The 288,358-nt window shown below is 37.1% G+C and overlaps 1 protein-coding gene, 1 long non-coding RNA gene and 1 other non-coding gene across 4 annotated transcripts; 2 read left to right on the top strand and 1 right to left on the bottom strand.

Moving 5' to 3' along the window:
* Positions 1-51,750: 51,750 nt before the first annotated feature.
* SPRED1 (sprouty related EVH1 domain containing 1) lies at positions 51,751-190,011 on the bottom strand. 2 transcript variants are annotated; one of them, XM_017660204.3, is made up of 7 exons: positions 188,947-190,005; positions 118,167-118,341; positions 96,693-96,861; positions 94,709-94,758; positions 79,495-79,647; positions 59,443-59,544; positions 51,751-56,757 (listed from the first exon to the last, which is right to left on the bottom strand). In XM_017660204.3, exons 1-7 carry the CDS (start codon positions 188,976-188,978, stop codon positions 56,107-56,109), a joined length of 1,332 nt encoding a protein of 443 aa, XP_017515693.2. In that variant the 5' UTR covers positions 188,979-190,005; the 3' UTR covers positions 51,751-56,106. The 2 variants fall into 2 exon arrangements, with proteins under 2 accessions (XP_017515693.2, XP_073067700.1); XM_073211599.1 differs by lacking the exon at positions 118,167-118,341 and having other exon boundaries at positions 188,947-190,011.
* On the top strand, positions 81,442-81,546 carry LOC118972487 (U6 spliceosomal RNA). Its single transcript, XR_005061505.1, has one exon. It is a non-coding gene; the product is annotated as a U6 spliceosomal RNA (small nuclear RNA).
* Positions 190,012-190,288: 277 nt separating the features above from the next.
* On the top strand, positions 190,289-201,489 carry LOC140843124 (uncharacterized). The gene is made up of 3 exons (XR_012120643.1): positions 190,289-194,363; positions 194,494-194,522; positions 199,774-201,489. It is a non-coding gene; the product is annotated as an uncharacterized lncRNA (long non-coding RNA).
* The last annotated feature ends 86,869 nt before the right edge of the window (positions 201,490-288,358 follow it).

Here is a 288,358-nt window from a genome sequence, read left to right as displayed (position 1 = left end):
TAATATCGTTTGAAATCAGGAAGTGTGATGTCTACACCTTTGTTTTTAAGACTGCTGTTGGAATTTGGGATCTTTGTGGTTTCATACACATTTATGATTGTTCTACTTCTATGAAAGATATCATAGATATTGTGATAGTGTTGGGAGCCGGTCAACCACCAGCCTGATGACACAGTCCTGGCAGTCGGATGGCAGGGACTGCACAGCGGCCTTCCCAGAGGAGCAGCCCCGATATCCCTCCTGCTCCAAATGTCCCTCCTAATAAATTTGCTTATTTTGGTTTCAAGTCAAACTGCCCCTTCAGGGAAGAGGCCATATCTAATTCTCCCTGAAAATTTTAGGTACTGGCCCTAAAGGAAATTGGAAAAAACTACTACTGCCCTTGTGACTATCCCCCATGATGGAAAAGTGAGACCCCATGAGAACTGAACCCAAGTTTATTGGAAAAAGATATGAGAAATTTACCTGGGTTGAGGTTCCTTCCCCTGCCCCTATGTGGCCTCCAAATAACATATCCAATGATTAATGGCAACAGGTGGGTACAGAGAACAAATGATATTCTGTGGCTAGCCAGCCAGAGAACAGCCTGGCAAACTATAAAACGAATGAGAATGGGGCATTACTTAACTCCAGATCAGAAAAATCTCCATTGTAAGTCTTACTAAAAATGGGTCCGAGGCACAGTCCATAAAATTTGTCCCTGCCTGCCAAAAAATCATCGTGTTCTTTTAGAGAAAGCCCCCTTCTTTCCTACCGGAGATGAAGAATGGGAGTATAACTATGAAAGAATGAGGGCCTTACATAAAAACAATATATCAGTGAACTTTAGATAGTCATCTGTAAAAAAACAAAGAGTCTGGCACCTACTTAACCTTTGTGAAATTTTCTGGCAGCAGTAACTAAAAACCAGGCTTACTTAGAAACAAGTTAACTGCTAAGACCTGCCAAATGATGTAAACTCATTCTCCAAACTCATGTAACCGTGCTATGTGTCAATTATATGATTAATATCTGTACTTTATGTAATCAAAGAGTATATAATCAAACTGCTACTTTTCATTAAAGGCCAGGCTCAGCTTTTGCTAGTGTCTGTGTCCTCATTCATTCCGTCAGTTGCCGACGCCATCCATCCTTCAGGGACTCCTGGACTCGCTGGAGCTGGACTCTGGCATGATAGGGATTACTTTGAATCTTTAGATCTCTTTGGGTAATATGGACATTTAAACACTATTAATTCTTCCAAGCCATAAGGACAGAATATCTTTCCATTTATATGTGTATTCTTCAATTTCTTTCATCAGGGTCTTACAGTTTCCAGTGTACAGGTAGACAATTGTTGATGACATCTTGTAGTTCTTTGAAGTATAAAAAAAGGTATTAAAAGAAAGGGATCATAAAGTTAGGAGTAGACTACCTACTCCTTATTTCCCACAGTAATAATTTATTAACTGGTTCATTTCTATCCAGTTCAAACTACAAATACTCCCTTTTCTTGGCCCATAAATAATGTTAGGAGGACAAACATTTTAAATGGTAGGCATGGTATTCCACAGCTACAAAATGCTAAGTCAGATACTCATTAATATTGGCTTCATATTTGGTTTAGTTTCAAGCATTTATCATGATGAGGAAGATGATCATAACCATGATTGTGAAATATATAATGTATTTGCTGGAGACTTTGTATCCTACTGCATGTAAATTGTTCAGGTTCCAAATCTCAATGCTGCCTTTTATAAAGGATAATATCCTCCCCAGTATTGGTTCAACTGTAGGAAATCTTTGCAGACAATGTTTTGTACTGCCATCCACTAAGGACTTTGGTGAACTGTGATGTCTATATTATGAGCAATGCTATAGGCCATTAAAAAGGAAAACAGGTTCAGAAATACATAGCTGATAAAGTCTGATTCCCAGAAGGAAATGATTTGGCTACCTTTATGAAAACAAAATTCTGTCATTTTTTTTCCCTCCACCAAGCTGCTTTATGCTTACAACTCAAAAGCCTTGCTTACTTTCAAAAGTTTTGGATGAAGACCAATAAAAATTCCTGACACTAAAGTGGATTCTCCCAGTAAAATACTCTACTTTTAAGCCCACTGAATATTCCTTTTAAAAATATATATTGACATTATAAATAGACTACTAGAATCAATTCATCTGATTTGTCATCCCTGGACTCTAGTTACTCTCCTTTTGTTTCTTGTGTGATCAGAACCTGAAACCACCCATAAACTGTCTCTGTCTTTGAATGATCTTCTCCCATTGTCCAGAGATTCATATTGTCAGAATTACTGATAGGTAAGTGCTTTTCTCTTTAATGAATGCTTTTCTAATAGCAAACTAGACTTTCCTTTTCCTTATCTCTATCCTAATGCTCAATTTAAAAGGCATTACAGCAGATCACTATGGAAACCAACGTCATTAACTCAAATTGCTGTATAGGACACCACTTTCTGTTTTACAATAGCCAGTTAAAGTTAGTAAGAATTAAACCCAACTCTTTGACAGAATATTTTTCTCAGTGAATTCAATTTTAGTTGTATCCAAATGTAAAATATCCAAAATATGATCATGTCCCAAGAGAGAAGTGGGTTCCAGAAAGAATCCCTGGATTGATACCGCTATACCATTATAATTTACATATTGTATTTGACATAGTAGATATCACTAAAATATACATAAAGATGGAGGAGGGCAGGATTCAGGGATGGGAGAGAGTTATGTTAGTCATGAATTACGGCAATTTAAAAATATGTCCACAAATTCTTTGATGCCTATTCCATAAAGAGGTGGATTCTATACCTTCCCCTCGAATGTGGGAGGGTTTGTGACTGATAGAACAATAGAGTACAGTGCAAGTGACACTATACTCTAGGCTAGACCATCAAAGGCAACACAATTCATGACTGGTCCTCTTGAGATTTTGGTGCTGTGATTTGCCATGTAAAAAGTCTGAGGCCACCATGCTCTGAGGAAGCACAGCCTACCTGGAAAACCCTGTGTAGGTATATTGGCCTAAAGTGTCAGCAGATGTCCCAGCAAACAGCTAACACTGACTTTCAGACCTGTGAATGCCTGCAATACAAAGACTCCAGCTGGTATTTGCTCCCTGGCATCATTAACACCTGCTTTTGAGTCATCTCAGCTAAGGCCCTAAATTCTGAGAACAGAGATAGGCCATCCCCACAGTATTCTTTCTGAATTCTTAATCCATAGAATCCATAGGGATTTATGAAATGGTTATTTTTAAGCAGCTAAGTTGGTTTGACAAGCAGGATAGATAACTTGAACTGAATGGTAAAGGAATAAGCTTCTAAAGAGAAGAAAATTAAATGGATGAAATCCATATTGGGCCACCGGCAGTCACTCTGTCTTGATCTGCCATATTCACTTTTCATTTTTACCTTCAATACCTTCATTTCCACATTCCTATTTACATCAGGTGTTTGTCTTGAAAATTAATTATATGGAATTGGAATTCCTTGGACTGATGTGTTCTTGTGTGATGAGCACACTAATGTGCTTCAGTGTGATGTGAGATATAAAGGGGATGACCTTGGTGATACAATATCAGAGGTATTCAGATCCACGTGGAGAGTTTCCACTGAGAATGGGTAGGTACTGCTTACACGAGAAGTTGAAATCCCACAAGAAAATACAATAAGAAAACATCTTCTAAGGACTAATTTAGGCTAAAGGTCATACATACAGGCTCACTCCTCCTATGTCTCTGTTAAAATTTAATTAGCCAGAGACCAATAAGCACAAATTTATAGTCTGACAAAATCAGAAGTATTGATTTGCAGTAAGAGAGCAGACTGCAGAGTTACTGCATTAGTCATGGTTTTCCAGAGGAACTGAACCAATAGGATTTATATAGACAGATGTATATAACAGGAAATTTGTTACAGGAAGTGGCTCACACAGTCATGGAGGCTGAGAAGTTCCACAGTCGGCCATCCACAAGCTGGAGAACCAGGAAACCCAGAGGCATAATTCAGTCTGAGTCTGAAGGTCTGAGAACCAGGAGCTCCACTGTCCAAGGGCAGGAGCGGATGGATGTCCTAGCTCAAAAGAAGAGAATTTGACTTTTTGTCCTGGCTTTTTGTTCTATTTGGGCCCCAAATGACTTGGATGATACCTGTCCACATAGATGAAGATAAATCTTTACTTAGTTTACTGAGTCAAACAGTAATCTCTTCTGGAAATATCTACACAAACACACCCAGAGATCATGTTTTTGCCAGCTATCTGGGTATCCCTTAGCTCAAACTGAAATGTGACATGCCACTCAAGAAGAAAGAGTTGTGTCATAAGGTGTGGGTTCCACTGAAGGACACTGAGCCTGGCCTAGGAAGTGGTCATCTGTTCTGGATTCTGTTTCTGAGGTGGGATACGAGAAGGGGGTGATTAACTAGGGTTTGGTTGCTATCATAAAGTATCTCCTGCAAAACATGAATATAGTAAAGTGGGTCTAGGGACATCTTACAAAGCAGAGGTGACTCAAAGAGCAGGTCACTGTGCTATTGGAGAGAGAAGCTGTTCTATGGATTGCTCATTGTAAGGACTTCAGGCTGGAGTTACCAAAGGGCTATCTTACTCTGTAGAGAGAACTTGCTTGAAGATGAAACCAACATGGACTAAATCAGAGCTGGGACACCCTGAAACTCTTAAATCCAGCTCTGCTGAAAAATCTAGCTCCTTAGTTCCCCACCACAGAGTCCAATACATTCTTGGTTTTGTTTAAGCTGTTCCTTAAGAGTTATTCCTGACTAATGCAAGCCTGGTAACATTTCCTAAGGTTCTGCAAGCCAGAGTGATTTTTAGACTTTCTTTCACCTGACCCCCAAAGAGAAGCTTGCAGTCTACGTGTGTGTGTGTGTGTGCATATGTACATGGGTGGGTGGGGGGCAGAGGTGCATTTCATAGAGCTACATTGCTTTGCTTTGCTTGTAGGAGAATTATCATTCACACCCAAATACTCTTGACACTTATATGAGGTTATATTTCTAAGTAACTAATAAAGAAGCATCTGATGCTCAACAGATTCTGTTTATTGACTACACATTTTGTACAAAATACTGAACTATATATCCTGAGGATAAAATAACAATCAAAATCATCTCTGTCTTCAAAAATAAAATTATCTAGTAAGGCTTCATGAAGGTCAGAAATAATGTGGCAGTGAACCTTAATAGTGCCTCGGTAGGAGAGACCATTCCAGGCTAGCAGAGGTGGAGGGAACTCCCCACCAAGCACAGGATGGGTGCTGGACTTCACTGAAGGTAAGATTTTAAACATGGATGGGAAAGAAGACATTTTGGAAGGGATTCAGGTAAGGAGGTGGAAAAGAATTATGGAAAGAGTGACTGCAACAGTTTTAACTGGGAGAGGAGTTTCTAAAGGGAGAGGAATGGAACCTCAGTTTGGAAATGTGGGTTCAGACCAGCCTGCCAAGACTCTGAAGTACCAGACAAAGGATAAAGTCTTATTTGGTAGGAACTGGAAAGCCATTGTAGATTCCTGATCAGAGTAATATAAATACATAAAAAGGTTATTAGAAAAAGGTATTTGGCAATTTGATGCTTTTGACTGGGGAAGAGAATGAAGAATGCTGGCTCTTATTGTTTAGGTGTGAGGTGATAAAGCTGTGAATGGACCTTGGAGCAGAGCAATGAAAGGGCAGGGGCAACTCCTATATTTCCTGAAAAGGGGAAAGAGATGATCTTACCACTGATAAAGTAGGAAGGAAAGGAAGAAGGGAGAACCAAAGAGGAAATCATAACATTTTTTAAAAATTAAAGATCTCCTGGGGATTCCCTAACCTGACCCATTTTACAGGTGAGCTGTCAGTTCCAGAGTGGCTGAGGGACTTGTCCAAAGTTGCCCATGTGACGCCAGTCACTCCCAGAGCTGAGGAGCGGTCATAAGATCCAAGCCTACCCTCCTCACTCCATCCTCCTCTGGGTGAGTATGTGGTGGCAGTAAGGGCTGTCATAGGTGGGGTGATGAGGCTGCAAAGACCCCAGAGCAGAGAAATGTGCATAAAAATCACTGATAAACTTAAAGTAGATGAGATAATAGCCGGGAGAGGAGAGGAGGATACAGAAGGGCATATCTATCTAGGCATTCCACCCCCAGCTCTAAGATAAAACCAGCAAGATATTAGGAAGTGGAATCTCCAACAGGAGTGAAGGGATTAGAAATATCCAAGAGCTGCTAGGATTGGGCCTTCTGGGAGACTTGCTTGAAAAGAAGTCATTCAGTTTATCTGGGGAGGGTGAGCCTCGGGAGAGGGGCCTTGGGGCTACTGCTTAATTTGAACCATCAGTTTTCCTTCCAGCTTGTCCAGCTCCATATACCAGGTAGGGTCAGGGGTTAGAAATCCAAGGCAGGGCCTGCTTACTGTAGAATAATCACAGGCTTTCTGTCCCAAGAAAAACAATGAAGGAGAAAAGGTGGGGACAGTAGGGGTCCCCTCACAGGCAGCCCCCTGATTCCTGGGCTTCTGATTCCTGTGAGCAAGAAAGATGGTAATGTCAACAGGAACTGGGAAATCTCTACGGAGCAAAGGAAGAAGGAGGGGGTAAAATAAAACAGCTGTCAACATGCCTCCCTCAGAGCCTCGCTGTTCTTTCTGGTCCCCATTTAGCCGAGGGGAGGATGAAGCTCATCTCGAGAACCTATGCCTCTCACACCACTGCCAAACGGAGTAACTCCAGTTTATCTTCTCACAGTGTACAGATCAAGCTAACATGTCTTTGAACAGCGACTTGTACCGTAAACACCATTTGAGAACTACTACTGCAAGGCGTCAGCCCAACTACATTTTGGTTCCTCGCTTTTTGGTGTTATTCGATTAAAAATGCAAAACTACAGGGATTTGACTCACTTCGCCAGTGCTGGCCGGCCCAGAAGAGTAAACGGCTGCCGCTCAGAACCACCTGGAGAGCTTTCTACACAAAGTCACACCCAGGCTCCATCTTCCAAGACTCTGATCTCGTGAGAGAGGTGGAGCCTAGGAATCTGTGCATTGTAAAGCGCTCCAGATGGCTCTAATGGAGATCAAGTTTGGGAAACCACTCTTAAATATTTACACATATTTTGAATTTAAACAATAGCATAAGTCAGCTAACTTCCCCCTAGTTGTACATTTAAAAATATTAATAGATAAAAACATTAAAATATATTTCCAAATGTGGGGAGAAAGGGAAGGTGAGGAGACTCAATGAAGTACCTTACTTTATGATCCAGTCTTTCCAGTTCTCCGTGAAATGCATGTGTGTATATCCTCTCACCAACTGGTCATCACATGTGTCTTGCCAATGGATTTCTACCCTGGGCAAGTTCACTATGGATTCAGTGTGATCAAAGAAATGACAGTAGAACATTCTTGGGATGAAAGGGTTATACCAAACTTTATTTCCACAGTGGCAGGTCAATTGCTAAAATCCTGTTCACTCAGAGAGAGTCTGCATGCAGCAAGCCAGTCTCTGCCTCTGGGCCTCTCTCCCCGCACAGCCGTCCTCCGGGCCTCTGTCCTTGGCACTACCACCACTCCAGCCTCTGCTCTGCTCTCCTGCAGCCTTGTAGCCATGCCACCGTGTTGCCCAGACCACTCAGCAGGGCTCTTTATATAGAGTCACTAGCAATGTATTGCCCACACACATGTAGTGAGTTAGCCAACCAGGGCCAGGTGAGAATCCTGGCCACAGGAACCTTCATTTTATTCACAACATGAAACTTACAGCTTCTAACATCCATGGCTCCAGTAAGCCACCATTTAAAGTACGGGTGTTCATTACGGCTTTAATACTTCTCTTCCTTTTTTCTTTTTTTCCAGTCTGAGCCACCGCTCCAGCAGGCAAGCCACTGTGAAGCCTCATCTCTGTTTCCTAAGCCAGTGACTCACCTGCCAGAGCCTGGATTTTATAGGCTACCCAGGTGATTCAGATGACCAGTCAAATTTGGGGACTGCAGACTAAGTGCTATTTTCATTAGCTCTTCTGAACAGTGTTGTGTCCCTTCCAGGTGAACACTACGAAAGGAGATGAACCTTATTCCTTTGGAGGACTTTGAAACAAATCAACAAAACAAAACTTCAGTTGCAGTCTGAAACATACTTCTTTACACAGATATCAGCAAAGCTGTGCAAACATTTAAGCCTTGAGTAAGTGCATCAGTTAAAATCTATTTCCCCATGAAGGAATAAGACCTTCTTATGAGTGGGTTGGTGAAGAAAGAGGGAATTGAGGTTTCCTACACTGAGTTAGAAATGATGTGAACTTAATTCAGATTGATTAAAAGTACTTGGTTTAAATTTCACTGGATAATTCTAATGTGACTGGATTTGTCTCTGGAAATTTTGTAGAGCAGCAGTTTCTGAGTTCAAAGTACTGCTGAAAAACAAAACAAGCAAATGCTGTCATACAGTGACTTCAGTTCTGCCCAGCCAGTAATGACCTCTGAAAACACCTTTTGAAAAGAGGAATATTTCATATTTTTTAGAGCAAAGTGCAACCTCTGATGGGAAAACCTCATTAAGGGGATTTTTATGTTTTTGGATGCTAAACATGTCTAAATAAATATTTCTCTTTGTTTTTAGGATGTGAAAATTGACTTTAACAACAATTACACATTTGATTCCCTCAATTCAAATAGCCTTCGAATTCAGGAATAGAAGAAAAAGTGCAAGGATTTTTTTTTTAAATTTCAGGCTAGATAAAAAATATTTTGAGCCTATGTTGGTGATAGGAAAGGTCTGATAGAATTTAGTGCATATCATAAAGATACACACTCATCAAACTCTAAAACCAAGACATTGGTTAGACTAAAGTATAATTTACAAAGGTTGTGATTATTAAAAAAAATACATTACTATATTTCCTTAATTATACTGTGATGCTGGTTGGAAGATGCACTATAGCTCCAACAACAGTTTTTACCAAGGTGTGGGAATGTACATAGAAGATCATAAGATTTTCAGTAGTGCAAAATGTCAAAAAAAGTACACATAACAGAAATAGAAAAAAATAAGATAATTTTTTCATAAATGACTAATCCTTAAAAATAGACATGTTAACAAAAAAAGAAGATGAATTGGACTTTAATAAATTAAAAACTTTTGCTTCAAAGGACACTCAAAAAAGTGAAAAGTCAACCAACATACTGGGTGAAAATATTTACATATTATATGTCTTATATGGGACTTGTATCTAGAATATATAAAAATCTCTGATAAATCAACAATAAAAAGACAAATACCCCAATTAAAAATGAGCAAAGTTTTTGAATAGATATTTCTCCAAAGAAGATGTGCAAGTGGCCAGTAAGCACATAAAAAGATGCTGGACATCATTAGTCATCAAGGAAATGCAAATCAAAACTACACCCACTAAGATGGTTATAGAAAAAATCAAATAATAACAAGTGATGTTGAAGATGCAGAGAAATTGGAACCCTTACAACTTGCTGGTTGAATGTAAAATAGTGCAGTCACTGTGAAAAGCAGTCAAGCGGCTCCTCAAAAATTAAACATACACCCAGCAATTGTATTGTTATGTATATACACAGGATAAATGAAAACATATGTCCACACAAACACATGTGAATGTTTATAGTGGAATTGTTCATCATGGCCAAAAAGTGGAAGCAACTCAAATATCCATCAACTGATGAATGGATAAATAAATGTGGTATATCCATACAGTGGAATATTATTTGATCATAAAGATGAATGAAATAGTGACCCATGCAACATGGATGAACCTTGAAAATACGCTAAGTGAAAATACTCAGTGGTGAAAGATCATATATTACATGATTCTATGTATATGAAATATCCAAACAGGTATGACTATAAAGACAAAATAGGTATTAGTGGTTGTTCAAAGCTCAGGGGTGGGGATTTGGGAAGTTACAGCTAAAGGATACAGGGTTTCTGAGGTGATGAAAATAATCTTAAATTAAATTTTGGTGATGCTTGCACAACTCTGTGAATATACTAAAATATACTGAATTTGTACACTTAAGTTGATGAATTGTATGGTATGTGTTATATATTTCAATATAGCTGTTAACACCCCTACAAATAATAATAAGACATGTTGAATCTGAATTTCCAAAGCAAAACAGCTGAAAAAGCAGTGCCTTCTGTTTCCTAGGCACTTCTTGTCCTGATATTTAGATCCTAATCAAAGACAACACAATTCATTTAGTAGTCCATGTTGGAAACCTTGTATCTCTTCCCTTAGCTCACTTTTCATATCCAACCAAATGCAACACAGTTTTCTGGGTGAAATCTAGTCAAAGGAGCCCAGTTCAGCAACCAAAGCACAACTTCAAAGTAACTGAAGTTCTTTACTGAATTTTTCAAACACTGTGGAGAGGATACATAATTCTCAGCAGCACTGTCAGAAATCCCCCCATTCTTCTTCCATCTGCTTCTTTTTGTGCCTCACAGCTTCTCCAGCATCCACTTCCCCAAATTCCCCCCAGATTTCTCTTCATGCTCTTGGCTTTGTAGAACCCATCTGACGATGACAGAGGACCCTTTCCAAGGGCTGGTACGGGGGAGCGACTGAGTGTTCACAACCAGCACTTTCTTGAAAAGGTGAAGGTGAAGAAAGTCTGCTCAAGACAAGGATCTTATGTTAGCTTGGTTTATTAGGGGAAACTCACATGGATGCACCTTACAGCTGTCCAGGGTGTGAACTGCACAATCCACATGACTCAGTTGACAGTGCTCTGATTCCCTAGACTCATACTTCCACATGGAGGAACTTTCATTAGTTTCTGGGCTCTCTCTACTCCTTGCCTTACTTCTCTGCAAGAACGTGATTTGACTGATGAGATTGTAGAAGAGGCCTGAGGTACCAAGTCAGTCACTTCCTCTCTGTCTTTTCAGCTTAGCTCACCTATAGGGAGAGTCCATTCTGTCTGCTCTTGGCCACATGGTAGGGAGCCTGACTTCGCGAGGGAGGCCTGTGGTTGTCCAGCTCTGTCTGGGTCTGCACATGCCAGTCTGACTCACAAATGATGTATTCATAAGCTCACTGGGCCACAGTTTAAAGCCACATTGTCCAGTCAGCTTTATTAGGTAATAAAGGTGATTTTTTAATCATCATTTTTATAATCTTATATATATCTATCTAACTCACCTTCTCCCAAACTCTGGGAAGGAAGAAAAGGGTGTTATAAATCGGCCCTTAAAACTCCAACACAGTATTTCAGATTTTGCTTCAATTTCATGAAGCTACCCCAATATTCAAATAATTTAGTTTTAGCTTAAATTAGTTGCTGTTGCTTGCAACCAGCCAAAGCAAGTGTAAACATCACTCAATAAATATGTAACTGAAAATAAAACTTATAATAAAATCAATACTAACTTAGAAGCATATGTTATAGAATAATATTTAGATACATTTAAAAGGAAAGAAAGCGTTTCTCAAGAGTCCTTTAGCTGCTACTTAGAACTTCACAATGTCCTGAAGGTCAGGCCCTGTGCAAATCATGCTGTGGACAACAGGACTCATTTTTCATCCCATTTTCATAAATCCCATTATATTTATTAACTTGGGATACCAGGTTTTTCCTAAATTACAGTTCGTTCTATTCATTATTGTTTTGTGGTTTAAAATTGATTGCAAGACAAATTTAATGATCATTAAACTAGAAGGGAGCATGATGAAGATTTCTGGAAGTTGGTTAATTTTACGTGGAGTTTGAATGTGTTGTCTTTAAAATACACTTTTTTATTCCCAAAAAGAAATACTATCAAATTATTCTTTGCTCTAATAAATCATTATGGAAAGTTATTTTTTGAAGAACCAAGTAATTTTCATGTCATTATTAAGTTAATGCTAAAATATGGGCATTGGGTGAGATTAGCACTGTTGGAAATGAAGTAATCTCTAAAACAGAATTCATTTCTTTATAACTGATATGAGCAAAAGCATAAGTGTGTCACAGGTCCATTTTTTTTGCACAATTTGTGACAAATTTTCTGTGTCTATGTTTTTTTCAAAATGCTGAGATAGATGTTGGCCCATTACTTAGAGTGATGAGGTTATGTGGTGATGTTTGCTGCAAACCAGGAATCTGAAATTAAATGAAGCATTGAAATATGCTAGATATGAGATCACAGAAAAACTTTGGAGAAATTCTTGAGTCTTGTCACATACAGACCCTCTTGAGCTCAATTCTTGACATGCAGAGAATGCTAAATTGCTGATTAATCGTGCCAGTGTTAGCAGCAGACCCTACTATTCCAGCACCCCAAGTCATCTTTACCTACTTGCTGGTTTACGGAATTCCCCCAGACACCCAGTGCCAGCTCTTTGGCTTGACATCACATCAGTTATTAAAACACAAATGATGTCAAGATATAGAGTCAATCCCAGACTTGCCCACTAATCCAATCCCTGCTGCTTTAGGGCAATTTTATCCCAAAGAACCCTTAGCCAGTGTCTGTCTCAGTGGTCCATCTCAAGACTCCCCAGCTGGGACTCTTCAAGGGCACAGAGTTTGGGATATCAGTTCTTTCTACCCCAGCAGACCTGCTCTCCTCACACCAATTGTTCCATTTTGTCCCCGGGGGCATTGCTCTCTAGTTCGTATATTGCTTTCCAGTTTTCGAGAGCAACAATGAATTGTGACATCTGGCCAAATGAAAGGACTGTAGCAGAGGATACAGGGAGTGCTGTGTTGTGACCTGGTGATGAGTTTGCTAGAGAGAAGGGGTATTCTTTCTTTCTTGCCACCCTTACCCCCCTTTGGCAAGGCAGCAGTCAGAGCAGGGTCGAAGACCAAGACACTGCCAGGGCAATGGGCACAGGGACAGGAGGGGGTCTTGGGAAAGTGGTGCCAGCCCTGGGGTGGGGCATCTGGTCTAGGAAAAGCGAGGCCTGGCAATGACCTGAGATCTCTCTGATGGGTCAGAAGAGGAAAGGGGTTTTAAGGAGGAAGCAGGAGGGTGCTGGAGTCAGAGGAGCATGCAAGACGTATTTCAGCAGAAGGGAAGGGCTTCCTGGTTGGAGATGAGGCCAGAGCTGCTTTGTACTCACAGTGATTCATAGTCCTCCCTTTAAATTTTTTCTTTTTCTTTTTAAAACAGAATCTAAGATAATTGGCTCCTAAGACCAGAATATTTCTAAATTTAGAGTAAAAATCACAGTCTCCTAAACAGAGTTTGCAGGGACCCCAGAGCTTATCTAGTTCTCCATTAACTTCCCCGTGTTGACATTTCCCTTACCCTCTCCCTGACAGAGGCTCCCACAACCACACCCGGGACGTCACTCCTTCAAATGGCAGCACATTCTGATTGTTAGACCGAATTGTCAGATTGCTAGGCTTGCTATAAGAACACTCCAAAATGCATGGACTTGATGTTCCACAGCACTACTATTCACAGGTGTGCATCCTAGATTAAAACAACATCTCATTCTATGAATGGGCATGATCGATAAAGACTTTCAGTTTGTCGCACAAGGAGTGAAAAGCAGGAACACTTTGCTATTAAACAGTGTTTATCTCTCCAGGGATTATTTTCAAGTGTTCAGTGATTCTTTGTGGAGAGTAAACCAAAGGAAATAATGCATTTTCCCCTCTGGAACCAGAGTTGAGATGGGTGTCATGCATCTCAGGTACCTTAGCTTATTTAATCAACACATATTAAGCACATACTATGTACAAGACTATGTACAAAGGGGCCCATGGGCTAGTCTACAGTTCAACAGAAGATATTTATAGAGCCCAGGGCCTCTAGATATGCACACGTGACTTAAAGAGATGAGAAGAACTGCTTAGTCCCCGTAGTTCCCAGCAGAAGTGCTTTGGAGCACAGGTGAAGAGAGGTGTGCTCAGAGAGCTGGGTTGCCCAGGAGCAGACCAACAGAAGTATTGTGTCCTGAACCCGCATCTTCAGTGTCTCTGTATCTGTATACCTGACCTCACTTTTGGGAAGAAAAAGGGAAGGATTTATCTGAAGAAAGCAAGCAACTAACAAGAGGAAATGAAGAATTTCAATTATGTACAGTTTCCGTGCTGCAGGGTCTTTTCATTTAAACCCATTCATTTAAACCCATGCAAGCTGGAACAAAACACCCTGAATACAATTGATTTCAGAGAGTTGCAGAATTTGCTATGATTCTCTAATTCAAACACACTGGAGCCACCAGCTGGTGGACCGGTGCAACCCAACTGGATAAGGCAAAAGGCTCTAGAATAAATCACTATGGAGCCACTAGGAGGGACAGCAGCTGCCGGCAGCAGAGGGGGACTCTCAGCACACTTGAAGAGGTCACACGGACGCCATCTGTTGCATTGATTTTGTTCCTTACAATTCTTAACCACGGATTTCTGCCTCTTTTCTCCAACATACACTAACAGGAGGACACCCAGTGTTGCATTTGTACATTAAGAACAATCATTAAAAATGAAGGGATATTAAATGAAATTAATTAACTGAGACCTCATGAAGGAGCAGGAAGTATAGGATCTCATCTCAATCTGCCCTTTTAATTCTGTAATAATTTTACCATGAACACAAAATAAGAGATAAATGGAGCATAAACGATTCTGTACTTCCTTAGGGCACAAAGCTGCTCAGACGGGGCAGTGGGACCACCATGGTGGGTAGTCACCTTCCAGCCCTGCTTTACACATCAAAAGCCTTAAATGCAGCAAACTTTGTACAAACTGGTGGAGAGAATATTTCAGAGGTGAAAGGCATTTCAATTTGTTGCGTCTCTTATCAGTCCAAGAATGAGACCTGCCTTTCCCTGGGAAGGATAAATAATGCCTAGCAGAAACGCCCAGTACAAGATGAGACCCATTTTCAGAAAATACAAAATAAATGCCAGATCAAACAGAATATATAAAACAACAAAATACAGACCTCTATTCACACTATGATCATTAACATAACAAAAGCACTATCACTTTTTAAAAGGATGTGCTAATGGTCCAATCACCTTGTTGTACACCTGAAGTGAATGTAACATTGTATGTCAACTATACTTCAATAAAAAAAAGGGGACACACTTGTTGAGGGATTTCACTTGAGAGGAATCTTCCTACTGCATTAGAATAGGTGAAATTACCAAAATTTAAATTATGTGAAATTACCAAAATTTTAGAAACATACCCTTTCAGCAGTGTATTTATATCATACTGAATTACACTAATAACATGGGGGAGAGAAGGGAAGCATAATCTTTATAAGAAATCAGTGCCATTACCATTACTTCTTATCTTAAGATTAGTTTTATGTACTACGTAATTGTCTCATACTGCTGGTGTTTAAATATTAGATGTGAGACAACATTAACATTTAAATTTGGGGAAGAAAATAATCAGTTGTTTAAAAAATATGACGGACATGTTAAGGTCAAGCTTAAAAGCAATGGGAACAAAATTTCTACTCAAATTGTTTTCTTTGTTATTATATATTTACCACTTCAACCATTTAGCCACATAAATGTAAAGATTTCCACTGTATTGCTGAACTAGAAGTTGATATCTTCAAAAATATCATTTATGAAGGAAAAAAAGAATTTGCATGAACCCTACACTAATTAAAGTCATGTCATGGATGCATATTTTTCAGGGAAGGTTTGATGCCCAGGTTAATAATCTCTGCTTTAGAGTGGGGATAACATGGACTTTAAGAAAAGATGGACTGTGTGGAAGCCCAAAGGACCATCAACCCCAAAAGAGCATCTGTTACTCCCGCCCCCTAGACAACCAGAGCGCCACCCTGAGCCCGCCTTTGGCAGTGAATCTGGAGGCTGCCAGCTTTGCACAGGAACAACCTTGAGCCACGGTCTTCACACAGGTTGGTGGGAAGCTAAGCGTCGGCAGATGGGCCTGTGGGTCTGCTGTGGGCAGCAAGGGTGAAGTTGAGCAGCTGGGCCCCGAATCTCCTGCCTCCAACCCAACCCAAGTAGCTTTATCTGTTTATATACTGGGCTTCCAAGTATGATTTTATTTGAAGGAAAGTTTTTGCTGCTATAATACACAAATGAGAGGATTTGAAAGTACTGAAAAAGTTATCTCTGGTGGTTTTTATTTTCTGCACCATCAGTGGTAATTTTCCTATTTTTGCTTTCTGCATCTTACGAATTTTCAACAATGAAAAAGTAGTACTTTTGTAATTAAAACACACACAAAGTTATATTAAAATAAAAGAATAAGCTTTGCCTACTTCTCCAAAAAAAGTGCTGAAAACAGGCTTTTTGCTGGGATTGTAGCATTTTGAATGTGAGTTGCAGTTTTCAAACATAAAGCACAGCTGTTTTGTCTGTTACCCTGAAGCTGTGAAAAAGGGGAAAGATTTTGAAAGTGGGAACAGGAAAAGACTATTGAGAAAAGCGGCTGCTATTTCTAGGGTAAAGTCTCCCTGGCAACACTGTTCTCAGCAGCTATGGCTTCCTCCATGGACTTTTTGGGATACACGAGCGATGAATCCAGAGGTTTAAAGGGCCCAAAGTCAGCAGAAACTGAAGAGATTTGAGACAAAGCAGAGTCCAAGCAGACCAGAGAGATGTGACAGGCAGGCGGCTTATAGTAGTCAGTGCTGTGTGGTGGTCAGTGCAGACACATGGTCCACAGAGATCTGCAAGAAGACAGGAACAGAGAGGCTGCTGAGTCTGCAGCCATGCAGGGAAGGATGAAGTCCTGGAGATGCAAGGGGGCCAGTCGCTTCAGGGTCTGTGGATGAAGAAAAAGTGCAGCTTCAAGGCACAGTTACAAAGAGCAGAAGGTGAGCTTAGTCATCAACTGGCCAATATTGAAAAACTGCATTATAAAAAATTGGATACAGAAATTGGGGGTAAGGAATGCTTTAGAGGTGAGAAACTTTGAAGTCACTACTGTCAAAAATCAAACAACAACAAAACTAAGCTCAGTAGAATTTTAGAATGAAATGCAACAGAAAAGAATAGTCACAGTTTTTCTGACTAGATCACAGAGATTCCCCATTCAACCTGGCAAAGCATTTCATGAATGCAATGAAGCAGAGATATGCAAGTGATTTTAAAAGCAATAAATAGAAACCTGTGTCAGAAAAGGCATATGTGGGTAAAATTGCTATATTTCCAGAATCTCTCTCCTGGCCTACTGCATCTCCTTATCAATAGGTGATTGCAAAGTGGATGGAGAGCAAGTGGGCACCTGGATGGGTGAGGTATTTTGGGGGTCCTTTTGCAGCTGGGTCACAAGAGACATGAGTGAGCAGAAGTAGATGACTGCTTGTAAGCAATACACAGGTTTCTCTCATTTTATTTCTCCCTTTGACTTATTTCAGCTTCAAAGGTTATTTGCCCCAGGTAGGAACATATTCCCCTCCCCCTCCCATGCCACAGAGTTACAGCCTAAAAACATGCATGAAGGAAACTGGACTGAAGGTGGTATACCACTGACTACACTCCACAAAGTGGCATACATCTACAGCACTGGTTCTCAAAGTATGGTCGCCAGCCCAGCAGCAGCACCTGGGAGCTGCTCAGTAGCCTCGGACCTACTGAGTCACAAACTCTAAAAGTGAAGGCTAGGAATCTGTGCTTTAATAATAAGCCCACCAGGTGATCCTGATGCACACTGAATTCTGAGAACCGTTGATCCAGAGGTATTAAAATCACCAGGAAAGCTTCCTATTAAACACAGGAAGTCAAAGCAAGGAATATGACATGAGGATAGTGCCAAAGGCAGTCAATCAAGGGCTGAGAGTCAGCCTTAAGCCACCCATGACTGGAATGCTTACCAGTCCTCCCAGCCTAGTTCAGTTGCCCTTGGTCTTTGTCAGACTACTACAACAGCTCAGTGGCCACCTTTCCTGGTTTGGCCAGGGAAGTCCTGGCTTGAACCTGTGGTCCTGATCATGATAGGTCTCTCTTTCACTCTCCAAATTGTCCAGATTTTAAATATAATTATATGGCTCCCCTAGTAAAAGCCTCCTGACCATTTCTCCTGCTTCCACTTCTGCCCATCTCCAATATGCTCTCTTTCCAGAAGCTAAAAATGTACATTGTTAATGGTACTCCTTTTCTACAAAACTCTTCAATGACTTTTTCATTTCTCTGAGATAAAATGCAAATGCCCCCACAGTGGCTCACATTGCCTCTCCTTCCATCTTCACCTCACTCCATATTCCTACTTGCTTTCTCTGTTCCAAGTACATTGGCATCCTCTCAGTTTCTTCACAAGCCAAGTTCACCAGACCTCAAGGCCTCTGCACATGCTGGTCCTCCTTCCTAGATTGCACCCCATCTCCATCCCTCTTTCAATATCAGGTAGTTCTCTGTTTTCATCTAATAATATTCCAAATGATTTCTCAAGTATTATTTGAAGGTATTATTCAATGACTGCATAACTTCCCATTATATGAATGTGACATTTATTTAACCATTCCCTAATATTTTAAGATTGTTTCCTGTTTTTTTGCTGTTATATGGTCCTTGCAAATCCTGGTTCTTGGTTGCATGCAACTCAAACTACTTCAGGCAGAAAAAGAAACTTACTGGAGTGACACTGGGGTTTCCCCATAAATGGAATAAGGGTTAAACAATTAAATTGGAGAAAAGGCAGGATTAGAGGAATAACTGGGGTCAGGGACTTAAATGTTACTAGGACATATTCAGATAGACAGTGTACATGTGTATTTATATATACACATATACATGTGCATGTACATACATACACAGACGTATATATATATATATATACACACACATTTTTAAAACTCTCATTCACCTCTTCTTCCCTGTGTGTGCAGTATTACCCTTTCTCACTAGAAAAGACTCACTCCCTTGGGTGGGTAATAGGGCTGCCAATGCTCTCAAACCATCCTGCCTCCAGAGAGAGATACTAATTAGAGGTTCATAATCTCTAGTCCCAAATTCAAAATTCCCCAAGGAAGGTTCCTAATTAGCTCAGCCTGGGTCAAGTGCCCTCCCTTCAATCAACCCCAACAGCGTTTGTACAAACCCCATGGGTACCGAGGAGGATGAAGCCCAGCAAAATGGGGCTGTTCTTCCCAGAACAAGAGCAGAGAAATGCTAAGCAAACACCATTATAGACATCTACTACAGATGAAGATACCTGCTTATAAGGACATGGGGGAGAGGGTTTTTTTTTTAATCACATGCATATTTTAAATAACAAAGACATAAAAGGAAATGGTTTTTAAAGCCCACAATCTCTTAAATCTTTCATTTTTTGATACTCTTTTCAAACATTTTTCCACATGTATAGTTTTATATAACTGCATTCAAATTAAACATAAAATCATATATTAAAGCTTTAGCCACTTAATGTTTTATCAAACATTTTTCATATGCCTACATTGTCATTCTGTTTTTTCCTATCTCATAAATATTTGCTTACTGCATTACTACAACTAATGGCTAACGCCTTCTTGGGACTTTCTGTGTGCTGGACATTGTCTTACACACACTGTGTATATTAATGCATTTAATTTGGTCCATCTGCCTGAGTCCTGCTCTTATGAGGTAGGTGCAATTATTATCACCATTTCTTTGGAAGAGGAAACTGAGGCACAGAGAGGGGATGTGACATGTGCTAGCAGGTGACAAAGTCAGGATTCTGTCCAAGGGAAGCCAGGTCTAGGTCTGTGGTAACAACACTCAGAGGAAGCAGGACAAACACCATCCATGGTCCTGACACCCTGAGGCCACATCTACTTACATTTCAATATTTCTTCCTCTTACCATTTTTTTTTGCATTCTTCTCTTTACACAGTTAAAATTATACCACAAGCTGATATCACACCATATACCCCCATCCCACCCCAAACAATGACATCCCATGTTCCCTTTTGTTCACACCATTTTTTCCCACTTAACCCAGATGTAGCCCCAAAAATCTATCTGGAAAAAAAAAAAAGAAAGCAGTCACTCACAATGTAATCGACATACAAGGTAAAACTGTGTACAATTTCTGTATGTATGTATATATCAGTATGATCCCTACATTTCCCCATGTTGCTAAAAACCTTATAAAAACATCACTTTTACGGCAGAATAACTTTTCCATTTCCTAAAAAATAATCATTTATATAGAATATTTATTATCATAAATAGTACACAGCTAATTTAAAAGAATACATGATGCTGTAATGAATAACATACATTTTGTCTTTATTTCTATTTGTTTTTCCTTAGTATTGATCCAGCAGGGAGCGTAAGCTCAGAAAGACCTTTGTCCTCCACGGGCAAAAACTTGCTTTATCTTGATTTTCAATATGTATATAGACCATGAAAGCAGAGCCTCATGAAAATAAGTAAGTATCAGATCTTTTATATCACAACTTCCCCAGTATTCAGATTTTCCCTTATCTCTCAGGCAGCCCACATTGTGGGGGCAAGAGCAGGAAGGGGAGGGGCGGACTGATGCAATCGGGAGAAGAGCACGCTTCTTCGGGAACACTGCCGGCCCCTTCCCCATCCCTCAACCACTTTTCCATGGATGGGAGTGGGAGGGGAGAGGTGACTTACCTGAGCAGCAAATTAGGGCTGCAAACCAGACAGCTTAGGAATGTCACCATCCTCTCTGGGCCAAGCCTGCCTTCAGGAATCATCTGCTCTGCCCGGCCGCTCCATGCTGAATGCTACCAGCACAGACACCCACGGGTGGGAGACATTTGTGGGTACCATTGTCTAGAGCTAGGGTTCAGTTAGAAAATCCAGTAATCCATAGATATAAGGCACGTTCTCTAATATGAGCTTTATCAGCAACAAAAGGGGAATATTTTGGCTCCTCTGCCCAACTTCTGATGGTTTCTAAATCAGTTCAGGACTTGGGTGCTATTTACTGTACCCCAAGCCTCCCATAAGTTGGAATAGTTGTAATAAGCTTTATGACATTTTCCAAATTCTAACATGCTTTAAACTATCTTTGCATTTTTATACACAGTTGTGCTTTGTATAAACTTACTCGTTTACAATCATTTAGTCTCAAAACATTGGCTATTTTGCTCCATTTTCATTTGGCATTTTGTTTTACAAGTGAAAGGTCTGGGGCCAGCTGGTGTGCTTTTTCTTTGTAGGCAATTTTTCCCCTTCAAGAATGTTTTTAAAACCACTTAAAAATAATTTTTAATTTTTTTTTTTTTTTACATTTCAGGTTATGCCTGAAGTTGATTCTCTTTTCATTGATTTTGCCTGGAATCCAGTCGTGATTCCATCTATGTATCATATTTATTTGTTTTTACATTTTAAACTTGGGAAAATACCTCTGACTATGGTTTGTACTCCATTGTCCATTGATTATTATGGGACTTTGAGTTTTCCTGTTTATTTTCTTTTCTCCTCTCAGGTGCATCTTTTCATTTAATGGCATTGTTTTTTCATGCCAGCTATACTCCTTCTAGTTTTTTGTACCCATTCCATAGAGTCAGATCTTCCTGCATCTAGAGGCACACCAAACAACTTTCTTTCTTGGTTCTTCTGATAAACCATTTTTCAGATGTCTCACTTTTCTCGGAGTCTTGAGAATGATTTCTCCCTTTCACTTGGCAATACTTCTCTCCATGAGACCCACATTTCACTCTATCCTCTCATCCTAGGAGGAGGTGAGCTCTATTCAAGGTCTTCTGTTGGCTAATACCTACTTAGAAGGTGTGCTCTTCACTCGGCCCAACTCAAGTGGGGTGGATTGAGTCCCCTTCCCAGAACTGTCTCATGTCAGTGTATGTTGAGCTGATACACTATTTTTAGCTAGTTCCTAATTACTAGCAGGATCTCATCTAACAGGGAGATGCTGGAATGAAACAGAATCTTGCCCTGCTGCAGTGTACGATTCCCAGATGCTCTGAACAGATGGAGTTCATAAAGCACGACAGTCCCCATGTGTGCCAACGCTTCCCGACTGCTCCCACCGCAGTGCTTTCCTTGTGGGAATCAAACCTCCCAGGACGAAACTCACTTTGCCTTTACTTCCTGCCCAGTTGTTTCCTGAAAGGGTTTTATTCTGCTGAATACAGAGAAAAGACGGACAGATGGGAAACAGGGACAACACTGGCTGCTTCCCGAGAAAGTGTCAACAAGGAGAGAGAAGCCTGCCCACTCTTGAAGGTCCACTGCTTTCAAGAATTATTTCAAAGTCCTGGAGGAAAGCCCCCCATTCAAGTATATTGAATGCAGAAGAGGGACACCTGAGATGAGAGCTGTCACTGACAGGGTGTGGCTCTCTACTCGGGGGTTTCCTGTCCTAAGACAGCCAGCCAACCCCCTTTCCACACAGACACCACTTTTCAAATGAACACCCTAGCAGAGAGTGTCTTTCATTTATTTCCTCGTATTACAACCCGGTTGTATAATCAAATGCTAGTAGGTTACTGGAGAGACTTGAGTTCAAGCCATCGTTATACGTGACCACGTGTGCAGGGCTCGCAGGCCGCACCATCCCTGAGGGCTGCAGAGGGGGCAGCCCAGGGGATGGCTGTGCGGCAAGAGCAGCTCTCAGATCTGCATCAGCATCGCCAAGGGCACTCGTTTGAAGTACAGATTCCCACTCCAGCCTTAAGAACCTGGAGCTCAGCACATGGGGCCCAGGGATCTGCATAGTTAAAGCACCCAGGGCGATTTTTATAACTGGTGTGAGGAACAGAGCAGGCGGGAAGACCTGTAGGTCTTGTTAAGGGAGTCTGCTGAAGCAGGGGGCGGCACAATGAAAAGGAAAGAAGAAACAGAAACAATGGGGCTTCCTACCCCCACCAACTGCCATTTGTGAGTTGCATCCTATGTACCCAGCACTCTTTTAGGCCCTTCATGGTGGCAGAGTTGTTGTTTCTCATTATGTGTCTGTGCCAAGTGATCAGGAGGAGAAGGCTGGCTGAGTCACCGGCACACCTGGTGATAGGGAGCCACCAGCATGGCTGATTAGAGCTCAACTAGGGTTTTCAGTCTGAATTGCTCAATTTGGCTATGGGCAATGCCTTGTTTCTCAGACAAATATTCGGTCAACCATCCTGTGAGTCACCATCACCAGAAGCCCGAGTGCAACTCTGGAAACCCACCAGGCACCAGGAACAGCAGAGCATTTGGAGCCTGGGAAGGCCTGAGAAGGCCCGAACTGACACTGCCACTTCCTTCTGATTTTTAGATTCATGTGGGCTTTCTGGAAAATTTAATCCACATGTTTTGGGATCATTTATACTTAACCCATCAAAACTCAGTTTTATAAGAGCCATTTGATGTTGAAGAAGCCTGATACACTTTCTCTTTCTTTCTTTTTTAAACATAAGCTCTAAAAGCACATACCTTCCCATCCCTAGCCCCAGTTTCTGAAGCTGGAAGTTATATTTTGTCAATAAAAACTAAGCCTAGAATGTGAAAACAGGCAACCTCAGGCCTAACCTAGCCTATGAGAAGTGACAGGTTTGAAGTCTGGACAAACATGTTCTCTCATTTCCCAGAAAAGTCCCCTGGCAGCTGTGGGAAGAAAGCCCACCACGCAGCAGATGCAGCCTTCCCCACCGACAGCCTTCCGCCTGGCAGGGGAACACAAGATGTATTCCAGACCCTTGCTTTTAATTCAGAGAGCTCTGCCCACTTTTCTCAGGGTAGCATTCTAGAAGCCCAAGTTAGTGATTCATTCCAGTGAAATCCGCAGGGTACCAAGCCATGGTGAACAGACTCCAGACTGTCTCCGTCCCACACCCGTGGAAGTGTTTCTCCGAGAAGAGCACTCCAGCCTCTGCCAAGTGCCGATCACCCAGAACCTCTTCAGGGACACCTGAAGTAGAAGGGAAACAGTGAGCGGTATCCACAGCACAGTTCCAAGTAAGGATAGAGTAATTATATCCAAATCCATCATTTGTGATTTATTTCTGTTCTCTCTTCCCCTTTTGCTTTTCTAAGTTCATTGTCATTGCCACACAGTTTTTACGACTTGGGGCTACCATTAAATTACTCACACACCTAGACTCCGTTTCCAGCAGTCCTTTACAAGTAAACCCAAATCCAGGGTTATCTGTTCCCTAACATGAGATCCCATTTTAAAATAAAAGGAATAAGTTGACAGAAAACAGTATGGGGATTCCTCAGGAAATTGAAAATAGATTTACCATATGATCCAGAAATTCCATTCTGGGTATATATCCAAAAGAATTGAAAATGGTTTCAAAGAGATATTTGCACCCCAATGTTCACTGCAGCATTATTATTCACAAAAGCCAAATGGTGGGAGCAACCCCAAATGTCCATTGACAGGTAAATGGGTAAACAAAAAGTGGTGTGTGTGCAATGGAATATTATTTAGCCTTAAAAGGAAGGACATTTTGACACATGCTACAATATAGATGAACCTTGAGGACATGATGCTAAGTGAAATACAACAGCCACAAAAAGGGCAAATACTCTCTGATTTCCTTATATGAGGTTCCCAGAGTAGACAAATACATAGAGAAAGAAAGTAGAATGGTGGTTCCCAAGAGCTGGGCGGGACTTAGGGAGTTACTATTTAATGGGAGTTATTATTTAATGGGCACAGGGTTTCACTTTTGCAAGATGAAAGAGTTCTGGAGATGGATGGTGGGGATGGTTGCTCAACAATACAAATGGACTTAAAGGTCACTGAACTGTACACTTTAAAACCGTTAGGATAGTAAATTTTATGTTATATCTATCAAAACATATTTTTTTTAAAAAAATGAATAGGTTGAGCCTGAGTAGAGGAAGAGCAGAGAGATTTGATGTTATTTTGTAATTCATCAGCATCTACCTTGGGGAGTTTAATCTCTTTTTGTTCTTGACCTTGGAAATTATTTTTGATTGGATAAAAACACCAGTGTGTTCCATGGTCCTTTATTGCATCTTCATCACTATTTTTTTTAGCCTTAATATTAATAGAGAAACTGACTTTGAGAAGTAATCAGTTGAAAGTACATTTAATGACTGAGTTCTGGAACGTAAGAGGAATACTGTTATCTGAGGGATAACAAAGCTTTCCAGAAGAGGGTAAAAGAACCAAGTCAGACACTGAATTTCATCCCTCAAAATCCAAGAAAATGACCCCATGCATAAAATCAAGAGTATAGACTCATGCTATAATCTTTAAAATGTGGTGACCAGAAAAAAAAACAGATAAATTCAGAACCTGATTGAATACTTCCACCTTGCCTCTCCAATACAACCCTCTAAAATGTAGAGAATAAAGGGGTGGAAAAATTCCCTTGGATCGTCAATTTAGGGGTGGGTGGTTTTTTATTTTATGTGTGTTATTCTTTAAAATATGGTTATACTCTAGGATTATGGCAAAGAAAATCAGAATCAGAAATGGGGTGGGGGGTCCAAACTTAACAATGATTTAAAAAAGAAAAGATAGAGGTAGAAGGCTGAGAGAAACTAGAAAAAAAATGTGTGAGAAGATATGAGGGACTCTAGAGACTGACCTCTGGGAGAGGAAGGTAGCAGCTCAAAGAAAATGTGAGACAAAGTTTCTGATCACAGATTAAATCCTGGGGGGCGAGCATGCAGATTGTTACACTCACCTTGTGATTACATGTCTAGAAGGAATTGAAAGTTGATCAGCAAAAAGCTTTTAGTGGAAATACCAGAATTTGGATCTTTGCCATGGGAGAGGTTCACAGGATGAGAGGATCCCTGAGCCATTCTTCGTCACACAGCCAGAATAGCACCTAAGTTCTCCCGCAGTGAGTTCCATCTTGAATACCATACCCAGAGAGACAAACCACAACCTCCATTTGACTCCTAGCCACTGCCTGACCAAACAGGAAGTTTGTCCTAATGTCCATAGAATTCAAACTGAGGAAGGTGGAAGTCTTGCCAGCACACAGTGAGTCAGCCGCCATTAACCAGAGGAGGTGAGTTTAGGGCAACCACTTTGGACATTGTTATTTTGGAAGTGGGGATTTCTTTTACAACATTCAAGCCTGGGAACATGGTGTGCTTTATATAAAGCAGAAACTAAATAAAAGATTTCAAGGAATTCCTCACCCACATGACCAATTCAAAAACCCAAGCTGATGAATCCAAGTACTAAATAGATTCAATGAGCAGGACTTTATTCCAACTTTAAAAATACAATGCACATGAAACTATTTTAGAAGTTGTTTCTCCTAAAAAGGGAAGTCACTGAAATAGAGACAACTGACTACAATAATTTGGTTTTTATCAAGTGTGGGCTTTCAAATGACATCAAAAAGGCACTGGAAAGAATTGGTCTTTTTTTGTAGGAGGACTAGGGATCATTGGTTTGGTGTGATGTTAGAAGGCAAAATAAGTCCTATCCAAAATAATTGATAATAGTTCAGAATTAGTGAGTAAAGTTTTAAGAGTACTTTGTTTTTAATTTGTTGAGGAGGTACTGAATATCACATTGCTTCTCGTTTGCTATCATAATGTTTATTTGTGGCTGATACTACTTTTTCCCTATACATTTTCTTCCCCTTCCATAATAAAATCCATGATTTTTAACTGAGTCCATGGCTGCTTAGAATATAGATATTTCCCATCATCCCATGCAGCTAGATGTGGTCATGTGGCTAATTCTGGCTAATGCAAAAAGGGAAGTGGTGTGTGCAATTTATGAGCACACCCTTAAAGAGAGGGGGCACGCTCTTCTTTGCCCTCCTCCTTTCTGTTGGTCAGAATTCAGATTTAATGACTGAAGTGCTAGTAATCAGTTAGGGCCATGGGATCCTCGAGAATGGAAGCCAGGCACAGTGGAACAACAACGTGGAGCCTAGGTCTGTGCAGTGACCGAATGGTTCTAACCTGACAACCTTCAGAGTTCTGGAACATAAGAGGAATACTTGTCCATATTTGACCATTATTATTTTAAGTTTCCTAGTATTTTTAAAGTGTTTTGTTTTTTGGGGGGCAGTGGCCAATAAGTCTGAAAGTTCTCTAATACATATAACTTAAACCTGGATATTAAGATGACATGGTCATGATCAATCACCTTCTTCCCGTCTATGCTTTAGTCATATCACTCTGCAGCTCCCAACACCTGCAGGAGACCTGGGAGGACTTTGAAAAGGAACAGCTGAGAGCAGTGCGGTTCCCAACAAAGAACAGACACAAGTGCAGGCCAGATTCTGTGTTTTCAAGGTAAAAAGGATCTGTGGTTAGTGAACTTTGTTAGGGAAAACTCTGGCTTAAAGAAAATTCCAGCATTTGAGCTTGACTTCCTATCACTAGGGATTATTTCTTTAGGTTAAATCAATGCTACAGTTTTCCCCTTAAATGCAAACTTGCCAAGAGGCAAAAAAGTTAAGTCCCTTACATTTTAGTGTAAAGTTTATCCTGTTTTGTTCCAGACTCTAGAAAAGTCTCTGAAAGATAAAAGATATGTGTGTTTGGGGGGGAGACAAGGAGAAAGTATGAAAATTGAAAAATTGGAAGGAAGAGAAAAAAGAGAGATTTAAAAGACCATCTTCAGAGATTTCATAATTATGCCAAGGACTCTCTATGTAAATAATGTCAAGGACATTCATCCCCTGATGGGCGATGTATAATGGGTGGTCAAGCTGACAGCATCTGAATTCACTGGGCACTCCTAATATCACAAAGAAGACACAGCCAGACAGCATGTGCCTCCCCAGGTGACGCAGTGGCAGTTACACGGCACCACCTGTGAAGTCTTCTCACTCAATGTGGAACCTGAATCTGGTCAAGCTTCTAACTCTTTTCATCTCCTGAGAAATTCAGGAAGTAGGAAAACATGGTGAAGCTATCTTGGGGATGCAATCAGCAAAATTCAGGATGTGGAAAATTCCACAGATAAGTAAGTGAATGGCAAGGAAAAAAGATAGCAAGAGGAAGAACTATTTGTTTTAAAGAGACTTAATAGACATATCACCCAGACGCAATTTATGATTGTTTGGGTTTTTAGTTTAAACAAACAAACACCAGTTGTAAAAAGACATTTATGACAGTATCAGGAAAATGTGAACACTGACTACAAATTTTATGATTTTTAGGAAATCGTTTTAAATTGTTTAGTTATAATAATAGTATTGTGACCTTGGATCAGGGAACAGTGTCTTAAAAAGACACAAAAAAACACAAGCAACAAAAGGAAAAACAAATTAAACTTTATTAACATTTAAAATTTTTGTGCATGAAAGACCAGCACAATGAAAGTGAAATGAAAAGTCCATAGAATGGGAGAAAACATTTTCAAATCATATTCTGGCAAGCATCTAGTATACAGAATATATAAACATTGACAGTATATATAAATGTTGACAATGCAACATAAAAAGACAAATACCCCAACTAAAAATGGGCAAAGGATCGGAGTAGCTATTTCTCCAAAGAAGATATACAAATGGCCAATAAGCACATGAAAAGATGGTGAATATTATTAACCATCAGAGAAATGCAAATCAAAACTACACCCGTGAGGATGGCAACAATCAAAAAGTCCAATAATGACAAGTGGTGTTGAGGATGTGGAGAAATTTCAACCCTCACACCTTGATGGTGGGGGTGCAACCACTTTGGAAAAACAGTTCAGCAGTTCCTCAAAAAGTTAAAAATGTAGACTTACTGTACAATCCAGTAATTCCACTCCTTGGTATATACACAAAGGAAATGAAAACATGCTCTTAAAAGTAGTTACATATGAATCTTTATATGAGCATTTTCACAATAGCCTAAAAATGAAGGAAAAAACAACACAAATGTCCATCACCTGATGATGGAATAAACATACTATAGAATATTATTCAGCCAGAAGAAAGAATGAATACTGATACACACTAGAAGATCAGTGTACCTTGAAAACATGCTAAGTGAAAAAGGCCAGACATAAAGTCCACATATTGTATGATTCTAATCAAGCCTCTAACTCTAACTGTTCATTTCTATTGGCAAATCTATGGAAATAGAAAGTAAACTAATGGTCGTGAGGATGTGGGGAGATGGGAATTGGAAGTGACCACTAATAGGTAAGGGATTTCATTTTGGGATGGTGGAAATGTACTGGAATTTCCTGTTTTCCATCCTCATTAGTGGTGAAGGACAACATTGTGAATAATACTAAAAACTATTAAATTGCATACTTTAAAATAGCCAAAATGGGGAATTTTGTTATGTGACATTTATCTCAATAAAACAACTTGTTAAATAATCTTGTGATGTTTTAAAAAAAGAGTCCTTTCTCTTAAAGCTGCATACTATATTTTTGAATGACATGATGATACCTGGGGTTTTCTTTTTAAAAATCTAGTGGGGTGGAGAGTGGGGGTGGGTGCTTAGGGACTGGGAGGGTATGGATGAAACAAGATTGGCCGTGAGTTCATATTTATTGAAGTTGGGTAATAAGTACTTGAGAATCTGTTATATTATTCTCTCTACCTTTGTATGTGTTTGAAATTTTTCACAAGTAAAAGTTTAAGATCACCCAGTTGTTTGCTTTTGGGTCATAGAAGAACTGGCCTTTATTAATAGTGGCATGAGAGGCATAGATGGTGGCTTACAGATCATCTAATGCAGCTTTTTCTTTTTATTTAAATGTAGAAATTGGTTCCCAGGGAGGAAAGGTATTTGCCCAGATGATTAGAGTCGGGTTTAGAATAGGAGTCTACAGACTATAAGGAGCCACATGGTAAATATTTTAGGTTTTGCAGGCCAGTTACTGTTGCAGCTAATAAACTCTATAGCATGAAAGTAGCTTAGAAAAGGGACCTGAATACACATTTTCCAAAGAAAATATATGATTGGCCAACAAGTATATGAAAACACGCTTAACATCACCAGTCACTAGGGAGATGCTAATTAAAACCACAATGAAATGACTTCACACCTGTTAGAATGGTTATCGTAAAAAAAAAAGACAAACCCAAGAGATAAATGCTGGCATAAATGTGGAAAAAGGGGAACTCTTGTGCATTGTTGGTGGGACTGTATGTAAACTGGTACAGCCACTATGGGAAACAGAATGGATGTTCCTTTAAAAAAATAAAAAATAAAACTACCATATGATCCAGCAATTCCAATTCTTGGAATATATCCAAAGGAAATAAAAATAGTGACTTGAAAAGATATCTGCACCTCCAGGTTCACAGTTGTATTATTTACAACAGCCAAGACATGGAAACAATCTAAGGGTCCATCATTGGAGAATGGATAAGGAAGCTGTGCGGTTTACACACACACACACACACACACACACACACACACACACACACACACACACACACACAAATGGAATATTATTCAGCCATACAAAATGAGGAAATGAAGAAATCCTACCATTTGCAACAATATGGATGGAATTTGAAGGCAGTAGGCTAAGTGAAATAAGTCAAATAGAGACAAATACTGTATGATCTCACTTATATGTGGAATCCAATTTTTTAAAAAACACCAAACTTATAGAAAAAGAGATCAAACCTGTGGTTACCAGAGGTGGGAGAATTGGATGAAGGTGGTCAAAAGGTACAAACTTCCAGGTATAAGATAACTAAGTACTTGGGATCTGTTGAACAGCATGATGACTATAGCTAACACATAATATATAGGAAATAATATATTTCCTATATGTGTATAATATATAGGAAAGTCATTGAGAGTCAATCCTAAGAGTTCTCATCACAAGGAGAATTTTTTCTTTTCTTTTTATTGTATGTCCACGAGATGATTGATAGATGTTAACTAAACCTGCTGTGATAATCATTTCACAATATATGTAAAACTGTCATGCTGTACACCTTAAACTTACAGTGATGTCAGTTATTTCTCAATAAAACTAGGAAAAAAGAAAGTAGTCACAGACAATATGTAAGCATGTGTGTGTTCCAATAGAACTACATTTATATTTATTACTTTATGTATTTATGTATGTATTTATGGGTGGTGGGGCACCAGATTTGTTTGGCTCACCAGCTATAGTTTACCAACATCTGGTCTTGAAGCACTGAATTCTCCAGACTCTAAATCCTGTTCTCTTTTCTCTGGGCTAAGTTACAAATAAATAAATAAAACATAAACTCTGGAAATCTCCACAATAATTCACTTGTGCTCATTAATTAGGACTCAGAAGGAAGGAAAACATCCTCCTGAACCAGAACCTCCCTGCCTCACCCATTCCTCACATCTCTGTTTGGATCTACAAATGATAAGGGGTATGGCATCCTCACATCACTCTGCTCTGTGACATAAATACAAAAGAAATAGCACATCACCTGTAAATCAACACACGACCTCTAAATTGAGCTAAAAAGCAGATGGACAAAAGGAATTTCTTGGAAATTCTTTTCAAAAGAATACATTACCACACATGGTCTGGGCATAACTATTTTTATGTTGGTCTTTGGTTTTAAAATACTTCTGAAGAAATTTGATGTTTCTAATTAATCTTGATTAATAGATCAATTAACCAAAGTAAATAGAAGTTAGTAAAGATAATAATATCTAATATTTAATCAGTCTTTAGTTCATGTCAGGTATTCTGATACAACCTGCAATATCGCATTGAATCCTTGCAAAAACCCAGTCCCCCAGAAAACACCCATATAAATCCTGGACAGAATGTGTGGAGCAGCTGTCTGAGGACTCAGGAAAGTAAATGGCAGCAGGTAGATTGAAGAAGAAGACCAGAACTCAAAGGACAATGAAACTGGTCGTGTTTACCATTTTTCCTTCTCTGGTATCCCCAGGCCTGAGCTCAACACAGCCTGGGATCCAGACATGGGCACTGGTGTGAACCCACAGTTCCAGGAGACTCCCTCTAGATTTAGCTCCGGAGCAGAAAAGGGAACTCCTAAAGCTCAGAGAGGATGCAGAGGTCTCCCTTCCTCTATTTCTCTTCTCTCCATTTCCTTGCACTGCAATCTCATGGCAGCTGCAATTCAACAAAAGCCAGAACGTGAGAGACAGGAGCCTTCCTCTCCAGGTGGCGGAGCTGCAATCCCCAGAGAGTGGGGGGAACCCGGTTGCCTGCCTTTTTCCTTTCTCCAACCCTCCACTATTTGACCCGCCATGTGGTCCGCAGAGTGGGACAATTAAAGCTACAGAACTCTGGTCAGAGGACCAAAGAGGGGATCCCTGGGGACCAGAAATTATAGGAAAATTGCAGAGAGGAACAAGCTCAGAAAAGTGAACCTATAAGGTTATTTGTGAACTACTGGGCTCACCCCTTAGCTGTGCTTGCTGGGTCTGATCCTAACGGGCATACCAAAATCTTTGAGGACTGAATTACTGACAGACCACTACCCACGGTACAGACCAACACTAGGTGATGCACATGTGGGGGAGTGAGCAGGAGGGAGTTTTTGTGGTGTGGAAGTGTAACTATATCCTGATTGTGATGGTGGGAATAGGATTCTATGCAGGTATTAAAATTCATAACAATGTACACACAAAAAAATAAAAAACAAAAGTATATTGTATGATAATTTAAAAAACAGATTAATAACAAAATCACAGTAAGATAGTGTGTCTCTCACACATCTTGGGTACGAGCATCAGAAGTGTCGGCTACATTAGGCAGAACAGTTTTATTTGAGGACTACTGATTGGCTCACAGAATTGACAAGAAGAGCAAAGAACTAGGACTGGGAAGGTCCTACTATAGAAACTCCAGTGAACACCAAGTGCTCAGTTCCACTGCAGCAACTCACGTTTAGCTACCCCTCTGGCTGCCATAGAGGTTCCCAGAATGGATGGGGTGGATAACTATAAACAGGAAGGGTGCTCAGATGCTCCGTGGCAAAAATAAATAAATGAAGTTATTATTAGCCCTTCACACAATTTCACCAGGACTCAAAATTTGTGCTCCTGACCACCATATAGTGGGGGCAGAGAAAGTCTCCAGCCTCAGGAGAGTTTTGTGGAAATCATGTTGCCTGTTTAAAATAAAGAAGAGAAGTAATTTGAAGCAGACACTCCGACTTCCTTCTGGCTCTACAATTCAAGGGAATGCTAACCCAGCTGTTTGTTTTTCTTTTTAAGAGCTTGTTTTGTCTCTGAAATATAAACACTGAATTTTTTAAATATATGCACTGCCTTTGTTACATTCCCTAGAACAGGAGGATCCCAACTTTTTTTGATCACATGCCCATCAGCAAATATTTCTGAGCATTATCCCTGATACATATATATATATAACTTTAAGTTTTATATATATATATACACACATATACATATACATATATATGGTACAATAATTTATTTATTGTGTGCATCCTAAATAACATCTGAAAAAAAGGAAAAAGGATGAAATAACAATTTTTAAAATAACATTTACTAAAACACTACAAATCCATTTACTTCATTAGGAAATTATTAATGTAAGCAATATTACTCTATATACTTAAATATCTCATCCTAAATTCAGCTTTTATATTTGATTTTAATGGAAGTTATGACTAGCAAAAGAATCACAAAATATGTAAATCCAAATGAAAGAAGTGTATCATTGGCTATGTTTATCAAATTATGGTTGTTATTATTTAAACCTTATCTACCAATTAATTACACAAACGGGTTTTTGTGGGAGTAGGGGAAAGAATCTGGTTAGTAAATTTCCATTTCTACTGTTGTTGGGCATATAATTGGAAGATGTTGCACTTTAGCATTTTTAACAAATGGCTTCAAGACTCACTGAAACTTTTAGTAGAAAATTTAAATAGGTTAGAAAGGCATAATTCCTACTTTTTAACTGCTGTGCAGATGAGAAATTTTATAAATGCCAATCTGATGTCATTGGCAACAACAAAATTTTGAGACAAATGAATTGTTTTTCAAACATTCCTTCTTAAATTCTCCATAGCACAAATTTCTTTTGAAAAGTGGTCCCTTGCTTAATGTTAAACATCACTTTACCTTTGAAGAAATAGACCAAGAATGTTAATTGTTTTTTAAAAAATCTACTAGGGAGCATACTAGCAATAACTATATGGCATCAAAGAAAACATCAGCAAATTTGCAACACTTCATTTTTCATAAAATCTTTCCCTTTCATGGAATTCTGCTTCCAGCTTTGGTGAACTAGGTTGTTTCAGATCTACTTTTCCATTTAAAACAACTAAAAAAATTAAACAAAAAGTCTCTTTGAAGGTATCAGAGAGCTACTAAGGTGTTGAGGAATTATGGGGCAAGACCCAAGAAAGAGGTGAGCCCAACATTTAGAGTTATTTTTCCCCTCTAGGCAACTGCCAATATAAAAAGTAATGGCTGAAAGGCTAACCAAGCTTCCAACCGGTTCACAGGGATAGGAGAACAAAAATCAGAGGAGGAGTCCTGGCAAATATTTTAAGGACTAAACCCAGAAGTAAGGTGAACTAGAAATAAATCATCCCTCTCAAGGACTCAAAACCAGCTTAAAGAATGTCAATCCCTGGTTTAACTAAGGTGATCTACAATTGCTAGCATCCCTAGCCTGGATACCGGCCTACAGAAAAGTAAACCTTGGAAGATGATAATCTAATCAGAGCCTTAGAATATTTCCTCAATGTCAAAATCTCAACAAAAAATAACCAGGCATAAAAGAAGATGAGAAAAAACACATGATAGATACACATACACAAGGGATCCAAATAGTGAGGTTTTCAGACATAACCTTAAAATATACAGGATTAATATGCTTAAGTAATTAGAAGACAAGTCTGAGAATGTTAGCAAGGAACTGCAAAGCATAAAACAATCAACTAATCACAACATATGGACCTTACTTGGGTCCTGATTCAAACAAACAAACTGGTAAAAAAAAGTAATGACACCAACAAGGTGATATAAACATCAATTTGAATATTTGATATTAAGGAATTACTATGAACTGTTTTTAACTATTTTTATGGTAATGGTATTCCTTATATTTTATAGACATCATTATCTTTTAGGAATACATACTGTAATATTTACAAGTGAGATGATACAAATTCAACATGGTCTTCTAGAATTTTCTTTTGAATATTTGAGGCAGGGGGGAAAGTTAAGGTGTATATAAATAAGATTAGCCATGAGCTGATAATTGTTGAAAATGGGCGATTTGCAAAGTGAGTATTTTATTTTGTTCTTCTTATTCTATCTTCTCTGTACAGGTTTGAAATTTTTCATATTAAAATATTTTTTTCAAAACTAGTATGTTGTCTCAAACACAAGGCTTCCACATATGGTATTCACAGGGCACCAGCCAGGCTAAGAGGACGAGTGGGGACAGAAGTTCGGCACTGGCCTCTCAGGCCAAGCCATTTGCCTTGAAGGACAGTGGTTCAGCAGGAAGAAGGAACATGTTTTTTTTAATGAAGTTTGCTTAGATTTTCACTTAGAGGTGTCATCTTTTGGCTATTCATAGCGGGAAATCATCCTTTACCAATGTGCATGAAGGTTACTATCAGTGGGCTCCAGACAGGGGTGGCATTCAAGAGCTAGTGTCACTGAGGACAGCCTCTTCTCTAACTGGGAGAACTGCGATGGAGCTGTAAGAGCAGTGCGGGTATCAGCAGCAAGAAGCCAGGTCAGACACGACAGAGAACAGCACCAGCAGCATTGTTCCGAGGAGAAGCTGATGAAGGGGACCTGCTCCCACAGCTCATGGCCACTAGGGGGTGCATGAGACTCATTGCAGCCTCAGAGAGGCGGGGATGCAAGGCGACCCTCAGTTTCAGTGCGTGCTTTGGATGAGGCTCAAAGCATCCACCTTGCAATTATATTCAAGCCTGTGTCCCTAAAGTGGGCCAGCCTCAAAAACACAGGCCTATATAACACAGACACCCCACCCTGCCTTAATGCATTCATAAATTCTTGATAACCCCAGGGTGCTAGCTAATATCTCACAGGTGGCCAGTCATTGATTCCAGCCAATACACGGGTGTGAACCTGTATATTCCCAACCTGAATTCGTGTTTATTGTGTAACTAAACATTAGGAGTCTAGTTTTCAATAGGCAGTTTTCAAAATGGTGGCTGACTTTGCTTCAGGTTCAGAATGGCTAAAAATATATTTAAACTGCAGGCAGTCAGGTAACTGGAAGCCAGCTTCATCACAGGCAGCATCATATGGACACCCTGACTTACATTTAGCATAGACACACAGCCTCGCACACATTCCCACGCCGTGTGTGTGCAGACAGAAGGAAAGGCCCGTTCTCAGACTTGCTGCACGGGGCGTCTGACTCCTCGGTTTCCTCCCTGGTGATTTCCTGACTTGGCTTCTGCAGGAAGCAGATCTACGCTTCTCCCAGGGGAGGCCAAATGTCATAATAGAGGAAAAGGCTGCTAGCAACAAGGGGGCCCCAAATGAGAGAGCAGGAGAAAGGACTGAACCTAAGATTTTGAACAGATCATTTTATTGGAATGGAGAGAGAAAAATGAAGGTTTTTCTAAAGCTGATCTATTTACTCTAGACACTTCTTCTCCCAGTGCCTCTGCATTCCTTCCTGGCTTCTGTTCTCCACCCTCATATAACCCTAGTGTTGGAAATCAGTGGCTGGTAAGTCAGCGTGGTGATCATCCCATGGTGTCACCTAGCAACCTGATGTTCATAAACAGCCACATGATCTCTTCTCTGAAAATGGCTACAACTTTTAAAGACATCAGGGAAAATGCTTGGCTGTGTCAAAGCTAGTGTGAAATGGCCCCTTGTCTTAGCCCTCCTATTCCCAGCCTTCCTTTTCCCCTTCTCAGTTTGACCTCCCAGCATATTTATTGTTTATACTCTGACTTTTTTAAATGCACATTTCCTTCTACAGAGTCACATTAACAGCTGTTCATGTAAAAGTCTCCCAGTAGTTTTGTGAACTTCACTGAGCTTAAAAACAACTCAAAAGCCAAAAACATTCCTACTTAATCCTCATCCCTTGCACTTTAGAAGAATTAAAACTAAAAGTTGTGGAATACTAAGGCTAAGAAGGAATTACTTGTAGGCAAGTTAAGACAAAACCAATCAGATAAGGTTTGCACACTTTTATTAAAAGTTTAAGTATACTAGAACAAAAAGGGTACCTTTAACTAGGACAATATCTAACAAGCCTTAATTAACTCATAAATCCAGCATACATATCTTGGGTACCAACTATGTTTCAAATACCATGCTAGGTAATGATTCAAAGATGAATGAAGCAGTGCTATTGAAGGGTTCACAGTTTAGTGAGAAATGATGGGATATTCTCCCTTCAGATGGAATAAACAGCATTCACAACAAGCCCCCATCTTCTAACTCTGTAATTGTTAAAATGGAGAGTCATAGATGAGCAATCTTCTTATAAAAACCATGAGGACTCAGCAATGTGCTGACATTTTATAACAGAATTGAGTCTTGGGTTCTTGACTTAAGCAAGGGGATGCATGCTGGTGCCATGTACTGTGATGTGAGGGCTGGCAGGTATAGGAGGAATAGGAATCCTATTTGGCAATGTTAAGTTTGAGATGTCTAGTCGATGTCCTTATCATAGGATCATGCGGGAAGCAGATGCCACTCAAACTGGAGCACTGAAGACCGGTGAATGCAGGCACTGTTCTAAGAGCATGGGCAGGGAGGCGACTCCAACAAGCGCTGAGCAAGTGCCTTGGGCCAAGCCATGGCACCAAACGGTGACCAGCTCTAGGCCTGAGCGGACAAGGCAAGGAAGGCTGGGCTCCCCAGAAGCCAGAGAGAATAGCTGTAGCCCCTGGGGAGGACAAACCCCAACAGAAGGAAACATCTAACCCACAGCGAGCAGGCAAAGAGGACAAGGGAACGTGTATTCAACTCACTGTCCTCCTGCCTCCCCATCTATTTTTAGCAGTGCCTCCCACTGGGAAAACCCAACTGGAGGCTGAAAGACCGCATGGCCATGCTGCACACAGTGGTCATTCTCATGGGCACAGGACAGTGATGGGAGGAATGCAGGTCCGGAGGGCAAAATGGGAAATATCCAGCACCACATGCAAAAGGAGTTAAAAAGTGTTTGTTTGGTTTGGTTCGGCTTGGCTTGGTTATATAAGTCTGGGAGTCCGGGGAGAAGTCAAAGTCAGAGATATAAATTTGGGAGACTTCAGTTAAGAGATGGTAATTAAAGCCATGTTTCTGAATGAGATCACACAGAGAAGGAAAAAGGGCCGAGGCCTGAGCCCTGGGGCACAACTGAGCAGCGTAACAGGGGAGGAGGAGCTAGCAAAGGGGCTTGAAAAGGAGCTGTCCAAGAGAGTTTGAGGAAAACCAGAAAGTGGTATCCTTAGAGCTAAAAGACGAACACTTCAAGAAAGGAGGAGGGTTTGGCCCATTGTCTGGAATGAAGCTAAAGGGTTGAGTGGGAATGTCTTTCACACAGAGATAAAAGGATAAGAAATCCCATGCATAAATGTAATCATGCCATTGAATAAACAGGACTCTGAGGTACAACAAAATACAATTTTAAGCCCTTTCTTACAATGGCCTTAGTAATTCCTTTGGGTAGGCTAATTTTGCCTCACCCACATGGATAAAATTTAGATCAGGCCCACGATTTTTCTGGTCATTCTCAGATATAATTATTTAATTATTCATGGTTTCCTGATTTTTTTTTTTTTTTTGTTGGTTTTCAGAACCAGACGAGCTCTTAGGGCTCAGGGACCAGTGGGCAGATGCTGGCTGTCCATGCAGGAGTTCCAGGTAGACAAACCAACATGCAGAAATAATCCTTAGTGCGGGGGGGGGGGGGATTTCCTCTTCCGGTGTCGACTCTGCACATGGAGTTACCTGCAGCACCAAGTATAAAATGATCCCAGTGCCCCTCTAGATGGTAGCTGTCACCGAGGAAACAGATCCAAACAGAACACTCAGGAGTGTTCTGGTCTTGAGTTACCAAGGGAAAGAAGGTAAAGCTTAACAGTATTCATTTATTCTAAAAATATTTATTGAGCTCCTACTCTGCTAGGTGCTGGGGATTCAAATGATGAACAAAAATAAACATAGTCCCTGGTCTGATGGGAATTAGTTCATGATTTATCAAACACTCACACAAATAAATGTCATGCATGTGCATGAATCCATGAGACAGCGTAACGAAGGGAAGGTTTCCTGAGGAAATAGTGCTCAGGGCTTCCTGAAAGGTAAGAGCTGTCAGGAGAGGAGATACGGTGAGAACCGTCAGGTTGGGGAGCATGCAAGTGAAAGTCTCCTGGAGGAAGCAGCCTTAGACAGAAGGACCACGGGAAAGCCAGCACAGCTGGAGCTCTAGAGGCTGAGGGGGCTGGAGAGGGCGTGAGGCAGCATTAAGGGGCTATATTTTTGTCCTGAGGTCAATGGGGAGCCACAGAAGGGCTCTGAACAGGGGCAGCACTTCTTTCAATTTGAAGTGTAGGGCAAGATTGAGGGAAATGAGCTGGTTGGTACACAGATGGATGTGGGTGGAACAGAATAATATTGAAGTCCAGGCAAGAGGAGATGGCAGCTTGGACCAAGAAGGTGGTGCTGAGCAGTGGCCCCTAAATGGAAATGCAGGAGAGAGTGGGTCCAGAAAGGTGCTGTGTTTCTAGTTTGCAGACTTGTCAGGTGATGACGACAGTCACTGATTCATGAAGCGAAGAAAGGGCAGAAGACTGAGTTATGTGAGGATGTTCTATTCTTTACACCACCTCTCAACAGGATCTGTTCTCAGCCATTTCTCTCTTTTGTGAGCTATCACAAAATAATCATCAGTTTTGTTAAGGGGATAGCAAGCTACTGAATGTAGTATTTCACTCTTCAATACGGGCAGGACTCTGCATAAAATGCACAAACATTTTCAAAGCATGATCACATCCAGCATTTTATTTTTTCCTCCCCATAATATCATCAGTTCCCCTACGCTAAAAAGATCAGCACGTTCACAATCTTGATCCAATTGTGGTGTGTATTTTTGGGCACATCATCAAAAACCTGCAGCTGCTAAATCCATTATGAAATCTTAGAATCTCAGAGGTTTAAGGGAACATTAGCTCCCAGTTACTTGCCAGCCACTCATTTTGCTGAGGCCCAAACAGCTAGCCAGAGGCCGAGACAGGATTATAGTCAAATAAAACAAGGATATATCCAACCAGTACTCACAGTCTGAGAGTTACTACATGAAGTTCATATAGGGTTTTTAAAGAAATATACAGAAAATTTAAGACATACCTAAGCGTGGTCCCATCATGCTAACATGACAATGCTGCTCTGTTGACAAGCAGTCCTCATCCATCAGCAAGTGTGGTTCCATGAAATATGCTTCAGGCACTGAAGAAGAGAAGGCTCAGCCTCCTCATCTCTGCCTCTTCTGGGTGGGGACTGATCCACATTAGGCACTCTCAATGATCCTCTATCAAAAAGCTGCCCCTAGAACTCTGACAGAGACCTTCAGTGAGAAATGTCTGCTCTATCAGGGACCTGGGGTGGTCCTTTGAAGGTGTGCTAGGGTGCTGTGAATTGGGTGGTGGCCTGGAACTTACTGGTTGGAGCACTTGAGGATAAGATGACTGCTAAGGGGAGAGGAGGAGATGATGGGTGGTACGGTGGTACCAACACAAACAAGGTGAGATTCACACATATAAAATCAACAGCAAACTCCTCTAAGACCACAGCAGTCTTCAAGATGAACCTTGTGACTCCTTCACCCTTCAAGCTTGCCCTTGATATTGAATCTGACTGGTTCTGCAGGAAAATGCTGGAGGCAAGAAATGAGTTCCAGACAGAGGATTTGCCCCAAACTTAAATCCTATCCCTCACCCTCAGGATTCCCTCTTTCTTGGTCACTTATTCTATGTTACTTGGGTCCTCTTCAATGCTAGGCTATGTGCTGGGGTCTGGGGACTTGATACAAATGTGGAAAAGACACTCTTCCTGTCCTCAAGGAGATGACAGTCCAGCAGGGGACCCAGACTGGTCAACAAGTGTCACCATACAAAGATACCTGTGGACTGACATTTGAACAAGTGCTGGAGAAGGTACCAGGAGAGACTGTTGGGGGACACTGGGGGAGGCTTCACAAAGGAGATGGAATTTCAGGAAAGTTTCAGAGTACATACAGTTTGATAATCAGCTAAAGGCATTCCTAGCAGAGGGAATAGAATAGCATGCGCAAAGGGTACAGAAACATGGAATCACTGGGAAGAGACTGTCAGGTGATGATGGCAAGAGATGAGGGACCAGAAGCAATCCACTGCAGTGTATTCTGTATATTCTCAGTGTCCTGACACACAGAAGAGACTCGTTTTGCTAGTCATGCTGGGCAACAGGTAACTTCAAAATCTCAGTGGTTTTTTGCAACAACAAAGGTTGTCGTTCATGTTCCATATCAACAACGGGCCAGCTGAGGTTCCCCAGCTCTTGTGATGCTGAGGATCTGCTCTAGTTTGCAGGTGAACTGTGGGCCGACTCCACGTCTTCACATTCTAGGTCTTGGGCTGATGAAGCAACCCCTCTGGGAGACACACTGTTATCATCTGACAGGGTATGGAGGAAACTTCGCATATCCCTAAAAGCTTCTACTTAGAAGTAACATCCACTGCACTTCCATTGGTCCAAGCAAGCCATGCAGTCAAGCTGAACAAAGGAATGAAGATGTACACTCAGCCTACAGGAAGGCAGAACAAGGATGCTGATGAAAAGTACTCTCCCAAGGAAGGAACAGACTATGGGAAGTGATAACATACATGCTACAAAAATGGGTTGAAAGGGAGCAAGGAAGAGGTTATTGTAGGGAAAAGAAATGTCCACGTTCCAGTTACCTATTGCTGCATAAAAATCATTTCAAAATGTTGTGGCTTAAATCAACAACCATTTTATTATTGCTCATGGCTTCTGTGGGTCTAGAATTCAGGAAGGACTCAGCTGGGCAGTTCTGGCTTGGGAGTTTCTGATGCACTTGCATGAGTCTGTGGGGGCTGGGACGGGAGACTGGAGCCGCTCCCTCGGGAACTCATGTCAGCCGGTTTGCACATTACAACACTGACTTCAGGGCAGTCAGACTGCTGATGTGGTGGCTGAAGCCTTTGGAGTTGAATATTTCAGGCTACAGGGCAGATGCTGCACCACCTTTTGTGATAGCCTGGGGAATTCCATAGCATTGCTTCAGCTGTAGTCTAGATCAGGGATTGGCAAACTTTTTCTATGAAGTCCCCAATAGCAAATGTTTTAGGCTTTGTGGAACATACAGTCTCTGTCACAACTACTTATAACTGTTCAACTTGGTCACTGTAGCATGAAAGCAGCCAGTCAATTTAAATAAGTGTTCCAAGAACACTTAATTTATGGGCAATGAAATTTGAATTTCACATGAATTATTCTTTTGATATTTTTCAACTACAAAAATGTAAAACCATTCTTAGCTTGCATGCTGTGAAACAGGCATCAGGCAGACAGCCCACAGGCTGTAGTTTGCCAACCTCTGCTCTACTGGAGAAATATTCAACTGAGTGTCCACTGGCCATCAGAAACACAGGTTTTACACTCACAGGAAATATCTGGGTTAGAATTAGAGTTGGCTTTCATCTGCATATGGGTGGCAGCTGAAGCCCCCAAACCAATGAGATTTCCCTAGAAATGTGCACGGAGTGGGGAGCCAGGGTAACTTGGGATGGCGTCTTTGAGTCTCAGTATTCAACAGGTAATTTGAGGAGCCAATGAAGGCCAAGAGCCCCTTTCATCCTTTCTTCTCCACTCTTAATTTCAATCTCCTTGTCCCCACCTTCCTTCCCTGTCCCTCACCCTAACTTCCCACCCCAAGGTACTACTTTCAAAGTTAGAGGTAGAGAGCAAGGCAGAAGGCAGAGAACACTTGAAATTTGGAAAGATGTTCTTCACACTCCTTTCTGTCTCATTCATTCATGCAAAAAATGTTTGTGTATTCTTACACTATTTAAATACTAGGTGGCACTATTGCATGTTCATTTTCTTAAGAAAGCTGGCATAATAGGTATTTGTAAACCATAATGATTTACCAAATACAGAAACAGACCAATAAGTTTAACCATGTGAATTAGCATTTGAAAGCATTATTATTTGCATCTTATTGACAGAGAAGGAAAATAAGTATCTCTAGGTGAGGCACTAAATTGAAGCCTTTTGCAGAGACTGAAGGTTGCTTAACTTTATTTTCTCCACTTTAAAAATCTGTTCAGAATGTCTTCAGAGAAGGGTACCTAACACTATGTAATTAACTGCAGTAATGAATGTACTTTTTATTCAGTGTTAGGGGATGTCAGCAGATATCATTCAGTAGATATTATGGCACATAAAAAGTTTCTTGGGACATGAAAGGTCTGTGATATATTCAGTAGGTATCATGGCATATAAAAAGTTTCTTGGGACATGAAAGGTCTGTGCAGAATAGGCAGTAATATTTGATGAGCAAAGTATTAGAAATGAGCACAGATAATTTTTAGAGTTGAGGTCAAGATAAAGATGAGAGAAGAGCCTAAGTAGCAGAGTGTCATGATGCAGCTCCAAAGAACCTAGGCAAAGGCAGCCTGATCATGGGACTAGTTCTAGAAGGCAGGTTTCTAGCTGTGGTGAGGTAGGAACCCTTCCCTTTCTCTAATTCATTTATACTGTTTCCACCTGGCTTTCCAATAACATGAACTCAGTTACTCACTTATTCAGCAAACAGTCTTTCTGTTACTCACTTATTCAGCAAACAGAACTTCTAAGCAGATTACAAATCAAAACGAAGAGCACTGTGTGAGGCTAAAGTATAAATAACATGTAAATAACAGTATCTACCCAAGGGAATTATACTGGTAGGTAGGATTCCATATGTACATGAAGATTCCTGTGGATTAGAAACGTAACATTTTCTATTGACCTTCCTTTGACTGAGATTAGTGGAGGTAGAAGCCCTACCTCAAGGTCTGCATTAGACGGATAGAATGGGTTGTGCTACTGTAATATACAATCCCCAAATCACACAAAGTGTCCAGTGAAGCTAGGTGATTCTCTAGAACAACTTTTGTCCATGAAGGAATTCCAATTCAGGCAACCTCAGTCTTGAGATTCTACCATGTCAGTATGCAGCCTCATCCATGATTGTTGTGGTAGAATTTCTAACACTTCCTCTCACAGCCCATTTTCCAGAACTTGTCCATAACCCCACTTACCTGCAAGATAATGGGAAGTGTTATTGTCCTACATGCCGAGAAAGTAGAAGCAAGTATGAGTAATAAAAATCTCTGCCCTAGTACTGTTCCCTGTATTTGCAAGGTACTTCTTCTAATTTTCACATGGCTGGTTCCGTATTGATATTTGGGTCTCATCTTAAAAGCTTTCTTATGCTGTCATTAGCCACCCAGGTAATCTGTATTCCAAATAAATATTAATTTTCTGTATGTAACTTTCCACTCTCTGATTTGTTACTGAACACTCTCTTCCCTCCCTAGAATATAAGCCCTGTGAAAGTTGGTAACATGCTTGTCTAGCTCATCTTAACATTCCCTTAATAGATATTTGTTGAATAATTCAATGATCATCACAGAAAAATGCAAATCTGATCATGGAATCCTCCCATTAGTGGATTTTTATAATCTTCAAGATTAAGTTTAAACCTCCTGCATGACCTATGAGTCTTTACGAAATGTCTGATGAACTTTCATTCATTTCCAGGGGCTGCCACTGGGGATATGTTAGTAAACTTAGAATCTTCAGCTTCATACCTTGCCTCTTCCCTGTACTCAGTCTCATAAACAACCAAAGACAGCCAACAAATTCTTGCTTCTTCACACAGATTCTCTTAAATTAAAAGTTTTAGAATTTATTTAGTGAGGATGGGGACACATTAATGGTCTCCTAATACAAATTGTACAAAGAATGAGATTCACTTTCAAATTTGCTTTAACTAGCTAAAGCTGAATTCAACCAACCTGAGTCAATCTAAAATAATGTAGGAAAATGCTTATCACTTAGTCAGGATAGTGCTAGATTATATTGCTGAAACAAAATAAAAAACTCAAACTACCATGGGCTTAACACAGGGTCTATTTCTTATTCAGACAAAGTCCAGTGAAGTTTGGGTGTTTCTCCTCCATCTTGTAACTACACCTGATATGCATGATTTCTGAGAGCTTGCCTTGCCCCAACATAACACATGTCACTACCCCCAAATTACACTGGCTGAAACTAGTCATGTGGCCTCAACCTATCCCCAGAGAAAGCTTGGAGATAGAGAGAAGCATATGGATACTGGGTAAACATTAACAATCCTTGCCTTTTAGTCAGATCATTCCTTTTATCCTTTCTATCAAAGAACACAATCAATCCATTCCCAAATGAGACAACCTACAGATCTTCCTTAAGATAGGGTTATGTCCCATCTTAAGTTGCAAATATCACAAGCTAAAAGTGCATTTAATACACATAACCTACCAAACATCACAGCCTTAGCCTAGCCTACCTCAAATGGGCTCAGAAGGCTTAGTCTACAGTTGAGCAAAACCATCTAACACGAAGCTCATTTATAAAAGCATTTAATTATCACATGTAATTTACTCAAAACCACACTCAAAGTGAAAAACAGAATGGTTGTGTTTGTACATAATGCTTATAAGAGTACTGGTTGTTTATTCTCAGGATTGCATGACTGACTGGAAGCTGTGGCTTGATGCTCCTGCCCAGCACCACAACAGTATTAAGCTGCATATTAGTAGTCTGGGAAAAGATCAAAATTTGAAGTACACTTCAATTCAAAATTCAGAAGTTGAAGTACAGAATGCATATTTCATTCTGACCATCATAAAGTTGAAAAATTGCAAGTCTAACCATTATTAGGTTGGGCACCGTCTGTATCATCCTATTGTTACATCTAGCTTAATATCCTGGATCTCTAAGTGATCTACATATTTCTCTTCTTTGGGACGTTTCTTGTCCATAGACCTATGGGCCAACAGTCAACTTACCTTTTCTCCCTCCAACACATCCAATATATAATGCTGGAGCAAGAACAGGATAACTACAATAAAAACTCTCATTTGAAAGGAGGAGGGCTAGTAGATATAAAGCTATCTATAGTCATAGCAAATCTCTCACTTGGCAGATATTAAGAAGTTCTCTTACCCTAGAAGCGGGAAAGAATTATTCTGATTCAGTCCCCGATTCTGCAGAGAAAAATTCCCTTGTCTATTGCTATGGCCCAGTGCTCTTTTTATAGAAGTGTATTAATTTTCTGTGGCAATTGCACAAATTACCACAAACTTGGTGGCTTAAAACAATAGAAACTTATTCCCACAGTGCTAGAGGCTAAAGGTTTGAAATTAGAATCACTGGGCTGAAAATCAAGGTGTCAGCAGGGCTGTGCTCCCTCTGGAGGCTTTAGAAAGGGGAGAGTCCTTTTTTTCCTCTTCTAGCTTCTAGTGGCTACTGGCGTTTCTCAGCTTGTGGCTATATTCCTCCAATCTTTATGGCCAGCATCTTCAAATCTCTCTCTGCTTGTCTTTACATTGTCTTTTCCTGTGTGTCAGCTTTCTTCCTTACAAGAACATTTGTGATTGTATTTAAGGTCCACTTGGATAATCGAGGACCATCTATGTCAAGACCCTTAGTTACATCTGCAGAGACCATTTTTTGATAGAAGGTAACAGTTTGCAGGAATTAGGACCTGTTATCTGTGTGGGCCATTATTCAGCCTATTACAGCAGGTTATTCCTTTTGCTATTCTCAGTACCTTCATTTGAAGTGGAACTTTTGAGGCTGTACAGTTTTCTCATAAATAACAAATAATAATTTATTCCTGGTTAAAAATATTATCATGCATTAGGTTTCTTTGTATTAAAAATTAAGTAGGGAAAATTAAAAGCCTAACAAAAATATAATTCTGTATGAAGTGATCTTTAAATGCTGAAAAGAAGAAATTAAGATACAAACAGAAAATGACCACCACAATTTTGTTAAGAGCACTACATAGATTAAATCTCCATTAATCTCATAAGAAGTAGAGATCGAACTACAGGAGGTAATAAATGGGTGCCAACATTTACTAAGCACAGTAGCCTTATGATGCCCAATTAGGAAGCAAAAAATGGCCTCACTGTCAGAATATAAGGCACTACAGAAACATGCTACAGTGGCTCAGCCTGACTTTCCAGATACTCATCTTCTGAGTGTTCAAAACAGACAACATCTTTATGTTACTTTGATATGGATGGCAGTCATGAAGTTAATCCTACAGATTCTCTTTGGAAAATCTGGTATTACTTGAGTGTCATTTATGGCAAGAATAGGTCAGTGAGTATAAGAGAAAATGCAGAATAATGAGAGAAAATACCAAGGGAGGAATCTGAAGGGAAAAAAGGAGATTGAGCAAAAGCTATATGGGAGTAGAAATCAAAGCAAAGGACAGACCAAGGACTTCAGGACATGAAGGAAAAACTGACAGGAGAACTGTAGCTTGGAGAGTGGGAGTCAAAAAGACCAGAGCTTGAATTTCAGCTCACATACTTAATTAAGAGGGCAAGTTTTTTAATTTCTATATGCCCTGAGTATCCTTATGTGTGAAATGGAAGTAATCACACCTACAGCCCAAAGTTACTGAAGGATTAAATAATACACGTGAAGTTCTCTTTACATATTACTGGCTCACTACCTGCTGTCAAATTAAGAAAGACAATGTAATAACAATTCTGAAACTATAGTTGAAGAGACAAATATTCAATGAACAGAAGGTAATAAATCAATTCTAAAAATAAAAGACCTAGGAGTGAGAGTGGAAGTGGAAGCTATTACAGAAATGTAGGCAGGAGATAACTGAAGCTTAGACTAAGATGGTAGTGGTGCACATGGTGAGAACTGTTCAGGTTCACAATCTGTTTCTGGGTTCTTAAGGAAAAAAGGCTGTAATTCTTTGAACGTGTGGGTAAATTGTGATCATTTTTAAAATGAGGCACACGAGTTGAAAGAGGTTTAGAGGGGGGAATCAGGAGTTCTCCTTTTGGCCTTATTGAAATTGAAATGCCTGACACATCCGAGTGGAGATGTCAAGTAGAATGTGGATACCATCAGCACATGTGCAGTGGGAAACTGTAAGAGTAGAGGAGATCCTTAACTGGTGGAGAGAGCACTTACGGCTGTACTGAGGGGCTCCAATTTGCGAAGACTAGAAAGAGAAGAATCTAGCAAAGAGAGGAGGGACCAGTGAAATGGGAGGAAACCAGGATAGCGTAATGCCAAAAAAGTTTAAAAAGTGTTAAAATCTGCTCAATGACGTGAGTTCTAAGAAACATCCACCAGATTTAGAAACATGGTCAATGGAGAACTTTGTCAAGAGCACCTCAGCTTCAGGGTAAAGCTTGGGGTAATACAATTCCAGCCCAACATCTCAAACCAGTATTGTTTAAAAAAAAAAAAAAATCAATAAAGGCCACAGAGCAGCCGGGTCACAAATGTCCCTCTTCAATGGATTTCTATCACCTTCAGAATAAAATCTGAACTCCTTTCTATGACCTACAAGTCCCCACAAGATCTGGCACCTGCCATCTCTGTGACTTCATCTCCTCTCTTGAGCTCCTGAACTCTGCCTGCTCGCATAACACTATCCTTCTTGCCATTCTTACCATGAGCCGAGTTTCTTTCTGTTCAGAGCCTTTGCATTTCTTTCCCTTTTAACCTGAATGGTTCTTTTCCCACTTGTCCTGTAATTAGTTGGCCTTGCCTGGAGATGTGACCCTCAAAAGGGAAAGAAATCTGTACCTACTAGGCTATTCTTGATGCTGCTTTAGGGAAAAATGAGTTGTAAAATGAGAAGAAAACCTTTTGAACATGGGCTCATCTGATTATGGTGCTACTGATTTGCTTATAATGCTATCAGCAATAAGATCTCAAAGGTTTCCAGTAATGGACTTTTCTCTCTCACCCATGTTCTCAGGAAATGACCACCACAACAAACAACACACAATAAGCTTATATTACAGAAAAAAGGGGATGGGCTTAAGGAAAGGTGAACATACAGTTTAAAGTTTAATTTCTGTTAAGTTTGTATTTTATAGTTCAACTTGCTCCTAATTCCCTAGTTGGTCACAGGTACTGAACGATTTTCTCAAGTCACCATCATTCGATTCCTCAATCCCAACATACACTGTTTCTATTTCCATTTCTGTCCTCTGACTCTGGGGATACTTACATCTGAGTATCTTTCTATCGCCATCTGGTTGCAGGCAAACATTTTGCTGTTGTTGGAAGCACTTTCACCTTCCAGTCATATTTGAAATACAGACCATCTTTTGTTAAAAATAAAGATGTGCAAGTGATTCAATGCCTAATCCCCATAGTATGGGATCACTTCCAAACATCAGTAGTGGAAGATACTTCCACCATGGTAGGACTCAGGATAGACAAACATGGACAGATTTGAGGGACATTTAGGAAATAGAACACTATACAAAATTCAGAATTGATGGTAAAAAAAAATAAGGGAAAATGAGAAATATATGATATAACCAGGTTTCTGGCTTACATTACTGGATGCACAGTGGTGTTACCATCTGACAAGATAGAGAAGAGAAAAAAAGGTTTGAGGAATAGGGAAAATCAGTTTTGGGCTAATTGAATTTGAGGTTCCTGTAAGAGATGCATTTTAGGCGGTTGGATGTGTAGGTTTGAACTACAGGCTGTGCTACTATATAAGTGAATGACCTTGCACTAATATCTTAACCTTCTTGGGTCTGTTTCTACATTTGTAAAATAAGGGTGCTGTACTAATCACTAAAGTGCCTCCCAGTCCTAAAATGTTAGAGAACTCAACTTTATCAGTAATTTGGATTGGATCCTTATTTCCTTTCTAGAACTTTTAGAATATCATGTGATTGGTGTGTTTTGCTTTTAGAATCTAACAAGAACTACTAACCAGCTGGGAGCTCAGGAATTCATACAACTTTGTTTTCTCTTAAATTTTAAGAGACAGTGAAACACTGGCTACTCCTGATGAAAGACACACATTTAAGTTTGTTGACCATTCTTGGGAAAAGTAACAACTTAAGAAAGAATTATACTGTTGAAATTTCTTCTTTAGGAATTCTTCCCCTCACAGGTTAGAAGTTGTAGACATTATTCCTGTAACAGGGAAAAGCAGGGAGGGAAGTATGGAGGGCACAAAAGGGGTTTATGTTTGACAAGTAATATACATAAGATTCATATCACAATTAAAAAAACATTTAAAGTAGTATCTAAAAAGTTGGCACTGCAAAACTAAGTAAAGGAAATGAAAAACTGGTCTTCTTAAATTTTATTGTCCAGAATGATCTTACTTCAATATTAGAGATTGTGGAACTGTTCCTGTCCTTCTTTCAAAACTGCACACAGTCTCTTGCTTAGGTTTGAAGGAAAAGGGTCCACTAACTTCATCACTGTGACAAATGTGTAAGCAGCAGCCCTTATACTAAATGCAGGTCTGGTTCAAAGACAGGATCTGTGGAATAACTGACATATGAATGGCTCACCATTTTAAAAGAGTGCAGAATATCTGTGAACACTATTATCTATTGCTTCAAGTGATGGTATCACTGCTTTGGTGTAAAAGAATCCATCAGATTCAGAATACTAGGGAAATGTCATCAATTAAGCAAAATGAACCCACTCATTGAACTGTATGTTGTCCTTGAGACTTCCTATTGGATCAGCACATGCCTGATAAGTGTTGATGACATCCTGGAGCATTATCAGTTTTCTTCTATTTTAAAGATTCCCACTGCCATACTTGGACAGTACACCACAGACTAGTGAAGGAGATGAATAGGGGCCCAGAAATAAAACGAAAGGGAGAGGAAATTAAGAAATTTTTTCTGCCTAAAATTTCATCTCAATACAACAAGATTATTCTATGAAGTATACCTATAACCCTTGTAACAAAACACAAAACTGCTATTGTGACTAAAAGCACGGTCTTTGGCCTAAGACAATTTGGTTCAAACCCTGGTGCCTCTAATGTAGTCATGCAAATATTTTTTAACCTCTCAAAGCTGAAATCTAGTAAACTGAGAAGGGTAACACTTTCATTACAAAGTTATTTGAGAGCTAAAAACTATAGGGTCATTTATAATATTAAGACTGCTAGACAAAAGAAAACACCATTTCAACTATGATTTTGTTAGACTTTTATTATGAATATATTTTAAGCCATTCTTTCAAGAATCTAAAACTGAAAATCTTAGAGCAGTTAATTTAAGAGTAGTCAACTCAGCTCCAGCTTTCATAATACTGATTTTGTTTTCTTTAAGGACAATTGTGTGCATGACATTATACCAAAAGTCAAGCATAAACCCTAGTTTCAATTTCTCTGATGTAAAAACTATTCTACTTACTTGTGGGGTTTAACTTGATGTGAAGAATATAAAGGAAATTTCTGAAAACCTGTAAATAAGCACATGAGACTATATTTTACAATTTATGGTAAAGGTATAAATAGTTAATTCTTGATTTTTCAAATGCAATTATAATACAGTAATCCAAAAGTTATTCCAGGTATTGAAATAAATAGTTTTTTGAGTACTATCCTAATAATTTTTTATTTAGATTATTAGTTATTTTTGTTTAGTAAGTTAGGTAAAACTGAAAATGACTAGGACACAAAAAATTCAGTAGTAGCCTTGGGTTAAAAATTTCCCATATATCCATTAAGGTGGTAAATCCACACTTAACTGTAACATGTTCCCAAACCAATAAATATAATGTATTAACAGACTATTAAAAAATCTGGATATAATCAAGGATAAATAAGTCATTATAATGAACTATGCATGAACTTTCAGTTAAAAATATGTCTTAAAAAATTATGATCCAAAGCTTCTATTTCTACCACTGTTTTCTCCTTTAGTAATTATTCTCGTGTGAGTTTGTTTTCCTCTAGAAGAGTAACAAAAAGTCCTTTTGTATTTCATGATAGGTTTAATTAGGTATTAAAACAAATCCTTATGATATCATCTGATATGTCCAATTACATGGGTATGATGTAACAAAAACAGTTACAAACTTATATATGCATATTTACATTATATATCCAAAACTATCAAGCTAGTTAACTATCTAAGGAGATACATTATGACATGAGCTAAACAATTTTTCACTGCTTATTAGAAAGAATGCAGTCAAGCTTTTAATGGAAGTAATATACAAGTGAGGCACTTTTGAGGTCAAGAATAGAAAGCAAATGACACTACATACTGGCAACGTTCACAAAAATCTATGTATCTTTAATACAAAGGCTTTTCAACTAGATTTTTGAAAAAGTTCAAAATTAGCAACTTATGCAATTCAAGGAGCCTTCAGGAACAATGGCTAACATCAGTTTATCAAAGCTTATGAAAATTTTATAACCACCTGGCTGCTAGGCAAACAGTACCTTAATACCTTAAAGCCCTTTTTTTGGTTTATATAAATCACCTCAGGTTGTGATTTCTTTTCTTACATTTTGACTCACTGCAAAACATCTTATGGTGCTATTATTAACTTACAGACAAGTTTTTTTAAGTGCAACAATGCAAGTTTCTAGTGCTTTCCCTTATACTTAGAAATGTGATTGTGGAGGCCAAATGAAGAATGACAATATTTAGGTAAAAAGCTATCTTCTAGATAAGTAAAGTTTTCAACGTTTTATGTAGAAAAATGTTACTTAATATATTTTGGGCAAAAGTTAAACACTTATTCCAAGGTGTAACCACAAAACCTAAAGAAAACTTTAACAGAAGAAACATGCTCAAGACTCTTTAAATTGCCCATTTGGAGGAAAGCACATGCTTCCTGTCCTTTGGAGACTATATTAAAAAACATCTCTGTGACATTAATTGGGGGAGGAGGGAAGAAAAAAGAAAAGACTTACCCAAGATACCAGATGGCACTAAACACATGAGTTGAAAGTGCATTTGTATTACTTCAAAAGTTCATTTTAGGCACTGTTGAATAACCAATGAAAATAGGTAGTTTCAAGTCTTCCCCTTTAAATTTTAACCCCTGCCCCAACATTATCCCAGAGACATACACACACTCTCTGAAGTTGTCATGATGAAATACAGGTGATGTTTATTTTCTTAAAAATTCTCCCTGACTGGTGATGGGAGGAAAAATGAGAATACCATTTTGGTAATGGCTTTTGTGAGTGAAAAATAATTGGTTCTATAAATGCTTCAGCACATCTGTTAAGTTTGATTGCCAGTTCTAAATATCAATAAATATTTTAAAACAGGATATGTAAGAAAAAGTGCTTAAAATCTTTCAGTGACCAGTAAGACACATTAGGAAAAAGATTCATTTTACAGTTCCTTTGAGACATTTCTTACTCCTGGTTTTCCCTACTTGGAGGTGGCTACCATTTAAATAGCCCTTTACTGGTAGTAGTGATGAACCCTGTTAGATCCCTATTACCACCTCATGTCTCTGGTCTATAAATAATCCAGTAGGTGGTGCTGAAGTTCCACACGTCATATTCAGTAATCAAATGATTCCCGTTAAGGCAGGAGAAAAATCACTTAGGAAATACCAATTCTGAGCACAAGCCATCAGACCAAAGTCTTTCTTGTCATGCCATCTAGGTGATTTCATTTACAATATTTACTATTATGTAAGCAGTTCAATTACCCATTTGCTTATACTACCAGATTAAAAACAAAGATTTTAGAGGAAAAGTAAATGCCACATCTCTGTGCAGAAAGAGAAAATGTTCATGATTATACCTCTATGCATATTTAAGAATGAAAAATTTAAACTATCCGTTTTTACATAAGAATTCTAATTTACTCAAGAGAAAAATTTCACACAGGGATTTAGATGACATTATATTACCAGTTAGTCCTCTAGACTGAGTTCTAGACTGATTTGGAAACTGGGTGTTATCAACTATGAAGATCCGGGGTGAAATAAAAACCATTTCATTACCAGTTTTTAATGAAGAAACTTATTTAAAATTGTAAAGGAAAAAAATGGGGATGGCAAAATCTTAGCAGCAAAGTGGTTAAACAAATTGAAAATATTAATGCACAAACATTAAAATATTAAAGCATATATATTGCATATAAAATACAGTACAGAACCAGGAGTTGCACTATACTGATTAGTGCTTAACAGAAGAAATGATTAAATTTGTTCCTCCCAGAATATATACACAGTTCCACAGCATTTTCCTATATAGCCAGCAAGTTATTTTCTTCAGTTATTCACCCCTTGCTCAAACCTGAATTATAAACTCAGCACTTACAAATACGAAAATCCATTCATCACAAGGAAAACCAGTATTTCTATCTCACTAATAAAAAGTAATTTTGAAAGTTAACAGTCTATCCTAGGAAACCAAGTTTAGCTGAAAACTTCAGGGATGAAGATCATCTGGTGCAGCAGTGTTCAAATATATAAACAGTAAAAAGAAGACTTAAAACTTCTGCTACAGTCATGTTTTGGATTTAGTTCATCCAATTGATTTTTTAGTACAAAACTAGAAATAACCTCTTCTTCATAACATCTATAGTTATCAATATATTTTTCTTCTTTTCAATGTGAAATAATACTTCAAGATGACCTATATACACAATGTTGTCAGTTCAAGCTGTCATATAAATATAAATGCTTTCTTAAAAAAAAGTATTTTACAGACAGGTAGTGTTATATACACTGTTCAGTTTGATCTAGGGCAGAAGAAGAAAAGTTAACACAACCTTATGTGGGATACATAAAAAGAATGATACATAAATGACATTTTAAAACCTGCATAGAAAATGAGCTTCAAATGGTAGTGTGAATTTTAATTATCATCATTTCTGAATGTACAAGCCATTAAAAAAAGGCACACTTTTCAACTTAATCCCTCTAAGGGAATGTTCTTAAAGAACCCCCATTTTGTTAGAGTTTTAATATAACACTTAAAAAAAACATCCCACAGTACTTTAAACAATTTGTTGGAATATTTATTTATCCAACTACTTTGTAAATAAAACACCTAGTAATATGATGCTCAGCGAACGAAATAAATTTATATGTACAAGATATTTCATTCACAATGTTGGATTAAATACCTTCCTGGGATCATTTACCACACACTTTAACAAAATAATTTGCTCTTGGCCCATTTGGATAAAATGCAACTGAGAAAAATTATCATTGGTTTGTGTGATAAGAACTGAGAATTAAGCTAAAAAGTTAGTAACACGGCTGAACATATTCTGGTTTAGCAGAAAGGTAAATGGGAGATTTAAGAAAAAAAACTTTTACACCAACTATCCAGTTAGACTTTTTGCCTTGTAAAACATTTGTAAATGCAATATGATTTTTTGAAGGAGGAAACTCTGAAAGAAAACAACTTGCTGGTTGAATACCACACACACACACACAAAAAAACCAAACCCAACAACCCAAAAAACTCACTTTTTTCTATGTTTACCCAGTCTTTTTATATAAAAATAAGTGTTACATTCCCATCAAATATTAGACAATTACATCTGTGCTTTAAAAAAAAGTTGGTCACTCAAGGCTATTAAGATATTTTTAAGGATTTTCGATTACCAGAATGTACAGATACAATTCAATGTAAATTGTAGCCAAAGGCAAATGAGGATGAAAATATCAAATCATTCACATGGAATAAAAAACATTGTTAACTAGATGAGTAAAATATTCAAAATATAATGGAATGTGACAGTAGATAACATGTACATCTACTTCAGAACTAGGAAAGGGAAGAAAAAGTTTAATATGTAATAATTCGTACCTTATATTTAGTTAAATATAAACGTTTGTTATTTATACATAAAACTGCTTTCAGAAAACAACTAATAAAGGATTTAGTTGTATTTCTTTTACTTCTTAAAATTCCCAAGTGTTAACTTTTCTTAGATTGAAATAAAATGTCCCTTAGTGCACTTTTAGTTCACGTCTTTATGAATTCAAACCTTTAAAAATCCCATCACCTAAGCATAAGTATAAAAAAATGCCAAAAATTAATCCCTTTTAGTTGGATCATATTTTATGCTCACTTTTTATAGCCAATAACCAGAAGTGGTTTCCTTTTGCGAACACTCTTTAAAACCTGTAACAAAACATGCCATGCACTCAAGGGAAAAAGTCAGGCATGGTTATTAGCATCTTGAAATGCCTAAGAACTGCTGAGTTCTGCTTCCTCCACGTGTGGCCCCAATGACACCAGGCAAGATTTCATATTGCTTGCCAAAAGCCTCCATAAATTCAAGTTAGCTAATTCCTGGAAACAAAGAGTTTAAGCTCATTCTGGCACTGGATTCTTTCACCCAGCAGCTTTATGTTTCCCACCACAGCACCCACATGCCTCACCACAACGATGGCACATTCTCAAAGGGACATAGCAGCACATACATGGCACAATGAAAGACAAAGCTACCAGGGCTAACCATCGTAAGCAGAACTTGTCATCGCTAGTGTCACATGAACAGGGATCGGAAAAATCTCCCTCTGAGTCTGACATACAATGATACAACATGCTCTCTGCACAGAGCATGCAACTAACTTGATATATGCATCTTTTAATAGGGTCTGGAGCATCCTGACATTTTCCCCTGCCATTTTCTTCATGATTAAACCTTTCTTGGCAGTATATGCAGCGAGAACGTTCACCATCTTCTTTTCTTCGTTTTGACTTCTTAAATTTTAATGAGGAAGGCTGTGTTTTAAATACCACAGAGTCTTTGAGTGAACTTAACTTAGTCTCATCCCCACAAGAGTACAGATAGTCTGATTTTTTACTGTCTGGTTTAGAAAACTGAATACTGGAGTCACCATCGTCTCTCTCCAAGTCATTTTTCCACATGTCAGGATGTCTGTAGTCTGCATAGCGACGTATTAAGATATCTCTAGGGTTTATTCTAACAATCTCATCCTCATCTTGAAAGCTGACATGTCTGATTGTTTTCGAAGGAACCTAAAAAAGGAAAAGAGAAGAAAACTGCAGTAAGGACTGTGAAGGTTAATTTTATGTGTCACCTTGGCTGGCCACAGTGTCCAGTATTTGGTTCTATATTTCTCTGTATGTTTAAGTAAATATGTTTTTTGGATGAGGTTAACATTTAAACTGGTGGACTATGAGTGAAGCAGATTACCCCCCATGATGTAGGTGGACCTCATCTACTAAGCTGAAGGTCTTAACAGTACTGACTGACCATGCTTGAGCAAGAAGGAGTTCTGAGAGCAGACTGCCTTTGGATATAGACTGAAACTCTTCCTTGGGCCTCCAATCTGACAGCCTAACCTGAAGATTTTGGATATGTGCCTACATTATCATGTGGGCCAATTCCTCATATCTCTCTAGCAGTATAAATACACATCTTCTTGGTTCTGTTTCTTTGGAGAACCCCAACTCATGCAGATTTTAGTACCAAAAGGTGGGGTTTTGCTATAACAAATACCTAAAAATGTGGAAATGCCTTTGGAACTTGATAATGGGTAGGTGCTAAAAGAGTTTTGAGGTGACTGTTAAAAAAAGCCTAGGTAGCCTTTTAGAGACTATTGGTACAAATATGGACATTAAAGGTCCTTGTGTTAAGGGATCAGATGGAAATGAGGAACTTATTATCAGACACTGGAGGTAAGGAGGTCCTTGTTATAAAGTGGCCAAGAATGTGGATGAATTGTATTCTAGTGTTTTGTAGAAAGGAAATCTTGTGAGTGATGGATTTGGATACTTAGTAGAGATTTCTAAGCTAAGTGTTGAAGGTGTCAGTTGGTTTCTCCTGATGCTTTAGTAAAATGTGAAAGGAAGGAGATAAATTGAAGTACTAATTTTTTGGCAAAAAGGAACCAAAACCTGAAGAGTTGGAAAAATCTTGACCAATGTGTTTTTACAAAAATTGAGAAAGCATGTTCTGGAGAGAATACCAAAGGTTTGCTTGGACAACATATGGTAGAAGATGGGCGTGACTCATGGATCCAATCAACCATCCCAGCTGAAAGGACTACCATGCTGGACTGAAAGACATAGCTGGGGATGAAGAGGAAGGCCACTGGACTTCTAGGATTTACAGGATTTTACATGTACTATTCTTTAAGAAAAGGGGAGAAAGACCCGAAAGGTGGGGCTCTCTTCTCCTCAGTTCCACAGAGCAGGACTGCTTCCTTATTTTCAGTGGACCAGGAAACCTAGGGTCTCAAGAATGAGTTTACCACCCATGGCTCCTAAGGGGGCAGGGACTACCAATCTGAACCCAGAGGACAGGAACATTTAGCCAAAGAGAAGGATTACTCTCAAGCCTTAAAATCTAATGGAATTTGCTATGCTAGTTTTTGGACTTGCTTGGGACCCATGACTGCCTTCTCCTTCTGACTTCTCCTTTTTTGGAATGGGAATATCTACTCTATGCCTTTCCCACCACTGTATTTTGGAAGCTGGTAATTTGTCTTGTTTCACAAGTTCCCAGGTGGAGAGGAATTTTACCTCAGGATGAGTATTACTTTGAATTTTACCCACACTTGACTTAGATACTATTTACATCTGGGACTTAGAACTGATGCTAGAATGGGTCAAGACTTTGGGCCTGTTGTGATAGGGTTAATATATCTTGCATGTCAGAAGGGCATGAATTTGGGGACCCGAGGGTAAAATAGTAAGGGCTGAACTGTGTGTCCCCTCAAAATTTACATGTTGAGGCCCCAATCCCCAGTACCTCAGAATGTGACTACATTTAGAGATGGTGCCTTTAAAAAGGTGATTAAATTAAAACAAGGTCCTTAGGATAGGGCTTAATTCAAGTTGACTGGTGTCCTCATAATAAGAGGAAATTTGAACATACACAGACAGACACCAGAGAGGTGGGTACACAAAGGAAAAGCCATGTGAGAACACAGCCAAAAGGTGGCCATTTGCAACCCAAGCTGAGGAGCCTCAGAAAAAACCAAGTGTGCCAATACTTTGATCTTGGACTTGCAGTTTCTAGAACTGTGAGAAAATAAATTTTTGTTCAAGCCATAGCCTGTGGCATTTAGTATGACAGCCCTAGCAAATGAGTACAAAGACAATCATGTTTATAGCTTGGCTACATGAAAGTCTCTGAAACTTACTTAAAACAACCCGCTATTCTCAGCATATAAATACTCTCTCTAACCCTTCTGGGTATATTGTCAACTTGAGGCCAGGGAGCAAAGTAAACATCTGGGATAAATCAAATGGGCTATAAATAAAAGTGACCCTTTTCTTCACCCATACAAACGGGCTCCTAGTAGTCACATTTCTATCCTGGACACAGTGACTAGTCTACAAGTCTATCAGTCTACAACCTAGATATACATGGCCCAGGTTGAAACAAACTTCTATTCCCCATATATTTGGAATTGGGGTAAACAAATTTCAAATCTGGGCTAAAGGTAGAGTGATGGATGTAGCCCATTAAATTAACAATATATAATTTCTGTTGGTTCTAATCTGGTGATAAATGCACTCCCCCCAGACTCAAACCAGAAATATGTATGGAATTTAACAGTGTTTATAAAGCAAATTTACACAATAAAAATTCTCTGGTATAATGCAACTATATGCAGTATTAGAGGGACCGGAAAATTTCACACATGTTAATTAGTTATGTTTCATATAAGAAGATAAACTAAGCTTACTTACCCTATTTTGGGACTTCAGGCTTCCACATTCCTTGGATATTTGCCGCTGTACATATTCTATAGTTCTGTCCTGGATGTCTAGGCTTGGATGACTGAATGTTACCTAAAATATAAAAATTTCTACTTAAGTGACAGAAGAATGCATATCTTATTTTTAATAAAACTATATACAGTGTATATTCTAAAACTTCATAACCTATTAATAGTGAAGTTTTTCAAAATGGTTTCAATAAAAAGCATTATTTGGGTCATCTTATTTATTATTTAAACTCAGGTCTTTCCCTATACATTTAAAACTTAAAAAGTAATAGGGACTTCTGGTTTCTGGTTTTGCCTGTAAGGAGCTTAGAAGTTGTCACTTTGTCCTAACAAGTAAAAGGCTGAATAGAGGGGGAAAAAATCAACAACTCTCTTATCTGTAAGAGTGAGAAGAACACAGAGTCAACTACTGTCTCCAAGATTACAGAGGCAGACAGGAAAGAAAGGGAGTCACACAGCTTACCAGAGCAGAGATTTAGGAGAAGTCACCGTGGAAACCAGTGCTGGGGTAGGAAAACCTGAACTGTAATTGACAAATTGCTGGGGGCTCAGTGTGAACAACTCTGAGAGAGAAGAACACCAGGGGGACCCCATCATAGAGAAGCTCCCAAACTTTTATGAGTTCATCTCTAGGAGTTCAACCAGATTCCCACAGTAAATGGAAAACCCCTATATATATATATCCAACAGGGGGAAAGGATAAGGAATTCTTTGAAATATGCCAGAACATTCTGTTCTTAACAAGGCTTGCCCTCAGGAGAAGCTAGTTAACCAGAGCATAATCTGTTGCAGGGTATTTAACAGAGCCTATTTGACCCGGTGGGAGGGAAGTACCCAAGTCTGGTCATCTCTAACTGTCTGACAAGCCTAAGAGGGGAGAAGAAACTGAGAAATACTTGTTCAAGTTCACAGTCCAGAAGCAGAGGCTCCAATTGAAACTCTGATACCTAGTCAAAAGACTATAGAATACTTCCTTTCCCCACACACCTTACCACTGCATTACTACAAACCTACAGTTCTTTTTTACCTAGTACATCATTTTACCTAGTATCAAGAAAGTAATTACAAAACATACCAAAAAGCAAAAACACAATTTGAAGAGACAGAACAAGCATCAGAACCAGACATGGTAACAATATTGGAATTAGCAGATTGTGAATTTGAGACAGCTATGATTAATATGCTAAGAGCTGTAATGGACAAAACAGACAGCATACAAGTACAAGCAATGCAAATGACAGAAATCCTAACAAACAAACACATGCTATAGCTCAAAAACACTAAGAGAAATGAAGAATGTGTTTGATGAGCTAGTTAGCAGGCTGGACACAGGCAGAGGAAAGAATCCCTGAGCTTGAGGACATTGCAACAGAAACCTCCAAAACTGAAAGCAAAGGGAATGAAGACTGAAAGAACACAGAACAGAATACTCAAGAACTGTGGGCCAACTATGAAAGGCATAACATACATAAAACAGGAATACCAGAAGAAAAAAAGAGTGAAAGGGTCAGAAGAAATACGTGAAATAATAATGACTAAGAGTTAACCCAAATTTATGTCAGACACCAAACCTCAGATCCAGGAAGCTCTGAGAACACCAATCAGAATAAATGCTAAAAAAAAATCCTACATTTAGCACAGCATTTTCAAATTACAAAAAGTCAAATATAAAGAAAAATCCTGAATGACACCAGAAAAAAAAATTCTTTACTTATAGAGGAGCCAAGATGAAAATTACATTTTATTTTCCCCTCAGAAATCATGGAAGCAGAAGAGAGTACAATGAAATATTTAAATGCAGTGAGAGAAAGAGCCCACCAACCTAGAATCTGGTACCCTTTGAAATTATCCTTCAAAAGTGAAGGAGAAATGAAAACATTCTTGAGCAAGTAAAAAGAGAAGTATAACTGATATGCTAAAAAGGAGAGAAAATGGAATCACATTAAATGATCAATTAGAACTGTGAAAGACAGTACAAGAGAGGAAGACAAAAACATAAACAAAGAACAAGAGCAACAGATAGAAAACTGTGTAACATATATGGTAGGTATTAATCCACCTATATCAGGAATCACCTTGAACATTAATGGCCTAAATGCACCAATTAAAAGACAAGAAATTGTCAGACTGAATAAAAAAAAAAAGACCAATTTTATGTGTTGTCTACAAGAAACATACTGTTAACTATAAAGACACATACAGAATAGGAGTAAATGGATGGAGCATACTATATACCATGCTAATACTAATCAAAAGAAAGCAGGAGTAGCTATTATTGATTTCAGACAGAGAAGACTTCAAAGCAAGAAGTTATCAGTGATAAAGAAGGGCGTTACATAAAATGGAGGGCTTAATTCTTTAAGACATAAAGCCCCGTAATGCATTTGTGCTTGACAACAGACCATCAAATTCCATGAGACAAAAACTGATAGAACTGCAAGGAGAAATAGATGTACCCACTGTCATAGCTGGGGATGTCAACATCCCTCTATCAGAAATGGAAAGATCCACCAGGGAGAAAAATCAGTAATGACAGAGTTGAATTCAACAACATCATCAATCAAGTGCATGGACATAATTAATATCTATAGACTATTTCATCCCACAATTACAGAATACACATTTTTTCAAGCTCATATGGAACATTTACCAAGACATATCACATTTCTGAGGCATAGAACAGACTTCAACAAATTTAATAGAATAGAAATAATACAATGTTTGCTCTCAGACTACAAAATCAGTAATAGAAGAATAACTGGAAAATCCTCAAATATCTGGAGATTAAGCAACACATTTCTTTGCAATATTCTCAATAAAAATTAAAAGTATTTTGAACTAAATGGAAATTAAAATGCAACTTGTCAATATCTGTGGGATATGGTGAAAGTAGTGAACAGAAAGAAATTTATAGTCCTGAATACATGTATTAGAAAAGAGAGATCTAAAATCAATAAAGTTTCCACCTCAGGAAACTAGAAAGAGATTAAATCCAGAGCAAGGAGAAGAAGAGAAATAATAGAAGAATTAGAGTAGAAATCAATGAAATTGAACACTGGAAGTCAATAGAGAATATTAATGAAACCAAAAGCTGGTTCACTGAAAAAAACTGGTTCATCAGCAAAACTGGCAAGTCAAGGTAAGAAAAAAAGAGAGGACACAAATTACTAATATCAGAAATGAAAGAGGGGACCATCAGTATAGATTCTTTGGATATTAAAAGGATAACAAAAATATTATCAACAACTGTATACCAACAAATTTGCTAAACTAGATGGAATGGATCAATTCCTTTAATGGTACATATTTTATGATTCCAACTATATGACATTCTGTAAAGGCAAAACTAGGGAGACAGTAAGATCAGTGGTTGCTAAAGGTTTGTGTTTTGGGGGTGGGAGGTGGTGAGGATAAATAGGCAGAGCACAGAGTTTTTAGGGCAGTGAAAAAACTATGACACTATAATGATGGATACATGTCATTATATATTTGTCCAAATCCACAGAATGCACAATACCAAAAGTGAACAATAATGTAAACTATGGACTTTGGGTGATTATGATGTGCCAATGTAGGTTCACCATCTGCAACAGATGTACCAACCTGGTGGTATTTTTCCACTTTTTGTCCATGTATTAATTTATAAACACACATACAAGTGTGTTTATATGCAAAACTTTAAAAAATGTAGTGCATTCTTATACTTGATACATTTTGGACACCTTTTTTATGTTTATACATACAGCTTTATCTTATTCTTTTAACAGAAGCTTTACACTGAAGGATGAATTTTAACTACTCTGATTGATGTATGCATAAGCTTTTCTCTGCCTTTTGCTGTTATAAACAATACTGCAACAAATTTCAATACACATATTGAACTATATTTGTAACACAAATTCCTAAAAGTAGAATCATTAGATTAAAAAGTTTGTATACTTCAATTCAAAAAGGAATTTAAATGGTTATGTCTAACTTGAAACAGCTACTTAGTATCTTAAACAGAGAAGGAAGTTCAATAAAAGTAGTTAAGAGCTGAAGAGGCTATTGCATTCCTGGTCTGTTTCCTAGAGTTTTGAAATTTTACTTCCATTAGCACATTAATCATGTAATAGAAACATGAAGAGAAACAGAAGCACTCCAATTTTAGTTGTACTACAGGACTGAAATATTGATGTGGGATGAAAAGACTGCTGGATTATGGAGTTTATTTTTGCTAACCTGTATCTATTATCCATTCTATGTCCATCTACTTATACCTAGTGTGGAAAATTATGACCTAATACTTGCCACTCAGTTTTCCTTTCAGTTTCAATAGTCAACTGTATTTGATTTCCTAATATATACATAGTATCAGACACTATAAAAAGCACAATTAAGTAGAAAAATGGTTCTTATCCTGAGGAAGGATGATAAAGCATAAACTAGCAAGGTTATGTTAACTATAACTTAAGGTGGAATATTTAACAATTTAGGAATTAATAGAGAAAGAAATCACTATGGTTGAAATGGTCTGGAAGGCATCATGAAGGAAATGGGACTTGCAGTAAACACAGAATCAAGGAATTTAGATGATTATGGACAAGCACTCAGTCCTATTTTTAAAAAAAAACAGATGGAAGAGAATTATAGAAAAAGTAGAGGAAAATTTTCCTTTATTTCCAAATTCCTCAATAAATGTATTTCTTATAATAAATACAATGACTGCAAGTTTTACATTAAATATACATTCCTGAGATTTATTTTAAAAAGTAAAAATGTCCACTTTTTTCACTCATTACTCTAATTTCACTCTCAGAAAAAAAGTCAAAACAACCACCAAAATAATACATACTTTAAAACTGAGTTAAAGTGACCACCAACCTGCTCAAAGCAATTAAAAGATTCAATGCAGTCCCTATCAAAATACCAAAAGTATTAATTCTTCAAAATTCATATGGAACCCAAAACACTCTGAATGTCCAAAGCAATCCCGAGAAAGAACAAAGCTGGGGGGATTACACTCCCTGACTTCAAGCTCTACTACAAAGCCACAGTAATCAAAGCAATTTGTTACTGGCACAAGAACAGACCCATAGATCAATTGAACAGAATAGAGAACCCAGATCTAAACCCACACATATATGGCCAATTAATATATGATAAAGGAGCCATGAATATACAATGGGGAAAAGACAGCTTCTTCAACAGCTGATGTTGGGACAACTGAACAGCTACATGTAAGAGAATGAAACTGGATCACTGTCTAACTCCATACACAAAAGTAAACTCGAAATGGATCAAAGTCCTGAATATAAGTCATGAAACCATAAAAATCTTAGGAGAAAACATAGGCAAAAATCTCTTGAATGTAAACACGAGCAACTTTTTCCTAAACACATCTCCTCGGGCAAGGGAAACAAAATCAAAAGTGAACAAGTGGGACTACATCAAACTAAAAAGCATCTATACAGCAAAGGACACCATTAGCAGAACAAAAGGGCAGTATGGGAGAATATATTTGTAAACAACTCATCTGATAAGGGTTAACACCCAAAAATATAAAGAATCCACATGTCTCAACACCCAAAAAGCAAATAACCCGATCCAAAAATGGGCAAAGGACCTTAACAGACACTTCTCCAAAGAAATTCAGATGACCAACAGGCACATAAGAAGATTCTCAGCATTGCTAATCATCAGGAAAATGCAAATTAAAAGCACAATGAGATATCACCTCATACCAGTTAGAATGATCACTATCCAAAAGACAAGAAATAAAGAATGCTGGCAAGGGTGCAGAGAAACAGGAACTCTTCTACACTGGTGGTGGGAGTGCACATTGTGGAAAGCAGTATGGAGGTTCCTCAAAAAACTAAAAATAGAAATACCATTTGGCCCAGTAATTTCACTCCTAGGAATTTACCTGAAAAAAATGAAATCCCTGATTCAAAAAGATATATGCACCCCTATGTTTATCACTGTACTGTTTGCAATAGCCAAGATATGGAAGCAACTTAAGTGTCTATAGATAGATGAATAGATAAAAGAAGATGTGGTATGTATACACAATGTTATATTAACCATAAAAAGAAATGAAATCCTGCCATTTGCAACAACATGGATGGATCTAGAGTGTATTATGTTCAGTGAAATAAGCCAGTGGAGAAATACAAATACCACATAATCTCACTTATTTGTGGAATATAAAAACGAAGCAAAACAGAACTAAACAGCATTAGACTCGTAGACACTGAAAAGAGACTAGTGGTTACCAAGGGGGAGGGAGATGAGTGGGGCAGGGAGGAGAGGGAAGGGGACTGCTGAACCACTGTGGTGTACATTTGATATAAAAAAAAGTTATGCTAGCTTCATAAAGTAAAAAAAAAAAAACTGAGTTAATAGAGCTTGAAATATTTATCCTCTCACACAATCTCCATGTGAAAAGGCAAATGGATAATGCTGACCTTTAACACTTAATAAACATAGATGTTACAAGACAGAGGAGTTCCATTAATTATTGTTCTTTAATAGCTTGAGAATGTGATGCTATCACTATAGATTTTTATAAGAATTTATTAGAGGAAAAAGCTATGGGAAATGATTCTTTGAAGTTGGTCACAAATGAAATCTTAAAAGGATTCCGTCTATAATGGCAACAAAACCTGAATGGCAGAAAGAAGTCTTACACAAGACATATATGACAACTTTTCATGAAGAAAATGCAAAGCTTTATTGAGATATGGAAGAGCTAAATAGAAGAGTATATCACATTCAAGGATAAGGCTAAATTCTCCCCCAAACTAATATAAATCACTGACAATGTCAAATTTAAGCATGGCTGGAAGAAACAAGTTCATTTTAGATGACAGTTCTCCATGGGTCTCATTTCTACAGATGCAGGGAGCAAAGGCACTGTCTCCCTTTGTTTCAGACTATCTTTTCAAAGATGTGTGTATAGTGAAACCCATGCAAGATAAAGTGTCTTCCCTTTGAAGTTAGGTTTGTTTAGTATCCAGTGTAACAAAGAAACTTTCCCCCTCATTGATAAAAGTCAAGCAGTCTTATTGATTATTATGAAAGACTGAGTTCCCTAAACTCAGGGCTCTAATTCAGTGATGCAAACCCAGGGGGTGCAATATTCACCTGAGCAGCTCAGCTTTGCTCCCATGGGATTTGGGAAGTAAAGGGAGCCAGCATGAATATGGAGCTCATGCTACTTTATTGTGCTGTAACAAAGTCCTTTGTCTCTGACCCAGCAGTCTCATGTTTTCTGACGATATCCATAAACTAGTAGAGTCTTCATATTTCTTGACATCAAGGAAGGAGTCTGGTTCTTTTGGTAAAGCTGTTCCTCTGTAGAGAAGGGTCCATCAAGCTATTTCCATTGAATGCAATTAAACATTCAAAGCATGTAAGTACTTTGTTGAGCATATACTCACAAAGCTAACTTTTGGCAATGACCTACTATCTCATGAAGATCTATTTTAGGTAGACAATGTACTAAACAAGCTACTACTAGCAATACAGTCCACATGATGGCTTAAGTAAATTTTACATTCTGATTTTTACACATCATTTTCATAAACTTGATTATTTTAGTGTATGAATGATGATGCCCATATTAATATTCTGACAAATTAAGTTTTCTTATCTGCAGGTGAGGTCTAAATTCTGTACTATGGAGATTCACTCTGGGGAGGCCTTTTGAGTGACATTCAAATGAACAACTTATACACAATGTTAATGGTACTGTGCTAAATGCAAGTGTATATTATTCCTTTTAAGAAACTTCTGTAGTATTTAGTAAATGTATAGCTAATGTCTATTGCAGTTTTAAAAGGGAAAATCTATTCTTTTCCTATTTCTAACAAACTGAGAAGTTCACTTATTTTAACATCAGCAGATGCGTGATTAAGCATCTGATCTTATATCATAACCCTTGTTTCTCTGTCACATCAATCTTGGAGTTCAGGAAGTCAATTATAAAGAAGCTGAAATTCAGACTGAAAAAGTCTGGCTCTAGAAGCCATGTTCAAAGTCCCCATGTTAAGCTGCCTTCCAAATGTTCACTTCCCTCTGTGTAGTTACCTAGCGCTACTTTGTGCTTTTCTACGTGGTGTCTATGTTCTTCAACCGTCCCACCACTACTATCATTGCCATTTTGGGAGAAGAGTTCAGTTATTTTCCTTCCCATCACTAGATTTAAGTTTATAGTTCCCTCATCCAAAGAAGTTAGGCCCAATAAATTCCAAGGGTCTGGGATGATGAATATTAGTCTATTATAACTTTGCGTTACATTCACCAGGTTTTTTTCTCCCTGCTCAACTGTATGAATCAGTGACCTAGTTCACAATGTGTGTACCTCAGCACTCAAGATGTTGGAACATATTTTGTATTTAAAAGCACTAAACTGGGTATATATGGACTTAACTGTCTTGTTTCCTAGGATGCCTAGATGGTTATAAGCAAATAAGACTCCAGGTGGATTGTTCTGATAGCCCAAATCTCTGGAGAAGGTCTGCAGATTATTTCCAGCCTCTATTTTTGCTATTATTTTGCTCAAAATAAAACTGGCTTACGATTACTTTTTTACTTCTTGTACCAATATTTTAATATGATTTTTCTTACACTTCTTATAAAATTTCATAAGCCTAGACAAAAAACATGTATAAACTATAGGTAATTTTTATTGTAAATACGAAGCACTGTGTCAGAGTGGTTGTTGTGAGGATTAAAATGAGTTACAGAAGTGCTTTAAATAGTACCCAGCACACAGTAGGCACCAGCTATTATAAAGATTAACAAGTCATAATGATCAGATTGAATGAAAATAAAGCTGCCTATTTACTATAAAGGGATATATTTTAATCTGATCTAGAATAACAAGGAAGAGGAGGAGGAGGAAGGCAAGAGGAAGAAGGAAAAAATGTATTTACTATTTCTAAAAACATTAGAATTCTAATAATTCAACAATGACTAACCTAGGACTCTGTTCAGGTACCTAATGATACTATACATGAATTTCTTTGCTGATTAAAAACCAAAGATATTGTCTGTGCTTAAATGAAATACTGGAGTTAGAAGCACTTAGCAAAGCACCAAAGGACTACAAAATCTCATTCAAATTTTAACATTCTTGATTTCCTAATAAGACAACTACAGAGGTGGAATAACACTTTAACAACTGAAAGTAACTAAGTATTACAATGAGAGTCGTCTCCCTAAGTAAAAGCAAAATGATTCTCAGACATTTGAGTGTTGCTTTCTGTAGCTTTTGGTAATGTTTTTATTTTCTGTAGAAATTAATGAAAAACACTAGGCAGGAATACTAACAGGTTTCATTATGCCACTTCACATACTATTTTCTTCTATAACATGACATTAGAGGGGGAAAAAATGTCAATAATAGCAGTATAAATTATAGCTCTAATGTACCAGGCAAACAGAGACACTCAATGTGTTTGACAGAATAACAAATTAAGACAATCAAACACTATTGAAGAAAGAAGAGTTTATCTTTTGAGAAGAGAAAAAAAAAAGAAAACCTAAGTATTTGCAAAATGGCCAACATGAAAAGAAAGTAGGGGCTATAAAATCTGCTGTAAGTAAGAAAAGCAGAACTTCAGATAAGTAAATAATTAAAAACTACATGATCACAAGCAACACGTAGCATAATCATCCAAAAAGATTTAAATAATAGGATCCATGCTGTTATGACTTGCTCAGAACAATTTTGCTTGAGTGACCCACATTTCTGACAGGATTAAGAAATTATCATTCTTTAATTACTCTGGCTATGGAACTTCCCCTTTCTTTCGAACTGGGATAATAAGCCTTTAAGTCATTAAAACTTACTAGTATTTTACCTATATTTTAATGAGTCCATAAATCACTAAGATCATAAATAAGGTAAAAGGTTATGATCGCTTAATTTACTCAGAAGAAAATAGCTTACAGTGCTATCTCTGGAATTAAAGTTTGTTCTTCAACCAGTTCAACACAACAAACCACCAGTCAGACAAATTACCAATTAGCATGTCCCTTCTCCCGACAAAATGGTACATGTGTTCATGTGTATACTGTGTGCATCCACGTGGGTGCACACACACCTTCTGAGAGTTGGCCAACTACTGGTCCTAATCTGAGGGAAGGGATGAAATATCAAATATTCTGATCTGATCTGCTGTTGGTTTTCTTCAGCTCTCCACTTGAGGAAAACTCAGAATTGTCATTCTTTTCAAGGAACTCTATGAAGAAGTAAGAGGTCAAATTCAATGTTAGTTTGATTTTATGGCTTGTTTTACATGAACAAACAACAGCAACAAAAACAAAAGGTAGTTAAGTATTTGCCCAGGCCCACCTTGGGATGCATTTATTCCTTTGTTTTTCAGACTACTTCAAATCATTGTAATGTTTAGAAAAGTTCCTTTTTTTCATTTCATTGTTCTTTGCTTTATCATTTATCCCTCTCATCTCTCCGCTTTTTAAGATTTTTGTTCTTTCAAAGGATTGTTTTGCTGTTCTCCTTTATGCAGCCTTTCCTTTAATTTTCCTGGTTTTAATTTCCTAACCCAAACAAGTTTGGGACTTTTGTCTTTATTCTTCACTGCTTAAGAAGTATTTACCATAATTTCATCCCCAATTTGATTTCTGGTTCAAATTTTGTTTTAAAACTTTCATTTTAATTACTTTTTAATTAAAGTATGCTCTGCTTTACTTTTTACTGACGTTACTATCTGATTTATACTAGCTATAAGGACAAGTTATATCTTTTAGGGCCACTAAATAATCATGACAGCTTATTTAACCATAGCACACATTATTCAGAATATACGAGGCTACATGTACTAAAATTAAAACGACACCAACACAGTCTTTGGATATTAGGCAAGGCTTCCTCTATGCTCTCTAACAGGACCAGGAAGTGGAAGTGTTGTACTGGTGGTGACAAAGGTCACCAGTCTTCCCCAGTCTTGTCCATCTCAGACAATGGCAATATGAGCCCCCGACTGCGTGGACCTCAAACTCAGAAGGCATCACAGACTCCTCCCTTCCCTTATATTCTGTATCTTACCTATTATCTAGTCACTGGCTTTTCCTCCAGAATTTATCCCATATCCAGCTATTTCTTATCATTTCTGTCTAGTCCAAATCACCAGTACCTTTCACCTAGCTGAAAACAATAGCCTTCTAAATTGGTTTAATTCCACTCTCAACCATACTCTTCTCCATGTAGCAGCCATAATAATGTATTAAAAAGGAAACTGAGACCTTCAGTGAAGATTAAAAGCTTCCCAACTCTTTTCCTTTGAAATCAGAATAAAATTCCAACTCCTCCCAATAGTCTACCCTATTCAAGCTCTAGCAAGTTCCCTGTAATTTGTAGTACTATCACCTTCACTCACTAAATTGCAGCTACACTGGCCTTCCTGTTTCTCTAAAATACCAAGCTGCTCCTTGCAGTATTTCCCCTGCCAGATTTCCATAGGGCTGTTCTGTTTTGAAACATCATTAATTTCTCCTTATAAATACCTCCTCAGAAGCTTTTCCCAATAATCTTACATATTTGCGTAAGTCCCCTCTGTAAGCCTACTACTTTATTTCCCATTACTTTGTTTCAAAGCCTTATTACTATCTGAAATCTTATTGGTTTAACTCATTTATTATCTACCCACCTCAAGAGCATTTATGTCCTTCATGAGGTTAGGGCGCACATACTTCTTATTCACAGCTCTTCTCAGGGCTTAGAAAAGGGCCATACATACAGTAGGTGCTCTAATCACATGCCTGTATATCACATACATATCAATGTATGTATGAATTAATGATCTTCCTGAACCCCTAAAAAACACTGTAAGAGTAAGTTTTGTTATTACTGCCATTGATATGAGGGAACAGGAAGACAGAGAGCATTAACAGTTTTGTAATTGTAAGTTAAAAAGCTAGGATCTAAAACTAGATCTGCCTGTGCCTAAAAATTCCAAGATCTTACCCATGTACTCAAGCAGGTATTTCAATCCAGGGAATAATATTTTCCAAATACCTAATTTGGTTTTATTAAGCAAGCAGACTTTAAAGAAAAATGACAGAATTACAAGTTTATACAGGAATGTAAAACTGACAGCTCCAATTCATACAAAGCAGAAACATCTCCTTACTCAAAGGTTGTCATTATTAGCCATGCAACTCTCCTTCCAACCCACCATAAATACAATTAAACCAGGATGTGGCACCTGACACAAGGGCAAGCCATATAAGTTGTTAACATAGCCTAGAACAAGAGCTCTGTGCAAAACTGGCAATGCTGGCTGGACTGTGCATCACTGTATCTCCTCTATGTCTAATCTGCGCATCCTATAATCTTGGAATGGAGAGCTATATGTACTAAATAAACCTTCCCTAAGCTGAGACAATTGACTTCCTTCCTTTAAGAAGATGGTTTAGAGACTATAGGGATCTAGGCTGGAATGTCACGTAGACTAAAGGGCTGAGCCTGATATTCTGATAGTCACAGTAGAGTACAAACCAATGAGGCAACCAAGAACCTAGACAACAGAGAAAAAGAATGAAGCAGGTACATAAAGAAAAACAGATAAAATAATCATGTGGGATATGAGTGAGTAGAGCAGGAGGGAGGAGAGAAAGTGGAGAAAGAAAGAAGCTACCTAGTGCCTTCCCAGGTCTCAAAAGTCCTAGCCATTTTTATTCTTAAAATGAATTCTGAGGAAGGCCTCTGAGTGATTAAAATAAAGTTCCGTAGTCAAACTCGTTTGAATTGATTTTTTAACTGCAGCCAAATGACCCTAAATGAATCAAGTTCCCAATATTGGATGATAACAAGACTAGGAATAAACTGAAATACCCTTTGCTTCCAAGGAGACAGTATTAGCATTTATTCATTTATTCTTTCATTCAAAAAATGTTTACTGGGTGCTCACTGTATTTCAGGAACTTCTAGGTTCCTGAACATATCAATAAACAAAGTACAAGTAGGAGACAAATGAAATATATGGTCAGGAAGTGATGTGTGATGAAAAAAATAAAACAGAGTAAGTATAAAATTTTGGAGGGGATGCTATTTTATTTAGTGCTCAGGGAAGGTGTCACAAAAGAGTGAGAAGCAAGCTCTCTGAAGATCTATTTGGGTGAAGAGTGTTCCAGATAAGAGTGAAGAGCAAATGCAAAGCCTCTGAAGCACAGATACCCTTAATATTATTTAAAACATAAAAAGTCAAGGTGTTGAGGATACTATGAGTGAGAAAGAATAATAGTAAATAAAATGGAGAAGATAGGAATAAAATCACATACAGCTTTGTAAAAACTCTGAATAATTGTTATTCTAAATGAGATGATTAATTCTGGGAAGGTTTGAGCAAGCTTAATTTGTATCTTTAAAGGATCTCTTTGCCTACTGTGTCAACAGAATGTTGGGTTGGGTGAGGAAGGGTAAGAGTGGAAGTAGGGAAATCAGAAGACTATAAGGAAATGATGGAAGTCTGAACAAGAAATACAGTTTATAGAGTTTAAAGGTTTGCTGACTGATTAGATACATAGGGTGCAAGATTAAGGAAGGAATAAGTCAGGATGGCTTCAAGTTTCTGCACTGAGCAAATGTATAAATGATGTAACATTTACTGAGATGGAAAATACTGGCATTATAATTAGTTAGGTTGGAAGGAAACCAAGAGATATCCTAACTGAAGTTCCAATTTTGGGGGCACCTGGGAGGTTATATGACTATTTGCTGCTAGCCTGGTCCTTGCAGTAAGCCCCAACCAACTGACATACCCTGATAATATCTTGCAGTCTTAATTAATCAGATCCAATAGCAGGGAATCCTTCACAATCTGTGTCTAACTTGAGTATTTCAAACAATATTTATTTGCTATGGTATGGCTGTATTAAGAGTTGCTGGAAGAAAATTTCCAGATGATTTAGAAGGTTTTTTACTTTCCCTATTTACGTGCCATCCCATTCAAATCTTTATGATAAAAATAGCAGTTAAATTTTAGGCTCACCTAAGAATGTTGGGGGCCATACTGCTAAACTAATCAAGCTTGAATTCATTAATGTTCTGTTTCCATAGTAAACCTCTAGTTCTACCTGAACTTCACCTCAGCCTGGAAGGATAAAGTAGTTATACCTTTTATCCTCTTGATAAGTCTCCTCTGTGTCTGATCAATTATTATTTTTGTCCTGAGTCCTTAATTCCTTTTTTTAATCCCTTCAAATTATAAACACATTCATTCCTTGGCCCTGCACCCCTTTAGCTTTATTTACTTTCTAAAGGAAGGCCTTTGTAGTCAAACTTTCTGAAAGGAGCCCACAGCAAAATATACTGTCATTGTTTCCTCTCCTGTCACAAACACCTCTTAATCCCACTAAAACTGAACTAAGGTTACCAATTATCTTTATAGAGATGAACTCAAATTTTATTGGATCATTTAAGTGCAAGAAATTAATTAACTACTCCATCACTTCTTTCAACTCTTCTTCCTAAGCTTTTGAGATATTACTACCTTCTCTTAGTTCTCCTATGTATGTGACCACTCTTCTTTAACTCACTGTCCCTTAATATTTAGTGATCCCTAGTGTCCTAGTTTTGAAGACCATTTCTTCTTACAAAGTAATTCTAACTACTTTCAGTTTTAATTTCCATAGTTAGATAATGATTTCCAAATTTCATCTCCAGTCCCTGAGCCTCAGATCCAAAAACAGTATTTGAAGAGACCCTGGTGGAGAAATGTCTAAATTTGTTCAAAGACATAAGCCACAGATTCAAGCAGCTCTATAAACTCACACAAGATAAATGACTAAATACCCAGGCATAGCATAATGGAACAGCTGGAAGCCAAAGGTAAAGATAGTATTTCTTAATAGCAATGACAGAAAACTGCAAGACAGTGGCATGGCATCTTTTAAACTGCTGAAAGAAAAAAAGGATAATTTAGAATGTGATAGTAAAACATCCTTCAAAAATGGAAGAAAATAAAAGATGTTTCAGAAAAACAAGAACTGTGATTCATTAACAGCAGTAAATAGCAAATGACCCTAGATGGAAGTATGGTGATAAACAAGAAACTGAAGAACATCCAACATCATAAAAATCCAATTTTAAACTAAATATTGATTGTTTAAAATATTATTTGGGGATATACATATATATGGAGAGAGAGAGAATGCAAATGAATTGAAATTCATAACAACACAAAGGGTAAATGAGAAATAAAGGGCATTAAGGTATTACAGGGTCCATGCACTGTCCAAGAAGTGGTAAAAAAAAAAAATCAGTTTAAGTTAGATTCTAAGTACTTGATGATACATATTATAATCTCTAGAATAACTACTAAAAATATCTAACAATTATATTACTAATTAACTAATTATGAGGAAAATTAAATAAATGTACTTGAATATGCAAAGTGAAAGAAAAAGGGAGGAAAAAATGAAGAGAGATAACTGGGAAAAAGAAAACAAACAAAATAGTAGATTTATACTTAAATGTATTAGTAATTGCAGTTAAAGTACATGGACAAAATTCTCTAAAAGACAGAGACCCTGAGAGAAAAAAAAAACTCAGTAATATATATGGCTTAAAAGGGACATCATACATATATGACACAGAAATGTTAAAAGAGTAAAAGGACAGAAAAAACACATACTGTGCAAATGCTAACCAAAATAAAATGATCTAGTCATACTAATACTTCTATTCAAATGCACATGGTACACTGATCATATGTTGAGTCATTTAACTAAAGGCTCAACAAATGTTAAGAAAGAAATCATTTACAGTATATTCTCTGGATGGATATTTTTAATAATAAAAAGAGAACCAAAAAATCCCAGATATTTAAAAATCAAACAATCCCACTTCTGAATTACAATGAAAATATGGCATATCATCATTTTGCCAACCATTAATGTTAGAAGCAGGGTAGTACATGGTAGTTCACTCTCCACTATTCATTCTAGTTCTGTTATGTTTGAAATTTTCCATAAAAAAGGAGTAAAAAACACAAGGTCGTATAAAATGTGGATAGCTCTAAAAACATACTAGAAAAGGGTTAAAAAAAATCAAGGAACTAGTAAGCTTTCACAAGAAGCTAAAATGGAATAGTAAAACTAAATCCTAAGAAAGCAGGAAAACAGAAGTTTGGAGCAAAAATCAATGAAACAGAAAACAAATGTAAAAAAATAATTTAAGAAATCTAAAAGTTAAATTGTTGAACAGGTTAGTAAAATTAGTAAGCCCCTAAGGAAAAATAATCAAAATGAAGGGAAAGAAGGCACTCTATTTCCAGTATCAGCAATTAAAAATATGACACATTTATGCCAGTAAACTTGAAAATTTAGATGAAATGGGCAAAACCCTTGCAAGACACAACTTGTCATAGCTGACACAAAAAGAATAAGAAAATCTGGATGGTACTGTACCCATTAATGAAACTGACTCTGTAGTTCAAAACTATCTGACAAAGAAAACTCTAGGCCCAAATGGCTCCACCAGGGAAATCAACCAAACATTTAAGAAAAACAACCAACCTTAAACTCCACAAGCCACAAAGAAGAAATATTGGTCAATTTATTTTATGAAGCTAGCATACCTTCTTCATAACACCTTATCAGGACATTACAAGAAAGGCAACTATATGCCAATCTTTCATGATCACAGACATAAGAATCCTAGATAAAATAATAATAAATCCCATTTTATGGGTGCAAGCATCTATGTGTATAAATTTGTATATATAATGCGTATTACATGGCAACCAAAATGAGTTTATTCTAATACTGCAAGGTTGCAAACCAATTACTACAATTTACCAATCAACAGAATAAAGGATGTAAAAAATAGGATTATCTCAATTATTGTAGGAAAAAAATGAGATTAAAAATTTAGTTATGTGAGAATAGAAAGATAACCCTAATCTGTTAAAGAGATCTATGAAAACTTATGATAAATACAGAAAGCTTTCCCTGGAGATAAGAAACAAAGTAAGATGTCTATGATTCTCCCTTGTGCTTGAAGTCCTAGCCAGTGCAATGAGATGATAAATTGCCATGTAAAATTTCTACAGATTGAAATAGTTAATAAGTTATTTTAACAATGTCTCCAGATACAAGATCAATATACAAAATATACTTACAATAACAGAAAATCATACATGTAAGAATCAACCTAACAAAAGGTAAATAAATAGGCCATTTTGTGGTTTAGAAGATCCAATAGTGTTAGATCTCAATTCAGCCAAATTAATTCATGAATGCAATAGGTTGAAATCAAATTTCTGGGAGTTTTGTGGAAATTGATAAGCAGACTCTAAAATTTATACAGGTCAAGAAAAACAAAGGAAATCTTGAAAGACAGATTTGGAGGTAACTCCCAGATCCCAGAATTAAAAAGCTATAGCAATTTAAAAAGTGTGGTATTGGTGTAAAAAAAAGACAAATAGGCTAAAGGAAGAACAGAGATTAGAAACAGATCCACACATACAGTCACATGATAAAGCTAACAATGTAATACCATAGACTTTTGGAAAAGCATGGACTTTTCATTAGATAGTGTTGATAAACTGGCTATCCAGATAGATAAAAATAACCATGACCTCCTAATCTCACATCATTTATAAAATCAAATGTGAAAGTAAAAACAAAGTTTCTGAAAGATAACATAAAGTATCTTTATGATTTGGAGTACTCAAAGATTTCTTAAACAGGACATAAAGAGTATTAATCATAGAGGAAAAGATTGCTAAATTGCTCTTTTATTGATATTAAGAACTCTTATTCAGTAAAAACATTATTTAGAGAAAGGCAAACTAGATATAGGCAAGCTATCTGTAATACATATACCCAACAAAGAACAGAGAACTCAATAAAAGATGTGCAAAAACGTTGATTAGGTACTTCACAAAAAAGAATTTCTAAATGATCAAAAGCATATAAAGAAAGTTCAACATCAGTAGTAACTATAGTAATTACAAAAGTAAATTAAAATCACAAAAAAATTTACTTCACTTCTACCAGGTGACTAAACTGTAAAAAATAAAAGGGCAATAATAAGTGTTCAGGAAAATCCCACCACTGGTAGGAATGTAAACTGGTACACCACTTTGGAGTCTTTTTTTTTTTTTGAGAAAAATGACTGTTTAAAATAAAAATAAAGACATACTGTTTAACCTGTAGTTTCTTGTATCTTCAGCTACACAACTATGTACCCAGGTTTGTGAAGTAACAAACCAAATGAAGTCCAACATGTGTGCAGAATGTAAAAACCCAACCATCTGGCCCTTTTCCTGTCTCTCTTTACCCTCCATGTTGCTTTTTCTCCCAGAACATACATGCTTTTGATCATGTTACTCACTGTTATGGACAAAATGTTTGTATCTCCCTAAAATTCATATGAAACCCTAGCCCCCCAATGTAATGGTATTTAGAGATGGAGCCTTTGGGAGGTAGTTTGGTCATGAAGGGTATGGTCCAGGTCATGGGTTAGTGTCCTTAAAGAAGAGACACCAGACAACTTGTTCCCTCTCTGCCGCATGAGTGTACCACAGGAAGGCAGCTGTCGGCAATCCAGGAAGATAGCCCTCACTAGGGATCAACCAGGCTGGCACTCTAGTCTTGGACTTCCAGACTTCAGAACCAGGAAAAAACATTTCTGTTGTTTAAGTCGCCCAGTTCACAGTATTTTTTTATGGCAGACCAAGCTGACTATAACACTCCCTCTGTCTAAAATATTTGTCCTCATGCTCTTCCTGTACCCTACACTCCCAATTCTCATCACCAGTCCCATCTTCTTCAATTGGTTAATAATCATTAACCCTTGATTCTCAACCTTGAAAAGTTTAGGCATACCTAGAAAAAAAATCTCACCCTCCACAATGAGTTCAATAACCCTATCTTGTACTCCCATAGCACCATGAGCATGTACCTGTTACTTCACTAGAAACTCTTTCGGAACAGAAACCATAGTTTATTTTCCTTTGTACCCCTCAACTGTAAGAATGGGATCTGACATGTGGTATAAACATATGGTATAATGTAATTAATAATACAGCTTGTTGAACTGAACTTTATCATGTTGTTCATTTATCTCACCATCTACAATGTATGCAAGTTTCTTCCCTAACAACTTACATGTTTGAGTTCCTCAGATCAAAATGAGAATTATTAAATGAGAATCAGATAGATTTACGCATAGCCACTATGCCACTGGATGCGGATACATCTTACAGATACCATCTATCAAAAAGGATAAATATTTTAAAACATTTTTTTAAAACTACTTTTATTGGCCTTTTATTCTGTAGATATATACTGAATAAGGTTAAACTATAAACTACATGAGTCAACATAGAGTAACAGTTACAAATGCTTATTTAACAACAGGAATTTATATCTTTGTATCACTAAGAGAATTAGGGTCAAGAATAGTTTTCTGACAGATTTGATAATCTTGTGAGTAGCCCCAAAACAGGGTTATATATCCTATTACCAAGCTTTCAATTTTAGATCAAGCTGGAGCCTTTAGAAGATTGCATACATAGTGTCCAATGGAAACACTGTCACTGAATTGATTTAGGAGGACACTATTGATTTCTGAGGTAAGCTACACGAAACAACTTTATGAAATTTGTCAGTATATTATCACAGATACGTTTGCTGATGATATTTTTTTATTTCTCATCTGAGAAGTTTTTTGTAAAACTAGGGAAACTTCTGCTTCTAAGAGGCTGAAATGCTTTTTCCTCCAGGATAATGAAAATGTAATATATTTCCCCTTTTTACCTTAGTCATGAAAAAATTCAAAGTCAAATTTATGACTCAGTTATTACATCATATAGAACTTTATGGACTATTAATTTATTGTTTCTTTCTGGATTTGATTTATAAATCACATTCTCCTGGGTTTGTTTTGTATCTTTATTTTGTCTGATAGTGAGCAGATGGTTTTAATGTCCTTCACTAACACATCTTCTTTCTATAGAAATGAATAACACACTAAAAAGTATGAGAATCTTCTTACCTGACTGGCTTGGCTTTGCAAGTAGACTCTTCTGGCATTCAGATCTTCAAAGGGAGAAGGTCTTGGGCTTCTGTAAGGCTCACTAGTAACAACTGTCTCTTGCCTGAAACGATGATCTTTCACTAGAGAACTGGAAGTATCCTCTTCAGTTGCCTAAAGGGAACAATCCCCAACTCATTAGTTGCCTAAAATATAAAAAGCAATCAAGTAAGATACCTCCACTCTAACAAGTATTTAGCAAATCAGTACATATGTGCAATACAACCACCATCACTATGAACAGCAATTCCTCAAACTCAAACATACATGATCAGGAAGCCATATCAAAATAAAATAGTATTAGATTTTTTAAAAAAGCAAGTTTATAAGCAAAGTGGGTTTCCTTAAAGAAAACAACTTAGGAATAGTTAGAAGGTTAGCTATGCCACATATGAGAGACATCTAACTGTAACAAAGCTTTTAATTATTACTAAAAGTGACATACATATATAGAAAGTGAAGAAATTATTAGGAAGAAAATACAAATCAACAGAAGTGTTATTTCACCAAGAACTGTGCTCTGATGTGTGATACAGAGAATCGAAAGAAGGAAAACAATAGTCCATGACCTTGTTGAATGAGTGAATAAATTAATTAGCCTGAACTTGCTGATTATTTACAAGGATTCAAATCATGTACATGAGATGTAGGTAGGGAGACAATTAATGACAGTCACTAATGACATGCTTTTAAAATTTCATAAGTAGTTTCTGTGAAATAAAGGTCCAATAAGTATACAGTACATAAAGTCCTGAAAGGATTGTTTGTTTTTAAAAAATAACTATTTACTATTACTTTCCTGTTACTATACAGTCATTTTGGAAATAGTGACAGCTAAGTAAAAACGACAGAAACACTTTTATTGGCTCATTCTAAAATAATTTGGAGCATCAATATAGGGCTAATAATTCTAAAGTTACAAACTTATATGAGCATTTTAAAAAAATAAAAGCACATTTAAAAATTTGGTGTTATTTCTAAAATTAAGCAATAAAATTAATAAAATAGCCAAGATTTTACTCTGGGGAAGGGTTTCAAAATCAACTTTTTAATGTAGAGAAAATTATTAATAAACTTTTTATCAATTGCAGTCTTTTCAAGCATTGTTCAAAATCACAGTCTGGACTATTGTCTTTTATGCAATATGTTTATTTGTATGCTATGTTATAAAGTAATGTGTATTTTATAGACCATTCAATCCACATAGGCCAACTGTCTGTAAACAGGGAGAGTAAGATATTTCACATCTAGCCCTTGCTCTGCAACAAGGCAGCCTGATGACATTTAATTTCTTTAAACTCAGTTTTCTCAATTACCAAATAATTATAATACCTATACTGTTTTATTACATTATCATAAATATATGTGAAAATGCTATGAAAACTAAAAGCTGTTTTTTCAACAGGAGTAAGCAATTAAACTTTTAAATATATGTCTGAGAATAAACTGTCACTTAAAACTATATCAAACCCAGTTAACTGCTATTCTTAACAATTTTCATCATAGTTGTTCCAACATATTATGAAAGTTGATGCTAAATTAGTGAGTTGCTGAATACTAGTAAACAAATGTTCTTTGAAAATGCATGATCAAAACTGATAATAGTAAGAATATTCAAGATTTATTTGTTCCACAGAGTTTTCAAAATAAATGATTCAAGTGATTGCCAAAACTTATAAGCAAACTGAATAGAAGTAAACAAAGGGGAAAAATAATAAAAGGTTTAGAAAAAGGGACTAGTTTGGAACTTGTCTCATCCACTAGGGTATAAAATTTAAACAACTACCTTCTCTGCATCTCAGTTTTACAATATTATAAATTGGGTATATCTGTACTAATAATCTTGGGGTTAGATGAGATACTGAATAGTAAAAACTATAAATAAGCATAAATTACAATGGTGGTTGTGCTTGCTTCGGCAGAACATATACTAAAATTGGAACGATACAGAGAAGATTAATATGGCCCCTGCACAAGGATGACACAGAAATTCATGAAGCATACCATATTTTTAGGAGAATGAAACTGGATTATTGTCTATCCCCATAAACAAAAGTAAACTCGAAATGGATCAAAGACCTGAATGTAAGTCATGAAACCATAAAACTCTTAGAAGACAACATAGGCAAAAATCTCTTGAATATAAACATGAGCAACTTTTTCCTGAACGCATCTCCTCAGGTAAGGGAAACAAAATAAAAGTTGAACAGGTGGGACTACATCATGCTAAAAAGCTTCTGTACAGCAAACCATCAGTAGACCAAAAAGGCATCCTACAGAATGGGTGAATATATTTGTAAATGACATATCTGACAAGGGGTTAACATCCAAAATATATAAAGAACTCACAAGCCTCAACACCCAAAAGGCAAATAACCCTATTAAAAAATGGGTGGAGGATATGAACAGACACTTCTCCAAAGAAGAAATTCAGATGGTCAACAGGCACATGAAAAGATGCTCCACATAGCTAATCATCAGGGAAATGCAAATTAAAACCACAAGAAGATATCACCTCACACCAGTTAGGACAGCCAGCATCGAAAAGACTAAAAACAACAAATGCTGGTGTGGATGCAGAGAAAGGGGAACCCTCCTACACTGCTGGTGCGACTGTAAGCTAGTTCAACCATCGTGGAAAGCAATATGGAGGCTCCTCAAAAAACTAAAAATAGAAATACCATTTGACCCAGGAATTCCACTCTTGGGAATTTACCCGAAGAATATAATTTCTCAGATTCAAAAAGACATATGTACCTCTATGTTTATTGCAGCACTATTTACAACAACCAAGATATGGAAGCAACATAAGTGTCCATCAGTAGATAAATGGATAAAGAAGATGTATATTCCATATACACAATGGAATGTTACTCAGCCATAAAAAAGAAACAAATCCTCTACCATTCACAACAACATGGATGGAGCTAGAGGATATTATGCTCAGTGAAATAAGCCAGGCAGAGAAAGACAAGTACCAAATGATTTCCCTCATCTGTGGAGTATAAAAATGAAGCAAAACTGAAGGAACAAAACAGCAACAGACTCACAGACTCCAAAAAGGAACTAGCGGTTGCCAAGGGTGAGGGTGAAGGGAGGGCATGTGGGGAGGGAGGGAGAAGGGGATTGAGCAGTATTATGATTGGCACACATGGTGTGGGGGAGATCATGGGAAAGACAGTGTAGCAGAGAAGGCAAATGGTGACTCTGTAGCATCTTACTATGCTGATGGACAGTGACTACAATGGGGCATGGGGGGGGGCACGATTATATGGGTGAATGTAGTAACCACATTGTTTTTTTTCATGTGAATCCTTCATAAGAGTGTATATCAATAATACCTTAATAAAAAAAAGCAATGAAAAAAATTATAGTAGTAGTAGTTATCCATAGTAATTATGCTTTTAATGGTGACAACTTTTTGGATTAGGTTGTCTTTATGGAATTCTAATATAATTGAAGAGTCAGTTAAGAATTGTAAAATAAAATAGAGCTTACTTAAAAATCTGTATCTGAACAAACACAAAATGTTTACATAACTCGGTGTTTTACTGTATTGACTTGGGTTAATTCTACTTATATTCTGTATACAGAACAATAATACTTCATTTCAATTAGGAATAATACCTTTATTCTTAGGTATTTAAGATTATGAAATATCCAGTGTTTATTGTTTCATTCTTAAACAAATAAAAATACACACAATTTAGTTCTACTTTAAAAATGTTAACCATAATAGCTAGAACTAGCCTATTAACTAGAAATACTTGTATCACACAGTGAATTTACAAGGATGTAACTAAATGGGTCTGAGCTAATAACTGAAACATCTTTCAGGTGTCTGATATGGTAAAAAAAAAAACCTAAAAACCTAAAAACCAAAACCCTCACTATTTGAACACAGAATCTACAGTCTACAAAAAGGCGTATATTATCTATGAACTGTAAGAAACAAACTAACATTTTTGGAGAATCCTAAACTAGAAAAGACTGTTTTCTTATGGATTATATCTCTTTCCACAAGTCATAAATTTAGAAGTATATTAAACTGACAAGGTTAAACAAAAAGTGGTGGTAAGGAAAATGATCATTCCCCTTCATTGCTAATTTCCATACACAGGAGTAAAATCTGAACAACCATTTCTAAAAAGCAAGTTTAGTAAAATGTTATCAAAAGCTTTTAAAACACTCCCACAATTTCAATCTAGTAAAGGAAAAAAGTACTGGATGGAAGAAGCTTTAGGCATAAAGAATTTTTCTCAGAATTATTTTTAATAGTAAAGGTGAAGAAACAACCTTAATAAGGTACCAAGATAGGGAATGATTACATAAACTATAGTATGCCCACTTAATGCTATGTGAGGAAACATTTAGCATTAAAAAGTCAGTGCATATTTACAATATTATCATGACCATAAAAAAAATCAAAGATTAAAAGCATGTAAGTGTTAACACTTATCCTTGATTGTCAGTAATTTTCCAATTTTCCTAGGACTTATTTTCTTATGTATAGTTAATTTCTTTTAAAATATAGGGATATACTTTCCTCCTTTCTTTTGACACAGAACTTAAAAATATATTTAATGTGATATATTCTATCAAAATGGTCAAGTAATTCAACTAACTAATGGACCAGTCAATTGCTTTTTGGTATAAATCCTTTTTTCCCCCCATTTTACATCTGAAATAATGAACTGAAGACATTCTTCAACCATTACCCCAAACCCTTCTGGATTCATGCAGAATCCCTCATTTTGTCAATAAATTAAGTTAGTTTCTAAACAAACTAATCTTCTGAATATCTTTCATATTTATCTTCTCTTCTCCATACATACTATCTACTGACTGAGAACCTCATTATCTTTTTTGCTAGTCATTTCAGTAGGATTCTAACTGTTGCCTTGTTTATAGCCTTGCAAAAGGCTATTCATGCAAATCTGTTGCTTATCCTGCTCAGAACCCCTCTAAAGTTTCCAAAATATCAAAGCTCTCCTGGAGGATCTTGCACATATTAGAGAGGAGAGGGAAAAGAATTAGTATTATCTGAGCAACACTTTCATAAAATACATAATTTACACAATCTATAGAAATGGGCCTTTTTTCCCTGGAAAACACTGATGCACAAAATAAAGTCCAATTTTATTTCATAGGAAAAGGAAATGGAGAATAGATATATGAAAAGATGCTGGACTTCAACTAAAGCCAAAAATATAATGCCCATTTTTTATACAGACTGAAAGAGACATGAAAAATAGATAAAAATACTCAATGTTGACAGGATGAAGAAAGAGGAATACTTTTGGACTGTGGGTGGGAGTGAAAGTCTTCTTTGAGAAAGTGATTATATATATATATATATATATATACACACACACACACACAAAAAAAAAAAAAAAAATCATGATAGCACTATTTTTAACCACAGAAGAAGAAGAAAGAAAACATCCTCTGGCTGTATCAGCAGAGGACTAGTTTAAAAATAATGCTATAATATATAGCTGAATACTAATGCAGCCATTAAGAAGATCTGTACATAGCACTCACAAGATATTGCTAAGTGAAAAAAAGCTAGGTATAGAACTGACAGTATGACATAATCCCATCTGTCTGACAGGAGGGTGAATGGTTATTTTTAAATTTTATCAATACCAAGAAGGACATACACCAAATCACTGATGTTTCTCTAAGGAAGTATTTTACATAAAGGACTAGATATATAAAGGATAATAAAGTGAGTATGTGTAACAAGTAACTCCTGTGTTTCTCCACGTTAGCATTCCCTATCTCTACCACTTGGATTTGCCAGCGAGTAAACACTATCTTTAAATTGTTTTTAAAATTTTCTTACTTTTTACAGTGTTACCACACCAGTGTTATCCCTAAACAATATTATAGATGCTTTTGAATTTTATTTGACTGAAATCACACTACTTGCAATATTATGGACTTCCTTTTTTTTTTTTTTGCTCCCAAGTACTTTACATGTGTTTACTCATTTAAATCCCCACAACCATTCAAAGTAGTTAGTATTATTTATTATCTCTCTACTCAATATGAAGAAAGTAAAGCTCTAATAGATTAAGTAACCTGCCTAAAAGTTAATTTTTTGTTTTTTAAATAATGTTGATAAGAACATTCTTGTTCAGGCCCTCATGGTACATACATGTACAAGAGTTTTTCTGGTAAAAATCCAGGAGTGGAAATTCTGGATTACAGGATATGCGTACGTTGCAGTTTACATAATAAAAATTGTTTTCCAAAATGGTTTTAACAATTCACATACCCACAGTCAATGTTCCATATACTCACCAAGATGAGGCATTATCAGAACTTTTACTTATATATGTATCTATATGCTATTTAATTTCTTATGATAATGGATCAGTCTTAGAGCAAATCACATGTTTTCTTTACACAGACAAGAAATTTGGGAATGAACAAAATGAATCCATAGGTTCCTTTACCATAGCTACTGTTTCATTCTCATCTCTTTTTATTTCAGAGCTATTGATGTAGTTGTTTTTCTCCAGTTACCATCTGACCTCCATTTCTGATTCTTTGTACTTGTTATTTCCTTTGCCCACAAAAAGTATCTTCAGTTTTCCACTGCAAAAACTCCTTTACAATGTCAGGTATAACCTACTCAAAAAGTATTTGTTGATCCACTTTCCAAGTTAATCACTCCCTCCTCTGAATTTCTCAAAAATGCTTGTTATTATCAGCCTATATTCTAGGTGTTCTTTTATTTATATTTCTCCCATGAGCCAGTAGTGAGACCCTGCCTATGTTTTATCTTTAGAGCTTAAAACTATGCCTGACACAACATAGTGAGTACCCTACACATAATCTGTGACATACAAATATACACAAATCAGATCACAATCCATTAATATAGACCCTTCAGAGGAAATCTGGTGTAACAGAAAAAAATGTAGAAAAATATTCACCCATAAAATAATTTTAATAACTATTAAGAGTTTGAATTATTCAAAAACTAATTCTTCCCAGAATCCCACCTCATGGGATAGCATTTATTATTTGATATGCATCTTTCCAGACTCCTTAATACTCTAATTACAGACATTAAGATTGTTTCCAATTTTTTGTTAGATACACTGTCATGTACCTCCTTATAAATACATCCTGGTCCACTGGTAATATTATTTCCTTGGGATTAATTCCCATAAATAGAATTATTGGGTAAGGAATATACATATATTCCAATTACATTACCAAGGTACCTTCTAGCAAGCTTATGTATAACTTGAAAACCCCTCAATAATACAGGACAGAGGTACCATTTCCTCACACCTATGCCCATACAGGGTTTTATCACTTAACAATATTTGCCAATCTAATAGGAAAAATATTTTGTTAGTTTCCAGAAGATTGAGTATCATTTTCATAACTAAAACTAAAAATTACCAAGTTGGATACAACTTAGTAACAAGTGTCCAGGCTTACTCGAATTTGAATGTTTTTTAGTGGATTATGGGCTCTTAAAAGTAACAATTACCATGGGAACACAGACATGATCTAAAGTTAGGTGATGGGAAATGCCAAAAATCTTTCACAAGAGCAGAAAATTTTATATATAATATGCATACATTTGCATGATCTCCAGTTTTGAAAGTTTTTCTGTAGCAGTTATATACACCCATGTTCAATGCTTTTAATATTGTGCTGGCATAGGCTCATCTGTATTATCTATAGAGTAACCCATGCCAATATTTAATGCATAATGAAAATCTGTTTCACTCTCAGAGGATGGTATAATATTCTCTTATGGTTGCTAAGAAACTGTTTATTAGCTTTTTCTAAGACTACTATAGCAATTTTGTGTGTAGAATCAAAAGAATGTGGGGCAAAACAAAATAATTTCAGCTGTAACTTTCTATCAGAACATAAGGCTAAATGACAGTGGTAGAGAAAATAAAAACAGACTTTGCTTCTTTCTGTCCTTTGTCCCTTCTTCTTGTATTAATTCTGAAGAAAATTTATTGCTTTGCAAACCTTTTAAAATATATGATTCTCAATAAAAAATCAAATGTGAAAAAATGCAATGTAAAAATGTGAAAAATCACAATTTCAAAATGTGTGGTTGGGTCAAATCCAACAGAAAATATTTTCAACAATTATTATTAATTTCCTTTAGCATAATGGAGGAATTTTAAAATGTTTTTTGCCAAAGAAAACTCGTATTTTGGTATTGCACTTGTTAAAACTCTACCAAAGCTAGTCTTCTGGTATTTCAAATAAAAGTATGTACTCAAATTGTGCAAACTTAGAAAGCACAGTGAATAAGAAAAAATTACTAACAATTCTACAAGTCAGCAAAATCACTATTGACATTTTGGTGTAGCAACCAGTGGCAATTCATTTTACATTTGTCCACAGTTGCCTCCTACTCTGCTCCTAAGATTTTCTTAGTTACTTTTGATTAGTTTAAGGATAAGAATAAAGTAACCCTTGAGTTTTTCATTTTGCATTTATCTATAAGCATAGTCAAAAACATTAATAACGTGTATAGTATTTTGTTTAAGCAACCTGAACACAGTAATCAGTGATAAAATACAGAAAAATTATGAGAAATGTACCAGATATGAAGTCTGGGAAAAACAGAAAAAAACAAAAAACCAAACCCAATTCCTCCACCTAGATTAACTGACACAGACACAGAACTACTTTTCCAATGAAAAGTTAGTTTGGCTTAAATGTGATATTAGATGTTCAGGGATTGCTTATTATCTATAAATCTGTTTTTGAGTTAATAGGCAGTAGTTACTGCTGCCTGCTAACTATATAAAACTTTACACAGATCCTTTAGCCAATGAACTTATAGATTTTATCCTAAGGTCACTCAGAAATACCGACACAAATTAATGTAAGAAACTGTGGAAAATACAGTAAATGCTCAACAAAATATTGTTATAATCAAAGACTCTGAAGTCAGACTGTGTGGGTTCAAATGACTTATACTACTTAAACTCTGATCACTGCCATCACCAATACAAAGATCCTATCAAAAATACAATCACAATGAACAGAGACTGAGGATCCCAACTGTGCTTTTAAGAGGTAACACATATATGAATATATAACATGAAGGACCTAAAGAAAAACATAGACAAAACTATGCAAAATGCTAATAGCAGTTATCTTTGAATAGGGAAAAATGATTCCTGATTTTTTCTTTATAATTTTCTACCTACCTGACTATTCTACAGGAAGATGTATAACTTTAGTATCAAGAGAACATTTAAATGATAAAACATTGCACAAAAAGGTTATACAGAGGGTTTTTTTTTGCTCCCTTATCAAACAGTAAATAAAACAATCTAAAATATACCAATGTTTTGGGACTTAACTATCGGATAGTACTTAGTATGTGGAATGGTGAAATGTCACAGAAATACAAAATCTATTTTGCTAGCTAAATAAAGCCTATCAACTCAGCTTCCAGATATGATATTTTAAATCCAGATGATATGTTATAAAACCCTTCAAAAACAGATATGAAATACAAAGGTAAACATCTTTCTGTTGAGTTATGATAACTGAAGATACCAAACTGTTAAAAGCATAAAGTTGTCTACCAGCAAATAACCAAATGTCTAGCATAGTTGGAACAGAATAGGTGCTTAAATATTCACTGAATGAATGCTTAAAATGGAGAAGACTTCCACTCTGATATTTAGTGCTTTTGAGACATTTATGAACTAAATATAACATAACCATTACTTCCCCTGTGTTAAAAAAATTAGATAATGATTACTTTTTAAAACCTGTTAGTTGTCTTTGCAATCTCAAATTAACTAAACCTGTCCTGATTATTAGCATAAATTATTCAAGTTGTATTCAAGAGTAATCACAAAATGTTTATTTATGCCAAGCCCGTAGGTGAATTATGAACTAATGATGTACTTTATTCCTAACAAAGTGGTTTATATAAATTAAGATATTTACAACCTGCAATATATTCCCAAATAAGAATGATACACAAATACTTAGGCATATCATGAAATAAATGGTACTAAGGCAAATTTAAGAGTTTTCTTTGGCATCTGGATGTTCTTTTAAAAATTTTTCAAATAGGATGTTCAGAAAAAGTTCTCCCACATATGTAGTAGCATCTCAGTATTCCCTTCCCTTTTCTGAAAGACTAATGTTAATATATGATATAATCAGGCTCAGAATTTCTTAAAATTTGTAAGGTTCATCACTTTTTCCTACCTGAACATAGTTTTAGTTTTAAAGGGGCTAAAAAAACAAGATATAATATAGTCTTTTACTGAAGGATACAATTTAGCTTAAGCTAGGTGTCATCTTAAAAAGTTGAGAATGGGATAGAGAGCTGGATTAAACAAACATGGCTATAGATGTTAGCTTCTGTTCTAATCATCTTTTTTCTGCTCATGTATTGGTTAGCTACTGCTCCCCAGTACATTACCAGGAAACAGAAGCTTCAAACAACAAACATTTATTAACTGTTTCTGTGGATAAGAAATTTGAGAGGAACTCAGCTGCATGGTTCTAGCTCATAGTCCTTCATGAAGCTGTAGTAAAGTATTAGCCATGGCTGCAATTATCTGAATGCTTGTTTGGGGCCGGAAGACCCGCTTCCAAGATGGCTTGCTCACAAGTCATTAGTAGGCCCCAGTTCCTTGCTAGCTGTTGAAAGAAGGCCTGTTTTTTACCACATAGATCTCTTCATAGAACTGCTTGAGCACCCTCTTACATAGTGGCAGGCTTCTCCCAGAGTGAGTGATCCAAGAGAGAGAACAAGATGGGGAAACCACAAGTTTTCTTTTGACCTACCCTCATTTCTGATATATTCTACTTCTGTGTCACTAAATACAGCCCACACTCAAGGAAAGGGGAATTACTCCGAGTTTGAACAAGTTATGTCAATGTATTTTTAAACTATTGTCCACCACTCAGACAAATCATTTATTTTTCTCAAATGCAAAATACACTCATTCCCTCCCAAGATTCCCCAAAAGCCTTATCCCTTTAGAGCAACAACTTCAAATCCAGGATGCTGTCATCTAAGTAAGTCCATGTACAGATGAAACTTTAGGGTATAGTTTCTTAAGTATGGTTCCTTAAACAAAGTTCCTCTCAATGTGAAGACCTGTGAATTAGAGACCAATTATCTGCCCCCATACACCCAAAAATACAGTGGTAGGATAGACAGAGAATAACCACTATAAAACCCTGTTCAAAATAGAAGAAAATGGGAGGAACAATGAGGTCATTTATCCAAAGTAATTCTAAATCAAGGTGGGAACATGTTAGAAGTTTCCTGAATAGAATTTAAGACCTAGGAGTAATTCTCCATAGCTCTTGGGTCTGCCTTTTGATAATGTGCATTCTGATTTTTGAGTTATCCTTCCATTTTAATTAAAGACAGCCCATGTTTACATCTACATGGTGTTTTCCAATCTGCTTCCTCAAAGGCAGAATTTGGGGGATCCAAAGGACTACTCTTCAGTCCAAGCTGGTGATATTTCTGCCAATATAACTCTTCTGAAAACTCTGTGGGTCTCTTATGAATCTTATTGGAGTTTACTCCATGAGGCAAAAGAGCACAAATCAGATTAATTTAATTTTTTACTTTAAATTTCTGCTAATAGACCACCTTAATCTGTTTAGAGTGCCTATTACTTAGATTGACAAGATCTCTGAGGCACAACTTAGATCTTTCTTAGGTCTTAACAAAGGATTTTAGAGTCACACAGTTGGCTTCATCTTTAAACAAAGATATTCTGATAGTGCCCTAGATTTGATGTTTGCCTGGATGCTATTTCCTAATGTTAGCATAGTTTGATATATTAAGGATGAGGTTTTAAAAAGCAAGTCCTGACTCCTTTTTGTTTAGGAACCCTTCCTTAGCCTATTTCTCTCCTTTCCTGCTTTAAGCAGAAAGAAATCAAGCAAGAGTTTTAACATTTTGCTTGAAAATTTCTTTTTCTACTTCTCACATTATTGCAGGTGACAGTGTTGCTAAACTTTCTACCACTATACAATGATTCCCTTTTTTCCATTTTCCAATGTGGTTTTCTTCATTTTCATTTATGCCCTCACCAGCAGTCTCCTCAACAGCTTAACATTAAATTTCCACCTACTGTCCACATTCAAAGGCTATCTCACATTTTAAAGTATTTGTTATGGCAGCACTCCATTTATGGGAACAAAATCTGTATAGGTAACAAACTGCCTCCAAACTTAAGACTTAAAATAATACTTATTCTTTTACAGTTTCTGTAGGTCGGGAACTCAGAAACAGTTGAACTAGGTGGTTCTGGCTCATAATCAAGACATCAGCCATGGCTGTAGTCCTCTGATATCTCGTTTGGGGGGTAAAGAACCTGCTCCCTGGATGAATCAGTAACAGCAATGTTATTTTCACAGTGGTTCAATTCCTCACCACATGGGTGTCTGCACAGGATTGCTTAAGTGTCATGACATGGCAGTTGGCATCCTCCAGTACAGGTGATCCAAGAAAGCCAGAAAGAAGCTGCAATGTCTTTTATGATCTACCCTTGGAAGTCTCACGCTGTCATTTCCACAATATTCTCATTGTTAATAAACAACTAAGTATAGCGCACACTCAAGGGGAAAAGAACTAGATTCTACCGAAAGGAATATAATTTAAGAATCTATTTTTAAAACACCACAGTATGTAAAAACCAAGAATTAAAACTTGATGTAAAAATTGCTCTTAGTCAAATTACACTTAAACGGAAGCCTATCTCTAGTGACACTGCCTATTTTCTACTTTATTATGAAAATAAAAATTAAGCAAGTACTTTAAGTTTCTAATCAAGCTAAAATATAAATAACTCTTTAGGGGTGTGTGTATGTGAGAAACCTGCTGGATAGAGGACACTAGAGTTCCTTACTAGGAAGTAGATTCCCAAGGAGCTAACAACAGAATAACTACACTTGCTGTTTTTGTTATGCAGAAATCCTCTTTACTACCTTTTTACTATTTTGTCTGTCTCTCTGATAAATTATTTCTCATATTTCCCCATTTTTTTTACTCAATACTAAAGTCCTGACTTTTTACAGTACCAGTAGTAATACAATAATGAAAACAGAGAACAGTTTTTACAAAATCTATTCATTGCTACAGGCAGTCTTACAATTACAACCTGCAGCAGTTTTTCTTTTACGTAAGATTATATACAGAAATGAAATAAAACTGAATCAGAAGAATATTAAAATGAACAGCCATGATGTAGGAGATGATGTAGGTATGTGAAAAGTCTTTTTAAGTTGAATTTTAACCAAATTTTCTTTATTTAATCATAACAAGCAATTCAGAAAATGTTTCCCTACTTCGAGTCCCATATTTTGATTGACACCAGAACAAAACGGAAAAGACTTAACTAAAAAATATATTTATTTTATTACTTTTTTCTTATACCTAAATAATTACAACTCACTGCATTTTTTGAGAAATAATTAACCATCAATAAAATAAACAGATTCATATATTTAAACACAAATAGGAACACTTTAATGCACAATAGAGGAATTGGTAATGAGAATACATCTACTGAAAACAATTGTGTAAAACAACATCATTAAAAATTACAAACTTGAAAAAATACTAAAAGGCACAAGAAATATAATGATACGTTATAATAGTATGTGTGAATGCATTTATGTGTACAGAAAAAAACTCAAAGGCTCTTTTTAATGTATAGTGGTTATCATGGGTGGCAGCATTATTTATGATTTTTTCTTTAGACTTTGTTACATCCTTCAAATTTTTCTAAAGTAAAATTTCTACTTTCTGGTAATAAATGTACATAAAATTCTTGCCATATCTTTAGGTCACAACTATTTTTAAAATAATATGAATAATTAATTTAAGGTCTATATACAAATATGGGTTCTTTTACTGTTGTCTATATTTTTCAAGTTTGCTGCTTTAGAATTAATATTTTTAGGGTAACAGTACTAAAAAGTACTACAAAGAAAGCCAGAGAGCTCAGAATCCCACAATCCAAAAGTAACCAACAAAAATATTTAACATTTTAACTGAGTAATGCTGCTAACACTGTATGATTTTGTCTGTTTTCATTACTCAATGTTACAAGTAAACTAATAAAAATTTTAATGGTTACATGACAATATCAAATGATAGACGTATCTTAATTCAACCACTCTTATTCTTTTTAGATAGCTTATTTTTTATTGTTCATTTTATACGAACACATCTCAAAATCTCTGTTTAAAAAATATTTGTGCATCTCTATTCCCTTACTATGGATTACTGGAACTTGATTCACTGAATCAACAGGCATGAATATTTCTTCTTTTTAGGACTTTCAATATATATCATCGAACTACTTTCTAGAAATAACCTATCAATCTACAGTTTCTTCAGCAGGATATCAACCTGTCAATCTAACAGACAGACACAATATGGGGAAGTAACAATTTTTAAATCTTTGGTCATTTGGTAATGAAAAAAATTTTAATTTACACTACCAGTAAGGGAGAAAGATGCTTTTATTTTCTATTTTCAATTCCTTTCCTGTGAATTTTTTATACAAGTACCCTCCCTGTGAGATGGGGTATCTGTGATGGTTTACTGTATCTGTCAACTTGGCAAGGCTAGATGATGAGCTGTTTGGTCAAACAGCAGTCTAAATGTTGTTGTGAAGGTAACTTTCAGATGTGACTAACATTTAAATCAGTAGATTCTGCATAAAGGAGATGACCCTCACAAAGTGGTAGGCCTCATTATGAAAAGACTTCAAGAGAAGACCCACCCTCACAAAGTGGTAGGCCTCATTATGAAAAGACTTCAAGAGAAGACTGAGATCTTCCAAAGAGGAAGAAAGTCTGCCCTGAGAGTGTCTTCTAACTCAAGACTAAAACATCAGCTTCTGCCAGAATGTCCAGCATGCCTGCCTACTTGAGGATTTTTGGATTTGCCAGCCCCCACAATCACATGAGCCAATTTCTTAAACAAAAAATAAAAAAAGAGAAACTCAAACCAAACCAAACCATCTCCCTACACGTTGTTTCTCTGTATGACCTGACAAATACGGTGCCTCAGAAATTTCTTAAAAATGTGTATGAGTTGTTTATGAAAGCTAGTGACTTCCACCACATTCTTTATGTTTAGAAATTCCTTTTAAGCTAAGATACTTACTTGTAAGTCATCTTCTGCTCCTTCAGCTTCATTTTTAAATGTTGGGCATCCTAAGAAAACAGGTAAAAGTCAAATAACCATATGATTTTTTATATTATTTTAGTATTATTGATATTAAATAGCAATAAGTTGATAGTTCATTATATTTTATAATACTGTAGAAGACTGATCAGAGATTATTCTGGGCTTCCTGGCAACGAGTCAGATATTGGCCTCCCCCACTTGCCCCTTTGTTAGAACAGAGAATAAAGTGATTGTTTTCCTCTTCTACAGGTAAATTCCCAGTTACTTACTGAAGAGATGTTTTCTGTGAAAAGTGTTATTATGTGTAATACAGACCCTGCCCTGGATTTTTCCAAAATACACTGCTGTGCCAAGTATGTGCACCACATTCTTCTGGTGTTTAGGTGATGCCCACATATGGCTTATATAATTTTCTAAATATTTTGACCCATGAAACTATATCTATACCCAAAACTAGGATTATAGTTGCTTTAGTTAAGAAATAAAACAAATAGCCTAATCCACTATTGACAGCCAATGGCCAATTGTTGCTACTCACTTTGTGAATCAATGTCTCTGTGTAAGTTTTCATGGTATCTGAGAGTGCCTTTAGTTCCAAAAAATTAAAAGGAGGGTTTTTTCCCTAGCAAAGTATTGTGAGTTTATTCTATCCTTGAGAGACATAGCTAACATGTAGAAGAGGAGAAATTTGCCTTTTGGAAAGAGCTGAATAGTTTGTTCTAATTGTCATAGAAGGCTGTAAGATAAATTAAATGGGATTTTTGAAAGTCTATATAAGTGGCTGATAATAATGCTAACAAGTATGTTTTAAAAAATGTTAAAAAATAACAAGATAGGCTGAGCACTATAGTGTATTCTACCACCTAGTACTCTGTAAGCTCCTCCTTCTATATTGTCTTTTAAAACAATAAACATAACCAATTTGATCATAGTGAAATAAGTATGCTCTTATGGGGATGTAAGTGTGCACTTAAAAGTAATTCACAACTTTAAATAATCATTAAATTTCCAGGAGCCATGAATAATGATTTTCTTTTCAAAGCACTGGTTCTTCAACATTAGCTAAATATAAGAATCAAGTGGGGAATTTTTAAAAATATACTGGTGCTAGAGTATACTCCTAAACCAGTATCTAAATCTTTTTCTGTGGGGTGGGGCATAGGGCATCATTTTTAAAATTCTAGGTTTCTCATTATCACTGCATTTCTTCTAATTTTCCTATTAAAATGCTACCTTCAAAATATACAAATCCCAATGCCAATACGTTTTTGATTCACTTGATTTACACAGAATGTTATTTTTATTGATAGAGATAATCTTTCCTCTTAATTAGAAAAACAAATCGAGTTTTAGTTACGGCTTCTTTTATGGGGAAGAAACAGGTTTTAATGTAATTTTTTTGTTTAATTAAGCAGGGCCAGTCTTACATGTAAATATATTCTTTCTCCCTTTAATACCTGCAAGCTTTAGAGTTATTCATCCTAACAGGTTGACAAGCTAATACAAAGGGACAGATGGGGTTGTAGTCTCTGCCAATCCTCCATAATGAAATGAGGTAAAGAGTTAAGGAGTTTGTCTTGGAATAACTGGAGTCTGCATATACTTAATGATTAGAAATTTTCTTTGTCATTAGCAAAATAAGGATATGACTGATATAACATAACATACCCACAAGGATTCTTAAAGCTCTACTTGACTGCTCCCCTCCTCTTTAAGTTCTTATTTTAAAACAATGGAATTATCTGAAGGCTGATGTTGATGGGCTCTTCATAGTATACGTAATTGGTATTATTGTGATGCAACAAATATGAGAGACTAAGTAACTGCTCATATAGTATTTTCACCTACAGTAAGCTTTCAAAACCTGATTAAACATCACAAAAGCTGGCTTACTTAAAGTTCCTCTACTCTATTGTGTATAACTGATAAACAAATTTAGAAAATAATCAAGAAAACCTACCTTGAGAAATATCCTCTATTGCTCTTCGAATACCCCTGTCAAAGGCCCTAGCATCAGCAGGACTTTGAAAGGTAAGGCCAAATTTCTTGTCATCAATCTTCCAGTGGTGAAATGTTGGAGTGACCTTATTATAAATAAGGTCTTTTTTAAGCATACATTCCAAAACCACCTGCCAAAAGTTAAATGCAAAAAATTACTATACACATATCAAATGCACCTAATGTAGCTCTTAAATACAAACTGAGGTGAGAAAAGAACTATTATATTTTAGTAAGTACATTTTCCCCCTATTAATATGGAGGTCTTGCTACTTAATCTACTTTCACAAAGTCACTCAAATACAGAAATTAGATGGGACTAAAGAGGATTCTGGGGAGAAATAAGAAATAAGCACCAGGAATCTTTTTCTCTACCTAGACAACAACTGCACACAGAATTTGTCTGATGTAACTATGCTAGAACTCTGGACTCTGCAGAAGGCTTGTAACTTCTAGGGGATGACATGGACAGTAAAATGCAATTAATTTTGGTCAATTTCAGCTATTCACACACTAGCAGCTACCCAAATCCCACTCCTAGCTACATTACAGGGAATTGTGTACATGTTTCAGGAGCGGCTTGTCAGCAAATTATGGAAGCCAGGGTGGGTAAAAAGGACCCTATCCTCGAAATGTCAGAGATCTGTGTTCAGATTATTGATTGCTGCTTCTGATAAGAAAGGTGCAGACAAAGAGGAGGGTAGCGATTGTTCTTGTACCTTCCCTAATTGTTTCAAGTCCCTTCCATCAGAATAAAATGACTTACAAAATATTTATCCAGCCACCCTTTTAATCTGTAACTTCTCACTTTTTCCCATTTTAGGACCCATACTAAAGACTACAGCATTAAAAAACAACCACATAAATGATGAAAATCAGAAAATGATTATGCATACACAGGCAAAGTTTCAAAATAGACATTAGAAGACTTTAAGTTTACACCTCAGGCTATCCTCAGCACAGACAACCTACAGCAATCAAAACAAAAACAAAAATAATGACAAAACCCAGCAAACCGTGGTGAAGGGGGATGATCTGATTTCCAAAGTTGCCAAATAATTAGATTCAAATGTCCAATGTTCAAAAAAAAAAATTCCAAGGTATACAAAGGAACAGTAAAGTATGCTCAGTGAAATAAATCAACACAGACTCCCTGAAAAAGACCTGATGGCAGATCTTTTAGACAAAGGCTTCAAAAAAACTGTCTTAAAAATGATCAGAGAACTACTGAAGATATGGAGAAAGTAAAAAAGATGATACATGAACAAAATGGAAATATCAATAAGGAGACAGAAAACCTAAAAAGAAGCTAAAAAGGCATCTAGGGTTGCAAAGTACATAACTTATATGGAAAGCTCACTAGTGGGATTCAAAAGCAAATTTGAGCAAGCCAAAGAAAGAATCAGTAAACTTGAAGATAGGAAAATAGAAATTACTAAGTCTGAAGAACAGAAAGAAACAGCCAAAGAAAAGCAAAAACAGTCCAAGGGATCTATGGGACATCATCCAGATGACCAACATACACATTGTGGAGCTGCAGACGGAAGAGAGAGAGAGAAGGGGGCAGAATAGATATTTGAAAAAGCAATGGTTGAAAAATTCTCTAAATTTGATGAAGGACCTGAATATAAACCTGAATATAAAAATACAAGCTGAAGCTCAACAAACTCCCAGTAAGATGAACTCAAAGAAAGCCACACACACACACACAGAATCTTGAAAGCTGCATGAGATAAGTGAATCATCACAATTCAAGGGATCCTAAATAAGAATTATACGCAGATTTCTAGTCAGAAACCTTGGCAGCCAGAAGATAGCAAGGAAAATACATTCAAAGTTCTAAAAGAAAAATCAACCAAGAATCCTAAGCCTGGCAAAACTGTCCTTCAAAAGTGAGGAAGCTATCAGGACATTCCCAGGCAAAAATGCTGAGGAATTCTGTTACCTTTAGATAGGCCCTGCAAAATATGCTCAAAGGAGTCCTAACAAGGTGAAATGAATGACACTAGACAGTAACTTGGAGTTTATGGGAAAAAAAAGATCTCAGTGAGGAAAAAGAAGACCTCAGTAAAAGTATACAAATGGGCAGTTATAAAAGCAGTGTAACAATGTAACATCAGTTTGTAAGTACATTTTTTGTTTCCTATAAGATTTAGACTAACAAATTTAAAGATTTTAAAACACCAATTATTGGCATAAAGCTAGTTATTGTAACTTTAGTTTGTAACCCCCAATATTGTTTCCTACAAAATTCAGGATACTAACCCATGTAAAGGAAGTATTAGTTTATGTTTCTGGGCATACAATATATAAAGTAATTTTGTGACATCAACAACCCAAAGAGGCGAAGATGGAACTGTAAAGGAGCAGAATTTTTGTATGTTACTGAAGTTAAGCTGGTATAAATTCAAACCTGAGTGCAGTGACTGTACGGTGTTAAATGTAATTTCCATGGTAACCACAAAGAAAATAGCTCTGAAATAGACACAAAAGGAAATGAGAAAGGAATTAAAACATTTCAGTACAATCAACTAAACATAAAAGAATAATTCAGGAAATGAGGGATAAAAAACCAATAAGGCATATATAGAAAACAGAACAATGACAGAAGTAAGTTGTTCCTTATCAGTAATTACTTTAAATGTAGATGGTTAGATTATCTAATCAAATGACAGAGACTGGCAGAATGGGATACAAGTATATATATGATCTGATATGCTCCCTACAAGGGAGTCATCTTTGATTCAAAGACACAAACAGGTTGAAAGTCAAAAGATGGAAAAAGACATTTCAATGTAAACAGAAACCAAAAGAGAGCAGGGGTGGCTTCAGTGATATCCATAATAGACTTTAAATCAAAAAGGTTGTAAGAAACAAAGGAGGACATTATGTATTAAAAGGTTCAACCGAACAGAAAGATATAACAATAAACATTTATGCTCTGAATGACAAACCATCAAAATACATGAAGCAAAAATTGACAATCAAGGGAAAAACAGACAGTTCTACAACAGTTGGGGACTTCAATATTCCACTCATGATAATTAACAGAACAAGTAGAAGTAAACAGAGGACCGAACACAATAATTAACACTCACAATAAGTAACAGAAAATAAGGAAATAGGGGACTTAACACAATAAACCAGCAATACCTATTAGACAAATACAAAACACTCTACCCAGGTGCACATGGGACATTTTTTAGAACAGACCATATGTTGGGACACAAATTAAATCTCAATATATTTTAAAATACAACATCATACAAAGTATCTTCTCTGACCACAATGGATGGAATTAGAAATCAGTAACAAAAGGGAAAATGGAAAATTAACAAAATCTTGGAAATTAAAAACATGCTTTTAAACAACCAATTGATCAAAGAAGAAATCACAAGAGATTACAAAATACTTAAGAGAATAAACAACAACAAAAAAATACCTAAACTTATGGATACAGTGAAAGCAGTGCTAATGGGAAAATGTACTATTATAAACATCTATATTAAAAAAGAGAAATCTCAAATCAGCTATGTAAATTAACAACTTAAGGAACTAGAGAAGATCAAACCAAACCCAAACATAGCAATAGGAAGGAAATAGTAAAGGTGAGAGCAGTGAAAAACGAAATACAGAATAGAAAAATAGAGAAAAATCAATGAAAGAAAAAATTGGTTCTTCCAAGAGATCAGATAAAGTTGACAATCCTTTAGCAAGATGGACTATGAAAAAAAGAGAGAAGACACAAATTACAAAAATCAGAAAGGGAAGTTGAGATATCACTACCGAGTCTACAGAAATTAAGAGGATGATAGAGTATTATGACTAATTGTACACTAACAAACTGGATAACCTAGATTAAATGGACAAATTACTAGAAATGTAAGACAGACCAAAACTAATAAATAGAAATAAATAGAAAATCGGAAGTCCTACAACTAGCAAAGAGAATAAGTAATTAAAAATCCCTCAAAAAAGAAAAATTCTGGATATGTAGTTTCACTGGTGAATTATATCAAACATTTAAAGAATACCACTTCTCAAACTTTTCTGAAAAACTGAAGGAACACTTCCAACTCATTCTATCAGATCAACAGTACCCAGATACCAAAGCCAGACAAAGACACTACAAAAATACTACAGACCAATATCCCTTAAGAAACTGATTCAAAAACCCTCAACAAATACTAGCACAACAAATTTAGTAGCACATTAAAAGGATTATATACACTGACTAAATAGGATTTATTCCTGGAATGCAATGATGCTTCAACATAGGAGAAAACTGATCAATGTAATATGCCACATGATCAGAATGAAGGAAAAAAACCCACATGATCATTTGAGGCATAAAAAGCATCTGACAGAATTTAACATGTTTTCATGATAAAAACACTCAATAAACACGGAGTAAAAGGAATCTATCCCAACATATTTGACAACAGTGCCAAGAGCATTCAGTGGGGAAAAAGGGCAGTCTTTTCAACAAATGGTATTGGGAAAAACAGATTATCTGCATGCTAAGAATGAAGTTGGACCTTTACCTAATACCATATAGAAAAATTAACTAAAAATGGATCAAGCACCTGAAGAAAATTTAAAACAAAACTCTTAGAAGAATACAGGACAAAAGCTTCATGAGATTGGATTTGGCAATGATTTCTTGAATATGACACCAAAGGCACAGGTAACAAAAGAAAGTTTATGTTCACTTCTTCCTAACTGCATATGCAATGATGTCATACTGATTGAAATCAGCCACAGAGGGGGGGTGTGAAAATGCTATAAATCATTGCCTTTTTCCCTCCCAAGAGAGTTGATTGTTAAACCTTTGCCAGCATATCGCTGAATATGATTTCTGATGGTAAGTCTCGCTAATTCTTTCACCTGCTTAGAGGCAAAGTAATGAAACTATCTCAAGAGTATTATTTCCTATACTTTAATAATTCCACAAGTATTAGAAAAGAATTAACATGTATCTAGGGCTTTTATATTAGCACTGAGCTGTGGCATTTTACAGATATTTACTATTTGTTACAACAATCATTTTGCAATAACCATAATAAAATTCATGATTAAACTAAGTTCTAGAATTAAAGAAGTTAAAACTGGTGTTATGAATTACTGTAGTTTTTTTACTGTATTCATAAACAGCAGGAAAATAGTATGTATTTTAGAGAACAATGCTACATTGCAATTTGTTTAAAAAGGCAATGTAAAAAACTGAATTTGGTTCTAGTTATTACTATATGAAAACATGAAATTAATTTCTAATACATGAAAATATTGCTGAGTTAACCCCATCTTAAATTTTCCGAAGTTGTTTTCCAACTATTTTCTCTAAGATAAATAAAATTTCACCATGATCTACACTCATCTCTACCATGTTTCCAAATGTTACCTATTTTTTAGAGGCTCCTAAAGCACACAGAAAAATGAGTTTTTTAAAATAAGCTCCTAATTATGGGAAGGATAACTGATGAATCTGTTCTTTGGCACCCAGAAATACCTCTGCAAGAATGTGTTCCACCTAAAATTTATGTAAATATTGATGCTACACATGCCAATTAATTATGAACTAGATGTCAATTTGTTATTTTTTATCTATAAAATATTAGGAAAATAACAATTTACAGTTCATATTATATATTTAATATAGCATAAAAATAACTAACCTTTAGGAAAAGGCTGCTATGGTAGTAGTTATTCTGAATTTAGTAATAGGTAATGAGGTAGAAAAAAAGCAGATAATGTAATGGCACAACCATCTAACATCTTTGTATGTAATTTAAAAAAAATTGCTTCTTAGAACATTTTACATCACTCAGCATTTATGTAATTCTTAAAGCCTCCACATCCAAAGCATAACAATTTTTCATGTAAGTCACACAATTAGAAAGCTGTTTTGCTTCTGACTTTCAATAGCATTAAAAAAATAAATACACTCATCACATTAAGAACAATGTATGGCACATTTTAAGTTAATGGGGATTTAAAAAATCAATGGGATTAAAAATTTGTTTTAAAAAAGTAGGCTGAAGAATGCCTCAAAAGAGTTTTACCAACCATGTGATCAATACTAAACCTGCATTCCAGAGAAACAAAAATAATTTTTAATGGCTGGAAGTATACTTCAAAATTGGTGAATTCTGCGGTCTTTCCCTTTCATTGCCCCTCATCTACATCAGAACAATGTGATCTGACTTTAGTTAACTGCAGTTTTCAGTGTATTAATTCTGTATCTTAAAAAAAAAACAGCAAAATTAATAGTAATAGGCATACAGAGAGCAAAATTCTATGTTTACCATATTCATGACTGGTAATTAGCAAAGAAACTGTAGAAAATATTTGCCAACTAATTACAGCCAACCAATTCAACATTATGGGGTGAATTATTTATTCTGTAGGAAAAATAAGATAACAAAATAAATTATTTCTGGCCAAAAGAGAGTTACATCTATTAATTACAAATAAACTAAAAGTTACTCTATAAGCCTAAAATGTTTACAACTCTCCCAAAATACATGACCTACACTCATTCTTGGAGCTTCTTTATAAAGAGAAGATCTAGTACAAAATGAAATGAATAATTCTAAATTCTGCTAATATTATCCTAAAAGCATTGTCACAAGTCACTGAAAATATAATCTTAAAAATATTCTGTATACACTTGCTAAACTTGAAACATACCTCTAATTAATCCTACTTGACAGTTGGATATAATTCTTTCTGGGGTTAAGGAGTTCTGCAAATATGTAACATTCATCAGATATCCATGGTAACCATGAAGGACATTAATGAATTAGAGTAAAGATAAATCTAAAAGTAGATCAGTAGCCATGTCCTCATTTCTACACAAAAGAAGATTGATTATATAAAATTAATAAACAGAAAAGACATCAAGAGTGTAAACAGCAATTGTAAAGCAAATATTAAATGTAAGCTGAATAAACAATAACTACAAAAGAATATGCTGCCAAAGTAATTTGAAAAAAATTATCCTTAATTTCTCCATTAAGAATGTGGCTCATTAACAAAGAACAAATTAAGGAGCCATGTTTTAGAATTAGAACTAGAACTTTTTGAAATTAGAACTTTTTGAACTTTTGATCATCTGTAAGTGTACTGGGATTAGAAATGAATAATTATCATAAACAAAAATAAATGTATAATGAAGAAATTTTAAACTAGGAAAAGCATCAGAGTCAAAAACACTTAAATATTTATACTGGCTACATTAAAAATAAATTCAGACTTTTATATACCAATAGACTTGACCATGTTTGAGTAAAATAGAACTGCTGCAAACAGACTGGCTGGAGCCAGCTTCAGAAGATGACTATAATTATGGAGGAGGAAAAATACAACAATGAGGTATTCGGTAGAATGGCTTTGAAATGCAATACATATCTAAACAGATCTAAGTTGGTTAAGATGTACATGTCTAAATTCTTTTTTACTAGATAAATACTTTGGAACCATGAATATTTTGATCAGGTATTAAAGTCTTTTATCTACTGGTAACAGCAAGAACAAACATTCTTTCTCAACTCCGTTAAGGCTAAATAGATGCTAATTATGAAAATGTTAACAGATGAACAGGTGAATTTAAGAGAAGTGAAACTACAGTTAGCATAAATATATCAAAATCTGATGTAGATGAAGGGAGAAAGGATGGTTTCCTCTAGTAACAGGCTAAGAGTTAAAAGAGGGGAAGAATGGTGGTTAATGAGAATCGAAACTTACATGAGTGAAAAATGTCCAAAATAAAATGATTAAGGTATGAATAATAGAAGGAGTAAGAACAGGATACATATACTTACCAAGAAGAAAAATGTCAGTACTGTGTAAGAGGAATTTGGTGTAGTAACTAATTAAGCTTGTGTGCTTTGCAGCTAAGCCAAGTGGGCCCATCCAGTCTCCATCACTCATTATCCATCTGACTTTTGAGAATTAAATGAAATAATACAGAGTATTCAAATAGTGCCTGGCATGAGTTAACCTTCAATAAATGGTGATGATGTTGGTAACTAGGTAATGCCATTAGTCCATAACACAATAGTTGCAAAAAGAGGCTGCGAGGTCATTTATGAGGAGACCTTTTTTTGAGTATGGGAGAGAGAGGAGTTTAAATGATACATAAATGTGTTCAGGACCTCAAAGAGCTTGTGAGTAGATTCTGAGGAAATTAATGGATTTTAAAAACAATGAAAACATCTGTCTCCAATGTTCTTCCTTCTTCTGAAAGAAATTCTAGGGTATTTTACAGAGGGAACAATAAAGGGACACACCACAGTTACTAAATAACTAAAACTTCTGAAGATGTATTCCAAGTTATTTTGGGAAATACGGAGCAAAACTCCATCATAAAATTACCAGACTGTTTGCCAGAAGCATTTAAAATAGACTAAGCCAAAAGAGGATACAAGTGCACTTTTGTTTCACTAATAACAACTAATAGTTTGGGAGAGCAGAGTTAAAATTTAATATGTATTTTCAAGCTACTATGTACTTTTATTATAGTTGCTACCTTATAAGTAGATAATTACATGTTTATAATTAGTAGTATCTATTAAGTAGTATGGTTGGTAACATGATATAAAAATTTTACCAGTAACTTTCTGAAATACCTTTGATTCCAAGGAAAAATCATTTCGAAATAAAAATTCCAAATTTAAGTTAAATTACTCGATAACCAAAATCAGTAACTGTTAAATAGTTGCCTCATGTTATGAACTTCAGTTTTCTGAACAATAGAAAAACTACTGTCCTTTATGAAGGACACAGGCATTCTAAGAAATATGAGATTATTGTTCTCAAATCCATTTTTTTACTAATCGTGTATTAATAAAAATACATTAATGATATGCTCTGAAATGACTAGGATTTTAGACATTTTTTTTTAAGGAACAGAAGAACAATGGCACTGTTTCTTGCATAAAATCATTTCAGCTACCACAAGAAGGAGGGAAGGAGACAATATTCTTTAAAAATATCTGTCATGAAAGAAAGACCAAGGGACTGCTTCAGATTAAAGAAGAATAAAGACACGTGGCAGCTAAATGTTGCATTAGCTTGTACTGAGGGAACAAAAATGTTACATTAGAACAGTTGACAAAACTAGAATATGAACTCCAAATTGCTTTAGTATTTTAATATGAACTGTAGATTAAAGTACTTTGTTGGATTTCCTAAATAGGATAATTATACTGCGATTATGTAAGAAAATATCCTTGTTCTTACGAAAAATACACTGAAATATCAAGAGATAAAACGTGGGATTATGCAATTTACTTTAAATAGTTCAAAAACAAGAGAGAGAGAGAGAGAGAGAGAGAGAGAGAGAGAGAGAGAGAGTTTGTGTGTATGTGTGTGTCTACGCAGGGGTAGGGAAAGAATGATAAAACCAATGCAGCAAAATGTTAAAACTGGTAAATTTGGTGGCCAGGAATTCTTACACTATTCTTGCTAATGAATTTGTCCATGAAATGGACAAACAACAAAGGCACAAAAGTACAAATAAACAATACTAGGAATGTAAAGGGGAACAAAACTTACAGCACAGCAAAGATTTAGAAAGTCATAAAGAATATAAGGTTTCATGATCCTAAATTTGAAACCTAAGAGAAATAGACAATTTCCTAGAAAAACTATAACAGCAAAATTGACTGGAAAGAAAATAGAAAACCATTAGAGACTTGTAACCATTAAGGAGATTGAATCAGTAGAAAGTGAAAAAAGATGAGGTAATACTCCCTGGGATTCCATCAGCACCTCTGGGAAATAGGTCAAACACTAAGGGTCACAAGCAAAAAGGCCACCTACTGTAGAGAACTTAGAGGGGACTACTACCACAGAAAAATAGGAGGGAACTGTCACTTACTTCTAATTTGGACACTGCTCTAATGCCTGGTGGCCACACTAAAGAACATAGAATTTGGGGGGAACAGGCAATATTCCCAGGTTTTTTACTTGGCTTTTTTCCAAATCCCCCTAGACTGTTAGCTCTCTGAATTGCCACAATAAACCTAAGTAAGTTTAAACAATTCTCTTCTCTCTCAACCTGGTCTTCATAATTTGAAGACGGACCCATACAATTCTAATGGAACCAATTTCAATGATCTCAAGAATTTAACAGTCATGACCTTAATTAACTGACTAATACAGCACTACCTACATAGCACAAAAACCATTTAGAAACACGACCGTCCAAAAACATGACAGTTGGAGATCTTCTGCCTTGAGTTAAAACAGACAAAACAACATATGTTAAGATTTGAATAATTTAATAAGTACGGTTAAATTTTGTAAATTCAAACTTTTGTATTAAACAGTGAATTAGATGAAGAGAAGTCTCAAGTCAGTAACTGAAGTTACTACCTTAAGAAAAAGAAAAAGGAGAGCAAAATAAACCACAAGCAAGCAGAAGGAAGCAAACAACAAAAAACAGAAATAAAAGAAATTTGAAATGGGGGCTGGTGGGGGGAATCAATGACATAAAAAGCAGGTTTAAAAACAGCAATAAAATCGATAAATCTCTAGCAAGACTCACACATTAAAAATGAAAAACACAAATCACCAGCTTCAAGAATGAATAGGGCATTCATTGCTAAAGAGACAGCAGCCTTTAAAAGCATAACTGCAATATTAAGAACAACTTTACACTCATAAATTGGACAATTTAGAAGGGACCGATTCTTTAAAAAATTACACATTATCAAAACTCAACCAAGATAAAATAGATAACATGAATAGTCCTATAACATTACAGAAACTGAATTTGTACTTTAAAGGATCTCAAAAAGAGATCTCTCTAAACTGATGGTTTCACTGAGAATTCTACCAAATACTTAAAAAAGAGGAATTAACACCAATTTTACACAATCCCTTCCAGAAAGCAGAAGAGGAGGGAACACTTCTCAATTCATGTTATGAGGTATTATACTGATACACTAACACCAGACAAAAACAGTACCAAAAAAGAAAACTGCAGATCATTATCTTTCATGAAATGACCTTAGACATCAAATTTCTCAACCAAAGAGTGTTAAGTCAAATCCAACAATATATAAAAAGATCATATACACCATGCTAGGTGGCATTTATTTTATAGGACAGGTACATGAGGCTGTGTCAACTTTTTCAAAAATCAGTCAATGTAATCTATCATAAAAAGCTAAGATATGCTTTTGACCATATCAAAAGCAAAATTTGACAAATTTCAATACCCATTCACAATAAAACTATCAGCAAGTGAGGAATACAGTGGAATCACCTTACTCAATACATATTTATTATTTATAACAAACCCTAAAATTAACACTACAATCTGGGGTTAAAGACTGAATGTGTTTCCACTAAGATCTGAACAAAGCAAGCATGTTTCACTATTACCATTCTTACCCAACATAGAACTGGAAGTTCCAGCCACTGAAATAAGGGAAGAAAAAGAAATGAAACACATACAGATTGAAAAGGAAGAACTAAAATTGTATTTGTAGATGACATGACTGTCTGTATTAAAAAATCCCAGGGAATCTACCAAAAAATCTCGTAATTCAGCAAGGTAACAGGATGCAGGAAAAATTAATCACATACACATACAACGAGCATGCACTAACCAAAATTATAAACACGATACCATTTACAATTGCTCCAAGAAAAATTACACACGCTTAATAAAACATATATACTATCTATATACTAAAAAATCACAAAATGCTAATGAAAGAATTCAAAGAAGACCTTAGAGACATACCATGTGCAGAGGTTAGAAGATTCAACATAGAAAAGATATCAATTTTTCCCAAACTGATTCACAGGTTTAATACAATTCCTATCAAAATACCAGTGAAGGATTTCTGTAGACATAAGATAGGATTATTCTAAAATTTATATGGAAGGGCACAGACCCTAGAATAGCTAAAATAATCAGAGAAATAAGAATAAAATGGGAGAAATCATCCTAGCCAATATTAGGGCTTACAACATGGATACCATAGTAATATAGTGTATGATACTTGTGGAGAAATAAACCAATAGAGCAATAGAACAAAATGGAGAAGCTACACAAAAGCACTCAACCGATTTTTAACAAGAGTACAAAAGTATTCAAATGCAGGAAGGACAACCTTTTCAACAAATGGTGTTGGAAAAACTGGACAACCTTTCAAACAAATGGTGTTGGAAAAACTGGACATAGGCAAAAGAAATAAACCTTGATCTAAGTATCATATCCTATATAAAAAGTTAAATGAAACTTCTGTGGGCTTAAATAAAAAATGTAAAGCTATAAAACTTTCAGAAAAAAAAAAAAAACTAGGATAAATCTTCAGCACAAGAGTTCTTACACTTGACAAAAAGAAAAAAAAATCATGACCCATGAAAGGAAACAGTGATAAACTGGACTTCATCAAAATTTAAATCTTTGCTCTACAAAACACCCTGTGAAGAGGATATTATGATGAGTTACAGATTAGGAAAAAATATTTGTAAACCACATATCCCAACAAAGGACTAGAATACAGAATATATAAAGAACTCTCAAAATTCAACAGCAAAAAACCCCAAACAATCTAATAAGAAAATAGACAAAGATATGAACAGACTTTTCACTAAAGAAGGTACAAATAAGCACATGAAAAGATATTCAACATCATTAGCCATTAGGGCTATGTAAATTAAAACCACAATGAGGTATCATTATACACCAATCACAATGACTAAAATAAAAAAATGACTATATAAAAATGCTGTTCAAAGTAACTATAAACTGGATCATTCACAGCATGCTAGCTGAAGTTTAACATGGTACTCTGGGGAAATGTTTGGCAGTTTCTCAAAAAACTAACCGTGAAACTACCATACAATCCAGCAATTCCACTCTTGGTCATTTATCCCAGAGAAACAAAAATTCACAGAAAAACTTGCACATGAATGTCCACAGTAGCTTTATTTGCAATAAGCCAAAGCTGCAAACAGCTGACATGTCCTTCAATGAGTCAATGGTTAAACCAACTTTGGTACAAAGACATCACTGAATACCAGGTAAACAATAAAAAGGAACAAACTATTGCCATACTCAACAATCTGATTAACCCTCAGGGAACTGTACTGAATGAAAAAAGCCAATCCTGAAAGGTTATAGACTTATGATTCCAATTATATAACATTTTTTGAAATGACAAAATTATAGAAATGGAGAACATATGAGTGGTTGCCAGGCCAACAAGTAGGTGGATGTGGTCATAAAACAGTAATAGGAGGAAGAATTCTTGTGGTTACTGAATTGTTTTTATCTTTTTTGTGGTAGTGGAAAACTCTACAGGTCTAAATACCCACCCAAACAAGTACAAGAAAACTGGGAAAAACCTGAATATGATGGATTATATCAATGTGAATATATATTTTGGTTGTGATATACTATAGCTTTGAAAAATGTTATCACTGGGAACACAGGTAAAAGATAACAGGATCTCTTTGTATTATTCCTTACAATAGTAACTAGTAATCTACAAGTATCTCAATAAAAATATCAATATAAAGAGTCTATGAAACATCTGCAGAACTGATTTGAAAAAAATCAGTATCAAATTCTAGTGGTTGGGGGGAAATAAAAGGCATTAAGGATACTTCCTTATCATGATGAATAACATCTTAAAATAACAGCTAACATCAGACCTACCTGTGTGACATAAGAAACTTACAAAGAAGCCAACATTATTACCAACATTACCTAACATCATTTTGGATGTTCTGGAGAGTGCTATACAAAAAAAGATAAGTCACACAAATGACCTTTAAAAGATACTAGCAATGACAAAAAAAAATTAACAGCCACAAAAAAACTTGGTGTACCTAGGAAAAAACTTAAATGAATATACCTATATGTGTGTGTGTGTGTATATATATTAATAAAAGATAAATTGTTTAGGGTTATGAAAAAAAAAGAGCAAAAGAGTAATGAAGACATTGCTGATTTTTATATGAATATTACACTTTTAAAATTATTTTTATTTTATATAGAGCTTAGTATCTGCTAATTGACAAACCAGTGGAACTGGATAGGAAGTAGTATGGACTTAACTGCATCCTTTTGAAATGTAGCAAGAGAGCTCTCACAGGAAACCAAATCAGTTGGGACTTGGATCTTAGACTTCCCAGTCCCTAGAACTATGGGATAATAAATCTCCACTTTTTAAGCCAGCCAGTCTATGACATTTTGTATTGCAGCCTGAGCAGACTTATGCAAAGAAGTCTAAATCAAACTATACTGAACATCTTAAACTTAAAAAAAAAAAAAATCTAGCACAAAGAAGGTATTTAAACAGCTGTTGATTTAAAATAATACCAATCCAGCAGTCAATTAAAAGCAAGCTACATTCAGATTATAACTTAGATTCTAATAAAGCAAAAGTAGTGAGAAAATATTTAGAAAGCTAATAAGTAAGGGCAGTAATTTAAGTGTGGACTTTAGCTATTTGGGAGGCTATCCTAGCTATTATAACAGTTTAATAGGAGTTGGAATGTAATGGAAAGGATGCAAATGTATCACAATCAGGTATAAAAGAGAAAGATGAAGCCAAAACAATTCTGAGATATCAGATCAACCTGTATAAATCAGTAACTAAAGAATGGAGGGATATTAGTTTCAAACAGTTGACAAAAAAGAAGAGGAAGTATTGTATAGTCAGCAAACAGTGCTGAAAAGTGTTAAGCTTAAGTTAATGAAAAGAGAAAATAAAAGCAACAAAGGAAATACAAGACATATCCTAAACATTAATCTTCAGAAAACAGCTATTGCATGGCTCCAAAAGAAAGAGAACAGAAATGGTAACAGGCAGTTTTCTTTCTCTTTGAGGAATATTGTAAATATTAAGGAATAACTGCTGTAAATAAAGCAATAGCTGGGAGAAAGTCACAAAATTCATGGTTGCACAGAAGTCACTAATAGTACAATTTGTTAATCTTTTCAATGGACCGACACTTAAAATGAACAGGTTAATTTTGGACTACATGAATGTTGTTATTATTAGCATTTCTTCCAACTCTAATCCTTCACGGCAAAACTGGTTTGCCCAAGGTGTTTCCTCTAACTCAATTTTCCTATTTTCCATCTGTGACCTACATGTGACAATAAAAAGGAAATTGTTCCTACCATTATTGTTTCCTCCAGATTAACAATCTATTTGTCTACATTCTTTACTCCATATAAACTCTTAATATGCTATCTTTATAATTAATTAGTTAATGTAAAAGAAAGAAGGGCATTTCCATAAATTCAATGCCTGCTTTTGGTGAACTGTAAGTAACCTGGTAAGACCATATCATGGAAGTAACTGCCTAAAAGCAAGAAAAAGGGACAGGCAGACAGATTCAAGATAAAGGAAGTAAGGTTCAAATTATGAAAGTTTTTTGTGTTGAGATAAGGAGATGGAATTGTCTCAAAACTAGAAACTTTCAGAAATTACTAAATGAATATTAGACCCAAGTTTTAGAAAGTTCACTAGGTAAGCAATATAGGAGTGACGGAGAGTTAAAACTGGGCTGTGAAAAAATACTAGGAGCCTTATCTGAAGTAATACACGCTAGGTAGGAGATGGGTAGGATCAAGAATAAAAAAGACTTGTTTGAATATGTGGAGGAATCACTAATACTTAGGTTTATAACTCTTATTAATGCACTTTATACCATTCACCTAAACCCACAAAAAGTCCAAGGTCTTACATAGTGTAGTGTAAGAATTTAATTAAGAATATAAATTCATTTTACTTTAACAATACTCAAGATTTAAAAATCTGAACATATAAACTAAAATATAAGGCCTTATTTATAATAGAAATTTTTACTTGAATATTACCCACTTTCTCAGTAAGGATTCCTTCATTATTCTATCTAAAATTTTAACCAGTCTCCCCACAAAATATTCCCTATCTCTTTTTCCCTGATTTGTTTTTGCCCCCAGCATTTAAAACTATCTAGTGCAAATTAATCATTTTACTTATTTATTGTAATATTTCTTTCTCCCTCACCAGAATACGTATTACCTTAGGAGCTGGGATTTCTGTCTTTTTTCATTTACATATCCCCCTAACCTAGAACAGTGCTTGGCACACAGTAGTTGGTCAATATTTTTGCATTAAAGATTCACCTTTAAAAAGAGATTATTCTCTTTTAATAATGTAAGACTCAGTGAAGTTCCTTTAGTGTAAGGTAAGGTAAAAACTCAACAACATACAGTCTAATGAAATATGAACGACAGAGAGGTTCAAATGACTGATGAGGAAAACTTAAGATTGGATTTAAAAAGAAAATAAGAAACTGAAACGAAGGAATGTAGTAAAATTTTGAGAAAATTGAATAGAGTAAGCATAAAACTATGGAGAGACAAAAGGGAAATAAATTAGAATTGACATGAAGTGTAAAATTCCTCAAATGGAACAGTTCTAGGTAATAACCAGATTCAGGAAAGCAGCCTGCTGAAGTGAAGACGAGAATGTCAAGACTGTAAAGAAAAGTAGCCAAGAATGATGACGAGACTTACATGTGAAAAAGTTGGCTATGGGAAGGAACGGGTAAAGTCAGTAGGTGAAAATGAAAGCAAGAGAATGCTGATCTGAATGGTACACAGTGTCAATAAAAGGATTTATATAGGTGGGTGGTAGAGTAACACTATGTAAAGGGAATAAGGAAAAATAAAAATGCTGACACCACCTCTACTGCCATTACTTTGTTCCCTGTGATATTACAGTAAATAAGAGAATCATTATCTTTCCAAAGAGAGCACTGCTGAATCCTAAGAAGAAAGCCAGTTAAGGCAATTGGGTTTTAGTGGAGGACGGTGTCTATAGGATTGATGTTTCACGATGGAATAATTCACAGAGGCACAGTGGGAAGAGCTAAGCAGGAAATTACTGCTCTGTATGTTTATGAAGTTCAAGGCAAGGCAGAAAAATGTTTCCCTGGTCTTTTAAGGTTTCCCATAGTTGGAAAGGAGACAAGTCTCATTTTTAGCAAAGCTACTGTTATATTTTAACTACTTAATTTTCTTCCTAGAAAACAAATACTCTAATTTTATTTTAGGCTCCAATAACTGAAAGGAAACCCCATTGTTAAAACATGTCTTTTTAAATGAGTATACCAGTATTCTGACTATTATCTTACAGGCATTTTAATTTTAAAGCACTTGTTCTCCACAACCTATTCATTATTCTGAAAAACAATTACTTAAATCTTTGGCAGGTTTCTAAACTTGAAATATTTCTTGTTTTTCCTTGCTTTATTTTAATATTAACTTTTTCACTCTGTAAGTTTATAATGATAGCTATCCTATAACTTTGACATAGCACAGTGCCTTTTTCTTGTTTCCACAGAGCATCTTAAGAAATCCAGATGTTTTCGAAGTCCTACTGTATCTTTCTATGCAGATGGATCCATTTTTCTGTTATCTCTTAGCACCCAATATGCTTAGAAAGAATAATACCTTAAATTAGTAAATTTATAGTATTTTATTGTCTACCATATAAACTTAATAGTAAATTTAGATCTCCAGGGTAATTAAAAACTGTGTTTAGTAGTCAGTATCTTGGTAGAATTTTAGTATTTTTATTGACAGTTTATTCAGGTACTTTCAATGACTCTAAAAGTATACTACAATTGTATTTTAAATTTGCACATTATGTAAAATTCAGCTAAAATTGGTCAGTGTAACTTATACACATGGTAACACTTGGACAAAATCTTTGCCTATAAAATAGAAGTGTCATACTAACAGAGAAGAAACGCTAAGTCTAAGGACAACTGAATGCAAAAGAGGAAGTTCTTATGAGGAATGTGGAGCTCTACAGTAAAGATCATGTATACAAATTAAGTTAAATTTTAGTTAACATTAAAAAAATATGTAATCAAAGATAACACTAACTTGTACTAAAGAATTAAAGGAAGAAATCAAGGCTGTAAAGATTTAAGAAATGGAGGACACAATTCATACAGATCAGAAAAAGCAGTTTTGAGAATCTGTCCTTTTCAAAGACCATTCCACCCATCCCAAATGTCAGAGGGAAGGTAGTATTTTCATTATCTTAGGCTACAACATCAAAGCCTGGTTTCTTTTGAATTGATTCTCAATCAACAACAAAGCATGAAAACCAATTACGCAAAGCAGTACCTTCCAACTTTTTCCTCAGGAATACTTAGGAAAATAACATTTATAAGGCAATCAGGAAAGAGAAGGAACTCCAGGCAACCAGCCTGGAGATTCTAGCCGCTTTTAACCTATCCATGGCACACAGCTTGGGAAAAATCTGCAGTATCAAAAGGGTAACCTGGGAAATAAACTCTACCTTTGTAAGCACCATGTAACAAGGAAGTTATTGGTAAGCACTATAGGAAATAATTTCTGATCCTTATGAATGAACAAACCAATGAATGAGCACTGACCCAATTACACAAAATGCTGCCTTCCTAAAAAAAATCCTGGTCAGCCTGCTCTGTATTCGTGCTCCCTTTATTACAAAAAGTACTGAAATACAACCCTTTCAGAACTGTAAGTTAAGAACATTTTTAAAAGAAGTAAATTAAATCAAAGGCTGGAAAGTCTTCCACCCAAGTGCTTTCTTCCTTCTTGAGAAAAGGCATCTTTCTTCTTCATTATTGTTACCAGTATTCTGACTTATAAATACTCTAAAATATTATCTACTATTATTTTATTAGCTGCACAAATAGTTGGCCATAGTACCTTATTACTAATTACCTATCCTTTCTTAAAGGGTACAAAAGGGATATGAGGGGCAGGTATTTCACTTCCCTTCTAGAATTCATCTAAGTTAGAGAATTCTAAGATGTGAAAAATGGACAGAACAGTTTTTAGCAAATCTTTTATATGATTAACTATTACACAGGAACAAGGTTAAAATGCAGTTTACTACCAAGAACGATTTTAAGGAAAACTATTATCAACTTGGGAAGAACTCTGTAAACTTAAGAGACTCAATAGTCACAGAGTACTTTCTTTTTTAGATCAAGAAAACGGATTCAAATAAAAACAATAAATAAAAATATCTATAGAAATGAACATTAATGATCCCAAGATGCAGTGATAATGAAAAAGAATACATACTTCAATTCTGTTATTGCTTCAGAAGTAGCTTGGTCAGAAATGTTATGACCCAGCTGAGACAGCCAATTAATATGCTTATTTCAAGGTCACTGTCCTACTTGTCTTGAAACTCTTTAAGACTTGGCTATTTTCAATTTATAGCCATGTATTATTGCCTCTGCCTTTGATCATAAAAGCCTATATAACCTTAAATGCTTTAACTAATAGCTAATCCCTTTAAGAAAAAAGGCACCTCCAACTGAAAGTGTTTTCCTTTATGTCTACACTGAGATTTATCTATCATCCCTGTTTCATAACTAACAAGCTTCCTCAAGGAGAAATGGTTAGGTGAAACAACAGGTGTTCTGATTCCTAGGTCAGTGCTCCTATCAGAAAATGCTATTTTCTTGATAGTTTATTATCATTTTACACCTTAGGATTAGGGTAAGGGCTCTTTTTTAAATCCTGACATAAGGAGTAAGTTTATGTTCTTTCTGGATCCAGGTTTATTCTCACTAACTTTATGTCAAAGCCTGAGCAACCTCCCAATCCATCAATCAGAGGTATCTCTGACCAGCCTCATTCCTAGTTACACAGATCTAATAATCCCTTATTTAATTATCTTAAAGCAAACCATCCATCTTCTTCATTAATATAGCCACTAGTCTGTTTCACTTCTTTTTCTATTTCACATCTAGGTTATCTCTTCCTTATTGTTATGTCTTGCCTAGCAAGCTTTTTTCTTCAATTATTGCTCCACCTTTGACTTCTTCTCTTTTTCTATCTTTACTATCAAAAAATGCCTTAGATCTCCACTATTTTACTTACTTTCTAAAATCTACAACTTCTCCTCCAGCAACATTCCCCAGTTATCATTAGCTCAGACAAGAACCATTATACTCTAGGACAGGTCACTGCAGACCGGCTCTCAAGAGTCTACAAGCCTTATTCTAGATAAGCCCTAGTATATCCAGCCACTCTTATCCACAGCTGGAACCACCTTCAAATATTTAAACTGTTAGAGATGACAGGTTAAGTTTATTATATATACTTTTGACTTCAACTGGGGTTTCTTACAATTCTAAAACCACATTCTGATTAATTCAGATCCATTATCAGGAGTGAATCATAAAATCACAAAAAAACTAAAGTTGGAATGATTTCAAGAGATTTAGGATAACTCTTCACTTAACTGAGGCAGAAACTAGGGCACAGACAAATTAGGCAACTACTTAATTTACTAAAATAATTCAGTAGTAAAAAATATACAGAAACCAAGAACCAAAATTAAAAGTAGGTTTATTCAAAATGTTCATGTATAAAATAATGATTTAGAACTTAAAACACATTTTCAATAGGAATAACATGGATGCTAAATGGGCTTACAGACCAATCTACAAATAAATATTTAGAAGGAGTTCTAGAAGTTTTTGGCACTTTATTTTCATTTGCTTCTACGTATGCTCTCCTTTTGTTTGATGCAGTAGGTCACTAATATTACTCAGCTTTTCAGATATGGTTAGCATTCTTTCTTGGCTCATAAATGAAATAAAGGAGAAAGAGCTTTCCATACTAATTAAGAGAGAATAAATAATTAATATTATCAAAAGTTAGATTCAAATTTTAAAATATTTAGATCTAAGAAAATAACTTAAGTGGAAGATAATAGTGTTAAATACAAGGTTGACCAGCAAGATTAATTAGGAAATGAAGAGAAAAACCTGAGAACACAAGAATATAGGGAAGAGGCCAGAGAACATTTTCTGTTGGGGGACAGTTATTTATGGTCTCTCTTGCAATTACTCAACTCCATCATTGTACTGTGAGAGCAGCCACAGACAAAATGTAAATGAGCTTAGCTATGTTCCAATAAAACTTTATTTATGGACACTGAAATCTGAATTTCACATAATTTCCATGTGTTACAAAATTATTACTCTTCTTTTGATTTTTTTTTTTTTAAACATGAAACCCATTCTTAACTCATGGGCCACAGAAAAACACATGGCAGGCCCTGTGGACTATAGCTTACCAACCTCTAGTCTAGGGGGTAGTGGGGAAAAAGGAAGGCAGGGTATACCTGATTTAATAAACAGGGGGATATTCACGAATGTCCTTGTGTTAAGCCTAACAGTAAAGCAGCTCCCCTCTAGCATGTGTACATTAATGTCAGCCCTAATTGTAAAGATACAGATATATTTCACTGTCCTTTAACATGAAAAGAGCTACAGAAACAGAATCATTGATTCCAGGCAAAAGAAATTCTCATCAATAATGGTATGCTACTCATAATTTAAAATAATTCTACAGAATCATAACAAAAGACGCATTTTTCATTACCATTTTGTCCCTGAGTCGCTCTCCACGGATAAAAAAGTCAGCACAGCCATTCTCTTCCTGGTGAGGGACTTTGAAGACAGTGACGCAGCTTAGTCCACTCCCACCAAGAGGTAACCATCCACCACTTGAGTCATCCCGGGTCATCACCACAGCTCGTACTTGTGCATAACTATTACTAAAATAGATGCAAAGATAAGAAATTAGCTTTCCATAAATATAAACCAACCAAGCTGTCAGTCTTCTTGGAGAAACCAAGGACTAGTTAATGTGTGGTAACTAAAACTTGAGTGTTTATTACTTCCATGACAGTCCACAGAAAGTAACCTACTTACAAGATATCAAACATCACAAACTAACTTAAAAGATTAACTTTTATTTTGAAGACTAAAATCACAATAAAAGACTACAGACACCTTACTTCAATTCATCATTTGAGTAGTTCAAGCACATTTGATTGCCATGGAACAAGTTATAGAGGACCCTGTAGACAAACACACTATATGGATCTCCATCAAACTTGCCATGTATGTCCACCTGTTACAATACAATCAGGACATATTACTGCAGTATTTTAGCACATTTAATTATGACATCTCCTAAGTTTCTAACATTTCTGGATTACAAATAAAATGCTAAAACAAACATGCTTAGCTCAGATGCCACATTTTTTATTTCTTCTAACTGGGAATCTAAATCACGTATCATATAAAGACAAATGTCTATTTCAGTAACTTATCAAGCAAACTGATCTATAGAAACCTTTCATGCTCTCTTCTTTGCAGTCTCTATTCTTAAGACTAAGTTTTAGTTCCATTCAGAATCATTTCCCACTGTTAACCATAACTATTCTTTATGCAAAACCTAAGAAATGTGTTTCACATACTACTGCTCTAGATCACTGACATCTAAGCACTTTAGTTCTAAAAATTTCGAAAAGTAGTACACCTTGATGACTTCCTAGGAAATTATACTGAATGTAACTTAAACTTGTCTTGGTTATTATGAATATTAACCGAAGTTCTACACAAGTCCTGTGCTTAGTGTCTCTGCATATTCTAACTGTTAGATTGCCAGCTGTCATTCCTGTTGATATTAGTGCTTGTCCAAAAATCTCACCAGTGTTTTTTTACTTTAAATATTTATTGTATTGAGGTATACTTAACAGACAATAACATATACTGACCTTAAATATAAAGTTCAACTTCTAACATACATACATATCAGTGTAACCAATATAAGAATCAAGATATAGAAAACTTCTGACTCCAGAAAATTCTTCCACCCTCCCATCAAAAAGGTAATCACTATTCTGATTTCTAACATATTTAGTTTGTTTATTATGGACCTTCATATAAATGGAGTCAAACAGAATCACTATTTGTACCTTTTTTGTCTGACTTCTCTCACTTATTACATTGTTTTATTAGTTTATTCTTCTCTACTGCTAAACTGTCCTTGTTACTGAATGTCATAATTCATTTATTCTTTCTTATGTTAATATCCATTAACATTTGGATTGTTTCTAGTTATTGCTACTGTTTATAAAAATTCTTATATAAATCTTTAGGTTGATGTTTTCATTTCTCTTAGATAATTTGCATACAAATGAAATTGATGGGTCATAGGGCAGTATATTTAACTATATAAGGAACTAACAAGTTGTATTTCAAAGTGGTTGTACCATTCATTATACAATCCCATCAATAATGTATGATAGTGTAAGTTGCTCCACATCCTTGCCAACATTTGGTGTTTTCAGTTTTTTAGATTTTACTCATTTTAGTGACTATATATTGTTAACCCACTGTGGTTTTAAAATCCATTTCCCTGATGACTCATGATGTTGAGCATCTTTTCATTTTTATGCCTTTTTTAAGTCTTCTTATCAGTTTATATTATGTTTTTATTATTGACTTTTAAAAGTTCTTTATTTATTCATCACAAGTCTTTTGTCAGAGAGCTGTATTGTATACTTTAAAGCTGCACTGTGTTGTGGTTGAATGAGGAGTCTGAAGCCAAACTTTCTTAAGTTTGATCCTGGCTCAGCAACTTACTAGCTGTGTGTCCTTGATAAAGTTACAGTACCCAACTTCATAAAATGTAAACAAGGCCAAACACATAATAAACAACATATAAGTGTTAGTTGTTATAACTACAACAAAGAATTTAAAATTGAAGTAGTTGTCATCCTGGTAATTCAGAGCCAGTTAGGAAGGAGGAAAAAATTAAATTTATATGGCCAACCATAAATCTCTATAACTGAGATCAAAATAATTCTTTATATAGAAGTTCTGAAAGTCTTTAGCTTTATAGGTGACCATTCTGTCCAAGCTTTTTATTAATCAGTTATTCAGAGGCTCTTATTCTTGTCTGGGCCCAATTCTCACCAACATTCAACTCAGAGAAATGGTCAGAGGAGGTGTGGCTTCATAAAGGTTATATTGACATAAATATCAAGTTGGATCCTCCCCTTGGGATGGACTAGAACAAATACTTCTACTATAAATAAATAGGACATGCATCTATCCCAAGAAGCCAGGGAAATTTATTACAGTGGGAACCAGCTCAGAGGGATACAATCTGTACTAGACAAAGGACATTTGATCAAGAATTTAAGTCTAAGGATATCCCAGAAGCATAGCACATAAATTAAGACATATTAAGTTCAGATTAAATGTTTCTGAACTGAGCACATGCATTTAAAGTTCAACACATTTGAAGTTACAGTCAAAGGTAGGGAACATGGATCAAAACCAAAATTCAAGTTCCCAATGATCATTTTTTATTTTACTATAGGCTCCTGACTCTTTATTCTTATCTAATTAAGTAAACTAGGAAATTTAAGAATTTTACCCTAGATTCCACAAGACTAAGTAGGTGTAAAATAACCCAATTCAGAAGCTCAGGTTTCAAAGTGTAGGAGTAGTTATTCTCTTTGGGGCACAGATTTTTCTTTTACCATCTTTGAATCTTACTGATTCTCATTTACAGTTTGTATAATGCTTCTCAGGCATATTTTATATGTTAAAAATAAAAGTGTGTAAGTAATATTATTAGGAAATATATTAGAAATCCTAGTTCTTTTTTTAGGATGGTGAAATTAGGTATTTTCCCCTCATTTTTGTTTCTTCTAAAGTTACTTTATAATTAACACTTGAAAATTAAAAGTAATATAAACCAATAACTCATATTTTAACTGTATCTTAGCTATACTAAAGATAAAAATAAAACTAAAATTTTTGCAGTAACAGTGTATATGTTTTAAACAAAAATATTACTGACTACCCCAGTTTCTTTTTTTTCTACTTTAGGCAAATCAGTTAAAACAAAGATTTCTTTAATGGCAGAGTAAGGTTGCCTGATTCATTGTTTACAACAAAAGAGGTTTTAAAACTGGCCAGTAATTTATATAAACTTGTTTTTGAATTTCATGTTTTGAACCATACAAAATATATTACAACTTCAAGTTGATCCCTCAAGCTTTAAAGTATTCCAGAAGTTATGTAAGTAAACTAACCATAGCCTTCATTAGTTTACAACTTAAAATGTTAGCCTAGGGGGGAGCCTCAAGATGGCAGAGTAGGAAGACAATACAGAAACCTCCTCCCACACATATACATAAGGAAGCAACTAGAGCAAATACAACTAAACCTAAAAACGAACTGAAGACTGCAGAACAGAGAACCTACACCTGGGTAAGAAGAGAAGACCACACAGAAAAGGGTAAAGTGGCAGAGACACAACGAAGTGGGACCTCAGACTTTCCCCCATCCCAGTTCCAAAGGTGGAAGAAAAGGAAAGGAGAGGGGATGGCATGGGTGCCCAGGTACTCTGCACATCTGGCCCTGGATACCTACTCAGGGAACAGGAATTCACACTGCACTGGGTTTTGGTGATCAGCAGGATTCGACACCAGGGACAGGTGGAACACTCTGCTGAGACACCACCCACCTGTAGAGGACAGGCACTCTGCTGGTCCCACTGAGACTAAACACAGAGGCAGCAATAAAGATTTGCTACAGTGCAAGGCAAGCCAGAGGGTAGAGGGTTGGACAGAGCTGTCTCTGCAGGAGAAATGGCAGGTGGATGATACCTCCCCAGCCCTCCCTCGGCCCAGTGGGTGGAGCACTCTCAAGAGCCCCAGGTGCTCCATGCCCCTTGCTGGTGGCTCAGCTCCAAGGCAACTCCTTGCATGCCACCAACAAACCAGCACACTTGGCCCAGCAGCATAGAACTTTGCTTCTTGGCAGGCATGGAGAGACTCTCCCACGCTTTCACAAGAGAGTTTCAGCCCAACTGGGGAGGTGACATCAGAAGTCAGCTCCAAAAGCTCCTTCCTCACCACAGATGGCCAGGCAGAATGCTGTGCAACTCGCTGCAACCGCTGGGGAGCACTAGCTGCCTATGCTGCAAGCAGAGTCTCCCACCACCCAACTCACTATCTCTGCTTGCCCCACCCCAACCCACCAGGCACTTTTGCTACCATCACAAGTCTATGGGGCCTTCCACGACAACTTGCTGCCTAAGCACAAATGCCAGCCACACCACCACACCACTCGCCACCACTGTCAAGCATCTGAGGGCTCTACAACCAGGTGACTTGCCACTGCCAGGAGTACATACACCCTGCCATTGTGCAACTCAACCTGTAACTGCCCAGCCCACCCCAATAACCCAGCAGCCTGGCCATCACTGCAGGGCAGGCAGAGGGTGGACCCACCCACAACTGCCCAAGCAGAAGCCACTGCTCTGATCACATACGGCCGTCACATACGGCCGGCTGAGGCAAACCACCGGCCAAGATAAACCACTGCCCGCAGACAGAAAGGTGACCCTGCACATTGCCCACCAACAGCAACTGGGGCTACACAGCAAAGGAGAAGCAGGCACTGGAAAGAAAAGAGTACTGAGCTTCTGGGCACCATGGGATGCCTTCTTCATAAATCCATTATTCTCTAAATCAAGAAGCACACCAGAACCATCTAATACAAAGGAAGAAACACAGAAACCCTGACAAAATGAGAATGCAGAGGAGTATGTTCCAAACAAAACTGCAGGATAAGACACCAGAAAGAAGGCTAAATGAAAAGGACATCACCAAAGATCACTAAAGATTTCAAAGTAAAAGTCATAAATATGCTCACTGATCTGCTAAAATGTATTAAAGATCTCAGGGAGGACTTCAATAAAGATATACAAGAGCTGAAGAATACAGTAGCTGAAATGAAACACAAAATGGAAAGAATGAATAATACATTGCTACAAGTAAAGGAGACAATCAATGAGATGGAAATCAAGAGAACAGAAACACAACAAAGCTGAGGAGCAGAGAGAAAAAAAGATCCCTAGGAATGAAAGAATGACAAGAGAGCTGTGTGACCAATCCAAACAAAACAATATTCTCATAATAAGAGTACCACAAAAAGAAGACAGACAAAGGAACAGAAAGTCTCTTTCAGGAAATATTTGTTGAAAATGTCCCCAATCTGGGGAAGGAATAGCTACTCAGATCATGAAAGCTCAAAAGCCCCTAACAAAAGGAACCCCAGGAAGATAACACCAAGACATATAATAATTAAAATGGCAGAGATTATCTCTGCCAGAGAGAGAAGAAATATTATTTATAAGGGAAATCCCATCAGGTTATCAGCAGACTTCTCAACAGAAACTTTATAGGCCAGAAGGGAGTAGCATGAAATATTTAATGTACTGAAACAGAAGGATCTTCAACCACGAATCCTCTACCCAGCAAGATTATCATTAAATTTAAAGCAGATAAACAAAGGCTCAAAGAACTTATAACAACAAAACCAGCATTACAGGATATGCTAAAGGGACTGCTGTAGATGGAAAAAGTCCTAAGGCTAAATAGTTTTGATTATGAACTAATATATAAAATTTGGAAGAGAAAGAAGAAGAAAAAAAGAACTTTCAGATTGTGTTTGAAACAGAGCAAACAGCAACTTAACACAGACTGTTTTACAGTCAGAAAGTTATCCTTAAACCTTTGGTTACCAAAAACAAAGCCTATAATAGATACACAAAAAATTAAAAAAGAGAAATTCAATTACAACACTAATGAAAACCATCAAATGACAAGAGAAGGGTATAAGAAAGGCAGAAAGGAACCAAAAGGAGCTATAAAAACAAACAGAAAATAATAAAATGGCAATGAGTACATACCTATCAGAAACTACAATAAATGTAAATGGACTGAATACACCAATCAAAAGACAAAGAGTGGCAGAATGGATAAAGAAACAAGATCCATCTATATACTGCCCACAGGAGACTCATTTCAAACCCAAAGACATACACAGACTGAAAGTGAAGGGACGGAAAAAGGTATTTCATGAAAACAACAGGGAGAAAAAAGCAGGAGTAGCTGTACTTACACCAGACAAAATAGATTTCAAAACAAAGTAACTAATAAGAGACAAAAGAGGGAAGGACATTACATAATGATAAAGGGGTCAGGCCAACAAGAGGATATAAACATTATAAATATCCACAAATCCAGCATAGGTGCACTTAAGTATTTAAAACAAATACTAACAGAATTAAAGAGGGAAACAGATTATAACACATTCACTGTAGGTGACTTTCACACACCACACACATCAATCAGCAGATCAATCAGACATAAAATAAATTAGGCAACAGAGGCACCGAACAATACATTAGATGAGATGGACTTAATAGACATATACACAAGACTTCACCCAAAAGCAGCAGGGCACACATATTTCTCAAGTGTACACAGAACACTCTCCAGAACAGATCACAAACTAGGCCACAAAAAGAGTCTCAGTAAATTAAAAAAGATTAAAATCGTATCAAGCAACTTCTCAGAAACAGTGGTATGAAATTAGAAATAAATTACACAAAAATACATCAGAGGCAGAGCCAAGATGGCGGTGTGAGTAGGACAGTGGGAATCTCCTCCCAAAAACATATATATTTTTGAAAATACAAATACAACTAATCCTAAAAGAGAGACTAGACGACACAGGATAACAGCCAGACTACATCCACACCTGCGAGAAACCAGCGCCTGGTGAAAGGGGTAAGACACAAGCCCCGGCCCAGCAGGACCCAAGCGCCCCGCACCCCAGCTCCCAGCGGGAGGAGAGGAGTCGGAGCAGGGAGGGAGAGGGAGCCCAGGACTGCTAATCACCCAGCCCTAGCCATTCGCACCAGAGCACAGACACAGTGCATGCGTGGGGTGCTGGAAACTAGGGAAACAGGGCAGCAAGATCTTTGAGCGGGTCCCGAAGCTGGCGCCCCATGACAAAGAAAAGCGAGTGCTTTTTGAAAGTCTTAAAGGGACAGGGACGCCACAGCTGGACGGAAGCATTCTGGGTCACAGTCCAGCAGCTGGAAATTCCAGGGAACTCCAGGTGCACTAACCCCCTGGGAAAAAGCTCTGAGACCCCTCACGGAGGTAAACAGCCAAACAGCCCCCCGTCCATTACCCCTCCGGGGCCCCGCCATAGCAGAGCAGAGGCCTGAGGCTGGCCACGCCCACAGCAAGGGAGCCTCCTCCATACCAGCCAGGTAAGATCCTGAGACCCAGTCTACACGCAATTGCCCAACACAAGCCACTAGGGGTCGCAGTTGTCCCAGTAAAGAGGCTAGGAGAGAGTGGAAAGCCTTAGCTCTCCCAGCTGACAGAAAGCCAATAGCTCACCACTGTACCTATCAACATGAAAAGGCAAAAAAATTTGATCCAGACAAGACTAACCCAGATAGCTTCAACATCTGCTACATCTTCCCCTGAAAAGGAACCCGGGGAGATAGATTTACCCAGTCTTCCTGAAAAAGAATTCTAAACAAAAGTCATAACCATACTGATGGACTTGCAGAGAAATATGCAAGAACTAAGGAGGGAGAATACAGAAATAAAACAAGCTCTGGAAGGACTTTAAAACAGAATGGACGAGATGCAAGAGACCATTAATGGTCTAGAAAACAGAGAACAGGAATGCAGAGAAGCTGATGCAGAGAGAGATAAAAGGATCTCCAGGAATGAAAGAATTTTAAGAGAACTGAGTGACCAACCAAAACGGAACAATATCCGCATTATAGGGGTAACAGAAGAAGAAGAGAGAGAAAAAGGGATAGAAAGTGTCTTTGAAGAAATAATTGCTGAAAACTTCCCCAAACTAGAGGAGGAAATGGCTTCCCAGACCACAGAAGTACACAGAACTCCCATGACAAGGGATCCAAGGAGGGCAACACCAAGACACATAATCAATAAATTGGCAAAGATCAAAGACAAGGACAAAGTATTAAAGACAGCCAGAGAGAAAAAAAAGGTCACCTACAAAGGAAAACCATCAGACTATCATCAGACTTCTCAACAGAAACCCAACAGGTCAGAAGAGAATGGCATGATATACTTAATGCAATGAAACAGAAGGGCCTCGAACCAAGATTACTGTATGCAGCACGATTATCATTTAACCATGAAGGAGGGATTAAACAATTCCCAGATGAGCAAAAGTTGAGGGAATTTGCCTCCCACAAACTACTTCTACAGGGCATCTTACAGGGACTGCTCTAGATGGGAGCACCCCTAAAAAGAGCACAGAACAAAACACCCAACATATGAAGAAGGGAGGAGGAGGAATAAGAAGGGAGAGAAATAAAGAATCATCAGACTGTGTTCATAATAGCTCGATAAGCGAGTTAAGTTAGACAGTAAGATAATAAAGAAACTAACCTTGATCGTTTGGTAACCACAAACTTAAAGCCTGCAATGGGAATAAGTACATACCTTTCAATAATCACCCTAAATGTAAATGGACTGAACGCACCAATCAAAAGACACAGAGTAATAGAATGGATAAAAAAGCAAGACCCATCCATATGCTACCTACAAGAGACTCACCTCAAACCCAAAGACATGCACAGACTAAAAGTCAAGGGATGGAAAAAGATATTTCATGCAAACAACAGAGAGAAAAAAGCAGGTGTTGCAATACTAGTATCAGACAAAATAGACTTCAAAATAAAGAAAGTAACAAAAGATAAAGAAGGACATTACATAATGATAAAGGGCTCAGTCCAACAAGAGGATATAACCATTATAAATATATATGCACCCAATACAGGAGCACCAACATATGTGAAACAAATAGTAACAGAATTAAAGGAGGAAATGGAATGCAATACATTCATTCTGGGAGACTTCAACACACCACTCACTTCAAAGGACAGATCCACCAGACAGAAAACAAGTAAGGACACAGAGGCACTGAACAACACACTAGAACAGATGGACCTAATAGACACCTGCAGAACTCTACATCCAAAAGCAACAGGATACACATTCTTCTCAAGTGCACATGGAACATTCTTCAGAATAGATCACATACTAGGCCACAACAAGAGCCTCAGTAAATTCCAAAAGACTGAAATCCTACCAACCAACTTTTTAAACCACAAAGGCATAAAAGTAGAAATAAACTGTACACAGAAAGCAGAAAGGCTCACAAACACATGGAGGCTTACCAACACACTCCTAAATAATCAATGGATCAATGAACAAATCAAAATGGAGATCCCGCAATATATGGAAACAAACGACAACAACACAAAGCCCCAACTTCTGTGGGATGCAGCGAAAGCAGTCTTAAGAGGAAAGTAAACAGCAATCCAGGCATATTTAAAGAAGGAAGAACAATCCCAAATGAATGGTCTAATGTCACAATTATCGAAATTGGAAAAAAGAAGAACAAAAGAGGCCTAAGGTCAGCAGAAGGAGGGACGTAATAAAGATCAGAGAAGAAATAAAATTGAGAAGAATAAAACAATAGCAAAAATCAATGAAACCAAGAGCTGGTTCTTCGAGAAAATAAACAAAATAGATAAGCCTCTAGCCAGACTTATTAAGAGGAAAAGAGAGTCAACACAAATCAACAGAATCAGAAACGAGAAAGGAAAAATCACAACAGACCCCACAGAAATACAAAGAAATTATTAGAGAATACTATGAAAACCTATATGCTAACAAGCTGGGAAACCTAGGAGAAATGGACAACTTCCTAGAAAAATACACAACCTTCCAAGACTGACCCAGAAAGAAACAGAAAATCTAAACAGACCAATTACCAGCAACGAAATTGAAGCGGTAATCAAAAAACTACCAAAGAACAAAACCCCTGGGCCAGATGGATTTACCTTGGAATTTTATCAGACATACAGAGAAGAAATAATACCCATTCTCCTTAAAGTTTTCCAAAAAATAGAAGAGGAAGGAATACTTCCAAACTCATTCTATGAAGCCAACATCACCCTAATACCAAAAATAGGCAAAGACCCCACCAAAGAAGAAAACTACAGACCAATATCCCTGATGAATGTAGATGCAAAAATACTCAACAAAATATTAGCAAACCGATTTCAAAAATACATCAAAAGGATCGTACACCATGACCAAGTGGGATTCATCCGAGGGATGCAAGGATGGTACAACATTCAAAAATCCATCAACATCATCCACCACATCAACAAAAAGAAAGACAAAAACCACATGATCATCTCCATAGATGCTGAAAAAGCATTTGACAAAATTCAACATCCATTCATGATAAAAACTCTCAGCAAAATGGGTATAGAGGGTAAGTACCTCAACATAATAAAGGCCATATATGATCAACCCACAGCCAACATCATACTGAACAGCGAGAAGCTGAAAGCATTTCCTCTGCAATCGGGAATAAGACAGGGATGCCCTCTCTCCCCACTGTTATTCAACATAGTACTGGAGGTCCTAGCCACAGCAATCAGACAAAACAAAAAAATACAAGGAATCCAGATTGGTAAAGAAGAAGTTAAACTGTCACTATTTGCAGATGACATGATATTGTAGATAAAAAACCCTAAAGACTCCACTCCGAAACTACTAGAGCTAATATCGGAATTCAGCAAAGTTCCAGGATACAAAATTAACACACAGAAATCTGTGGCTTTCCTATACACTAACATTAAACTAATAGAAAGAGAAATCAGGAAGACAATTCCATTCACAATAGCATCAAAAAGAGTAAAATACCTAGGAATAAACCTAACCAAGGAAGTTAAACCTATACCCTGAAAACTATAAGACACTCTTAAGAGAAATTAAAGAGGTCACTAACAAATGGAAACTCATCCCATGCTCTTGACTAGGAAGAATTAATATCATCAAAATGGCCATCCTGCCCAAAGCAATATACAGATTTGATGTAATCCTTATCAAATTACCAACAACTTTCTTCAATGAACTGGAACAAATAGTTCAAAAATTCATATGGAAACACCAAAGACCCTGAATAGCTAAAGCAATCCTGAGAAGGAAGAATAAAGTGGGGGGGATCTCACTCCCCAACTTCAAGCTCTACTACAAAGCCAAAGTAATCAAGACAATTTGGTACTGGCACAAGAACAGAGCCACAGACCAGTGGAACAGATTAGACTCCAGACATTAACCCAAACATATATGGTCAACTAATATTTGTAAAGGGGCCATGGACATACAATGGGGAAATGACAGTCTCTTCAAAAGATGGTGCTGGCAAAACTGGACAGCTACATGTAAGAGAATGAAACTGGATCACTGTCTAACCCCATACACAAAAGTAAACTTCACATGGATCAAAGACTTGAATGTAAGTCATGAAACCATAAAACTCTTAGAAAAAAACATAGGCAAAAATCTCTTGGACATAAACATGAGTGACCTCTTCTTGAACATATCTCCCTGGGCAAAGGAAACAAACATTAAAAATGAACAAATGGGACTATATCAAGCTGAAAGGCTTCTGTACAGCAAAGGACACCATCAATAGAACAAAAAGGTACCCTACAGTATGGGAGAATATATTCGAAAATGACAGATCTGATAAAGGGTTGACATCCAAAATATATAAAGAGCTCACACACCTCAACAAACAAAAAGCAAATAATCCAATTAAAAAATGGGCAAAGGAGCTGAATAGACAGTTCTCTAAAGAAGAAATTCAGATGGCCAACAGACACATGAAAAGATGCTCCACATCGCTTGTCATCAGAGAAATGCAAATTAAAACCACAATGAGATATCATCTCACACCAGTAAGGATGGCTACCATCCAAAAGACAAACAACAACAAATGTTCATGAGGTTGTGGAGAAAGGGGAACCCTCCTACACCGCTGGTGGGAATGTAAATTAGTTCAACCATTATGGAAAGCAGTATGGAGGTTCCTCAAAATGCTCAAAATAGAAATACCATTTGACCCAGGAATTCCACTTCAAGGAATTAACCCTAAGAATGCAGCACTCCAGTTTGAAAAAGACAGATGCACCCCTATGTTTTTCGCAGCACTATTTACAATAGCCAAGATATGGAAGCAACCTAAATGTCCATCAGTAGATGAATGGATAAAGAAGATGTGGTACATATACACAGTGGAATATTACTCAGCCATAAGAGAAAAACAAATCCTACCATTAGCAACAACATGGATGGAGCTAGAGGGTATTATGCTCAGTGAAATAAGCCAGGCGGAGAAAGACAAGTACCAAATGATTTCACTCATATGTGGAGTATAAGAACAAAACAAAACTGAAGGAACAAAACAGCAGCAGAAGCACAGAACCCAAGAATGGACTAATAGTTACCAAAGGGAAAGGGACTGGGAAGGATGGGTGGGAAGGGAGAGACAAGGGTGGGAAGAAAGGGGGCATTACGATTAGCATGTATAGTGTTGGGGGGGCACGGGGAGGGCTGTGCAACACAGAGAAGACAAGTAGTGATTTTACAGCATCTTACTATGTTGATGGACAGTGACTGTGAATGGGGATGTGGGGGGACTTGGTGAAGGGGAGAGCCTAGTAAACATAATGTCCTTCATGTAACTGTAGATTAATGATAGCAAAATAAAAAAACTTACACAAAATAAAAAAGCCTACAAACATGTGGAGGCTAAACAACATGCTTTTAAACAGTCAATGGATGGAAAACAAATATAGCAATACATGGAGACAAATTAAAATAAAAATACAACAATCTGATATTTGTAGGACACCTCAAAGGCCATTCTAAGAGGGATGTATGTAGCAATAAAAGCCTACCTCAAGAAACAAGAAAAATACAAAATATACAGTCTAAACTCACAATTAAAGAAACTAGAAAAAGAACAAATGGAAACAGGAAAAAAAATAGTAAAAATTAATGAAACTAAAGTTCTTTGAGAAATAGAGTATACAAATATATAAAATCAGAAACAAAGAAGTAATAGTCATTATAGATACCACAGAAATACAAGGAATTATTAGTGAATACTATGAAAAATTATGTCAATAAACTGGACAAACTGAAAGAAATGGACAACTTCCTAGAAAAATACAATCTTCCAAGACTAACCCAGGAAGAAACAGGAAATCTGAACAGACCAATTACCATCAATGAAATTGAATTGGTAATCAAAAACCTCCAAAAATCAAAAGTCTAGGACTTCATGGCTGCAAAGCTGAATTCTACTGAACATTTCAAAAATACCCATCTTTCTTGAGGCATTCCAAAAACTAGGAAAAGGAGGAAATACTTCCAACTCATTCTATGAGGCCAACATAACTCTAATACCAAAAACCAGGCAAAGACACTACAAAAAAAGAAAATTATAGACCAATATCCTTGAGAAACATAGATGCAAAAATCCTCAACAAAATATTACCAAACCGAATTCAAAAATACATGAAAAGGATTATTCATCATGACCAAGTGGGGTTTATTCCAGGGATGCAAGGATGGTATAATATTCATAAATCAATCAATATCATACACCAAATTAACAAAAAGGACAAAAACCACACAATCATCTCAATAGTTGCTGAAAAAGCATGTGACAAAACTCAACATATATTCATGATTAAAAACTCTAAACAGAATGGGCAAGGAGGGTATGTACCACAACATAGTAAAGGTCATATATGACAAGCCCACAGCTAACATCATACTTAATGGTGGAAAGCTAAAAGCTTTTCTTCTATGATCAGGAACAAGACAAGGATGCCTAATCTCACCACTTTTATTCAACATAGTACTGGAGGTCCTGGCCATAGCAATCAGACAACACAGAGGGATAAAAGGCATCCAGATTGGTAAGGAGGTAGTTAAATTGTCACTATCTGCAGATGACATATTACACATAGAAAACCCTAAAAACTCCACCAAAAAAACTATTAAAACTAATAGAAGTTGCAGGATACAAAATAAATACGCAGAAATCTGCTGCATTCCTGTATATTAACAATGAACTAGCAAAAAGAAAGACCAGGAAAATAATTCCATTTACAATTGCATCAAAAAATATAAAATACCTAGGAATAAGCCTTGTCAAGGAGGTCAAAGACCTGTACTCTGAAAACTATAATACACTCATGAAAGAAATCAAAGAAGACACAAATAAGTGGAACTCTATCCCATGCTCACAGATAGGAAGAATTAATATTGTCAAAATGGCCATCTTGCATAAAGCAGTTTACCAATGCAATGCAATCCCTATCAAAATACCAACATCATTCTTCAATGAACTGAAACAAATTATTTTAAAATTCATATGGAACCACAAAAGACCCCGAATAGCCAAAGCAATCCTGAGAAGGAAGAATAAAACAGGAGGATCTCGCTTCCCAACTTCAAGCTCTACTACAAAGCTGCAGTAATCAAGACAATTTGGTACTGGCACAAGAACAGACCCATAGATCAATGGAACAGAATAGAGAGCCCAGATATAAACTCACACATATATGGTCAATTAATATACAATAAAGGAACCATGAATATACAGTGGGGAAAAGAGCCACTTCAATAACTGGTGATGTGGAAGTTGGACAGCTACATGCAAGAGAATGAAACGGGATTACTGCCTAAGTCCATACACAAAAGTAAATGTGAAATGGATCAAAGACCTGAATGTAAGACATGAAACCATAAAACTCTTAGAAGAAAACATAGGTAAAAACCTCTTGAACATTAAGTATTAATAATTTTTTCCTGGACACATCTCCTTGGATGAAGGAAACAAAAAATGAACAAGTGGGACTACATAAAACTAAAAAGTTTCTTCTGTACAGCAAAGGACATTATCAGCAGAACAAAAAGGCAACCCACAGCATGGGAAAATATATTCATAAATGATCTTTCTAATAAGAGGTTAATATCCAAAATATATAAAGAGCTCATATACCTCAACACACACACACAAAAAAAATAACCCGATTAAAAAATAGGTGGAGGATCTGAACAGACATTTCTCCAAAGAAGAAATACAGATAGCCAACAGGCACATGAAAAGATGTCCCACATTGCTAATCATCAAGGAAATTCAAATCAAAGCCACAAGGAGATATCACCTCACACAAGGCCATTCTCATGGCAACTATCCAAAAGCCAAGAAACAACAGTGTTGACAAGGATGTAGGGAAAAGGGAACCTTCCTACACTATCGGTGGGAGTGTCAATTTGTGCAACTGCTGTGGAAAGCAGTATGGAGGTTCCTCAAAAACTAAAAATAGAAATACCATTCGACCCAGCAATTCCACTTCTAAGAATTTATCTGAAGAAAACAAAATCCCTGATCGGAAAAGACATATACACCCCTATGTTTATTGCTGCATTATTTACAATATCCAAGATACGGAAGCAACCTAAGTGTCCATCAGTAGATGAATGGATAAATAAGATGTGGTACATATATACAATGGAGTATTTATTCAGTCATAAAAAAAGAAAGAAATCCTTCCATTTGCAACATGGATGGATCTAGAGGGCATTATGTCAGGTGGAGAAAGAGAAATACCTAATGATTTCACTTATTTGTCGAGTACAAAAACAAAGCAAAACAGAAATAACAAAACAGCAGTAGACTCATAGACACTGAGAAGGGACTGGTGGTTACCATGGGGAAGGGGTTAAGGTAGATGGAGGATAGGATAGGGGATAAATGGGCACAAAAATTCTCAATTATAATGTAGGTTGGTCATGGGGATAGTAGTACAAGCATGAAGAATACAGTTAATGATTCTGTAACATCTTTGTTGACAGACAGTAGCTGTACTAGTGGGGGTGAGGATTTAATAATATGGGTAATTTTTGAACCATTGTGCTGTATACTTAAAACTAAAATGATTGTGTATCAAAAAAAAGCCTCAACTCAAAGAACTAAGATTAGAATACTTAAGATAAAATTTTCAAATTTTTCAATAAATATGTGGGGCTTTTCATTTTCTTTTTAACAGATCTTCTTTCTTTTTACCTGGGCTTTTTAATCACCTAATGTGCTTGCCTTCAAATGTCATCTTCTTTTCCCAAATAAAAGCAGTAACTTTTTTGTTTAAAACATGCAACTACTCTCAGCTTACTGGCAGTTCTTAAGAACTTTGTCATACTCTGCCTTGTAGCATAATAAAATTTGTATTTGTGATTCCCTCCTTAGATCAAAGTGACTTAAGAGCAATGAACCAAGTCATATTCTTCTATTTAAAATAATAATTAGCTTCCTTTCTGATCATACAAATAGGTCATTCTAGTAAATGTGAAAAAAAAAGAAAAAAATATTTGTCATCATGGAATTAAAATTTAAGAATCTGTTGGATTTTTACTGTCTCTGGGCATCATTATCTGCAATCTGTTAAGTCTCTGAGACAACAGCCATTTATATTAACAACTTACTCTTAACTGACAAACACTTAGCAATTTCACTCTTCAATGTCTTAACACTTAGTTGAAAGGCACGTGTTCCCAGTCATTTATCCAAAAAGTCAAATCTGACAATAATTGGTTCTGTAATATAATTTTCTAAAATAATTCAAACTAATGCTCTATTCTTCCCTTTGGCAGTGGACTACATAATAACCACTTTTTCTACCTTTCATTCTAATGAAATAAAGAGTCTCTTGTTGTAAAATGTAGCTTGATTTTATTCAAAATCTAAATTATATCCCAACTGTGAATCACTTATCTGAACAATTATATCAAACATATCCTTTCCCCCAGAGTAGGGAAATTAGACAACTAATCTATTAGTGCAGGTGAGACACAATGTTGGATGGGACTAGGGTGTTCATAATGGACTGAAGCTGAATGGCCTGATTTGGGCCTATTTTGGAGGAAGAACTAAGAGCACTTGATGGGGTTCTAAATACAAAGGAATTGTTCTAAATTACCTAAAATTCTTAATAGTCACCACGAACTTTATTTCCTAGAATTTTCAACTGGTATATTAATAAAGTTAAGGGCAAAAGATGATGACCAAATACGTACATAAATTTTGCCTCAGTTGGACTGAGCCATGTAGTTTCTCTTGAAATAGCAGTAACTATACTGAATATGATCCAGAATAACTCTGAAGTTAAACTTCATTGAATTTTGAGGAAAAATGTACACTACAGTTTTATTTTCAATTTTGCTTACTGGCAAAAATATTTCTTATCAAATTAAGGGTATCATTTATAAAAAATTTTACAAGCCCTAATAGTTTCAACTATCTAATATGTAAAGCGTCCTTGGCCTAATAATGGCCTTCTTTTTCAGTTTCTTTTCTCCCTTGTAAGATTCTCTTGCTCTGTTATGAATAAGTCTACATATACCCACCCAATGGCCTTCTTACTCTCTTCTTTCTATACTATCCGTAATTTTCAACTGGGTGGTTTGTCTTTCTTCTTCTATGATTTGCATAACTTCTTTATATTATATATACTAATCCTCTGCCAGTTTTGTGAATTATAAATATCTTCTTCTAATCTGTAGCTTTTTTTACTTTTTAATGTGTTAAGGAGAAAAACCTTTATTTCACTATAGTTGAGTGCATTTACTTTCCTTTATAATCTGTGCCAGTGGCTTTCTGTAAGACCTCATACATACTAATTTTAGATGTTTTACATCTTATTAAAATATAAAATCTGGGGTTTTTTTGCCTTTTTTTAAAAAGCCATTTCAGCAACGAGAATGCTCTATTTTCTGTAAAAGTATGTAAGTTCCTAAATCACTCATGTCTAGAAGAGCAAGCATTCATGTATTTACTGAAAGAGCACACATTACTACTTTTCTGTTGCCCAGAAATTAAATCCAATTTGGTCTTTGTTTCTCCGCTATCTATGATTCTGTTTCCCCTGGGCATGGCAACCTAGTCTTCATAGTTACTGCACAATGTTTGTTAATTGAGACCCTTCATTAATTTTTCTAGTATCCACTCTGGTCTAGCATAGATTTGTACCAGAAAACTTCCTCTTCCCATTCCTAAGCTAAACCCAACTTCTAAACTTTTCTATCATTCCATACTTTAAAACATAGATATTTTTTTTAACTTCATTGACATATTTAACACTACTTCAAACAGTATTCAATTATATCTTCACTGAAAAAAATGCCAAATAACTACAATGATGTTGCAAATATACATCCTTTATGCTCTCACCTACAAAGTTTCCCGCTAAAAGAGGGTGTTTAACAAAGATTTGCACAGCCTCAAAATACAGGAGAATTTGTAGAGACTGTGGGCAGAAAGGTTACTTAGGAAGTTACAACAAATTTTACATAATAAAATGCTTTAAATGTAGATATTTATATAAACACTTCTGTTTCTATCACATGGTCACAATGCCACACCTATCTATAAGGGAAGCTAGGAAGTGATGTCTATTTCCAGGCAACCACATGCCCATCTAAAAGTTGGAGACACTAACACTAAAAAAAAAAGAAAAAACATGAGAACATAATTAGTAGTCTCTGGCAGAAAAGTAAAAGAAAAAAAAATCACAAATAAATACTTAAGACCTTGGAACCAAACTGCTCTCAGCATGAAGTCCAGAGGCAGGGTGGGATGGGACAGTAGAGAAGAGAAAAGGAGAAACAGAGAGAAGAAAGACAAAGGAAAGGAAAGGATTTTAGAAATGTTAAGTTTAAGGACAGCTGGCTATAATTATTCTAAATGACCAAAGGCAAATCAGAAATGTATATAAATTTAGGAAATAGATCTGAGAAAAAGTAAGAGCTCCGCAAGTCATTTTATTTGCTTTGCATAGTAATGGTTCTTAAATTGGGGGCCCATGGTAATCACTGATGCTACTAAAATTGTGATTAAAGCTATAGACTATCTCCCCTTAAGAACATACATATATGGCTAAAAACTTACACTTTAATAGTTCTTAGAATTCACTGTCCCTCCTAAGTATTTCACGAAAACTGAGATTAAGAAAATTTGACTTAAAGGGCAAAACTGCTCTGCAATAGATTTTTAGGTCTTATAATTTACAGATTTATCAAAATATTTCCTTGCAAATGAGATATTTGAATGCTTGTTAAGTGGGGTTACATCATCCTCTCTTAAGTAAACCTTAAAATTATTACAATTCCAAGGGAATGAAATATATTAAGTAACATTCAGAAAATAAAAACAAAACCAAAATAACACAAACTAAAGTGGAAAAGGAAGATAGAAGAGGTTGGAATCAGAGAGATTTGAAGATGCTACACTGCTTGGCTTAGAAGATTTGGAAGAAGGGGTCATTAAACAAGGAATGCAGGCCTGTAGAAAACGGAAAAGGCAAGGAAACAGATTCTTCCCTAGTTCTTCCAGGAGAGCAGCCCAGCCCCATACCTTGACTTCAGCCCAGTGAAATCTACTTGGATTTCTGACCTTCAGATATAATATGATAAATCTGTGTCACTTTAAGCCATTACAGTAGCAACAGAAAACTAATACAAAAGATGAGGGAAAGCTTCATGAGGATATGAAAGCAATCCAGGAGTCACAGGTAACTATTCTCCTTTCCTAACTACAATAGTACCAAAACAAAAGGGCCAAAAAAACTGGATGGGAAAAGAAAAAAAAAGATATTTAATCCCTTAAAATTTATTCAGTACACTAAGAATTTATGATGTTTTTCCATAGAGGGATATTCAGAGTGACAAAACATCCTATGTTCTCCACGGTATATTTTAAGTAAACATTACCATCCAAATATTAAACATTATTATAGAGACTGGGTACATGAGAAAAAGGAAACATTCAATCAAAGTAGTTTAGAATAATATAGGACTTCACAGTATAAACAATGATATAGCACTTCTCAAATATAAGGAATGAAGATGACATTCAGAAGACAACCATATTACTATTCACTTATCTATTCATTTACACAGTAAGCTTCTATTTGTGTGCTTCATACATAAATAAAATTTAAGTTATGTTCTTCTCCCTATAGAAGCTCATGATTTAGTGAGCAAAGACGTATTAGGAGTACAGGATAGGAGATGACTAATCACATTTTCTGTGAGTTTTGAATAGCAGTGTATTAGGTGGAAAAAAAGACTAAGGACACTCTATGAAAGGAGCATGATGCAAATATGTCATGTTTAATTATCAATATTAAGTTCAAAAGGGGATGGTAGGAGTAAGCAGAAGGAGGGTAAGAAATAAAGTAATAGTTAATTACTGGACTTAGTGTATCCAGTCATTGGAATGCTTCTGTCTGACCCTTCTTCTGTAGTCACCTCTCTTTGACTGAAGACCCACAGTCAGGAGAGGTTCTCCACTATCAGCTCACTTGACAATATCAAGAACTTCCTCATTTTTGTCATGCAAACGAAATTACATTGCGATTGCAAAACTGAGGAAGCTCCTTATGTTAAGTGAGCTGCTCTCTATGTTCTATTAAGTTTTTTTTTTTATGCTACCATTTGGGGATAAAACACATAACACACATATGTAGTATATGAATAGAATTTTACAAAATAAATGTTTAACTGTTTCTCTAGCAAGGGGAAATGAAACAGAGGTACAAGGGTAGTTTTCCTTTCATTAAATGCCCTTTTACATTTTATAAATTTGTACTATATGCATATATTACCCGTTCAAAAATCTATTTACCAAACTTTTAATTAAACACACATACACACTCCCTGAAGGGCTATGATCTCAAAATGGTACTTGTCTCTGCAACGAGAGTTAGCAGTTTTTTGTACACTTGCCAATTCATAGCACAATGGCAAATTTTTAGTGGAATGAAGATTGATTTATCAGCTTTGTTCACCTCCCTGATGTCAAAACCTATTGCAGCTTGCATAGAACCATCAACCTGAAAGAACCAATACCTCTGTTCACAACTATTTTCAATTCATAGTTCTCCCCAGTCACTAAGACTTGTTCGAATATAGCCTCATACCTCAGCCCTCTCCACACACTTCCATAGAACATTCCATAAATCATATCATATACAGGTGTCTCCTTTAAAAATGCTGGGCTCATTTTACCAAACTTAGAGTGGTTGCTCTGTGGAAGGGTAGATAGCAAATAAAAGTTTTGCCTGAAGAAGCTGGATATCACTGGGTTGTAGGAGGAAAATGATTTCCACCCTTTGAAAGCAGGCATAGATTTAGCAGAGATATTCCTATAGAATCCAAGGTCAACATGGACAATCTCTAAATTATAACACATTATCTAGTTATATTTCTTACTCTCCAAAAGTCCTCCCTGATGCCTATTGTTGAATTAGGTATCTTTTGTAAATGGTTTGAGTTAGTCTCAAATAATTGATACTTGATGGTTAGCTGTAATAGTTAATAATTGTTATTTAAAGCAAAAAAGTGACACTTGTATTTTTCTGATTTAGGTTATATGAGAAGTTCCTTTTTACCCAATAGAAGGAAAGCATAGTAGTCTATTACTCTGGTCTCTCAGTTTTTTTAGTAAAATTATACTGCTTGGTCCTTTCTGTGGTACCAGATATTAATGAAAAAACTGTGGGCTTGACTGAAATGAAATAATGCCTTTCTGACTGCCATCAGGGCAGTGGCAAGAGCATTTAGTGAGACATCACCACTCTTGCTGGTCAGGGAACAGACTCAGGGAGATTCAGTTGACATTCCTACAAGGAAGTTCACTCTAACATAAAGAAGATGGCTTTTGCTAAGGAAGCTAGCAGAATCCCTTATATTCAGTATCCACAACTTTTGAACATGTTGCCAACCCCTTCTATATGTTTCTGTACATGTAACCTTATTTTTAGTTGAAGTGAAAAGCACTCACTTTTTCAAATGCACCTGGAGCCAGCATTTAGAGTACGGCTTCACCCATGCTGCAAATGCATGTAACATGTTGGCATTTAATGGCACACAGAGGAGCAGCAAAGGTACACTGATAACCCTGCATATCCATCATGCTAATTCTTCAGCGATCAGGCAAACAAGCAGAAAATGCTTAAAAAGATAGTCAGTGATAGGGACTCATATTAGTAGCAGAATAATACCCTGAGAAAAAGGAAGCATCTCCACATTTGCTATATCAGATCACCCACATCTGAGAATCCTGGGTATGGCCAACAGTTGAAAGCAAGTCCTACAAGTACCTCCATAAAATAGACATTAAATAAATACTTGTATAATTGAATCCACAAATAAAAAGGAAAATCAGATGAAGAAGTATGAAGAATGCTCAGCTCTTCTTACAAATATCAAGAATGCTTTGAGAGAGAAGTATTTAAACCACAGCACAAGGTGGTTTAAACACTTAATCAAATGAGAATCTTGTCAAAATTTAGGAACCTTCAGTGATGTCTGTACATAATTATACAATGTTGGTAACACTTCATCCTACAGAATGAAGTTCAGAGAGATCCCTCTGAAAATATCACACTAGTCTGGGAATAAAAAGTTTAATGGCACCTAGCTAAACCATATTGCGCTATTGTGGGACCTTTGAAAATTTAATACATTTCTCCTTCCAATTGCAACATAAATGGATTCAATTTTCACTTCAAATGTAATATTCAACAGAGTGCCATCTAATGGAAATACGATGCAAGCCGCATAATCTTCAATTTTCTAGCAATTACATTAAAAAACTAAAAAGAGGGTGGCAGTGAAAATGATATTTTACGTATTTTCTTACTAAGTCTTTGAAAATGGTGCACATTTTTACGCATATGGCACATGTCAATTCTGACTAAAATTTGACAATCACATAGCTACCAGTGAATAGTGAATAGCTACCAGACTGGAGAGGGAATCTTACTTAAAGATTACAAAAATAAGTTGTCAGATGAGCATATATTGAAAGAAGACATTCTTAAAATCTGGAATGCTCACTTTTTATAATACACATTTGTAACTAATCCCCAGTGTGTTATCTTTCTTATAAACTGGAGGAGCCACCAAAGAAATAAATGTATGCATATTCCTACCTATAACTGTATTTTTTCTTCTGGAATGCTCTTTTACATGAGGTAAAAGACCTGCACTTACCTCTCATTGTGACTTCTAGAGGCTATAAAAGCTTCTCCTGGTGAATTCTATATATTTATCATCTATATCCTTCATTAGGCAATTATGATTCCTCTAATGTTATCTCCTATTAATTTCAAACTTTTCCCTTTTACCACATCTTAAACTTTTCTAAACCATCATAATGCCTCATAAACAGCAAGAATTTAATTTGATACTCAACATCCTCTTGTTCCATCAGGAACTCTCCCTACTACAACTAATGAACAATATTTTATATGCAGGTAATAGTAATACCAAAAGGACATCTGCAACATCCACTCTAAGCAGGTTGTTTTCAGTTAACCTAAATAATCCAAGTCCACACAACCTCAATAGGTACTACTTAGGATCCTTAACTCAAAAAAGCACAGGATAGGAAACACAACAGGGCAACTACAAGACTTCTCTTCAGCAGGAGTCTGCACAGCAATCCAGAGACTACTGTTTAACTCTTTGATAGCTCCGTAATGAGGGAATGAAACCCCATGGGTTTGAAATCATTAGTGTATGAAATCACTCTTGGCCTGAAAGTCCCATATCCATACAGGAACCAAAATATCTCATAGAACAGTGTGTGGACATAGCTTCTTGAAGTCTTGGCAAGGGATATATATATATTCCTAGATAAAAGGATACACAAAGGATAAAAGGGCAGACAAAAGCTCTGGCTTTTTACCAGGTATATATTTCATTCATAATCCTCCCAGTCCAGGTGCTGTTCACCAACCGCAATGTTGCCTAGTAACACAACTGACATTCCATCTTCATCAGGATTCCAAAGAACCAGAATTTAAAATATCAAACTAAAATTATTTCCATAAAAAAGGAGAATGGTTAAGTTTGACTAAGTTTTGATTATTATCTAAAGGAGAGTAACTGCTAAGTTGATGGAGAAATATTTACACACATGCCTTATTTAAAAAGGTGCTTGTTCATTGTAATTCACTTTGTGAACATCAGCTATCAAAATAGGTATTTCCTGATTATTGTTTAACTATATAATAAAAATCAGTAAAAAATAACTATAGTCATGTGTTACACATATATTTTTTATAATCAGAGTTATAAATCTGAAAAGCATTGTTGCTTTTAACAAGCAAGATATTCTCCAACAACATATGATCTAAAATATCACTGACAAACACAGGAAAATATTTTAGTAGCATCTTATTAAGAAGTGGACTGTAATAGAACTTTTTGAAATACCATCCACTATGTATCTGGAATTGTGGGGACAGAGAGCAGATGAGAGAGTTAACAAGATCTGTCAGCCAATTTGTGATGGCAAAGAGATTTTAAAAGTGGAAAGACAGGATATGTCCTTCTCTGAATCAAGCCTTCACAGGAGAAAGACTGGCAGCTGCCAATTAACCAAAAGAATAGGAATCCCTTTGTGGACCAAAACAAAGGCACTCTCTAAATAACATCTCTCCAGTTAGACTAAAATAACTGAGATTCAATTTCAGAGCTAGTTTTTCTTATAGCGAGATTTCTTTAACCCCTCAATTCTTTCATACCCAATTACATAGAAAGTGATTGAAACAAAGATCTAAATAAAGAGCCTATGCTTTTTATCACTGTTACAACCAAGCAAATGCATGGTTGATATTAAGTCACTGATAAGAAATAGTATTCACATGTATATATACTCATCTACTAAAAAATAAATTCCATTATCTCATTCTTCAGCATTCCAAAAAACGACTGGATTCCTATAGAGTAAGGTCAAAAGCTATCATCTCTCCTGCACATGTCCATCAACACAAATACACACCATTTCCTGATGCGAACACAATATACAATTGTCAAATTGGGACATTTAGAGGGACCACTGCTACTGAGTTGCTTGAAGTATACTGACAATGCTTCAAAATAAAAGTGTTTTAATTTTAAATAAAACTGACTTTATTTTTAAGTTGTTCTGGTTAAGGTTCCTGACTGATCTCCTCTACCCCACTACTTATTTTCCCTACCTCATTAGCTCCAGGTACACAAAACTCTTATAGCCATAGAAAATGCCTCTTCTCAGAGTGCAAAAATCCTGGAATTGAGTCTCACTGTCTCTGATTTGTCTGATTTGGGTTACAAGGTAATCCCCAAACCAATCAGAACCATGGAAGTTAAACCAACTCAAACCAAAAAGGCTGAAAATGAAGAAGGGATGATTCAAAGAAAAGTAGGGAGCTTCTTAACAGAAGATGAATCAAAGAATGCTTGGCATACTAAAACAATAAATGGCCATCATAATACTGAAGGACGGAACATGGGTGTGGATTTAGGTTAAAAAATAATTTACAGTGGGTGACAACATCATGAAAGAATATATATGACAGTGTTCCTTGAATTGGAAGATTACTGAAAACAACAAAAATGAGACTAAATAGGAATCCTAATGAAGGTCTTGCACATCCAAAAGGAACTATTCTAGATTTCCGTGAAGGAAGTATACCATTAAATTGTTATATAATTATACTGAAAAATGAATCAAGAAAGCTTGGAATAGTCAGGAGGCTGAGGCAGAAAGGCAGCTAGGAAGATGCTCTTTGAATCCAAATGCTATTTTAGTAATGAAGCCTGGGATTATAGCAGTATCTTTAAAGATGAAAGCAGAAGGCAGAATACTACATCTGTTCTTTTAAACAACACTCACAGATCTGATCGTATGAAAGAAAAAGGGGGTACAAAAAAATACAGGAGTCAAAGGTAACCTCCAAGACTGTAAGTTTCTAAAGATTGTAGTCCAGCAGTGCTGCATACACTGTAAAGGATATAGAAAAGAAGTTGTAGTCAGTCTAGAATAAGAGTTCAGCTGTCAAGTGTGGTAGAACACTCGAAGGAAGTAACTAAAAAGCGAGGGGGAACGTAAGTAATTCAACAGTCCTTAGCATATTAATAGATGTTTGGTAAAAAGTCAGATGTATGGATGGATGGTCTGGATGTCTTTTACAAGCCAAATAATATATTGGAACAGAAAGTATCCAAAGATGAACAAGACACAATCCTTGTTCTCAAAGATTTCACAATAAAACTACCTTGAATAACTAATAAGAGTGAATTTTTTTTTTAATTGCCCATCAGAGTTCAGAGGAACAAGTGATTAATTCTGGTAATGGAAGCTTCAAAAGTAAATCAAAAGCCCGTGTATAAGAACAGTAGAATATGTTACTGAGACTGACCTTTGGAAGAAATACTCCTTTTAAGGAGGAAGACAGGAGTCAGGAATGAGGGTCAGAATACTTAACATAGGCAGGAAAACTTGAGGAATAAAGTGTAATGAAATCCAAGACAATGGATCTCTTAAAATGAAAAAGAGAACCTTAGTTTATTGAAAGTATGAGTTGAATGAAAAAGTACTAATGGATTCATACAATAAATGTGGAACACTCATTTCTTCAGTAGTAGAGAGTAATTAAAGCAATAATTCATGTTCTGTTAATATTTTTGTTAAGCCAAATCATTTCGAGCAAGACAGTCTGCCTTTTAGAAAGAAATTAATAGCTACAAATAAATGTTTGCATTTCCTATCTCTTCTCATTTCACAGAAGACTCAGATTTAGCCTATACTGACACCTGTAATAGTACCTTAGGTCTTAAAGCAGAGGTCAAAAAAACAAATGAGGAAAGATTACTGCTTTAAGTGCTTATAATACTTGCAGTGGTGGGGAATGTAGCCATCTAAAGAGGACACTTAACAGTCCACTCCAGCAGATGACTGGTAGGAATGCAAGCTCAGTATTCTCAAAATATTTCAGTCTTTTTAGAGAAGCTAGAAATCCTGCCTATATGAAATCTGATTGCTTAAATATTGGCTCATTTATATGTGGACTGGTTTCACCTGCTGTTTTCATCTTATGCCTTAAATAATGATTAGTTGAACAGAAATACAAATTATTTTTATCCATTTCTGCTACTGTGTATTTTTTCTAACTAGAAAACTACACAAATAAACATATATTGTGGGATCTCCCAAACAATGGAAGCAACAAAAGCAATTAGCCAGTTAGCACTTTATCCTTATTCCTAGAAATGTCACTTTAATACATTTTTTGTTTGTTTCAGAGTGCTGAAGAAATACGCATTGCTCTTAACATGAAATAAAAAACCTGTAAAATCCCAATAAATTAATTTAATATAGACCACACAAGTTACCAGAAATCATGGCCAAACTTGTTCTAGATAAAAATTCCACTGCTTTAGAGGTTCCTAAACTCAACTCTGAGGATTGGCTCTATGAGTATTATCTAGATAACTTTCTTAAAACACAGATTCCCATGGTTCACTTTCTGATTCTTAAGGGATGAGGATTAGGAAACCTGTATTTTATATTTCTGAAGTAGTTCTGATGGTAGCTGTATTTGGGAAAAACTACTTATTCAGAGTCTTAGTAAACTATAAAACTAATCTTAATTTTGAATAAATTAACTGAAAATTTGGGAAAAACTACTTATTCAGAGTCTTAGTAAACTATAAAACTAATCTTAATTTTGAATAAATTAACTGAAAATCTACCACTATAAAATTCCATTCAGAATTTTTTCCTTCCTATCACTTCAGGAAATAGATGGCTACTCTAATCTTAGGTTTGGATAATCTTAAAATTGAGTTCCAAAGGAAAGCACTAACACGAACTCAACAGTTAAAGCAAAAATACTGATTTAAGACAGCTTGGCAATGAAAAAAAAAAAAAAGATAGTTTGGCAGTGTGAAATCCTTTAGTAACTCCTTATTATAAATTGTAAGACTATACCTCTCTTCCTGTCCTAGCTCACGTAAGAGTTTTCCTACTCCTTCCATTCCTTCAAGTTTCCTTCTACCCTAGGAATACTTTTTACTCCAGAAATATCAGATTGGCTGCCTCTTTAAGTGTCAACTAACATGAATCCCCCTTACAGTGGGTTCACCCAATCTAAATTAGCCCCAATATCCACCTTACCTCAACCCTGTTCTATTACAATTTATTCCTTTTCCTGGTTTTATTTTCCATAATGTTTGTGACTATCTGAAAATATTTTATTAACTGATTTCTTAAGGTATTTACTGTCTTTCTCCTATTAACAGGATTTACTTTACATGTGAACAGGGACCTTTTTAACTGTTGCTCACTATTGTAACAGGTGGAATATTATGAGCTTTGAAGTGCTCAATATACATGCAATTGTTGAGTAAATGAACTGAAATGCGTATCAACTCCCAATCTTACTTTTGACTTATTAATATGCCATATCAGTGAGCTTCTATGAAGACAATAAAATGTTTTATAGAATTTTAGTCCCAAGCAGGATTAGAATAGGAGATTTTCAGTTCCGCAGCTTCTTCTACCTTCCTCTACTGAGTTCCCTTCCCCCAGAAATAGTCATTCCCTTGTATCCTCGTGGTCAAGTAATTTTAAGTTGGGGTGGGTGAACATAAAAGACTCCAGAAGCAACTCTAATGGCAGAGGGGTATAAGCAAGTACATTCTTACAATCCAAGAAAAAACCAGACAGAACTTTTCTCAGTTACGTCCCATTCAGAAAAAAATTACATTGGACCTCAGAGTGATTTGTCTTTTCAGGAAGTAGGTACACTCTGGATCCTAAGAACACTGAAGAAGGAGTAGAGGTACATTAGAGAGAAGGGGAAACGTAAAGAAAGGGGAAGAATGGTTTTCCTGATAGAAGACTACCTTATTCAAAAGCTATCTCTTTCCTCAAGGAGTTCACCATCGAAACAGTGTTATTAGATTGCATTATAAACAATACAAGTAGCAACACAGTAATGTGCAGTACGAATAAAAATATATACAAACAGAGAGGAAAAGCAAGATCTTAAATATAAGTAAGATAAATTTAATGAAGTAGGACAATATTACTTTTATATAGTTTGTATCCCAAGATGCAAATGCTGAAAAGGGAACTAACCTAGGAATCAAGACACTGAATCAAAAGAAATATACTACCTTAAAAGATGCTAAGAAAGTTTGAAAAATTCAACATTAATTCTTGAAAATATCTTTGGTAAAGAAATATTAGAAAGATACTTCCTAAACATGGTAAAGGCTATTTAAAACTCAATAATTTATTACCATACCTCAAAGTGAAACACCAGAGGCATTTCTACAATAGCCAGATAAAGGACAACATTAATGGGAAGGTTAAAAACATTTAAACTATATAGTAAAATGATTAGAAAGGAGGAACAGTAATGAAATATTAAGTGTTGATTTTAAAATTATCCTTTTTTGCAGATTATATAATTGCTTACCTAAAAACACAAGCATCTTTTATTAGAATAAAAAGGGCTTTTGGTTTTCAAATCAGTCTTGTAAGTAGCTTAGAAGTTGACAATATGTGTAACCAACAAGTAAAAAGCTGAATGAACTTAATCAATCAATCATTCTGTGACATGTGAAACATCTATAGAAATCAATTAATCTTTCTATAAAGATAGATCCATAGAAGTGAAGTCATAGGGAAAACTATGAAAAAATTGAAGAGACTGGCAGATGAATACAGAGAATCACAACTTATTGGAGCAGGAACCCAACAGTGGAGAGCAGAGACCTCTGTAGGAAACAATACCAGGATAGGGAAACTTGAGGTATAATAGACAAAACTGCAGGATGCTCAATGTGGACAACTCTGAGATTAAAAACTCCAAGGGGACCCAACCATCAAAGTGCCCATACTTTTGTGAGTTTTACCTCTTGGCACTCTAATAGTCCTTCCAGTGAATATCAGAGAAAAATTTCCTCATGCTTCCAGAAGGTAAGGGTAAAAGAAAGCATTCTGAAATACCCAAGAGCACTCTGTTCTTAACAAAGTCTGTCCTTGGAAGAAAGTATTTAACCAGAGTCTAATCTCTTAAATTTTATCAAAACCTAATATCCAACTAACCCCCTCCAACCATCCTGTCCCACCTAAGAGGAGGTGGAAACTGAGAAGTACCTGACAAGTTCACAGTCAGAGACACAGTATCACAAATAAACTAAGACCTAAATAAGTTCTGGAGATCAAATGTACAGCAACATGACCATAGTTAACAATACTGTATTATATACTTGAATTTGCTAATGGTACAACCTAAGTGTTCTTACCACAGACCAAAAAAAACCCAAAATGGTAATTAAATGCTGCATCAATGTTAATAAGATTGTGATGATTATTCACAATGTATATTAAAACATCAAACTGTGCACCTCAAGTATAAACAATTTTTATTTGCCAAATATACCTCAATAAAACTGGAGGGAAAAAAGACTGAGACCTAGTAGTAGGACCATAAAACACTTCCTTTACCTCCATACCACCACCACATTACTCCTGACCTATTTACAACAGTTCCTTTTAGCTGGTATATCATATCTCGCTATCAAGAGAAAATTACAAGGCATACTAAAATGCAAAAAACACAATTTAAAGAGCCAGAGCATCAGAACCAGACTCAGATATGACAGATGTTGGGATTATCTAATTAAGAATTTACAACAACTACAATTAATATGCTAAGGGCTCTAGAGAGGATAAATAGTATGCAAAAACATAGGAGCAATGAAAAAGAGAGAAATCCTAAGAAAGAATCTTGAAGAAATGCTAGAGATAAAAAAAAAAAAAAATGAAACAGTAATGAAGAGTGTCTTTGATGGGCTGGCTCATCAACACAGCTAAGAATCTCTGAACTGGAGAATATATCAATAGAAACCTCCAAAACTAATAAACAGAATCAGAAGAAATATACTACCTTAAAGATGCTAAGAAAGTTTGATCCTAAGAGAACTGACTCAGAATTCTGTACCCTTCAAAACACAACAGAATAGTTAAGTGTGAGGCAATGGAAAAACATATAGCATATGTGTAATGGGAATAACAGAGGAGGAAAAAAAAGGAAGAGAAGAAATATTTGAAAGACTAATGACTAAGAATTTACCCAAATTGAAGTTCAACACCAAGCCACAGGTCCAGGAACCTCAGAGAACACCAAGCAGGATAAACGTCCAAACATCTACACCCTGGCCCATCATTTTCAAACAAGAAAACCAAAGATAAAGAAAAAATTCTGGAAGAAGTCAGAGAAAATGAACACCTTACCTATAAAGAAGTAAAGACAGCAATTACATTTGACTTCTCAGAAACCATGCAAGCAAGAAGACATTGGAGTGAAATACTTAGTTTGAAAGAAAAGAAAAAATATAAAAATTCTGACTCAGAATTCTGTACCCTTCAAAATTATCTTTCCAAAGTGAAGGAGACATAAAATTTTCTTAGGCAAACAAAAACTGAGAGAATTTGTTGTTAGTAGATATGTCTCACAAGAAATATTAAAAGTTGTTCTTTAGAGAGTAGAAAAATAACAGACCAGAAACTTGGATCTACATAAAGAAAGAGAATGAAGATGAAGTGAGTGATAATAAAATAAAAACTTTCATTTTTCTTATTCTTAGCTGATCTCACAGATAATTGTTCAAAATAGTAACAATAATGTATCCAAGTATATATGTTTATTGTATGTAAACATGAGTATGTATGTGTGAAACATAAAACATGGTCAGAGGAATCTCAAAACATTTAAAAATATTTTGAATTAAATGCAAATGAAAACGTAATTTGTGGAAATATGTGGAGTGCAGTAAAAGCAGTGCTTCAAGGAAAATTTACAGCACTGAATGTGCATATCAGAAAAGAAGAAACACCTGAAATCAATTATGCTAACACCTTAGCAGTGTAAAAAAAAGAGCAAATGAAATCTAAAGAAAGCAGAATAAATATTAAAAATTAGATCTGGAATCAATGAAACTGAATACAGAAAATTAACAGAGAAACACCGCCAAAAGCTAGTCTTTGAAAAGTTCAATATAATTGATAAGTCTCTGACCAGGATAAGTAGAAAAAAAGAGAGAAGACACAAATTCTGATTATCAGAAATTAAAGAGGAGACATTACTACAGATCTCATGGACATTTCAAATATAACAAAGGAATACTATGAACAACTCTATGATCCCTAATTTGATAACCTACTGAAATGGATCAATCCTTTGATAACAACCTGCCAAAACTGACACAAGAAATAGACAACCTTAAAAGGTCTACATCTATTTTTAAAACTATTTTTAAAAGGTCTATTAATCATAATTAATAACCTTCCAAAACAGAAAACACCAGGCATACTTAGGTCCACTGATGTATTCTCCCAAACATTTAAGGGAAGAAATTATACCAATTTTCTACAGTCTTTTTCAGAAAATAGAGAATATTTACTAACTCACTCTATTATTAGGCCACTGTTATGCTAATTTCAAAACTAGACAAAAACATTGTAAAAAAGCTACAGGTCAATATCTCTCATGAATATGGACACAAAACTGTTCAACAAAATATTAACAAACTGAATCCAACAATGTGTAAAGAAAAAAATATATATACCACAACCACATGTCATTTATCCCAGTTATGTAAAGCTGGTTACCTTAGAAAACATAAACTCAATTAATATAATCCATCACATCATCAGGCCAAAGAGAAATCACATGATTTTATCAATAGATGAAGATAGAACATCTGTCAAAATCCAATATCCATTCATAATAAAAAGTCCCAATAAACTAGGGATAAGGATTATTAATTAAAAATATCTACAAAACACATACAGCTAGTATCAGTCATAACATAATGATGAGAAACTAGCTTTCCCACTAATATCAGGAACAAGGGAAGAAGTCCCCTCTTACCACTCTTTTCAACATATTGAATGTCCTAGATAAGGCAGCAAGACAAAACAAGGAAATAAAGTATATACAGATTTCCCAATACTGTAGTGGAAGTTCAAGTTAATGCAGTAAGACAGTAAAAGGAAATAAAAGGCATACAGATTGAGAAGGAAGAAATAAAACTGCCCCTATTTACAGATGACATGATCACCTACGTAAAAAAAAATCTGAAAAAAATCAACATTAAAAACCCCTAAAATGAGAAATTATAGCACATTTGCAGGACACAGGGCTAATATACAAAAGCCAATCACTTTTCTACATACTAATAATTAACAAGTGGAATATGAAATTAAAACCACAATACTATTTACATTAGTATCCAGAAAAACCAAAACACTTAGGTACAAATCTAACAAAATATGTGCAAGATCTTTGTGAGGAAAAGTGTACATCTCTAAAGAAAGGAATCAAAATAGAAGTAAATTAATGTAGAGATATTCCATGTTCATGGATAGGGAGACTCAATTTTGTAAAGATGTCAGCTCTTCCTAACTTGATCTATAAATTCAATGCAATCTTAATCAAAATCCAGCAATTTATTTTGTGGATTTCTGAAAAATGATTCTAAAGTTTATATAGAGAGGTAAAAGACCCCAATGCCTGACACAATGTTGAAGGAGAAAAAAGCTGGGACTCGACTTCAAGATTTAAAGTCACAGTCAAGACAGAATGGTATTGGGGAAAAAACAGACAAACAGATAAATGGAACAGAACAGAGAACCCAGAAATAGACTGATAAAATACAGTCAACTGGTCCATCCTTCAACAAAGGCACAAAGGCAATACAATGGAGTAAAGATAGTCTTTTCAACAAATGGTGTTGGGACAACTGAACATCTATATGCCAAAAAAAATTAGTCTAGATACAGACCTTACATACTTCACAAAATTAATTCAAAATAGAGCACAGAATCAAATGTAAAACACAGAACTCTAAAAACTTATAGTAACAGAGGAGAAAAATCTACTGACCTTGGATTTGGTGATGAGTCTTTAGATACCAAAGGCATGATCCATGAAAGAAAGAGTTACTAACATGAATTTTATTAAAACTAAAATTTTTTGCTCTGCAAAAGACAATGTCAAGAGAATGAGGAGACAGGTCACAGTCTGGCAAAAAATATTTGTAAAAGATATATCTGACAAAGAACTCTTAACCAAAATGTACACAGAATTCTTAAAATTCAACAATAAGGAAACAAACAACATGATTAAAAATTGGACCAAAGACCTTGACACTAACCAAAGAAGGTAAGAGGTAGCAAATACATATGACAAGATTCCCATCATGTCATAAAAACAATGAGATTCCACTACACACCTATTAGAATGGCAAAAATAAAGAACACTGGCAACACCAAATGCTAGTGAGGATATGGAGGAACAGGAACTCTCTTTCATTGTGTGTGGGAATGCAAAATGGTACAGTCACTTTGGAAGACAGTTTGGTGGCTTCTTACAAAACTAAACATACTCTTACCATACAATCCAGCAATAGCATCCCTTGGCATTTACTCAAAGTAGCTGAAAACTTATGTCCACATAAAAACCTGCACATGGATGTGAACAGCAGCTTTATCTATAATTGCAAAACTTGGAAGCAACCAAGAAGTCCTTCAGGAAATGAATGGATAAACTGTCGTACAGGCATATCTCAGAGATACTGTGGGTTCGGTTCCAAACCATGACAATAAAGCAGGTCACATTAATTTTTTTGTTTCAGTGCATATAAAAGTCATGTTTACACTATACTGTAGTCTATTAAGTGAACAATTGTACCACATCTAAAAAAACATACATACATACATAAACTAAAAAACTTTTATGCTAAAAAAACTAACCATCATCTGGGCTTTCACCCAGTCATAATCACCTGATCACAGATCACCATAACAAATACAATAATGGAAGAATTTGAAATCTTGCCAGAATTTCCAAAATGTGACACAGAGACACAGAGTGGGCAAATGCTGTTGGAAAATGGCACTGGCAGACTTTGTTCAATACAAGGTTGCCACAAACCTTCATTCTGCGAGATGGCAATATCTACAAAGCTCAGCAAGACAAGATATACCTATACATTCAGATAATGAAATAGTATTCACTGCTAAAAAGAAATGAGTCATCAATCCACAAAAAGACATGGAGGAACCTTAAATGCCTATTGCTAAGTGAAAGAAGCCAGTCCAAAAGACTATATACTGTATAATTCCAACTATACAACATTCTGGAAAAGATAAAACTAGGGAGACAGCAAAAAGGTCAGTAGTTGCCAGGGGTTAGAGGATGGGAGGTAAGAGTAGGCAGAGTACAGAAGATTCTTAGGGCAGTAAAACTACTCTATTTGATGTGATAATGATGAATACATATCACTATACATTTGTCCATACCCAAAGAATGTACAACACCTAGAGTAAACCCTAATGTAAACTCTGAGTGATAATGACGTATCAATGCAGGTTCATCAACTTTATCAAATGTACCGCTCTGGCGAGAAGGAATGTTGAAAATAGTAGAGGCTGGGGGGCAGGGAATATACAGAAAATCCTTACCTTGTGTTCAATTTTGCTAGGAACTTAAAACTGTTTTAAAATAGAAAGTCTATTATAAATAAGAGAGCAAAGTGGAGTAGTTGGATATAAAAAATAATGTAAAAACTAACTTGTTTTCCTAATCACCAATGACTTAAGAAATTATAAAAAGAGCTAACTCATAATAAAAGAAACATAAAATTACTGGAATAAAATGGGCAGGATCAATATGAATCTACAAAACTTTAATGAAGGGTATAAAAGACCTGAATGAATAAGAAGACACTTTGTTTTCTAAAAGTAAAACTCAGTATTATAAAGAATGACAATTCTAAATTCTGTTTATTTGCTAGAAATTTAGTTTTTTTTCTTTTTTAAGAAGGTAACCTAACAAAAAAGTGTCTTACATATACTTAGAAGCTGAGAACATTCAAGTGATCTTTTTAAAACCTAAGTCAGGTCATATGACTCTTGCTCAAATCCCTGCAAGAGCTACACATTTCAGTCATGGTAAAAAGCCAAACCCTAAAGACCCAGTTTTAGAAAAACAAAAAAATAAAATGTATATAATATGCCCTAAAAAAAAAGAAAAAGAATGTGGAAAAATTCACATGATGTCATCAGTTATCCCCCTTAGTAGCAGTTAGAGGTTACCTTTATTTTCTTCTTTTATAATCACAAAAAACAGTAAAACTACCTAAAACAAAGTAATCCAAGCTCTAATAATAAACATTTAATAGTAAACATTTGTCTAGCTTTTACTATCTGCCTAGTCTACTTCAGTTAAAGATACTATATTCAATTCTGATATAACTCGGCAAAATGGTGTTATTCCATATTATAAAGAAACCAGTATCACTTGTAATTGACTGATCAAAGATTTAAAATTCATGCTACTCTGTTTCTGCTCTGAAAATTAAATAGCTGTGACTAAAAAGGAAAAAACACTTGCTCTTTACCCCCAAATTCATTTATGTAAAAGAAAATTTGGAATAAATATTAGCAATTATATGTTTCACTTTCTTGCACTTAAATCTAAATGTAAGCTCACAGCATCTATTTAAAAAATAGGATTCCACAATCATTACTCCGTCTCCTGCAAAGAAGCACATCTCAAAATCTATAACCCTATTTCACAAAGTAACCATGTCCATCATGACAACATTCCTTTTACATAATGCCCAAACTGCTTATCTCCCCATCAAAACATTCAGCAACACAGCACACCTCATGGAAACAAACTAAAACTTAGGAGATGCTTTTTAACTACTGGCAATACTGGATTAAATCAGCATCATGGTCCTCATATATGGTATGAAAAATGAAGAACAAAAACAGCAAGCCAGTAAGGCCCTTACAAACCACAAACCATGTTCCTCACTTGGAAGAAAAAAACAAGCGCTGATGAAATGAAAACAATCATCACCAGACTAAATTTAATCATCATCAAGACAAGTTGTACTCTATAAACTTCCATACTGAAAGTTGTAATGAGTAAAAGATTACAGTAAAGACATACAGAATAATTTCCTGTTGATATTAGCAAATAGGCATAGATAAGAATTCTCAAGAGTTCATTAGGTCAAAATATTCTTAACACCACTTATTCATCTACATCAGACACAGGTGGAATGAATCAAAGATACTATACATGGCTTCTTGAACAGAATAATGAATGCTTAATGCATATACAGTAAACCCACATTTGTTACCAAAAGATGTATTTATGGAACATGCATGGAATATTATGAATCATGTATGATCTCAGTAATACTGGTGTTCACCAGATTATGATAATTCAGAAACCATGAAGGGTCAATCTCTTAAACAGGAAGTGTAAGCTTTTTAATTCTACAGATAATATTCATATAAATATTCCACAGATAAACTTAAAACAGCCACAAAAACATACTTTCTCTGTCTTATAAGGGCTCATAGTATCTACTAAAGAGGAAGGTATGCTGAACTGGGTATCAATTTTTTTGTTGTTGCTATCATTAAGGTACAATTACATGAACATTACGATTACTAGACTCCCCCTATTATCAAGTCCCTACCACATACCCCATTACATCAGTGTCTATCAGTGTAGTAAGATGCTATAGAATCACTACTTGTCTTCTCTGTGCTATACTGCCTTCCCCATCCCCCCCCATTATACATGCTAATCCTGATGCCTTTTTTTCCCTTATCCCTCCCTTCCCGCCCATCCTCCCCAATCCCTTTCCCTTTGGCAACTGTTAGTCCATTCTTGGGTTCTGTGAGTCTGCTACTGCTTTGTTCCTTCAGTTTTACTTTGTTCCTTCAGTTTTGCTTTGTTCTTATACTCCACAGATGAGTGAAATCATTTGATACTTGCCTTTCTCCACCTGGCATATTTCACTGAGCATAATACCCTTCAACTCCATCCATGTTGTTGCCAATGATAGGATTTGTTTTCTTCTTACAGCTGAATAGTATTCCATTGTGTATGTGCATATGTACACATTTTCTTTATTCATTCATCTACTGATGGACTCTTAGGTTGTTTCCATTTCTTGGCTATTGTAAATAGTGCTGCAATAAACATAGGGGTGCATCTGTCTTTTTCAAACTGGGCTGCTGCATTCTTAGGGTAAATTCCTAGGAGTGGAATTCCTGGGTCAAATGGTATTTCTATTTTTAGATTTTTGAGGAACCCCCATACTGCTTTCCACCATGGTTGAACTAGTTTACATTCCCACCAGCAGTGTAGGAGGGTTCCCCTTTCTCCACATCCTTGCAATATTTGTTGTCTTTTGGATGTTGGCCATCCTAACTGGTGTGAGGTGGTATATCCTTGTGGTTTTAATTTGCATTTCTCTGATGATTAGGGATGTGGAACATCTTTTCATGTGTCTGTTGGCCATCTGAATTTCTTCTTTGGAGAAGTGTCTGTTCAGCTCCCCTGCCTATTTTTTACTTGACTTATTTGCTTTTTGTTTGTTGAGATGTGTGAGTTCCTTATATAATTTGGATATGAAACCCTTAAAGGATATGTTATTTATGAATATATTCTCCCATACTTGGGTATCAATTTTACATATAATATTTTCAGGAACTTCTTGTAAGCAAATATAAACTGAGTATGTGTGTTTTCCTTTAGACCATAAGACTGACGGGGATCAACATTTTTTTCCTCATTCATAAATCTTAAACTATAAAGTGTTTCTCTGAAGTTATGTATTTCATTTTATTTTATTTTTTTGAGAGGGCATCTCTCATATTTATTGATCAAATGGTTGTTAACAACAATAAAATTCTGTATAGGAGACTCAATGCTCAATGTACAATCATTAATCCACCCCAAGCCTAATTCTCGTCAGTCTCCAATCTTCTGAAGCATAACAAACAAGTTCTTACATGGTGAACGAGTTCTTACATAATGAGTAAGTTCTTAGATGGTGAACAGTACAAGGGCAGTTATCACAGAAACTTTAGATTTTGATCACGAATTATGAACTATAAACAATCAGGTCAAATAGGAATATTCATTTGATTTTTATACTTGATTTATATGTGAATCCCACATTTGTCCCTTTATTATTATTATTTTTAATAACATGCTGAAGTGGTAGGTAGATGCAAGATAAAGGTAGAAAACATAGTTTAGTGCTGTAAGAGAGCAAATTTTGATGATCAGGTGTGTGCCTGAAGACTAAGTGTTAATCCGAGCTAGAGAAGGGCAATAAAACATCCACGGATGCAGAAGATTTCTCTCAAAACAGGGGGGGGTGTGAGGTTCTAAGCCTCACCTCTGTTGATCCCCAATTTCTCACCTGATGGCCCACCTGCGACTGTGCCTGTCTTAGGTTGTTCCTCCCTTGAGGAATCTTACCCGTCTCTGGCTAACCAGTCATCTTCCGGGGCCATACAGGGAAATGTAAAGTTGGTAAGAGAGAGAGAGGCCATATTGTTTGAAAAGGTTAGCTTTTTACTTCTTTGAAGATTTATGCCCTGTGGCTTTTATGCCCAGTATTTGTCTTGAGGTATCTTTACCACTTGGAAGAATTATGATACTCAGTAAATTCGATATGAGGCACGAATTCTATTTAAGGGTTGTAATTAGGAAGGAAGAAGAAAGGCTATAGGAGCAGCAAGCGGAAGATAACATGGGAAGATTGATTATTTCTTTGACATATCTTCTTGTAGAGTAAATTAAGCATATATAGGTTCTAAACTACTAATTGAATTGCGTACACACATTAACATAATAGGAATACAGTTACATAACCAAAGCAGACCTATAAATTACCAGCCATCTCCAGTGAAACCAAGAAAACCAGTTAGGCACCCTACGCATTTGTGAAAACTTATCTATGATATGGTGGATATTGTCCAACTGAACTTGAACAGTCTGAGAAAAATCAGACAAATTAAAACAACCCATTCCTGGGGACTGTTCACATCCCGTATGTTCTTTTAACAGTAGATAGTCTGTAGTCATAAGATTTTGAGTGCTACAACTTGCACTTCTCCTAATTCTTGGTTGAGTTCCAACAGTATAGATCCAGTCGAATTTCTTTTACTGTATGCACAGGCCAGCTTAAATATCTCCTCTTCATTCCAATGGCAAGCCAAGGAACCAGTGGGATGAATGCAGCTACAACTGCAGCATCGCCTGGATCTTTGTTGAGGTTTTTTGATGATTATCTTCTGGTATGACTCTTCCAGAGAGTGCTGATGTTGGAAGTTCTTCTTCATATCGTATCTTAGTTCATTTTCTGGGTAGCCGAATTAGGCTTTGATCCTGTTAGTCCATTCTTGGGTTCTGTGATTCCGCTGCTGTTTTGTTTCTTCAGTTTTTCCTTTGTTCTTATACTCCACAAATGAGTGAAATCATTAGGTATTTCTCTTTCTCCGCTTGGCTTATTTCACTGAGCATAATACCCTCCAGCTCCATCCATGTTGCTGCAAATGGTAGGATCTGCCCTCTTCTTATGGCTGAGTAGTATTCCATTGTGTATATGTACCACATCTGCTTTATCCATTCATCTACCGATGGACATTTAGGTTGCTTCCAACTCTTGGTGTTGTAAATAGTGCTGCGATAAACATGGGGGCGCATCTGTCTTTCTCAAACTTGATTGCTGCGCTCTTAGGGTAAATTCCTAGGAGTGGAATTCCTGGGTCAAATGCTAAGTCTGTTTTGAGCATTTTGATGAACCTCCATACTGCTTTCCACAATGGTTGAACTAATTTACATTCCCACCAGCAGTGTAGGAGGGTTCCCCTTTCTCCACAGCCTCGCCAACATTTGCTGTTGTTTGTATTTTGGATGGCAGCCATCCATCCTTACTGGTGTGAGGTGATACCTCACTGTAGTTTTAATTTGCATTTCTCTGATAATTAGCGATGTGGAGCATCTTTTCATGTGTCTCTTGGCCATCTGTATTTCTTTTTTGGAGAACTGTCTGTTCAGTTCCTCTGCCCATTTTTTAAGTGGATTATTTGTTTTTTGTTTGTTGAGGCGTGTGAGCTCTTTATAGATTTTGGACGTCAAGCCTTTATCGGATCTGTCATTTACAAATATATTCTCCCATACTGTAGGGTTCCTTTTTGTTCTATTGATGGTGTCTTTTGCTGTACAGAAGCATTTCAGCTTAATATAGTCCCACTTGTTCATTTCTCCTGTTGTTTTCCTTGCCCGCGGAGATATGTTCAAGAAGTGGTCACTCATGTTTATGTCTAAGAGGTTTTTGCCTATGTTTTTTCCCACAAGTTAAATGGTTTCATGACTTACATTCAGGTCTTTGATCCATTTTGAATTTACTTTTGTGTATGGGGTTAGACAATGGTCCAGTTTCATTCTCCTACATGTAGCTGTCCAGTTTTGCCAGCACCATCTGTTGAAGAGACTGTCATTTCGCCATTGTATGTCCATGGCTCCTTTATCAAATATTAATTGACCATATATGTTTGGGTTACTGTCTGGAGTCTCTGATCTGTTCCACTGGTCTGTGGCTCTGTTCTTGTGCCAGTACCAAATTGTCCTGATTACGATGGCTTTGTAGTAAAGTTTGAAGTTGGGGAGTGAGATCCCCCCTTCTTTATTCTTCTTTCTCAGGATTGCTATGGCTATTCAGGGTCTTTGGTGTTTCCATATGAATTTTTGAATTATTTGTTCCAGTTCATTGAAGAATGTTGCTGGTAATTTGATAGGGATTGCATCAAATCTGTATATTGCTTTGGGCAGGATGGCCATTTTGACGATATTAATTCTTCCTAGCCATGAGCATGGGACGAGTTTCCATTTGTTAGTGTCCCCTTTAATTTCTCTTAAGAGTGACTTGTAGTTTTCAGGGTGTAGGTCTTTCACTTCTTTGGTTAGATTTATTCCTAGGTATTTTATTCTTTTTGATGCAATTGTGAATGGAATTGTTTTCCTGATTTCTCTTTCTATTGGTTCATTGTTAGTGTATAGGAAAGCTACAGATTTCTGTGTGTTAATTTTGTATCCTGCAACTTTGTGGTATTCTGCTATCAGCTCTAGTAGTTTTGGAGTGGAGTCTTTAGGGTTGTTTATGTACAATATCATATCATCTGCAAATAGTGACAGTTTGACTTCTTCTTTACCAATCTGGATTTCTTGTATTTCTTTGTTTTGTCTGATTGCCGTGGCTAGGACCTCCAGTACTATGTTAAATAACAGTGGGGAAGGTGGGCATCTCTGTCTAGTTCGCGATCTCAGAGGAAAAGCTTTCATCTTCTCACTGTTCAGTATAATGTTGGCTGTGGGTTTATTATATATGGCCCTTATTATGTTGAGGTACTTGCCCTCTATTTCCATTTTGCTGAGAGTTTTTATCATGAATGGATGTTGAATTTTGTCAAATGCTTTTTCAGCATCTATGGAGATGATCATGTGGTTTTTGTCTTTCTTTTTGTTGATGTGATGGATGATGTTGATGGATTTTCAAATGTTGTACCATCCTTGCATCCCTCGGATGAATCCCACTTGGTCATGGTGTATGATCCTTTTGATATACTGTTGAATTCTGTTTGCCAATATTTTATTGAGTATTTTTGCATCTACATTCATCAGGCATATTGGTCTGTAGTTTTCTTTTTTGGTGGGGTCTTTGCCTATTTTTGGTATTAGGGTTATGTTGGCTTCATAGAATGAGTTTGGGAGTATTCCCTCCTCTTCTATTTTTTGGAACACTTTAAGGAGAATGGGTTCTCTGTATGTCTGATAAAATTCCGAGGTAAATCCATCTGGCCCTGGGGTTTTGTTCTTGGGTAGTTTTTTGATTACCGTTTCAATTTCTTTGATCGTAATTGGTTTGTTTAACTTCTGTGTTTCTTCCATGGTCAGTCTTGGGAGGTTGTATTTTTCTAGGAAGTTGTCCATTTCTTCTAGGTTTTCCAGCTTGTTGGAATATAGGTTTTCATAGTAGTCTTTAATAATTCTTTGTATTTCTGTGGAGTCTGTTGTGATTTTTCCATTTTCATTTCTGATTTTGTTGATGTGTGTTGATTCTCTTTTCCTCTTAATAAGTTTGGCTAGAGGCTTATCTATTTTGTTTATTTTCTCAAAGAACCAGCTCTTGGTTTCATTGATTTTTGCTATTATTTTATTCTTCTCAATTTTGTTTATTTCTTCTCTGATCTTTATTATGTCCCTCCTTCTGCTGACCTTAGGCCTCATTTATTCTTCTTTTCCCAGTTTCGATAATTGTGATGTTAGACTATTCATTTGGGATTGTTCTTCCTTCTTCAAGTGTGCCTGGATCACTATGTACTTTCCTCTTAAGACTGCTTTCGCTGCATCCCACAGAAGTTGGGGCTTTGTGTTGTTGTCGTCATTTGTTTCCATATATTCCTTGATCTCTATTTTAATTTGTTCATTGATCCACTGATTATTTAGGAGCATGTTGTTAAGCCTCCATGTGTTTGTGAGCCTTTTTGCTTTCTTTGTACAATTTATTTCTAGTTTTATACCTTCGTGGTCTGCAAAATTCGTTGGTAGAATTTCAATCTTTTGGAATTTACTAAGGCTCTTTTTGTGACCTAGTATGTGGTCTATTCTGGAGAATGTTCCATGTGCACTTGAGAAGAATGTATATCCTGTTGCTTTTGGATGTAGAGTTCTATAGATGTCTGTTAGGTCCATCTGTTCTAGTGTGTTGTTCAGTGCCTCCGTGTCCTTACTTATTTTCTGTCCAGTGGATGTATCCTTTGGGGTGAGTGGCATGTTGATGTCTCCTAAAATGAATGCATTGCAATCTATTTCCCTCTTTAGTTCTGTTAGTATTTGTTTCACATATGCTGGTGCTCCTGTGTTGGGTGCATATATATTTTGAATGGTTATATCTTCTTGTTGGACTGAGCCCTTTATCATTATGTAATGTCGTTCTTTATCTCTTGTTACTTTCTTTGTTTTGAAGTCTATTTTGTCTGATACTAGTATTGCAACACCTGCTTTTTTCTCTCTGTTGTTTGCCTGAAATATCTTTTTCCATCCCTTGACTTTTAGTCTGTGCATGTCTTTGGGTTTGAGGTGAGTTTCTTGTAAGTAGCATATGGATGGGTCTTGCTTTTTTATCCATTCTATTACTCTGTGTCTTTTGATTGGTGCATTAAGTCCATTTACATTTAGGGTGACTATTGAGAGATATGTACTTATTGCCATTGCAGGCTTTAGATTCGTGGTTACCAAAGGTTCACGGTTAGCCTCTTTAGTATCTTACCGCCTAACTTAGCTCCCTTATTGAACTGTTATATACACTGTCTGGAGATTCTTTTCTTCTCTCCCTTCTTATTCCTCCTCCTCCTTTCTTCATATGTTGGGTGTTTTGTACTCTTTTTAGGAGTGCTCCCATCTAGAGCAGTCCCTGTAAGATGCCCTGTAGAGGTGGTTTGTGGGTAGCAAATTCCCTCAGCTTTTGCTTGTCTGGGAATTGTTTAATCCCGCCATCATATTTAAATGATAGTCGTGCTGGATACAGTATCCTTGGTTCAAGGCCCTTCTGTTTCATTGTTTTCAATATATCATGCCATCTCTTCTGGCCTGTAGGGTTTCTGTCGAGAAGTCTAATGATGGCCTGATGGGTTTTCCTTTATAGGTGACCTTTTTCTCTCTAGCTGCCTTTAAAACTCTTTCCTTGTCCTTGATCCTTGCCATTTTAATTATTATGTGTCTTGGCGTTGTCCTCCTTGGATCCTTTCTATTGGGGGTTCTGTGAATTTCTGTGGTCTGTTCGATTATTTCCTCCCCCAGTTTGGGGAAGTTTTCAGCAATTATTTCTTCAAAGACACTTTCTATCCCTTTTCCTCTCTCTTCTTCTTCTGGTACCCCTATAATACGGATATCGTTCCTTTTGGATTGGTCACATAGTTCTCTTAATATTGTTTCGTTCCTGGAGATCCTTTTATCTCTCTCTATGTCAGCTTCTATACGTTCCTGTTCTCTGGTTTCTATTCCTTCAATGGCCTCTTGCATCTTATCCATTCTGCTTATAAATCCTTCCAGGGTTTGTTTCACTTCTGTAATCTCCTTCCTGGCATCTGTGATCTCCCTCCGGACTTCATCCCATTACTCTTGCATTTTTCTCTGCATGTCCGTCAGTATGTTCATGATTTTTATTTTGAATTCTTTTTCAGGAAGACTGGTTAGGTCTGTCTCCTTCTCAGGTGTTGTCTCTGTGATCTGTCTGCCTGTAGTTTTGCCTTTTCATGGTGATAGAGATAGTTTGCAGAGCTGGTACGAGTGACAGCTGGAAGAGCTTTCCTTCTTGTTGGTTTGTGGCCTTCCTCTCCCCCTTCGTGAGGCGCTGGGTTCTTGCAGGTGTGGATGTGGTCTGGATGTTGTCCTGTGTCCTCTGGTCTCTATTTTAGGAAGAGTTGTCTTTGTTATATTTTCATAGATATATGTGGTTTTTTGGAGGAGATTTCCGCTGCTCTACTCATGCCGCCATCTTGGCTCCGCCTCTGTATTTTATTTTTATACAAAAAAAGTGCATTTCTCAGATGTGGCAAACTACAAACAGTAGTGTATTAAGGTATATAAAAGTTAAAAGCATGGAACTTAAGTAGTTAGGAATCTGAAAGATGTAGACTAACCTGACACACAACAGAGCACTCCTTGTGATGAAAACGTCACATGGATCATCAATCATTTCTTTCTCAGTTTGAAAAAAACAAACTGGGAATCTCTCAACTTCACAAGACAGTCCATTTCGTTATTACTCAAATCACATCATGAAGAAGCTGTCTTTTGTATAAAACAAAAATTTACACTACCAAACTTTAACCGTCATCCACTGATCTAGTTTTATTCTCAGGGACAAGACAGTATGTTACTCCTAATATTTTCTGAGGTTTTCAGTTATTTGGAAACAGCTAGTAGTTTTGGTTGGATCAACTCTTCTCTAAACTCACCCTGACAATTTCCTACATTTCCTCATCTACCCTAGTTTCTAAGTATCTCATCATACTGGTAGATTATGAATTTTTCACAAAACGTGTGTATGGGTAAAGAATAAAATATAACCTCTTAGATATGGATATTACGTGATGCCTAAGCTCACTCATTAGCAAAGCACTTCACTGCTTTCCCTTTAATATGATACCCACTCTACATTATATTCCTGAATGATGGCCTGGAGTTCACAATCTAAGTAGTTCTTTTAATTTAAGAGATGGTAAGTAATCTGTACTCATTGTTCTAACTCATTTGGTTTTACAAACAACTGTTTTTGCTTAAGCAAGAAAATTCAGTTCACTGGTATACATACAGACTCATTAACTTCATGAATACAGTGCCAAACCAAATGTCCTAAATAACCACGGCCAAAAATAGCACATTTTTAAACTCTTATCTATGTTTAGATAAAATACATTGACTAGCCTAACTCAATTATAATTACCAGCAAATAATAATAATAATGGGTTAAAAAAAAACCTGGGACAAAGGTAAGTGATTTATTTTGAGTGATAATGATACAGATCACTAGCAATCATCTTTGCATTTTTCTCTTTTAAATTTCCAAAAAATAAACAAACAAGCAACTCACATAAAAACTAAATAAACTATTTTTTGCCAAGACCCTGTTGGCTAGCATGAGAATCTGAATGGTGCTTTTAGAGAAGCTTTTTCACTGACCTGCTGCTCATATTAATGAAGGGATTCTGATTAAAGACATTATTATGCTCTCATGCTCCCTTAAATTAAAGAAGCAACTAGATACTTCTCTTCCAATTTACATTGGTTATATTTAGAACTCAGTGGCGATTATTAGTGTCAACGATTACTAAAAGGAAAGAAAGAATGATGATGTACCCAAATAAATTATTTCCCTTTATAGAAATTGGGTTCCGAAGGACATAGAAAAAATCCACAATGCAAAGAATACTTGAATTACCATACCAGTCATGAAGCCAAAGGTTCCACTAAGACTGACACAATGCAACTATAATATTTTGGGCAAGTTATTGATAAAATTTCAGACCTTTACACCTTCATCCAAAAGAATTAGAGACAAAATGCAATTTAATCAAAATTCTTTCTCATTCTGAATTTTCCATGAAATATCCAAGACTTGTAATGTTATCCCATGTAGTTCACTATAAATGTTTGTCATGTATTAGTGTTTATTCTGTAGTATAAACTTTTAATGTTTCTTTGCAATGAATTAATTAGTATTTCTAATACTACTACTAAGAATATTAATAGGCAGCTAACATTCCAGTATCTGCTACATACACAGTTCAATGCTTTACATGGATTACATTTATCCTCACTATAACCTCCCAAACAAGTATAATTATTATCCTCATTTTACAGGTATTGTTAATAAAAGTCCAAGTTCACAAAACCAGTGACAAAGCTGGGCCTTCATCCTTGGCAGAATGAATTCAAAAGCCCACCACAGAGGTGTACAGAATAGACTTATTCACCAAATCCTCAACATCAGAACTAAGGGACACTCTCAAAGACTGAACAAAATATATATATAACGGAAAAAAGTATTTTGCATAGGAGACAGTGTAAAAATTGAATTTAAGTCTACCATATGAAATATAAGCTTTATGATCTCTGACAAGTCATTTAATTTATCTCTCTTTGATCATCTGGAATATGGGAAAAGTAGTATCAACAAAGCAACAACGTAAAGTACATAATGTGTTTTAGCAAACATCATTTAATGGTTGTATAATATTACTAAAATTATAAAATGACAGTGAACTAAAAGGAAGCACATATATATAAATCTAAATACTATATGCATTTATGTAGAACATACTAAATGCAACATATAAATCTCTAAGCCATTTATATTTGTATTCATGGATGATGAATCAATTTACAATAGCCATACCACCTACCTCTACCCCTTAACTGTATATTGAGGGGAAGAGAGCTATATAAACAAAAATAAAACACTCTCAGCAAGATGTTGTCCCAAAACGTATATGTTCACACTTAAATACTACCGATGTCCAGCATATTGCCTTACCCATAGCAAGCATATAATAAATGTTTTGGAGTTACAATGGCTATTTTGTGTTTTGAAATAGCTATACCTATTATTGGCAAATAATTTTCTTGATATTAGATTGTCCCTGTTCTTGACAGGTATGGGTAAAATTGCAATATTTTCAGAATCTCTCACCTGGCCTTTAGTGCATCTCCTGATCAATAAGTGTTTCCAAGGAGTGGAGAGAAGGTAGTCCATTCTCCACATCAACTGGTAATTACATGGGCAAGGAGGGCATATCTGGACAAGAGAGGTTGGGTGGGGTCTCTTCTTCTGCAGCTGGGTCAAGAGAGATGTGGAATGACTGCTTGTAAGAAATAAACGGGTTTCTCCCACTTTATTTACTTTGGTTTCAAAGGTATTTTGCCCCAAGATTCCCCCCACCCCCCAGAGTTACATCTGGCAGTAGTCGGCAGGACCTCTGAATCTGAAATCTGTCCACATTTATATTTATATTCATGGATGATCAATCAATTTACAATAGCGACTCCTGGGCAGACTGCTTCTAGAGATGGTGGGGAGATGCCCAGAACCCCACCCGCGGATGGTGGGGAGGCCCCAGAGGCTGCAGCGGTAGAGGGTGCAGCTTCACTCGGGAGCCACCTATCTGTGGGGCTTCTAATTGGGAAGCCCCTAGTGGGAAATCGGTCTACGGTAAAGCACCTCCTCAAGGGGTGGGGACTTCCCCCGAATTGGGGAAGGGTGCAGACACTAGAAGCTGCAGAATTACCACCAAGACTGCTTAGAGGCCCTGAGAGGCTGTGCAGCAGCTGGGATTGTAGGATCTCTTTTCCTCGAGACAGTGAAAGTGTTATCGAGCAGAGAGAGAGGGTTATTGAGGAGAGAAAGAGGGTTATCAAGGAGAGATAGAGACTTCAGCAGGAGACACACACACTTCAGCATAGCTTGGAGGAGCTGGGTGATGACCTACAGGATGCCCTTAAGAAAGAAAGACAGTTATTAAGATGGGTCACACTCCTGGAAGATACATTAGCAGAGAGGCAAGAGGCAAGAGGCAGCCGGAGAATCTGTATTACAGCAGGTCGTTGGGGAGGGGGAGGAAAGAGCGGTGCCCTTCAGCCCCAGGGATGGTAGAGATGTTGGGAGAGGTGATGGGGTGTGGCTGAGAGCTGATCTGTTGTTGAGGCCACTGCCCGAGGCACCACCCTCTCCTGTATTAAAGGCCCACTTGGTTGTAATTAAGAAAGTAAAAACGCAACAACTGTGGGCTCCTCAGGGGGAGGAGCCGCCCCTTCCCCAGGTTGTGGAGCACTCAATGCTCTGCCCCTATACCCAGGTTGAGCTGGTGGACATGAGTGTCCAGTATCAGCAGAAGCCACTGGAACCTCTGCCTACATGGCTTCTGTGTCTCTGGGATACAGGGGTGGAAAACATCGTTACGTCGGGTTCTGAATTGGGTAGACTGGTTTCCCTGACAACTCACCCCTCCCTCCAGCTGTGGATGCGAAGTGCACGTCACACCTCAGGGAATCAGGCACTTCTGGATTGGCTGACAGCAGCCATCAGGGCAATTTGGACTAATCAGGGTGATTTACCAAGTCTTATCCACTAGCTGGAAAATGTATGCAGCACTCCAGCAGGTGTTAACAGGAGCTTAACATGAAAAATATCATCTATAATATGGACCCCCAAAGCCCTGATGAGGAGTTGTTCACCACAGCAATAAGAAATCTGGTGCGGCATACAGCTCCCCCATCTCTCTTTGGATCCCTAGGGACTATTCTTGCCCCCAACATGTAAGTGAGGCTACTCGTACTTTAGCAGATCTAGGGGAAGTTGAAACAATAATAAGAGCACGGAAGAAGTACACACTTCAACTGAAAGGAGAGGTGCAAAGTGCCCTGTGAAGGTCTCAAGGACCCAGATATGGTTTAATTTGATAAAGGCTGGGGTAGTTCAAGAAAAACTTGATGGGCAACCCAATAGGATCTTGTTAGAAATAGGGCACCAATTAAACCTAGAGCAGCAATTCCAGCCACTGAGGTCCAGAACACAGAAGCCAGAGCCAAGGCCCCATGTCCCTGCAAGACTTCCTGAGTGACAGTACTCAGGCTCTGCCTGGGCCCTGCCCACCACAGGACGACGATTGGGCATTGGGTTAGACAGAGGGGAGAGTCAAGGTCCCCACCTTGGGGGACATGGTGGGAACCAGAGGCCACATGTAGAATTAGCAACTCATTGGTCCCCTGTAAATGTACAACATGCCCTGGCACTGGTGGACACAAGAGCTGAATGTTCTCTGATTTATGGCAACCCTGAGTGATTTCCCAGGACCCCTGCTGTGATAGGGGTAAGGCAGTTGGAGAAGGTGGGCATCATAAAGCCCACTCACAGTCCTTTTAATTCCCAAGTGTGGCCAGTGAAAAAGCCAGACAGCTCCTGGCATATGACCATGAATTACAGGGAATTGAATTAAGTCACACCCCCTCTGAAAGCTGCTGTCCCTTCTATAGCAGCCTTTATGGACACACTCAGTTATGAACTAGGGACAGTATCATTACATTGTGGACCTTGCTCATGCTTTCTTCTCTCTTGATATAGCACAGGAAAGTCAGAACAGTTTGCCTTCACGTGGGAAGGCTGGCAGTGGACATTCACTGTCCTTCCACAGGGATACCTCCAGTCCCACGGTTTGTCATGGACTTGCAGTCCAGGACTTGGTTACATGAAAGAAACCACAAACGGAATGGCTGTATCACTACATTGACGATTTCACGCTCACGTCTGACTCTTGCAGATTTAGAAGGGGCAGTTCCTAGAGTGCTGCAACATCTATAGGAGAAAGGATGGGCTGTGAATAGCACCAAGGTTCAGGGACCTGGTTTGTCAGTAAAGTTCTTGGGGGTTGTCTCGTCGGGTAAAACTAAAGTTATTCCGGAAGCAGTCATAGACAAGGTCCAGGCTTTCCCTACCCCTACCACTGTGGCAGTCTTACAAGAATATTGGGTCTTTTGGGCTAATGGAGAGTGTTTATACCACATTTTGTACAAATTGGGAAGCCCTTATACCAGTTGGTATGAAAGGGGCATCAGGTGGGACTGGGATGAGACATGTGCAGCTGCTTTTACTGCTGCTAAGCGAGCAGTCAAGGCTGTGCAGGCCTTGAGTGTAATGGACTCATCAAGGTCCTGTGAGCTAGATGTTCATGCAACCAAAGATGGTTATAGCTGGGATCTTTGGCAGTGGCTTGAATGAACATGCTGACCTACTGGATTCTGGTCACAACTATGGAAAGGAGCAGAGGTCCAGTACACCTTCATTGAGAAGGAACTGGCTGCTGTGTACCACACATTGTTGGCTAAGGAGCCCATCCCCCGGAACAGCTCTGACCAAGGTAATAACTACCTATCCCATCATGGGGAGGGTGCAAGACTGGACCCAAAAGCCACAGAGTGGCGAGGCACAGACATCTACACCGGCCAAATGGAGTGCACATTTACAGCAGTGTAGCACCCTCTTTAACAACCCTTAAGTGGAGAACTCCAGTGCTTTATTGGGGCCAGTGACATATACCAGTGGAAAGCAGGAAGAATGTGCTTTTGAGCCATTGGTAGCTGAGAGTCCTTATCAGGAGGGAAAAGCCCCTATACCTGAAGATGCTTGGTACACAGGCGACTCCATCATGGGCAGACCCCACAGTGGAGGGCTGTGGCTTTCCATCCTAAGACTGAGACAATATGGATGGAGGATGGAGAGGGGAAGAGCAGCCAATGGGCTGAGATGCAGGCAGTATGACTCATGATTACCCAGGAGCCCTCTCCTATAGTTGTCTGCACTGATAGCTGGGCTATCTATCAGGGCTTGATCCTGTGGTTACTGACATGGTACCAATGCCAACTGGATAGTTAGTCACCTTTGGGGACAAGAGTTGTGGCAAGACCTATGGACCTCTGATCAGACAGTTACCGTATATCATGTGACTGGCTATTTGCCTTTAGTATCCCCAGGGAATGATGAAGCAGACATACTGGCCCAGGTGCATTGGCTAGAAGGAAAGCCTACCTCTGATGTAGCCCAATGGTTACATCAGTGTTTGCTGCACATGGGGCAAACGACAATGTGGGCTGTAGCCCGTAGGTGGGGCTTGCTGTTGACCTTTGAAAAAGTCAACAGAGCCCAGAAGGAGTGCCTTGTGTGCTCTAAGAGGGACTTATACTGGGTCCCACAGCAACATGGGACAATAGTATGGGGGCCGATATCCCTTGACAGGTGGCAAATAGGCTATATTGGGCCTCTGCCCATATCAAAAGGATATTGGTACGCCATGACTTGTTTGGACACAGCTACTGGACTGTTGGTTGCTTTACCTGCACATCATGCAGATCAGCAAACCACTAAAAGGAGCCTAGAGCATCTCTTTGCAGCCTATGGCTGCCCACAGGTGACTGAAAGCAACCAAAGCACCCACTTTACTGGACATGGGTTACAAAAATGAGTGCAGCAATTAGGAATAAAGTGGAAGTTTCATGTACCAGAGCAGGCATGATAAGAGAGGTACAATGGTTTGTTGAAATCTGACTTGAAGTCGGACACCAATAGTCTATGGGGCTGGTCAGTTCACTCACAGACAGTGCTACGGCATTTGAATGAGAAACCCCAAAAAGGAACCTTGAGCCCTATGGATATGCTAACACACATTGCTGCCTGCCCTATACAACTGCATGTACAAACCAAAGAGGAGTTATTGAAGCCAGGATATGGCCAGCAGAGCAACATCCTGCTGCCAGCCCCAAATGAATTAAACCCTGGAAACTCTGTTGAGTGGACGTGGCCATGGACATTTCGACACATGGACCAGCAATGACTGGCCCTTTCAGCACCTTGGGGAAAAATATATAATAAAAAGGCCTGGAAGCTGGCCTCATGTGCATTCCTGGAGTAACAGCAGAGTGGTCCCCAAAGATCATGGTAGAGTACCCAAAATGTCCAGGAGGTAAGAGCATCTTACAGGGAAGTTTTATTTTATCTTTATGGCCAGTGCATGTACCTCCCATAGCCCTATATATTGACCGACCTGTAACTCCCAAAGGGAGGGTGGTGAAAGTCTAGTATACTAGACGCGGATGAGATCCCATTCCTGCCACTGTCCTATCACAGGACCACTCTCTTGCATGCATCTTACCTGATGGACAAGATTTATCTATGCTGGTGTCATTAAAACGTTTACCTTATCATCCTTAAGGTTATTTTCTTCTATAGTCCCTATGGCCTGGACCCGCCCTCTAGCTGCAACTGCTGCATGATGATTGCTCTGAACTTCCTACCTGTTCAGCTACTGACCGCCTGTAGAATGGGTGAGCTATGGACTAAATTGGCATAGGACTTTGAACTTAGCTGAATCCTCCAGCCTGAGGATTATCATGATTTTATTGCTGTTGCTATTGTATGTCATTAGTCTGATTATAATAATGCTCCAGTTTTCTCACAAAGGGACCACTGCAGAAGATGGCGAATAAGTAGATTGTAAGGTGAGATTTCTGGAGCAGTGGGCTATGGGTAAAATTACAATATTTCCAGACTCTCTCACCTGGACTTAGTGCCTCTCCATATCAATAGGTGTTTCTAAAGGGTGAAGAGAAGTAGCCCATCCCCATATCGATAGGTAATTACAAGGGAGGTTGGGTGGAGCCTCTTCTTCCGCAGCTGGGTCACAAAGGACGCAGCACAACTGCTTGTAAGAAATAAACATACTGCACAGCTGCAGAAGGGCGGCCCTGGCAGCAGAGGTCGGCCATGTGACGTGATGAGCACGGTAGGCTCTGGCCTTCCTGCAGGATGCGGGTAACCCGCCTCATCTCCTTCAGCACATGCACCAGTTGCACAGCAAATCTCTGAGTAATTAAGAAAACTTTACATTGTTTGGGAAATGCAACAATCCAAATGGCCATGGCCACAATTATAAAGTTGAGGTGACAGTACATGGAGAGATTAATCCTGTCACAGGGATGCTTGAATCTGACTGACCTCAAAGAGCATATGGAGGAGGCAATTATGAAGCCTCTTGATCATAAGAATGTGGATCTCGATGTGCTGTACTTTACAGACACCGTAAGCACGACCGAAAATGTAGCTGTATATATTTGGGAAAGCCTCCAGAAATTATTTCCTGTGGGAGTTCTTTATAAAGTAAAAGTCTATGAAACTGACAATAATAGTGTAGCTATAAGGGACAGTAGCTCTTAGGGCTTAATACTGTGGAGAGATTTAATTTCTTCCCATATTTGAAAAGGCTTTTATCCCCTTGGACAATTCAGAAGCTATCATGTAATGGTTGCACCGCCACAATGTGTTGTGGAACACCTGAGCTACTGAAATGATTTTGAATAAAATCTGTTTTAAATTCAAATCTATTCCAAAATCAAATTTTGTAATGTATCCAGTGTACCATTTAGTCTTTAAACTGTAGATTAAATATCACCTCATTTTCAATTAAAAAAAAGAAAGAAATGGGATTCTCCCACTTTATTTCTCCCTTTGACTGATTTTGAATTCAAAGGTATTTTGCCCCAGGATTTTCCCCCCATAATTATACTAGGTAAGACAAATAAAATTAATTAATGGTAAAGACAAATGTAAGGAAGGACTACTATGTTAATAATATAGGAGAGAAAGGAGAAAGAATCTGTACACTGGACTGAGAAGGCCTGAGTTTATGTCTCAACTCTATCACTTTTATCTGAGTGTTATGAACAAGACTTTTAACCTTCAGCTAGTTTTCTTCACCTGTAAAATGGGATTAGTACCACTAACCTCACCCTAATGCCAGTGAGCACATCTAGTACTCAAATAACAGTTTCTAAATTTATTTCTCCAAAAAAGGAACCAGACTTCCTTAATGGAATGACGATAAAGCTGGGGCAGGGAAAATATGAGATGAGCCTGGAATACCTTGTGAAGCCAAAAAGGCTCAAAAAACGGAACATGTCAAAAAAGCACAGAATCCAAATTGATGGGGCTACAAATGACCAAATCTGGGACAGTAAAGCATCAAAATAATGACAATAATGGATTATAATCCATAATGATAGAAATAGTTAATAAGTGTAGGAAGAAAAGAAAGCTTGTCTACAGAATTCCAATTAATAAAAGTGGAAGGAATGATGGAAATAGAAAATCACCACTTGGCAAACACCACAATAATTCTTGCAGGCAGGAATCATCAACAGATGTAAAAAGTAGTGGACAGGTTTATGTTAGGAATCAGTTTCAAAAAATCTCTCCCCAAAAGATGCTTATTACAAAGAGAATTTACCATCTGAGAAACCTGGCAGATACCATCTTCACCAACTAATTAAAGCTCATTATCATCACTATGGGGTATACCAACATTATGGACCTCCTGACTCAAAGCATGAGGACACTATCACTTAACAATATTATTGCCAAAACTGCTTAACTTGAATTTAATTAAGAGCATCAGACAAACCTAAACTGAGGACAGGCTACAAAATACGTAGCCAGTACATTTCAAAAATTTCAAAATTTTACAAGAAAGATTGTAGAGCTGTTTCACATTAAAGGACACTAAGGAAACATAAAAACTTGGTATGTGAGGATGGATCGCATCCTGAACAGGGAAAAATAAATTACTGGAACAACTGATGAAACTTGAATTAAGTCAGTAGGTAATATGTCAATGCTAATATCCTGATCTGGCTATGTAAGATGTTAACATTTTGGGAAGCTGGCTGAAAAATACAGTGGATATTCTTTGTATATTTTTTCCTATTTTTGTAGGCCTAAAATCATTTCAAAATTAGAATGAATACATACACACACATTAAAATTTTCTGAAGGAACACAGGAATATGAGGACGACTAGTTTATACTAATTTTACCAATAACTGCCACATATCTTTGAATGGCAGCGTAGTATGTAACACTGAAAAATTTGTCAAGATTGTGCAGGCTGGGAAGAGACAATGACAGACCAGCATGTTTATATAATCCCTTCATTGCTTCTACCTTGTCCTCTCACCCATAAAATCTACAATTTTTAGTACAAATAACTGAGAGGAAAGGGAGAAACCCTACAGTTTAGTAGTTTCATGACAAGTTATCGGGAGGAATTTCTAACCACAAGGATGTACCTCATCTAAAAGACCCCTTAGTCTTCCAATCAGAAATCTAGGCTTGTTTATCTGACTTATAATGACATATGTAATGCTTACAGTCTGACACAAATGGGCTTAACAGTTACAAGTTAAAGTTCTTGCTAATGAAAGAAATGATTTTTTTAAGATTAAAGTCATGTACATCCTATAAAGAATAAAGTGAGATTCATATATAAAATTTATTTGCATACATAAAGGCTAAGGTTATAAAACATCTAAGTTCACAATATTCATCTGATCCTTAACTCTAAATTAAGACACTAAATCTTTTACCTTCTTTACACTATCCTCACAAACTTCAAAGTGAATCAAAGACATTTAAATTTACTTTGTCAGATTTTAAGACTAGACAACTACATATCAAGTTACACATAAAGATGCCTCTTCAAAATGAAATGATTTTTACATTCAACAGTTTTTCTCACTCTTCTGGGAAAACTGTATTTTCCCCTAGCAGACAATCAGTATTTCCAAGTATGGCCTTCATTACCAAAGAATCAATAATTTATTTCTAGTATCAGATTGATAACTCCTTGAGGTTAAAAATCCACATTTTATTCATCTACTTCCCCAAAGCCTATCTTCTTAACTAATAAAAACAGCAGTTCCAGTTCTTTCTCTGGCATATAATAAATGCTCAATAAATGTTTATTGTAGCTACTTCATTATCAACATTAATCAATATGCCAAGTCTAAGAGCAATGTAAAATCCAAGAAACAAACTAAATTTGACTCATAAGAAATGCTGTGACATCCTGCTCTCCATCTGTTTGGCTGCTTTCATCAGCCTACCCTTTGAACACATGTGTGATCAATCCTTTTGGGTTCACCACACTTTAACAGTTAACTACCACTAAAACATGACGTATACACAAATGGATTTGAATTAAAACACTTTTCCTTACTGCAACAGGCAACAAAAAATTTTTATATTACTTAATACATTAAAAATACTGTATTAAAAATAAATAACTCACTTCTAATATAATTACACAATGAAATAAAAGGTACTGAATTGTTTCACATTTTAATACTAAAATAAAATAAAAAATGCAAATAACAGATTATTCTGAAATAAACTGCACAGGGAATAAATCACATGAAAAGTATTAGACCCAAAGGTACTGGAAATCATCTGAGCCATCTTACTTATTCCAGCAATAAAGAAACTTACGTTTTGTAAGAAATTGCTTTTTAAAGGAAGACTACACAACGGACACTGCTAACACACAATGATGTAAGGACAGAATAACCAATGCTCACCATCACAAGTACATTTGGCCCAGACATTTACAGGGGTGGGAGGAAAGGAAAAAAGAGTGTGAATGCATAAACATGAGTATTTGGAGAGGTAAAATATCACACCAGTTAAGAAGTTGGATGCAGCAGCCTGACCTGACCAAGTCTGAATCTGAACTCTATCATTTATTAGCTTAACCTCATCATGCCTCAATTTCCTCATCTATAAAATATATGTAACAGTACCTACTACTCAAAAGGGTTGTTGTAGCATTAAAAGAATTTATTGATTCATGTAAAGTAGAACAGAGGCATATAGCAGGCACTCAAAAAAAACCCAGCAAAAATCATTATCTATTAAAGAAAATACAAAACAAAACCACAATAAAATATGATTTTATACCCATTCTCTTACATTGTTAGTAGGAGTGCACACTGGAACTACTATGGGACACACTTTGGCATTACTGTGTAAACCTGAAAATTCACAATGTACTTTATAATCCAACTATTTCATATTTTACTTCTAAATATACACCCAGGAGAATCTTTAGCACATGTGTATCAGAAGCATATTACAAAAATGTTCACGTCATGTCCATGCCAGCAAATACCTGGAGATAACTTATATAACTTTAAACAAAAGTGTCTAAACTGAGATAACCTCACATGATGGAATATTATATGGCAGTGCAAAATGAATTTTAAAACTATGCCCAAAAGCATAGATACATCTTTGCAATGCATTGTTGAGTGTGTGTGTGGTGTGTGTGTGTCTGTGTGTGTGTATAAAACCAAGTTATAGAAATTAACATATAAGTAAATATATTCCTTTTACATAGGTCAAAAACAATGAGACACTATTTAGGCATACATATATGAGATAAAACTTTTTAAATAGGAAAAGAATTTTAAGCACACAACTCATGATAGAGTAAACTCTGAGAAAAAGTCAATAGAATATGATAGAAGCACATTATGTATTATATTTTCATTACTGTCCTGATTCTTTGTACTGTGAGTATATGTCAAATAAAAAATTAAAATAATAGGCTACCAAGATCCATACACATACCATTAATGATAGCATGAATAAAGATAATGATTGGTCCAATTCTGGGCACCAAAGGTTTTTTTAAAAAAGGACTGAAGCTTAAATGTAATCTGTTTTGGAGTGAAGGATAAAATGAGATAATCATGTTTGACATACAACAAGATGCTTAATATATGTTAGTTACTATCCAACATGGTATGATCTTTCAGAAGTTATTAAATAAAACATTTTATAATTTAACATCTCTCTTCAAGCTCTACTACAAAGCTGCAGTAATCAAGACAATTTGGTACTGGCACAAGAACAGACCCATAGACCAATGGAACAGACTAGAGAGCCCAGATATAAACCCAAGCATATATGGTCAATTAATATATGATAAAGGAGCCATGGATACACAATGGGGAAAGACAGCCTCTTCAACAGCTAGTGTTGGCATAACTGGACAGCTACATGCAAGAGAATGAAACTGGATTATTGTCTAAACCCATACACAAAAGTAAACTCGAAATGGATCAAAGACCTGAATCTAAGTCATGAAACCATAAACTCTTAGAAGAAAACATAGGCAAAAATCTCTTGAATATAAACATTAGCAACTTTTCCCTGAACGCATCTTCTTGGGCAAGGGAAACAAAACCAGAAATGAACAAATGGGACTGCATCATGCTAAAAAGCTTCTATACAGCAAAGGACACCATTAGCATAACAAAAAAGCATCCTACAGTATGGGAGAATATATTTGTAAACAACATACCCAACAAGGGGTTAACATCCAAAATACATAAAGAACTCACATGCCTCAGCAACCAAAAAGCAAATAACCCTATCAAAAAGTGGGCAGAAGATATGAACAGACACTTCTCTCCAAAGAAGAAATTCAGATGACCAACAGGCACAGGAAAAGATGCTCCACATTGCTAATTATCAGGGAAATGCAAATTAAAACCACAAGGAGATATCTCGTCACACCAGTTAGGATGGCCAACATAGAAAAGAATAGGAACAACAAATGCTGGCGAGAATGTGGAGAAAGGGGAACCCTCCTACACTGCTGGTGGGAATGTAAATAATTCAACCATTGTGAAAAGCAGTATGGAGGTTCCTCAAAAAGCTCAAAATAGAAATACCATTTGACCCAGGAATTCCACTCCTAGGAATTTACCCTAAGAATGCAGCAGCCCAGTTTGAAAAAGACATATGCACCCCTATGTTTATCGCAGCACAATTTACACAATAGCCAAGAAATGGAAACAACCTAAGAGTCCATCAGTAGATGAATGGATAAAGAAAATGTGGTACATATACACAATGGAATTTTATTCAGCCGTAAGAAGAAAACAAATCCTACCATTTGCAACAACATGGATGGAGCTACAGGGTGTTATGCTCAGTGAAATAAGCCAGGTGGAGAAAGGCAAGTATCAAATGATTTCACTCACCTGTAGAGCATAAGAACAAAGCAAAAACTGAAGCAACAAAACAGCAGCAGACTCACAGAACCCAAGAATGAACTAACCGTTGCCAAAGGAAAAGGGACTGGGGGTGGTGGGTGGGAAGGTAGGGATAAGGGGGAAAAAGGGGGCATTACGATTAGCACACATAATGTAGGGGAAGGCGTACAGCACAGAGAAGACAAGTAGTGACTCTATAACATCTTACTACACTGATGGACAGTGACTGTAATGGGGTGTATGGTGGGGACTTGATAATGGGGTGAATCTAGTAACCACATTGTTGCTCATGTAATTATATATTAATGATAGCAAAAGAAAAAAGAAAAAAAAAGTCATGTGTTTATAATACATTGGTCATCCCAGACTCTGCTGCTAAAAATGCTTTATCTTATAGCCACACACTTTCTGATTTGATATTAAAAAGTGGGAAAAAAAATAATTTACCATCTCTTCTCCAAGTCAGCCTTTCTCCCATTTTGCCAAAGTAGAAACATACCTATAAAAAAGTTTGCCTCAGCAAACTAATGGCATAGCAGGGCTTATGACTCCCACCAATCCAATTCTCCTTCGACTAGCTCAGAATGTTAATAAACTTGTTTTTGGACTAAAATGAACATAAGCTTACAGGCCTTTAAGCTGCACAAATGAAACATTAAATCAAGAGTAATGAGTTTCTAGGCTAGCAGATCTAGCCTATCTCACCTATTCAAAGGGATCCTAGATTGATTGCAGGTACAAAAAATAAAACGTCTAAATCTTTAATAAGATGAAAAATTCTCTCCCCTCCTCTTCCATGAAAGCAGATTTCTCCCTCCTTACAGTGAAAACTACTGCATTCAACCCAAAGATAGCTTTTTCCACTGAAAATAATGGAGAGATGTCTAATCTTACACTTCCAAAATGTGCTCAGGTATTGAAATTGCTTTAATTAACAAGCTCTAGAAACATACTCCTTTGATTACTAAATAGTTGTATTAAATATCAAACAAACAACTGGCTAGGGCCAAGTCTTTGCCTTAGTGTCTTTCCCAACACTAAGTGTATCTACTACCTCTTCACTCAGTCTGCTCAGAACATGGAAGAAAATGTTTACAACACAGATATATATTATTTTCTGCTATTGGAATTTTTAGATTTAAATTTTCCTGAAAAGCTGTTTTTTAACATTTAAGCTGAAATACAATTTTTCTAGCAGGTCAATAATCCTTTTAAAAAAAAATCCTACCTCCAGACTAAATGAAAAAGAGCACTGATTATTTCATGAATACAGACCTTTCTTCTCAAGAATTAAAAGTTATTTTTAATATTCTCTTATCTCTAATCAAAAAATGTTATTGGGGGTAGAGAAGTTTACATTTATCTTAACATCCCTCTGAAGTAGGGACATACTATCCTGGTTTTACAGATGGAGAGTCGAGCTGAAAGACAGGTATGTGGTTTGCCAAAGTCTTAATGCAACAACCAGCAGTAACTACAGGATCATGTTAATTGTGAACACAAAGTTAATTATGTATTTTGTTGTGAAAAGGCCTTTCTAAGCACATTAAGATTGGAGTACCCAAAGAATACAAGACCTTCTGTCAGAGACAATTTAACTTAAGTGGATAAAACTGCAACATCAGTCAAGATGCTAGCCTCTCAGAAAACCGTGAAGTTCTTAATAATCCAAATCTGGATAAAAAGGGAAGTCTATCTTCCCTTCTGCTTCCTAATTCTCTACATCCCTCAATCCTGATAGGACCATTATTACATGAGATTTTGTCATTTCCAATTCTCTCAAACTCCTCTCAGCTAAGCACTTCTCTTTTCTTATCTTTCTCTCCAGAACCCTCCTCTTCAAACACCAATTCCAAAATCCTTACTCCTGTCTCTTTAAATTGTAGAGGCCATTATCAACATTCATACTCTTACTCTAAGTAACTCATTCCCCACACATCAAATACATGGGCACTGGTTCAGGATTCCTCTCCGCAGCAACCCCTTCTACCAACCAACTTGAACAGCCATATTGTTGATCCTTTTTAATATCCTAGCAGATCATGGTTCCTGTACTCCAACAGCCTGTTTCTACTTTAATCTTCCCTCATCTGTCATCACTCTTGAGTTTGTGTTTTCTGGTTAAAATCTATCTTCCGATTTTCCCCCCTTCCACTCTACATGACCTTTACTTTCACCAAAATCCAGTTCCTCAAAACAGTTGTCAATTCTACATGTCTACCTATAACTTCAAGCTAGTTCTTTTCATTAAAATCTAGTCTAGACATTAAATGTACGAGGTATAGTGTGGCATAAGCACAGCACAATTTGAGTCTTAGTTCTACCACTTACTCCCTTTTGTGGCTGTGGGCAAGTTACTAAACCTCTCTAAAGTCTCAGCTACCTCCTCTGTAAACTATGGACAATATCTGGCTCACATGGTCATTAGGAGGATTAAACCTAGCAGAGCCTGAAAAGCAGTAAAACAGTTTGAGAGACTTGTCTTTCCTGCACCTTCCTCTACCAATTACTCACCTTTTCTTAAATCTTTTTTCTCTTCCTCTCCACTACTGACACAACCTCATCCAACAAATAATTAATCTCAATTCCTAACTTCCCCCTGGATGTGTATAATCTTACTCATTGCTGTCTCCACTTCATTTCCCATTTTGCCTTTATTACTTTCTCTAAACTCTCCTACCTCTCAAGACTTTTCCGTCTTGGTGTCTTTTCTTGGTCTCCCTTAAAAACACTGTTGTTTCTTACTCATCTTTCCATTACAACTTAATATTCTCTTCGGGCAATTTTCCCCAGCTTCAATTGTTACATATGCTGAAGGCATCACCTCTAATTTACCTTCTCAATCTTCTTTGGGTGCCAAACCTATACTTAAAACACCTTATAAGACATTTTCTACCTTGATACCTAGGAAGGTATCCACAAACTTTGAAACATCAAAATTGCATTATTTTCCCATTAAAAACTTTCTCTGCCTCTTTTCCTCTTTTCCACTTGGTTTAAAAGCACCACAGCAGCACAAATATAAAACGTTCAAGTCATCCCACACTCTTCCTACTCCTTCCTTCCTATCCAATCAAGTAATCACACTGGACATCTGGACTGCCTTGGTTTCACCCCAACAGTTCCAAATGTACTACTTCCAGCTCTTGTTTTGCCTTGAATATTATATCTTCTCCATCAACTGTAGTTCATTTTTCTCCTTTCAATCAACTGTCCAAACAAGTCCCAGTATCCACATACAAATCTGATTATCACTCCCTCACTTAAAATAATGGTTCCCCGCTGTCTATATGTAAAGACTTTAGTTGGTACTTTACAGTGAACATCCTTACTAGCCTGAGTGGTGCCGTGAGGAGTGAGGGAGAGTAGTTGAAGAACAAAATTTCTTTGAGCTCTTAGTGCTTTATCTGAAAAATCAGTGGGAACTGTTTAAAATTAATATTACTATTACTAACCAGCTGAATAAATTTTCCTCAACTTTTCATGAAAATCTAATTTCCAGGAGCTCCTGTCATATTTATTTTGGGGCTACATGCTCCAGGCTAACATTGCTAATACAATATTGCTAATACAAACTTAAGCACAAACCTAAAAACAATCACAATCTAGCCCTCAACACTTTTCTTATATCCTCACCTTTCCTTCAAAAAGTGTATCTAAAACGTTATTGCTTTTCTAAAATCAAACAAATGTTTCTTTAATGCCTCTACGCTTGTTTTTTGGGGGTTTCTTTTTGTCCCCTGCTGCAACCCTACTCTTCCTGGAATACTCTTCCCCTTTCCAAAGCTCTCTTTTCTGAAACTTTTTCACACACAGCTCCCTCCCTGCCATCCACCCCCAGGCAGAATCACTTTCTCCTTGAGCCTTGAAGAACTCAGGAAGCAGAGCACTCATCACATTTCTGAGGGATCTAGTTCCCTTGTTGGATCCTGAACACAGTTATCAGGTTTTACTTATCTTTATATCTCCAGGGCTAAGGAAAAATCAAGTGTCTAGCAGATACTCAAATGTCACTGAACTGAAATTCTTAAAGAAAAAGTTACTAATGGGACTGTACTGAAAAACTAAGAAATCTACATGTTCAATTCAGCAACTAAAATTCTGAAATACTTTTATATATTACTAAGGGACAAACCCAGAATTAATCTCTAATTCCAATCTCAAAAGTATCAGTGTAATTTTACTTGTAAACAGTAAAAAAAAAAAAAAGTTTGTTAACTTTATGTCAAAGTTAATAAAACATTCCAATGTGGTCAAAGTTTCAATGACTTTGAAAAAATGGCATTAGAAAAGTCACAATTCACCAAATTCCATCTAAATTTTTTCTGATCCCACCACAGGATACTAACAGAGAGACACCATTAACAAATACTATGTATTTGTAAAAGTAATCTGTAACCAGGTGAACAATGAACGTTTAATCACATGCAATAGTATCATTAAATACTTCCAGGAGAATAATAACATTTTACATTACAAGTCATAACGGCCTTTATCTAAACTATAATCCCTGTTATATAAGTTTAGAAATAAAACTATGAAACTGGCAATAGATCAAAATTAATTTCCAATTATTCTTGAATTACTAAAGTTTTTGTTTTGTACTCTAAACATAGAAAATGCCTTCCAAGACAATTCAAAAATTTCAGATACAAGGTTAATTTCCACCAGTCAAATCCAAAATTAATTTTAAATAAAAAAAATTAGAAGTAAAATTCTAGGGAGAAAAATAAATCTGTATTTGTGAACATTTGTATTATAAATCTATAAATTATGAACATTTACTTTCATAGTATGGCAGAGAATGAACAACAGTATTACATTTCTGGCATTTAAGACTATACCATTTCTTTTCCTTAATCTTCACATGTAATAGACTACATTGATTTTCTCATGTTGATCCAGCCTTGCAATCTCAAGATAAACCCAGTTGGACTGTGAGGCTTTGTTTTTAGTTCACTGCGTTGGGTTTGACTTGCTACATCTTGAAAATTCTCAGCGATTATCTCTGAATATTTCCTCTCTTCCATTATCTCTTCATTTGGAACTGTCTGCTGTATGTTGGACCTGTTTATCTTACCCTCCATGTTTCTTCATTTTCCTATTTTATAATCTCTATCTTTGGGCTCAGCCTTTTAGGCCTCAGTCCATAGCAGGAGATTTTAAACTTTTGTGCCACAGACCTCTTTCACAGTCTAGTGAAGCCTATGGCCCTCTTCTCAGAAAAATATTAAAGGCCTTAAAAATACATAAGATTACAAAAAAAGTCAATTACATAGAATTATCAAAATACTTTTAATTATATAGTATATATGTGCTGCTTTTTTAACATTAAAATATAAGCTCTAGCAATGGCTTAAGAACTATATTTTCAACTAGTGATGGCTATAGGAGCTATTTCAAGGTCCGTGTAACAATTGAACAGCAATTATAAGGGAAAAAAACTGATTTCTATTGGTGTAATGGATTGAATTGCTACCCTCCAAAAAAATATGTGGGTTCTAACCCCCAGTTCTCAGAACATGACATTTGAAAATAGTGTCACTGCAGGTGGAATTAGTCAAGAAGAGGCCATCTTGGAGCTGAGTGAACTCCTAATCCAGTATGACTGGTGTCCTTTTAAGAGGATGGCCACATGAAGACACAGACACACAGAAGACACCATGTGATAATGAAGCCAGAGAATAGAACTGAGCAGCTACAAGCCAAGAAATGCCAAAGACTGCCATCAACCACCAGAAGCTAGGAAAAGGAAAAGAAGGATTCCCCTACTGGTTTCAGAAGAACATGGTCCTACCAACACCTTGATCACTGCATTTCAACCTCCAGAACTGTGAGACAATAAATGTCCGTTGTTTTACGCCATCCAGCTTGCCATACTTTGTTAGGGAAACACTAGGAAACTAATTGTCACAAATACCTCTAATACTGCTTTGGTTTGTTGGAATTTTCAATCAATGTAAACAAGTTTCAGTTAGAGATTATTAAAAACATTCTCAATTCTAAGAACCCTATGTCTAAAGCAATTTAACACTTCAGTCAAAGATCCATTACTAATAAACTATGTTTTATCAAAAATAGTGTACTAATTTTAAACAAAAAGCTATCAGTAGTTTTTTTATTTTTGTTTTTTTCATTTCAAACCATTCTGAGTGCCACAAAAACACCACTTTGGGGATCTGTAATGACTTTGGTTTTGGACTCTAAAATGAGATGTAGCTATGACACAAAACATTTCAAATTTTATCTAAATTTGAAAATTAAATCTAAATAAGAAAGAAAAAATTTCACTATCTGCATTAACTTCTTAAACTAATTAAAGTAAAATTTACCCCTTGGTGCTAGATTACTATGACTTGCATGAACAACAACAAAAAGACTTACTTTTGACACTTCTTAGCCAGTAAGTTAAGAATGAGGGCTGCTATCTTGTAAGTATATTCCTCTTAGAAGGACTCAAGTTGGTATTTAAACCCAATATACTTTTGCTCACTTACTCATCCAGAGGCCATATTAAAAAAAAAAAGCACTATGAAGTTCTCCATCTGTGAAGTATATATATTATCAAAGACACATGGCATTAGGCCCAAGATAAGAAAAATCTTAAAAGATTATAAATATACCAATTGTTTCCAAATGTTTTATCTTCATTCTTCAAATTCATGCTTTTACTTCATCATACAACCAGATCTCTACTGGAAGCCTTTCATTTGCTTAAATATGTCAAAACAACAAAATAATAAAATTAACAAGTATGTATGTTACAAGTCCAGTGACTTGCAATTTGTCTATTACTGTATTACTTTAAGGTAATTTGGCACAGGAAAGGCACATAATGATGTTTAGTTCAAACTGCTTCATTTACGACTGAGCAGACTTGAGGCCCACAGAGGCTAACATTTGCCCAGAATCACAGAATATATTAGTGAAAGCTAGGACAGAAATGTATCTCCCAATTCCAAGCCCAACATTCTTTACATATTATCCCATACTGCATAAAAGTTGGTAAGAGTTATATCATCTGCAAACGTCTTCTATATGATCACTTTAATTCTATTTAAAACACAGTATTTAAGAACAGTCCTGTTGCCCCAAAACAACCTACCAAGTTGTTTCTTTAACAATTTTATTTTACTACCCAGCACATTTTAAAAATAGGAATACGATTTCATCTCTACCTTCAAAACTGGCAATTAATGTTTAAAAGAGAATTGGACAGACATTTCAAGGTATTAGCACTCTCACATACTGAGTTTTTCTTTTCTAAATAGCAATTTAGCAGAAAGAATAAAACAATTAAAAAATTGCACCTCTTTTAATTCTATTCCTAGACTATCTCTAGGAAAAAATAATAGGTTTGGATGAAGACAGAACTCAGGATCAAATGCAGCATTGTTTAGAAATAACAAAAATATCTAACAACAATAGACTGATTAAAACTAATGTGTGTTACACACTGACTATAATGGAACCATTAAAAATTATGTTCTAGGAAATATTTAATGACATAGGAAAGCAGTCACAATATATTGAGTTATGGTAATATCTACTATGCAATTCCATTCTGTTGAGAATATATGTGTATACATATATATAAAAACTATATAAAAATGTGCTTATCACATGTGCTAGGCACACAGCAAATATCCGATAAAAGGATTTGATTCATCATCCACATCATAGGAAAGGAAAGGTTCGATTACATATAAAATGTTAAGAGTTGTTATCTGAGTGGCAGAAGAGCAAATTAATTATTATTACTTATTCACTTTAAAGATCATTTTATACATTATCTGAAATAAACTATTCCTCTTGCATGGAAGGAATTTTTTTTAATGGCACTTTTAAGGTAGTTCCAGGTCTTACTGATGGCTGGAAAAGAAAAGCTAACTTTCACCAATCCTTCCCCATATTTGGCATCACATAAAACAAAGTCATACACATAATAGCTCCTTCACATATTCTTGATTAAACATGTACTCCTCAATCTCTGAGAGCTATGTATCCTTCCACAGAGAACGTTATTTTCAAATAACAGAGCATTTAGCTAGAGGATTTCAAAATGAGGCCTCTAAAGGCCTTACTGGATTTTACATCTATCTAGAAAAGGATACAGTTTCCCAAGGTACTGGTAATGTGCACTTCTTTAAAAGATTGAAATCAAGTGAGGAAACAGTCTTGAGTGTTAAGAACAGTTTCCACTGTAATTAAATTCCTAATGATTGTGGCATTAAAAAAGTAGAAGAGAAAAAGGTAAAAATATATGTAAGGCCCAAATAGAATCCCTATTACAGGACAGTTTTTTAAACTATGCTAAGGCTTTAAAGGATGTCTTCTATATTTTATCTCTTTTGTTTCTTCATAATATATGATTATAAGTAATAAACTACGACTTTGAAACATTATATATTAAAAATGATGTGTTTTCAGAATAAAAGCTACAGTCAAGTAAGTTCATTCTTTGTAAACTTCGTCATTTGGCTAACACACCAACAATTGTGGCTCTAATAAAAATGATTACTAAAGATACAACTTTCTAGAATAAAAAAATTTTAATTAAAACCTCAAGAGTTTGCACCATTTAGAGTTAATATCTCATCAAAATATTACATATGCAAAACATATTATTCTTGTCCTACCAAAACAAAACCCCTAAAGAATAACTTATTAATAAAGCAGGATACATTTATGAAAACAATTCTAAGAGTCTGCAGTGAGGTAATTTTCAAGTTGTTCCATATAAGCACATTTCAAATGGGGTGGGGGAGCAATCCTCCCACTAATAACTGTCATTTGGTGGTTCAGGTATCACATTTGGGATTAAACCACTGGGAATATTTACTCATTTTTCGTGTAACACCGGTATTATCCACTGATACCACTACAACAAAAACCAGAATTTTCAATTTGTCCATGGCAAGTAGTACAAAAAGATCCCATTTGTAAACATATTTTATTGTGTCAATTCATATTCCTTCATTTGTTTTTGTTAGCTGCACCCAAAAATAAGGTATTCAGTATTTTACTTTAAATACTGTAATCGGTCTTTTCCCATAGCTAAAATGGAACTTGACTTTTTGATTTAGGCTATTTTCTTAAAAGATAACCAGAAAAAACTATCATCATCTCGTTCAGAATTTTTAGCAATTTTCCTCCTAACTAAGCGTTATCTGAAATACTTCTTGATCTCTCAAAGTAGGTCTAATCTGAGGAAGGCAGCGAGACAGTGTACAGCACTGTGAATGGACAGCCAGGTATTTTATGAATGGAGGCGATCACGTGATCCCAGCACCTCCCCGAACTGATATTTCCCACATAACTGTGTCAACATTCTGAGAATAGGGGTAGTTGTTTGTGTGTGCTTTATGTTTTTGAATTTTGCCCATAACTTAGAATTCTCCTTACTTTCTTAACTCAAAGTCTACACGACAACAGACAGTCAAGCTTCGAATTTTTTTCTTGGGAAATCCTTTCAACATGTCCAAGGTGATGGATGTTTAATTATTTTTTATGAATGAAGAGTGTGCTATGCAAATGAGGGCGATTCACAAAAAGAGAGAGAACATGGCGGCCACTTCTGCTTCCACACTGCACTGACACTGCAGCAATCTACCTTCTCCCACACCCGCTCTTAGGAAGAGTGTGTTGTGGAGAGGTGAGAGGAGTGAGGAGAAATGCTGCTTGGCATTTCTCAAGCTATTTCATATTAAACAGGCCTAGGCTTAGGACTTAAAGTTCTCTCAAAAAGGTCTGACTCGAGCAATGCACTTTATTTAAAGGAATGCATCCTAGGACGAGTCTTAACTCACTTAACTCTTTCCAGTCCTCCAAAGATAAAACTTGAAATTAACTCTGAGAAAACGGATGCCAATATTCCGCGTGGAATTAAATCCCTTCGCAAAAGAGAACTGTTGCCGCACCATTATTCCTCCAGGCAGCTGTTACGTTAAAGCAAAATATTTTAAAGGCAAAGTAACTCGTTTAGCAAACATAAGGACAGCCCAAATACACACTTAAACTGAGATGCTCTAACAAGTTAATGAATGAAGTCCTCAACATGTTCAGCAATTGTAAATACTGTTAAATCAACCTAAGACGTGTATTGCGATTTGGCTGAAGAAGAAAAATTAGCATTCAGTATCCTATGCTCCTGATAAAGACATGACCAGTATTCGAGAGGTAAAATGTAACAGTTCAACAATTCCCACATTCCAGGTGCCCCCAATACTATTAAATTCTAGAAATGTTCCCTAGCCCAATATTTTACAAGAATCCTACAGGTCATAAGTTTAAGGGGGGAGGGGAAGAGGGCGGAGGCTTAATCGGTATTTAAGAGTCACTGACTCATCGAATTAAGATTCGAGAGCAGTTTGCTGCAGGAGGTGCTCCCACACACCAATTTCCCAGGGAAATAGCTCTAAAAGCAGCAGAATGGATATTCAGGGTATGTTGATTGGTATGCTAAAATGTAAATGAACGGGCCAGGGGGGGTCTTCCAGGCAACAGGGTGATTTCTATCCCGCCCCCATCCGTCAACACTGGGGGGATACAACAACCTCAGGGAGATACAGTTGCCATCCCACCCCAACACTCTAAACCTCCCCCAGAAGGAAACGAATGGATGCCGGGGGGAGGGGCGGAGAGGTTGCTGCCAAGAAATAAAATGGCTAAAATAATCTAGTGTTATCTCCAGAACAAGATGCACGGAACTCTGCAGGGCTGCGAGCTTTCAGGCACCTAAGTCCCCAGGGGTCTTGGCAAGCGCCAAGGAAATACTGGTGTTGGTGGCAGGTGGGAGGGGGCTAATAATAAAGACCCAGGCACTTACTCGTTGTCAGAAGTCGCCGTCTCCTCGCTCATCTTTCCCTCACCGTGATCCGATCGGGCGGCGGAGCAACAGCAGTCGGAGGAGCAGCACCGAGGGGCAGGCGGCGGCCGGGGGGGCGCGGGGGCAGTGGCTCAGGGGCCTCACCATGGTGGACGCCTCAGCCGGAACGGTGCCCCCCCCACCGGGAACCCCGGCCACCCCCGCAGGGGGGCGGCAGCAACCTCGGCCTTGGCGACCCCAGCCTCTCCCCCGCCTCACGCCCGACCGAGGGAACCGTGGGGCCGGGACGGTGGATGAGGAGGTAGAGGGGCACGGGCTGCGCTGGCTGAGCGGAGAGCTGCCGCTCCAAGCACTGGGGCGGAGCGCGGCGGGCGGCTAGAGCCCGGGAGCAGAGGCGGCGCTTCCCTCAGGGATGCGGCGACGAGGAAGGCGAGCTCCGTTCGGTGGGGGCCGGCGGCAGGGGGCCGAACCCAGGCTCCGGACGGCGGCGGCGCGGTCCTGCCGGAGCCCAGCCCACCATCTCCCGCCTCGCCGCCGGCTGCCCGCTGTCCCCGGCGGCGACCGGGGCGCTTCTCAGGAGCACGCAAAGTCGGGCGAGGGGCCTCACGGTGGCGGATTCCTCTAGACACGCTCCAGCCGGGACGTCTCCGGGAGGAGGGGGCGGTGGGGAGCGAGTGGGCCGGGACCGGCGAGCCACCGCCCCCACCCGGGTCGGAGAAGGGCAGGCGAGCCCGAGGGCAGGGTCCCGAGAAGCGGCGGAGCGTAAGGAGAACGGCCGCAACTCCCCTACCAGCCGCTGCCCACCAGTAGCTCAGCGGGCCAGCTCCTCACGCCCGCCAGAGGGGAACCGCGAGGGGGGCGGCGGAAGCGCTCACGCCGCGCGCTCCTTCCGCCGCCGTCGCTGCCCGAACCGGGGGCGCCCACGGGAGAAAGAGACGAAGTAGTCCCTGGCGACTTCTCCGGGCGGCCGGCTTCCCCCGGGGGCCTAGGCAGGCATAGAGTGGGGCTGCCGAGCGTGGTGCCCAGGCTGTGAGAGCGTGTGGTAGGAGAACTAAAAGCTGCGGCCTCCGGACGAATCACTGCAACTCGAAGTCGTCTGCAGCATAGCAAGTTTCAGGAAAGTAGTTCCCTCCTCCCTTCATTTCCCAAATCGTTGCCGAGCTCTGAGCGGGGAAAGGAGGAGGGAGGCGGAGGGATACTCTAGAACACGGTGCTCAATATGCGTGCGCGCGCTCCAAACTCTTGGCACGCTGCGATAGGGGGCGGGGGTGTGAGCTGCACGGGGAGCTGCTCGGGAGGTTGCATTGTTGCGGCGTGGTGCTCCCCGTTGTTCGCCGTGGAATTCCGGGTTGTTTGAGCAAAGAGGCTAGACTGACAGTGTGCTGAAAGAGGAAACTGCAGTCTACTCTGTTCTGCCGTGTATGTGTGTGTGTTTTCCTTGCAGAGCAAAGAATGGAACTGGCATGAGTTCATCTTTAGTTGGTGGGGGTTAGAGGGAGGGACTGTACAAAGAGAGCTCCGCCTGCTGTCCCTCTGATTGCACTGCTGCAGCCCCCTAGCTACATGGACAGTGGGAGTGTGTGTGTGTGTGTGCATGTACGTGTTAGAGACAGATAGAATTAGTTTTAGTACCTTGGATTCTTACCGCACAAGGAGCATGTTGTGCAGGGCATTCATCCCCGCAAGCTACAGTGGTTGTTAATGGAGAACGACTTCCATTGAAGCCCAGGGTAGGCGTGTTAGTGAATCTGGCGCAGCCTGAAGCACAGGAAATAACTCCTGCTGCGAGTGAGGTTGCATAACTATAGCGCAGAAGATGCCTCTGTAGCACGAACTGCTCTAAACGGAGGCGGAACGATTAGTGAATAGGCAGCTGTCACGTTTGCATTGTTAGAGGACAATATATGTATTCATCTCAAGCGGTTTTTACATAGAAACCTGCTGGGGTTTCGGGCAGGAGTGTAGGGTCCGCCGGACCGGAGGACTCAGAGCTACTGGCTCTGCAAATTCTATTATCTCTTCTCTGCCTAGAAAGCCAGCCTGTCCAGGATGTGGCCTGCGGGACTGAGTCCCAGGTTTCTGACGCACCTCCCTAGGTATCAATCTAGCTCTGTGCGCAGTGCTTTCATCTGCATTCCCAGACGTGTGCGACTAAGAATAAAGGTTGATGCTCCTGCCACCTTAAGGGGTAGATTCCTGAGCAAGAACAGTCAGAGAACCTCCGAAGCCAGCACTCGGCCACCCGTTTCCAGGAAGTTTAAGAATTGCTGTTCTCAGGAGTGCGTCCCCGTGCTTGTTAACTGTTTTTGTTTGTTGCACGTACTAGGTAATTAATAAATGTTTGAATAATAAGTAAAGGAGCGAAACCAGTCTGCCAAAAAATTTTAAAAACTCATCCCGTTGATTTCTGAAGAGTTTGTTTTGTTTTTTATGTAACTCTTGCTTCCTTCCTCCGCAGTAGCATTGCCCTTAGAGCGAGGAAGGGGCAATGTTGGTGACTGGAAGAGAGCAGGGGATCCAAGATAGTCAGGGGTTACCTTTGTGAACTCTTGACACTGCACTTTTTATCTTGTTCCTGGGAAGAACCTGTAACTGGGAGTAGTAGTGCCATCTGCCTCCCTTTCCAGTACTCCTGCTACTACTTTGGCTGTTCAGATATGAATCAAGTCCTATCAGTTACGTGTTCTAGACAAGTTACTTTAACTCTGTGCCTGTGTAGAATAGGAATAATGGTACCTAACTCCAAGAGCTTCTGTACTGATGAATGAGGTAATAATATACATACAGCCCTGAGAACAGTTGAAGAGCTCAGTAAGTCCTAGCTCTTAACAGACATAATAAACTCCATGACAAGGTGGTGGCAGTTGCTTGGAAGGTTAAATGTAAAGCATTTAGTAGCCTTGTTCATTCATTCAACAAATAACTACCAGTTTTCTTCTGTGTACCCCTACCAGTCTTGCTTAGACCCATGGCCTACCCCTGAGTGAGCCATCAAAAAATGATAGCTTTCAGAGTTATTATGATTAAGTAAGTGCAAGGAAAGCTGGGTCACTGGCAAAGACCTTTTCTTTTGAAGATTTACATCCATTTGAGGTTCAAGGGCATCAGGGAAATTATCAGTTACAGGCTTTGGGAGAAGATATGAAAACCATCTTGGCTATCACATGCAAGGCACTGTGCTGACCACTTTCACATACATTGCATACCCGAAGGGGCAAGATATGATCAACAGCCCAAATTAATGCTTTTTAGATTATTCCCAATCCCATGACCAAGACACAAACCATTCATTTTCTATGGTGTTCCCCCATATAATTCTCAGGACTTCTGTGCCTTTCTTTTTAAGGATGCATTTGTAGCTCTCTCCTCTCACCCAGTTGTTAAAGATCTTACCAACATTTTAGAAAATTGTCTTGGGCTGGCCAGAGCCCAGAGTCTTCTATTCCGAGACTATCAGAAATGGCTGTTCATTGAGGTTCAGAGGGCTTCTAGTCTTCTAGTCTGACTTTATCAGTAGCTGCCCTAAATTTGAGAGGCCTTACCTAGTCTATCCTCATGTCTGGACCTCAAGAGGTCTAAGAGATATAGCAACCAAATGGAATGTGTGAGACTTTATTTGGATCCTGATTTGAACAAATATTTCAAAATTTGAGATAATTGGGGAGTACTGGTGTGTGGTTGTGTTTTTTAAAGTCATCTTTCAGAATTATATAGTGAAATATTAACAGATAAAATGATATTGTATCTGAGATCTGCTTCAAAATAATCCACTGGGGTGAAGAGTGGGGTGAAGTGGGTAGGGATATACATGAAACAGGTTTGGTTATGGATTGATGATGAGCACATTTAACTATTTTATATATATTTGGAATTTTCCATAACAAAAAGATTTTTTTGTCTTTGTAAGTACCCTGCAAATACTGCTTTAAATGCAGATTCCTTGCCCCATTGCAGACATTGTGATCAGCAGATCTATAATTGGGCTGACAAATCTGCTTTTTCACAAGTACACTAGTACTTGGTCCTTCTTAGCCCTTCATGGTCTTCTCCTTTCTGTGGTTATATCAACTACTTGTGTCATCCCATCTCTGCACACATCCTGCACATTGAAACCTCTATCCCAGCAGAAGACAAAAAAAAAGGGTGGCCAAAGGTATATCATAAGCTAAGGTAGATACTAGTCAAGGCCAAGAAAAAGTGGATCCAATAAAGACTTGAAAAGCAGTCTGAAAAGATGACTATAGATTACAGTTTCAACAGAAGTTGCAAGTCCATTCAGCTGGTCATGAGGCAGCAGGGCAAGGGGTACTTGTATTTGCTTGGCTGTGCTTTTTCAGGTAGGTCTGTTGAAGGAAGCTGGGCACAACAGCTGGTGTTCACAGGTGCTCTCCGTACCATTTTCCAGAGTTAAGAATTCACCACAGCCACTTAATAAGCCTGTTCCATATGATGAATTATTCAAAGCATTCATGGCACAATTGCCAAGTAATTGCCAGTACAAGACATCATCAAAGCTAAGAAGATACAAGTGGGTTCTGGATTTCCATGTAGGTCACAAGGACAGAAAAGGTGGCTTGTCCTTATGGAGGCACTGGCAGGTGGCATGTACGGCTCCAATTCAAGGCTTTCAACCTCTTCACAGACCATTTGGCCCATAGTGACTGTATTTCCTAACTCAATTTGTCTTCTCGAATTATTTTATTTTTGTCAGTACTGTTTTACACTTGTACTGATAATTCTATCACCCTCTCTCCTTTTTTTTTTTGGCTTGTCAACCTTTTTATGAGTTTGTTTTCCCAGTTACATTTTAAATGGCTTGAAGACAGAGGCTGCATTTCATTTTTTTTTTATTAAGGTATGATTGATACACACTCTTATGAAGGTTTCACATGAAAATGCATTTCATATTTTTTCGGTGTTTTTTTTCTACAGTGGTTTGAAGTAATGGAGGCTTTTCAAGTGAAATATTATTCCAAAGCTTTATGCATGTATAAAAATGAAACTGTACTGACTGACACAGTGATGGGAGTCAGGAGTCTCCTCTGGCTTCCTATCGTGACTTGACCCCTCTACAGTTCAGCATTTCACATACAATGTCCCTTGCGCTAAATATCCGCTGTCAGCGGATATTTGTGAACTTGAAAAGCCAAGAGAGGAGACAGCTATGCCAACATTCAGGTTTTGACAGTATATAAAACACATGTACACATTTCCATTTCTAAAATTACTCTTAATATTACCCTTTAGCAGATGTTATTAAAATTCTGTATTTTAAAATTGTAGTTAATGTGTGCCCAGATCAAAGGAGATTCTATTTTCATGCTGTATTTTGTTTAATGAATGATCTTTTCTTTTTTTTTTTAGTGTAACCAGTCTCTTGGCTAATGAGATCTGCCTCTCAGAGGAATTACTAAATGGTAACCATGTTTCTAAATAGTTTCCTTGCCTCTGGCATGAGTCTGTTTCTCTATCACTAGGGTTTCCATGTTCTTCCAAACTAATACAAAGTATAAAGGATAAGTATGCTATTTTATTTTTCTCCCATAGGACTGCAATTGCTGGTCCGGTAGTATCCGGTGAGTGTGAAATCAGTTTACGTTTAATGCTATAACTGCCTTTTACAGGAAGTTTCCAGGAGATTACAACCAGTACAAGGGAAATGAGCAGTCTGCGATTTCCTTTATTTCCAGTATAATCTTAGCAGGGAGAATTCTTACCAGGCCCCACAGTACTAAATAAGGCAATCCTCCCTTACCAGCATTCTCCCCAATGGCTTTGGCATGCTCCTTTCTTGAAGGTTGTATCCCACTACAATAAATATAAAGGATTGAAATATCCATTACCTAAGATTTCCAAGGCCATGTGTATGCAGCAGAAACTCAGTACAAAAGAGTCTAAGCATTTCCTTGGATTTTAAATATGGGATTTGACTTCCATTTTTAGTGAGTAATAATTAGCCATTGTCCAGGACTATAAAATTTATGATGCCCTTCAGGAACTTAACCTTCCTAACAACCTTGCCCACTAGGTATTATTATCAACTCCAATTTACAGAGAGAATTAGGAACCGAAGATCAGAGAGGTTAAGTGACTTGCCAGAGGTCACATGTTAGTGAATATGTGGCTAGAGCTCAAACTCACATTTCCTCCCTCAACAGCCATGTGTGTGGAATGTGAGTGTGTGTGAGAAAGAGAGAGAGTTAATATTACATATAACTTCTCAAAGACGGGATCTTTGGTGGGATATTATCTCTCTTTTAAGTCATTTTTACTGCAGATGATGACTTGCAGGAGAATGGTACTTTAGAAAAAGGAAGGATTGAATTCCTTGGCTGTTAACAGCAGCCTTCTGTGGGCCTCAGGTACATAAATTCTCTTTTACTGTCTGTTCTCAGAGTGTGGTCTTGACGCCTTTGGGGTCCCTTTTGTAAACTGATAGCTAACTTTGAGCCTTGATAGGAAGAATATTTCCTTCCATCAGGAGGCAAAAACATCTGGTTGTGTTTTGGTAATGCTCACAGCTTTGATGAGCTTGGTAGCCACTAGGCATACATGGCTATTTAAATTTAAATTAATTAAATTCAAACATTTAAAACACTCCTCAGTTGTACTAGCTACATTTCAAGCGCCCAATAGCCACAGATGGTTAGCAGCTACCGTATTGGACAGTTCAGATATAGAACATTTCTGTCATCACAGAAAGTTCTCTTGGGCATGTAATGTGCAGGTGTGTTGCTGTAAAAAACACAAGTAGTTATGTTGTTATTAATATAGATATCTAACAATGATTAAGCTTTCAAAAATATTGGTTTGTACTGGGGTATTGTATTCCCTCTTTTGATGTTACCTATGTCTTCATTGCATCAACTAAAAGTATAAGTGAGGATGACTTCATAATTAAAGTCTTTGATAAACCCACCAAAAATATCTATAGTGGGAAGCACTGATTTATTTATTTAATAAAAATGCTTTAAATGCTCATATTTAATACTGCAAATCCTTGCTACTCAAAGCAGCAGAGCTTCACCTGGGGGCTTGTTAGAAATGCAGACTCTTGGGTTCTACCCAGCCCTACTGAATTATAATCTGCATTTTAACAAGATCCCCAGGTGATTCATCTGCACATTCAAGTTCAAGAAGCCCTGTTGTAAATAATCTCTTTCTCTCTAATTTAAGTGGCCCTTCGTAAGCATGACTAAATATACTGTTCTTCAAGCCTGTCTAGCCTCCAAGAATACAAAAGTAAAATATTCCCACCATTACTTCCAGCCCTTTTCCTGTCCCTGCCAAGAGAGAATTTTTATTCCTGTTTTTAGTCTCTTCTTTTTGGTCTAGGCTTTAGACCACTCAGCACCTAGACTCAGTTCCTCTCTAAATTGTCTACTATGCACTCTTAGCTCCTTGAAGTCCTGGGACTTTGCCAGGGGACTCTGCCCTTGAACACTGCGCCTTTCCCCTTCCTTCCCCATTTCCTTCTTTTCTCTCAAATTTCTCTACTTCTTAAAAAAAAATCCTGCTTCTTTCCAACTCTTTTTCTGACTCATCTGAAGGTCCCCTCCTCTTCTCACTCTGCAATATCACACTCTAGTTGGACTTTATCACACCTTATTAAGCATGTATAAAGCCTGGTAGTTCTACACAAGTCACTCAAGGAGCCTTAAAACATTTTTTTGTAACTTCTATTTGCTCTGTAATTTAAAAACAGAACAGAACTCTGAATCCTGCATTTACATACAACATTGGCCCTTCAAGACCTGTACTTATGATGGCAGTGTGTGTGTGTGTGTGTGTGTGTGTGTGTGTGTGTGTGTGTGTGTGTGTGTGTGTGTGTGTGTAGTATCCTATATTCTGTAATTCAAAGAATATAGAAATTTAGTGATGGAGGTAGGAGAGTTATAAAGGAAAAGACAGTATCAGTGAGGAAGGATAGCAGTGTTTTGTATTATCTGCTTTGTATAATGTCTCATGTCATTGAAATGTTTCCTTTTGGTTTTCCATGTCTTCCTAGATACATTGTAAGATTTTTGGAGACCACTAAAAAGGCCATTGCAATGGTCTACATAAGAGAAAAATTAGGCACTGGTCAGGGGCTAAAGAGAAGAGGATGGATACAAATCCATGTAGGTGACAGAATATTCACGACTACTTTAGCTGCCAGGAGGAGGCCTGCTTTCCAGAAATTTGGGAGACATGGAAAACTAAAAGGAAACACTGAGAAAATACAAGATGTTATATGCATAAATGCCATAACAAGTAATAAAAATAACTGCTGTTGTTTTCCTCTAATGGCATTAGTCTTATTAGCATCCCCAAATATGTCCATTTTGGAATCCTATGATAATATCTTTAATATCTTTGTTTAATAAATTCTAAAATGTACACCCTATTGGAAAATACTATGTTTAAAAATTATTAGATGCTGAAAACTTCAGTTCCAGTGACATCTGACCAGTCCTTACCTCACCAGAAAGAGATGTTTTCATTCTCTGTAAGATTTAAAATCCTAAGACACTGCTTTCTTTCATACTAGAGAATGCCGCCTCAGCTCTAAAGCTCTTTATCAAGAAGCCCTAAAACACTTCACACTCTGATCCTCTTCTGGTTCTTAGCCCATCTTTGTTTATTTCCAGTTTCCTTCCTTTGTTGGCTCATCCCAGCCTCCCCTCCTGCGTTACTTGCCAAGCTGTGCCAAGTTATTTGAATGGTCTCTTTTTACCTTCCTTTTTTGTCCTTGCTTATTTTAAGAACATCTCCTGCTATTTTTCCATACAGCTTTTTAGAATTGATTTGGGAAAATGAAATTGTTTTCTACCATCCTACACTATTTGGTCCAGTCTACATCTTATAAATGTTGTTATTCTTCCTATGTCCCAGGATTCCTAACTATGTATTTGCTTAATGTCTATATTTACTCTCCTCATATCCAATATTCATGTTTCAAATTGTTTTTGTATAATAAAAGGAGATGTCTCGTAAAGTGAGATGTCTGATAGGTGCTTATCAAATGTTATTTTATATAGTACTAGTAATTTATTACTGCAAAAGGACAACTTTTAATTTATATTTTGAATTTATATCTCTGGAGCTCCTATCCATTCAAATGTATAAATGACACTAGATATTTTGCCAGGTTTTCACTGAGATGCACAAATTCTCTTTAGGTATGATTCCAGTTTATTTTTCACTTTTTATATATCTATAATGTCAAATTTCTTTGGAAAGCACTGGAAGTGCAACTCATTTAATTCTAATAGTAATCATTTCTTGCTTTTTTATTCTTTTTCATCACCATCACTTCTGAAATGTTGATCTTTCATAAAACCAAAAGTACTCAGTATAGAAACTTCAGAAATTTGTCATTAGAACTCATTAGAGAGTGGTGCTTATGTCTAGCTCTGAAAGGATCCATCTTTGATAAGCTCACAGAAGATATCAACATCAGGAGTATTAATTAATTAATTAATTAATTGTATATGCCATGCTTAGTACTAGGGATGAAATTAAAGCAGGCCTTGACTTCAAGAAACCGATGTCTAGGGAAGGTGTAAATCGGTAAATTACTATTACCATGGAAGTACTATAAGAGTTAGGAATAAAATGCTAAAGTAGCAACTGATTTTGCCTCACATAAAATAGAGAATTAACAGTAGGTGAGTATTTAGTAAAAAACTCAATTTTCCTCCTTTGCATGGGGAAAAACCCAGTTCTTGCTTCCTATGCTTCTCTCCTGTGTGTCTCTTTTGCTTTTACACAGAACACTTCACTTCTGGTCACCAAGTGTGTGGAGGCTTTCCCCACACCAAGCAATTCTCTATGGCAGCAGCTAGTTTTCCTGCAATTTTAACTCAGCTCTGACACCATCCACCTGGAGATAGCATCAGATTCTCCAGGTTAAGGCCTCAGTCTCATAAGACTGTCCTTAGCCCCTCAGAAGCCAGTCACAAGCTTAGGTTGTTACCCAGACTTCTGCCCAACATGTTGTAGATTGGCGGTTACAATAGCTACCTCCTCAGGTTCAATTAATTTGCTAGAGTAGCTCACAGAACTCAGGAAAACACTGACTTACATTTACTAGTTTATTGTAAAAGGATACTGATGGAAAAGATGCACGGGGCAGGGTTTTGGGAAGGGGCACAGAGCTTCCATGCACTCTCTGGCACACTACTCTCCCAGCACCTCCACATGTTCGCCATCCCAGAAGTTCTCTGACTCCCTGCTTTTGGGATTTTATGGAAGCTTCCTCATGTAGATATAATCAGTTATTAACTTGCTAGCCCCTCTTCCGTCGCTGGAGAAAAGGGGTGGGGCTGAAGATTCTAAGCTTCTAATCCATGGCTTGGTCTTTCTGGTGAGCAGCCGCCATCCAGGAGCCACCCAGGAGCCCACCCAGAACTGCTTCATTAGAACAAGAGATACTCCAGTGCTCCTATCACTTAGGAATTTACAAGGGTTTCAGGAGCTCTGTGTCAGGGACAGGGTTAAAAACAAATATCAGAATAAGAGATGCTCCTGGTGTTCTTATCACTTAGGAAATTACAAGGGTTTTAGAAGCTTTGTGCCAGGATCCCGGGGCAGAAGCCAATATATATTTTTTCTGTTATTTCACAGTGAGTAACCATAAAACATTATTGTGAAACAAACAAGAACAATTAAATGAAAAACCATCCTTGAAAATGACTTCACCCATGTATTCAAGGAGAGTGTTAATAGGAAAAAAAAATGCTGGCGATTGTTTGCTTGTATAACTTTAACCTCCAAAGGGACAATTGGAGCTCAGAGAGATCTGATGAATGTTTACTTCTTTTTTGTACACTTACATGTAACAAGGTCAGTCGCTGAAGATGCATCTCCATGAGGATGAAGCTCTTACAGCCACTCCCAAGTCATCAGCATATTTAAATATGTTACCCCTTTCACCAGTACATATCTTCATTTCCCCTGGGAGAATGTCTGTTTGATACTGCACAGTGACCCAATGGTTGTTTATATAGCAGGCTTGTTTGTTTTCAGTTGTTTTCTTGCAGTTATTTATTGTATGGGCCATCTTGGTTTATTTCAACAATCTACTAATTTGTACCTAAATACTCTGACAAAATAATCTTTAACATAATACACTTTGTTTTGATTCCCAACTGAAGAACTGTCTAGGGTTGTTTTGTGTACGAAATGTGCAAGGCCACCTGTCTGGCTTCTCATCCCATCCATCCCAAGGTAGTTTTCACCAGGCCTTTCATTTTCTCCTGTCTATTCTGAATGCATGTAAAAATGCTATCCTGGACATATTTTTTTGTTGTGTTTATTTTTTTCCTAAAAGTGTTCTTAGGTTCCTAGTGTATGTTCTGAATATCAGATTAAGAAAACAGATGACTTTCTTACTAAGATTTCTTTTATCTTTCCAAAATGTTTAATATTGTACCCTCAACAGTGTTGACAGAAGTTGCCTGGTGCCTCCTCAAAATTTGAAGGAAGCTCATGTGAAACTGGGTCATCATGTGCAATTCAAAACTGTAATTTTAAAAGGCACAAAATAATTAATATCAAGAGAAAGAAATCCCAAAACTTAATCAGTTACCTCAAGCCAGGTATATTGGAGTTGAAAGTTTACATGGACTTGCCATGTATCATCACTGTAATCCCCCAGCACAAAGACAAAAATACAAAATTGCCCATTGTGTTCATTTTTAAATTAAAACAAGTGCTCCTTGTAAAAACTTAGGACTCTATTAGAAAGTAGTGCAGAGTAAATGCAAGGACTCTAGTCTCATTTACTTCAAAGGAGACCACTATTAAACAGTTTAGAATATGTAATTTCAGGTCATTTTCTATGTATTTCCACACACACACACACCTATGATAAACATGTTTTACATATTATCCTACTTCCTCTTCAACCTGCCATGTACATTTTTCCATACTAGCATTCATTCTTTTACACAGTTGTGTACTATTTTATAATGTAGGTATACTGTAATTTATGTTTCTATCTATAAATGAACATCAATCATTGATTGTTTCCAGATTTTGTTTTTTTCTAATAGAAACAATGGTTCAGTGAACATCCTGTACACTTATCTTTGAGCATAAGGGTAACAACTTCTGTCAGATTTATATAAATGAAATAACAAGGTCAAATAAAGAGAATGAACATTTTCAACCAAGAAAGATCATGCCAAATTGTCTTCCAAAAACGCTGTTCCATTTTTTTAATCAATTATTTTCTCACCAGTAGTATATGAGAGTATCCTTTGCTCTGTACCCTCACTCAAAGTGGATATTAACAGTCTTTTAATTTTTGCCAGTATAATGCCAACCAGTATGGTATCTTGTTTTATTCTGATTTCCCTAAGCACTATGTTTAATTTCATTCATGTTTCTTCTTCAGTAATTCAGTGATTCTTCTTCTTCTCCCCCAATTCATTAGTTTCTCATTAATTTCTCTTTGCCTCAATTTCCTTAACTGTACTTTTAGCTGAATATTGTATTGAAGTAACTATTATGAAAATATTCATTTTTGTATACTTGAAACCAGTAATAAGATTGTATATCAACTATATGTCAATAAAAAAAAGAAAATACTAATTTATTATCAGTGGGTCACTGTCTTTTCTAAGAAAAATAATAGGTAAAAAAGCACTATTTAGAACAGCTTTTCAAAATTTTCTCTCCTGTAGTTGGTAACTTTTTTATGTAATTTTAAAATTTACTTTTTCTCCAGTCACACAGAAACTCTGTATACATTGTATTCAGACTAACATTAACAATACATATACTTTGGGGAGAAATTCAGTGGAACTACATATGCTGTACTTCTATAAAATATACATTTGTCCATAATGTTCCCCCAGCACAACTTGCCTGGTACAGAGGTGTTAAATAAAACCAGCACTATTCCTAAAAGTGTTATGAGATAGATAACCTCTTTCTCTTGTCTCAGACCAGCACAGTAGACTTACCCTCTTGATAAATACAAATGAGCAAATGTTGCTAGACTCTTTTATGTAAAAGTGTGGTACATTTTCTTCCCTGAGGGAGGACATGAAGGTAATCCTAACAGCTAACATGTATTGGGTGCTTACTGCATGCCAGATTCTGGTCAGTCTGTTTTATATATGTTAATGCTCATCTCATCATGAGAAGGTATTAGTGGTATTATCTCCATTTTAGTGATGAGAAAATGAAAACACATAAGGTAAAATAACTTGCTTGAGTAAGCCTCACAGCAGGAAAGTGGCAGGACCCTGATCCATACTCAGGCCATCTGGTTCCAGAGCCGCCTCCCAGCCATGATGCTCGGCTTCCGGCACCAGGGTATGACTAAACTAGTAAGGGCACCAGAACCATGAGAGGGACATAGAAAAGGGGAGAAAAGAAAGAACCCCCTAGAAATGTGATCAATATTAGATACCAATAGTTCAGACCCATACTTAAAACCAAAGGATACAACAGTAACAAGAAAATGTGACTCTTATCCAGGAGAAAGGTGTATGAAGAATATGGCAGGAAGAGGACTTCTGCTTCTTTATCATCATCAAGATGAAAGTATTGTTTGACAAGGCAGATCCATAGTGCAAGATCAAAAGCCTCCAGCATTTCATTACAAAGGCCTTCATCTCTGAGTCCCAAGGAAAATTGCTTATAATTCTTTGCCAGTACTTCTTCCATAGTAATCACTCAATGAAACATTTATTGCGGTCACTCACTGAAAAGGTAAAACTATTCTACCACACAGTAAGGAAATCTTGGAGGCATGAATTATATGCCCAAAGACAAACTCTTCCCTCCTTAGCTACTTTATTTAATTTGACTTAAGATATTACTAAAGCTTCCTTAATTTTCTCTTGTCCCACTTCCTACCAATACCCTTGCTTCTACCCTTTGTGCATATGGAACTCTTCTCTCTAAGGCCTTGGACTAAGGTGAGGTGAACAAAATATCAGAATTTTAAATAATGACAGAGGAGTTTGTCTTTCAGCTTTCTGGGGATTGTGGAAATAATATCTGTTCTGTCTTGTTTCTCCATGACTTACCTTCACATCCAGGTACAATGATACTTCATTTACTCCCTGATAGCCCAAGTGAACTGTTCCTTTGATCCCCACTCAATGAAACTTCCTAACAGCAGATCATTTTCTATTTTTAAGTCTGCTCCAGTCAAATTTCTTCCTATCAAAATATAGCATTCCTGTCTGAACACTACACAGCTTTCATAAGCCTTAAAATCTTCAATTTTTAGAAATGAAAGAGATGGTAGATATAATAATCTTCATCTCAATTAGTAAATAATGGTTAAACAGCTAATTTAATTTTTTAATGGTAAATTTAATGTGAGGATTCTAAGGCATCTAATGCCATAAAGGACAGGAACACACTGGGCCTCAGGCCTATGGATTTAAAAGTTGTTTCTGTCTTTCTTCTCTGCATTGGATAGAGTCTGCTCTCTTCTGTCTATCTATTGGCTATTTCTACCACTCAGATCAAATTAGCTTTTCTAAAATCCACAGAGAGTGATTGCTCTGATAGCCACCAGTCATGATACACATTAACACACACATAGGTTTTGAACAGATAAGGCATGTTTTCACCACATGCGAGGCACATTGTGAGTAGAGAGGAAAAAGTAACGACCTTTATTTAGTAGTTAGGATGCCCCACTTAGTACTTTGTCTCCAGAGAGGAACATTTATACATAACAATTGCAAATTCTTTGGGAACGCCAAGAGGGAAAGAAAATAAAGGAATGGACATTAAATTGAATCTTGGTTTTTAGTCAGACATCATGCTTTCCATTTGCTAACTATGTAACCTTCAGAAGTTCACTTAACTTCTCTGTGCCTTAGTTTCCTAAATTATAAAATAAGAATGGGGAATATATAGTCTCTATTGAAATTATTTATAATTCTACTTTCGCTATATTCTTAAAAGGATTGGAGAAGCCAAAGAAATATAAAATCCATCCCAGTTTAAAGTTCCACATTTTTTGTGATAGCTAGTGGCTTCACTCTACTTTGCAAAGTGAATAGCCCTTGCATTTTACTATTTGTGCACAGATTCTAAGTGATCTAATTATGATCATCAAATCAACCAGATTTCTTTGAAAACCAAATGGCTTTGTCTCCCAGTGCTAACATTATAATGGGTTGTTGCTGTGATTTTTAAAATAATCAATTTAGGCAGCCAAAATGTCTCACACTGGTCTTACATAGAAAAATGCCACCCTTCCAAATGATTTCTTCTGTCCCTCTCCATGATAGACAGCTAAAAAGTGTTATAAGCATGTAATTCATATTATTCAGAGTTCTCTATACATTTCATTCACAAAAATTCAAGAAAAGTGCAATGGGGACAAAAGGTACTTCACTTTTCCTCACTGGATGATTTCACTATGCCTACCTGATCAACTTTTTTAGGCTTGCTTTAATTTCTTTAATGTGGCCTAGACACATAGGCCAATGCATACTTTTTGTGTCTGATATCAGAACATTTTCAAATTGAATTCTATAAAAAGTGATCTAGGATCCAGCATTTCCACTCTACCCTGTGTTCCCTTGACTACCAGAGACAGCTATGCCTTGATGGGTCCTAGAAGGGACAGCATGTGAAATGTACCAGTTCCCAGAAACAGCATACAGTCCCTGTGGCTGGATTCTGGATAGGCATTCCTGGAAGCGACCACTCAGGAGTACTACTTTTAGCAACAATAGCAGCTAAGATATGATGTACCAGTCAGGACATTGAGCTATATCTTTCCTAGGTCTCTTGAATGACCACTGTTTATGGGTGCTTACTGAGCTGACAGCTGAATGCTAGTCTTCATATAACATAGCCATCAGTGTTCTCCCACTCCAAAGGGCCACAGAGCAAACTTCTGGAGTGGCATCTTGGCGATGAGCATCTGAAACCTTAAAAATACACAAAATTTCCCTCAGTAATTCTACTCTTTAAATTTGTCCTAAGGAAATAAACATGTAGTATAAGGGCTGGGACACAGGAAACATCCAATAAATATTAGCTGTTACTACAAAGATAATCATAATGCATGATTAACAATGATGAAAATTTAGATAAATCTAAGTGCCCAAGAAAAGGAGACTGATTAAATAAATGGTATCATGTCTGTATAATATACTACTAGGCAGCCATTAAAAAGTATGTCAGTGGTTTCCAAATTTTGGAGTGCATCAGGGTTGCCCAAGAAACTTGTTAAAAATGAAATTTCCAAGGTCCTATCAAAATATTCTAAGAATAATTGGCAAGTTCTATCAGTAAGAGAGAAGTTAGGCTTCTATAAAATCAATATATATAATAGCAGAAATTAATTTTACTTATAGGATTATTATTTATGTCAAAGACCTGGTGACTTTTCTTAATCTGTCTTACAAACCATCCATTTACTTTGAAAGGACCCATTTAAATCCTTCGGGTCATTGAAAACAACCTTGACTTATACAACCCATTCAATTAAGTTTTTTTTAAAATGGGTATCACTATAAAATGTCTTTTCCCCAATCCTCCAAATAATGTAGTCATCTCTCTCTTTAAATAGATAGGTAGATAGATGATAGTTAGACAGACATCTCTTTAATAGAAGAATAACGTTTTCCTTCAAGGGGAAGAGTCCATTTGTGGTAACATTTCACATTTGGGGCATCTTTCAATCTCCCCTCCCTGTATGAATGTTTATAACATCTGTATTGGAATGAAAGGTAGTTGGAAGACTGTGGTTGAGTACAGTGAAAGCACTTAACTCTCAGCTCTGAAGGTTGTTTTAGCCCCCAAATGAATATTTGTTTTTCTGTAGTCCCTATTTTGCTCAAAGAAATATACACACTAAGAAAATGGCCAACACAATGTTAAATTAATTAAACAGGGAGGCCTTTAGACTGACATGGCTTTAATGCCTTAGTAGCCTGCTTTAAGCAAACCACAGCCTAAGCCTGAAATGTCTCCAGGTTAAAAAATCGAAACCTACAGATAACAAATTACAAACAGCTAACTCAGCTTTTCCAAATGGGGCTGCCACTTAAGCTCTAGTGAGTCAATAATTTTCTCGCTTTTCTTCTACCTCCTCTCTGTGAACAACTCCCCATCCAGCTCCTATTGGATAAGCACTCCTACCCACTTCTGGTTTGTCTCTACCGATTTGAATAGATTTTTTATTCAAATAAATTCTTAAAAAGTTGATATGCCTCAGTTTAATCTTTCAACAACATTATTGTCTTCTTCCAGATGAACCATTACTTCAAAGTCAATATAACAGATTGTGTTGGCATAGGGCATTCCAAAGTCTTCCTTATTTCCTGGGTATTCCTTGCTGCTTCTCCCTACCATCCCAAACCATGGGCTGCCCCATCAGCTGCAGAGCAACTCAGTAAGTACCGATGTGTCACATTTTAGGAAGCATGTTGAAGTCCTAATTTCTTCTTCTTTCCTACACATCAACTTCCACAATGACAGCAGCTTACAATTATGTCACGCTTATCTGTGTCAGGCACCTCTCTAGCCAATTCACCTAGGTATTTACACATTTTGTTTCACCCTCCAAGGCAGTAGCACCATTAGTCACATTAGTCACCCCATTTCACAGATGAGGAAATCTCACCCCAGGAAGGCTAAGGCATTTGCCTAAGGTAACATAGTGACACACGCACAATCCAGAAGCATTTGAGCGCAAGCATCCTGAGAGTCTGAATGGGTGACTTCTAAGCCTCCATCTTTAGGAAGCTCCTTGGGGCTGACTTATGCTTCAACTACTGGAGAAGTTTTAGGTGAGGGAGACAATGCAAAGTACTGAGTGATAGAAGGAAGGGCCTCAGGACAAAGAAGGGCAGAGTTCTGCAGGCTGCAAAGTGGAACTCTGAGAGAAGGAGCCAGGTCAGAAATCCTGCTCATCTCTGCCTCAGACAGGCTAAGGGCCCCTGGAAAAGGTATTTCATTTTTCTGAACCTCTGTTTCCTACTCTGTAAAAAGTTGATAGTAATACCACTTTCATCAGGTCCTCATAATGAACTAAGGTAATACATGCACAGTGGGCTCAGAGAAACCGTAGCTGTCATCTACCCCAACCTGCTATCAAAAGCAAAGAAAGAAACAAGATCTTTGAGTTAATCAAATTGAAAAGGCACCCCTCTGAGTGGACTTCCCTTAGGACTGGAAAACAAAACAAAACAAAGCAACAAAGAAGAACCAAAAGCCTACAAGCAGCTGCCATTTTTAAACACCAGTTTCCATATGTTCAATGTTCTTTTACCGATCTTTATTTTCTTATTTTCTCCCCTCCTCCTCCTCCTCTCCCACCATCTTCTTGTTCATTTTTCCCTTCATTTCTTAGTAAATACTTTTTGAAGATCTTCAGCTTTGACTCCACTAGCTAAGAAGGAAGAAGGACACGTTTTTAGGGAGGCTAGGAATCTATGGGAAGCACAGTGCCCTGGGGACACCCCAGCTGCAAAACAAAAACACAAAAGCTGGCTGAGCTGGGAGAGAATATTCCAGAGGGAGGAAGTGTTGGAAAGTGTCCAGAAGTTGCAGATTCTTTCTGGCCTGGGTTTGACTTTCTCAAGTTCTCCTTGCTTATATTATTGGTTTACTTTACTGGAAAGTGGTTCTTTGCCTAGAGCCTCTTATATTTCCTTCTGTATTCCCTGAGAAACATTTAAGTTGTTTCAGGCATATTTGTCTTATTTGCCACCCAAATTGTTGTTTGGAACAAGAAAATATATCTTCTCCTTTAGTTCTATGTATGTGTGTGTGAATAGCAAAGAACTGGGCTTTGGGGTCAAAGACCTCTGGGTTGAACTTTGACTTACCACTCATTTGGCAGGTGATCTTGGGCAAATTCCCTAATCTCTCTTTCTTCATTTGTAAAGTGGGCATAAGAATTGTAACATCCACGTAGATTTATTTGACTGAGATAATACATGTAAAGCTCTAGCATATGAAGAGTGGAGCCTAAGAAATATTCACTATATATGGTAGCTACAATTATCTTAGTCTAGTTTTCTCTCTCCCACAAGTGTCTAACTATATACTCAGTTTTATAAGGTTTTGTCAGGTGACTCTATGAAAGAAACAAAGATACACTATGAAAGGACAAAAGATATATTACAGTAAAAAAAAAGCTTACTTTTCCCCAGGGATTTGAGGAATTTTAATGTTCTAGGTTATGTTTTAGGTGAAAACCAGAGGGAAACATAAAAATATGAAAATAAATAGAGGGATGTCCCATGCAGTTGTCCAAGTAGTTAGAACTTCTTGTTTAAATAAATAATTTTTGACGGTATTAACTATGTTAGTAGAATGCCGTGTTTTTGACAAGATTAAAAAAACAATAAACAACAGAAAAAAAGCAAGGCATGGTTTTCATGACACTAAAACAACTATTGAAAGCAGAACAACTAAGTTCAGTTTTAGAGATCAAAAACTTAAATTCCTTCTCCTGAACAACCAGCTTTTTGGGTGGATAAGCCTACCTAACAGGTACCTTTGTGCCTCTGAGTAACTTGTTATTTTCATTCCAAGTGACATGTTATTTCATAATATTTAAAATATTAAATACGTTAATGCATATACCATGCACCAGGCTCCTGGGATTAACAAATGAGCAGGGCACAGTTTTAACCTTTAAAAACAAAGGTAAGTTTGCAAATGTATTGAGTCCATGGACATTGTGCTTTGAAAAGGAATGTAAATGTGCACATTATAAGGCTAGAGTATGATCAGTCTGATCACTCCTACTGTGTCCTGGTTATAGATTTCTGTGTCCATATGTATTTTCTGGGTTGTTGGTTTACTAGGTTAGGTGGATATTTATTTTCCATCTTGTGAATGACAGTCCAAATTTATGCCCCAGAGTTAGAAGCTTGGGTGAGCCATGTGCTGGGGCCCTGAAACCACCTTTCTCTGTCGCACAAGCAGTTGTTGTAATCAAATTGGCTCCATGCCTAGAGCAGGCTGTGTGACTCAGTGACAGTTGCACTCAGAGCACGGAGTTGGAGACAAAGAAGTCATAGATCAGGAAATCACAGTGACGATGGCCAATGGGGATGTATGGCTTTATATGAGTGAAGTGTTTTTTTTAGAATTTTTTTTCTTTAAATGTCATTCATCAAAGACACATTTAATCCTGTCACTTTTGCATGAGATTTAAACAAATTTTGGTTCTAGTAATACTCTGTTCAACACTACAAATGATTCTGTGCTAAGGGAAGGCTCTAAATATCATAACAACCACTCAGCATTTCCAGTGATTTTAGATCCATGCTTGGTAAGGGAATATATGCCTATTTTCACTTGAATTAGATTCACTTTTTGAAGTCACTTGGTTTTAACCTCCACCCCAGGCTTAATCTAATTCATTCTAGTGAAGATAACAGATAATTTCCAAAAAAATACTAAATCAGAAGTTCTCAAAGGTTTAGAAATCCACAGCATATATATTTTGTTAAAAACTATACAAACACAGAACTTTCTTATCTTTCAGTCTAGTTATTGATAGTTAAAAATGTCGATGACAAGTGATTAAATAAAGACGTAGATTTGTAACTATTGGTAAACTTCAAGAGGAAGGTATAAAAAATTAGGGAAGAACAAATAAGGGATGGGAAGCTGTGGTGGTTATAATACTATTTATTTCTTCCCTTTTTATGGCATCAGTGATAGGGTCAAACAAGGTGGAAATACTCTAGTAACACCGGAGGCATTGTCTTTAATTGTGGCAGGGTAGAACTGGTATGCTACATGGTAAGAATGAGTGTAACCTGAGACAGTTAAAAGAGAAAGACACTAGACTCTGAAATAATATCTTCACATAAACTTAAAATATTGGGGATAGGGGAGCAATGATTTCATACTGTACTTGTATGCTTTTGGTGTGGAATGCCAGGGTTCTGTATAAGGCATATTGAAAAAGCCACTGACAAAGGCCTGGAGAATTGTGATGCAATTTGAGATAGATGAAATTGTGTGAAGATTAGATTGCATCACCCTAAAGTGAAGAGATATGTCCTGGGGGAAAGAATTGGGTACACATTGTATGTGACTTAGTTGATCATGTACTTAAACTGAACAGACTTGCATGACTAGACCCCCTATGTCAGGATCCCGCACCCCAAGAAATGTATATACAATGATAGGTTTTACTTTTCATTCTTTTTCCTTGGCAAAAGCATTTGGTTTTTGTAATGGTTCATTGTTTGAATAAGGGAATATTGTATTTTGTTAGGAATTTACTTATCTGTAGTGAGCAATATCTCATCTTTGCAGAAAAAAATGTCATTAATAGCATCTGCAGAAGCACCATTCAACAAATATTTACTAAGCACCTATTATGTTCTAGGTACTTCTCTTGGAATATAGTGATGAGTAAAATGGACAAATGTGCCTGCCCTCATGGAATTTACATTTTAGTGTGGTTGATTGACAATAAATACTAAACCTAGTAAATAAGTAAATTAGACAGTATGGAAAAATAAAGATGTCTCAGGATAAAGGGAATCAGAAGTATTAAAGGGAGAGTATGCAATTTAAAACAGAATAATAAGGGTAGGCTTCATTGAGAAGCTCAGAGATGAGCAAAGACTTAAAGGAAGTGAGAGTTAGACATGTGGCTATCTATAGGAAGAGCATTTTTAGGAAGAAGGAATTGTCAGTGCAAAGGTCGTAAGGTCATTATTTTAACATATTTCACTTCTTTACCCAGACAGCATGGCATGCTTCTCATAGGGAGGCTATTATATTCCACTTTATGGGAATGGGAGAGAGACACCCACCTTTTCCCAGCTTTCTATCCAGGAGATGTAACTCCTAATGACTCAAACATTGTGATTTTGGGCTCAGAAAATGACTGACCAGTTTTGGCCATATTCAATGGCTCTTACCCTGAACATGTTATAGAATAGGAAACTAACTTAATTATGGGGTGTTAATTTTTTGTGTGCGTTAGACTGAACAGTTTGAAGAGGAACAGTTGTTATTGACCATCTATCTATATTTGTTAACTATAAGATGGATATACTGTAAGGATAACTGTTGTCTCCCAGAAATTTAACTGATGAACTTGGCAGCATCAGACTATAGAGTAAATTAATGATATGGGACACACACAAACGCATGTGCACACATTTTCTTTCTGTGACATTTTATTCTACAACCTTTTCTTTAGTAATCTTCAAAGTACATGTGTTTTATCAAAGCTAAGTATTTACTAAGAAATTTCAGATGCAGAAATGCTATTTCATACCATAAAATATATTCTGGAAAAAAACATTTCTGTGGCATTGTGACATCACTGATATAAATGAATGATGATAAACTGTAACCCTATATACATATGTGTTATTGAATATACATGCATATGCATGCAGGCAGGCATGCTCACCACATGTATAAGGGAAAAAAAAGACTTATTGTAATCTAATAAATGTAAATCAAAATCAAAATAAAAGCACACATACCCCTTGCCCAGACAGAAAATGTTTTATTGGGCAAACCATAGAGATCATTAACAAATATCTATTGGGCATCTACTGTTGGTGGGTCCTGTAGCAAGAGCCCTTGTTCCAGTGTAGAAGTTGAATTAATTCTGATTCTAGATGGAACATAATATAATAAGAACAACAATAACCACTATCATGAACTGACTCCTTATTACTTGCCAAGAAGGTGCTAAGTGCATGTACTTGCCTTATTGTATTATTGTAATATTATATCATTTGTCCTTGCATTATTGTATCATTGTAATACTGTATCATTTAACCCCATGCAATAAGTACTACTACTACCGACAGATGAGGAAACAAAGGCTCACAGAAGTTAAGAAACTTTTGCAAGACCTCAGAGCTAGCAAATTATAGATGACGGATTTAAAATCAAGTATTCTGTCTGTAGGGCCTGTAGGCCTAACCACTGCGGTGTGTTGCATGAGAGGGAGCTCAGAAGTAGTGTGAGAATATTGGAGCCAGATGAAACCCAAGTTTAAATCTTATTTCTGTCCCATATGCAGCCTTAGGAAAGTTACTTAACTTTGAGAATCAAAGGTTAATAGTCTAAAATATAGACAATAATATTGTAACAATTATAATAATATTTAATTATATTATAATATAGTATAAATATAATTATAGTATAATTATATTATAATATTATCTATAATATTCAGATTAATGTTTGAAATATAGTATCTATAGTACTATTGTATCTAATAGTACTAAAGTATACTAATATCTATAGTACTAGTATCTAATGGTATAGATAATATTTACTTCACCAAATTGTCAGATTAGAAATAATATATGTGCATGCCACATGGTTGCTTTTCAATAAATGATAGTTGTGATTTAACCGTTATCTCTGAGTCTAAACAGAGTCATAGAGGAAGAAAGCCAAGCCAAACTTGGAATGCACCTAACTTTTCTTTTTTTCATTAATCAGGGCTACGGGCGACTACTTGATAACTTGTCCCTAGAATCAAGTGGAACCATTGCTACAGGAAAGAATACCAGAGAGAACATGTTCCTTGTGCAATTTTGCACAACTTAGAAAATGGAGCCCATTTATTTAATTTACACCAGAGCTTTTGGCACTGTGTAATGTCTTCCTCTGGAGGAAACAGACAACAAGCTAATGTCCCAAGGAGGGAGAAACAATTAGCTAATTCATGAACTAAGGTTGTAGTTACAGTATGCTCTTTTAGCCAAAGATAGTAATTTGTTAGCTTAAATAACATCAAACCAAGACCACCAGTGTTACTAGAGAAAATGCTGCTTAAGGATGGGTCAAGCCATAAATTATAAAATTAAAATTCAGAGATGCTTGAGATGTTCAGAGATGTTAGGACTTACATAGGGGATTTTGCAATGAAGATAGAAAATCAAGCCTTAAACAAATTATTATCCTGAACAATGGAAGTATAAGCAGGATCCTAATTAAAGAGTATTCTAGTAATTTTTAAGGAGATAGTATGATGTCAGAGCTGGAAGGGATTTTAGAGCTCATTTATACAGACTTTTATTGTTTTTGGTGTTAAAACTGAAAACCAGAGAAAGGAAACACTGTGGCCAGTTCCATATGGTGCAGTAAAATGTTCTTCATCTTGATTGTTTTTTCCCGGGTGAGGTGATAGGGCTCTGTAAGAAGCATAGTTTATAGGGGTTCTTCAAGCCAGAGGCCCTGCTAAATTTAGATTTGGTTCCTGCTTATGTAATTTTCCTTGTGTTTTCAATTATTTATACAAATATATTATTCATATACGTCTGGAACTTGTGCATTTAGTACTCAATAAACAGGAATAATTTATAGGATTATGGAGTGCTTCCTGTCCTTACCTTTCAGACTATGTTCTTTTGCATTGTTAATTAATTATTATATTTCAGCCTTGTGCAACTTCCTTTCCCAGCAGTCTTGTGGTGATACTTAACTAGCCAGAGAGAGCAATGTTAGGATCTACCTTCATCTTCATACTCAGATTCCCAAACCCAGGTTAACTCTCCCATCAGCCATTTCCAGAGCACAGCTACCTTTGGGCTCAGTGACATGCCCCAGCAGATCATGTTCCTTAAGTAGAATGAGACCATCCTGAAAGAGGAAGCAGGCTTCCAGTCCTAAATAGAAGTCACCTCTGTTTCAAGTTTCTTCATTGCCTTGGCCTTTTTTTGTTTTAAATTGAGTTCTTGACTGTTCTTTCCATTATCCTCCCACATTACCTTTTTCCTCCTGCTGCCTTGCGTTGACCTCAGGTACCTATGCCATCCTGGCTCTTGGTCATGGGTCTGGATTCTCCACCAGAAATGATTTTGCCTCTATCCCTACACTGCTCACTTCTAGGTGTTTCCATGTCTGACCCTCCTCGTCCCTGGTATTCACTCTATCTTGGATTTCGGAGGTTCTTGCTCTGTAACCCACAGGACTGGAGGATCGTTGCTGGGAAGAGCCAACACAGCAGGTGCCCTAGGGTAGTGCTGGTAGGTAAGGAGCCCTGGCAGGGCTGGGGATGTCAAAGTGGCAGTGCCACCTCTGCTTCTCCCTGTTCCTTCACTGCCTCCTGAGTATTCCCCAGAGCAAATGTGAAAAGACCCTTCATTATTTCTCCCTGAGCCTGGAGGATATAGCTCTGTAATCAGTTTTTAGAAGAGTAAATAGAGTGAGATACATCAACTTTCCCTCTGTGGAAAGAGAAGACAAAGATTTGCAAACTGAGAGGGGATGTCTTTTTTGCTACTGTCCCTCAAATGCATGAGGCCCAGTGGCTTGGGTCTTGGAGCCTGGTCTTTCCTGGGTTCCTTCTTTCTCTTTGATGGAATCACTAGGTGAGCAGCCCCCTTTCAGACCATTTAATCTGAAGGCAAGAAGCTACCTTACCACAATTGTGAGTGTTTATGAGAATACAAACCAAATATACCATTGACTTGACATGAAAGATTACTGTGATATAAACAAAATAATTCTGAGGAATAGGACCATTGAGGGAAATTTCTCTTTCCTTTTGTCAGCATTATCAGTGGTTTGTTTCCCACCCTGTGCATGGTACACAGTAGCCAATCATGATACTAAGGGTCAGAATGCATTAAATGAAGTATTGATGGGCAGATGAATGAACATCTCAGTGGAAGATGTGGAACTCTCTAGCCATGAGCTTGTTCATACTGGGACCTCCTTGTGAAACTTCATATGTGTGGTAGGAGCTCTGAGAGTAACTTTAAAGTCTTAAGGGTTGCACTGGGATGCACTTAGTTCATGAGACTGAAGCCACAGCACCAACTGTTTGAAGTCTCCCTCTTGGGGTTATTTGTTCTCTGGCATACTTCAATGGATAGATGCCAGAAGATGCTGGTGGCCTATGGAGCCAACCAGGTGACCAGGGAACTCCACCAAGTCCTAGCTGATTAAGTCGAGTAGGTGGTAGTTAACTGTCTTAAAGGTGAAGGAGAGAATTTGGAGAGAGATACTATAAATGCTCTGGGCAAAGGGTTTTCACAAATTAATCTGCCTACAAAATGTGTATTAGCTCCCTACTTAGAACATCTTAAATTTTAAGAGTGATTTATGTTTATTGTAAAAGATGCAAAAAGTATGGATGAATAAACTGAAGTCCCCAACCTGTGTGCTTCCCTATTCCCACACCTTGAGTAAGCCCAGCTAAGAGCTACTTGTTTATTTTTTCAGGAATGTTTAATGCATGTAGAACTGGTATATCAAACAGACCCATATGTTCTGACAGTACAAGCTGTCTAAGATATGTTCTTAAGAAAACAAGTTCTAACAGAAAACATAGTAAACTGCCATTTGAGGTTAAGAAAGGATATATAATATTTAGAAATGTGTGCATGCATGCATGTGCACATGACATGTATGTCACTTAAATGGACTTCCTGTTTATTGCTCCCCCTATCTCTGCAGCCCAGTCCTGGAGGAGGCAGTGGCATTGGGGTTCAGTGTGGGGCCCAGAGGAGTAGACTGAAGAGAGAAGCTATTTTTTTTATTTCATCCCCATTTAGAGGGGGATGTTTACAGAGCACTCCGTGATTGTCATTGCATAGGGACCCACTAAGATACTGCTTTCTAAGGCTTTTCCCAGATTTCTGTTATGACAGCTAACAATGAAGAGTCTTTGCATACTTTTGGGAGCATATCTGCAGAATAAAATCCTAGAAGGAGAATTACTGAATTCACAAAATGTGGAGTGCTCAGTTCTCCATACCACCACTCATCAGGTTTTAAGTAGAATTTGATAGTTGTCAATCAGATAGGTAACAAATTGGTGTATCTATTTTAGTTGATATTTATTCAATTGCAAGTACAGCATAACATCTTCCCAGACATTTATTTGTCTTCTGACACTTTTTTCCCCAGATTGCCTGTTCATTTCCTTTGCTCATTTTTATATTCATGGTTTTCACATTGGTATTTAAAGAGCACTTCATATGTTAAGGACTTTTGTCTTTTTCTTATGGTGTGAAATAAAACATTGCCTCGAGTTCTTCTTTGATACATTGGCTTTCTGTGTATCCTTATTTTATTATAAAGAAGTTTTAGAATTTTATGTAGTTTGTCCACCAGCTTTTCCTTTGTGGCATCTGGGTTTTTATGATACCCTTGGAAAGGCTCCAACATTCTTAAAATATTCACCCATTCTCTTGTAGTGTTTACATGGCATCATTTTTTTTTAACATTTAAAGTATTGATCCTTGTAGGATATATTTTAGGATAAATATAAGCTTTTTTTGTATATAACAGAGGCTTTTTACCTCCTAAACTTCTCTAAGTCTTCTTTCTCTTCTTTATATCACTGAATGAAAATCTAAATTTTCCCCAGATTGCCTGTTCATTTCCTTTGCTCATTTTTATATTCATGGTTTATATTCATAAACTGACTCCCTCTTTAAACACATAGCTTCTCACAGAGTTAAATGTAAAGACAAATAAAAACAACAATAAAAGTTTTGTTTTGCCCACTGTTCACTTTCCGGGATTCTCAGCATAACTTTATGGGCATTGGCCTCTTGGACCAGTGCTTATTTTCATGGCTGTTACATGTTTTCAGATCCAGTGGTGAAAGAGGCAAGAATATTTGCTCCTCCCCATTTTTATAGCAGATGCCAGGAGAGGGAAGTCATAGAGGTCACAGAGCAGTTCAGGGTGTTGAAATTCAAGGTCTGAGCCATCTAGCCTGTTGCACTCATCATCAGCCAATATTGTGTATGAAGCACAGGTAGAAAGCATTCTTCTATTGCATCACTCACTGAATTGCATAATCCACAACAAAAACAGCTAGAGGGCAGTAGACAGGGTAAAGCTTAGTCTATTGAAACATGCAGATGTTTCAGTGAATTGGGAAAATGGCCTGCTTGTAGGGATCATATACAATATTTGACAATGTGAATCAGACTTGGGCATCATTCAAGATTAATCTTATCCCCTTAATGAAATAGCTGATTGTTCCTCTCTGCCTGTTCCAAGTTGCCTGAGAGCGTCTTACAGAGACAGTCTTGCTGGTCTGAAGCTCTATTCTCAAATGCTGAATTACAGAGTCCATTAAGAAGTTCAGAAGATCTGTTTGGGGAGGCAGGAATCCAGTAAAGCTTCTAATTTTTCCATGATGATTGATGGATTTGGAGCACTCTTAAGGGGAAGCTGTATAATGCTAAGTGTTTGGCGTGTGCCAGCTTTGTCACCTTACATGAACCCTGTAACTGCCTTTTATTCCAACCTCATCTACACAGACTGCCTCTGAGGGAAAGAGAACAATCTCTGATGTTAAAAGTTGGGAGAGACTGAGAAAGGGTGGGCAAGGGACGGGGGAGGCACCAAAGAAAACCTACCTATGTCTTAATTACCTGGCAGATTCCCAGCTTTAGTTTCATAGGCCATTGGATTTCTCCCAGAAATGTTGTTTTGCAAGGGGCACATGGAGTAGTGCAGGCCCTCTGGTGACTAGGACACTTCTTCCCAGTAACAGGATATGGGAGAGCTCAGCACCAGGAACATCCTTGTGTCCAAAACAGTGGGAAGAAGTCGGAAGTGGTCTCTGTCTGACCAGCTGCTATTTTCTCTAAACTCAAGTGGCTCTGGGGATTGGTCCCAGCACCTCATAATACTAGGAGACTTGTGTTTAATCCTAGGTGCCTGAAGTTCTTCAGTTAGTCTGTGGTTTATGTGGTCAGCGCTGACAGCACCAGCTAAGTTGGAGTTACAGGCAGTGATTGTGCTTGTCACAGAAATGGCTCATTCCTTGATGTGCTTTCAAGGGCTGTGTCCTCTGAATCCTGTTGGCAAGAAAACCGTCCTCCGCCCTAGCACTTAGTTAATAAATATGGCTTGAAAGGCAGCCAAAAATGCATATGTTTGCTGTGCTGTTAGATTCCTTCTTGAAAGGGAAAAGCTCTTCTCAGTGTGATACACAAAAGATTCTATTAATTAGGAGAACTTATAATGTCTCCCTATAGAATAAAGAAAAAAATAACAGCCTGCATTGCTACTCCACTGGTTCCTTTGTTGGACAAAGTTTATTGCTCCTGCTTTTAGCAAAGAATGGCCACTCTGACCCCTCAGTTGTCTCTCTTATCCTTGTACTGTGCACACACAACTATTCATTAATGTCAACAAGACTTATGAGTGCATATCCGGTGGGGTGGAGGCAAGGGGACTAAATCCCAAAGTCAACATCTCCGCAATACATTCCAAGATGAAAATGATCAAAGTCTCATTACTCTTCAATGACTAACAGAAAACAAAGTAGAGCATTTAGGACACAGGCTAAAGATGAAGTAGAAGATTTAAAATTGTTCTCCTGAATTATTCATGTTTACACCAGACTATTTCAAGTCAAACTTGTCCCTAGGTATAGTAGGATAAGGTCATCGGAGCTCACTTTGAAATAGAATTTCTAGAAAGAAATTTAAGATTTCAGGAAGCTGAAGGAGAAGAAAGCATCCACCCAGGCAGAAGCCAGGTGCTAAAGATTCTGAAACACACATGAGGGAATATAATCCGAGGAGGAGAGGTGTGCTGGATGAAGGAGGGAGGAAGGGGCCTTCATGCTCCTGAGGAATCTGAGAGATTTCTTAGCTCCTTTCTGCCTTGGTGAGTCTGTAGCTAGACTGAGGAGGGGTCCCAAGAAGATCTTGTCTCAACTCTTAATGAACAATGCCTTCAGACCCCCATCTTCTTCAGAAAGAGAATACACTCCTTTTATCCTTTGTTCATTGCCCTGTATATTCGGAGTTCCCCTACAGATTTATACCCCACACCTCACTATGATCACTGATGCCTAGGGACTAAATCACTTACTCCCCTACCTCTGGCTTCTGTTTGCTTTGGCTGATGGGAAGAACTTACAAGAAAGACAGAAGGCAGCAGGAAAGCAAGGTGGATCTATTTCTTCTCCACTGCCCTTCCTACCAGGCCTCAAGTTATTAGTGGCTGTGTTTTTCTGGAAAAAGACCACAGCTCCTGTTGGGACTCTTTCATACAATGCAGGTCCCACGGGGACCCAGCAACCACTCCTTCCCCTTGCCATTCAGACTTGGCATTGCTGGTGGTGTCCCTCTTGTTAGCCCAGGGTTGCTTCACCATCTTTCACTGACTTTCCTTAAACCGTAATTGCTCTGTCTTTCACACCCTTGAGTGGGCCCTTTGTTTTCTGCTGGAATGTCACATACATCTATGCACAGCAGCCAGGCTGCTGAGAACAGATCGCCAGCAGCCAGCCCCTGACGTGGGTGCCCCAGTCATACTTTATAGGGCTCTGAGTTCCTGGTAGTTGTCCTACATTTGGAGAGGTTCCTAGGCCCCTACTTGAGTTGTCACTCGTGCTGTGCTCTGCCTCTATCATCTGGCCATGTTAGCTATTGAGTGTCAACTTTGGTCTGTCTACTCTGACTCTTTCTTACTTTAAATAATTTAAGTTAGGGCTTCCTGTGAAGTAGGTACTGTGCTGAGCTCTTTACCTATATATTTTATTTACTCTTCACATTAAATATTTACTATCTTTATTCTCATGTCACAAATGTGAAAACTGAAGCTCAGGAGAAGTTGTTGAAAGTCACATAGCTGGGAAGAGCAGGGATTCAAATTCTGGTCTGCTCTAAAGCATTAAGCTGTGTAGTAGGTGATCCAGAACGCACTGTAATTGCAGGCCATGTTTCCATGCACAGGTGGGATGTTTTCTAGACCATGGGGGAAATTCTGGCTGTAAAATTGCTCACTGGGTTTCTAGTCCTGGCTCATCTCCTGCTCCTTCCAACCTGGAACTTGATCTGTGTCCCTTCCCTTATTGTTAAATACTTTTATTTATATTAAGTTGGCCTGCTTGGGCTCCTGTTAAAAAATACAACAGACTGGGGGACTTAAACAACAGAAATTCATTTCTGACAATTCTGGAGGGTGGGAAGGCCAACATCAAGGTACCAGCATGAAAGGTTTCATTCTGAGCTCTCTTCTCTCAGTGTGTAGGTGGTCACCATCATGCTGTGTGCACACATGACCTCTTTTCTGTGTACACAGAGTGGGAGAGGGACAGATTTTTGTTCTCCTTCTTACAGAGACACCAATTCTATAGGATTAGGACCTCCCTTTATAAACTCACTTAACCTTTATTATCTCCCCAAAGGCCATATCTACAATATTTGTCACCTTGTAGGTTAGAGCTTTAATATACAAATTTTGGGGTGGGTGGGGGGCACAATTCAGACCATAACAATCTCTCTCCCTAGGAACCTGGACTTAGTATTGATTCCTGATCCACCATGTCAAAAACAAAAATCAGACCCTCTATGGTAGCAAAAAAAATCCCTTTCCCTCATACCAACAAGGTAATAAATCTGTCCAAATTATTACAAATAAGTGTGACATTTAAAAAAATGCTAGGATTTAGAAATATCACTTAAACCAAGCTCAGTTTAAACCATACACATGTGAGGACCTTGGCAGAATATGTATAGTTAAAGCGTCCTATCCTAACTTCTGACAGAATCTTACATCATCCTAGTAAAATGTGGTCTATATCATACTTCATCATTCTACAATGTGAGAAGAGTGTGGAGATGAGAGCTGACAGTCATGGATAAAAATTGATTGGAGATGCTTCATTAAGGAAAGGAAAGCTGTGGTGATGGAGAGACAGGGTGAGTGAAGTGTTTTGGTCTTTGAAAAATATTTTTTGTGATAAAATATAGGATGTAAAATGGGGTCATATAAGTAGTTTACCTTCCTTTTCCCGCCTCTACTACCTTTATATTCTCTTAAGTCTGATCAGCTGTTTTGTTTCTGCTCAATTCTTCCCCTATAGAAGAAGGTGGATTTGCTGTCTACAGTGGGCTAAACTGGAGTTAGCCAGTTCCTAAACTGAAGTTGGCACTTGAAGAATCTTCAAACTTCAGGTTGCCTCAACTTCTAAATAAATGGCTAAACTGGTAGAAATACCATAGCTCTCCAGAAGAGCAATGTATCACTTTGTTTGGAAAAAGAAAATCAGTTTTTATACACAGAGAAAGAAGATACAGAACATTATTTAGAATGATTTGCCATTTTTATATATTTTTAAGTTTATGTGTACAGTTACATGGTGTGTGTTAACACAGATGAATTGCTGTGTTTTGTTATGGTATAGAGTACACTAAAAACTAGTTAACACTAGTGGTGCTGTCTATTAGGATGTGGGCACACCTCAGAGCAGGCAAACCAAACCATTTCTGGTTCCCCAAAGTCCTGGGTATGTTTTGAACATATATATATAGACAGAAGGAAAGAGTTTGGAGGCTCTGGACAGTTACAGGTCTGGGGTAACTAGCTCCTGGGATATGTGAGGCAAAAATCCTTGCTAAGACTTACTGTTAAGACATTTAAAACACTGGTGTGTCCTAATATTGCCAGTGTGGAAAATCCTTGTCTGTTACTACTTTGCTCATTTCAGGAAACAGAGTCCACAGTTTCTCTCTGACACCCCTTATAGTTAGCACTTCTGTCTGTATTACATAGATCTCTGTAACTTTGATCTTGTTTGCTAAGTCTAAGCCCAATGTCTCTTGTTCTATCTGCTGTGAAGCTAAAAACCAGCTAGTCTGCATAATGATTTTCATTACTGAAAACTTTCTCTTCCTTTTATTAAATGCACTGCGCCTCTTTGAATTATAAAAAGACAAAGAAAAAAGAAAACAAAAAAAATCAGTGTAGTATTAGATTGAATGTCTTCAGGAAGTCCCTTATACCCTCTTGAATTCTCTGACTTGTACCTTTCTTACCTTCTTGAACAAGGGGTTATATGGACACAAAACCAAAGCATGTCATTTCTTAGTGCATGAGCAAAAGGAAGGGATTTTATGAATTAAAAAGTCAAATGCTAATGCCACGGGGAAATTATGACTTGGTATCATAAACACAGTGTAGTTAAACGGTGAGACGTAACTCCTATTTCTTCACACAAGCACAGAAGTATCACAGGGAAGCCACTTTTATAAGAAGTCTTTTTTCCTTTTCTTTTCTTTTTTAATGAGAGTGTGGGGGAAGAGTTTCAGCTTTAGATGTCAGCCTTTATAACTTCCTTGTTGAAATTGTGAAGTTTCAAAGTAATGTTTCCCTCAGGGAATTTCCTTGACAAATAAACTGTTCTTGCCTTATTCTTCTAAGGTGAGAAACTCTCAAGAGGGGAGTCTCTCAGCTGCACATCTTCCAGCAACATCTGACCACTCCACTCTGGAATGTGGGACCTCTGGGGCCTGGGGCAGGTGGGAATCCTTGGGAACATAAAGCCCATTGTGACTCCTCTAAACCTTTGCTTCGTCTGTTGTCTGCTGAGGAACTGTCTTGATTGAGCTCCTGCCCCAGCACAGAGATGCAGTGAGAATCTCTGGGAGTGAGCACACCTGGGAATAGGATATTGGGATTAGGCAATTTGCTGTTCCAAAACCAAAAGGGTCAAGATGTCATTCATTCCCTTGTACCAATAGGCACTTGTAATGGTTAATTTTATGTGTCAAGTTGGCTAGGCTGTGGCACTCATACATTATTCTAGATGTTTCTGTGAAGATGTATTTTAGCTAAGATCAACATTTAAGTCTGTAGATGTTGAGTAAAGAAGATGGGCCTCACCTAATCAATTGAAGGCCTTAATAGATAAGACTGACCACCCCAAAGAAGAAGTTCTTCCAGGAGACCGCTTTGGACTTAAACAGCAATGCTTCCCTGGGTCTCCAGTCTGTCAGCCTTCCCTGAAGATTTTGGAGTTGACAAGCTTCTCTCTATATATATATGTGTGTGTGTGTGTGTGTGTGTGTGTATGTACATATATATATGTTTGTACATATATATATATATATATATATATATATATATATATATATATATATATATATGTTTCTCCCATGTATGTATACACACACACAGACATCCTATTGGTTCTTTTTGGAGAATGCTAATACAGCACTCAACATACCTTATAACTGGTTCTGAAAACTTGATTAGATGCCTATTTGTGGACAATAGGTGCTTGCATTATACCTTGATAAATTGGCAATACCGCTCTTTCCAGGCTATGGTTCCACAGGAAGCTGATATGCAATATGCAGCCATAGGAGAGACTTCAGGTATAGTAATTTATTCTCTGCCTTGGCTTTCTAAAACTGTTATGTTATTTCCATGTCTAAAATTCTTTACTGCTTTCAAGAAAAAGGTCAAAATGATTAACAGTGTCTATGAATAGTAGTATCATATAATTATCCAAATGGGAACACTTTTGAGAGTTAGAGGGAATGCTATTACAGGATCATTGTATCTATATGACCTTGTTCTGGCCCCTACCTCATCTCCTCTAGCTCCACATTCCCCTCCACTCACCTCACTTGGGGGCCATGGTTCTTCCTGCTGCTGGCAAGGCCTTTGCACATGCTGACCTCTCTGCCTGGATTACCCCCTCCCAAGTACACCCAAGCCTGCCTAGCTAATGCTTCCTCATCCTTTGACTCAGCATCACTCACTGCAGGAAGCCTCTTTGTTGCTCTGGGTGAGGCTGTTATGCTCTCAGACAGCATGTACCTTTCTTTTGGTACAAACCACTTACTGGTTTGTAACTCTACCTTTTCACTTTTACTTCGGTTATTATCAAATTCAAGTTTGTCCACCCGACCAACTGTAGACTTTACCAGGGCAGGGATTGTATCTGTAGTTCCAGTGCTTATGTGCTTGGCACAGTAAATACCCCTGAAATATTTATTGAATAAATAAATGAGTGAACTCCAACCACTTGAACTCCTTATAAATGAAGTGTTATTGTCATAGGTTAGTAGTGGAGGAGACCAAGGTTCATCAACTTGCCCTTGGTCACACAGTGGTAACACTGATGCTCAGCCGTGGGGCAGCTGACTCAGAGCTCACACGCTTCCCACTATCCCAGTCTGCCTTTCTCTGCAGCCTGCAGACACCAAAGGCGAAATGATATAAAGAAAACACTCTGATCTGTGGACTTCCTTTATTGTTTCATCTTGCACATCCCAAATCTTGACACTACTAAGAGAAAGGAGAATCTGTGTTTCAGATTAGAAGCAAACTTAGAGTAATTGTCTGTAAATCATGGTATCTATTGCTCGGAATAATCAAGCATCAGGGTGAAGCATATCACTTATAGGTGAAAATAAGCATATGAGGAATTTTCTTTAGTCCCAGATTTTAGAGGGTGAAAAAAAATCACCTCAAGGAAAGAATCAGACAGAATATGGAGCACCTTCATATTTCATAAAAATGGAGATTAGATCATATATCTAAAATCTTTCTACCATTCAAAGATGTTTTAGAAATAATTCTAAAGGATCCAAGCAATTGATTTTGATTCCTAAAAAGCAAGATTAACCCTGTCCTGGTTGTCAGGTAGATAATCCCATTTTGTTTTAGAAACAGAACAGTTTAAGAATTGTGCAATCTTCCGGGGTATCCTGTAATGAGCAGACAGCTCAGACAGGGAAACTTGCAGAAATCTAATGAAAATGGCCTTACAATACTGCCTCCTGAAATTCAGACCCACAGGGTAGTTTCACAGCCAAGTCTGAAAGACTTGAAAAGACAGGGTTAAATTGGAAGTGCTGACATGAGCCCAGTAGAGAGAATGGCCTCACTATATTGCTGCAACAATCTAAGGAAAAGAAATGAATTATTTTTTTGGTGCGCATTAATCTTCAAGCTGCTTCTCTGTGACTTGAGAATATGCTACCAAAACCAATGTCTACCACCAACATTAAGTTGGCCATGTAAATCGTGTGTACATTCCCAGTGAATAGGGCCCTTGATCACATTCCTAACAATTATGCCGTTCTCAAAAAGATCTGAACTAAGTCCTAACATGCTAAGAATACTCAGGGAAGAAAACAGCAACAGTGGAGAATTTTGCTTCTCTGTTACAAAAATAGAAGGAGGAGAGGCTTATAGCAAAAGCAAGTCAAGACTTTTTCAAGTAACTTCTACTGCAGTGAAGTACACTGATGGACAGTTATTATTACGTGAGCTTTGGGTTAACCTGATGGCAAAGAACTTCAGGTACTTTAGGAAAAATCATTTCGGTAATACCTCTGCTTCCACAGGACATGACATTTCTCTCTCACGGCATTGACCTTACCCTGGGCTGAACAACAAACATTTGTGTTTTTGCTTTACTTTGCATATCTGCATTCCCACTCCTGGCCCCTTAGACTTGATTTGATAGAAGACAGGGAATATGTTTTATTACTCTTTTAATCCCATACAGCACTCAGTAAAATGCTAAATACTCACTAACTGACTTCAATACTATTTAGTAACTGGAGACCTGTACACTCTGGGCAGATTAGATATATTCTGGCAGGTAAAATAATGATACAACTTTTGGAATTTATAGGGCCACCTGGGCCTGAGATTCTTTGTGGGTTTTATTATCAGCCTTCTAACCAGGTCAACTGCCAAATCAAATTGGCAGCATGGCTTTTCCTTTAAAAGAGCATTAGAGCTGCAGCTGACAGTGAGATCGCCATCACCCAGGCTGGCAGTGTGGCAAACAGATCTGAATCCCAGCTTTGCCAATTCCTGGTTGTGTGACCTTGGGCAAATTTCTTAATCTCTCTAAGGGAAATAGTCTAGACGGATTCCAAATTCCCATGGCCATCGGGTATTTCACATGTTGAAAAGCATGCATTTGTATGGGTGAGCTGGGTTCATGTAAAGGTACCCAGGACAGGACTGAATGGAAGCTGTGATCCATTTCGGGGGCATAGCAGAGAATCTTGAGAAGAGTGGGGCTTAGAGTTTGGTCTACAGCTTTGGCATTTCTGTTATCCTAATTTTATCTGGGGAAGAATAAGATAGAAATTAGGCATCAACCACTATGTCTGGGTCAGGAAATCGCCTCTCATATATTGAAAGTTTATGGCTGTCCTGCTCAGGCACCATATATAATCCTGCATCTCTTCTCCTGGGGTTGCTGCTGGGAATCCCAGTATTATCCCCACACCCCTGAACTGTGCAAGAACTATGGAAACCCCCAGATGCTGCTTCCTCCACATTGACTCATGATAGGAAATCACCATGCTGTGTGCCCTTTTAGGCTTTCAGGATTGGGGAAATGGAATTAACTGACATTTCTGAGCGGTTTCTGTGAATCATCCTAAAGATTCAAGGTCCCAGTTTAGGTAGCGGCATCTTACATCCTAAGCTCTACCCTCTGCAGCTTAGCATTCTGTACATATTTACACAGTTGATAAAGTGCCACCAACGGCACATAGATGTGGTAGCTGCTCCTGGGAAGATACTATCCTCATATAATAGACATTTAAAAAGGAGACCTTGGAGTGAAGCTTCTTGCCCAAGGCCAACTAATGCACACATAGCAGAGGCAGCATCTCAGGATTTTAAGTCCAGTTGGTTTGACGTCCCTGAAAAGTCTTTCTAGGACTGGAAAGTGAGGAACCTGTGATGTGGCAGAGCCTTTCCATTTTCACTCTTTCTGAGATGGGTTGCATCACCTGACTCTCTGAAAGTAAGTTTACTTTAAAAAAATTAATGGGGATTTTTATTACAAAAGATGCAGCATTTTAACAACACTGTATGGTTCAGTGAATCATTTCAGAGATTAGTTATGTAACAGGGATTTCCCTCCAGACATACCAGTCATGGGACAGAGCAGGGATGTCCTACTGTAACAAACTGATTTTTCTGCCCCCCATGCCCTGTGGGAACTGCCACTCAGTCCAATCCTTCCCTTTGCTCAGACAGGGGAGAGGAATTGCTGAGGGCTGAGTGCCTTACGAACTGCAGTCTGTCCTATACACTTCATCGCTATGTCTGGCAATACCTGGGTTTTGTGACTCAGCCAAGGGCCACAGAACCATGTGCTAGTCTTGTTTGCCCTGTCTCGGATGCCTAAACATTCCACATACCAGGGCCGAATGCTCTTCTCTTCTTTACTTCCAATGAATGTGGCCATTTGCTCTACTACAGAAGGCAAGGAGGATGACTGAGTCTCTGTGCAAGGGCCTTTCTCAGAGGCTCTTTCATTGCATGCCATGCCAGCCCGCCCCGCCTAGCTCTCCTCTTGAGGAGTGAGCCCGAAGAACCATGCTGGTCTTCCCTCCTTTCTTCCTTCACAACCGTTAGGGTCTCTTTGTCCAGCTATTTCTTCCCAACTGTATCAGCATATTCCTTCCATAATTAAACCAGCAAACAGTTGGGGGGCAGAATGAGGGCAGGTGGCCTTTGTTATATGTGCTTGAAAGGGGTGGAATCCAGGATATCAGCACACAAAATAAAGAAATCATTCAGATGTATTTGTAACCTTAACTCTGGCTCCCTATAAAGATTTTGTTTTGTTTTTTAGGAAAGTTTTAAGTTTACAGTAAATGAGCACATGGTGGTACAGAGTTCCCCTAATTTAAAAGAGGTCTAATATACCCCCTCTCCCCACTCTGTGAGGCTTTAGGCTTTTGGTTTGGGAACTCATGAGCTGCTGAAAGAATAAATGTGATCTTGTAAGTAAGCACCATGTTTCTAACCTGCTGAACCACTGAGAGGCAGAGAAATGAGTAACATCAGCATTCCAAGCAGATCTCTTATCATCTTGGCCCACTGATTATTTATAAAGGCAAATTACTAAATTATCTAATTGCAGAGCATTTTCAATTATTCAGATAGGAAGCACAAATAATAAGAATGTTTATATTATAGTTTAACATATATTTTTTTTTAATTTAAAAGAGGTCTAATATAATCGAGTAGTATTCTAAACAACAACTAGAACTTTCTAATTGCTTATCTCCCTTTTCAGTTGCTTCTGTTCTGGGTTCCCACTCTAGTCCAGCCCATTTGTCCAGAACCACAAATTGATTCTTAAAAGCTACCTGCGGTTGAAGTATGGGAACAGAGTGGTAGCTCTATTAACTGTGTGTGGTTTCATCTTTCTGCAGCTAAATCCCTAAAGCCTTTAAAGGGCAAGGAGTTCGAAGTCTTCTCTAATGATCTAGTAATGGTGGAAAAAGCTTGTTGAAAAGGTTGTAAATATTTGTTGATTGATTGTCAACAGAGAAAAAAGGCTTTTACTCCTTCCCAGTGGCTGAGAGGAGGGTGAGGGAGAAAGCTTTTACACACTTGTTTGAATTCAGCTTTTTTATTTCTCATGCTTTGAGGTCCTAGACATACATTTCAAGACTAAGCCTTTTCTTTCACCTTCAAAAAAGAAACATTAGAATAAAACAGTTCTCTGAAGATTTGTTCTTTAACACAGGGAAATACACAAATAGTCCATTACCAGGTTGGAAGGCTAAGCACAGCTCTTCATAAATGAGAGCGAACACTTAGTTTCAATCCACTGAAGGGAGATGGGGTAGGTGGAGTAGGCAGCTGCTGATGTCGTGAGATGTGAACATTACCAAAAAACCTGCCTGCACAAAAGTATCTTTCCCCTGGGTCTTTCTGAGATACTGAAAGGCAGCCAGCTATTGGAACTGCTCTTCTGAGTAAAGACATTGTCTTTATTTGGTGTCATTAACAAATATGTCTATTCTTTGGGAAAGATAAATGTAAATGCTAACACACATTAGGAATGATCAAAGTGTCTATGTGTGCATGTGTGTGTGTATACTTTTTATTTTGAGATTCTCTAGTTAGAAGAAATAATACAGAGATCCCAATACCTTTCACCAATTTCTCCACATTGCTTAAGTATAAAACAAGAGCACAACCAGGAAATGGACACTGGTACAATTCTCAGACCTTATTCTGATTTCTCCAGTTTCACATATACTTATTTGTGTATGTGTGTTTTAGTTCTACGCAATTTTATTACATGCATAGATTGGTATAACCACAACCACAGTTAAGATACAGAAGATACAAGATTCATCACAAGGTCCACTGGGAGCCCCAGAGCAAAGGTTTCCCTTTAGAGGAGTCCTACACTCCTCTAAGGAATGGCCCAGCTGTAGTTCTCCTTCCATGCTCTGTCACTGGTTAGGAGCAGACTATGCGGAGTCACAGAAATGTGACAGCTGGAGACTGGAGGTCAACTCTGCTCCTTGCAGCAGGTTCTTTCTTGACAAGAGATCTGACAGGCACAACGTATGACTGCCATGACTACCTTTCTTTATCTTTTATGGCATTGACATTTTTGAAACATGGTCTTCCCTCTCCTTTATTTCTAATAGAACATTCTTCATTTGGGGTTTGTCTGATATTTAACCCAGTGTTTTCCAAACATTTTTTTCACAGACTCTTTTACTGACAGTTACCTACTAGCATCCCTGTGAACTGGCGCCCTACAGAACAGACTCTGGACAACTGCACATGCTGACGCTGCTGTGGGAAGTGATCTTTCTTTCTCTTGTGTCCTGTGATCTTCCTCTTCCTTCAAAATTCACACTCTGTGCATCTCTCCACCATTATACCTGTAAGATAGGCTGTCACCAATTGACTTGTCTAACTCATTTAAGCTCTAGAAGATGTTTAACAAATGAATCTAGAGAGTGCTGTTCAATTTGCAAAGGACATTTCTAGTAATTCTCATATTATTACCAAAATTTAATTTATATTCAATTAAAATATTAAGGGCAAATAATTTGAACAACTTATAAGAAACAAGAGGAGAGAATATAGCCCAAGAGGAGAGAATATACCATATCTTCTAACTCTCTGGTATCAGTCTTATTAATGGGAATTTTTTAATGAGTTTTTATAGTAGGCTCCTTAATGACTATATATATAGTCCTATGAAGATGCCATATGGAGGCAGAAGTTCCAGTACTAGTACTGATGGTGAGACTTTAAGCCCTGAGGCTTTATGTGCTGGATTCAGAGTTTGAATGAAGCACTTGAGTGTTCTGGGCGGGCTAAAAATTTGGTATCTCTACAAATCAGCTTTCTTTGAATATTTGAGTATTTATGCAGAGGAGAGGCTGAGCACTGCAGGGGTAAAGCATAGAAGAAAGACCACTGAAAGCAGAGCTTGGGCTGTTCTTAGGTCTAAGCACTTTAGTGCTGTCCCCAAGTTCCTGTACAACAGTCAGCAAATCAGAAACCCTAAAGTTAATTTAAGCTGATTTTTCAGAAAACATGGCCTTAAGCATGCCCCTTGGGAGGTCTCATCCCAATACTTGCTTATCCAAGTATTTCTTTAAGCCACATTTTTCACTCTTCTTGAGAAACTTTCTGGGAAATCCAGTGTTCTCCATGTCCTTACCTTAACAGCAAAGGTTGATTGTCCCCCTAGCATACTGAGTCTCATAACGCAGCCTGGCTGGGAGTCTCTTAATTTGTCTCTGAATTTGAGGAATGGAGAAACATTATCTTGGCACCTAAATTCTCCTCCTAGTTTATTCTTTATTTTAGGTATAGATATTAAGTTCTTTTTTCATTTTAAAGTAAGTATCTACTATAATACACATATTGATTTATAAGATTTGTGTACTTATTATACTTCAGTAAATAATTACCTACTACCCCTTAAAACTTAGACTACCCATGGACAGAATGGATGGCTAATTATGGGATAAAATTTGAGAGGAAATGGAAAACTGTATCTGATTAAAATATACTTCCTACTGATTTACCCTTAATTTTTAACTTAATTAAAAAAGAAATACAAATAATATTCATCATTGGGTAAAAATAGAAAATTCAAATAAGCAAAAATAATGAAAATTAAAATAATGCCAAAAAACTTGCCAGAGGTTTTATAACACAACATTTTGATGTACATCCTCCCAGTGTTTGCATATGAAAGGATCTGTATATTAAGAAATATACAAATGAAAAATATATTTACAAAGACCAGATGGTTCTCTATATTATGCTATGTAACCTGCTTTTTATATTTCATAGTATATTCTCAAAGAATTTCCATGCCAATAGTATATATTTATTGTATTATTTTAAATATTTACATGTAACCCCATTATGTAGATTCCTAGCCATTGGTTAACTAATATATATTCTACTGTATTTAACCATTCCCCTATTATGGACATTCAAATTATTCCTAAATTTTAATTATTATAAGTAACAAGGCACTAAACATCTACATTACATCTCTGGATTCAGTTATTTACCTGGTATATATATTCCCAGAAATCTAATTGGTGGGTCATAAGGTTTTTAATTTTAAAGGTTTTTGCTAAATATTGCTGATTCTTGCTACAGCTTTTTGAAAGTCTGAGGATCTAGGTCCCTAAAAGATCCTCATAACAAATAGTTTACCTGGAAAGAATAATTAACAAATTAACCAGGACTAGTATTGCAGATTGTCTTCAGGATTCTCAAAAGCTGGGTGAGCAGCTGAGAAAATCATGTAGTTTTTTATAGGGAAAGGACACAAGAACTTTTCTGAGCAGACCAGAAGGTCGGGGTGAGTAGCTATCATGAAATAGCCTGTGCTGTGAAATTTGGACAAAGAGCAGGGAAGAACACTCATAGGAGATGAGTGTGTGTGTGTGTGTGTGTGTGTGTGTGTAGATGCATGAGGAAGAAGGGTGGAATACAGATTTTACTGTCTCACAGATTTGCCTGCTGCATGTCTGGGAAGAGAACAAGTATTCTGTACTAAACTGACAGTGTAGAACTTCTACTGTGCAACTTTTGTTGAGAAGCCATCTTCACTAATACGTGACTACAGATTACTTTTTCATACTCTGGGGTATGTAATACTTTTATTTCTACCATACCCATTTGTGTCTGTGTTTCTTTACTTTTTGGTGGTTACAAGAGGAGAAGTGTTGATAAGAGGGGGCCCTGAACCTCTCACAGATGAAGAACATATAAGCTTGAAAAACAGTCTACTCTGCCTTAGCCATGCAATCATCAGGAAGCTATTAAGGATGAGAATATCTGGAATAGACTTTTCTTTGGGGTAAAGGGTCAGCTCTGAGTCCGGAAAATCAAAGGGAGCCAGCTTTGTGGATCAACAAGGATAAGGTACCTTTGGGGGAGCAAAAAAAGGTCCAGCCAAATGCCAAATATGGGACCACTTACTTATTACCAAAACAGTGAGTTCCTGTTATATGACAGATGGCTCTGCTGTGCTGCACACCCGGTCACCCTGCCATTCACTGGAAGGGGGTGCTCGCACCCACTGTCACTGTGCCCACGTCTTTTCCAAGCTGCTTTTTCTCAAATTGTAAAATAAATGACCGCTAGATTTCAGGTTGACTATTTAGAGACTGAAGAGTCTCTAACACACTATAATAAATGAAGCACTTGGTATTAGTTCATTAGGGCAATAAAATCTTGAGTCAGATTATATTTTCCAAAAATTGCCACAGTGGCATTTCCACTTCTACACACGTCTCAGAACCAGGCTATTTTGCCATCAAGCAGTGGAGTTTATTTTCCCTCCCCATGAACCTGGGTGTGCTCTTGACTTCTCTGACCAGTAGAATATGACAGAAGTGATGCTGTGTCATTTCTTGGGCTAGGTCATATAAAGGACACGGCTTCTGCCTAGCTATCCTTTTTGCAGCCACAACATTATGAAACAGCCCAGCTTCATCACCTGATGAAGCCATGTAAATATGTTCTAATCAACAGCTCCTGTTAAAAGTCCTGACAGCTATCATTAATTGTAAGCAAATGAGTCTTCATATGATTCCAGCCTCCAGCCTTCAAACCTTTCAGTATCTGGCATCTAGGAGCAGATAAAAAACCATTCATTCCCTTTGTGCTCTCTCCAAATTCGTGACTGATAGAATCCACAAGTATAATAAATGGTGTTTTGTTCCACTAAGTTGTATGATAATTTTTAATGTAAGCAGAGTAATTAAAATGAAGCTATTGGCCAAATTCAATATTGCAAGGTCAATCGCTCAACAGATAGGTACTGTGAGCCTGCTCTGATCAAAGTACTCTGCTAGACTTGTGGAGTTGGCAAAAAAAGCAAACAAAAACTAAAACATTTTCTTTGCCCTTGAAGACTGCTGTAATCTAGTAGAGGAATCCAAATATATAAATGCAAAAAGATGTCTAACAATATGTGGTAAGTGCCAGGTGAGATAATAAACTCATGCCATAAAGGAGTTGAGTGGAGGGAGACGTCACAGTTGGCACAGCCGAGGTACTGGGCTTCACAACATAGCACACAGCACCCGAGCACACAGCAAACACTAAGGAACTGCTAACTGGAACAGACCAAGACAAGTTAGGGATTGAAGAAAGAGTGTTAGTACTGGAGGGGAAAGATGAAGGTATTTTAAGCAGACTGGAAAACAAAATACTGAGTTTGGAGTATTGGGGTGTGGATAATATCAACAGTCTTAATCCATTATGTGTCTAACAGTGTATATTTTACAAAGTGCTTTCACAGACATTATCACATTTAATCTTCACAATGACTCTATGCAGTAGGTTATCTTATCTCTATTTTATGGATAAGGAAATTCAGGCCCAGTGGCTTAAAATCTGCTTTGATTTTATTGGGATTTCTTGTAGGGGTAGTGGTGAATGGAAAGGAACATCAGGAGAACTTAGAAGTTCCTTGTAAGTTAATTAAGTTCTTATTAAGAATAATGTTGAATGAGCACCTACCAAATGCCTGGCTTTTTGCTTGGTTATATTCATAATTTACTTAACAACATGAGATCTAATTTTATAAAAGCTTTGGAAGTAATTGTTACTGTCTCGCTTACACAGATAGAAGAAATTAAGGCTCAAAGACATCAAGTAACTTTCTTATGGCCATACAAGTAGTAAGTTCGGGCTTAGGGATAGACATTTTCAAATGTAATGGCAAGCTCAGCAAACCTGTATTTCCCTGGGATAGGTCCCTCTACTCCCCTCCACATAGTTTCAAACAAACCTTCCTTTCACACTTTACAGAAACAGCTACATGTTGCCTGTCTAGTGTACTCAAGGCATTAATATGGGAATGACCAATGGGTTTATCACCTTTCCCCAAAAAAGCTAGTTGTTAACCTCGAAGAATTTCTAGTTGGTAGAATGTGAAAGGGAAAGTTGTCTCTCTGTCTCTTTCTCATAAACTGGAGCACTGAAGGTATACGAGGAGTTCAGTAATCTACTAGGAACATGACTTTGAACTAGACACTTCAGTCCTCTGGGCCTGAGTTTCCTCACCTGTAAAATGAAGGGCTTGCTAGATGATCTTCAAGGTCCCTTCCAGATGGAATATTCATGATTCTATACTCCTAGTTTATAATTCTATATTACTATATTCAATATTTTTGATTCTATATTCCTAGTAACATTCTAGGAATAAATGTTTCTATATTCCTAGAATGGGATTCCTATATCCCCATTCCTAAATGGGGAATTTGTTCTAAAAAAATGTTACATCATCCAGCCTTTGCCTTTCTTCACTTTGCAAAGTGAGTCTGTTCCACTCACTGAGCACAAAGAATCTTTACTGAGAAAAGTGGGTCTTGGTGTAGTTGTTATGAGGCACTAATATGTAAGCAGATCCTTTAACTAGCTTTCAGAATTGCCCCCCATATTTGGTAGGTCACTGTAAGCCTGTGATTTCAAAGGTATTTATACAAAATTGCTTGACGTCCTAAAGTGATTTGAAGTACCTTGCTGTTATTCTAAATACATGCTAAGTACATAGCATGCCATTTTTCAGTTGATGCTTTTGAGGTGTTTCTACTTGGTGAGATTGTTCTAAGAATAAGTTCCAACAATTTGTTCTCATCAAGTCATGGGAGGTTCTAATTGTATAAAAGCAACCACTAAAAAATCTGTTGCAAATTGACTTGATAAAGTAACAGAAATTATGATGTTACTTGCTTTCTTCCACTTTCTTTCTGTTTTAATTGCCACTTCCCAGGGAATCATAGAATATGGGCTGTTAGGTAGGTTGCCCTCCCTGTCTGTATTAAACCATTTGTAACAACAAATGAATATGCAGCAGCTGGTAGGCAAATAAATTTATGGCCTTCATTTTATTGCTTGGATTGAGTTTATGTGTTCTAAAACTGTTCTTTAATTGCTATGTCCTTGTCTATTTTTGAAAGCTTGGGCAGTTATAACTTGTTACATAAGATCTAATGACAGGTAAACCTATCTCCAGAAGTTGACTTATCATTTATATTCTCTTGCCTTTATTCTTAGGGAGTGTCAAACATCTCGACACCAATATATTTCTTGGTAATTTTCAGTTGCTTATTAAGCAGCATATTAGTACAGAGGTTTACATAAGCCACACTAAGCAAATAACTGACATGCTTCATAAAGTTTATGAAGCTTAATTTCATTTTTGCCCTCTATTTAGTGGCTCAGTTCTTAAGCAAGATGAAAGAAGCTGAGTTTCCTTTATAGGTCTCATTTCACATAGATAGCCTGTGAATGATAGTCTTTTGTCCCAAATTAAAGAAAATTTAGTTTTAAGTATAATCATTACAGAATGATCCTTTGAATAACATGAGTATTAATTGTTGTTCTCCAGAAATATAAAGGATTGATCCAAATTTACTAATCCCAGTTTATTTGCAAATACTCTAAAGGTCTGCCCCTGGCTCTCCCAACCCTCCATGATTATCCCAAACCCCTTTGCCTACAATAATCACATGCTACTTATAAAAACATTCAAAGCTGTTGAGATCATGATGAACAAGACTGTCATTATTTGATGATGCCCAAATCTGTCTCAAACCACATTTTCTGTAGTGGTGTTGAACATCTGACCTTTATTAGTACTTACTACAATAAAATAATTTTTAAGGGTGCAGAAAACATATGCTGAAATGGCTGAAGCTGGCAACTGGTTTCATTTTAACAGCCTTCAGCTCCAGAAGCACATTTGCAAACCACAAGCAACAGGGCTAGTGCAATATATTTAATACTCTTTGGAGAATGTGACAATCCCATAGGCCATTGCCGACTAAAAATGGTGATGTTTCATAAATCCTTGCATTTGGGATTGCTTGAGCTCCTCCAAGATAGAATGTCCTCTCAGACTTGCTCTATTAATTATTATCATCACTGTCATCCTTAGTATGATTGTTTTCTACAGTTTAAGTGGAAAGATGCTACACTTTTCCCTTGGGGAGGAGCCTTATGCAGGCCTGTATACAAGCACAGGCAGTAGCATTTAGGTCACACAAATGTTTCCCAGCCTTTGCTACTGAATAGGACCATTATTCACCGTCCAGGCTGCACATCACGATCACCTGTTTGGCTTGGAAAATATCATAGATTTCCAGGCTCTGCCCTGAATATTCTCATTCACAATTCTGAGGTGAGCTACAAGCTCCAATAGTTTTAAAAAGTGCCACAGGTGTTTCTGCTGCACAGTGATCATGAGGTCTTTAGCAGTGTAATAACAAGAATCTTAATTGCTTGTCTGTTATATTTATAAAAGGTGGTACCTACACGTTAAACTTTTGTAATAAGGTAGACGGGTAAAAGTCCAGGCTCTACCACTTACTGTGTGAACTTGGGCAAGTTACTCACCCTCTCTGAAGCTGAAGAAAAAAATAGGGATAATAGTTTTCTAATGAAAAGTAAAAATTAAATGAGACAATGTATGTGTAATGCTTCCCATAGTGCCGGGTATAAACACATAATATGGTAGAGCTGTGATTTGGTGCCTCTTTAGGGGGGTAACTGGAAAAACGTACCTGAGTGATAAAAATTTACCATTAAAATATGAAAGGCTGTTTTCTCTGCCTATGATAGGAAGTCTAGAGGACCTTTGAGGAACTAAAAATTGTAAACCTGGCAGTTGACCTCCAAGCATTTGGAAATCAAAGGTTAGCCACTTTCTTGATAGAGGGAAGTGGAATGACAAAATCAGTCTTCTTCAGTGTGAGGGGAGATGCCAAAGAAGAATTGTTCTCTGAAAAACAAGCTGTTCAAAATGACTATTGGTTATTGGCCAACTTCAGCTGGAAAGAGAGCTGATCTCTTTCTGCTCCCCACGCCCTCCTGGGGGCAATGAGGCAGGTCTCTTCCTTGTTCTCCTCCTCCTGCCACGGTCATTCCTACCCCCTTCCCCTCTTCACAGGTCATGTGAGTCCCTTATCCTCTTGTCTCTTCAGAGGTGCCCAGCCTTCAGTGAAGCTTTTTCCCCATCTCCTGAACTTCTGTTGTCTCAGTTAATACTTTATACTGTATTCAATTTATCATTTTGTGGATGTTACTTCTGTCTTTCAAAATGGACTACAAATGTTTTGGGGGCTAAAATATTTTTAAACTGTCTTTACATCTTTTTTCCTCAGCCCATCACAGAAGGACCTAGGCATAAAGGATTGCCTCAGACAAACAGGCTGAGTGTCAAAGAGGGTCGTTTATATGTGAAGGAGAGAGCCCACGGGGCCGTCCGTAATGGTTGGCGGGCTGGCAACTTAAGGTTCAGTTTTACCAGCCGTTGTTTGCTTTCTGCCTATCTCCAACAGATTATTTTAACTGTTCATTGACTTTCCTCGTTGATCAGTTAAAGCTTTATTCTTTTTCTCCTTTAAACAGTGATTCTCAAAATTGTTTACATATTAGAACCATTTGGGGAGCTTTAGAACATCCTCATGTCCAGACTACACCCCAGACAAATGAAATCAGAATTTCTAGGAGTGAGGCCAAACCATCAATACTTTTTTTAAAGCTCCCCAGGAGATTCCAATGTACAGCCCAAACTGAGAACCACTGTTTTAGATCAAACTATGTAAAACCTGATTGCTAGAGCCCCAGATTAAGAACACATAATAGGTAAATAAACATCCAGGAATGAGATTTCTTAATGGACCCCACTAGTTCTGTGGACTCCCTTCTGATTCTGACTATTCTTTTCCAAGCTGCTTTAAGGCACACTGCTCAGTGGGCCTGAAACTACAATTTGAGAACAAGCATGTGCCAGAAGAACAACCCTTGTGCTGCAGGATTCATGTACCCGCTATCAAGAGCTTTTGGATTACCCATACTGCTAATTGGTATCCATTACTTAAATCTCAAATTGAATGTTATTTCTTTACAGAGAGGCCTTCTCTGACTACACTCATACTCATACTCCATCAGTTTTTGAAACACTAGTTATACTTTTTCAAATGCCCTGCTTTCCTTTATAGCCTCTATAATATATAGAAATTTGAATGACTATTTGGTTAATATACCAGCCCACCCCCCACAGGCTTTTAAGCTTAGTGATTGAAGAGACAATATCTGCTTTATTTGTTGCAGCAAAGTTGGCACCCATCACAGTGCATGTGGTAGGAGCTTAGTAAATACTTGCCGAAGGAATGAAAATCAGAGTAGTCATTTTTGATGGGCCTTTATTTGGGTGTGAGAATGGCAGAATCCTGTACCTCCTTGTGGAACAGACTATCAGCAGTGAGGTAATGCCCAATGGCAGATACCCTCACTCATCCATTTTCGGCTAGTGATTCTCAAATATGATCTGCTCATGAGAATTACTTGGATGTTTTTGAAAGTACAAATACCTATATCTCATCTTCAAAAGATGTGTCTTCAATGATGTGAAGTCAGAACCGAAAATAATTCTGATTGATTCTAAAGTGCTGGGCCACAGTCCAGTGTTTAGAAATGACTGCCTTAGGCATTGCCATGACATGACTTTCAGAATTGCTGTCAAATTTGGAGCCTGTAGCCTTCACAGTTCAGTTGTGCTTTTTGTTTTATAATGTAATTGTGAGGGTGAGGGTGGAGGTCTCCTCTGGAGGAGAATCACATTGCTTTCTACCACAGTTCTGGAGAGATCAAACCCCAAATGCCATCCACTCTGTTTAGTCATGTGCCTGGCCAAGCCTATAGTTTCTTAGCAATCAGTGTAGTAAAGTCTGAAGGTAATAATAAAAATGTACCAATGTAGCACTTTATCCAAATACTTGAGAAACGTAACTGTGTTGGCCATGGTAAGTGGCCATGCTGACTATTCCACTTTGGTCGGTGGTGGCCATGTTTTTATGCACCTACATCGATTTTCAGGGACAGCTATCATGGGAAATATTGTTGAAGTAAAATATTCCTGGTATTTTCATTCATGCTAAGAGAAGATACACAGATTATCAAACTTCAGTTTTTCAGAGGTCCCTTATCTAGCAAGCTGAACTAGCCAGATAGACTAAAGAAGGAAAAAATAACCAAAAAGAAAATTCCATATACCAAAAATGAGTATTATAAAGACCATAAAATTAATTTTTTTTCCTTAGGAGAATCCATTTACTCCACCTACTTACTGTAATTTTAAACTTGATCTGACTGCTTTGGGAATCATGATTCATGTACAATAAACATAAAAACACCAAATCATAGCTGCAGTAACTCTTCTTGGGCTAAGACAGTCTGTTATTTTAGTATCTGTAGTCTTACCTTTAATAATGGATTGATAACATGGACTTATGTTAGATAGTTTAGTATTTATTGTAAACAATGAGAAATCCAGGGAGGATATTAAGCCCATTTTCCAGATGGGGAAACTATACCAGGGAGGTTCAAGAACTTGATGTAGTCATTGTGATTCCTAATCTAATAATCTTACCATTGCACTAGATTGCCTTGTAAAATAGAGAACAATCTTTAATAATCACAAAGTTAATCTGGAATCATCAAGCAAAGTTTAAAGTATAGCACAGTTCAAAAATGTAGAACAATTTATATTTTACACAAATGTCCATTACACTAAATTAAAATAATATGTGAGTACTGAAAGGAGTCATTTTTTTGTTATGCAAAAGTCACTTATGTGAAATTTTCATTTAGAAGGAATTCAGATGAAAAAGGAATACACACAGACACATGCACACACACATTTTTTTTAACTGGACTTTTCATCCACTATGAATTGCCATCATTTCTTTTGTGCACACATTTCTTTGTGGTGTGGGCTATTTATTATTTACATGGAGGGAAGTGGAATGACAAAATCATTCTTAAACCATTCTTCTGTGCTCAAAATGGCCCTGGAAAGGAAAGGAAGGAGACAACAGCAGTCAAGTAAAACTAGGGAGGGATTTTAGCAGACAGATTGTGTATACCCAAACTGAAAGAGAGTTAAGACACTGAGACAACTTCTTCATGAAAAGCAGTTTAGGGATCTTTGCTTGTGTTTAAGGTCTGCTTGACAATATAGATGATGGTACTATTAGAATAGATTATGTAATTTATGCCTTTTCAAATTCTAACATTACCCTCTTTATTCTCTTTATCCACTTAATTCTCCAGTGCTAGGATCAGATACTGGCAAAGAAAGTAATTCTACGTGGTCCCTGCCCTCCTCCTGCAACCCCAACAATGTGTGGACAGACTTAAGATTTCCTTTTTCAGATATTTACAGAGGCATTGTAACCCCTTCAAGGATGGAAGATGGCACTATTTTATTATTTTGCAACTATATCTTATCTACTGATTTTTTTTTTTTTCTGAGCTATGCTGGCTATTGGACATTGACTTTCTGGTATTCAGTATATTTTCCCTGGGATATTCTCAGGTAGAGAAGCATTTATGAACCTCACACTTCTGCAACTATGTGGATATTAAAGAAATAATTTTTCCAGATATTAATCTACTGTTTGATTCTTTATTATATTACTCTTAAACTATTGCAGAGTTATTTTCCCTTCTTTATTCTAAAACTAGGAAAATTGATTTTTAGTCACTGCATCAAATTCTGCCTCATCCTTTTATCCATTAATTTGTTAATTGGGTTTTAGGCTGGTTTTAAAATATGTCTACAAACTCTTTGACTTATTTGCAAAGGTGGGGATTCTTTGCCAGTTAAATATGGGGCAGATGTAGGGACCTCCCTACTGACCAGAATGTGGTTGAACTCATGATTTGTGACTCCTGAGCTAGATCATAAGAAATGTTACAATTTCCATTTGATCCCTCTTAGGTCGCCCACTCTGGGGGAGGAGAGCTGTCATGTTGTGAGAATATCCAAAGAGTCTTGAAAGAGGCACCCATGGGGATGAAGTGAGACATCCTGTCAACAGCCAGCATGAACTTGCCAGCCATGGGAAAGATCCATCAAGGAAAGTGCATCTTCCAGCCCCTGCCAAGCCTTCAGGTAGCTGCAGCCTAGCTGATATCTTGACGGTAAATTCATGAGAGACTAACAGCCAGCCCACTCAGCTAAGCCACTCCCAAATTCCTGACCCATGGAAACTGGAAGAGATAATATATGATTGTTGTTTTTAAGGCACTAAGTTTTGGGGGCAATTTATTAAGTAGCAAAACATGTTATCTTGCCAAGACAGGATCATTGGTGGTTTTATTTATACATCAAATATTTCCTGGCATCTAATATATGTCAAATAGTCCTTTAGGTGTCAGGTATACTAAAGTAAATTCAAGAGACATAATTTCTCCCTCTAAAGAACTTACAATCTTGTGATGAGTACAAATATTAAATAAATTACTATTTTATTCCTTGCATAGTCAATGATCAATAAATGTTTATCTACTTGGCAGTTAAAAGTGGTCTGAAGTGGTTGGAGTATTCTGTCATTATCTAGCCTAGAAGAGTTGGATTTCAGGGGTGGAGTATGCCATGGCTAACCAGTCTGCAGTGGTCTCTTAAGTGGACTTCACTTAGCTGGTCTCTAGGCACACCATCTCTACTGTGCAGTCCTTGATCACAAGCTTCTATTTATTCTTCCCTCTCTTCCTATTATTTGTCTTAATTGTATTCTGCAGTCCACTGTCTCCATTTCTTTCAGTCTATCCATCCTATTTGTATTTCACTCGTCTGACAAAGCTCAGTGCTATGAGCAACTAATGGCTTCACTTCAATACTTTCCCCTTCATTCTTGCATTGTTCCCACAGAACACCCCAGTTATTAACATTCCCTGATTCTTTGTACAGGTGACTGAGCATTGGCTGGAGAAACACACAGAACTGTGTTGCCTAGAGCATCCTGCATGTGAATTCCATTCTATGATATGTTTATGTATGTTTTCTGCTTCTGATTTATTTTTTATTTTAGTGCTCTTAAGTATTCCCTATAAGCAGCCTGTCTCCTTTGTTGGGCAAGATAGAACATCGGTATATACATAAATCAATACAGAAGTGCATATACACACTGATTTCCATTATTGCAGACTGCATGCTCTCAAAAAGCCGCTAGTGCTCCTTGCTGCTCACCCATACACCTATCAGTTCATCTTTTCATATAACACTTCAGGATTGTTGTCCCAAAATCCTTTCTATCCTCTCTTTCAGTGACTTGGCCCCAGAGTGTACTCAACAACAGAAGCCATCAGAGGAAATTTTCTTTAACTTTTGTCTTGCCCACCATGGTCCCTCTTCTAGGGCAGTCCAATCAAACACCTCCAGAGTACTGCCCGTATCGTGGTGCGTGTTTGCATGGTGCTTCTCATGTTGTTCTTCACAGTCTCTGAGGTCCCTACTCCCTGGCCTATAAACCTTTTTCAGTGGATCTTGGTCCACAGAATCAGCTAAAACCCATCTCTCTGTCCTTTTTATAATGCAACTTAATTTCTGGCTCAAAGCCCCATTCTACTGATATGCTCAAAAAAACAATAACTTATTTCCTTGTAGGGTTTACCCTTACCCTTGGTGGAACTGCAGTGAGCAGGCCTGAGATGGGGGGAGAATGAAGAAGAGCGGCAGGTGCTCCCTTGGTTGCTGGTCTACCGGGTCACCACTGAGAAGCAATGTCCCACACTCAGCCCACGGGCGTCTTTGCTGAGCCAGCCCCGGGCCCTGTATTCCTAGTCAGGTCACACAGCCCCGTGTCCCTCAGGTCCTTCCTCCTTCTGGCTAGCTGCTGGGAGGCAGGGTGTCTATCTCTGCTCTGAGAATCCACAGATGGCTTTCTCTCTATATCCTCCTCCCGCTGTGGCTGTGGAAAACTCTAGTCTGGGGGAAATGTGTCTCCTTTCACTTTTCTTCAAGGAACTGGTTCTTTAACCACAAACTCCCTAATTCCCCCGGAGGCCTTAAGAGTTTGGGAGAATGACAACAAAAAAAAGGCCAAGAAGACTTCTGAGTAAGGACAGAGCTGACAGAATGCTTTACAATATCAGAAGGAAAAACTCACAGAATAGCAAACACAATAAAAACAAGCAAATGAACAAAATACAGTACTTGATTTTTCTACACTCACTTTTCTTCACCATCAACCTGCCTGAAAAGCAATCCGTATCCTGGGTTAGTGGTATCTTTAAGCACTTGCTGCCTGGCTTTTAGGCCTCTCACTCTACGGAAAACATTGTCCCAACCACCAACCCAACTGTTCTGGGTTCTTCCTCCTCCCATCCTAACTCCCTTTTTTTCCTTCAAAACTCCCTCTCTCCCCTGAATTCTGACTATTCAGTGGCAGGCCTTGTGCTATGAATAACACTAGAATGAATTAGACTCTTGTTGTTTTTAAGGAATTTAGGATCTGGTGAGATACCTAGGTAATAAGCGAGTTCATCAGAAAAATCTGTTGCGTCTATTTTTGACTCCAGAAAGGCCCTGCCACTACCTACTGATATTCATGTTTTTAACTCCTCCCCCTTATATTTCTTCTTTCTTTTTTTTTTTCACTGGCTCCTCTAAATTTTCCACTCACCAAAATCCTTCCAAGAGTTTGTCCTGGTTTTAACTCCCTAGGCTTGCTCCCTTGGAGAAGTTCTTTTGTGCCCACGTAGATGAATCCTAAAGCTGCATTATTGGGTTTGCTGAACAAATTCACTTAGATGTCCTCTTAATATCTCCCTTTCTCCTGTTATTGACATCATCACTCTCAGGAAAGCTTAAGACTATTAGCACCTTTCCTCTGTTCTCAGCATCTAGCCAATAATTCTCCCTCTCTAGCATCTCTCCATTTCAGCCTTTCCTTTTCTTGATACCTTCACACTTGATTGAGACCACCACAGCACTGAGAACTTTCTGCTTTGTTCTTTATGCCTGTAACATGGCCCCTCCCCTAAACAATCACAGTATCCTGGAACTTCTCTCTTGGTTCCAAACATTTTATATATCGGAATAAACTTGCAAAGGTATTAAATCAATAACCATTTCACAACATATACATATATCAAATCATATGTATACCTTAAACAAATACAATGTTATACGAAAATTTAAGAGGTCTTGTGCCATTTACAACCTGAGGGGTTGGTTCAACTCAGTTCTGACACTACCTGAAGATAGCATCAGGTCCCAGGGGTTAAGGGCTTAGTCCTACAAGGCTGCCACTCAGCATCATCAGATGCCAATCCCAAGTTCATGCTGTTCTCAGTGCTTCTGACCAACCAGGGGCACAGATCAGAGGTTCCAGCTTCCTTGGTTTGGTTAATTTGCTAGAATGGCTCACAGAAATTGGAGAAACATTTTACTTACTAATCACCTGTTTATTATGAGAGGATATAATTGAGTGAACAGCCAGATGGAAGACATGCACAGGGCAAGAATGGAGAAAGGGCACAGAGCTTCCATGCCCTCTCTAGGTGCCACTCTCCTAGCACCTCCATGTGTTCATCAATCCGGAAGCTCTCTGAACCCACCACTCCTATTGGGTTTTTATGGAGGCATCATTACAAAGTCATGACTGATCAAGTTATTGGCCATTGATAGTTGGTTCAGCCCCTAGGCCCTCTCCCCTCCCCGGAGGTCAGGAAAGCTGGAGTCAGAGCCCCAACCCACTAATCACATAGCTGGTCTTCCTGGCCGTGGGCACCCATCCTTGGGTGCTGTCTAGAAGTTGCATTATTAGCATAACAAAAGACACCTTTGCCACTCTTATTGCTTAGGAAATTTGAAGGGTTTTAGGAGCTTTGTGCCAGAAATGGGCATAAAGACCAAATACATACTTCTTATTATAAATCACAGTATCACACAATTATATCTCAGTAAAGTGGAAAAAAAAATACCACATCTGTCTTGTCATTTCTTTGCTCCAGATCCTTGTCTCATTTGTCAGTTAGATTAAATTTGAATTCTTTACCCAGCATTCAGTGATATGATATCCAAATTTATGTTTCTAGTTTTATCTCCAAATAGACCTGATTTGGAGAGACTGCAACACTCAGTTACTGTCCCTCAGGCACCAGATATTGCCTAATTGCTTTGGCTAGTATTTTTCCAGTGAGAATATACTACTGTGCATTTGCTGCTTGTGAACAATCTTAGGCATCTTTAAAACCTCAAAAGCTTTATTCTACAAAGCCATTCAGTTCTCCCTAATAGATGCCTTTTTTGCCTTTGATTTCCCAGAGCACTTTGTCTGAAGTACTTGCATGATCGCTGTCATACTCTTCCCTGTATTACAGCTGTGTTGTACTTCTATCTCCTTGTTAACTTAAGTCTTCTTAGAGACGGTGCCTTTTCTTACTCATCCTGGGGCCCTAACTTATTATTGTACCTTCTATACAGAAGGATGCAGTACTTATTCTCTTTGGCTTGAGTAGGAACTGTTTTGTTTCTTTTTTTCAGGGTGATAATGTGCCTAGCTAAAAATACTTTCCAAATACCCTTGCAGTTGGGTGGCCAAATGAGTCAGTCAATGCAAGATGAAAGCTGAGGGGTTCTGGTGTTCTTGATGTAGGCATCACACTCCTTTCTGCTCTGTTCTTCATGCCTGGAAAATGAAACTGCAGGTCATTAGGCTGGTCTTATAGCCATTAGGTAATAAGCTTCAGGTGATGATTAACACATTGATTCTTTCATCCAACATACATTTACTGAACACCTACTATAGTGCCAAGCACTATTACAGAGGCTTCAAAAAGTGGCAGAGCAGAAGTGAGTCTGGATCCCAGATGGCATCATTAAACATTGAAACAGCTTTAACTGCCTACCATTAGAGTTCCTGAACCCTCTTTTTCTATAAACTACTTTTACTTACTCATTTTTATTGTTATTTTTAGTTGAATGCATTGCTAATTCATACAATGCTGTTCAATTACTTTAAAGTCTACAGTTTTAAGTGAGACTGACTTGTTTTTCTATTGAAATAATCATGATTTTCTCCTTTATTTCTATTTATGATTTGATTTTCAAATCTTTATCAACCTTGCATTCTTGCAATAAACCCTATTGAATTGAGATATAGCTATTATTATGTATCCATGAATTCAATTTGTTAATATTTGGGATTTTTTGTATTATGTCCATGAGAAATACTGGCCTGTAATTTTCCTTCCTGTTAATGTTAGTGTCCAATTTGGTAGCCAGGTTATGCTGGCCTTACAAAATAAGTCGGGAAGTAGTCTTAGTTTTTCACTGTCAGAAAGGCTTTGTGTAAGATTGTTCTTACTTACTTAAAGGTTTGGAAGAATTTTCTGGTGAAGTATCTGGGCCTGGAGTTTTCACTGTTTTAATTATGGATTCAATTTATTTAATAGATACAGGACATTTAAGATTTTCTATTTATTTTTTGGTCATTTTTGGTAAATTGTATTTTTCGAGGAATTTGTCCATTTCATCTAAACTCAAATCCTTTTATTACCTGTTATCTGATGTCTGTAGAAACTGTAGTGAAGTCCTATTTTTTTTATATATGATATTAGCGAGTTATAGTTTTTTTATTGATCCTTCTTGGGGCTCAATTTTAAAATTCATTTTCAAAGAGACATCTTTTGCCTTTGTTAATTTTTTCTACTGTATGTTTGCTTCCTGTTTTATTGATTTCTGCTCTTATTTCTTTGGGTGTGATTTGCTGGGTCTTTCAGCCTAATTTCTCGAGATAGAAGCTTACATCCTTGATATTTAACCTTTCCTTCCTCCCTTCTTCCCTTCCTTACCCTCCTCCCCACTCTCTCTTCCTCCCTTCTTCCCTTCCTTACCCCCCTCCCCACTCTCTCTTTCTTTCCTTCTTTCTTTCTAATATGTGCCTGAAAGTTATAAATTCCCCTCTCAGTACTGCTTTAACTGAATACCACAGCACTGACATGTTGTCTTTATCATTTAGTTAAAAATATTTTCTAGTTCCCATTTGTAATTTCTTCTTTGATTGAAGGATTATTTAGAAATATATTGCTCAACTGAAAAACGTTTGGGGATATTTTCATTGCTTTTCTGCTGTTGATGTCCTGGGTATTTCACTGTGGTCCAAGAATTTACTCTGTGTGTTTGTATCCTTTCAAATTTGCAGAGACTTTCTTTCTGGCCCAGTACAAGATCTGTTTCAGCAAATGTTCTAAGTGCATTTGTAAAGAATGTGTACTATAAAATTATTGGGTATGCTGTTATATATGTAATAATTATACCAAATTTTTAATCATATTGTTAAAATCTCATATATCCTTACCAATTTTTAAAATCTGCCTATTCTATCAGTTCCTGAAAGAAATGTTAAAATTTTCAGTTATCATTATGAATTTGACTTTTTGGTTTATACATTTTGAGACCATGTTATTACATGCATAGAAATTTATTACCTCTGTTAAATAGACACTTAATCAACATAAAATATTCCTTTTTATTTCTAGTCATACTTCTTCCTTAGGGTCATCTCAGTCTCATATTGTTATAGCTATAGCCATTTTCTTTTGGGTAAAGTTGGCATGGTTATCTTTCTATCCTTTTATTTTTTACCCATCTGTGTCTATATTTAAGGCATGTCTTTTGTCAAAGCCAGGTTTGAATGTTATTCTGCCCCTTATTAGCAAAAGCTCAATTTCCTGATACTGACTATTGCATTTAATAGCTAAACAAGGTATCTTTTTAGAGACATATTTTTAATTTTTATTCCAATTAAATACTATTCCAGTATAATCCTTATTATATATTATATGGTATATAATTTATATTACATATGTGTTAAATAATATATATGCATATCATTTTATATTAAGCTATATAATATATAATAACATATATGGTAGGCCATTTTATATTAAGAGGAAAGTATCTTTCTACTTTTAATTGAGTTTCTGGTCCCTCATTATAAAGCTAAAATATGTAATTGTATTAAACTGTATACTTCCTTCTTTGCAACACTTCTTCAAAAAGGAAAATTAAGAAAGTCCCACTATTTGACTTTCAAGAGTAAGTGATATTATAGAAATTTTCTCTGTATGAAGACAAAAAAAAGAAAAAAGAACAATCCGATTATAAGCTATGCATAAATAGAAAAGTGATTCACTAAAGAGTAGCATTCACTTCAGTCTGATAATCTATTACACTCTATCCATCTATCCGTCTAGTCATTAATTCATTTAACATATATTGAAGTTTTATCATGTACTAGGGACTGTGCTATGAGCATGGGGGCACAAAAATGTGTATAACAAAAATCTCTCCTTTGGGAAGAGAAGTAGGGAAGTCTAATAAGGAAGAAAGATGAATATTAGGAAAATATATTCTATGATATATACAATGACAGTACATACAGGGTACTACAAAAGTTTATAGGAGAAAATATAAACTTCCATTTGGAATACTCTCCTGCTTATTTGCCTATCTTACAGATGACTTAGATTTCCTCGATGAAGGTGCATTTGAACTGGGTCTATAAAATTGCTTGACATTATAAGATGAACCAAATAAGCTTTGTATAGGGAAAAGAAGGCAGCATAAGTTTTTAAGCAGGAAGGGACTAAATATAGGGATTTATGTGCTTATGATATTATTGGAATAGTTAGAAGAAAGGGCTTTAGCTCCAGTAATGACTCATAAAAAGCCACCTATTTTGGGAGTTACTATCTTCTCACATTCAGGAGGTGGGAATCAAGAGGTCCACTGGACCTACTGATTTCAAAAACATGGTGCTGTAATTGAGACTCAGGAATTAGGAAGCTGGAATCAGAAGGCACTGCTGCCAATGACACACAGGAAGCTGGACACTGTGTACTGGAATGCAGAAATGTCCATATCTGCACAGCTTTCCTTGCTCACAGGAAACAAACATGGCTGGAATATGGCTGCTTCCTCATTTCCATCTTAGGATCTTTGAGTGCTTGTATTTGACTGATGTAAGACTATTTCACACCCAGAAGCCTAGCTGTAATGGAGTCCAAAAAAGTGTTAATTTCTTTTTTTAGCTGTCTAGGCTTTGTTATACAAAGGAAGTTACACTAGGAGAAGATGGGAATGGATGCAGAATGCAGATCAATCACCGAAACACTAAGTGAAGATGAGGTGGGAGTAGGAGGGTTAAATGGAGATAATAGTATGTGAAAAAAAGGTAAAATAACATAGAGATTTGGAGGAATTTCTCAGATGGCTGCATACAAGAAACAATAGATATCTGGAGGGAAGTCCAGATGATGAGAATAGGCTAGGAGAAGATAGTAGGAAGGAAGAATATTAAACTTAGGCCAACCAAGAGGTTATTGCATTAATCAGTGCGACTAATGCTGGAGACCTGAACTGAAGGCTCTAGAGAGGGAAATGGAGAGGAGGCAATCTGGGGAGCTAGTTAAAATATCAGGATAATATTGATCAGATGCTTTTCTTTTGTAACGGTTGTTTTCTCTCTGGAATGCCTGCTTTGTTCTAGTTTTTTGTTTGTTTTAATATAAGGCTGATAGAATATATTATTCCAACCCACGGTGATTCTCCACTTACTGAGCATCTGCAGCACTTGTGATTAATGCTGTCTTTGTCCTCATGTAGCTTCACATGTTGGTTGCCATGCCAGTTAGAAAGGAAACGCTGAAAAATCAGACATCATGTTTTATACTTACTTGATGTAGTAGGAGATAGCATTTGAAGATTCTGAGTAAGGCACATAGAGTTAACAGATACATTTCCTGGAGAGGTTCCAAATCAGAATGTAAAGTTTCAAAGTTTCAAAGGATATGTCATAAAGTCAGTTACATAACTTACAACTCTTACCTACACTGAGGGTCTAAAAGAATAGGATTGAGGAAGGAGTTTAAAGAGTATTTCTCTGGAGAAGTCTGGGCTCAAATTCTAATTCTCCCCAAGGGGACAGGATGAGGTACCTTCACCGTATCCTAAGCCCAGGGCAAGGGACTTATTGGGAGCACTCATTGAACTTGAAATGAAATTAAGATACAGAGAAGACCAGTGCTTTCCTCCTGTTTTAGAAATCTAAAAGGCATCATACAGGCTGGATTGCTTTAAATGGATAACTGGGGGAGTGTGCATTACTCATATCAAAGGAATCTCAGATGAGAAGTCCTCACAGAAGGGGCTCTTTCTAAGAATCCACAAAATAGCTCAAAAGAGTCAGTATTATTCACCAGAGAGTACAGGACCATTTTAGTTAGTACTGATTAGGTGACAGTTTTCCTGCCCACCCCAATCTCTCCTCCTCTCAACACCGTTTGGCATTGGAAGAAAGGATCATAACCAGATTAGTGAAATAGAGTAGGGGAGGTACAAGAAAGAAGGACGTCTCCTCCCTTACCCCAAACACTTTCCTGACCTCCTACCCAAAGAGTCACAGGAGGAGGGGAGGGAGGAGTTTTAATTCCAAAGCTGGTTTGCATTTTTGATTATTGCATATAATTGAATACTCTTCATTGTGAATTTGAGACCATGTGCAACTTGAAAGGACAGTTGGATTTTTTTATTGTCTGAATGAGCAGAAGAATCATAAGACTTTTGAGTTTTAACCAAGTCAGAGGAAAAAATGTTCCCTGTTGATTAATCTGCAAAGGCTAATGTTTGAGACAATATAAAGTTGCTTGGTGATCATACCCATGAATCCTGTTTGGTAAACTACAGGCTTAGCTTTGTCATTCCCAAGGGTGTAATCCTGGGCAGTAAGTAGAAAAGGCAACATGGTTTGATTTAAAGAGCCTTCTGCTACTTCTTAGCTATGTGACCTTGTGAAACATACCAAATTCTTACAATCATGGTTTTCTCACCTTCAAAATAAAGTGAATATATAATATCTGCCTTTTTAACTTCACAGGATTGTTAGAAAGATCAAGTAGATTGTACACTTAGAAAATGTTTCTAAATTCCAGTAGGTACTCAAAATCAACTAAGTACTTGATTAATGCACCTTGAAAACTGATAAAAGTCTTTCCCTCTTGCCTGTAAACTGAGCCATCCTAAACCAAATAACAACAATTAAAGAAGAAAACTCCAGAGAAGGGTATTCCCTAGGACCCCCAGTGGCCCCTTGCTATTCCTAGTAATACCAGGATAATCTGTTCTGCCTGAGTGTTGACAATGTTTTATCACCGCTTAGAAAAGCCACTGACAACTTAGCACTAATCAAAGTTTCCTTCCCTCTTCAGTTTTTTAGCACCATCTCTAACACAAGTGTTGAGTTACTGGCCCATTACCTGGAAACAAAAGTGAACCCAAGAGACTCAGTGAATTATTAAGAACATCATTTACAGAGGGAGGTAATGTCAATGGAGAAGGTTGATTGAAAAGCATCTTTGTCTCACTGGGAAAGTGGAAGAGAGTGTGAAGAAGAGACTGGGGGACTTGACTTGTCAACAAGGAGAACAGTGAGAACACCCCGCAGACAATGCCGTATCTGTCTGTGGCCTGGCATAGGATGTCCCTAAGAAAGCCACCGGGAAACTGGCTGCTGCTAATTGAAAATGGTTCTAGCAGTGCTTGAATGTGGCAATGTTCTGTTGTATTGTGTAGAATAACAAAAATAGAGGCATTTGGGAAGGAAAATAGACCATGACATCTAAGAGATGTGCTTCTACCAGACACCATTTCTCTCCTCCCTTTCCCCAGAGTGTTTCAAGTTTAGGTTTTCAGCTTCTTGAATAAGTGACAATGGTTTTTTACCATCTCCACCGTCACACCATAAATGCTCTTTTCTCCTGTGAGGGGTGCCATTTAAAATAATATAAACTGCCTCTCAGCTTCTTAGAGCTTATGCTCTAAAATGAACTTTGCATTCATAGATGAGTGAGAGGATTGGTACACTATGTAACAGAGTGGATCAAGGAATGGAATGATGGATAGAGACTGTTAATTATCCTGATGTTAAAAGACATATATATATATATATAATGGAATGGGGTGGGGGCCGTAAAGGACAGCCCAAGGGAGCTATTTTATTTGGCGGAGAGATGAGATGTTATCTAAAGTCAAAAGAAAAATACTCGTTAAGTATAACATTTAAAGTTGTAACAAGTGAAGAAAAGGAGTAAAGATAACTCTCCAAACCAGGAAGGGAAGTGGAGGAAGTAGAATTGAGTTAAAGTGCTTTAACTTTTATGGTAGACAGTCAAAAGATACTGTCTAAAGTTGAAAAGTCAAGAAACAGTAGTGTAACAAAGTTTTTGTAGTTATGGAAGTGACTATCTTTGGTTATAAACACAGGAGTAGTGGCTTCCTTAGGGGATAGAAGCTGGGGTTCAGGGGGCACCATGGAGCAAAATGCCTGGAGCAGGTGGGCTCTGCTCCTTTCCTTCTCCCATTGAACTGGAACAAATCAGTTTCTTATCTGTTTTCCATCTTGGATTACAGTTAAATATTTTGCTGGGGGAAAAAGAAGGATTCTTTTACAATGTTTGAAAAACATCATCCTAGGACAAGATGTATCTGTTAAAAAATCTGGATTAAAAGCCTAAATTCTGGCAGGGCCAAAGAAATTACAGAAAAAGGTAAGGGGCTTTTGTAGCACAGATCTTCATATATTTGTAATGGGGTTACATCCCAATAAACCCATGGTAAGTTGAAAATATCATAAGTGGAAAATGCATTTAATACACCTAACCAACCAACATCATAGCTCAACCTAGCTGAACTTGAATGTGCTCAGAACACACATTAGCCTGCAGTTGGACAAAACCATTTAACACAAAGCCCATTTTATAAAAAATTGTTGAACATCTCATGTCATTTATTGAATACCGAAAGTGTGAAAGAGAATGGTCATCTGGGTGTAGAATGGCTTGTTTACCCTTGTGATCTCATGGCTGACTGGGAGCTGTGTCTCTCTCTGCTGCTGCCAGAACTGTAAGAGTGTTGCACTGCAATATTAATGCCCAGGAGAAGATCAAAATTCAAAGTACAGTTTCTACTGAATGAGTATTGCTTTCACACCATCATAAGGTTGAAAAGCCATAAGTCAAACCATCACTAAGTGGGGGACTGTTTGTATAATACATACCCATATGATCTTACCTTTGAAAATGGATCCTCTTCTGCCTGGGAGTTGCCCCAGCAACCATGATTTCATACCTGATCGGGCCATAGCTTATTGAACCAAGAAGGAAAAGCTCACTGAAGTTTTGCTGTTGTGAATTCTGGTTCTTAGGTCCTAGCTCCTGAGATTTGAACTAAGTTGACATAAACTTGGAAGTTGTGGTATGATTCTTTTTACCATTTTTCAGGGAGACAATAAAGATGTAGAAGGAAATAAAATGGAGGTGAGGAGATATTAGAGATTCCTAGAGAGAAAAGATTGACCCCATTTGCATTTCATAGTTCCCCATCCCTGATGAAACACTTGGACTCCATTATTTGGAATTATATTTTTCAGGTATATATGGATTTCTTTCCCTTCATCCAAAAGGAGAGGAAAGAGAAGGTAAGAAAAGAAAAAGAAAAAAGTTTTGGCTAAGATATAGAAGAGAATGCACAGAACTTCGGGGGAGAGAACCTAGAATGATCTGAAGGTGATAGGAGCAGTTAATAAGATTAGTCAAAGAGAAAATCATTAGAATTTAGACAGGCTCAGATGGCAGGTGACTCAGTGCCTGGAGGTCAGAGAACTTATGGAGATGAGGGTCTGGTGACTGGGAAGACCTAAAACTGAGGAGCCTATCAAGGGCATGGACAGAAAAAGATTTTGCTTTCCTAGGGACGAAGAGAACTAAGGGCAGTACCTTCCCATTAGACTGGGGTTAGAAGTAGAGAGAATAAACAAGTAAGGATAGTTATAATTACAGGTATAGCCAGATGACTAGAAGTGGTAATAGGAAGCCAGGGGTGACTGGCATAGACTGAGTGACAGTGAATTTATCAAATTAATTGTATTAAAAACTGCTTTTAAGTAATTTATCTAATTCGTACAGAGCTGTCATTGTGATATTACTATAAAGCATGGTGATAAAATAGTTTAGTAAGCCAGATGCTGGGGCCTCCCAGTTTCATGCATTAGACTCAGTCCAACCATCCACAGCTCCCAAACCCATCAAAGTTCTTGGCAGAAGGAGGCTCTACTGGTTAATAGGCTCTACTCAGGAGGTACTTCAGGGATATGCAGCAAACATCTGCTCTCCTGAGGATTATCTGTGCTACAGCCCAGTGAGTTGTAGGGTAGGGGATCTGCATTATAAAAAGGAATACTGAAGGCATAAGATACTCATCCAAGTATTTCTGTGTGTTGGAAAAGGTGCTGCTATATAACACCATGCACCTCTGGGAAATTTTCTTTTTGGCTTTCCAGAACTATCTCTTCTCTAGTGATGGAGAATACCCAAAAAAAAGTTGGTTTACCATTTCTAAGAGGATCTGACCCCTAGCTCAAATTGAGAAAATTATTTACAATGCAACTTTGTTGATCAGGTACCAAATATTTACCTGAACAAATTCAGGACCACTGTTCATCTAAAGATAGACATATATATAGTAAAACAACACCTTTATTATTATTTTAGCTAAAAACCTAATGCTGCTTTTCTAATTTATGAATTTATCAAATTCTGTAAATATCCTACACTAATATCAATTGCATAAGCACTATTAAAGAAATATTTAATTCGACCTTGGAAAAGGTTTCCATCTTCTGATTAAGAGGAAAGAAACTCCTTGTATTTCTTATTTGGCTATTACAAGCATATTTGCACATACCTATTTACTTAAAAGCATTTGCCTTCTGTCTTAAAGGTACATTTTCTTTTAAAATCAGCAAAGTTCCCCCACACTCTTACTATTTCAGCCACTATGTGATGTTGTTTAGCAAAACCTTCAGAATGTTGGGGAAATCTCTGAATGAATGGACAAGCCATCTGTGAAATGGCACGTGCGTGTTATGTCACATTTCTTACTCTGCGTTCTTACCCGGTGCCCTGGTTCTTCTCAGGATATATGCATTATTATCCTTAATAAGAAGAATAGATTAGGATTTTCTGTTATGTATCAATGATCCATTGTTAGTGGTTTTCATGCATAGTAACCAGGCTCCAAAATGGAGTTTATCTTTGCAATTCTATGTAGTTAACAGAGGCCAAAGTATTTTACTAGGGTTTTTTCCCTCATGTGATCCACAGCCAACCTGTCTGAGAATCACCTCAGTCTACATCTACTGAATTACAATCTCACCATCCCAGCTACCTACTTGTTTTTCTACTGTTTGAGTTAGCAGCCCTCAAACTTGGCTACATATTGGAATCACCCAGGAGCTTTAAAGCATAAAGATGCCTAGTTCTAGCTCTCAGAATTCTGAATCAATTGGTCAGTGGTGTGGCCTGAGCATCTGTGTATTTGAAAGCTCCCTAAATGATCCTAATACATAGGCAAGGTATAACCACTGCCCTAGGTTCCTGAGACTGCAGGAGGGCAGTCTGGTTGTTCCAATGTCTCTTTCCCTTCATTGTCCTTGGCCATGGGAATCCATGAAAGAACTAGTTCAGGGATATTTTGATATGCAGATACTTTGGGAAGCACTTTATTTCTCATTCTTAGTAGCAGGAGATTGTCTCTGTCTTCCAGAAAGGTTTCTTCAGGATTGATGATCTTTGCCCTCATGGGTTGCTCAATCTCACTTTCCCCTGAAGTCTTACAAGTGATATTAGGAGTAGGCAGGCAGTCTAAGATGATGGGCTATCCATAGGCACACTCCAGGGTTCATAGCCTCCGGAGTACAACCATAACTTAAATGATATACTAAGCACAAAACATAAAGAAATAAGTAGGTACACACTTTGATATTATTGACAAATATTCTTAACTCTGAACTCTCAATCCTCTTCCTCTGCCTCCCTCAAGAGTTCAAGAGACAAATCCGGGAGTTCCTCTTCCAGCTTCATCCCATACTTTCCTGCCTTGTCTTAGCTTAAGCTTCTCTATCTTTGAAATGCTTTTCTTATTCCTGCTCCACCTGCTGAACTCATTTCATTGTGTAATTTTCCCAAGCAGCCCTTCCTTTAAAAATAATTGTTTTTACATGCTCATCTTGAATCTACTTTAATGGAAGCTCTTATCAAATTGCATTTTAGCTAGTTGTTTTCACAGTTAAGCTAATTGTGGTCTTTGCTGAATTAACCCAACATTTAATGACTGACCATGACTGCTAGGCCTTGGGTTAAGCAACACAAAAATGAATCATATTCTCTGCCCCTCAGTGCTCTTTAGGAGCTCACACTGTAGTGAGGAATATAAACAATCATTATAATATCCATGGATAGATGCTATAAAATACAGACATACAACATTAAGGGAAATTTTGAGGGCTTAGGACTGTTGTTTAAGATGGGAATACTTAATTTCTGGATGTCAGGATCATGCCTGACTGTTAAGGAAAGCTGGATTACCCGAGTAAACAGTTAACTTTTGTCAAAGTGCTCTTTCCAAAAAGTCTTAGTATATCAATATAGCTGGAGACAATATTGCGGATAAGATCAACTATTGGTCATGTATAGAATTGTTACTGTTATGATGTTAAAAGCTATGTAGGATTTTTAAAATTTTGTGCTACTTCTAAAAGGTTGGACATATTCTTATGATTTCAAGGTATAAATCCCCAGATGCAGGGAGAAGAAAATATTGGGATTTGAATTCATTAGATTCGGGTTTGAACCTAGACTCTATTATTTATTAATTAAATAGCCAAGTTACTTGCTTTCTCTGTGCATCAGTTTCTTTGTAAAATGATAAAAATAGATACTTCATATGGTTATGTGGATGATTAAATAAGATAATGCATGTAAAGCACTTAACCCAGTGCCTGACACAAAAAAAGAACTCAGCAAATGTGGGTTTTCCTCTATACACTTTCAAAAATTAAAAAAAGAACAGGTTGGTCCAGAGCCAGAGGGAAAATGCCAGAAGGACTTTGGGAGCAGATATCAACCGCTTGTTCCTCCTTTGATCTGGTGGTAGTTTCATTGCACAACTTGAGGAGCTTGTCCAGCAGCGGAAGAGTTAATTTTCAACCTCAATTCCCACTCCCAGTTTAGACTCAGGTCACTTGGGTTCAGAGTTTCCTATCCAGTGAGCAGGATTCACGGCCCTCCTCCTTCTTTGCTAACCTCCTGGGGCTGGCTGCTGGAGGGTGCTCAGGAGTTCTTTCCCTCTTCAACACCACACAAGGCCACCTGGAGAAGAGTAAACGTTGTTTCATCTGTAGCTCGGTAAGTATTTCAGGGCTAGGCAGAGAGTAACAATTTGTAAAATGAAAGAGGAAGGGCTTTCTGATTCGTGTCTGGCTCCTCCAAACCCTGAGCAATCTGTTCCTGTTTAAAACAAAAAGCAAAACATGTTTCCTCAAACCAGCTTGAGAGAATAGTGATGACTAAGACAGTCTATTTATTTCAGCTGTCACAGGAGTCATGGATTCCTTGATTTTTAAAATTCTCCTGTGTTTTTGAGAATACTGTGATTTCCTGCCTAGAAACTCTTGAAAAGAAATTCTTTCAGACATTAAATAAGATACCAGAGGAGCAAGTTCTCAATTCTGAAAATTTTCCTTGTTCAAAAATACTACAAAAATTTGTTGAGAACACAGATCTAAAGATGGTTGAGCAAAGTTAAAAATAATAATAAAGGAACAAATGAAATTACATTCATTCATTCAAGAAATAATCACTAAGCATCTATCATGTACCAGAGATTGGATACAATTCTGGGTTAACAAAGCTTAACAAAATATACCTGACTCCTGACTCCTCATGTTTCTTAACAGCCTAGGCTGCAGAAAAATAACACATCCTTACAATACAGTGTGATAAAGGCCCTAATGGGAGAAGTGTGAGAAGGTATAGGAGAGAAGGGCTCAAAGGATAAGCAGAATTTAGCCAGAAAGAGAGGGTGGGTTGTAATCTTTTTCTAGGCAGAGGGACCAGTATAGTATATCTTAAGACTTAGAAATCAGAATGAGTGGAGTGGGTTTGAGGAATTAAAATGTACCCTATCATAGGGTATCTGGATCACAAATGTAGCAGGAGGAAGCTGGAGATGAGGCTGGCAGGATACCCATTATCTTCGTTTCAGCAGCTTGATGCTGGGAAGGTGTGGATTTAGGATTGAGAGAAGGTAAAATTCCCTGGAGTCAAGGCATGTGCTCCGACTAAATCCTGCCAAAGGAGATGTGTAACATGTTTCTTGTTTCCTATTTTGCTATTATTTCCTGTGTGAATAGTTTTCAAAGGAAACTCGGGATGTTTGATGGGGTTACATTTAGGTCTTCTAAGCCTATTTGCTAAATATCAGAACATCATCTCGAGTCTCAGCTGCTGAGGTATTGGCATTTTCGAAAAATGAAATCCACCATTTAATGTTTCAACTAGGAACTGGAAGATGAGGGGGACCATGATCATGATGGGGTTTTAGATACAAGGACTTTCTGAGCATCAGCTGGTGATTGATAATTATCCATTATGCTTGACTTGTCTGTATGAGCTGAGGGATGAGGAGGAAAGAAACTGTCGGAAGACTAGATCTACGAATGACCAGCTAACTCAAATGCTGATCAGGAACACTGGACATGTAGCCATTTTAATACTTGCTACCTACCCAATGAGCCATGGGTTTGTTTCCATTAAACATATAGTCCTGTATTCTTCCTGGAACACTCATGAATAGTCACCTTAAAAATAGTCATGAAAGTAGAAAATTAGAAAGACTTAAGGGATCATTTGGTCCAATACCTTTATTTTGGAGATGAGGAATCTCTCCTCGTCCCTTCTGGCTCCTCGTCAGGGCTTTTACATTTGCTGTTCCCTCCGCCTCCTCACCCTGGCTTTGTACTTTCATTCTTCAGGACGCTCCTCAGTATTTATTGAATTCCCTAATTAAAATAGCTTCTGACCAATTTTTCTTAATATCCTTGCCTGTTTTACTGCACATACATTTTCTGAAATATTTTGTTATCTTGTTTGTTGACTGTCTCTTTCACTAGAATTTAAGTAAGGATTTGTCTTAATCATTGTTATGTCTCCAGCAACTGAAATAGTGCTAGGAAGATAATAGGGCCCAATAAATATATTCTTTAAATTTATGAATGAAAAGTAGAACCCGGGTCTGCTAGGTCATTCACCTTTCTATTACTCCAATGCTTTTCAAATTTTAATGTGCATATGAATCACCTGGGGGCCTTGTTAAATGCAAATTTGGGAGAGAATGTCTTGAATTCTGAGATTCTGCATTTCTGACAAGATCTCAGGTGATATAAGCCCATGTACCACATTCCTGGTACTCTACTGCAGCTGTGCTTCTGAAGTGAAAGTTAACTTTGCCAGAAATATTTGTATAGTCTACATATGGTTTAGTCTTACATTTTTTTTCTTCTTAAGCAAGGAGTAGGGAGTTAAGCTGCATTTTTCAACATTTTATTATAATAATTTTCAAACATAAAGAAGACTTGAAAGATCGTTATAGTGACTCCCCCACTAGACTCCACCATTAACATCATACTGCTCTGCTTTTCACATTTTGATCCGACTATCATCTTTCTATGCAACCTCAATCAGTATTGTATTTTGATGCATTTCAAAGTGAGTTGCAAATAGCAGCGCACTTCTTCCAAAATACATCTAAGCTGCATTTTAAAAAGGGTCTCTCTGGTTGGTGACCAAACAGTGGAAGCTATTCAGGGGGCTTATTTACGAAGCTGGCTCCATCTGTCACTTTTCTGACCCACATTCTTGTTCATGGCCTTTTCCTTCCAGAGGACATTGACATTAGTGCTCTTGGAAATGCTAGGCATAGTCCATATCTTTTGCAGGCATCCCACTATGATTTTAAGCCCAAACCAAATTTGCCTGTGGGAATAATTTAAATTATTCTGCAAAGGATAGAATAGAAGGAAACAACAATTTATCTTTGGCTCCTGGCATAGTTGATAAAAGTGAATGAAGGCTGTGAAGCTGAGATTTTCCTTTTAGACCAGCAATTTCTTGAGGGTATTTCTTCATCATTGTATCCCCAGTGCCTAGTGCAGTCTCTAGAACATCGTAAATGCTAAGTGTCTGCTGAAAGGGTGATGAATAAGTGGATGAACACTCACAATGTGAGAGCAATTTTCTCATCTGATCTTTGGTTGGTGGTACCAGTCCCTCAGACCCACCCCCACCCAGAGTAGATTTCCTTGACCTCACACCACTGACATTTTGCACCAGATCATTCTTTGTTGCAGGAACGGGGGAGTGGTAGGGGCTGCTGTCCTGCGGTACACCATAGGAAGTTCAGAGCATCCCAGGCCTCTATTAATTATATGCGACAACAATCTTCTCAATCCTGACAATCAAAAATGTCTCCAGACACTGCCAAATATCACTTGGGGGACAAAACTGCTCCTTTTTCAGAACCACAGTTACAGGAATTGAAACCTCAAAACTTGAGGCTAGCTCTTTACAACCTCTGAGCTGTTAAGAATCAAGCCTGAATATGTACTAAGAGTCAAAAAAATTTTTTTTTCCCTAGGGGTCATGTTAGCATTGAGAAATGGTCTGTGGCCTATATGTTTACAAGGCCTCGGATGAACCCTGAGTGCCCTTCCTAGTTCAGATTTTTCTCCCAGGCTCCATTGTGTGTCCCCAGTATTTATGGCTGGCTTCTGCCTTGGTTTCTGATCTACAGTCTAGTCAATGCTGGGATTTAAGCATAGTCTTAATCTCTGATCCCATGATTGAGGAGCTTCCTCCTCTGTGGGTTGGACTCTGCTCTGTGCACAAGAGACTGTTGCCTGAGTTGCTGTTTAAATCCAGAGGTTCTCACCTCCTTGGACCTTTAACTGTGCAACTGCCTTGACCAGGTACTCCTGCTGCCCAGTGACTCCTATTGGGGTTCCCTCCCCTCAGACAGGTCCCTGGATATTGGCATGACCTCAGATCTGACTTGAGTTTCCTAGGTCCTTTGAGATAATGCAACTGGCACCACTGGCCACCTTCCTTTGGAGCTAGTCCTACTTTTTGCTTAGTTTCTCTTGCCCCAGGACTATCAATTCTGGCTTCTTACCCTTTCCTTGCCAACTCACTGAAAGTTCAAATTGTCACTCTTGACAGTTCATTTCCCCTGGCCTTGTTAGACTCCCTCCTCACCAAGGACTAAATGTTCAACAACTTCAGGTGATCTTTCAGCCTGTTCGACTTTTCTGATCTGTTAATCAGATTCTCCAGCCCTCAGAGGCACATCTTTTTTCTACTACTCCTAACTGCAAAGAGCTGCTAAAGAAAGACTCATAATTAAACCTACACAACCCACAAAAAACTTGTAATACCTCCATGGTCATTGCATATCAGCTCTGTTTTTGTTCTTCCTCTATTATCTGTCTAACTCTATGTCTAACTCCAACCTAATGGTTGTTTCAAATACATTTCTTTCTCTATAAACCCCCAAGCTTGCTTTCCTTACCACTGCAGAAACACTGACAGTCTTGCTTTCCTTCAGCAAGATTAAGCTATTTTTCATCTTCACCTAAACATATCCATATTTCTTTATCTACAGTTGATTCTTCCTTCCAGGCTCAGGTAATAAGGGCCCTTTCTCTTCTCTTGCTTATGCATTGTTCTCTCTGGGCTCCTTAACCAGGTTGAGGATCTGTATTTGCTTAACTTAGAATTGTTTCTTTATATACTTGTGGGCAAAGTCCAATTATATCCTGCTTTGACTCACTCAGAGTTGAGAGAATGGGATCTCTTCCCTTCTATAAGCTCTCCTCATTTTGCTCTGGAGGGGAAAAGCAAACATAATATATTGTATTTATTAACTCAGTTGCTAATAATTTTTGGCCTTTTCTCCATGATACCTCTGTAGATTGCTGGTCATCTAGAACAAACTGCACACTGAAATTACTCATCAATTGATAGATTAAAGAAGTGCATGACTGTTGCTCAGCTCCACTTATCTCTTCCTTTCGAGAACAACCATGTTCCTGGCATAGTTCATCTTGTCTGGCTAATTGCATGCATGCCTGATTTACCTTTTTATTTTTCTTTAACCTGTCTTCAGTTTTCTCTGGTACTTAGGTTTAGAAACTCTTTAGCCCATGAAAGGAACTTGGCTAGTTCAATCAAGTACCACCAATTAGCTCTTTAATAATACAGTTCTTAAGAAATTGGTAGAAACTTTATTTTTTGCAGCCACCCACAGAAAATCAGTGTGGGTTTGCTTATGCAGTGAGCAAATATTCAGCTTCTCAATAAACAGGCCTTTTAATTCACAATATTTCCAGTAGTTTTTCTTTGAGTGAATCACTCTTGTTTGGCTGCTTGGGCAGGGTTCAGTGTTGGAAAGTTAATTTATTCATGTTGCTGGGTGAGTCAGTTAACCCCTTGTTATTCCAGTGTTGTTTAGTAGATCCCGACTGACCTCTGATACCCAAGATCCTCCACAGTTGGGTTACAAAATGAGCTGAGCAGGGATTTTGATATGATAGCTAAGATATTTCTAATATTTTGGAAAGGTAATGTGAAATTGCATTAAAGATACTTTACTGAAATTCAGGAAATCTGGAGTTTAGTCTGAATCTGAAAATAGCTTCAAATGAACTCATCCTTATCTCACTGTCTTAAGTTTATCTTCTGAAAATGAAGTTTCCATCAGAACAAACATTTCATGGTTCCTATGTTTCTAGTACTACAGTGAAAGTATTATTTGAGGGACTTTTCTTTATTCCCCTTACTCCATAATTTCACTGTGATGGACCTTGCTATGGATCTCTGTAAAATCATGTTTATGGCATTCTATAGGCCCTATCAGTTTGGAGATGTATATCTTAGAATTTTTCTCATATTATTTGAATTTTAAAGGAGCTTATCCGAAGCCACACATTCTGAAAGTATATGGAGATAACATTTAGAGAATCTAGGTTGTATAGAAGATGAGTTTAAAGGCAGTCTTGGAGAAGGAATATTTGAAAGGAAATTGGCAGAGAACTTTCCTGAATTGAAAGAGACATGAATCATTAGATGGAAAGCACATTTCAAGTTTCAAGTAACTTAAATGAAATAAATCCACTTCAGAGTAAAACTACAGAATATCAAGGATAAAGAGAATATCTCAAAGACTTTGTAACCCCCCCCCCAAAAAAAAATTACCTGCCAAGAAAATTAGATTGCCAGTAGACTTTTCATATGTAATCACAGATTTCAGAGGACAATGAAGTAAACATCTTCAAGTCCTGAGGGAAGGTAACTGACAACCTACAATCCTATCCCTAGCTAAATGGTAAGGGTAAACTAAAGATATTTTCAGGCATATATTCCACCCACAAATCCTTTCTAAAAAGAGTTGCTAACCACAAAGATAAGAATACTCAGAGGGGACAAGAGGAATGTTATAAACAATAGCAAACATGGAGGTCAAAAGAGGTTGGTAAATTTAAGAAGAACCATTGAACTATTAATAATAATAATCATATATTGTGTTAAAAAACACAAAACCAGAGATAGATAATAGCAACCCTATGAGTGTGGGAAATGTTCACTGTTCTAGGGTCATTGTCTTGTTCATTTGGAGAAAAACAACACTGAATAGTTTAGACTTTGTTAGAAAAACATATAGCTAAATACTTATGTTTAGGGAGACCACTAGAAGAATAGAAATATGACCTACAGCTTCCACATCAATGTATGAAAACCTCATATTCTAACTGAAGACAGGAAAGGAGGGTGGGGAAGAACACTAAACAAAAAAAGGTGGATGAAATAAGTCAAAATATATAAAGAATGATGATTGCTGAACATACATTGTTATGGGTCCTATTTTACAAAGTTTTAGATTACTCTAGATTTCCTGTTGGGTGTGGGAGCAGGTGGCAAGAGGGTGGAAAGCATTGAAAATACTAGGATTATCAGAGCTAGTTTACTCCCATACCTAATTGTTAGTTCAAAGTTGTAAACTTTCTTCCCCTTAATATTATTTACAACATAATATCAGATTTCCAGGTTTTCTGTATATAAAAGTGGTTTCTCTGAAAACCATTTTCATTTAATACTGAACAGAAAATACCTTGCATTGCCTCTCAAACACCTGGAATGTGGTGTTTGATTCTGCTTCCTTGATAGCTTCTTTTAATCTCACTCCTTATAGACAGCCCATAGATTAGAAACACCAAATAGTATGCTGTAATTTTAAAGATTGTTGTCTATGTTTACTATAATTATAGAGGTATTTAAAACCTTTGCATTTTGCCATTGGGAAAAAAAATAGAAAGATTTGGGGTAATCAGTTGTTATGGACACATCTTGAAGTTAAATCAAAGCTATGTTTAGTTTGCCTGTAGCAAATTCTGACTTCAAAAAGACTGGATTTTTGAAAGTTGGATATTTGCAAATACCCTAAACTCAGTTGCTCAAGTTCCTCAACCAGCTAGAGACCTTCAAAAATCAAGAAACCAATAGATTTATGCATTGTAGTTATGATGAGGCTTAAATTCTCAATTTAAGTACTTATTTTGTTCACTAAATTAGAAGCTGTTTTCGTCCAGGAATTATTAGTATATTAAAAACTTTCTTTTTTTTGTCTTTTTTGCTTAAGTTTCAGATTCTTGAGCATTAAGTTTACTTTTTGGTTCTCAAGTCAAATTGTAGGTAACTGAGTTACAGGTATTAGTAATCTTAGGAATCCCTAGTCCAAACTGTCATTAGATAGGAAATGACACTGAGGGTCAAAGAGGAAATGTAACTTTCCAAATCCTCAGGACTCATTAGTGACAATGAGATTTGGCCTGAAACCTAGATAATTTGTGGGTTGTCTTTCCAGAGCTCTTCATAACATGTCCAAAGGAGGGTGACTATTTCACCATTTAGACAAAATTTGTTTTATTATTTCAACATTTAACAAACACCATTTTAATTGATGACACATCCTAACATTGAACCAAAAAGCCAAAATTCTGTGAAGCAATTAATTGATCAGTTTGTTGTGAAATATTGTGACTGCTGTCCACACTGGTTAATTAACAAGTGGAAAATCACTTAGGAAATTCCAGGATCCAGCCTCTTCTGATTAATATTGTGTAAAGTAGTAACTTGTTACTATTTTACATTTATAGAATATTACACATGTACGAAAAGGTTAAATAAAAATCTAATAGATTCATAGTTCCACCATCAGATTTAATGTTTAAGGCTTATAGCCTTTAGCTTTACCTTTGTTAATATCACATTAGTATATATGTAAATTACCATGTAAAAAATCACGTAATTTTCAATTGCTTCATCTATTTTCCTGTTGCCCAAAGATAATATGTAAGTTTTTTCAAATTTATTTTTGCTTTCACAGGTAGTCCTGCAATTAACACCTTTATATACCCTCCTTAGTATGCAAAGGGGAATTTTTCTCTAGGATATATAACTAGAAGTGGAAAAGCTGGCCCAAATTTTTTTCTTCAGTGTTATCAGATATTGCTCAATTGTATTAATTTTTCCTTCACCAGCACATATGAGAGCTCCTTTTCCCCCCCATCTTCATAGGTCCTTGGAATGATCAAACTTTAAAGTGTTTAACACTCTTAAAAAACTGAATGGTATCAGTTTCAATTTGCACTTCTTTGGTTATTGTTGTAGATGATGTGGTTATATGCTTTATTCCATCTGGCTTTCCTGTGTGAATCATGCGAATTGCCTATTTGTAGCCTTACTCAATTTTCTACTGAGCTTTATTTGATTTTTAAAACTGGTATGTCAGCATTATTTATGTATTCTGGATACCTATTCTTTATCTACAACATACATTTCAAACACATTTTTCCAGTGGTCTTTGTTTATGCTATCTTCTGAGATATAGAAATGTAAAATTTTAATGAAGTCAAAAGTATTAATCTTTATAAAGGTAACTTTTCTTGGTCTTATTTGCAAAAACCTTTCTTATGTTCTCCAATATTTTCTTCCAAAAGAGTTAAAACCTTACTTTTCTTATTTAGGTCTTTAATCTATCTGGAACATAATTTTTAGCATGGTGCAGATAATTCTAATTTTATATTTTTCCATGTGGATCAACAATTGTTCTTGTACTATTTAATGGTCTAACACCTTCACCCTGTCCAATACCAAGTTTCCCTATATATGTAGCTATTTTCCTGAGCTCTCTTTTCTGCTCCATTAGTCTATCCCTGCAAATACCACACAGATTATTTGCTATAGATTTTTGTTTTAATTTTGTTATCATTAATATACAATTGCATGAGCAACATTGTGGTTACTAGACTCCCCCCATTATCAAGTCCCCACCACATATCTCATTATAGTCACTGTCCATCAGCATGGTAAGAAGCTATAGAGTCACTACTTGTCTTCTCTGTGCTATACTGCCTTCCCCGTGCCCCCACCTACATTGTGTGTGCTAATCATAATGCCCCTTATTCCCCTTCTCCCTCTCTTCTCACCCCCCCCTGCCCCCTCCCCACCATCCCTTTCCCTTTGGCAACTGCTAGTCCATTCTTGGATTCTGTGAGTCTGCTGTTTTGTTCCTTCAATTTTTGCTTTGTTCTTATGCTCCACAGATGAGTGAAATCATTTGATACTTGTCTTTCTCCACCTGGCTTATTTCACTGAGTGTAATACCCACTAGCTCCATCCATGTTGTTGCAAACGGTAGGATTTGTTTTCTTCTTATGGCTTAATAATATTCCATTGTGTATATGTACCACATCTTCTTTATCCATTCATCTACTGATGGACACTTAGGTTGCTTCCATTTCTTGGCTATTGTAAACAGTGCTGCGATAAATGTAGGGGTGCATATGTCTTTTTGAAATGGGCTCCTGAATTCTTAGGGTAAATTCCTAGGAGTGTAATTCCTGGGTTAAATGGTATTTCTATTTTTAGTTTTTTGAGGAACCTCCATACTGCTTTCCACAATGGTTGAACTAGTTTACATTCCCACCAGCAGTGTAGGAGGGTTCCTCTTTCTCCACATCCTCACCAGCATTTGTTATTGTTTGTCTTTTGGATGGTAGCCATCCTAACTGGTGTGAGGTGATATCTCATTGTGGTTTTAATTTGCATTTCTCTGATGGTTAGTGATGTGGAGCATCTTTTCTCATGCCTGTTGGCCATTATTTGCTATAGATTTAAAATAAGTTTTGGCAGTTAGTGGGACATTATCGCTCCTTATTCTCTCCTTCTTCTATTCAAAATTGGCTTTGTTGCCTTAACTTTTCATCTTCCATATGAAACCCAATCAGTTTTGTAACAGCACTGTGGGGATCTTGATTGCATTGAAGTTGTAAGTTAACTGGAGGGGAATTGCCACTTTTATGAATCTCAATTTTCTCCACAAAAAACTATATATTTTTCATTTATTTAGGCCTTCTCTTATGCTCTTCAAGATATTAAAATTTTCCAAGTAAGTATCTTGAACATATTGGTTAGATGTACACTTAGGATTTTTGTTCCTATAATGAATGATATTTTTAGGAAAAAACAGTCTTTTCTATTGATTTTTGTTAGCAATGTTAGAATTTCTTATTTTTAATATAGTGTACTGTCTATCTAGAAAACTACCTCTATTAATTCCAATAATTTTGTTTCTTTGTTTCCTATCCTTACATTTCTTATTTTTCTTGCTTTGTTGTACTGTATAGATATTCCAGTTAAATACTGAATAAAGCCAGGAATAGCAGGGTTTTCTCATGCCTGTTGGCCATTATTTGCTATAGATTTAAAATAAGTTTTGGCAGTTAGTGGGACATTTGCCCCACATTTGCCTAAGGATATATTGTTTGGGATGTTTTTATTATTTTGCCATCAAGTATTATTTGATGTCTTTTTAATGGATATTCTTTATCAGTTTAAGGAAACTTCCTTTTAATCCTAGTCTGTCATAATTTATTTTTGTTGCTGTTTTTCCTTTTTCTTTCATGCTATGGAATTATTGGAGGCCTCATAAATTATTTCAACTGTAGGTTTAGATTGACTTTTGTCTTTTTTAACCTAATTGTTATGTATAGAATGTGTTTTAAGCTGAAAACATGATAGCCGCTAACTTAGACTTTAGAATCAAGAGGAATAAGAGATACGAGTCACATGAAAACGTAATTACCAAAAAGCTTCTACTCCCTGAATTCTGAGAATATGCTGGGGCAGTGCACACAGGCCTTGGATAACAGAAGCTTTGAGGTAACAGGTGTATCAGTCTAGTGAAGCTGCAAAGGCTGGTGGAACATATAGGCTGAGGGCTTATGAAAAGTAATTGATACTCCTCACAAATAAGTGTGGGAAGGCACACCTATTTAACACTAGGATTACAAAAGTCTTGGAAGTTTTTGTGCAAATATCTTGGGCTAATTAGCTTGTCTGAATCCAAAACCTGTACAGTCATTGTTACTTTTAAATAGAAGGCATGCTATGGGTTCAGGTAACTCTTTCCATGTGCACATGCCCTGTTCCAGTCTACTAGGAAAAATCATCAGTTTTTCCCATAACTGTTCTCCTTCATTATGAAGTGGAAACAAGGATTAAAGGATCTGTGCAAGTCACTATCTTAGGTTTATCCCTCATTTCAAAAACACCTGCTAAGGGCCCTTGACATCAATCAGTTCGATTCCTGGTTTGTCCAGTGTATGATGTGAGTTATCATGTGACATATATGAAGATACAGAATTCCCAAAGATTTTACCCTTAATTGTAACAGGGAGCCAGTGGAGGCAGAATTTGAAATTTTTGAAGACAGAGTATTGTAATTCTGAAGTTGAATTCAATTTTGGCTCATGAAGTGAGAGGCAGAAATCACTCTTAAGGGAACCTTTTCTTTGTCTTGAGAGGGATTACTTCGGTTATGTAGATTAAAATCATGGACCTCCCTACCCCTCTTTGGGGTGATCTGAATGTGATGAAATAATATAAATGTACTTGCTTTAGACTGATTTGTAAAATAATTTGTTAAGCAGAGTGAGTGTACTAGCACAATGGTACTCCAGCAGAAATAGATTATTTTTCCCTTGTAATCTGAGTGGAGGTTGCCTTATGAACAGAAATTGATTTGTCTTTGATTACTTAGGTGTGAGCCTGCGTGCAAAAACTCTGCTGTTTATGAGCCCTATCCTCTTTTTTTCTGAGCACAGAGCTAAACTCTACTTACCAGCCCTCCTTATAATTAGTTGTGGCTATGTGATTGTTTTGTTAAAAATATGTAAGTGCAAGTGATGCGTGTCACTTCCAGGCCATGGCTGTTAAGAAGTAGGCTGTCCTTCTCCAGGCGCTTTCTTCTTTCCCGTGATAGACATGGTGGATAAAGAGACTGGAGGATGACAGGGCCCCATATGGAAGAGGCCTGGGTTCCTAAATTGCCTCAAACAGGAACGCTATCTGTAGTCCTGGAACACTTCCTTTGATTATTAAAAAGGAAAATAAATTATTTTGTTGGAAAGCTTTATCTTTATTTTTTTACAGCAGCTCACATTACCCTAACTCATACAGTGTGCTTGTCTAAGCACTTCTTCATAGCAAACTGGGAACTGGACTTCTACCACATAAACATAAAGGCTCACCTTTCCCTTTAATATGTCAGGAGAGACTGTGAAAAGGAGCTGAAGTTGATCTGATGCAGCAACACATGGATGGAACTACTGTTGTCTTACACACAGCATTTTTTGAGACATTAGGAAAAAGGATTTCAGAACAATATCATTGGTTAACTTCTTTGGTCTCTGAGTGGGAGACATATCTAGGGGGTAGAGTAGAATCTTTCTCAAGGGAATCCATGTTTCCACTATCAATTATTCAGGGGAGAGAAAGAAAGGGAATTTTAAGTTAGGATTGGGGTTTAATTAGGCTTGGATTTTTAGGGTGAAAAGGCCTGAAGGTTTTTGCTGGTGGCTCTTGAGCTTGAATGAACCATATGAAGTTTTTATAGTGAGTTTAGCTTTTTGGGTACCATGACTAGATACTTAAAAAAAAAATTATTTTATTTCACTAAGAACACTTAACATGCGACTCTCCCAACAGATTTTTAAGTATACAATATAGTATTGTTATCTATAATTGCTAGAATTTATGCATCTTGCATACCTGAAATTTTATACACATTGATTATCAGCTCCCATTCTCCCTCTCCCGGTCCCTGGCACCTGCCCCTTGTTCTTTGCTTCTGTGAGTTTGACTAGTTTACATACCTGATGCAAGCCAAGTCAGGCAGGATCTGTCCTTGTGTGACTGGTTTATTTCTTACCAGTCCTCATGGTAATAGCATAATGTCCTCAGATTTCACCTATGTTGTCACATATTGCAGGATTTCCTTATTTTTTAAGGCTGAATAATATTCCATTGTATGTCTATACCACAAAATCTACCCATCCATCAATGGACACACAGGTTGTTTCCACATCTTGGCTATTGTGAATAGTGCCACAATGAACATGGGAGTATTAATATCTGTTCAAGATCTTAATTTCAATTCTTTTGGATAAATACCCAGAAGTGGGGCTGCTGGATCATATGGTAATTCTATTTTTAATTTTTTGAGGAACACCATACTGTCTTCAACTGTGGGCTGCACCATTTTGTATTCCCACTAATAGTGTAAAAGTGTTCAAATTTCTCCATATCCTCACCAACATTTGCTGTCTTTTACTTTCTGGTAGTAGCCATCCTAATAGGTATAAAGTAATACCTCATTGTGGTTTTGATTTGCATTTCCCTGATGATTAATGACATTGAGCATATTTTCATACCTCTATTGGCCATTTGTATATCTTCTTTAGACATGAACAGATACTTGAATAACCACATCATGTTCTAGTTACATGACTCTTCCAGCCTTCAGTGAAATACTGCTGAAAAGTCACAAACTAATCTCCGGTGTAATGTGAGGAACTAGGGAGAAGAGTGTCTACTTCCTGAGGTTAGAGCAGGGTCAGGAAATGAGTGGCAGTTTACCAGCAGCGGATGACAGTGTTCACCGAGGTAGTAAGTGTTCACTGAGCACATAAGGTCATCCACAGCAGAAACAAAGTAGAATGTTGAGAAGGCTAGAGTGAAAGGAAATGGGGCTCTTTCTTCAGAGTACATGTGAGGTACTCTGAGAAACTTTTAGAAATACCTGGGGGATGCCATAAGGAGGCTGCTTTCAAAAAAATAGACCAGTTGGGCTTTGCATAATTACAGTTTAATATAAACATAGTGTCCTTATTTTGTAGTGAGCTGGTGAGGCTGGTGAAATTTGGATGACATATTTAAGTGTGATGTGTTTCATTTTTTTCTGTTCATGTCAGGACTTTCTTCTACTAGATAGATGAGAGTTTAAATAACCAGTAGTGGACAGTGTGTTTAACACCACCTTCATCACACAATATATTTTATGGTGAGGTGATTGTGTAGGCCCAAGTATCAAACTTGATCAGAGATATTTGACCACCTAACACGGAGAGAAGAGACAAACACAATGGCAGGACCATTCAGTGGAGGGAGTGAGATTCCTACTTGTCCAGTATTTACATAATTATTGATTTGAAAAATGTATTGGTGTCATAGTTTGTGCTTCCTATTTGTCTTGCTTATAAGGTTCATTTTTTCTCTTGAATTTGTTGAAATTATTTGATATTTTTGTTCTGTTTAATTATTTTTAACCTCTATTTTTTCTTTTGTTTGGGCTACGTATAGGTATTTTTATTATTTATTGGTTTAGTGGTTGCTCTTGGAATTTAAGGATTTACCTTTAATAAAGTCTAAGGTGAGTGAATATTTTTACTCAACTCCCAAACACTATGAGGACCTTGGTATATGTGACTTAAATCACCCCTCTCATCTTACATGTAATTGTGTCTAGTATCTTAGCTCTATTTTTATACTTTATGAAACATTATCTTTTAGATGCTTTCAGTGCTTATTTAGCTTTATCATAGGTTTATCCATTTCTTCAGTTACAATTCTTTTTTGGATCTCAAACTTTTCTGGATAATTTTTCCTCTTCATAATTCTGTAAGGATAAGGAAATTTCTTTACTGCCTTTTTTTGTACTCCAATGCGTAGCATACTGACTTTCACCAAGTAGCCTCTTAATAAATATTTGCTGAGTAAATGAATAGATATGATCTTCTAGATACCATGCTAAATGCCAGGGATCAAAACTAAGACATTTTCCTTTCTTCCCTCACGGAATTCAGAGTCTAGTTAAATAGGACATATATATAAAGATACATACATTAGAAATTTTTGTATATATTCATAATCTTTGTCAACATATCTGGTCAACAATTGAAATTTGATATAAAAATTATTTGTTGTTATAGTATATGTTTTTCAAAAATGCATAAAAGATGGCTTAAATAATTTTGAATCTAAAATTCTAGTTTTCTAAATTTAGAATAAGAGAAGATCTAGATTTAGGAAGAAACATTAGAAATTCAATTTAGGGGAAAAGATTTGGAATAAAAATTTCTGATTCTATAAATTTATCATAAAAGAGAATGACAATTGTAGCAGAGACTGGCTGGTCACCAAACCTATTTTTCTATTTTTCTGGGCCCATGATGAGAGTATAATTCTCAGCTTTCCTTGCAATTAAGCATTGCCATATGTCTGGCAATAGAATGTAAACAGACATGGTATGTGTCCCTTCCAGATCTGGTCCATATAAGCTTCCCGTGTGTGATCTCCTACACTCCTTCCTCTTCTATAGTTCCATGCAGATGAGTGTGACAGCCTTGCAAAGTATATGTGATGATGCCTTGGAAACCATGTGCTGATGATGGCAAAGCAATAAGACGGAAGGAGCCTGGCTGCCTGATCTACTGCACAGAGGAGAGCTAGCATCTGATCAGAAAGACCTGCTAACCATACCAGATAATTCATTGAGCAAGATACAAATTTTTATTTTTGAGCTACTAATATTTTGGGTTTAGCTGTATAGCAACCCATGTCACTTTATCTAATATAATGATTTATGATGAGATATAAGAAATTTGACTTACAGCATATGGATATATTAGTTATTAAGTAAGTTTGTCTATGTTGGGAAATACATTAAAATAAAAAGCAGAGTGGTATTACTTGTCATGGCATACAGATATTCAAGTTAATAGCAAACTTGACGATCCAATATTCATCATTAATAGCCTAACTGCATTTAATCTATTTTGTGGAGCCTTGTTTGAATGTGTCACAAGGATTGGAAAATTTCTAAAAGTGCATTGATTCCTGAGTCCGTGAGGCTAATTGGATTGGGACTCAGAAAACCAAAGATCTGGAGATAATCTATTAATTTTAAGTCATCAGATCTCAAATGATCACTTTTCATTCATTAACCACAAACCTCTAAAATAATACTAACACACACACACAAATTCTATTCACATTGACCCTGGGATAGGGCAAAGGATTTTACTTTCCAACATTCAGTCTTTCTCACTGTCCAAATTTTTTCAGGGATTTTCCAGAGAAATACATTTCAGGAAAAGAAAACTATAGACCAGTAGCTCTTATGAATATAGATGTGAAATTCCTCAATAAAATGTTAACAAAGCAAATAGAGCAACATATAAAATGAATTATGCGCTATGACCAATGGAATCGATTGCAGGGATGCAAGGTTGGTTTAACATCTGAAAATCAATTAATGTGATATACCATATGAACAGAACAAAGGAAAAAATCACATAATTATGAGAATAGATGCAAAAAAAAAGTATTTGACAAAATTCACTACCCCTTTATAATAAAAACACTCAACAAATTAGAAATAGAAGGGATCTTCTTCAACATGGCAAAGGGCATCTAGGAAAACCCACAGCTAACATCATACTTAATGGTGAAAGGCTGAATGCTTCCCTTTAAAATCAGGAAAAAGACAAAGATGTCTGCTCTACCACTTCTGTCCAACTTTGTATTAAGTTTTTAGGTAGGGAAATTAGGAAAAGAAATAAAAAGGCATCTAGATGGGAAAGAAGAAAGTAGAACTTTTTCTATTTGCAGATGACATGATTTTATATACAGAAAATCCTAAACAAACTCTTGATCTACTGCACAGAGGAGAGCTAGCATCTAATAAGAAAGACCTGATAAATAAGCTCAGCAAGATGTCAGGATATAAGATCAATATACAAACAAAATTGTATTTCTATACACTTTCAATGAACAACCTCAAAAGAACATCAAGGAAACAATTATTCCATTTATAGTAGCACTGAAAAAAATATTCAGTAATAAATTTAACAAAGTAGTGCAAAACTTATGCACTGGAACTGCAACACATTGTTGAAAGGAATTAAAGACCTAGATAAGAAAACAGAAAGAAGACCTAAGTAAATGAAAAGATATCCCATGCTCATGGATTGGAAGATTTAATATTGCAAATATGGCAACACATCTCAAAGAAATCTTTGATTCAGTGAAATCCCCATAAAAATCCCAGCTTATTTCTTTATAGAAATTGACAAGCTGATCCTAAAATTCACATAGAAACATAAATGATCCAGAATAGCCAAAACAGTCTTGGAAAAGAACACAATTAGAGGTCCCACACTTCCTGATTTCAAAACTTAATACAAAGCAATGGTAATCAAGATAGTGGTACTGGCATAAGGATAGACATTTAGATCAGAAATAACTGTCATATTTACAATAAACTGACATTTGACAGTATTACTAAGATAATTCACTGGGGGAAAGAAAAGTCCTTTTAACAAATGATGCTGGAGCAACTCAAAATCCACATGTAAAAGAATGAAGTTAGACCCCTACCTCACAGAATATACAAAGTTAACATGGATCAAATACCTAAATGTAAAAAATAAAACTTTTATTAACATAGCAAATAAAAGCTTATAAAAACTCTTAGAAGAAAACATAGGCATAAATCAAAGTGACTTTTGATTTGGCAATGGCTTCTTGGGTATAATACCAAAAACACAATCCACAAAAGAAAAAAGATAGAGAAATGGGACTTCAGTAAAATTAAACATTTTTGTGCTTTAAAGGATACCATCAAGAAAGTGAAAGGACAACCAATATATTGGGAGAAAACACTTATAAACTCTACACATAAGAGACTTGTATCAGAAAATATAAAAGACTCTAACAACTCAATTATAAAAAGACAAGTAAACCAGTTTAAAGATGGGCAAAAGATCTGTGTATATTTTTCTTCATGGGAAACATACAAATGGCTACTAAACACAGGAGATGGCTCTCCACATTGTTAGCCAGCAGGGAAATGCAAATGGAAACCATAGTAAGACACTTCATGCCCACTAGGAAGATTATAATAATTTAAAAAAACAGGTAATAATAAATCTTGGTGAAGATATGGAGTAATTGGAACCCTCATACATTGCTGTTGGTAATGTAAAATTGTGTAGCTGGCTTGGAAAACAGCCTGGCAGTTCTTCACAAGGTAATACAGAGTTGTTGCACAGTCCAGCAATTCCGTTCCTAGATATACCCCCAAGAGAAATGAAAATTTATGTCCACATAAAAACTTACACATGAACTTTCAAAGCAACATCATTCACAATAGCCAAAAGATAGAGACAACCTAAATGTCCATCAATGGATGAAAAAACAAAATGTGATATGGCAACACAGTAGAGTATTATTCAGTAATTAAAAAGGAATGAAGTAGTGATGCACACTACAACATGGATGAATCTCAAAAGTATTTATTAACTGAAAGAAATCATCACAAAAGACCACATATTGCATGATTCCATTTAAATGAAGTGTCCAGAATAGGCAAATCATCAGAGACAGCAAGTAGATCAGTGTTTTCCTAGGGCTTGAGGAGCTAAGGGGACATGGGGAGTGACTGCTAATGGGTATGTGGCTTCTTTTTGAGTGCTGAAAATGTTCCAAAATTGATTGTAAGGACGGTAGCATAAAACCTTTGAATTGTACATGTAAAACTGGTGACCTATATAGTGTATGTGTTATATCTCAATAAAGTTATAAAAAATGACATGTGACCCTTTGTGTCCCAGTTTTTTATCTCTTATTAAATAAGGATCTGAGTCATATGGTTGGTTTTCTTCCATTCCCACTATTGTATAATTCTGTGGTTCTGATTACCAACTAACTTCAGTATTGTCACACATATTGTGTTTTTAATGGCTAATGATTTTTAACAGTTCTAAGATAATATTCAAAATTTTTTGGATGTTCCTAGGGTATAAATAACAAGCCAATTATCATTCCACTTATAAATTCATAGAGTAAAAGGCACTGCTTTCCTGGATCATTTGAAGGGTCACCCCTGACATATTTATTGAGCCTCAAGAACTAGGTTTCTATATTTTCTTGAGAAGGAAAACACTATATGTAATTTAAAAATTTTCCATCAGCTTACATTGTTACAAACTCTTAGTTCCATTACCTGAGCAGCACATTTAATACACTGATTGATCAAACTCTAGAGAAGCAAAATGAGTCAAAATTTAATATCCTTTGGAGAACAGGCAGACAAAAACTTGGTTGACCATATAAATCGAAGGTATATAAGGCAGTGGCAGTGATTCGAATTAAGAGGCTATGATTTGACCCAGACCTTAAATCAATCTTCTTGAAAAACACCTTTTTAAAAAACAAATATCTATGACTATTAAATGACAACACCAGACAACACAAGCCAACGTAAAGTTCCAAAATGTAATCAGCTCCCAAGGATTAAAATGATGCTTTTCATCAGGAAGCTCGGCTGTTCTGGCATATCATAAAGGTAGAAAAAAAGCAGGCTCTTCTAGCTGTTTGTGGCTTGAAAGGGGTTCATCCTACCAACAGTGTTGACAGAGCTTTGAACAGCACAGCTACTAACAATGTATCTTGCTGGTGGACTTTGGGAACCAATAGCTAGAGGCTGGCTAATCTGACCCAAGACAGTAAGAGAAGAAGTGGCTTTCTCAAGACAAGGATACAGGCTTTTAAGCATTGGAAGTGTTGATGATGATAGTGAGCAAGGTTCTGCAGGAAGTGTCATCTTTGTGTGTGAGTAGCCTGGAAGGACGGATGGTCACCAAGGCTATCCAGGAAGATGCCACAGACAGGCACAGCACTAACTGCCATGTCCTCTTTATGTGTGAAGAGGGTTCTGTGAAGGTGCCCAGAACTAAACCATCATTAAAATAAATGCCACTTCTAAAAACAGATAGCTGGAGAGCAAAACATAAGCAAATCAATTTAGAAGGGACTTCTTTGAAGTTAGAGGGCAGAAAAAGTCTAGGTTAAGATTAAATAAGCAGAGAACAGACAGAAGAAGAGTGTAGAATTTTGAAACTAGATGGAACCTGATTACCCTATCATGCTCTGTGCTAGTTGGGAAAAGCTAAGATAATAAACTCAGAAATCTCTGTGACTTCACACAATGAAAGTTTCTTTCTTAGTCATACAGGTCCAGTTTGCATTGGCAGCTACTCATTTATCTGATCATTCAAGGTTCTAAGCTCTTTTCATACCATGATAACATCAAAGCTTCTAAAGGTGTTGTGGCAAGAGAATAGTAAGATGGAGAAGGCAATGGGTCCTTCTGGAAGTGAGATGTGACCTGTGTTCAAATTTCATTGGCTGGAACTCAGGCACATGACTCTAATCCAAAAGCAAAGAAGCTGGAAAATATAGTTTTCCTATGAAACATTGAAGTCAAAACGTAACACTTCTTCCAGGCCAGCTTTATGTGCCATCTTCCCAGTTTTTGCCATATTCTATTACCCCTCGAATCTGCTTAATATTTTACTTTAAATGGAAATTAATATTTTCCTTTATTTATTTACTTTATTTTATTTATTTAAATGCTTAATATATTACTTTACTTGGAAAAATCTAATTACCATTACACAATCTACTAATTAGATTAAAGTCTAATTTAAGCTGGTTTGACATATAATTATATATTTTACTAATATGCATTAAAATAATTACACTTATGTATATGTTATGGACAATCTAAAATTATCTCCCATATGCACCAGTGGAACAAACACTTCAGAAAAAACTAATGTAACTCTCCCATTTGAAGATGAGAAAACTGAGGCCCAGAAGGATGACATAGGCCCCCCCAGATCATATGGGAAACTGAGTGGCAAAGCCAGAATTAGAACCTAGGTTTCCTTTCTACTCTCCTATGTTTTCAATCCTCTTAAGTTTGTGGGGAAAGGATGTGGGCACTAGAAAAACAAACTGAGTCACTGCCATTAGAGGAATGAAAAAGAACACAGGCATAATGTGCAAGTATCTTAAGAGGAAAAAAACCCAGTAGGAAGAGTTGTGAGGCTGTAAGGCAGATGGGGTCTCCTGGAAAACATGACTCCCACACAAATCAGCAGATTTGGGTGCATGGCTGTCTAAAGGCTTCTGAGAGACCAATTTTCTGAATTGCTTAGACTCACTGATGAATAATTCTAGGGGCCTAGAGAACTGTCACAGGATGGAGATGAGCACATGCAGCTGGAGGGGCTATTGGGACAGCAGCTGGATTCTGCACATGGAAGCACAGGAAGTGCCCTCTGTGCACGGCCACAAACCCTCAGGAGCACTTAGCCAATAAACACAGCGAAGACTATCACTTCCATTTGGATCAAAATTATACACCAGAAAGATTTGGGTAGGAAACTTCTGCAGGATTACTGGGTGTTCCTTAATGTTCTCTGAAGCAGCTTTGCCCGCTCATAGAGAATCACATGGATGATTTAGTTTTACTAATTAGGATCATGGGATTTGTTACCTCAGGAGAACTTTAGAGGTTATCTACCTACCACAGTAATCATAAATTTTCCTTTTTAATCTGTTAAAACTGGTTCTTCAAAATAAGTCTTATGGACAAACTTACTACACAGAACTGCTAGAAGTAGAACTGCTCTGGTTGGAGGGGTGTCCACTCAGCTTGGGCTGCTGTAACAAAACACCATAGACTGCATGGCTTGAACAACAGACATTTACCTCATAGTTCTGGAGGCTGGGAAGCCTAAGATTAGGATGCAGCACAGCCAGACCCTAGTGAGGGCTTACCTCCTGGCCTGGAGATGGCTGCCTTCTTGCTGTGCCGTCACATGGTGGAGAGCAATCTAGTACTGGTGTCTTCATCTCCTTGTAAGGGCACTAACTCCAGCACAAGACCCCATCCTTATGACCTCATCTAAACCTAAATGCCTCCCAAAAGACTCATTTCCAAATACCATCACAATGGGAATTAAGGCTTCAACATATGAATTGGGTGGCCACATTGGGTGTGGTAAAGACACAAATATTCAGTCTTTAGCAAGGAGAAGGGGTTCTAGGGTTCTGCCAGCTTGGTCCCTCTTAACCATCATCTGTCTCTCTATCTACCCTGAGCACAGCATAATATGTTGTCTGTTCACTCAGTGTAGTGCCTTCACTTTAGGAAAGCAGAAACTAGGCCAACAGGGATTGTGGAGGTTTCTGAGGCCACCCAGTTAGACAATGGCAGAGTCAGAACTAGAATCATAGCCTTTTGATGCATGCCTGGCTTCGCTGTGTGATTACTATAGTGAGAGATCTTGCTTTGTGATTTACAAACATATACCTATAATGTTAAAAAATTCTTCCTTATAAATCATATCTAGAAATTGCATATCCCTTGAAATAGATTATAGAATAGAGTTCTCTCTTCTCCTTCTAAGAAGACTTACTGAGGCATAATTGGCATAAAATAAAATTGTTGTAAGATAAACATTAAAATTTACATTTGTTAAGTATTGAATTAAGTACACACTTGTGAAATCATTATGAAAATCAAGATAATGAACATGTTTATTACACTCAGAAGTCTTTTTGCACCCTTTGTACTCCCCTCTCAACCTTCCCCACATCCTCTCTATTCTAAGGCAATAACTGATCTGATTTCTGTCACTATATATTAATTTATAATATAGGAATTTATATAAATGAAATCATATATGGATAGTATGTACTATTTTTCTTCTCTGGCTGCTTTACTCCATGTAGTAATTTTGAGGTTCATCCATGACTGCATGTAGGAATGGTTAATTCAATTGAATTGCTGAGAACAATCTCATTAAATGGTTAAACCACTCTTTATTTATCCATTCATCTGTTGGTGGCATTTGAGTTATTTTCAATTTTTTACTGTCATAGATAAAGCTGTTGTGAACATTCCTGTGCAAGTCTCTGTAGGAGCTTTCTCTAGGTTATATACTAGCAGAATGATTGGACCATATAGTAAATGTAAGATTCCCTTTTTAAGAAACGGTCAAATTGTTTTCAAAAGTGGTGGTCCTACTTTACATTCTGTGAAGCAGGATAGTTCCAGTTGCTCCAATATTTGGTATGGTCAGTCTTTTAAAATTTTAGCCATTGTAATAGGTATGTAGAAATATTTCAATGTGGTTTTCTTATTTTAATGTGATTTTCTAATGGCTGGTGATGTTGAGTAATAATCTTTTCATGTGCTTATTTGCTACCTGTATACCTTTTTGGTAAGGTGTCTGTTCAATCTTCTGTCCAACTTTTTAATTGAGTTGTTTGTTTTTATATTTGAGTTTTGAAGGCTCTTTACATATTTAAGGATACAAGGTCTTTAACAGATATGTAATGTGGCTTGCCATCCTCTTAGCATCTAAGAGCTTAAGTTCTTAATTTTGATGATGTCAAATTAATTTTTTTCTCTTATGTATTGTGCTTCTGTTTTTGTACCTAAGAAACCTTTACCTAATATAAAGTCACAAAGATTTTCTTCTACAAGTTTTAGAGTTTCAGATTTTACATTTAGATCTCTGATTCATTTTTGGTTAATGTTTGTACACAGTGGGAGGTATGGACTGAAGTTCTTGTTTATGTACAGACATCTGAATGCTCAAGCACCATTTGTCAAAAATATGGCCCTCTCTCTCCTGAGTTGCCTTTGTACTTTTGTCAAAAGTTATTTGTCCATACATGTGTGCATCTACTTCTGTTTTCCCTATTCTGTTCCATTGATGTACTTGTTTATTTCTGCATCAGAATCACATAGTCTTAATTACTGTAGCTTTAGGACAAGTCTTGAAAGATAATGTAAGCCCTTGTATTTTGCACTTTTTAAATGTTATTTTGGCCAGCCTAGGGCCATTACATTTCCATGTGGATTTTAGAATTCATAAAGCCAAAATGCCTGCTAAAATTTTTATTGAGATTATATTGAAATTATAGCATTTATATTAACAAAAATGATTCTTTTGATACATGAACATCTTTCTCTCCATTTATTCATGACTTCTTTAATTTCCTTTAGCAATGTTTTGTAATTTTCAGTGTACAGGTCATATACATCTTTTGTCAGATTTGTCCTTAAGTATATGTGAAGCCTCATAAATTACATTTGTTTAATTTAAATTTTTAATTTTTCATAGCTATATAGAAAGGTAATAGATTTTTCTATAGCTTGATCTCATTTGATGAACTTTTTCTAAATTCATTCATTAGTTATAGTAGTGTTTCTGTAGATTTTGTAGGATTTTATTGACAATTATTATTTTTTCCTTTTCAATCTGGATACCTTTTATTTATTTTTCTTTCCTTATTGTACTGATAGAAACTCCAGGACAATTTTAAATAGAAGTCATGAGAATATACATCCTTGCCTTGTTCCTATTCTGAGGGTAAAACACTTCAGCCTTTTACCATTAAATATGATGTTACATTGTACTACTTTTATCCTGGTTAATTTGGCTAGAGGTTCACCAATTTTTATTGATCTTTTCACAGATAATTATTATGGTACTGAAATGCCTTGATTCCCCTATTTTTTATTGTAACTCTAGTTCCCACATCTGGAGTCCCCATACTACAAAAGAATGGTGTTTCCTCAAGGATAAAATCCAAACTCAGTATCACATGTACGAACCACCCCCCCACAACATTCTACAATTCCTTATGCTCTAGTCATAAGTACACCAAAATGTAATATCTTTGAGTTTTTGCACATGCTGCTTACATTACCAAAAAACACCTTTCCCTTCTTCTTTCTCTTGCTCTTGGTCATTCTTTAAAATTCAGCATAAGTTAGCCTTCTTTGGCCATCCCCCATCTGGTTGGGACTTGCCACTGTTTCCATGGCACTGTATGCATATAAGTTCACAGAAAATATCGTGTTTTCTTATTGATATTCTCTTGACTTATCTGTCTGTTTAACTGGACTATAAACTCCTAAGTGCAAGAAGTGCCTCACTCATCTTTGTATCTACTGTTCATGTCAAGTACAGTCACAGAATTGGAGCACACTAATGAACCAAAATTAGGCAGTGTTATTTAGTCCAGAGTTTCCCAAAGTGTGGTCCCTGGATCAGCAATATCAGCAGGATAGAGCTATAAATTCGATTTCTTATCGAGCTTTACTGAATCACTCTTCATTATTATGGAGGTGAGACCCAGAAATCTATGGTTAACAAACCCTCCAGGGGATTTCTGCCTGCTATAGTTTGCGAATCATTGGTGTAGTAGCTAGGAAGTGTAATGGAGAGTCAGCATGCAGGAATGGTTAATTCAATTGAATTGCTGAGAACAATCTCATTAAATGGCTAAACCACACTTTATTTATCCATTCACTAGGCTTAGTGCTAGACACAGGGATGCAGAGACTGAGCAGAGTATTCCCCTCCCCAACCAAGTGAGTCTAGTGGTGCTTACCAGACCCTTCCAAGATGTCTAAAATGGATCAGGTAGATAATTTCTTTATGATTTTAAATACTCTACAATAAGAAGGATATAAAGAAGGAAGCCCATCTGGACTGTTTGGTGTATCTGTGAGCAAAGACAAAGATTTTCTTCAGCATCAGCATTATTGAAGTGGGTATTTCTCCTGGAACTTATGGCCTTGATTTTGTTGGTATTTTCACCTACTTCAAGCCATTATATACTTTCAGACACACGCCAACAAGAGGGTTAAAAAAAAAAAAAACTACCTATTATTTTGGATTGGCATGTTAGAATTTCAAATTTGATTCAATGCTCTGAACATTTGTTGGTTGTCTATACATTCAAGGTCGTGCACTAGGGGATGCTGAAGATGAATAAATGTAACCCCGTCCCTAAAAGTGTTCAGTGTCTATAGGAATAGATGCATGTTCATTTGGGAGCAGTACATTTTTTTATACTTGGCAAACTGCTTTCATATAAATTACCTTGATTGGTCTTTGCAATAGCTTAATGAAGTAAATAGAGTCAAGTGTTATTGGTCCATTCTATAGATAACAATTAAAGTAAAATTAATGCCTGTTATTTTTCTGGAGACTTACACACATTAACTCTACCTTCTATCTTATAGCCTTGATGCAATCAGTCACCAAGTTGTACTGATTCTATCATCTAAATGTCTCTGTCATTTTAAATTTTTGCTTCCCTTACTATTTCCACACTGCTGCCTTAGTTGAAATAAGCTCATCCTTCCTTTCTTGCCTGGACTATTTCAATAACCTCCTAATTGGTCTCCCTGCCTACAAGTTCTGCCCACTCCAATCTGCCACCAGAATTATCTTTCAAAAACAGAAATGATTATGCCACTCAGCTGAAAAACCCTTGCTGGCTTTCCTATCCATCAAGATAAGTTTCAAATTCTTCAGCATGGCATAAAGGCACTTCACAACTCCATCCCAGTCATTCTTACAAAGCTCACTCTTGATGTCCATCAACTCTGACCCCTTAGCCTAGCTAGACACATAGACCAGATGCTCCAGCCACACTGAATTTAACATACTCTTTCTAGGCTTCATAGTTTTGTCTGATGAAGTACTTTAAGGCCAAGATCAAGTGTTACCAAGTCTGAAAAAACTTCATGACCGTGACTGTCATTTAGTTGCTCCTCTGGATCTCTGCATTTTCTGTTAGGCAGTTTATCATGATCTAGCATGATGTTGCACAGAGAGACTGATTTCTCCTCAGGTGCTTTGTTGGAAACCTTCTAGAGGGAAGGGGTTACATTTTCATCATCTTGGAGAGAACCTTGGAGACTAGTGTTGATGGGGAGGACCCTTGCTAGGGTCGTCAGATGGTCACCAGGATGGCCAGTTAAATTTGAATTTCAGATAAATAAGGAATGATTGTTTAGTATAAGTATAAGCTTGTTAAGTGATTCCTGAGATATACCTATACTGAAATTTCCAGATCTGAAATTCAAATTTAACTGACTAGTGTGCTCATATTTTTCTTTGCTAAATCTGGGAATTGTAACCCCTATGGATCTAACATCTCCAATACCTCCAATATTAGCCCTGCCCATTTGCAATGCCTAGCAAAAACCAAAGTTGAAATTTCTGCCCCACCCTTCTGGAGCTTCCCGTTTAGTAGAGAAGTCACAAAGACTATTTCTAGAATCAAAGTTAACCCTCAAAAGCTATGTGTTTTTTATGTACATTGACATGGTAAACAATAAGTCTAAGGTCACATCTAAGTACTCATGGGAGGAAATCAATGCAGTTTTTTCAGTTGATGGATGATAAGAATATATTGAAGGGAGTCTGGAAAGCATAGTTGAAGTGGTGTGGCTGCACTTTTAATCAAGCAGCCACAAGAGTGAGATTAGTGTAACCTTGGTCAAATTGCTTAATTCCTCTATACTTCCTTTTAAAAGTATGCATGGGTGAGAGAGGGTGTGGGGCAAGGAGGGTAACTAAACTCTCTTTTGTCTAATGAAATGATTGTCAAGCTAAACATGTAACTTCATAATATGCATTCAAATGAGGGCAGAGGCAAAATTCAGGTGAGCAGCCTTACCAAGTTTTCAGCTCTTGTTGCAGAATGCACAACCCTGGAATTGGAGCCAGGCGATTGCAAAAAGGACTCCAGATCTGCATGGTAACCATTTAGACTGACTTCCACTCCTGCCTGAAATTTAGCAGCAGTGGAAGTTCTTTTCCTGGCTGGCTGCCTTCACTCACCTCCCCCATTCCTCAGTACCTCAGGCTGCGCACTCCCCACATCTGTTTCCCAGCCTCAGAGGCTGGGTCCCAGCATGGCGCAATAAGCAGCATTAGCAGGCAGCATGTGTCAGTGGTAAACCTTTCAATTTAATTCCTTGCCTCTCCTTCAGGCGAAGTGTGGTCTAGTGGCTAACCCAGTAAAAAAGCAGCTAGGAGGCAAAATTCCTGGTCCTTTCCATCCCCATTCTATCCCTGTTAGGACACCCTGCTTGTCAAACACACACTTCTTTTTTCAACTTTCGCTCCACCTAATTTTTCCCTGAACTGAATTAATCTTAAGACTTACTTGGGAAACTTGTTAACTGATTCCTGAGACCCATCCCAGAATCTCCCAAGGCAAGTCCTAGGAATATCTATTATTTTTAACAAGTACTTCCAGTAAGTCTTCATAATCAGACTCAGCTCAGCTGTATGCCGGCTACACAGTACACAAATGACAAGAGAGCGTCAAAGGAAACCATCACAAGAGAACTGAGGTGATGAGAGCATCTCTAACATGGGGTTTGCTTTTACAAGCTCATGCAAAAAGGCAAAGGACAAGGCATAAAAAGATGCAGATTCCAGTGCCGGGCTCTATGTATCTAGAGCTGTGTGGCCAGGTCAGATAACCTCTCCTGGTTGTATTTTCAACATTTAAAAAAAATGAAAAGTGATGAGATCATCTCTTTCAGGTCTGTGATTCAATGAATTATTTCTGTGATTTCACAGAAATGCCAAGATGGACTCAAAAAATCTCTTTTCCTGAAAATGACAGTGGGTGCAGTCACAGAGGTGTGGGCTGGTTTGTCTGGGGTTGTGGGCAGACAATGGAAACAAGTGGCAGCTGGGAGGTTTGGGGCCACAGCCACAAGGAGCTTCCCCCCGTCACTCCCGCCCTTGAGGCTCTGCAGCTGGCCCACTTATGCAAAGGCTTTGGCTCCTCTTTCCTTTTTAAAAGCATTTCTGACTCGTACATTCCCCTGAGGAGCAGAGATTCATCATTTTGCAGAGAATTTGCACAAGCTTTCCTGAAAGGAAGAAAGGAGGGAGGAACGGGAGGACTTGAATGGATTACTAAGTAGGGTAGGGATGCCAAAGAAATGAGCCTTCCCATGTATGATTAACATGGAGCCATCCCATTGTTAGCTCTGACTATGCCCAGCAAAATCCTCCATCCCACTTCCACCATGCCTGGAAGCATGTTCTCATGTGGACTGGACACCCTACTCATCCGTCTCTGGAGTGTTTGGACATCCTTCCACCCCAGAGCAAGTTGGGAGGGAGTTAAGAGGAGGAGGAGGAGTGAGCCTTGGAAGTCACAAGTGAGTCACAGTTGTAGGAAAAGGATGTCTTAGGAAGCCAACGCAGAACTAGCTTCCTAGAAACATCATGACAGGTCCCATAATGCCCACGTTTGGTTCTAATTATAACATGCCCACATTTGAGCATTTTCACAGTTTTCCCATGGTAACAACAGGGTTTCTGAGGAAGAAGACTTTGACTCAACTGTGCTCAATACTCCTAATAGTGGGAATTGGCTGGACATTTAAAAAACAGTTACTTTTGCTATTTTCCATAGGAGATATCCTTGGCTGGCCTATGCCTAATGAACACATCTGTAAAGTAGAGTTAAGCACATTGTGCCATATAAAAAGGCCAGAATGAGCTACATAAAAGTAAAAAGATATTTCTTAAAGGCAAAGAGGAACAACATGAAAAAAGCCAGAAAAAATAGTAACCTCAAATAAGTGGAATTCTTTCTCCCTTCAGCTGAAAACAAATCGCAAACTAAAAAATATAAAGATTTAAAAAGCAACTTGGAAAGGATGCTACAAGTGACCTATTTCTAGTTCCATTGTCTATACTTTCTGATCCCATTAAACAATGACTGCTCTTCCTGGGGACAGTCGTAAAGCACAGCACAGGTCTTTAAAAAATCAATTTATGTTCAAGTGTGATGTTAGTATCTTATTATTTTCCTTTATTCAAAAATCTTTGAAAATTGCTAATTCTGGAAAACTTTTCATGATAACTTTTAACTACATGCTAGCTGTTGATCATTTTTAGGTAAATGAAACATTTGTGTTGATCCATTCTTTCCCACTTTTCATTATTTACATACCAGAGATACTAGCCAGATCCTGGAAGGCTGGAGGTAAAACTTTTTCTTTCTTCTGTGAAACAGATTCCAGTTTGGATTAAGTAGCTCTGGGGGAGATAATGAGGGAAAAGGGATTTCTCAGGCTACTGGAAATGGAGCTGAGAAATAATGTGTATACCTGCTTGGACCCAGCTTGGGGCTGGTTGGAATTCTTTTTAAACACTCTGTAAAAGCTGCCATATGTGGTATTTAGAAAAGGAAGAGAAGTACTGCCTAGCTTTTTTTGCAAGATTATCAAATGAGGCTTCACTCTGTAAATCTCAGCAGTTATGAAAGTTGGCATGGTTTTTAAACCCCACCACAGGAAGTAGGGATGATCAGAAAGCATGTTGGCAATGTTTTGAAATTTTTCAGAAGTATAACAGATTCTCTTCCTGTATAAATGATAATAACCAAGTTTAGTAACTTCTTAGGAATTAATTAAAACAAAAGATAGACATTTTTCTCAATACCCCACTTTAATTTCTTCAGATAAATTCTTGGAATTTTATGTGATAAATTTAGGAAGATATTACAGTTTATTTTTATGATAAATGAAGTAATATTGATATATGCTTATTTTCTTTTCCATTTTTAACATCTTATTTTTATAATAAAATACCTTTTACCAAAAACTGGGGCAAAATATGAAATAAAGAGAGCAGTGATCTTTTGAGGAAGGACCGAAATACATTGTGGCTACTATAATTATTAATCAGTGGTATCTGACAAGTACTTCTAAAATTTACCAGTAATGTGGTTAATACTCACAATAACCTCTATCCCTGTTTTACAGGTGAAATTGTAAATGGTGAAATTGAGGCACAGAGAAGTTACTTAACTTGCCTTAGGTCACCAGACAGTAAGTGGAGGAGTGGGACTAGAACTCTGGCAGTCTGTCTTGTAAGTCTGTGTTCTTACTACCACTATGCCACATTGTCTCTTTGAAAAATGGCTAAGGGTCCTTGAAGAAAACAAAGCTGATTGGAATGTGTTCAAAAGACTCAAACCCTTGAAGTTCCACCACTAACTCAGTTACGCACTTTGTACAGTCACTAGGAGGAATATGCTTCTTGTGTCAGTCTGAGTAGTTCTTTGATGTGACTGTAGAGTCCCTGTCTAAGATGCTGCTTGAATGAGTTGTAAGAAGAATAAAGGTCATTTGGATGAAATCCTGATTTTCTTTATCAGCTATGGTACCTATGAAGTTTCATAAGGTACATTTCCTGTCTGTAAGGAACTTATGGTTTGATAAGACAAAGGTAATTACTGACATTTGATAAACCTTTATTGCAAGACTGCTACATCAGGTTATATAAAGTTAAACAGGCCATAATACTCACCTTCAAGCTGGTTGCAGCCCGGATGGGGAAATGGACCATCACCACCGGGGTGGTAGATGCCCCAGTAGGTGAAAGAAAGGGATGCCGTGAGGACAGCAGGAGGGGCTCATGGCTCAGGGAAGGAGTCTAGGACGGCTTCTCCAAGGACATGATGCCTGACTGGAATCCTTTATCATTTGTATTTTACATTTTCACACTACTTC

This window comes from Manis javanica, chromosome 8 (assembly GCF_040802235.1).
Source record: "Manis javanica isolate MJ-LG chromosome 8, MJ_LKY, whole genome shotgun sequence".
Taxonomy (NCBI): domain Eukaryota; kingdom Metazoa; phylum Chordata; class Mammalia; order Pholidota; family Manidae; genus Manis; species Manis javanica.
Note: the sequence above shows the minus strand (reverse complement) of the source record. Positions and strands in the feature narration are given on the sequence as shown.

Bases quoted from the DNA above. Each gene is read 5' to 3' on its own strand.
- SPRED1 (XM_017660204.3), bottom strand. From the start codon at position 188,978: ATGAGCGAGGAGACGGCGACTTCTGACAACGA. The intron at 118,342-188,946 runs GTAAGTGCCTGG...CATCTATTTTAG, and splicing joins ACGGCGACTTCTGACAACGA to TAATAGTTATGCACAAGTAC. The intron at 96,862-118,166 runs GTAATGAAAAAT...AACTTTTGGCAG, and splicing joins AGCGACTCAGGGACAAAATG to GTGGTTTTGGAATGTATGCT.